This window comes from Bombina bombina, chromosome 8, assembly GCF_027579735.1.
Source record: "Bombina bombina isolate aBomBom1 chromosome 8, aBomBom1.pri, whole genome shotgun sequence".
Classification (NCBI taxonomy): domain Eukaryota; kingdom Metazoa; phylum Chordata; class Amphibia; order Anura; family Bombinatoridae; genus Bombina; species Bombina bombina.
This window is the reverse complement of record NC_069506.1, coordinates 153,870,117-154,139,694: the sequence shown is the minus strand read 5'-3', so window position 1 is coordinate 154,139,694 and position 269,578 is coordinate 153,870,117. Positions and strand designations below refer to the sequence as shown.

Genomic DNA, 269,578 nt, shown 5'->3' with positions numbered 1-269,578 from the left:
GGTTGTGATTTGGTTACCCATGAGTGTGATTTGGTTACCCATGGGTGTGATTTGTTTATCCATGGGTGTGAATTGTTTATCCATGGATGTGATTTGGTTATCCATGGGTGTGATTTGTTTATCCATGGGTGTGATTTGGTTATCCGTGGGTGTGATTTGGTTACCTATGGGTGTGATTTGGTTATCCATGGGTGTGATTTGGTTACCCATGGGTGTGATTTGGTTATCCGTGGGTGTGATTTGGTTATCCGTGGGTGTGATTTGGTTATCCATATGTGTGTTTTGGGGTATACATTGGTGTGGTTTGGAGACTCAAAAGTTATGGTTTGGTGCCTTTGGATTACGATTTACTCATTGGACAAAGCTTGATGGACCAGGGCTGATGGTACCTTGGGTTCTGAGGGTTGGGATTACTTGGAGCTTGAATATTGTTGTTGGGATCACTTGAAAACATATTTAAGTGAAATACTAAAGTGTTAAAAAAGCCATTTCATGAGCTTTTCTGTTGAAAGGGCATTCCCAGCTGTGGACACAAATCCATATTGCATTGTGATCAGTGACAAATCCCACAGTTAACTGTGATAAAAAGTAATGAGAAATCAATAAAATACTAAGGGGTCAATTATAATCTATCAGCAATTTGATCCAAAAATTTGATTTTTTTTTCTCATGGCTTTTTATCACAGTTAACTGTGAGAGATGTAAGCCAAGTAAACTCAAAGACCCTCACTGCATGTTATAATCAACTTGTTTAAATCACATATGTATACAGTAGTAGCTACAGAAATCACTGCATGCCCACAGAATAAACATACCTTTTAAATGTATACACAGGCCAGGAATGTTTTGTTTTGTTTTTTAATGGCAGCGGTCGAAAAAGAGATAGCTTATTGCCGCTAGTTATTTAGAGTGGGAGAGTTTGAAGGCAGGAAATACTTTTTTTCCCAGCACCTAAACTTTTGGAAAAGAAGTGAGATAGGTAAGACTTCCTTGTTGTGGGTGAAGTGTCACAGTTGCTAAGGGTAATTTAAACTATATAGGTCCCTTAAATCTGCAGTAAAAAAATGAAGTGTGTGAAGTAGTGTGTTCATTAGAGTTTGTGTTAGAGTGTATGAGAAAGTCTGTGGGGCCAATTTATCAAGCTCCATATAAAGAAACAGAAGTTATTAAGCAGCAGTCTAAAGACCGCTGCTCCATAACTTGTCCGCCTGCTCTGAGGCAGTGGAGAGAAATCAACCCGATCGAATTTGATCGGGTTGATTGACACCTCCTACTAGTGGCCCATTGGCCGCGAATCTGCAGGGGGCGGCATTGCACCAGCAGTTCACAAGAACTGCTGGTGCAATGATAAATGCAGACAGTGTATGCTATCGGCATTTATCGATGTGCAGCGGACATGATATGCTACATTGTATCATGTCCGCTTGCACTATAATAAATATACCCCTGTGTGTGAGAGATCATCTCCCTGTGTGTGTGAGAAAGAGAGAGTGTGTAACAGTGTGTGAGTGAGAGAGTATGTGTCTGTAAGAGAAAATGTGTGTGTGTGTGTGTGTGTGTGTGTGAGAGAAAGAAAAAGAAAGAGAGAGAGTGTGTGTGTGTGTGTGTGTGAGAGAAAGAAAGAGAGAGAGAGAGTGTGTGTGTGTGTGTGTGTGAGAAATATTGGTAATATTGGTATCCTACAGCGCTGCGTTTGGTGACCTCTTGCTCCTGTCTAATGTGAGTCCCCCAAATGCCCACTAGGTTAATAGAATGTGAAAGGATAAATAGATAGGAGCGCCAGAAAAAATATAGGCAAGGTCTTATATGATTGATAATTATAGTTCTGATGTTAGACCCTGAGTTAGGATAGCATATATTAGATGTTTAGAAAAAAAAATTCTATATGAAATCATGTGTTATAAGGATCGACTTGGAACTTGGGTATTATGTATTTAACAAAGAATATTTATTACAATTTGCACAAAATATCGTATAATTAAAAACAACTGGGTACAATTCACAGATTATTAGATAGTTAAAACCATTTAAGTACATGGATCCATGTTGATAAAATCCTATTACATATAAAGGTGTCTTAAAAGATGATCTAAAAACGAATATGGCTGTATGAATATAAAATACTGTGAGTCTCACATATACAGTATGGTGGTGAGGTCGTACTGAAGACAGACCTCCCTAGTGTAGTAAACACAACAATTGTATGGAAAAAGGCAATAATATCAATATACCAAGAAAATTGAGTAAAAAAAATTAAACGTTGTGATCAAAAAATATTTAAAACGTTGTGATCAAAAAATATATTTAAAACACTCTCAAGAAATGAGATCTACAAAAGCAGTTGTAATTAGCATGTGAATAAATTGGAATAGGGATGTGGTCTACAAAAAAACATATACGTGTATTTCAATACAAATATGTGTGTATCAAAACAAATCTCAAAAAACAAAAAATTTGAAAATACTGAAAAAATGATAAAAAACTTTGTGATAAAAAACAATGTGAACAACAGGTGTGTGCTCAAATTAGTTGGTGTAATTAGAAAGTCATTGTTGGAGGTGTGGAAGTTTCCTGGAATTCAGTCCGTTTAGTATAATGGTCCTTTGGGGATCCTTTGTATGTAATCTTAAAAATGCATTCGAAGTCCTAAAAAATGTTTGAAGATCCAAAGTGTAAAAATAAAAATAAAAATATACAAAATGTGTAAAAGTGTGATCGATGTATAGAAAAAATAATAATGGAAAAAATGGTGAAAAAAGATAAGGATACTCTGGAAATTCCTCAAAACCTATAAATAAAAAAATACTAACATAGTGTGATACTGTTTAGGTATTTCAGAATTAGTAGGAATAAAACTCACCATATATCTGTCAACGCGTTTCGGCCTGCCAAGGAGGCCTTTCTCAAGACTAGTAAATGGTGTTGGTGAGCTGGGACTTATATACCCTTACTTGACCAATCAACTCTGAATTGTGGCGCCAAAATTTTGCGCCAAAAAACGTCAAACCAGAAGTGGTGAACCGGAAGTGAATTACTCATCTCACCGATTGTTTATTTTGTTTTTAAGGATTTATTATGTCTTATTTAATGTCATTTATATTATTTAGAGGCAGTGCTTATTGATTGTTCCACAATATCTCCCATTAATTTTCTTTATCCCCTGTCTCTACTTCCACTGTATTACTCTTATGTCGCCATTTCTAAGGACCGGAAGTGTTCAGAACGATGTTACTTCCGGTGTGGTTCTCTATGGCCGGAAGTGTGAAAGGAGAGAGGTTCCGGTTTCTTCTGAATGTTTGTGTTATACTTGCATTGTGTTTACTTAGCAAATAAACGGATGTAATCCATTTTGCCCAATTGATTTTGTCAGTGTGTGTTTGTTGCCTATCTATAGTTATCAGAAGTGGCTATTTGAAAAAAACGGAAAAACGGAAGATTTATGGGCCAATTCACTTCCGGTACATTTTTCAAAGGCTGGAGATGGAGAGCCGTATTTCGGTTTTTCCTGGGTAACTATCCCATGTGAGTGTGGTAAGAGATAAATTGGTCAAGACTATAACACATGATTCCATAGTTCTTGTATGTGTCAGATACAAGACATACCACTTAATTGTGTTTGGTATACAATTTGTTGGTATGGATCGTTACAATATGTGCCTATTAATTTGGTGTGTCATAGATCGTTACAATCTTTGCCTATTAATTTTACATAGAAAATAGCACATAAATACATGTTCCTTCAATTTCAAACATTTAGGAAGTTAGATGTATTCTATTCACGATATCAAGGGCCGATATATCCCCCAAAAAACGGGTGAATTGTTTCTCTTGAGCTCCTCTATCTTACCTGCTCTATGTTGAAGGCAGAAGAAATTAGGTAAAATGGGAGTCTCACTGTCGGTGTGTGTTGCTTATTTTCTATAGATATTATATGATCTATTCTGTAAGCTATTTGGGCGAAGAGAGACTTATCCACCAATCCTGGGGATACAATAAAAAGTTGTGAAGAGCAATCAAACCACGCTTAATCAATTGATGAACGTGTGGTCGATTATTATATGCCTCTTATACTTTAGACAACCCAAAGGGATGATGGATTGTAGATAAATGAAAAAAGGTGAAAAACAATAATAAAAAAATAATAAAAATACTAATAATAAAGAATTCCCATCAATGGGATGTTATTGGTCGCTCATTGTTGGTGTCCTAATGGGTTCCGGGACATTTTGTGAAAGAGTGTGTTTTTATGACACAAAAGTAAGGGCATCGGAGCAATAATAAAAATACTAATAATGAAGAATAATAAAGAATTCCCATCAATGGGATGTTATTGGTCGCTCATTGTTGGTGTCCCAATGGGGTACGGGACATTTTGCGAAAGAGTGTGTTTTTGTGACACAAAGGTAAGGGCATCGGAGCAAGAGGAGACCTGCCAGCTAACGAGTATTCGGATGTAACATATGGGAAAAAATCCCTTTTTGGTGATGTAGTAGATGCGATCTGGGATATTACGAAAGGTGATCTATACTCAGAAGGGAGACGTGGTTAATTTGACAATACAACATGTAGATAGTGGGTATTGTCAAATGTGTGTGAAGTAGTGTGTTCATTAGAGTTTGTGTTAGAGTGTATGAGAAAGTCTGTGGGGCCGATTTATCAAGCTCCATATAAAGAAACAGAAGTTATTAAGCAGCAGTCTAAAGACCGCTGCTCCATAACTTGTCCGCCTGCTCTGAGGCAGTGGAGAGAAATCAACCCGATCCTATACGGTGGTGCTGATTGACACCCCCTACTAGTGGCCTATTGGCCGCGAATCTGCAGGGGCAGAATTGCACCAGCAGTTCACAAGAACTGCTGGTGCAATGATAAATGCAGACAGTGTATGCGGTCGGCATTTATCGATGTGCAGCGGACATGATATGCTACATTGTATCATGTCCGCTTGCACTATAATAAATATACCCCTGTGTGTGAGAGATCATCTCCCTGTGTGTGTGAGAAAGAGAGAGTGTGTAACAGTGTGTGAGTGAGAGAGTATGTGTCTGTAAGAGAAAATGTGTGTGTGTGTGTGTGTGTGTGTGTGTGTGTGTGTGTGTGTGTGTGTGTGTGTGTGAGAGAAAGAGAAAGAAAGAGAGAGAGTGTGTGTGTGTGTGAGAAAGAGATTGTGTGTAACAGTGTGTGAGTGAGAGAGTATGTGTCTGTAAGAGAAAATGTGTGTGTGTGTGTATGAGAGAAAGAAAAAGAAAGAAAGAGAGAGTGTGTGTGTGTGTGTGTGTGTGTGAGAAAGAGATTGTGTGTGTGAAAGTGTGTATGTGTGTGTGAGAGAGTTTGTATATGTTGGAGTGTGAATGTCTATGAGGGATATTTATCATGCCGTCAACCACTAATACGCTGGAATTCCTCAGCGTAATTGTGGCAAATTAGATTTGACCTAGTTATCAAAGCCTACAGACCGGCAAAAGTTGAAATCTGTGACGTAACATACGATCCACCGGTCTCAATCTGACACAGATCGATGCTTACGTCATTACAGATGTTCCGAATACACATTCAGCACTATTTGACACTTTTTAAAAGTTATCAAATAGTTAACAGGTATGCTCGTGGCTATTCCGGTCCAGCGAACCCGGTTTTCAATCCGCCACCCTGGAGGCCGCGGATGCCATAGGAATCAATAGGAGTCTGAAAGCAGCGAAAGCTCATGTTCGATGCTGCCAGATATCCCATTGATTTCTATGGTAGAAAACCAGTAACGTTTACACCTAACACCCTAACATAAGCCCCGAGTCTAAACACCCCTAATCTGCCGCCCCGACATCGACGCAACCTACATAATGTTATTAACCCCTAAACCGCCAGCCCCCCACATCGCCATAAACTAAATTAAGCTATTAACCCCTAAACCTAACAACCCACTAACTTTACATTAAATTACAACATCCCTATCTTATAATAAATTAAAACTTTCCTGTAGAATTAAAAGAAACTATATTAAACTATTATTAACTACATTACATTAAACTAGCAATCAAATTAACTATATTACATATTAGAAAACCCTAACCCTACTCAAATTATTTAAATCTACTATTAAAAATAACTAAATTACAAAACAAAATTAACACTGTTACAAAAAACAAAAAAACACTAAATTACGGAAAACAAACCACAGTATCAAAAATAAAAACAAATTACACCTAATCTAATAGCCCTATCAAAATAAAAAAGCCCCCTCAAAATAAAAAAACTTAGTCTACAATAAACTACCAATGGCCCTTAAAAAGGCCTTTTGTGGGGCATTGCCCCAAAGAAATCAGCTCTTTTACATGTAAAAAAAAAATATAAACACCCCCCAAATGTAGGGTTAGGGTTTTTTAATATGTAATATAGTTAATTTAATTGCTAGTTTAATGTAATTTTAGTATAATAGTTAGGGTAGGTTAATTAATAGTTTAATATAGTTTCTTTTAATTCTTCAGGTAAGTTTTAATTTATTATAAGATAGGGATGTTGTAATTTTAATGTAAAGTTAGCGGGTTGTTAGGTTTAGGGGTTAATAGCTTAATTTAGTTTATGGCGATGTGGGGGGCTGGCAGTTTAGTGGTTAATAGGTTTAGTTAATGGTAGTGATGTGGGAGGCCAGAGGTTTAGAGGTTAATAACTTTATTTAGTGGCGGCGGGGTCCAGGAGCGGCGGAATAGGGATTAATAGTTTTATTTAGTGTGCGGCGGGGTCCGGGAGCGGCGGGATAGGGGTTAAACATTTTAGTATTGTGGCGGCGTTTAGTGACAGGGTATAAATAAAGTTGGTAAAAAGCCAAATAGCAGCGAGATCGATGACTGCTAGTTAACAACAGTCCGATGCTCATCGCCCCAGCTTTTTGCCGGCTTTTTTTTATAAATATGGAGATCGTATTCAGGTCCGCAGCCGCGATGTTAGGCTAGCGTATTGGTGCCAGCAAATGCAGCATAGTTGAGGCTTTGATAAATATCCCCCTACGTGTAAGTTTGTGTATGTGTGTTATTGCTGTACCTTTAGAACATTTCCAAATTTAATTACACTCAAGAATAAAGCGCCTGCACATTTTAGTCACAGTGCTAAAAAAAAAAATAAAGCGCCTGCACATTTTAGTCACAGTGCTAAAAAAAAAATAAAGCGCCTGCACATTTTAGTCACAGTGCTAAAAAAATAAATAAAGCGCCTGCACATTTTAGTCACAGTGCTAAAAAAATAAATAAAGCGCATGCACATTTTAGTCACAGTGCTAAAAAAAAAAAAAAAGAAATAGAGGGAACATTGCGACTTTCACAGGAACCACCAGAGTCAGCAAAAAAAAAGTTATGTACTTTAATTGTAATGCTTTCACCTCTGATTACAGGTATATAAATTATTTTCATGATGAATAATCACACAGTACATAACTGTGCTGTAGCATTAACTCAAATGCAAAACATGCAAAAAGACAAAAGTTGCAGGTTATTTTTTTTTTGAAAATAATTTTTTTATTGAAGTTAAGCATAAATCATCACAAAAAGGACTCGCCCTAAGGCCAAAGTTACAACAAAGAGAATAATACATTGTCTATACTGAGATATTATTGCGAAAGTAGTATACACATACATTTCAAATCTGAATATGAAGATAGACAATATCTTAGGCGAGAGAAAATAGAACTTCATTTTATGTTATCAGCGTATGAACTCCACATTCTAATAATATTTTACCTAGGACCAAACCATCAACCTGTGGAGATTTAACATGAGTATCAGCCACTCTTGGGCTGAGATATATAGGGGGGAGGGGGATATTCAGCGGGTAAGCACCGCTATACGCATAGGGAACAAGGGTGGGGGGACGGAGCCATATATAGAAGTAAGTAACATAGGGTGCCTGATTTGGACATTGAAGTGCCCGATCGTATATTATTGAAGCTTATGGAACTAAGTGGGGGAATTAACGAAATCTTCTACAAATACATATAGGCTAAGGAATAGATGGGTTGCAGAAGGGTTGATTTAAGTTGCAAAATTTATGTGACTATATGAATTAGAGCAGATGTTTTATTGTTTAGACTAGTAGCTGTTGACTTGGGTATAATTATCTAGTTATTGGCATATGCCAAGATTTATGCGGTGTCGTGCAGCAAACAATCAATCTATCTTAGTACATATGAGAGATATTTTAAGCATATCTAAGACTTAGAATACATGAGGCAACCATGAGAAAACAGATAGTATATAACATAACATAAGAATTGTATAACAATTAGCCAACATAAACAGGTACCAGTAGGTCTAAGAATAAAATTGTGTCTATATATAATAGATGTAGTCAAGTTTTAGTTACTGTTCTGTTTATGTATGAAACCATTAGAACACATGAGAGTTTGCAAAGCGGCAAGCTTATCCTCAATTTTACTTCTTAACGTAGTGACAGTGTGTCATTGCAAATTATATCACGCCCTAAGGCGAGTTGATCACTTATTAGATTAATAGTTTAAAAAGGAGACCTTTAAGCAAGAAATGAAAGTTAGCCACTACTAAAATAAAACACATAGCAAATATAAAATATAAGGTATTAGCAACATTAGCATAATTACTAGCTTGTACAAGGAAAATAGGGAAGTATTCACATGTTTAAAGTAGTAACTTGGCAATAATAAAATCTCAGACATATCTTAGTGGACAAGAAGACATGTTGTACTTCTATATTAGGTGCCTCTGGATAGGCTAAGTGTGGTCATAGGTAAACTAAGGATGGCAGCCACACATATACTCTGGCAAATAACTATGAAGATGTACCTATATATCTCTGATCCTTAGGATTTTCTGATTATAACAGGTTTAGTAGGGTGTAGATAATCTAGTGCTATTTGATAGTTTTATGGGAAACCTAAAATAGGCTATTGTAAAGCGACTGATATTTCACTACTCTCAAACAGCGCCATTCTTCCCATAATGACAATTATACCCTGGAAGGTTAGGACAGTATAGCTAAGCAATGGCACCATCGCAATATTCATCACAAAATGCTTCATCTTTATAGTTAAACAGGATCTAGAGTAAATTGTAAACAAGTAAAGGGCAAATTTCACCCATAACAAAAACATATCAGAGCAGAGTGATATATGAACTAAAATAACTTTTTATATCCCAAAAATGACCTAGGGAAAACTAAGATAGCCATTTAGCAAATGTATCATTACACAGCACAGTAACTCCATTATCATACAGGAAGCAGAGTCACTAGGTTAGTCTACTCCAACTGTCGGTAAGTGGAACATGAAGGTAGTGAGGAGCAATCAATTAAATCATCTCTATATAATTAATAACTTTAACTGTTGCATGAAAATACATATAACCTCACTAAGGGAGGATAAAACCATAAAGCAATGGAGGTTGGCAAAAAAAAACTGCAACAGCCTCACATAATCATGCATCTGAGAGAACCAAAACAATTGTAGACTGGATCATGCTATTTGGAGTCATGTGCAGTATGATAAACAAATGATCTCGTAGCAAGAAAGTTTTCATAGAGAGTCAGAACATGAGCTATGTTAGGGTGATTAAAAATGGCTTGTAGAGTCTGGTCAGCATCACATTCTTTCACCCAAAATCAGCACTTATAATATAGTATGTGAGCAATACTAGACTGTTTGTTGAATACAGTCCAGTCTACACATGGTAAGTCAGAGGTTACTCCTTAATTGATCCTTTTCCAGAGGAGCTGCTGTCTGTAAGCAGAGAGAAACGAGCAGAACACATGTGAAAATGGTTGCTCATATCAGCATAGCGTACATCAGCAGAGTCTAAATCTACTTTACCCAACTCCTATTTTCACTGAGGCCGAGTTGCTGGCGAGATGGGGTCTACACTGTACATCTATGTGTATCTCAAATAAAGTTCCATCTGAACATGGGAGCACTGCAGTGTCCGCAAGGCTCCCCTTCGGGAAGGGCAGTGCTCTGGCACAGATGTCACACTGAGGGTAGTGCTCGCGGGACCGCTCACACAGAATCACAGGGCCTCCCGAAGGCAGCTCAGGGTAGGAGGTATGCATCTGGACATGGGGAACCTCATTACAAGGTAAGAACTTACGTAAGGGCTTCCATCTATCCATCGGGGCAGGAATATACAGTGACCGCATCTCTTCTCTGCTGCATGGTGATCTATCAACGATGGGTAGCGGGACCTCCCCGCCTGTCAGTTTAGTCGCAGCACGGATCTTCAGGGATCTGCTTGTCTCTATCTCCAGTATTGAAGGTAGTAGTGTGAGCGGTAGCTCCATATCCAGCTCAACAGACGTGGCGGCAAGTGAGGTGGATGGGCTGACATCGTCCCGTATGTCCACATGCTCTTCTAGGGGGTATAGGTCCCCATCTAGTGTCCGGGTCTCTGGCTTTCTCATAGCTGACCTTAGGCAGGCTGACAGGTTGTCATAGCTGGCAGTCAATTGCAGATTGAACTCCCATAGAGCCTCATATATATCTGCCGGAACCGTCTCCATGTTTGTCTCTGAATTTTTAGTAGGCCTCAGAGACCTGCGTGTAATATTAGAGGTAGTCTGATACGAATATTCAGGGAAGTAGCTTACAAGTATTTTAAGGCCAGTCCTGCTTGCTCAGAATTAGGTTTTTGGGGCAAATTGCATTAAAAATGCTGCAATTTGCCTTATTTTATAGAAGTTTCTGCAGGAGCTCTATAAAATGCTTCCTCTCTGCTTGGCTGTTGGCTCCGCCCCCCAAAAGTTGCAGGTTATTAAACAGAACAGGGTGATAGGGAAGAAGAGATCTCACACATTTTCAAAAAAAATCACTAGCTAGCAATAATCCTTCCATCAAGATCAGGTATGAAGTAACAATAGGTCAACAGACAGATTTTATTGTAAGAATTTCACAATAGAAAATATTCTAAGAGTTACCTATTAGGTTCCTGTCCTGATGAAAAAATGTGTAATATAAGGCAAAGGCGCCAGATATATGTCGCATTAACCAGCATAACTAAAGTGTTACAAAGTACACTAACACCCATAAACTACCTTTTAACCCCTAAACCGAGGCCCTCCTGCATCGCAAACACTAAAATAAAATTATTAACCCCTAATCTGCCTCTCCGGAGATCGCCGCCACTATAATAAACATATTAACCCCTAAATCGCCATACTCCCGCATCGCAAACACTAGTTAAATATTAACCCCTAATCTGCTGCCCCCAATGTCGTCGCCACCTACATACACTTATTAACCCCTAATCTGCTGTCCCTTACAGTGCCGCAACCTACATTACTGTTATTAACCCCTAATCTGCTGCCCCCAAAATAGCCGCCAGCTAAATACACTTATTAAACCCTAATCTGCTGCCTCCAATGTCGCCGCCACTATACTAAAGTTATTAACACCTAAACCTAACCCTAATGTAAACCTAACCATAACACCCACTAACTTTAACATAATTACATACATACATAATACAATTAATACCTAAATTATTCTTATTTAAAACTAAATACTTACCTGTTAAATAAACCCTAAGCTAGCTACAATATAACTAATAGTTACATTGTAGCTATCTTAGGTTTTATTTTTATTTCACAGCTAAGTTTGTATTTATTTTAAATAGGTAGACTAGTTAGTAAATAGTTATTAACTATTTAATAGCTACCTAGTTAAAATAAATACAACGGTTGTCACAATCCCTAAGGTAATATACGTGCTAAATTAATTTAGCTCTTTTGCAGGCTATAAAATTAATATGGAGAAGAGTGAACTTATGTGGCTTGGGAAACAAGACACAAAACAACCTAATATTATGTTTCGTATAGTCAACGCCATTAAATACCTCGGCCTAGAAATTCATAAAAACCCTATATTGGTATCAGGCGAACTTTGGATCTCTCTTTCAAAAGATCAAATAAGATCTCGAGCTATGGGCGGCTTTCCCTTTCTCTATTTCAGCTTCTATTAATTTAATTAAAACTATAATTTTTCCTCAAATCTTATACCCTCTGCAAAATCTGCCACTTATTATTTTAAATAAAGATTTGAGCAAGCTGGCCTCATGGTTTTCCAAATTTATTTGGAAATCTAAAAAATTGCGTATATCTATTAGTAGATTGTCGCAAAAATACTCTGACGCTGGTTTAGCTCTCCCTGATATTAGACTGTATAATTGGGCCACGCTGCTTAAACTAGCTTTTGATTGGATTGCCCAAACTAACATGGTCACTTCTTTCGAGATAGAGTCATGCCTGGTCACTCCTTGGTCTCTGAAGGCTCTTCTACATTGTCCTTTGCATTCTCTTCCCTTGAAAGTCTCTACTCTTCATACATTTAGAAATATAATTCAGGTGTGGCATAAGTTTTGCCATCTCCTTAGAATTTCTTTTTCCGAAATTTTGCCTATAAGGGGTAATCCTCCCTTCTTACCCAGAATAGACCAAAAAATATTCCTAAAGTGGCAGCATAAAGGTCTCAGAGATATTTATAAAATGTTGGACAGTGAACACCAGGTTCTTCCTTGGGAGACTATTCTTCAACAATTTGCTCTACCTAGGGCGAATCGGTTTGCGTATTTTCAAATACGCCACTTTATTTGTTCTCAAAAATGGTATTTGTTTTTTAGATATGAGTGGTCCGAGGTTAAGATCTGCATCCAAAAATATATAGCTGGGGATGCCTCGATTTCTTTAATCTATGACATCATGCTCACTAAATAAACAAGGTATACTAGTGGGTGATAAATTGGTTAACTTTTGGTTACCCTATATTCCTACAGTTGATCGAGAGAAGATATCTAATAGTCTCTCTACCGTGGCTAGTTATCCTATCTTAGTTGGAAAGAATCACATTTGAAATTATTAAATAACTACTATTTACCCCCATCTAAATTGTCCAAATTTTACCCGAATAAAGTGTTTGCATGTGCTCCTGCACATGCTATGGTTTTGTCCTAAAATATATCAATTATGGCAGAAAATCCAATACTGGTTTAATAGAGTTCATAAAGGGGCTTTCTCTCTCTCTCTCTCTCTGGAAGATATAGTTTTCATAATTCTTAACTCCAGGGCATGTTCAAAAATACGAATTTTAAACACTATTATATTGATAGTAAGATATAACATTTTTAAAAATTGGATCGCTAAGCGTCCACCTACTTTGGCCCAAATCTTTAAGGATTTTCAAGCCCATATTATATATGAATCTTTTCATCTCCATCAGATATCAGAGAAAAGAATCAAAAAATTCTTGACAGGATGGGTGCCTATTATTAAAACATATCCTATCCAACTACAAGGGCAGATTCTGTCTCCATTTGTGTCCTCTACTAGCTTTGCTGAAATGGTTTTGCTTAAGGTATTTCCACACACCTGGATCAGAAACTTCAGGGAAATTGATTGAATTTTAGATAAGATTTTTTTTTTTCTCTTTTTTTTTTGGCTAGATTACTGACTCTTGGAGATCCTGGGAGGACCCTCTTATTCTCCACCCCCCCCTCTCTTATCCCCTCCTTTTTCTCTTTTTTTCTTTTTTCTTCTTTTTTCTCTTGTGTCAATATTATTTTTAGGTCATAGGATTAAAAAAAAAAATAGCCAATAATTTTCAGTTGTCATAGGCATTTAAACCATCTATTTTTTAGGATGAAAATATATATCGTACTTCATGCATAAGCTATCTTCTAACCGATTTGTTATTCTTGTTATCCTTCTGTATTTTCTGCTACTGTAAAGGTTTAAATACATATCCGTCCTGCGTGACGTCAATGATGATTCTGATTTATGGATATTGTTCTTTTGTTGGCTATGTACAATAAATATATTTTAAAAAAATAAAAAAATAAAAAATATTTTTTTAAAGTGGCAGCGATATCGGGAGCGGCAGATTAGGGGTTAATAGGTTTAATATAGTGTTTGCGATGCGGGAGGGCCTCGGTTTAGGAGTTAATAGGTAGTTTATGGGTGTTAGTGTACTTTTTAACACTTTAATTATGAGTTTTATGTTACAGCTTTGTAGCTGACTTTAGATGGCGTTACAGATCCTTTAGTTTTAGGCTGTAACGCTCGCTTTTTAGCCAGAACGCAAAACTCGTAATACCGGCGCTATGGGAATCCCATTAAAAAACGAGTGAGGTACTGATGTTGTGTTACAGGCTAAATGGCTTGTGGTACACCTATACCGACAAGACTTGTAATGACTGCATTAGGAAAAATGATGCGTTATGGGCCACAACGCTGCTATTTGACTCATAACGCAAAACTCATAATCTAGGTGATTGCTAGGTACTAGGTTTTAACCCTTTCTCTTGATAGGTGTAGTCTCTTTTTTTATATATATTTAAATGCTGATCTTTTCGTTTAATGCCCTGAGTACCCTAAAAAAATAAGAGTATGTTGTATGTCACTTTCGAATTTGAATGTTTATAAATAATTATATCGAATATCCACATTTCGAATTTAACATTCTATTTAACAAATACTATTCATAAGTTCAATAGTTCATGTGGTAGGGAGGGAATCTAGTCAATTGATATATAATAGATACAAATAAATCATTTCGAATGTTTCTATATAGAATATTGCATAATTCGAATGTTACATTTAAAAAAAACATCAGAAATACTATTACAAACATATAAATAAAAAAAAATTGAATTTGAATATTGCATAATTCGAATATTTCTGTTAAAGAAAGCATTAGAAATACTATTACAAATATAAATTCAAATTTTTTAAATGAATATTTTAAAATGTAATCGTAAAATTCGAAACCGAACATTTGAAAATCGAATATTAGAATGTTATGTAAACATTCGAAATTCGATTTGAACGAACAAATGTGTTAAAATTAATTTCATTTTTCGAATATTGCGAAACATTCGCCCATCCCTAATATATATATATATATATATATATATATATATATATATATATATGACTATGATTAATGCAGTTTCCAGCCAAAATGTGTCTCCTACCCGTGTTGATTTTGCTTGCTGTTTCAGATGTCAATAAGAAAGAGTTCCTTTTACCTCCGTGCCGGCTCTCTCTGTATATACATATACACACACATTTTTATATATATATATATATATATATATATATATATATATATATATATATATACTGTAAATGTAGCCCTTTCCAGTCAAATACCTTACTATATATCCCTTAAAAGCCGTATAAAAAATGTATTAAAGGGACAGTCAACACCAGAATTTTTGTTGTTTAAAAAGATAGATAATCCCGGGGGGCGGAGCCGACTGAAGAGGGCATCAGACACGTTTTCTCTGAGCTCCTGGCTTCTAGATATAATTCTACGATTTAATCTAATTATAAAGGGCTTAAACTCCCGCTTGCTATATCAGAGATCATATATCGGGATGATCTGGTGGCTAAGTATATAGCCGAGACTTCTTCCGCAGCCGTGCCACGTGGGCTCCTAAGGAGCTATTCCCCTTCAAGGATACGACTACTATGGAGGCCCTAGAACTATGGGAACGAAACACCCAGCAATTACTAAAGAGGCACTTCCAGAGCTTGAAGGAGGATCTATTCCTTATACTCTCTGTTTATGGGATACTGCCAGATTCTCTACCTACAGACGCCGACCCTATACAACATGGCTACGCCTGCACTGCTCCTATACTCAAGCCCAAGGACACGGGAGACATAGCTCCTAGCGAATCTACTTCAACCTCCCAAAGATTGGGCCCGTGCTCTGAGGGGAATAAGCAGCTGGTAATAGGAACTCCAGCGCCGTCTAAATTTGACATAGTGTGTACGCCGGACGACACACTAACTAACATGCTACCGGCCCTCTATGACCTCTCAGTTCAGCCTCCAGCCAATGCTGCTCCACCCGAGACCAATCTCCTCACTGTCTCTTACTTGGCCGATACACAGAAAGAGGTGCCTGATATGCAGACATACCGCAATGCCATAGCTACTGCAAGGAAGGTGGCCGGATGGACCGTCACCACATACACAATGCGGGAGGGTCCTCAGCACCATTTCCAAGCCCTCAAAAGTCGAAAATTTCTTCAGCGGAGGAGAGCCTACAATCAAAGCCAGCGCTCTATCCTCAGCAGCTACTTGCACAGAAGTATATCTAGATCTCTGAGAGCTGGGATCGGGTAATGTAATATAATATCTATCTTGAGCGCCCTTGCACTCTTGGATACCAGGAAGATATATCCATGAGCAGACACGCACTGAATACTTAATCCCCTTATTACTATGTGAAGGACAGCTCCCTTCCCTCTGCCTAGCTTGATATTAGTAGGACATCGAGTCTTGGACAGCTACCCCACTTTAACGCTTACTGTTTATTGACACTTATCTATACATGGTTGATCTGGCTTACAGCTTATGTTATCTTACTGTAGGTGTACTCAGCCGCAGGTGGTCCCTCTATAGAACATACATGCAGCTCACAACTCCTGCTGTTCACTATTCCCTATTCATGATGCCTAATTGAGGGAGACTTTAAATATTACTAGATTATTGAGAATGCTAATAACTCTCCTGATAAGGTTTGGCACCGGATGAGGTTGATAAGTCTGATGTTTCTCTATTTGATTTTACATGTTCATTTTATAGTTAAAAAAAAATCTTATTACTGTTACAATTACTGATGTTTGTTCTCTCACCTACAATTGTTTGAAAGCTTCACGTGGCTTTTCAAGACATTTCGGTTATTTCTCAGCTCCACTGAGTTTTCCTAATAGTGATATGATTAACATGTCGGATGTGGTGATTTATTATGTGCATATGGTCTCAATTTCACTTTGCTCTCATGCTATCCTTTACTCACAGTGTTTGAAATACATATATTAATAACTAATCATTGCTAACTTATAAACTTAGCTTAAATGTCTTCATATATTGAGAATGAATATCATTGACCCTTACTATGAGGTATTATATTCGGTTAGATGCAGTTATTATTGTCCTCTATCAGCTATTTGATCGCAATAGGTACACCTAACAGCAAAGCTTAAAATGGCATTGTAACTACCTTATCTACTTGCAGCACTCTATAGTCAGCTGCCTCTGGTTCTAACTACTAGATTTTACTAATATTAACTTAGCTTACAGTCAGGTATGGCTGATGTTAGTTGAATAGTCTCTTAAAATAGAAGTTTCAGATATCAGGATATTCATGGGGTTGCTGTACATGCTTTATTGCCATGGGTGTATCATACTACTATAGAAAGATTCTTGCAACAGAGATTTTCACTTACACTGATATAGACCTTACTGAAATGCAGGATGCTGAGAGTTGATTAGATGTATGGAAACTATATTTTCTTGTACTGTCTTGCCCTCCCCATGCCATATTCATAGGTATTGTTACTTTCCTCTACAAGTGCTAGGATAATAGCGCGGGTAACATGTTAGCCCCAACACTTCTTTGACTTTTTTTATTTATTTATCTCCTTTTTCTCTACTTCAGCCTGTTTCATGTTCTTGCTCCTAGCCAGAGATTGAGCTCTGCAACCAACCATATAAGCTCATTTATTGTAAACATATTTAACCGCAGCAGCAAACTAACTTTCACTCTCATGCTAGTGGAGTATACCTCTCTGACTCAATTTAGCAGCCCTCACGTAAAACATAAATTACAACGGCCCTACAAGTTTACGTTTATAAATCCATAAGTATTCAACATATCTTATATTCTCTACTAGTGTACTGTGCTTTAGAAATCAAGTCATACTATCCCTCTGCGTAGCACAACACTATATAATCCTTATGTTCCTGTGCTTCATTACATTATGAGATATCATGGTTTCATTTTATATATATTCTATGATACAGTTATAGCCTTATGTAAACATTACTTTTGTGGAATATCTAATATTTTCTATAACTACTCTCTCTTTGTACATACTAGGAAGCTCCCTCACAGTGCGGCTACAGTATTTGCATTATTAGAACTCTTAAATGGAGAATATTAGTGATAACTTTGTATTTTGGTCTAGCTGCAGTGCATAAGATGTATGGACATGTACACAAAGATTACCGTGCCATCCCAAGTTTCTCATCACCTAACTCAACTGAGGGCTAACCCTGTTACGGGTAAAATTTTTCCTTTATACCTATAAGACTATACTCTATGTTTGATCTGCTCCATGTTGGTTTGTTATAATATACCATAATTAGAAGGTTTTCTCGATTGCATATACCAACACTAGCAAACTTAACATTTTTGGCAACTTTAACATACTTAATAGCCATCCCTAAAGGCTCCGCCCCCCCCCCTTATTATTATCCCCTTCCTTATACCGAGCGGCTCTTGCCCGCTGAATCTCCCCCATATACACACTGGCCCAAGAGAGGCCAGACAAAAGCTAACTCCCTACACCATATCATTATTAGTTTATTGAGTACTGTTTCCTCCAGGGTAGGGATCAGTAGATATACTATATAAAAAACTGAGGTTTTCTCGTTATGTGCTCCAGACACCCTTGTTTACCATAAACTATCTAGTAATTTTTTGATCTTGGTCTCAGGATTAATGTTCTAACTCATGTAAGTAGTTATAATATGTTTATTGAACCTGATGTATCATTTAATAACGGCTCTCATCTATATACATCTGACATTGCTCTTGTTTGAATATAGTGCCATTAATGAGTGTAATACCAGCACCTTAATGCCTTAGTTTCACTTTAACTCCTATATGTGAAATGTTTGACTACTATCCATGTTTATGATCCGTGCCTGGACACATTTTCTGTTTTCTGTTTTGTGATTACTTTCCATTACCTCAATAAAAAAAAAAAAGATAGATAATCCCTTTATTACCCATTTGTGCATAACCAACACAATTATAATACACTTTTTACCTCTGTAATGACCTTGTATCTATGCCTCTGCAAATTTATTTAAGTTATTTTGACAGACTTGCATTTTAGCCATTTAGTGCTCACTCCTAGGTAACTTAACGTGCATGAGCTCAATGTTATCTATATGAAACACATGAGCTAACGCCCTCTAGTGGTGAAAAACTGTCAAAATGCATTCAGATTAGAGGCGGCCTTCAAGGTCTAAGGAATTAGCAAATGAACCTCCTAGGTTTTGCTTTCAACTAAAATCCCAAGAGAACAAGGCACAATTGGTTATAAAAGTAAATTGGAAAGTTGTTTAAAATTGCATACCCTATTTGAATCATGAAATTTTACTTTGGACTTGACTGTCCCTTTAATATTTATATGAAACATTTTTTATCAGAACGTGTAAAAAAAAATTAATTATGTGTTTGATGAACATTTTTTTTAACCCTTAAACTTTACGCTGTCTTCAGTTGCGCTAATACTTTGAGCACAAATTTGGTTTGTGATTGACTGCAACCATTTTCTTTCACTTGTAATATGCGTATTAGTCAGCATGGTTGCAATATTGCTTATCATGTCCCGTGCTAACATTAGTGAGCCACTTGTAATCTAGCCCTTTCTTGGGAATTATGTTTGTTTTTTATAATGTATAGGCACCCTTGAGATACAGATTACTGAATTTTGTCAGTTATTTAATAGCATTAATTGCTGTGCTTCTGTGTACGTTGTGCTTGATAACAAGACACTAATAAAAAAAAATCTGATTAAGTATTTATTTACAATAGCTCTACAATTATAAACACAAAACTATTCAGTTTTACATTGGGAAATGTTTCTATTGTAACTGGAAAATACAATGGTCTCCCACCACAAATTTTACTCATCATAAACAAGCTGTAATCTTGTAGAAGGTGATATATTTTAGCGTCCATGTCAATGTGTCTTTAATAATACGTGTAGAAGAGTAAATTAAATCACCATTACAATGTAATCAGAGTATTAATACAATTCTACATTGTAATTGTATGGAATTCTTATTTTTAGCTAAACAATGAAAAAAAAAATACCTTTATGAAGTTTCTGACTAGTGTGAAAGTCTGAAATCTGACACAACCTCCGAGCTGGAACAGATTTTCTAAATGTTATTGTATAAACTTTGTGTTTGTAGTAATACTAGCAGCCAGTAAACAGCCATTGTCATAAAGCAATCCTCCCATTTAGCACCTCAATCCAAACAGGCAAAGTACAGTTAAAGGGACAGTCTACTTCATAATTATTATTGTTTAAAAAGAAAGGTAATCCCTTTGTTACCAATTTCCTAGTTCTGCACAGCCAACACTGTATATTAATGCACTTGTTACCTCTGTTATTACCTTGTATATAATTATCTGCAGACTGCCCCTTATCTCAGTGCTATTTACAAACTTGTATTTTAGCCAATCAGTACTGAGTCCTGCATAACTCCACGGGAGTTAGCACCATGTTATCTATGTGGCACACATAAACTAGCACAGTTTATGGAGCAGATTTAACATGCTCTGTATCAACCCCAATGTAACTGTTTCCGTGCGAGCCTTGAGGCTCACCGTAAACAGCAGTTAAGAAGCAGCAGTCTTAAGACCGCTGCTCATTAACTGGTCCGCCGCCTCTGAACGTTGGGCAGTAATCAACCTGATCAGATATGATCAGGTTGATTAACACCCCCTGCAAGCGACCGATTGGCCGTGAATCTGCAGGGGGAGGCATTGCACAAGCAGTTCACTAGAACTGCTTGTGCAATGCTAAATGCCAACAGCATACTGTATGCTGTCGGCATTCAGAGATGTCTGGTGGACATGATACGTTACAGCATATCATGTCCGGCAGACAATGATAATTCAGCCCCTAACTGTGAAAAACTATGAAACACTGTAAAATTTACTGAGCTAAAGGGGGCCTTCAAGGGTTTAGAAATTGGCCTTAGAGCCTACCTAGGTTTAGCTTTCAACAAAGAATATCAAGAGAACAAAGCAAATGATAATAGTAAATTAGAAAGTGTAAGAAGCAATGCATTCAGTGCATACTGTGTGCATTTTAGTATTTGTTAAAAAAAAGTGCAATATAAAAATGTGTGTGACACCTGAGAAAATGGTGTGGTTCTGAAACACATTGTGGTTACTGATTAGCCAGACAGACAACTGTTGGGAGACATCATTCCTTGTGTTGTAAGAAAATGTAAAATGTATAACTTTTTTATGTATTTTTTTTAATAATATATTATGTTTTCTTTAAGAAAATAACAATATAAAAGAGAATATGTCATCACAGGTGTTAATACAAACAGTAACAAAGTTAAATTACCGATAGAGCTACACGTTTGTATATAGAATCTGAAAGCAATAAATCTAAACAATATTACAAAATGTACTGAAAAGAATATATATATAACTTACACTTTACATACTTTCAATGGGGGAATATATATATATATATATATATATATATATACAGTATATATATATATATATATATATATATATATATATATGTATATATATATATATGTAATATATATATATATATATATATATATATATATTCCCCCATTGAAAGGATGTAAACTATAAGTTACTGACCATTGTGATCAATTATAACTATTCTATGCAGGTTGTAGTGAAGATTCACAATGACAGGATCCAGTCCAACAAGCAGGAAAACATCATACATTTTTCTTTGCTTCAATATATACAATTCATGGTTCCCAAATGTTGAGGGGCTGCTCTTTGGTGTCCAGAAACCCTGAAAAGAGGCTAGTCATAATATAAATATAGTCAATTTTTCTAAGTATACAAGATAAATTTGGTAGTTCCCTCTTCCAATCCTGGACTAAACACATTCTCACTGCCATGCAGATTGGGGCGATGATTTGTTATTTTTTGGTGTCATACCTTTAATGTGTTGGGGAGAATGGTTTGTTCAGAGGATAATTGTATAGTTCTTTGAAAGATAGAGCTCAATAATTTAGATGTTTGTTCCCAGATTAATTTGACATATACACACAAGTCCACCACATACTGTATGCATAAAAGTGCCTGATACCTCGCTTTCGCCTAGATTTAGAGTTTTGTCGGTGAAGACCCACGGTGCTAACAAGGCTTTTTTTTTCCAGCGCACCCTTAAGCCAACGCTGGTATTACGACTTGTATGAATGGCTGCGTTAGCCTCAGAAAAGTGAGCGTTGAGCATAATTTAGCTCCACTTCAACCCTCAATACTAGCGTTGCTTATGGTAGCGGTAAGCTGGAAAAACGTGCTCGTGCACGATATCCCCATAGGAAACAATGGGGCTGAGCTGGCTGGAAAAAAAACCTAACACCTGCAAAAAAGCAGCGTTCAGCTCCTAACGCAGCCCCATTGTTTCCTATGGGGAAACACTTTCTAAGTCTACACCTAACACCCTAAAATGAACCCCGAGTCTAAACACCCCTAATCTTACACTTATTAACCCCTAATCTTCCGCCCCTGCTATCGCTGACAACTGCATTTTATTATTAACCCCTAATCTGCCGCTCCGGACACCGCCGCAACCTACATTATAGCTATGAACCCCTAATCTGCTGCCCCTAACATCGCTGACACCTATATTATATGTATTACCCCCTAATCTGCCCCCCCAATGTCGCCGCCACCTACCTACACTTATTAACCCCTAATCTGCCGACCGGACATCGCCGCCACTATAATAAATGTATTTACCCCTAAACCGCTGCACTGCCGCCTCGCAAACACTATAATAAATTTTATTAACCCCTAATCTGCCCTCCCTAACATCGCCGCCACCTACCTACAATTATTAACCCCTAATCTGCCGCCCGCAACGTCGCCGCTACTATAATAAAGTTATTAACCCCTAAACCTAAGTCTAACCCTAACCATAACACCCCCCTAACTTAAATGTAATTTAAATTAAACGAACTAAATTTACTATCATTAAATAAATTAATCCTATTTAAAACTAAATACTTACCTATAAAATAAACCCTAATATAGCTACAATATAACTAATAGTTACATTGTAGCTATTTTAGGATTTATATTTATTTTACAGGCAACTTTGTATTTATTTTAACTAGGTACAATAGCTATTAAATAGTTAATAACTATTTAATAGCTACCTAGTTAAAATATTTACAAAATTACCTGTAAAATAAATCCTAACCTAAGTTACAAATACACCTAACACTACACTATCATTAAACTAATTAAATAAATTACCTACAATTATCTAAACTAAAATACAATTAAATAAACTAAACTATAGTACAAAAAAAAAAAACACTAAATTACAAAAAATAAAAAAATATTACAAGAAGTTTAAACTAATTACACCTTATCTAAGCCCCCTAATAAACTAAAAAAGCCCCCCAAAATAATAAAATTCCCTACCCTATCCTAAATTACAAAGCAATCAGCTCTTTTACCAGCCCTTAAAAGGGCTTTTTGTGGGGCATTGCCCCAAAGTAATCAGCTCTTTTAAATAAAGTAAATAAAAATACAACCCCCCCAACATTATAACCCACCACCCACATACCCCTACTCTAAAACCAACCCGATCCCCCCTTAACAAAAACTAACACTACCCCCCCTGAAGATCACCCTACCTGGAGCCGTGTTCACCCAGCCGGGCACTGATGGGCCAGAAGTGGACATCCGGAGCGGCATAAGTCTTCATCCGATCGGGGCAGAAGAGGTCCTCCAAGCGGCAGATGTCTTCATCCAACTTCAATCAACCGGAGCGGAGCCATCTTGAATCCATCCGACGTGGAGCCATCCTCTTCGTACGATGTCCTAAGGCCAAATAAAGGTTCCTTTAAATGACGTCATCCAAAATGGCGTCCCTCGAATTCCAATTGGCTGATAGGATTCTATCAGCCAATCGGGATTAAGGTAGGAAAAATCTGATTGGCTGATGCAATCAGCCAAATCAGATTGAAGTTCAATCCAATTGGCTGATCCAATCAGCCAATCGGATTGACCTCGCATTCTATTGGCTGATCGGAACAGGTAGGGTGATCTTCAGGTGGGGTAGTGTTAGGTTTTTTTAAGGGGGGATCGGGTGAGTTTTAGAGTAGGGGTGTGTGGGTGGTGGGTTGTAATGTTGGGGGGGGGATTGTATTTTATTTACAGGTAAAATAGCTGATTACTTTGGGGCAATGCCCCGCAAAAAGCCCTTTTAAGGGCTGGTAAAAGAGCTGATTACTTTGTAATTTAGGATAGGGTAGGGAATTTTATTATTTTGGGGGCTTTTTTATTTTATTAGGGGGCTTAGATTAGGTGTAATTAGTTTAAACTTCTTGTAATATTTTTTTTATTTTTTGTAATTTAGTGTTTTGTTTTTTTTGTACTATAGTTTAGTTTATTTAATTGTATTTTAGTTTAGATAATTGTAGGTAATTTATTTAATTAGGTGTATTTGTAACTTAGGTTAGGATTTATTTTACAGGTAATTTTGTAATTATTTTAACTAGGTAGCTATTAAATAGTTATTAACTATTTAATAGCTATTGCACCTAGTTAAAATAAATATAAAGTTGCCTGTAAAATAAATATAAATCCTAAAATAGCTACAATGTAACTATTAGTTAAATTGTAGCTATATTAGGGTTTATTTTATAGGTAAGTATTTAGTTTTAAATAGGATTAATTTATATAATGATAGTAAATTTAGTTCATTTAATTTAAATTATATTTAAGTTAGGGGGGTGTTAGGGTTAGGGTTAGACTTAGGTTTAGGGGTTAATAACTTTATTATAGTAGCTGCGACGTTGGGGGCGGCAGATTAGGGGTTAATAAGTGTAGGTAGGTGGCGGCGACGTTGGGGGGGCAGATTAGGGGGTAATAAATATAGTATAGGTGTCGGCGATGTTAGGGACAGCAGATTAGGGGTTCATAGCTATATAGTAGGTTGCGGCGGTGTCCGGAGCGGCAGATTAGGGGTTAAAAAAATGTATTATAGGGTTTGTGATGTGGGGGGCCTCGGTTTAGGGGTTCATAGGTAGTTTATGGGTGTTAGTGTACTTTATAGCACTGCAGTTAAGAGCTTTATATTCCCGCGTTAGCCCATAAAACTCTTAACTACAGACTTTTTTTTGCGGTTGGAGTCTTGTCGGTAGAGGCTCTACCGCTCACTTCTTCCAAGACTCGTAATACCAGCGTTAGGCAAATCCCATAGAAAAGATAGGATACGCAATTGACGTAAGGGGATCTGCGGTAGCCTCGAGTCGCGGAAAGAAAGTGAGCGGTAGACCCTTTCCTGCCTGACTCTAAATACCAGCGGCGTTAAAAAGCAGCGTTAGGACCCCTTAACGCTGCTTTTTAACCCTAACGCAGAACTCTAAATCTAGGCATAAGTCATAAACATATGTCCCCTTCAATTCCCCCACTGACACATAATTTAGTGGGATAAAGAAACCATCTTAAAGCGACTTTTAGATTTTTTATTTTGAATTTGCGCTAAGTGAAAATTAAATTCCTTTGCATAATGTTTCTGTACACTTATGCAAAGACCAATCAACAGAAATCTGTCTCCCACTTTTGCATAAATTTGGCTTTAATAGTTTTCTCTGGGATATTAAACAAGGGGTATAGGATAGATATTGTTCCTCTGGATCTATGTTTAAAGGGACATTCAACACTGCCCACAACATTAACCTATGTTTCAAAACTAAATAAAAGGATAAAGCTGAAAGGTGCCCCCTTTCTCTTACTTACCACCTTCACTGTTGAATCGTCTTTCGCATCTTCCAAATTGTTGTCCTAATATGTCTTCCTAACTCCCCCCACCGTGACGTCTTCACCTTCTTTCTCAAACTAGCAGCCAATGAGACCCCATTCCCTGGACTGAAATCCAAGCGCGTTCACGGCCGTTAGCGCATGCGCAATATACTAGGAACTCTAAAAGCGGAACCAAAATAATAGAAGTTGTTTCCGTTACGCTGATATTACTTACAGTACTCTATTACGTTATTGGGTTATTATGGTTCCGCTTTTAAGGTTCCTATTATATCGCGCATGCGCTAACGCCTGTGAACGCGCTGGGATTGAAGTAGGAGAAATGGGACAGAACTGCCGGCTAGTTTGAAGAAGACGAGCTGTACGTCACAGTGGGGGGAGTTAAGCAGCCATATTAGGAGACAAATTTTGACGATATCGATGAGGATTGAACAGTGAAGGCAGTAAGTAAGAGAAAGGGGGAACGTTGAAGCTTGCTCTTTAGACTTAGTTTAGAAACATAGATTAATGTTGTGGGCAGTGTTGAATGTCCCTTTAATTAAGCAGAGAGATTCAAACAGTGTGAGATAATTTTGAAGGTAGTGATATCAGCAAGAGTGGTCTAATGGGTTTAAATCTTTATACTGAGTAAGAAACATAGATTTTTTTATTTATTTTTTTAATTATGACCAGCAAAATAATCAAGATACAAGTTCCGCATCATGCAAGGCCGTATAAAGTTTGTACAGAGAAATCATATTTAAATTTACAAAGCCAGTTAAACCGAGAACCTATTACTGTAAAAGAAAAAAGTAAAATTCAACATAAATGAACTTTTAGGATTATGAATTGTTTGCAAATCAAAATATTCAAATATTATTGGTATAGATCCATCGTTTTTAACAGTTTGTGAGCCTGAGATTATTTATTTATATAGGTGAGAAGGGGGGGGAAGAGAAAGAGACAAAAGAAAAAAAAACGAAAATAAACAAACTTCTCTTTCTTTTTGTCTAAAGATAAGGTTACCAAGCTTGATAAACAGAGGCCAAAGTATTTTGGGGAGGAGAATCATCTTGTAAAGAGCAATACGACAAGAGATAGATAAAGGAAGATTTTTGCAATTTGCCAAATTATCTCTGACTTTATTTAATACTGAAAGAATATTCAGACTATACCATGTGTCAGGGTTGGAAGATATTGAGATACCTAAATATTTAAATGAATGAGATACTTCCCTGAAGGGTAAATTATTAAGTGATTCTTTAGTTTGCTTAAAGGGAAACTGAACCTAAATATTTTCTTTCATGATTCAGATAGAGCATGCAATTTTAAGCAACTTTCTAATTTACTCCCATTATCAATTTTTCTTCGTTCTCTTGCTATCTTTATTTGAAAAAGAAGGCATCTAAGCTTTTTTTATTGATTCAGGACTCTGGACAGCACTTTTTATTGGTGGATTAATTTATCCACCAATCAGCAAGAACAACCCAGGTTGTTCACCAAAAATGGGCCGGCATCTAAACTTACATTCTTGCATTTCAAATAAAGTTACCAAGAGAATAAAGAAAATTTGATAATAGGAGTAAATTAGAAAGTTGTTTAAAATGTCATGCTCTATCTGAATCACGAAAGAAAAAATTGGATTCAGTGTCCCTTTAATCCACATAAGCTCAGACTTTGAGGTGTTTACCTTATACTCCGAGAACGAACCAAACTGTTCAATAATTGAGAGAAGCTTGGGTACATTTATTCTAGTGTTCGTAATATAAATCAAATTATCGTCTGCAGAAAGAGCTATTTTAAGCTCTTTTTTACCAATCTTTATACCTTCCTGCTGCTGTCTTATTAGAATGGCTAAGGGTTCAATAGCTACATCAAACAGGAGGGGAGAGAGAGGGCACCCCTGTCTTGTTCCCCTCCTTAGCTCAATATCTTCAAAAGTCATACCATTTAATATTAGCTTTGTGGAGGCCTTACTGTATAGATTATCAATAAATTTGGGGAACTTATCTCTAAAGCCAAAGCGTTAGAGAGAAGATAACAAGTGATCATAATGAACTGAGTCAAATGCCTTTTCGGCATCTATCGCAATAATTGCTAAATCAGGGGTGCCCTCCTCCTCCATGCATCCAAGTTTCTCTAATGTTTAGTAATAATCTATAGTGACAAAGACTTCTCTTATTTTTGCTGAAGAATTCCGCTTAGACAGAAATCCTGCTTGCTCTTTATGAATAATACTAGGGAGAAGCAATTGTAATTTTTGCGCTAAAATAGAGGTATTTTGTAGTCTGTATTCAGTAAAGCTATCAGTCTATAAGACCCTTTTTGGTCAGGATCCTTCCCCTGCTTTAAAATAAGGGAAGTACAGTATAAGAGGCAGCGAAATTGGGAGAAATCCTGTTGCCCTGAATGTATATGTCATTGAAAGTCTAACTAAGTGTGGGAAGATCCGTGAGGATAGAATCTTGTAAAATTCATTAGGTAGGGCTTAGGGACCAGGGGCTTTATTTAGGGGAAGATCCTGAATAGCTCTGGTAACTTCCAATTCAGAGATAGGGGAATTTACCCCAGAAATCCTCATGCTCGCGACCGTTCGAGTTCTTAAAGGAATATAGCTCTTGATAGTATTCTGTAAAAACTTTTAAGACATCTTCCGCTGTTGACACCAATTTTTCTCCACTTTGGATAAAGTCAATCAGGCGTGAGCCTTGATCCCTTTTGACAAGGTTTGCAAGGAGTTTCCCTGTTTTGTTGCCATAGCTGTATAACTTGGCCTGAAATTTCAATTATTTCTGTGTGGCCCTATGAATAAGGAAGGTAACCCTTTCCTTCTTAGCTCATGTGTACCTTCCCCAGCTTTCTGGTGTTCTCTGTAATAGATAACAATTATATGAGTTGGATACTGACTTCCAAATTTTGTTTTCTCTCACCTTATATTTCTTAGTTCTATAAATAATAATAAAAAAGCTAGGATTTTCACCCTAAAGAACTGCTTTGACAGCTTCCCAGAAGACGGTCGGTTGATTCAAATAGGCAAAATTCCTGATATTACTCTCTGTTTACAGAGTATTTCATCTAAGAGAAATAAGGCATTCCTAGAAAGAGTCTTATGTGCCATGGAGAGACAAGTAAATTCACTGATATCAGGATTTTGTAATCTCCATATATCCCTAACCCTGAGGTTCAAAAAAATCCTATTAATCATTTTGGATTCTAAATTATCTCTTTTGGTCTTAGGAGAGGTGGAATTCTGTCTACCTCTATCTAATGGGTATTGCGGGGCCATGTTTAAATCCTCCCCTAATATCAGATAATCCTCAGCATATGAGGTTATCTTAGCTTGTAGCGCTTCCTAAAACACATAGTTGAATCTGTTCAGTGCATAGACGTTGCAGAGCGTGTAAAGAGTTTTGGCCAGATTCATTTTAATCATTAGGAATCTCCCCTCTGAGTCCACATTAATGTGTAAAACTTTGTAGTTTATCTCTTTCCCTAGCAGTATTGCAACTCCTCCTTTCCTTTCTACACTGGGGGAGGCAAAAACGTCCTTAATCCATGCACACTTAAGTTTTAGAACTTCCTCTGTTTTTAAATGTGTTTCTTGTAGAAAGGCAATGTTTGTGTTTAGTTTCCTCAATTGAGATATTATTAACATTCGCTTAATAGGAGATGTAATGCCTCCAATGTTCCACGAAATCAGCTTGAATCTGCCTACCGTATTAGTCATTTATATATAAAAAAAGAGGTAAAAAAAACCTTTCCCCTCTCGCCCGCATTGTAGACAATAAACAACCCTTCCCCCAAGTTGACCCACTTACCCTCAGGGCCCCTAAACCCAGCCTGATCAAGGACTATCTTAGTTAAATTAACAAGTAAGAGAAAAAAATAAGAGAAATACAAAAATAAAGAGAGGAGAAAAAGAAAATTATTGTTTGCCTAGCTATCTAAGAAGCTAAAAAGCCTGTCTCAGCCAAATAAAATTCTGCTTCCACCGCAGAATAATTTTTTTTTATTTTGTTATCAACCCAAATCTTCAGCCTAGCAGGATAGATAAGAGTGGCATGGAGGCCCTGATTGATGAGTTTCATACATAGTGGGGCTAAACTCCTCCTCTTTGCAGCTGTCTCAGCTGAAAAATCTTGGAACAACATAATTTTTGTGCTCCCAAGATAAATGGGTTGATGTTTTTTAAAAAATTGTATTAGCATAACTTTGTCTTGGAAGCTTAATACTTTGGCAATAATTGGCCTAGGTCTAGTGGTTTCTTTACCAGTTGAGGGTCACCCTAACCCTCTCCAACACAATTTGTGGCTGAGACTGCGGAATTTGTAAGAGTTGTGGTAAGGTAATGGTTAAAAATTGAGGTCCTCAAACTGCTTCTCCTCTGGTACTCCAATCACTCTGAAGTTATTCCTCCTGGGCCGATTTTCTAGGTCTTCTAATTTATCTTGAATTTTTGAAAGATTAGAGAGGGAGGCTTCCAACTTAATATTTTGACCTAGAGTAAGGTCCTTTAAGATCCGATATTCTTTGCTCTGCCTCCGATAATCTGCTTGAGAATTGTCTGAATTAATTCATTAGAAGTGATATATCTTGCTTAATTTCATTCCTGAGTGTGTCAAATTTAGGAGCCAGGACTTCCGAAATGCTTGTTACCAGTGATTATCAAGCGGCTCACTTAGGGGCACAGGATTAGTGGCAACTGAGTGAACCTCTGCAGAGGTCTCCAAGGTAGTCTTATTTTTTCTATCTCTTTGTCTGACCGCCATAACTGAAGGTGAGGTCTTGGATTGAGTATTGAGAAATTGATGTGCTAATGAAAAAAATTGGAAGTCCTGTGCACTAGTTAGTGACGTTAAAATGAGAAAGTGGTGCCAGTAAAGAAGACCCCATTGGGAAAAAAACCAGGATCCTTTAGAAGGAAGTGAGCCACCTACGTGTATAATTGTGATGAATTGTGCCTATAAGAAAAGAGTGAGAGAAAAAAGGAGAAAAAAAGAGGGGTAAGGGAGGAGTGGAGTGCATGCAGAATTGTTAAGTCAGTTATGGAGACTGACAAATTGATAAAATTGATACAACAAGATTATTAAGTACCGAAGGAAGACCCCACAGAGTGGGTGCAAAATTCGCCACAAGACAAGAGGCAGAGCCAAGCTTACCAGTTCCCCTGATGACCCTAAACTCAATTGATCAATTGATGCTCCAAGGGTCATGGGCAAAGAAATTCAGTGCTTGCTCTTTTTGAAAAAAATCATGGAAATGAAAAAATGCAAGTAACCAAGAGGAATTAGTAGTCGGAAGAACTGTGCTTATCACAACCTTCCAATAGGTAAACCTTATAGGCCACTCAGCTAGGAATCACTTCTCTTTTGTTTGTATATGGGGGAATAGGGAAAAACCTACTAATTAGGGGAATCTAGAGTCAGATCCTTGCTAGAATGCCTCCCTCCCTGAAAAAATCTTAGGGGGGCTAATATAGAGACCACTTTTAGGTCCACCACTTAGGGGCAGTTCTCCTTTATTAATTCTTGTAGGCTTACAAAGAATTTAACTTAATTCACATGGTCAGGAGTCTACAACCTCAAAAAGGTCCCCCCATGTAGGAAGGAAAAAGGACAAGCCTCAGGCCCCCCACGTATAGAAGAGTACAATTAGTTTTAGTTTAACCACTAGTAAATACACATTTTGTTTCTTAAAAGTAAAATGCAAAGTTAGATATAAATTTTGCATAAAGCATAACAGTTAAAACATTTAACTAAGGTAAACAGGATAAAACAAACAAAACAGCAGAAAGAAAAAAAAAAGTAAATTAAAAAAAAAGAAAACAAGAGAAAAAGCAAAAAAATTGCTTCCTGAATCAAATACAGAAAAAAAAAACCAAGACCAAAAAAAAAAAAAGTAAATGTTCCTGTTATTTTACTTGCTTGCTGCCTGCAATTAGATGTTACAGACCTAAGTCCCTGCAAACGAATTATACCAACTGTTATACTAGGATGATGCTGGATTCCAGGAGTCAATAAGGCAAAAGTGGCCTGGTGTGCAGGAATCTACAGGGCTAGGCCAAGTATATCAGCGCCAGCTTCCTTCAATAATTTTAGAAATGAAGCACAGCTCAAACTCGCTGGCCACAGCACGCCACAGAGCCCGATCCCAGCCGAGTTATACTTGAGGCTTGACCAAGGCAGCCCTGCCAGAGCCTCCACCTGAACAAAGCGAAACCCCCTCATGCAGCACCAGTGGGAGGGAGGAAACCTGAAGAGATCAGGAAAGGCCTGTGCCCCGATAGTACTTCTACTACTACTACTGATGATCAAATATTCAGCCGAAGTAGCTGATCCCTCCGGGATCCTTGTAGACACAGGGAGTGAGTGCAGTCCTCCCCACACGCAGCAACCATGGGAGGGGAGGAGCAGCAAACCGCACCAGCCACAAAGCGCAGCTGGATTTCCAGGGATACTTCGCCCGTACCCTGCCTTCAAAGCTGAGAAGACTCTGGGGGAAAATTAATTAAAACCAATAAAGGTTATATTTTAAATACATCACTTTGGTACACTTCCAGACACTGATGTTATATTTACTTATTTCTAGGGAGAGTTAAGTGTTATACAAATGTATTCTTTGTTCTTCAACCTCTGTGTTGAAAAAAAACAGAACTCCATCAAGCTCAACCTATGAGGCCTACTTATCAAGCCGTCAACCGCAAATAAACTGGAATTCCACAGCGTAATTGTGGAGAGCTTGATTCCCCTTAGTTATCAAAGCCTACAGACCGGCAAAAGTTGGTGACGTAACATACGATCCGCCGGTCTCAGTCCGACACAGATCGATGCTTACGTCATTTGCAGATGTTCTGAATGCAAATTTGGCACTATTTGACTACTTTTGCTAGTTAACAAATACCTACCAGATACACTTGCCACTATTCAGGCCCAGCTTACCTGCTTTTTAATCCGCCGCCCTGGAGGCGGCGGATGCCATAGGAATCAATGGGAGTCTGAAAGCAGCAAAAGCTCATGTTCGCTGCTGCCCGATATCCCATTGATTCCTATGGGAGAATAAAAGTTATGTTTACACCTAACACCAAAACATGTACCCCGAGTCTAAACCCCTATTCCGCCACCACCTACATTATACTTATTAACCCCTAATCTGCCACCCCAACACCGCCGTCACCTACATTATTCTTATTAACCACTAATCTACCGCCCGACACCGCCGAGACCTACATAAAGTTATTAACCCTTATCCCATCGCTCCCGGAGCCCACCGCCACCTACATAAAGTTATTAACCCCTATCCTGCCTCTCCCAGAGCCCACCACAACTAACTAAAGGTATTAACCCCTAAACCTCTGGCCTCCCACATCACTACCACTCACTAAACCTATTAACCCCTATTCCGCCAGCCACCCACATTGCCAAAAACTAAATTAAACTATTAACCCCTAAAATTCATCCCTATCTTATAATAAATTTAAACTTACCTTTAGATTTAAATTAAAATATATTAAACTAATATTTAACCTACCCTAACTATTATACTAAAATTACATTAAACTATATTAAACTATTAATTAACTTACCCTAACTATTATACTAAAATTACATTAAACTATATTAAACTATTAATTAACCTACCCTAACTATTATACTAAAATTACATTAAACTATATTAAACTATTAATTAACCTACCCTAACTATTATACTAAAATTACATTAAACTATATTAAGTGAAGGATAAATCCTATGGAGGTGCGCACAGCTGATAGCCGAGACCCGGCTCAAAAACAGTCTCAAGGAAGGCAGAGTTCCTGGATCAACCAGCAACCGATGTAAACGGCAGCACTCTTGGGCCTAGATTTGGAGTTTGGCGGTAGAAGGGCTGTTAACGCTCCGCGGGCTTTTTTCTGGCCGCACCATAAAATTAACTCTGGTATCGAGAGTTCAAACAAATGCTGCGTTAGGCTCCAAAAAAGGAGCGTAGAGCATTTTTACCGCAAATGCAACTCTCGATACCAGAGTTGCTTACGCAAGCGGCCAGCCTCAAAAACGTGCTCGTGCACGATTCCCCCATAGGAAACAATGGGGCAGTTTGAGCTGAAAAAAACCCTAACACCTGCAAAAAAGCAGCGTTCAGCTCCTAACGCAGCCCCATTGTTTCCTATGGGGAAACACTTCCTACGTCTGCACCTAACACCCTAACATGTACCCCGAGTCTAAACACCCCTACCCTTACACGTATTAACCCCTAATCTGCCGCCCCCGCTATCGCTGACCCCTGCATTATATTATTAACCCCTAATCTTCCGCTCCGTAAACCGCCGCAACTTACATTATACCTATGTACCCCTAATCTGCTGCCCCTAACACCGCCGACCCCTGTATTATATTTATTAACCCCTAATCTGCCCCCCTCAACGTCGCCGACACCTGCCTACACTTATTAACCCCTAATCTGCCGAGCGGACCTGAGCGCTACTATAATAAAGTAATTAACCCCTAATCCGCCTCACTAACCCTATCATAAATAGTATTAACCCCTAATCTGCCCTCCCTAACATCGCTGACACCTAACTTCAAACATTAACCCCTAATCTGCCGACCGGACCTCACCGCTATTCTAATAAATGTATTAAACCCTAAAGCTAAGTCTAACACTAACACTAACACCCCCCTAACTTAAATATAATTTACATCTAACGAAATAAATTAACTCGTATTAAATAACTTATTCCTATTTAAAGCTAAATACTTACCTGTAAAATAAATCCTAATATAGCTACAATATAAATTATAATTATATTATAGCTATTTTAGGATTAATATTTATTTTACAGGCAACTTTGTAATTATTTTAACCAGGTACAATAGCTATTAAATAGTTAAGAACTATTTAATAGTTACCTAGTTAAAATAATAACAAATTTACCTGTAAAATAAATCCTAACCTAAGTTATAATTAAACCTAACACTACCCTATCAATAAATTAATTAAATAAACTACCTACAATTACCTACAATTAACCTAACACTACACTATCAATAAATAAATAAAATACAATTGCTACAAATAACTACAATTACATAAACTAACTAAAGTACAAAAAATAAAAAAGAACAAAGTTACAAAAAATAAAAAAATATTTACAAACATAAGAAAAATATTACAACAATTTTAAACTAATTACACCTACTCTAAGCCCCCTAATAAAATAACAAAGACCCCCAAAATAACAAAATGCCCTACCCTATTCTAAATTAATAAATTTAAAAGCTCTTTTACCTTACCAGCCCTGAACAGGGCCCTTTGCGGGGCATGCCCCAAGAAAATCAGCTCTTTTGCCTGTAAAAAAAAACATACAATCCCCCCCGCACCAACATTACAACCCACCACCCACATACCCCTAATCTAACCCAAACCCCCCTTAAATAAACCTAACACTAAGCCCCTGAAGATCTTCCTACCTTGTCTTCACCATCCAGGTATCACCGATCCGTCCTGGCTCCAAAATCTTCATCCAACCCAAGCCGGGGTTGGCGATCCGTCATCCGGTGGCTGAAGAGGTCCAGAAGAGGCTCCAAAGTCTTCCTCCTATCCGGCAAGAAGAGGACATCCGGACCGGCAAACATCTTCTCCAAGCGGCATCTTCGATCTTCTTGCATCCGGTGCGGAGCGGGTCCATCTTGAAGCAGCCGACGCGGATCCATCCTCTTCTTCCGTTGTCTCCCGACGAATGACGGTTCCTTTAAGGGACGTCATCCAAGATGGCGTCCCTTGAATTCCGATTGGCTGATAGGATTCTATCAGCCAATCGGAATTAAGGTAGGAATATTCTGATTGGCTGATGGAATCAGCCAATCAGAATCAAGTTCAATCCGATTGGCTGATCCAATCAGCCAATCAGATTGAGCTCGCATTCTATTGGCTGTTCCGATCAGCCAATAGAATGCGAGCTCAATCTGATTGGCTGATTGGATCAGCCAATCGGATTGAACTTGATTCTGATTGGCTGATTCTATCAGCCAATCAGAATATTCCTACCTTAATTCCGATTGGCTGATAGAATCCTATCAGCCAATCGGAATTCAAGGGACGCCATCTTGGATGATGTCCCTTAAAGGAACCGTCATTCGTCGGGAGACAACGGAAGAAGAGGATGGATCCGCGTCGGCTGCTTCAAGATGGACCCGCTCCGCACCGGATGCAAGAAGATCGAAGATGCCGCTTGGATGAAGATGTTTGCCGGTCCGGATATCCTCTTCTTGCCGGATAGGAGGAAGACTTTGGAGCCTCTTCTGGACCTCTTCAGCACCGGATGCCAGGACAGATCGGTGATACCTGTTGAGGTGAAGACAAGGTAGGAAGATCTTCAGGGGCTTAGTGTTAGGTTTATTTAAGGGGGGTTTGGGTTAGATTAGGGGTATGTGGGTGGTGGGTTGTAATGTTGGGGGGGGTATTGTATGTTTTTTTTTACAGGCAAAAGAGCTGATTTTCTTGGGGCATGCCCCGCAAAGGGCCCTGTTCAGGGCTGGTAAGGTAAAAGAGCTTTTAAATTTATTAATTTAGAATAGGGTAGGGCATTTTGTTATTTTGGGGGTCTTTGTTATTTTATTAGGGGGCTTAGAGTAGGTGTAATTAGTTTAAAATTGTTGTAATATTTTTCTTATGTTTGTAAATATTTTTTTATTTTTTGTAACTTAGTTCTTTTTTATTTTTTGTACTTTAGTTAGTTTATGTTATTGTAGTTATTTGTAGCAATTGTATTTAATTTATTTATTGATAGTGTAGTGTTAGGTTAATTGTAGGTAATTGTAGGTAGTTTATTTAATTAATTTATTGATAGGGTAGTGTTAGGTTTAATTATAACTTAGGTTAGGATTTATTTTACAGGTAAATTTGTTATTATTTTAACTAGGTAACTATTAAATAGTTCTTAACTATTTAATAGCTATTGTACCTGGTTAAAATAATTACAAAGTTGCCTGTAAAATAAATATTAATCCTAAAATAGCTATAATATAATTATAATTTATATTGTAGCTATATTAGGATTTATTTTACAGGTAAGTATTTAGCTTTAATTAGGAATAAGTTATTTAATAAGAGTTAATTTATTTCGTTAGATGTAAATTATATTTAAGTTAGGGGGGTGTTAGTGTTAGTGTTAGACTTAGCTTTAGGGGTTAATACATTTATTAGAATAGCGGTGAGGTCCGGTCGGCAGATTAGGGGTTAATAATTGAAGTTAGGTGTCGGCGATGTTAGGGAGGGCAGATTAGGGGTTAATACTATTTATGATAGGGTTAGTGAGGCGGGTTAGGGGTTAATAACTTTATTATAGTAGCGGTGCGGTCCGCTCGGCAGATTAGGGGTTAATAAGTGTAGGTAGGTGTCGGCGACGTTGAGGGGGGCAGATTAGGGGTTAATAAATATAATATAGGGGTCGGCGGTGTTAGGGGCAGCAGATTAGGGGTACATAAGGATAACGTAGGTGGCGGCGCTTTGCGGTCGGCAGATTAGGGGTTAATTATTGTAAGTAGCTGGCGGCGACGTTGTTGGGGGCAGGTTAGGGGTTAATAAATATAATATAGGGGTCGGCGGGGTTAGGGGCAGCAGATTAGGGGTACAGAAGTATAACGTAGGTGGCGGGCGGCAGATTAGGGGTTAAAAAATTTTAATCGAGTGGCGGCGATGTGGGGGGACCTCGGTTTAGGGGTACATAGGTAGTTTATGGCTGTTAGTGTACTTTAGGGTACAGTAGTTAAGAGCTTTATGAGCGTTAGCCCAGAAAGCTCTTAACTCCTGCTTTTTTCAGGCGGCTGGAGTTTTGTCGTTAGAGCTCTAACGCTCACTTCAGAAACGACTCTAAATACCGGAGTTAGAAAGATCCCATTGAAAAGATAGGATACGCAATTGACGTAAGGGGATCTGCGGTATGGAAAAGTTGCGGCTGAAAAGTGAGCGTTAGACCCTTTAATCACTGACTCCAAATACCGGCGGTAGCCTAAAACCAGCGTTAGGAGCCTCTAACGCTGGTTTTCACGGCTACCGCCAAACTCTAAATCTAGCCGTTGGAGAGGAGTAGTAACATAAATCTGTAGGAGTAGAGAAAAGAGAGGCGCCTTATGGGACAGTATCGTTGTACAGCGACAAAGAGACAGGAGACAGCACACACTGAGAGTCAGGGTACTCACAAGGATTGTGGCATAAACGTATGCCTCACTGAGCAGGACGGAACCTTAGTCGCCCGCCAGACAGACCAATGGGGAAAAGTATCCGGAACTCCAGGGTCCAATCCGCAGCTACAGATGGTAGGAGCGTCAAGGGAACAAATTTACTTTTCCCCATTGGTCTGTCTGGCGGGCGACTAAGGTTCCGTCCTGCTCAGTGAGGCATACGTTTATGCCACAATCCTTGTGAGTACCCTGACTCTCAGTGTGTGCTGTCTCCTGTCTCTTTGTCGCTGTACAACGATACTGTCCCATAAGGCGCCTCTCTTTTCTCTGCTCCTACAGATTTATATTAAACTATATTAAACTATTAATTAACCTACCCTATCTATTATACTAAAATTACATTAAACTATATTAAACTATTAATTAACCTACCCTATCTATTATACTAAAATTACACTAAACTATATTAAACTAATAATTAATCTACCCTAACTGTTATACTAAAATTACATTCAACTACTAATTAAATTAACTATATTATATATTTAAACACTTAACCCTACTCAAATAATTTAAATCTACAATAAAAAATTACAAAGTTACAAAAAACTAACAACTAAGTTACAAAAAATAACAAACACTAAGTTACAAAAAAAATTAAACACTAAGTTACACAAAATAAAAAAGAAATTATCAAAGATTTAAACTAATTACAACTAATCTAATAGCCCTATGAAAATAAAAAAGCCCCCCAAAATAAAAAAACCCTAACCTACAATAAACTACAAATAGCCTTTAAAAGGGCCTTTTGCGGGGCATTGCCCCAAAGAAATCAGCTCTTTTACCTGTAAATAAAAAATACAAATACCCCCCAACAGTAAAACCCACCACCCACACAACCAAACCCCCCCAAATAAAATCCTAACTAAAAAAACCTAAGCTCCCCATTGCCCTGAAAAGGGCATTTGAAAGGGCATTGCCCTTAAAAGGGCATTTAGCTCTATTGCTGCCCAAACCCTAATCTAAAACTAAAACCCACCCAATAAACCCTAGGATTTTTTCAACCTTAATTTCGATTGGATGATAGAATTCTATCAGCCAATCGGAATCTAAGGGATGCCATCTTGGATAACGTAATTTAAAGGAACATTCATTGTTCAAGAAGACGTCGAACGAAGAGGATGCTCCGTGTCGGATGTCTTGAAGATGGAGCCGCTCCGCACCGGATAGATGAAGATAGAAGATGCCGTCTGGGTGAAGACTTCTGAGGGCTTGGATGAAGACTTCTACTGGCTTCGATGAGGACTTCTGCCGCTTCGTTGAGGATGGATGTCGGATCTTCAAAACTGTAAGTAGATCTTCAGGGGTTAGTGTTAGTTTTTTTTAAGGGTTTATTGGGTAGGTTTTAGTTTTAGATTAGGGTTTGGGCAGCAATAGAGCTAAATGCCCTTTTAAGGGCAATGCCCATCCAAATGCCCTTTTCAGGGCAATGGGGAGCTTAGGTTTTTTTAGTTAGGTTTTTATTTCGGGGGGTTGGTTGTGTGGGTGGTGGGTTTTACTGTTGGGGGGTATTTGTATTTTTTATTTACAGGTAAAAGAGCTGATTTCTTTGGGGCAATGCCCCGCAAAAGGCCATTTTAAGGGCTATTTGTAGTTTATTGTAGGTTAGGTTTTTTTCATTTTGGGGGGGGCTTTTTATTTTCATAGGGCTCTTAGATTAGGTGTAATTAGTTTAAATCTTTGATAATTTCTTTTTTATTTTGTGTAGCTTAGTGTTGTTGTTTTTTTGTAACTTAGTGTTTGTTATTTTTTGTAACTTAGTTGTTAGTTTTTTGTAACTTTGTAATTTTTTATTGTAGATTTAAATTATTTGAATAGGGTTAGGTGTTTAAATATATAATATAGTTAATTTAATTTGTAGTTTAATGAAATTTTAGTATAACAGTTAGGGTAGATTAATTATTAGTGTAATATAGTTTAATGTAATTTTAGTATAATAGTTAGGGTAGGTTAATTAATAGTTTAATATAGTTTGATGTAATTTTAGTATAATAGTTAGGGTAAGTTAATTATTAGTTTAATATAGTTTAATGTAGTTTTAGTATAATAGTTAGGGTAGATTAATTAGTAGTTTAATATAGTTTAATTTAAATCTAAAGGTAAGTTTAAATTTATTATAAGATAGGGATAAGTTAATATTTAATATAAAGTTAGCGGGTTGTTAGGTTTAGGGGTTAATAGTTTAATTTAGTTTATGGCAATGTGGGTGGCTGGCGGATTAGGGGTTAATAGGTTTAGTAAGTGGTAGTGATGTGGGAGGCCAGAGGTTTAGGGGTTAATACCTTTAGTTAGTTGCGTTGGGCTCTGGGAGAGGCGGGATAGGGGTTAATAACTTTATTAGAGTTGCGGTGGGCTCCTGGAGCAGTGGGATAGGGGTTAATAACTTTATTTAGTTGTGGCGGGGTCCGGGAGCGGTGGGATAGGGGTTAAACAGTTTAGTATAGTGGCGGTGCTTAGTGACAGTATACAAATAAAGTTGTGAAAAAGCCGAAGAGCAGCGAGATCGATGACTGTTTAGTTAACAACAGTCCGCTGCTCATCGCCCCGTACTTGGTGCACAGCTTTTTATATAAATATGGAGATCGTATTCAGGTCCGCGGCCGCGATGTTAGGCGATGTCAGGCGAGCGTATTGGTGCCGTCGAATGCAAGTAAGTTGACGGCTTGATAAGTAGGTCTCTATATATATCTTAGTATGCTTACCATAAAAGCTCCAGTTGTGCTTAAATTAATCCCATTTAATAAGGTGGCCCACTTAACACAAGTAATCATATCTCTAAATTCTGTTTCTAGCCAGAAATGTATTTAAATCATGTTTAAATGTATCTAAGATATTGGCATTTACTACCTCCTTTGGTAATGAGATGCACCATTTGATTACTCTTACAGTGAAAAAAACATTACATTGCAGGAGATTAAATCTTCTTTCCTTCAGTCTTAAATTGGGACCTCTTGTCACAAACAATTTTCTTGGAATAAACAGAGCTTCTGCCATCTCTGTATATGGGCCTTGGATATATTTATATAAAGTAATCATCTCACCTCTCAAGCACCTTTTTTCTTCAGAAAATAGACCCGGTTTGGCTAACTCAAGGTGAGGTTTTGCCAGGGATTTATATAGTGACAGAATTATGCTTTCCTCCCTTGCACCAATGCCTCTTTTAATACATGTTAGTATTATTAGCTTGTTATCTTTTACTACTCACAAATCCAGTATTAAAGGGAGACAAGACAAAATGAACTTTTATGATTCAGATAGAGCATGCAGTTTTAAGACATTTTCCAATTTATTTCCATTATCTGATATTGTACTGTCTTTTTTTAATACTAGTCTGAGATTGGCTGATGTCTGTCACATATTTCAGGGGGGCGGAAAATGGAGAAGAAAATAAATTTGACAGAAAAAAAATCCACTGCTTATTTTAAATTCAGAGTACATGCAATTGCTTTGTCTTTTTATTATTGTGAGAGTCTGCATAAAGTGTCAGCAATTGACACCGTTAAAGGAAATTATGGATCTCAACTGCAGATCTAATTATTCAAAAATGAGTGAATGTATCACTTTAGTCTCTGTGCTTATATAAGTAATGAGCTCAGAGTGACATAAGTGAATTTAATTAAATGAGAAGTCTGTAAATTATATGATGAAACAGTCCTTTAAAGAAAAGTTCTTAAGGTAAATTGAAAGTATCAGACTTTGCATAAGCAGGTTTCTATTATGTATGAGAACCTCTTATTTTTATTCCTAGTTGCTTTTATCCTAGCAACTGAATGTACAGAGAGAATTTGTTACTTTCCCTTTAAATATTGCTAGAGACAGAGCACATACAAGTAAGGAGATTTGTTCTAGCTTAAGCGCTACAGCGGAATGAAATCCGAGTGTCAGTTTTCATCTACTGAGGAGTGACGTCAGAGAAGCTGCATGGAATAGTTACCGGAACTATGCGGTCTGTGTATTAAGAGATAGCTTGCTACAGTTGCGATGAGCAAATGAGTTGTTAATTCAAAGACGGCTTGTGGCTCCGGTTGAAGCTCAGGAAGAGTCACGCTGATAGTTGGAGGGTGTGGCTAAGTTCCGTTACTTAACAGTGGGTTATCCGTTATATAAGGTAACGAGTAGATGTTTAGTATATCCCAAGTAAACCTCAATACCTGATACAGATTGAAACAGAGAAATGTCCCAGTTTGTAGCTTCTGAATTACAGTTGAGAGATTGCGCTAACGCTGGAAATCACATTCAGCTATAATGTAAAAGGAAATCCAAACAAGCGCTGCAGCACTTCAAACAAGCTGCAGTGAATAAAGAGAGGCTTTAAATTAAATCTCTAGTTCTTTGGTATAAATTGTAATCCTTTCTTAATCCTCAGTAAGGAGTCAGGTAGAATTTTGGCATAGCTTCTAGCTGCAAATCAACAATAACTAAGCACCTGTTCAAGGTGCTGTGATGCCTTAAATAGGGGAGTGGTAAAGCAAGGCAGGAAAGTTTAGGTGAAAAAGAAAAGCTGGAATGGAATCCTGACAGATCCCCCCTTCAAGCAAGCCGACCCTCGGCTTGGGGTTTAGGTCTTTGAGGGTATCGTCTATGGAAGCGAGCCACCAGCCTAGGAGCAGATACATTGGTTGAAGGTTCCCAGGTGTCATCATCAGGCGAAAAGCCCTTCCAACGGATGAGATATTGAACAACCCCATTGACAATCCTGGAATCCAAGATATCTTGTACTTCAAACGAATCCGCATCCAAGATGGCAGAATTTGGTGGGAGTATCTGATTAGTTGGATCTGAAGAAGTAAGAGGTTTCAGGAGAGAAACATGAAATGAAGGGTGTATCCTCAAGGAAGGTGGAAGGTCAAGAACTACAGCATTTTCATTTATGATCCTAGAAATAGTAAATGGACCGATAAAAAGAGAGGCAAGTTTTTTGCTAGGTACTTGAAGACGTAAATACTTAGTGGAAAGCCAAACTCGGTCGCCAACGGAGTAATGAGGTGAGGGTCTTCTTCTGAGGTCATAAAAGCGCTTTTGGGAAGCTTGAGCCTGTTGCAGGTTTTTCTTCAATGAAAGATAATTTTCCGTCAGTTTACGTATTAAGTCGTCAACAGAAGGTATGTCTTCAGTACCAGAATAATTGAATGACAGTCGTGGATGATATGCATAATTAGCATAGAAAGGTGTCATTTTAGAAGAATAATTTAAGGTGTTGTTATATGAAAACTCTGCCATACTCAAAAATTTTATCCAGTCTTGTTGGTGGTATGCACAATAACATCTTAAATATTGCTCCAACCAATGATTAATTCTCTCTGATTGCCCATTTGTTTGTGGGTGATAGGATGTAGATAGACGATGATCTATTTGTAAAGCTGTTGTGAGATGTTTCCAAAATCGGGAAGTGAACTGACTACCTCTGTCAGTAGTTAAAATGGAAGGAAGTCCATGAAGACGAACCACATTATCAAGGAAAAGATGAGCTGTCTCAAGAGAAGAGGGGATCTTATGAAAGGGAATGAAGTGTACCATCTTAGTCAAAAGATCTGTTATGACTAGGATGGTATTTTTCCCAGCACTGAGCGGTAAATCAACAATGAAGTCCATTCCTAAATGGTTCCATGGAGAGTCTGGAATGGGCATTGGCATTAGGTAACCATATGGTGGTTTCTTTTCTGCCTTTGAAATGGAACAGATATTGCATGACCTTACGTAATTCTGTACACTAATGAACATATTAGGCCACCAGTAATGTCTTTGTAGTAATTCCAGCGTTCTTCTGATACCTGGATGTCCTGATAATGGTGGTTCATGGAAATCTCTTATCAGTTGAGACCTTAGTGATTCAGGTATGTAGAGTCTGTTTCCGAGGAAGTACAAGTCATTATAGAAAGCAAGTTTGTCATAAGGTATCTGTTTGTCATTTTTCAATGCTACTTGGATATCATTTTCTAGAACCGACATAGCTCCGAGGAATCTTTCAGGTGGGATCATAGAAGTGGGAGAGGTGGATGAAGGTGGTTTGTCAACCATTCTTGAAAGGGCGTCAGCTTTTCCATTTCGTGATCCTGGTCTGTAAATTATCTGGTAATTGAAGCGACTGAAGTAGAGGTTCCACCTGACTTGTCTACTAGAAAGAGACTTATTCTTCTGTAGGTATTCGAGGTTGCGGTGATCCGTATATATGATAATCGGGTCTTTGGTGCCCTCTAAAAGATGCCTCCAATGTTCAAACGCCCTTTTGATGGCCAAGAGCTCCTTTTCCCCGATGGGATAATTCATCTCTGCTGGAGATAAGGTGCTTGAAAAGAAGGCAACTGGATGGAGGGGTGAATTCAAGGTTTTCCGTTGTGATAAAACTGCCCCTATAGCGTATTCTGAGGAATCCACTTCTAAAATGAACTGAAGTGTGGAATTCGGAAAACTTAGTATGGGTGCAGAAGTGAATGCATCTTTTAGGAAAATGAAGGCTTGGTTAGCTTGATCATTCCATCTGTAAGGTATGTTAGAACTAGTTAGTTTTGTGAGAGGTTTTACTATCTTGGAGTAATTCTTAATAAATTTTCTATAATAGTTGCTGAAGCCTAAGAAACGTTGCAGATGCTTCCTAGTTGTGGGTTGTGGCCACTGTTTGACTGCATCTACCTTATCTTGTTGCATCTGTATACCTTTAGGACTGATACGATATCCAAGGAACGTGATGTCTTGTGTATGGAATAGACACTTTTCAGCCTTTGCATAAAGACGATGTGCTTGTAAACGAGAAAGGACCCAACTAACATGCTTAACATGTTCCTCCAGGGAGGAAGAATATATCAAGATGTCGTCGAGGTAAACAACAACACAGATATCCAGTAGGTCTCTGAAGACATCATTAATAAAATATTGAAAGGTTGCTGGGGCATTTGTCAACCCGAAGGGCATAACTAAATATTCGTACAACCCATATCTTGTCCTAAAGGCCGTGAGCCACTCATCCCCCTCTCTAATGCGAATCAAGTTATATGCTCCTCGCAAGTCTAATTTCGTGTAGATCTTTGCATCCTGTAGTCTTTCGATCAATTCAGGGATGAGGGGAAGTGGGTATCTGTTCTTCACAGTGATGTTATTCAGATCTCTATAATCAATAATTGGACGTAGAGATTGGTCCTTATTCCGGACGAAGAACATGCCTGCTGCGGCTGGTGAAACTGAAGGACGTATGAACCCTTTACGCAGGTTTTCTTCTAAATACTCTTTAAGATGGTCCAATTCTGGTTTGTTAAGGGGGTAAAGACGTCCACAGGGTGGTGTGGTCCCAGGTTTTAGATCTATAGGACAATCGTATGGACGATGTGGAGGTAATGTCTCAGCCTCTTTCTTACTAAAAACTTCCGAGAACTTAGAGTATTCGACTGGGATTGAAGTTAAATCTGGTTCTGGTAATACTTCATTGAAGTGCAAAAGTGAAGTTAAGGAGTGTTGGTAGCAAGTCTGCTTGCAATAGGAGGAATCCAATCTCACTTGTAAGGTTTTCCAATCTATTGAGGGTTCATGTAATTGTAGCCAATGCAACCCCAATACTATTGGAAATAATGGGGAAAGAATCACATCAAATGTGATGTATTCTTGGTGAGAACATTGAGTTGTAACCAAAATAGGGATGGTGTGGTGTGTGATTGGACCTGAGGAGATTTCTGAACCATCTACAACACGGATAGAGACGGGGTTTATTTTTTTTATTAGTGGTATTTTATTTAAGGTTACAAGTGTGTGATCGATATAATTTCCTTGGGCTCCAGTATCAACGATTGCTTCTTTCTTCAGCAGCCTTTGCTCCCACTGTAAAGAGAGTAGAAGACTACAGTGAGAAGGTTTATTATGCATAATAAGAGAGGTTAAGAAAGGAGAGCACTTACGAGTTTTATTCCTTTCAAGGGTTGGACAGTCTCTAACAGTGTGGTTTGCCATACCACAGTACATGCATAAGCCTTTGTTCCTGCGTCTTGAACATTCTTCAGCTGTCAAGGGTCCCCGAATGAACCCTATGTCCATGGCTTCACTTTGATTAGGAGATATAACTGAGCTATGTGTAGATGGTATAGTGGGTTTTTTGTAGGGCATATCTTGATTGTGACGTTCGCTTTTCCTTTCCCGAAGTCTTCGGTCTATCTGCATGCTTAATTTCATAAGTGTCTCCAGTGTATCCGGTAGAACAACTCTGGCGAGTTCATCTTTAAGCGGCTCTGAAAGGCCTAATCTAAACTGGTTCCTCAAGGCAATCTCATTCCATTGCGAGTCGGTCGCAAATTGCTTAAAGTCAGTGATATATAATTCGACTGGTCTAGTTCCTTGCTTTAATTTTCTCATTTTCCCTTCAGCACTGAGTTGGAGATTGGTGTCTGCATAGTATTCATCCATAGCTGTGAGAAAAGTATTTAGAGTGGATAACACTGGGTTACGTGTTTCATATAGGGTGTCAGCCCAAACTCTAGGTTCAGCTCTGAGGTAAGATATTAGAGTAAGTACCTTGACCTCGTCATTGGGATAGGTCCTGGGTTTCAGGTGGAACATTAGGAGACAAGCATTCTTGAAATGTCGGTACTGACTTCTATCTCCATAGAATAGATCAGGTGGGGAAACAGAAGGTTCAGGAGAATGTTCAGAAGGTGGAGTCCTGGAGGTGGTTGTATCCTTGATTACTTTGCGCAGTGTTTCATTCTCCAACTGGAGTTCCCGCATCCCTTGGCTGAGTTGGTCGACTCTTTGAGAGAGATTGTAGACCACTTGTGGTAGATCTACTGGATCCATTTATTCTTTTGGGGCTTAGTTATTCTGTGAGAGTCTGCGTAAAGTGTCAGCAATTGACTCCGTTAAAGGAAATTATGGATCTCAACTGCAGATCTAATTATTCAAAAATGAGTGAATGTATCACTTTAGTCTCTGTGCTTATATAAGTAATGAGCTCAGAGTGACATAAGTGAATTTAATTAAATGAGAAGTCTGTAAATTATATGATGAAACAGTCCTTTAAAGAAAAGTTCTTAAGGTAAATTGAAAGTATCAGACTTTGCATAAGCAGGTTTCTATTATGTATGAGAACCTCTTATTTTTATTCCTAGTTGCTTTTATCCTAGCAACTGAATGTACAGAGAGAATTTGTTACTTTCCCTTTAAATATTGCTAGAGACAGAGCACATACAAGTAAGGAGATTTGTTCTAGCTTAAGCGCTACAGCGGAATGAAATCCGAGTGTCAGTTTTCATCTACTGAGGAGTGACGTCAGAGAAGCTGCATGGAATAGTTACCGGAACTATGCGGTCTGTGTATTAAGAGATAGCTTGCTACAGTTGCGATGAGCAAATGAATTGTTAATTCAAAGACGGCTTGTGGCTCCGGTTGAAGCTCAGGAAGAGTCACGCTGATAGTTGGAGGGTGTGGCTAAGTTCCGTTACTTAACAGTGGGTTATCCGTTATATAAGGTAACGAGTAGATGTTTAGTATATCCCAAGTAAACCTCAATACCTGATACAGATTGAAACAGAGAAATGTCCCAGTTTGTAGCTTCTGAATTACAGTTGAGAGATTGCGCTAACGCTGGAAATCACATTCAGCTATAATGTAAAAGGAAATCCAAACAAGCGCTGCAGCACTTCAAACAAGCTGCAGTGAATAAAGAGAGGCTTTAAATTAAATCTCTAGTTCTTTGGTATAAATTGTAATCCTTTCTTAATCCTCAGTAAGGAGTCAGGTAGAATTTTGGCATAGCTTCTAGCTGCAAATCAACAATAACTAAGCACCTGTTCAAGGTGCTGTGATGCCTTAAATAGGGGAGTGGTAAAGCAAGGCAGGAAAGTTTAGGTGAAAAAGAAAAGCTGGAATGGAATCCTGACAATTATCCACTGACTAATTATGCAGTTCTATTGTATTGAGTGGTCCTCCAAGTCATTAATAAAAATATTTTTTATTTTTTTAAACTACAGCTTTGAAAGAAGACCTAAGTAATTTTTCCTTTGCTTTGACATTAATTAATTAATTAATTAAGTTTTAAGAGAATTGTAAATAGATGTGATTAACATTGAAGCTGAAAGATAATGACAGTGGAGGGCCCTCTAGTGGGGCTGTAACAAAATTAAGGGTTAACTGAGTAGAAGTCTGGAGTTTGTCAGGGATATTGTTGTTACTTTGTTGCAATTTGAGGGGCAGAGAGTGTGCTTACCTTTATAGGTCCATGTTGCAGTGGTCTCGGCCTCTTTTTCCTGCTTCCAGACTTCGAGAGGATTTTCTGTTTGCTGAGCTATGGAACGCACGAGGAGAGCTTCGGTTCGGCCTAGAGGTTTCAGAGAGGATGGATCAGGATCAACTGGAGTCCGGGGACCTGCAGGAGAGAGCATGGAAAGTTCAGAGGAGGTTGTACCACCTACTCCCCAGGCCCGGTCCCCTGTGGCACATATAGTTACGGCTAGAGGTCATGGGGGAAAAGGAAAGGGCCCTGCAAGGCCAAGGAAAGTTATGGCTGTCCCCAGCTCTAGTGCAGGGATGGTTGGAAGGCCTAGTGGGGTGGGTCAGAGGGAGGATTCCCTTGGGGCTAGTACAGGCCTGACTCAAGTGACAGGGCGTATGGGGCTGCAGTCGCAGCAACATGGGGGCATCTCCCCCAGGCAAGAGCTGCCGGAGGCTTCCGGATTGGCTCAGTTGGCAGCGCTCCCCCGGCCACCATCTCGGCTCTCTTGGTGCTGGCTCAGTCCCTGACGGCCCCTGCTGCGGGGGCGGGGCTAGTCCAGGAGGGCCGAGGGCACGGGGGAGGTTTTGGGCCCACTCGTGGCTTTGGATGCCAGGGCGCTTAGGCCCAAAACAAGCCACCTCCCCTCCAATGACACGTCATGTACGTCGTCATTGTCGAACGTGGAGTCAGAGGTGGGGCGGGGCTGCGGCAGGAGGAGGCATCGTAGTAGCAGCGTCTTTACCCACGGATCTCCCAGTAAGTTGGGGAGGCTCTGGGGGGAGGGCGGTGCTCCAGGGGGGAGTCCAGGTGGGCTATAGGCCGTTAGGGTGCTGGAACTCAGTGCGGTGGTGGATGTACCTGGAGCTCTAGGGCGGTCACCGGAAGTGAGTTGTGTGGCTGAGATAGGGAACGCAACTCTGCAGCATCAGTCAGGTAGTGGCACAGGTGTTGGAAATGCTGAGGGCATGAGGATTCAGAGCACCTTAGGTTCTGTGAGTAGCTGGCAGAATACTGTGAGTCTGGGGAACGCTGGGGTGAGTGTTACAACTAGCCAGATGGGATTCATGACGGCTCCAATCATGTCCCTAGGGAGACAGGCAGTTTCCTCTTATGAAGGGCAGCAGGGGCAGCATGCCTTACTCGCTAGCCAGGGGAGATTAGCCGCAGGTGCTGGTCTAGGTGGCAGTGTGATTGCAGGTGTGCTTCAGGGGCACATTGACCCCACGATTGGTGGGGGTGCAGGTGTACAGGCAGGGAATGTGGATTGGCAGAGGGTGGTCTCTACAGCCCTTGGAATGAATTGGAGTGGGAATTGGGGCAAGAGTGATAGGGGGGCCTCGCTCTTCCCAGAGTACTCCCCATCTTTCTGCTCTTTCACAGGCAAATATGGCGAACATTTCTTCCAGCGGGACCTTTGGAGAAAGTTTATCTCAGCCTTGGTTGGAGACTCAGCCAGCACCAGGACCTGCAACAGCTTCAGGGGTGGAGCCCTCAACTTCCACCGCAGCAGAGCAGCAGTCAGTGACTGGTGAGCTTTTATTTCCTATACACACACACGCTGACTTGGGTACATCATCTAGTGGGTCTAACTCAGAGAGTGGTAAGGCACTAGGTCTAATGGGTAAAGGCCAGCAGCGTATGTTTAGGATGATTAAAAAGATGTTCTCAGTGCAAGGAAAAGGCGAAAGCAGGGGTTTCAGTGGCATCAGTGGTGTCAGCGGGCAATCAGCTAGTGACACTAAGCGGAGGTGTAAATTCCCTCCTGATGTCTAGGAAGGTAGCCATGCAGGAGGATACGTACCCCTGCTTGGTACACTCCCTCTATGGACACTTGAAAACAAAAATTATCAAGAAGATCCAGGAAGGGATGTATGTGAATATTTTCGAATTGTCCGCGGAAGGCGTATAGGGAGAAGGAGAGGGTGGTGGACAGTACTGGACCCAAGAGGGTTAAGCGTCCAGAGACTTATGAGGAATGGCAAAAGTGCTTCAGGGTCTTGGCTACCTGCTATGTAGACAAGTGGCCAGAACAAGGGCACAATTTGTTAAAATATGCAGATACGATTGATGGCATTCATAAACGCGTCAAGGAAGGCGCTTGGTGGGATTATGATATGGCTTTTCGGAGGAAAATGGTAGGAAACCCGTTACTGCACTTCGGTACTCAGGAATTGCACCTGTGGTCGAAATTGGGTTCTGAGCGATCCCCCTCTCCGCCAGGGAGTAATAGGACGGGCAGTTCTAGGTCAGCACAAAAAGGTGGGGAAGGAAGTGCTGGAAGTTTCAGGACAAACACATCTGTTTCAGTCCTTTCGTCACATCTGTAAGTTCTGTGGCGGCCCACATCCAGGAATTGAATGCGCAAAGCGAAAAGACACTGGGGTTGACAAGGGGGCGCCTAGAGGAGGAGTTGGAGGCAAGGAACCCAACGCCTCTTAAAGCATGGGCCATCATCCAGTGGCTGGCACGCTACTCTGACAGGGAAGCGGCGGGGGTGCTGCGGGAGGGGCTGACACTAGGTTTCAGGATCCCTGTCCAACATTTCGTGCAGGGGTCGACTGTGCATCGTAACCTTAAGTCGGCTTATGAATTCCCGGAGGTCGTGCGGGAAAAGATTTGAAAGGAGGTGGCGTTGGGTAGGGTGGTTGGCCCATTTTCTCGCCAACCATTCCCGGACATGGTGGTCTCCCCCCTGGGAGTAGTTCCCAAAAAAGGAGACTGGGAAGTTCAGGATTATTCACCACCTTTCGTACCCAAAAGGGGCTTCTGTACACAATGCAATAGATCCAGCAGTGAGTTTGGTACACTATCAATCGTTTGACAAAGCATTGGAGGTAGTTAAGGCCGCAGGAAAGGGGGCTATGCTGGCAAAGCTGGATATAGAATCCGCTTTCAGATTGCTCCCATTGCACCCGTCTGCTTTTAAGCTTATGGGCTTTAAATTTGATGGGGGATAATATGTGGACAGATGCCTGCCCATGGGCTGTTCCTTGTCCTGCGCTTTATTCGAGTGTTTTAGCTCCTTCCTGCACTGCGTGGTTCAGGAGTCATCAGGAGTGGGGCGGATAGCCCATTACTTGGATGACTTCTTGTTGATAGGCCGAGCTGGGTCGGGAGATTGCGATCAGTTAATGAGGGTCATGCGGTCGGTGACAGCGGACTTTGGGGTGCCGCTAGCGGAGGAAAAAACACAAGGCCCATGAACGTGCCTGACGTTTCTGGGGATAGAAATCAACACTGTAGCAGCGGAATGTCGGCTCCCTCAGGATAAAGTGGTCAAGCTACTGATTGTAGTCAGGACAGTGGCTGGATCTGTTAGCATTACCATTAAACAGTTGCAGTCCTTATTGGGCTTGCTGAACTTTGACGGTAGGATGATTGCAATAGGGTGCGTATTCAATAGGAAGTTGGAAGAGCAACTGAAAGGGCAGAGGTGAACTCTGGAGTATTCAGGGTTACTTCAGAGATGAGAGACGATCTCAAGGTCTGGGAGTCATTTTTGTCTCACTTTAATGGGATCTGCCTTTGGCAGCGTGATCCACTGTCAAACCTGTCGTTGCACCTGTTCACAGATGTGGCGGGCAGCTTTGGGTATGGGGCATACGTGGAGGGCAAATAGAGCATGGGTGCATGGCCCAAACTGTTGGTGACTAGTGGTCTAACAAAGAATTTGACACTACTGGAATTATTTCCAGTAGTGGTGGCAGTGGAATTGTGGGGGCAGAATCTAGAAAACAGGGAGGTGGTGTTTTGGTCTGACAACATGAGTGTGGTGTATGCCATTAACAGGTTGTCGGCATCATCTCCAGTGGTAGTCAGGTACTTTAGGCACCTGGTGCTGTGCTGTTTACGGCTTAATGTGGTGTTCACAGCACGCCATGTCCCAGGGGTGCACAATAGCTTGGCGGATGCTTTGTCTAGATTCAAGTGGGAGGAGTTTAGGAGGTTGGCTCCGAGGGCGGCTGCCCATGGTTTAACTTGCCCCTTGTTTCTCTGGCAGCTTGCGACATGTGGGCATCAATCATTCAGTTAGTGAAGGTGTCCCTGGCTCCTAAGACATGGAAGGCATATGAAGCTCATTGAAAGGCTTGGGTGTCATTCTGCTCGGGGAGGGCTATGGACTTCAACACACCTCTCAGGTACAAGTGTTGGAATGGCTGGGGTGCTTGAAAAAAAAGGGGGTTTCAAGACCGGCTGCGCAAAGTCGCATGGCAGCAGTGGCTTTCTTTAGCAAGACGTTGGGCGTCCCGGAATTCTCTAATTCCTTTTTGGGGAGGCAGGTGTTGAGAGGATGGGGTAGGTCGGAGTTCAAAGCTGCGGATAAAAGGGAACCCATCACGCTTCAGCGCCTGAAGCTCTTGGTGGGGGTGCTTGTAGGTGTTTGCACGGGTGCTTATGAGGTACTGCTGTTTAGGGCTGCTTTTGCGGTGGCATTCGCCGGAGCGCTGAGAGTAGGCAAGCTGGTATCCTCATCGAGGGTAGGTGGGAAAGGAGGTATCCTGCTGGAACATGTAAAGTATGCGGATGGAAGTTTGCTACTTTTCATTCCATGCTCCAAGACGGATCAGGCTGGGAAAGGGGCTTGGCTCCCTTTGCCCAGGCATGAAATATAGGAATGTTGTCCAGTGGGTAATATGGAAAGTCACATGCGGGTCAGTCCGGAGGGGCCGAGGGAGTTCTTTGTGCATGAGGACTCTTCGGCCTTGTCGGTATTTCAGTTTAAAAAGGTTCTCGCGGCGGCGACTTCTGCATGTGGGTTAGACCCAGCAAGGATTGCCTCCCACTCATTTAGGATTGGGGCAGCAACTAGCGCTGTGTCTCGGGGGGCACATGAGGGTGAAATTAAGCATTTGGGGTGCTGGAGATCAAATCGATACAAATTGTATGTCAGGCCTTTGAAGTCAGATAAGTGAGACCTTGGAGGGAGGGGCCTGAGGGGAGTGGCCTATACGGGGACAAGAATATTGTTTTGCTAATTGCGGCATAGTTTTTCTTGTGCTGAGTCTATCGAACTGCGGTTGTTTTAGGTAAGGGCCTGTCACCGGTGCGCATTTGGATTGTGGGGCACTCATTTGTGCACTGGGCAGCTATCAGGGCTCTACGCTCCCCAGATGGCCAGCAGTTGGGCTTTACGGCATCGAGGGCCAATGTTCGCTGGCTTGGCCACCAAGGTTTATCTTGGAACGATTTGCCCTCCCTCTTGCAGGAGGCCTACAGGAGGTGGGGTTTACCAGATATAGTGGTTCTTCACATAGGGGGGAACAATTTGGGTTCCATACCTGCCTTAGACCTTATCAGACGCATGGTCTCAGATGTGAAATGGATGTGTGCATGGCTGCATGGTGTCAAGGTGGGATGGTCCAATGTGGTCTCACGACTGCATTGGAGGTTCATGGTTTCTCAAAGAGTGGCTTACAATGTAAGGAAAAAAGTGAGCAGAGAGTTGGGAAGAGCGGTCACGGCATTGTCAGGTTTTATCGTGAGGCATGACAGCATTACGGCTGACAAGAAAGTGCATTTGGCAGATGAAGCGTTGGATATATTCATAGCAGACATAAGGAGAGCACTGTTGGCTCAAGTTTAAAAAAAAAAATGGTGGTCTCTGCAAAGTTGTTTAACAATTTTGAGGGTTCTGGTCTTGATATTGTCAATTGGGTTGGCGGCAAGAGTTGCACTCAGTTCCTCTTGTCGGTCATAGCCCTGGAGCGAGCAGTCTGAATGATGAGTGACAGCCTTGAGGAAATGGGGAGGGGTGACGCCCGCTAGGTGCCGGCCTAGGGGTTCCCTTCCTCAAAGTATGTCCGAAGAGCTCAACAAATTTACATCTATTCTATGCTAAGAAGCATCAGCCATCCATGCTATGCTGTAGGCACCATATGGGGCTTTGACCGGCTGTTGGTAGGGGATAGTTAGATAGGGATATGTGCCGCCATGGGTTATAGAACTTTTACAAAGTTCAAGTTAAAGAGTTGCCTAGGAAACTATCTAATAGTTTCGATATAGTTTACATTTTAATAAACGTGAACGTGACCGGTCTTTTCCCAATTCAGTTGTTGTGTCTTTATTTGGGGGTGTGGTAAGGTAAAACAGAAGGACGTAATTGGAGGTTTAACCCTTAAGGGTTTCCAGTCTCACACTATTAACTTTTCAAAAAAGACAGATGTGATAATTTATCAATAACAATGAAATATCATAATATTATAATATAATAATCATATGCGACTGGAACCAATAGAGGACTAGAAGGAGAGTATAACGCTTGACATTTAAAATTGTGTCTTCAAAAGTAATCTACTGATTTGTGCTGGCACATGGGAGTAGAGGGGTGGTGCAGGGATACAGTGACTAGGGAGAATTGTGAAGAGGTTGGATTTATAAGCAGGGTCCAAAAATAAAAAGTGGCATCACGAAGATGACCTAAAGGAATTCAGGGTGATATTGAGGCTGGGCAGATGAAAAGGAAAATGGGTCGGTTTGGCTTATGGCAAATGCAGAGCTATGGTAAGGGAGGGATTAGAAAGCAAGAAAAAGTCAAGCTTGTTAGAGGGGCTGTGCTGAATGGGAGAACTATGCTGAGGTAGATCCCAGAAAGGCATATGATGATAGGCCCTTAAAGGGACATTAAACATTTGAGATGGTAATATAAAATGATTAATATATATATATATATATATAAACTATGCAATATATTTTCATTATTTATTTTGTCCCCTTTTCCTGTAATTCCATTCTGAATTGTGATCTTTTCAGTTCCTTTTAGAAATGGAAGTTCAGAACACTTATATTCCACACAGCCATTAGCTGCACACTCTAGTGACCTATTAATAACTGTCCCTAATTGGCCACAGCAGAGAAGGTAACCTAAGTTACAACAAGGCAGCTCCCATTGTTTTATAGACACTAAAACTTTACACTTATTTTGTCAATAATTAAATAGCTAATTAAACTTTAAAAAAACACATCTACATGTTATACTTAGACTAATCTTTTCTATGAATGCATCATTCTGTCTAGCATTTGTTTAGTGTTTAATGGCCCAGAGAACACTGCATCAAAGGCTCATGCATCAGGGATTGAGGGATATGAAAATAATCAAAAGATATTCAGTGGTGACCCCATTTATAGCTGTAGCACCACCAAACCTGACATTAGATAGCTGCTATTAATTTCTGTGTTAGTTCCCTTTTTGCATGCCAAATATTATATACAGTGCAAGAAAAGGATGAATTTATAAAATGATCGTACGTGCTTGTGCACGATTTCCCTATAGGAATCAATGGGGAGAGCCGGCTGAGAAAAAGTCTAACACCTGCAAAAAGCAGCGTAAAACTCACTAACGCAGCCCCATTGATTCCTATGGGAAAAATTTTTTATGTCTACACCTAACACCCTAACATGAACCCCGAATCTAAACACCCCTAATCTTACACTTATTAACCCCTAATCTGCCGCCCCCGACATCGCCGACACATGCATTATACTTAGAAAAGACAAGAGGAGAGAAGCGCGGACTCAAGTGTAGTATAGGCAGTTTATTGTGACAAAAACGTATAGTTTAAAAACACTCACAAGATGCTCATAGGCAATAGTCACATCATAGCCGACTGCCAAATAACCCTTTCTATCAGCTCCGAAGACCTCAGGTTGTATGTGTTCGGATGTAGAAATTTCTAAAGTCCTCACGCTGTGCTGAAATCCTTCCGGAAAGGAATAGAACAGACCCGCTCTGCAGTCGCGAGGTTTTGACGTCTTTAGGGCGTTCGGCGCTGGACTCTCGGCAGTAGGTAGAGAAATACGGCTCCCTCTTAGGATCAAAAAAGTTGCAAACTTGTACACTTCAACGCGTTTCGTCCCGATCGACGGGACTTTGTCAAGAATACCCATACTGCTCCTCTGTGACCCTTATATACCGGGGAATGATACCCCATATGTGAAAAAGTGATTGAATAAAATTCCGTAGTGTTATATAACAGGCACAGAGAAGAGCAAAGTTCGCATGCTATATATAGACCTCTGTGTTAGAGAATGTTAATAAAATAAAAAATAGATATATAAGCCACTCGTAATATTGCACTAAAAAACAAAATACGATAAATACATAATATATACATTACATCAATTAAAAGATGGGGAATACTAGTATACAATGCAGCTGCATCACAAGTTATCCATATATAATCCTTGTGCCAATCTAAGCCCTCCATTTTATTTATAACATCAATAGTGTCTCTTAGATAGGCTCTAGTGGATACAACAATAGTATTCCCCATTCAAAAGGCTTAGCAGCTATTAGGGAATCGCTAAATAACAGTCATCTACCAGAAGCCCAGTGGAAATTTATTGAAGATGTACATTTTGTTCTTACACATAACTATTTTTTATTTGAGGTAATTTTTTATCATCAAACACAGGGAACGGCGATGGGGACTACTTTTGCCCCATCATATGCTAATATATATATATGTCCCTATTTGAAAATAGTTTTATTTGGACTAATAATCCATTTTTAAACAACATTTTAAAATATTTTAGATATATAGATGATATTTTAATAATTTGGCAGGGCCCCAAAGATCAAATAGAAGATTTTATTTCTCATACCAATTGTAACAATTTTAATCTAAAGTTTACATATGAAAGTTCCTCAGAATCTGTATCATTTATAGATTTTGTTTTATACTGTGATACTAACATTAACAAGGTATGTGTAAAAAATTACCATAAACCTACAGATAGAAACGGTTTGCTAAATGCTAAGAGTGGCCACTATAAACAGTGGAAAAATAATGTCCCATTAGGACAATACCAGAGAATCAGACGCAATTGCACACACACAGTAGATTTCAATAAAGAAGCAGATTATTTAACAAAGAAATTTAAATGAGAAAGGATATGACAGGGAATTATTGGATACTGCTAGAACAAAAGTCCTAAATATGGATAGAACACTACTTATTACTAATCAACATGGGAATAAAAATAGAAATACAACTAGGAAGACTCCCAATGAAGGGAATGTTACGTTTATATAACCAGGTATAATAATCAGCACCATCAGATCAAAAAAATTATCAATAAACATTGGAATGTATTAAAGCTTGATCCGGTGTTACAAGGTGTATTAAGAAAAATAAGGATCTCAAAAACTATATAGCACCCACTAAACTCAGACAAAAAACACAAAATGGAAGTTTGACTAGTTGGTGTGGGGGACATGTGGGTTTGTTTCCATGTAAGGTTCTAGAATGCATTATGTGTCCCTTAACCCCTTAATGACCACAGCACTTTTCCATTTTCTGTCCGTTTGGGACCAAGGCTATTTTTACATTTTTGCGGTGTTTGTGTTTAGCTGTAATTTTCCTCTTACTCATTTACTGTACCCACACATATTATATACCGTTTTTCTCGCCATTAAATGGACTTTCAAAATATACCATTATTTTCATCATATCTTATAATTTACTATAAAAAATATTATAAAATATGAGGAAAAAATGGAAAAAAACACACTTTTTCTAACTTTGACCCCCAAAATCTGTTACACATCTACAACCACCAAAAAACACCCATGCTAAATAGTTTCTAAATTTTGTCCTGAGTTTAGAAATACCCAATGTTTACATGTTCTTTGCTTTTTTTGCAAGTTATAGGGCCATAAATACAAATAGCACTTTGCCATTTCCAAACCACTTTTTTTCAAAATTAGCGCTAGTTACATTGGGACACTAATATCTTTCAGGAATCCCTGAATATCCATTGACATGTATATATTTTTTTTTAGAAGACATCCCAAAGTATTGATCTAGGCCCATTTTGGTATATTTCATGCCACCATTTCACCGCCGAATGCGATCAAATAAAAAATTTTTTTTACTTTTTCACAAATTTTTTCACAAACTTTAGGTTTCTCACTGAAATTATTTACAAACAACTCATGAAATTATGGAATAAATGGTTGTAAATGCTTCTCTGGGATCCCCTTTGTTCATAAATAGCAGACATATATGGCTTTGGCTTTGCTTTTTGGTAATTAGAAGGCTGCTAAATGCCACTGCGCACCACACGTGTATTATGCCCAGCAGTGAATGGGTTAATTAGGGAGCATGTAGGGAGCTTCTAGGGTTAATTTTAGCTCTAGTGTAGTGTAGTAGACAACCCCAAGTATTGATCTAGGCCCATTTTGGTATATTTCATGCCACCATTTCACCGCCAAAAGCAATCAAATAAAAAAAAATTGTTCACTTTTTCAAACTTTAGGTTTCTCACTAAAATTATTTACAAACAGCTTGTGCAATTATGGCACAAATGGTTTTAAATGCTTCTCTGGGATCCCCTTTGTTCAGAAATAGCAGACATATGTGGCTTTGGCGTTGCTTTTTGGTAATTATAAGGCCGCTAAATGTTGCTGCGCATCACATGTGTATTATGGCCAGCAGTGAAGGGGTTAATTAGGTAGTTTGTAGGGAGCTTGCAGGGTTAATTTTAGCTTTAGTGTAGAGATCAGACTCCCACCTGACACATCCCACCCCCTGATCCCTCCCAAACAGCTCTCTTCCCTCCCCCACCCCACAATTGTCCCCGCCATCTTAAGTACTGGCAGAAAGTCTGCCAGTACTAAAATAAAAGGTATTAAAAAAAATATATATATTTTTTTTTTAGCATATTTACATATGCTGCTATGTAGGGTCCCCCCTTAGCCCCCAACCTCCCTGATCCCCCCAAAATAGCTCCCTAACCCTCCCCCTCTGCCTTATTGGGGCCATCTTGGGTACTGGCAGCTGTCTGCCAGTACCCAGTTTGCAAATAAAAATGTTTTTTTTATTATTTTTTTTTATTTGTTTCTGTAGTGTAGCTTCCCCCCCACAGTCCAATATCCCCCCAGCCAAACCGATCAACAAACAAATACATAAACCCCTTTGATCCCCACTTATAAGATAAAACTTTCTGTAGCGTAGTGGTTCCCACCCGCTCCCTCCCCGTGCACGCGCCCGCCCGGCCTCCCCGTGCACGTGCGCGCGTCCGTGCGCGTCCCCCCGGTCGTCCCCGCCCCCGATCCCGCCCCCCTCCGCATCACAAAGGCCATCGATGGCCGCCACCCACCTCCCACACCGGCTCCCACCCACCAACGAACATAGCCGTTAATGTCCGGTGCAGAGAGGGCCACAGAGTGGCTCTCTCTGCACCGGATGGCTAAAAATGGTTATTGCAGGATGCCTCGATATCGAGGCATCACTGCAATAACCGGAAAGCAGCTGGAAGCGAGCAGGATCGCTTCCAGCTGCTTTCCACACCGAGGACGTGCAGGGTACGTCCTCAGGCGTTAACTGCCTTTTTTTTGAGGACGTACCCTGCACGTCCTCGGTCATTAAGGGGTTAATAGATAGTAATCACACTACATTTACTAATTATAATGGTAGTCGCGTATATAAATGTAAATTCAATGTACTTGTCATACTACCTATGTAGTATATCAATTAAGCTGCAAATGTGGCAAAATCTACATAGGAAGGACAAAAAGAAAAATCAAATATAGACTCAGAGAGCATGTAAAAAATATAGAATCAGGTTTTGACAATCACAGTGTCTCTTACCATTTTAAAGTCTGTCATAATCAAAACCCTAAGGACCTTAGTATTAAAATTATTGAATGGGTAGCACCAGACAAATGGGATACTAATAGGTTGCTGAAGTTGAGACAAAGGGAAACCTATTGGATAAAAACCCTAGATTGTCTAGAACCAAAAGAGTTAAACATAGAATTAGATATACAGGCATTTTTATAAATTGCTTTTTCTGCCATTTTTTATTAGTTTATCAATTGTTTACTATCAGATCTTTAAATGTTTTATATCCTCTTATCAAAATGTTTTTAATTATATATTTTTAAGGAATTATTATCTTAGGAATGGATAGCATATGAGTTTAGGTATGTATTATGTATGGCACAATTGTCACATATATTTTTTAAACAACAAGTATTTAAATGTATTTTGTATATTCTCATGTATTATCTTTTAATTGATGTGATGTATATATTATGTATTTATCGTATTTTGTTTTTTAGTGCAATATTACGAGTGGCTTATATATCTATTTTTTATTTTATTAACATTCTCTAACACAGAGGTCTATATATAGCATGCAAACTTTGCTCTTCTCTGTGCCTGTTATATAAAACTACGGAATTTTATCCAATCACTTTTTCACATATGGGGTATCATTGTTAATTCCCCGGTATATAAGGGTCACAGAGGAGCAGTATGGGTATTCTTGACAAAGTCCCGTCGATCGGGACAAAACGCGTTGAAGTGTACAAGTTTGCAACTTTTTTGATCCTAAGAGGGAGCCCTATTTCTCTACCTACTGCCGAGAGTCCAGCGCCGAATGCCCTAAAGACGTTACAACCCCGCGACTGCAGAGCGGGTCTGTTCTATTCCTTTCCGGAAGGATTTCAGCACAGTGTGAGGACTTTAGAAATTTCTACATCCGAACACATACAACCTGAGGTCTTCGGAGCTGATAGAAAGGGTTATTTGGCAGTCGGCTATGATGTGACTATTGCCTATGAGCATCTTGTGAGTGTTTTTAAACTATACGTTTTTGTCACAATAAACTGTCTATACTACACTTGAGTCCGCGCTTCTCTCCTCTTGTCTTTTCTAGTTGTTGTGGTTGGGAACCTTGGAGTTCACCTCAGAGGAGCAGCGTGACTTTTTAGGCATTGATCCGCCTGGTGTACATATACAATATTGAGTTTGATCTATGGACTGTATATTTGTAAGTACCGGCTGTTGATTGGACTTTACCATCATATATATATGGACATTTTTATTGCTGCTGATCACTATTGAATTTTTATTGTGATATAGTCCCACCTACTAGTGTGTTATATTAACTGTGCATACATATTTTTAGTATTTTCTGGTAAATTTATAGCGCTCTGCTGTGTATAATCATATACACCACTTTTTTTACATGCATTATACTTTTTAACCCCTAATCTGCCGCTCCGGACACCGCCGCCACCTACATTATATGTATTAACCCCTAATCTGCTGCCCCCAACATCGCCGACACCTACATACTATTTATTAACCCCTAATCTGCCGCCCCCAACGTCGCTGCCACTATATTAAAGTTATTAACCCCTAAACCCTATCTAACCCTAACCCAATCAGGCAATAGAATGCGAGCTCAATCCTATTGGCTGATTGGATCAGCCAAAAGGATTGAACTTCAATCCTATTGGCTGATTGCATCAGCCAATAGGATTTTTTCAACCTTAATTCTGATTGGCTGATAGAATTCTATCAGCCAATCGGAATCTAAGGGACGCCATCTTGGATGACGTCACTTAAAGGTACCTTCATTCAGCTTTAGTCGTTGAATGAAGAGGATGCTCCGAGTCGGATGTCTTGAAGATGGACCCGCTCTGCGCCGGATGGATGAAGATAGAAGATGCCGTCTGGATGAAGACTTATGCCCGTCTGGAGGACCACTTTGCCCGGCTTGGATGAAGACTTCTCCCGGCTTCGTTGAGGACTTCGGCCCGGCTTGGATGAAGACTTCTCCCAGTAAGTCGATCTTCAGGGGGTTAGTGTTAGGTTTTTTAAGAGTGTATTGGGTGGGTTTTATTTTTAGGTTAGGGACTTTGGGCTGCAATTGAGCTAACTGTCCTTTTAAGGGCAATGCCCATCCAAATGCCCTTTTCAGGGCAATGGGGAGCTTAGGTTTTTTAGATAGTATTTTATTTGGGGGGTTGGTTGTGTGGGTGGTGGGTTTTACTGTTGGGGGTTGTTTGTATTTTTTTTTACAGGTAAAAGTGCTGATTACTTTGGGGCAATGCCCCGCAAAGGCCCTTTTAAGGGCTTAAACACACAAGGATGAACAGTGGCACTACTTAGACTTTTCCTCTAATAATAAGTCAAATTCAGAGGTAAGAGTTAGATTAATTCTACTGTGTGTTAGAGGAAATGGTGCTTGTGCATAAATATAAATATGAACACCAAGGAAGAATGGTATGAAGGATACCAGACTACCCAAAGTATGCACTTACAGCACTCTAGGTCTGAACTAAAGGTTGGGATTCCTCAACAGGATATTAAAATATAACTTTTATTGGTATTAAAATTAAAAACCAAAATTGTTTGGTTAATACATACACGATTAAAATTTGCTCCAGTGCCCAAATCAGTATAATGAGTTTCACGTTAGATCACAATTTATGATAATTCGGCCTGAATGAATTCACTAGTAATAGTGATCTAAATAGTTCAATAAATCAACTCGGTAATGGTTACCATCATAGTATTAATCTGAATAATAGAGCTCATGTACAAATTCTGATCAAGGTTGTGTAATCTCGGCTTAATAGACTTATGCTATCATCATTCAGTATAATGGGTGATAGCAAAGTAATGAGTATTGTATATTAATAATGATTATCCACGAATAGGGGTAATGGTGAATTGAATATTCACAAAAACGAGGGTTTGATCAGTTATAACCTGGGCTATAGTTTTAGCCTATATACTTGTATAAATAGCAATGTGTGCGTGCTTGGTGCTACTGTAGTTTTCTATATTTCATTAGACATATATTCCTAGAAATTGGAATACGGTTATTGTCACAATAAGCCTAGTTCTGTGTCGCCCAGACCTCAGATCTGGCCACTTATGTTCACTTAAAGTTATTAGATAATTTGACCCTGATTAGTCCATACAGCAATTGCTGCAAAGTTACTATGGCTTATATTAATCCACCTTCATAAATTTTAGGCATATGCTTCATAGAGAACTTAATCTGCAACTATTCCGGCGCCTCCCAGATTTTATTGATTGACAAATGTCCCAGAGTTTATTCACAGTGCCAAAGGTTATTCTGGGCCAATGTACGGTAGAATTGCCAATGTGTGTTAATTCAAATTATGTGCCCTTTGGCACAGCCAATGTTATGATTCACAAGTATTACAATTATCAGTCATTAGATTGTAACATTATTCTAATACATATTCATTCATATACTGGGTTTTATAGCTCTAGTTAAATTTGGCACAACCCACTTTCAATAAATGCTTTCTATGATTATGTTTAAGTTCAATATCCGTGGTACAATATCTGTTAATTTCGAAAGCTCTGAAAGCTGTATTTGAAGTTGAAGCTAGGTCTGGCACAACCCAGATTATATGTATAGAGTTAATTGTCCATTAATTTATAATATGAATCTCCATTGAAACACACATTCATTCTCAAAATTCGATTTAACAATAAAAGTAAATCTAATCTGGCACAACCCAGGTTATATAAGTAATGAATATCTTGCAGTTTTTGTTTAATTCGCAACTATGTTGCAGGTTGATATATATGTTTCAGTTTAAGCGCCGTGTGGTATAGCAAATGCTGTGACTATCAGGCAGTATCAATCACACTCATACGTCTGTGAGGTCTTACAATACACGCTCATTCACACACCGGTTTGGTAGTTTAAGTTAAAACTGGCACAACCCAGTTACTATAACAATATCTACGGCGTAGCGTATAATTATTGAAAGACTTAGTTAGCAATTGATAAAATAAAGTCTGGCATAACCCTGGCTGAATGAGTATAACTTGTTATTGTGTATACGATAAGTTACTATAACAGTATCTGCGGCGTAGCGTATAATTATTGAAAGACTTAGTTAACAATTAATGAAATAAAGTCTGGCACAACCCAGGCTATATGGTTATAACTCGTTATTCCGTATATGGTAAGAAAGGTTTTTTGACTATAAGCACCATGTAAAGGTCCCTATTCGGTACCCTGACCCAGATAGGTCAAATATCTATGATTAGCTCTATGATTGCGGTAACCCTATGCTCCACATGATTTAGCGGTACTGGGCTAGTTTAAAATACATAGAAAATAGAGCGTGAACGAGTTCAACACTCTCCCCTGACGCGTTTCGCCCGATTGGGCTTTATCAAAGGCAGCGAGCCGCCGTGTTTGTGGGGATATATACCCTGTGGGACCGGAAGTCCCGCCCCCGCTCCACTCTGATAGGTACTTTGATTGGTTCTGAATAAATTGATAGACAGCTAGTTGCTCCAATAGCGAAGTCATGTTTACGAAACTACATGACCCGTACTCATGGGTACTGTGATTGGTTCAGAATAAATTGATAGACAGCTAGTTGCTCCAATAGCGAAGTCATGTTTACGAAACTACATGACCCGTATTGTCAAGAAGGATAGTTATATTGTATGTATTATAGTAAGATGATTTAATAACCGTAGACTGATCTCAAGTGTTTGTGTCAAACCATTACTGATAGAAATTAGATATTTGCTGTAGGATAGTGATCCTCGAAATTCCTAAGATTCAATGTGCTAAATATATCTATAGAGTGCCGTACTGTCTAAAATTCTGAAGATATCCTAAATCTATGAATATATTAACAAATTTTCCGCACATTAAACTGTATGTCATTATTATGACTCATATACCTAAATCTGCATTTACTTATAGACCCCAATAATTTTTGTATTCAGTTCTGTATTCTAACCTATTTACTATTCATTATTTGTACAACACAATTATGTTCAAAGGCTCGCTAGAGCGTTGCTTCAAGAGCATTGTAGATTAATATATCAGAATTAATTTCTGCAGCTATTATTTATAAGCAACTGCTTGTTCGAGTTTCAAAATTGATTTATTCCAAAGGGAAATAAATACAAGTGTTGTGTGTAAAACATCTATTGAGTTGTTATATGTGTACTGACTGTAATAAAGTGTTCCTTAAACCTAAATCAATGTGACATGTGAATTTCAGTTGTTGTATTTCTTATAATAAACTCATATGTGAATGGAATATGCTATGTTACTATGTGTTAGGACAAAAAGTGTGAATATTGAGGGACAGTGAGGAGATGGGAGAAGAAGGTTAAAAGGGAGTAAATGTGATGGGTGTGAAAGAAAGATACCTCTAAGAGTTAGGTTGTATTTCAAAGTGTGACTAAGGGTGCAAGAGAGAGAATATATAACTCAAAAAATTGTTTATTTTCAAAACCAGAATCACGTATATATGTGAATATGCAGTGGAGGTGAATGTCATTATTTCCCTTGTAAAGATTTAATAAATGTCGCCAGATGCTTGACTTGTGAGTCATATTGGTTGTAATATAGGTTATTGTTACAAACATATATCTCACTCTGCTTTGGGGGAAATGGCAATGTTAGCTATTGGATCATATACAATTATATGAATATACATAATAGAAGTTAGGTACTAGATCATAATTTTAGCAGATCTCCTAATATTGCCCTGTCTTATATTTTCTATATGGACTTATCTGATTTTCAATAGTTGATCGTTTGATTCTAGGTATATTCATATGATCCTCATAGAGAGATAATAACCTCTTATTAAAATGAAACATTTGTAGGATTGGATATCAATATATGGTTTTATCATGTTTTGCAATCATGAGTTTTTGTAAAGAAAAGAAATCTTGTCTCCATAGGTAAATTTGCACATTTGGCCTTATTCTTTCTCATCCTTTATTCGATGAATTTATTATTCTCTTAGTAATTATCCTTAGACATAAGAATTATTTTATCTTATTCCTTCTTTTGTCAAGTTAAATGGTTATTCTACTGATAATTACAAATAGACATACAGATTGTTTTGTTCGTTGAGATCCCAGGGTTGGACCGAATTTAATAAATAAATCCATCGGCTTTCAGATTTTAATAATGCCGTTTCAAGGTCCCCTCCTCTGAACCCTAGGCTCACTTTCTCAATACCCCCCCAGCATTGTAAATCTCTTTGGTTTGAGTTGTGATGTCTTAGGAAATGTGCAGCTACACTAGTTAAGGTCTTTAATTCTTCTTTATCTTTGGCTGCATTTTTGATGTTCCTTAAATGTTCCAGAAGTCTTACTCTTAGTTTCCTAGTTGTCATTCCGACATAATACAGGTTGCAAGTGCATTGGGGTACGTAAATTACACTTTCAGTATTGCAACTTATGTATCGTTTAATTTTATGATTTATTCCAAATCTGTCTTTAATCCCAGTGGTGTTTTTCATAAATTTGCACGTACTGCAATTCCCACATTTGTGGGCTCCTGGGTTAAATGCTGAGGTGGTCTTTTTCCTTTGGAAATGACTACTGGTCACAATATCTTTGATGTTCTTAGTCCTCCTAAATCCAAATGAGGGGCTTGGACCCAGCGTGGTTTTCAATAAAGGGTCAGTCATTAGAATATTCCAATGTTTCTTAATTATGTTAATGATTTGTGGAGTTTGTGTATTGTGAGTCAGAATTAATCTGGGGATTTGAGAGTTAGTTTTTTTCTGCCTTTTATGAAGTAAATTTTGTCGTGGTGTTAGACGGGCTCTCTGTTTGGCCTTTTTGATCGATCTTTTACTGTAGCCTCTTTTCAGTAATCTTTCCTCCAGATCTAATGCTCTCAATTCAAAAGTTTGAGCTTCTGAGCAATTTCTGCGAAGTCTCAGGAATTCCCCTGTTGGAAGGCTTCTCATTGTGCCTGGGGCATGTGCACTGGTACTGTGTAACAAGCTGTTGGTCGCAGTAGGTTTTCTAAACAGATCAGTGCTAATGACTCCATCTCTGTTCTTACAGATGGTAATATCCAGAAAGTTAATCTGTATCAGACTTTCCTCATGCGTTAATTTAATGTTCAGTCGATTGTTATTCAGATGACCAAGAGATTCCTTTAACTCCAAATGGGTACCTTCCCATATAAAGAAGATATCATCTATGAATCTAATTCATAAAGGTATTAGATCCGTGTATTTCTGATTCTCTTCCGTAAATACATATTCAGTTTCCCACCACCCGAGGAACAGGTTGGCATATGTAGGTGCACACGTAGTGCCTATAGCTGTTCCCCGGGTCTGTAGGTAGAATTGGCTGTCAAATGTAAAAAAGTTGTAACTCAATACCATCTTAAGTAGTTTAAGGACAAAGTCATCATGTTCCTTGCCTTCTTCCGAATTTTTGTCCAAGAAGTATTTTACAGCTTGTAAGCCTTGTTCATGGTTTATAGATGTGTAGAGGGATTCCACATCCGTCGTCACCAGCCAAGTTGTATCATTAAGTGTCAGATGTTCAAGTCTTTGTAAGACTTGCATTGTATCCTGTACATATGAAGGCAATTCCTCTACGTAATGTCGTAGTCTATGATCTATGTACTCACTCGCCTTTTCTGCTAGACATCCAATCCCAGAAACAATCGGGCGTCCTGGTGGTACTTCGGCATTTTTGTGGATTTTTGGTAACATATAAAAGGTGGCAATTTTAGGATTGTTGACCGTAAGGAACTTCTTTTCCTTGATAGTAATAATCCCTTCATTGTGGGCTCTATTTATCAGATTGGTATAGATTTTCATGTATCCATCCATTGGATTGAAGAGCAGTTTGGTATAACAGGATTTATCCTTTAGTTGCTTTGCAGCTTCTCTTAGATACATGTCTAATGGCCAAATTACTATATTGCCACCCTTATCAGATCCTCTTATCACAACTTGATCCCATTTCTTCATTTCTTGGATGGCCATATGTTCTTTGTAAGTTAGGTTATATTGTGAAGGTACTGTTTGTAGTGATGTTACATCTCGACACACTAAATCTCTGAATATTTCAATCTGTGGAGAGTTCACAAATTTTGGTACAAAAGTTGATTTATTATTAAGTTTATCCCTCCATTTTGCTTGAGTTTGTGGTTCTGATTCAGTTAATAAATTTTCCAGATCTCTGAGGCTGCTAAGCTTTTCTTCAGACCAACCATCTGGGTTAGAGTTATGAGAGAAATGTTTTTTCAGAAGTAGTTTCCTTATGTATAACTGAATATCTTTGACAGTCTCAAATTTATCAACATTGTTGGAGGGGCAGAATGACAGGCCTTTTGAGAGTACCGACATGTGTTCCGGTTCAAGTTGTATATTTGATAAGTTTATTACTCTCAATGATTCAGACAAATCTGGGAGAATGGGCTCTGTTCCCTTCTCTGTGATCTCCAGGGTCCCTGGTTGTCTTTGTATGGTCTCGTTCGTCCCCTCGATGGTTTTTTGTTTGCGCCCCCTGCCTCTGCGTGTCCTCCTCCCTGTTCTCCTACATCTAAAAAATCCTTTCTTTTATTCCTACTGGAGGATCTTGATGTAATCGTGGATGTAGGGTTAGGGGGTTCTTCATTATTAGATTGGTGGTTGGTCGAACTTCCTTCTTCACCATCAGTGTCAGAGATGTCACTTTCGATTATGTTCACTTTGGGGTTCCTGTTGTTAATATTACTTCTGTAGAAGCCATTCTTTCGCCATTTGTAGACTCTATTATTATTAAAGTCACTGATATCTCTGTTTAACTTTCCCTGTTTTGTAGTTTTAAGTTCGAGTTCATATTTATCAAGTTCCTGCTGATAGGATTTATAAAGTTGGTTGAAGTCTTTGAGGTGTTCAAATTTTTTTAAGACCTCATTTTGTTCTTTAATTTTTGTTTCTAGTAGGTCATACTCTGATTTATCATGTTTAACAAGTATACCCATTAGTTTCGCTGAACACTCAGATAAGGCTTCTTCCCATTCAGTAGTAAGAGCTGGATTTTTGAACTCAAAAGCCGGGAAGAGCTGAATTCTAAGCCCTCTAGGTATCAGTTTTCTTTCAATGTACTTTTCAAAAAAGTGGCGGTTCCACCATACTTTATCTTGGCGATACATAGTTCTATGAACATCTTTAAGCGCCCCATCTAGTGTAGTTGCTATAGTAGTACTTCCTGCGGTATTATCTCCTTCAAAAATCTCATTTAAGTCAGCCGTTCTTTTTAGTTGTCTAGCCTGTCTGTCTAAATCAAATGTAGAATCCATGTTGTAGTGGAGTAGTTTGTGTGCTCTACTGTTCTGAATTCTGGATAACCCAGATGTACTAACTTAAACACACAAGGATGAACAGTGGCACTACTTAGACTTTTCCTCTAATAATAAGTCAAATTCAGAGGTAAGAGTTAGATTAATTCTACTGTGTGTTAGAGGAAATGGTGCTTGTGCATAAATATAAATATGAACACCAAGGAAGAATGGTATGAAGGATACCAGACTACCCAAAGTATGCACTTACAGCACTCTAGGTCTGAACTAAAGGTTGGGATTCCTCAACAGGATATTAAAATATAACTTTTATTGGTATTAAAATTAAAAAACCAAAATTGTTTGGTTAATACATACACGATTAAAATTTGCTCCAGTGCCCAAATCAGTATAATGAGTTTCACGTTAGATCACAATTTATGATAATTCGGCCTGAATGAATTCACTAGTAATAGTGATCTAAATAGTTCAATAAATCAACTCGGTAATGGTTACCATCATAGTATTAATCTGAATAATAGAGCTCATGTACAAATTCTGATCAAGGTTGTGTAATCTCGGTTTAATAGACTTATGCTATCATCATTCAGTATAATGGGTGATAGCAAAGTAATGAGTATTGTATATTAATAATGATTATCCACGAATAGGGGTAATGGTGAATTGAATATTCACAAAAACGAGGGTTTCATCAGTTATAACCTGGGCTATAGTTTTAGCCTATATACTTGTATAAATAGCAATGTGTGCGTGCTTGGTGCTACTGTAGTTTTCTATATTTCATTAGACATATATTCCTAGAAATTGGAATACGGTTATTGTCACAATAAGCCTAGTTCTGTGTCGCCCAGACCTCAGATCTGGCCACTTATGTTCACTTAAAGTTATTAGATAATTTGACCCTGATTAGTCCATTAAGGGCTATTGGTAGTTTAGTTTAGGCTATGTTTTTTTTTATTTTGGGGGGGGGGGCTTTTTTATTTTAATAGGGCTATTAGATTAGGTGTAATTAGTTTAAATATCTGTAATTTGTTTATTATTTTCTCTAATTTAGTGTTTGTTTTTTTTGTACTTTATCTTATTTAATTTAGGTAATTGTATTTAATTTAGTTAATTTATTTAATTATAGTGTAGTGTTAGGTGTTCGTGTAACTTAGGTTAGGTTTTATTTTACAGGTACTTTTGTATTTATTTTAGATAGGTAGTTATTAAATAGTTAATAACTATTTAATAACTATTCTACCTAGTTAAAATAAATACAAACTTTCCTGTAAATTAAAAATAAAATCTAAGCTAGCTATAATGTAACTATTAGTTATATTGTAGCTATCTTAGGGTTTATTTTACAGGTAAGTATTTAGTTTTAAATAGAAATAATTTAGTTTATGATAGTAATATTTATTTAGATTTATTGTAATTATATTTAAGTTAGGGGGTGTTAGGGGTTAATAACTTTAATACAGTGGCGGCGACGTTGGGGCGGCAGATTAGGGGTTAATAAATAGTAGGTAGGTGTCGGCGATGTTGGGGGCAGCAGATTAGGGGTTAATACATATAATGTAGGTGGCGGCGGTATCCGGAGCGGCAGATTAGTGGGTTAATAAATAGTATGTAGGTGTCGGCGATGTTGGGGCAGCAGATTAGGGGTTAATACATATAATGTAGGTTGCGGCGGTGTTAGGTGTTATTCCCAAGGGGGGAGTGTCAGGTCAGGCCGAAGCCTCTGGGTCGCTGTACCACCTGAAGCAGATGTAGATTATCTGATAAGGATCCCTTAGAATGACTCAGACCACGCAGCAATATGATCTAAAGCCAATCATGTTTATTGAACAGTGCAAGCATATCTTATAGACTTCAGTAACAGCATAAAGGGTTAAGGGGATGACACGTTAGGACCGCGTCATTTTACACAGTTATACAGAGTGAAGCACAGTGTGATTCTGGAAAGTTACTAGCTCAATAACAATAATCTATAGTCATAATAAGCTAACATCTGCAGAGACACCAAGGCTGCTGGACCATCTTATTGACATTATATTCTTCTGGGCATAATGCCAGGGACATCTACAAGGTTAGCTAGCTTTGCAGAATAAGATGACAAGCATATATTTCTCACTACAGAATGAACCATTATAATAAAGTCTAATCATTACAAAATGGATGCTAATCATCACAAGATGGCTGCGAGGAACAAGATGGCGCCCAAAAACAAGATGCCGCTAGTCAGGTTCAAATTAACCCCTAACATACCATCCTTTTATTCTAACAGAATAACATAAAAATAGACAGGCATAGAAAATTAGTAAAGCCTTATATTATGGTAACAGAACTCTATGAGAGAATACTAAAGAGAAAAATATTCACATGTTGTGATATACTTTTATAGGCTAATAGGGCACAATTTGTCACTGCATATAGGTGCAGCCCCTCCAATACCTTCCATCTATCCTCCAGCCCCCCCAAAACTACCGGTCTACCTGCACAGAGACCCAACCAGCCCCCATCTACCCCCAAACAACACTACATCTTTTATTTCTCCACCTGCATTGCTAGCACCCCCAATATGTCCAACAGTTCCTTCTCCACAGTAAAGCATGACATAGCAACAGCACAACTGTCTCTAGGTGGCCTCTGATCACTTTAAGAACAGTCTTTGTCCATTTAGAGCGCTTCACCTTGACACTTTGCTATAATACAGTTCTCCAACAGTTCATTTGCAGTAGGGGTGCTTATCCAGTGTTCTTCCGCAGGGAGATGCTGGAAATTTGATGGTTTGTTCATGGGGTAGACAAGGCAACCAGTGGATCCCCATGGCAAGCAAACACTCGAGTCACAGGAAGTCTAGGAAGCAAACAGAAACAGTACAGGATGAGTACACACCGCAATACAATCACAATTATGTCCAAATAAAACGTCACTTTCATCCTATGTCATTTAAAACCAAACAAAACATTGTTGATATATAATACAAACTAAATACATTGATATTTCTCAGAGAATAATTTACAACTTCTCTATACACTTTTAAATGATACTTCATGAATACTAAGCAAGTGAAAACCTGCCAGACTTCATCAAGAGGCTGAATGGTTATGCTAAAACTTATGCTAAGGCCTGCCCTGTAGCAAAAATGAAAAAAAAGGAAAAGAGTCAATAAAAATAAAATGAATTTCTCCACACTGTCACCTCGAACCTCCAAAAACAAAATAACCTCGTGTTGCTTTATTCTGCATGGCTGCTATCTATAATGTTTATAATTCTCCAACCATGATCCTAATATTCAACAATCTCATCTGATATAAACACTACTAGTTTCCTAATTATTTTATGCAACCTAAATTCTCTCACACTCCTGTATGAGGAAAGCATACAAACAGAACATCATTTAAAACTACAAATTCTTTTAAAGGTAAACACATCTTTATGGTAAGATAATTCCTTTATTTGACAAACATCAGGAATGACCAAATTCACTTTGCAGATACCATACCAATTAATAAAAAGGGAAAAATAAATTTGCTTTCATAAACTATAATTATGCTATTCCCTAAACAAATATTTCTCTGTATATTTAAACTTCTAGCTGAGACATGTCCTCCTTATGTTCTAGATGGTGAAGGGTCTAAAATATTATGATATATTGCAGCATTTTCCTTAAACATATTTTTATACTCAGTGGGCCATTCAATAGGGTACAATACTGCGAAGTTCAAAGTTACATTTATCTAAAGGGTTACTTTGTTAAGCACCTAAAACACAATGTGCACTAATACCAATAAAGCATATGATCTCTTATCAACAATATGATCAATAAAAATAAAACAAATACAAGAAAATACAAAACAAGCAATATAAGGAATCAAGTTAACAATACTCCCCTAATTTAATTGGTTGACCCTGTAACAGCATAACAGGTCCTCCATATCGAGCGGCAAGGCACAGTCCAGAGAAGGATAGTCTTTATGTCCTGAAGACACACATCAGAGGAAACAGTCATGGATTACCCAGAGTCCAGTTCTGGGGCTGGTACCAGCATGCAACGCAAAGAATGGATCCAAAGATAGTTCAGCAACTTTTACTGCAGTATGATGGTTAAAACAAGCTTGACAAAAGGTCTTTCATCTTCATCTTTTCTTTCTTTAAAGGTGTACTTGCATTTAATCTTTAATCTTTTGAAGAGTGCACTTATGGAATTTTGTCTGTACAGATTTTACCTAAATATGGAAACTCAAAAATAATTGAGTTAGTGTCTTTTAATCTCTGGATACAGCTGCATACTCTCATCCTGCAAATACAAATATAGTGTTAAAAACCAAATAGAACAATAAAAACATTTTAGGCATCTGAAATATGAGAGCAAAATAAAACACAGAAAGACAATGAAGAGATAGAATCCACCAGGGAGGGAAAAAGGAGTGGGGTCTGGGTATACAGGCTACGACCGGGGTGGCCATCAAGGTAGATGATGTCCGTGGCCAGATTCCCAATAAAGGAAAGTTCTAGACAATCCTAGGGACATAGTGCATCCTGCATAGGGATAAGACATGGAAATTTAGGGCACAGCTGGTGGTTAGGCAATAACATTGCAGGAGGAGATTCAAAACGTTTTAGGTTCACCTCCTAAAAACAATCACCCCCATTACATAAAGATACTCATCAATACTCATCAATACTTCCCCCTTGTTTGCGTGAAACATCTCATGTGACACGCAAACACAACATAACAAGAAACTAAACGACAAATCATGCACTCCATGCATGCAGAGACAATTCTCAATAGTAAGCAAAATCAAATACACTTCACTATTCAATATGCTGTCCATACAGCATACTTCCACACGCAGCCACAAAAGAGAAAAACATAACAAACAAACATTGAAAACAAATTGTTCTTTTCTTTCACAAAACAAAACATTAGCTGCCGACACAAACTTCAAACAACCACAATTAACCTGAAATTCAACACATATTCTGAAACGCCAAAGCTCGCAAAACACCATGCAAATAATTAAAAACATCCCATAAGAACCATCTATACCCTAGCTCTGCAACGTCTACTATGTACAAAACTTTGATATCACACAAATAAAGCAATCACTGCAGATGCTCAAGAAACTTCAGTTGCATATTGTACAAATAAAATTTCGCTTATTTGGGAAAGATCAGATAGCCATGGTACAGCCACAGTTCTCCTGCCGCATGCACCATGCAAATCCACTGTTAAAGTGACATTCTAGTAGAAAGGAAACTTTCATTATTCAGATAGGACTTTTAATTTTAACCAACTTTCCAATGTACTTTGATCATCAAAATCGCTTTTTTCCTCTTGGTACTCTTAGATTAAACTAAACATAGGTAGGCTCATATGCCAATTTCTAAGCCATTGAGGGCTGCCTCTTATCACAGGCTGTTTAAATCTCTTTGCAACACCAAGAGACAAAATACACATAAGCCATATAAATAAAACTAAAACTGTGTGCTGGAAGAAGGCCCCTAGACACAAGGCATGTCAAAACTATAATCAGATAAATTAGCAAGTTATGTAAATGCAATAGAATCAGATAAATTGTGCATCATTTGTTTGCCGTCCCCTATTGCCTTAATATAGGGGTGTTTATCGTAGACACATTATGGATCACGGCTTAGCTGTTAAGCAGCAATCAAACTTATTGCAATTATAGTTGTAGACTAGTTAGTAACCAAATAACTATATATATTTTAAAGTGTCACTTAAATCACTTCATTAAATAATATCTCATTTATTTATTGAACGCAGTGGGGGTTATTTTAATAACAAACGGCTACATTTAGAGTTTGCCGGTAGCCGTCAAAACCAGCGTTAGGGGGTCCTAACGCTGGTTTTTACCGCCCGCTGGTATTTGGAGTCAGTCATTAAAGGGTCTAACGCTCACTTTGCAGCCGCGACTTTTCCATACCGCAGATCCCCCTACGCCAAATGCGTATCCTATCTTTTCAATGGGATCTTTCTATCGCCGGTATTTAGAGTCGTGGCTGAAGTGAGCGTTAGAAAGCTAATGACAAAACTCCAGCCGCAGAAAAAAAACATGAGTTAAGAGCTTTTTGGGCTAACACCGGTTCATAAAGCTCTTAACTACTGTGCTCTAAAGTACACTAACACCCATAAACTACCTATGTACCCCTAAATCGAGGTCCCCCCACATCGCCGCCACTATAATACATTTTTTAACCCCTAATCTGCCGACCGCACACCGCCGCCACCTACGTTATACTTATGTACCCCTAATCTGCTGCCCCTAACACCGCCGACCCCTATATTATATTTATTAACCCCTAATCTGCCCCATTCAACATCGCCGACACCTACCTACACTTATTAACCCCTAATCTGCCGACCGGACCTCACCGCTACTATAATAAATGTATTAACCCCTAAAGCTACGTCTAACCCTAACACCCCCCTAAATTAAATATAATTTAAATCTAACGAAATAAATTAACTCTAATATAGCTACAATATAAATTATAATTATATTGTAGCTATTTTAGGATTAATATTTATTTTACAGGCAACTTTGTAATTATTTTAACCAGGTACAATAGCTATTAAATAGTTAATAACTATTTAATAGCTACCTAGTTAAAATAATTACAAAACTACCTGGAAAATAAATCCTAACCTAAGTTACAATTAAACCTAACACTACACTATCAATAAATAAATTAAATAAAATACCTACAATTATCTACAATTAAACCTAACACTACACTATCAATAAATTAATTAAATACAATACCTACAAATAAATACAATTAAATAAACTAACTAAAGTACAAAAAATAAAAAAGAACTAAGTTACAAAAAATAAAAAAATATTTACAAACATTAGAAAAATATTACAACAATTTTAAACTAATTACACCTACTCTAAGCCCCCTAATAAAATAACAAAGCCCCCAAAATAAAAAAATGCCCTACCCTATTCTAAAATTAAAATAGAAAAGCTCTTTTACCTTACCAACCCTTAAAAGGGCCATTTGCGGGGCATGCCCCAAAGAATTCAGCTCTTTTGCCTGGAAAAAAAAACATACAATACCCCCCCCAACATTACAACCCACCACCCACATACCCCTAATCTAACCCAAACCCCCCTTAAATAAACCTAACACTAAGCCCCTGAAGATCTTCCTACCTTATCTTCACCACACCGGGTATCACACCGATCCGTCCTGGCTCCGATGTCTTGATCCAAGCCCAAGCGGGGGCTGAAGACATCCATCCTCCAGCTGAAGTCTTGATCCAAGCGGGCAGAAGAGGACATCCGGACCGGCAAACATCTTCATCCAGGTAGCATCCGATGACGAGCGGCTGATCTTCAAGACCTCCAGCGCGGATCCATCCTCTTCTTCCGACGACTAGATGACGAATGAAGGTTCCTTTAATAGCTATTGTACCTGGTTAAAATAAATACAAAGTTGCCTGTAAAATAAATATTAATCCTTTAATAGCTACAATTATAATTATTAGTTATATTGTAGCTATATTAGGGTTTATTTTACAGGTAAGTATTTAGCTTTAAATAGGAATAATTTATTTAATAAGAGTTAATTTATTTAGTTAGATTTAAATTATATTTAACTTAGGGGGGTGTTAGGGTTATGGTTAGACTTAGCTTTAGGGGTTAATACATGTATTAGAGTAGCGGCGAGTTCCGATCGCCAGATTAGGGGTTAATACTTGAAGTTATGTGTCGGCGATGTTAGGGAGGGCAGATTAGGGGTTAATACTATTTCTTATAGGGTTATTGAGGCGGGAGTGAGGCGGATTAGGGGTTAATAACTTTATTATAGTAGCGGTGAGGTCCGGTCGGCAGATTAGGGGTTAATAATTGTAAGTAGCTGGCGGCGACGTTGTGGGGGGCAGATTAGGGGTTAGTAAATATAGGGGTCGGCGGTGTTAGGGGCAGCAGATTAGGGGTACATAACTATAATGTAGGTTGCGGCGGTGTACGGAGCGGCAGATTAGGGGTTACAAATAATATGCAGGGGTCAGCGATAGCGGGGGCGGCAGATTAGGGGTTAATAAGTGTAAGGTTAGGGGTGTTTAGACTCGGGGTACATGTTAGGGTGTTAGGTGCAGACTTAGAAACTGTTTCCCCATAGGAAACAATGGGGCTGCGTTAAGAGCTGAACGCTGCTTTTTTGCAGGTGTTAGGTTTTTTTTCAGCTCAAACTGTTCCATTGTTTCCTATGGGGGAATCGTGCACGAGCACGTTTTTGAAGCTGGCCGCGTCCGTAAGCACCGCTGGTATCGAGAGTTGCAGTGGCGGTAAATTATGCTCTACGCTCCTTTTTTGGAGCCTAGCGCACTGAAAACGCAGCCATTCTGTGAACACTAAATACCAGCGGTATTTAAAAGGTGCGGGGGAAAAAAAGCATGCGTTAGCTACGCGGGCCGTTACCGACAAAACTCTAAATCTAGCCGAAAGAGTTCTGTAATATCTGTGAGATACAGTTTAACAGCAGACGGCCACAGAAATAAAATGATCAGTTTTAAGTTAGATTCTGTGACAGAATATAATATAAATACTTGTTTTTTGTAGTTAGCAATTTATAGCTATAATTTTTTATAACATAGAACACCAGTACTGGCGCTTTAAATGTTAAGTACAAATGTTTCTCTCTGTGACAACGCCAAACACAAGAGAGAACCTTTTTTTTTTTTTTTTTTTTTTTTTTAAAGAAAACCAAAACATGCACAGTGTTATCATTCTTCTCAAGGATAGTAAGGCAAGCTCAAAGTTTCCTTTTTACTTAAAGGAGAAACACTGTTTACTGCTTAAAAATATAAAATTTACACTAAAACTTGATAAATGCTAATTAGTTTAACAACAACAAAATAATAGGATCTAAGTCTGTGTATAATTTGATATTCACCATTCTGCAGCTCTCCAGCCAAATATAACAACCGCATATAACACAAAAATAAGCTTTCTACTCAAGAATAACAATACAATTTCCCCTTTAAATTATTCCCAATGATCCATTGGCCTTACTTATAATAAAAAATGTATACTGACGTTCATTAAATAGCCTAAGCAAGCATAAGCAGCATAAAACGCACTCACAGTGGGATGCAGGCTAGTTAAAGGGACATTTTACCCAAGCTAAAAAATAATCTTTAATTGAAGCTGTAACACAGTTAAATATACTAGTGTTAGGCTTACAGTAAACCTCATTGTCTTTTCTGTAAATATTCCCTTAAAATTCTCAGATGTTATATCAGTTTGCCTGTATCCCTTTAAATATTGTCACTCCTCTGTTTTTTTTTTGTTTTTTTTTCTAGTCTCACAGATCGCGACACTAAAATTATAGACAACTTATCACTTCAGTTTGCATTACAGAGAGAATTAAGTTATACTGCAAAAAGAAATATCTGCTATCTAAACGGCAGATTTAAAAAGAATAATACAAAGAAAGGTCTCTTAAAATATATTTTGCAAACTAGTAATACAGTGTTATTGCTGCTCCTTAACTCCTTTCACCAGAGTGAGCTGATCCTTTAAATAATAAAATGATAATTTTCTATTGCTCCGTCTACGCACTAAGCTCTGATTTTACAGACAAATATAAGATAAGGATTAATTGTACAGTGGACTGTCCCTTTAAGGACTAACCATTTATCACGTAAATTACATATGTATATCCCAACCATAAGTTAGGCTGCTTGTATGATTTACCACACAAATTCCACCTCTGTACTGTAGCATGACCTGCAGATTAATTTACTTGCAACAAAAACGGACGCGCTTTTAGATAAAATTTCAATTACAGCCTATAACTATATTTCATCTTTTGCACTACCTCCGTGCACAGACCTTACAAATACAACATACGTTAACTGATTAATCATACCAGAAGAACGCTCATATTTACCAGAGCGTGACAAAAAGCACACACACCATCGCACTTTCAAAGCCGTTACTTTACTTGCAAAAACAATATCATATATTCACATGCCGAAAAACAATTATCACTTAAAACTAAAACTGCTTATTAATACCACATACTTAAAACATGCTGTTGACTTTAAAATACAGGTATAAAAAAAATAACACTACAAAATACCTCCTGACAACGTCTGATTTCCCAGCAGAGAAACAGAAAGAAACATTTTTACAGCGATACAGACACACAAACCCATCTCATCTCGCATACCAGAGAATCACTCCCTTTTTTCCTTTCTCAGAAAAACATCTATTTCATAGCGTACCAAAGACATATAAAAATACCACAAGATCAACTTTCCACCAAATTTATAATGTATTTTAACCAGAATCCACGCAGAATGGCCATTTTCTGCATGGATTAGGACAACAATTTTCAAATAATACATTCTGTTTTTGGTTTAGAGTAAATCTGTTACACGCATACCACAGTGAGAACCGACAGACCATCACACAAAGACCATCACACATTATTCATCACAATATACAAAATTTCCTTTTCATTACTGCAAGCAAACAAAAAGTTTTACAAACGGAGCTGCTGTAACAGTTTTTTTTCTTTTTTTTTCTTCTGATCTGTGTGCGCGCTCAGTGGTGGCCCCCCTTCTTTGCCTGCTACATTTTTTAACACAGAGATTTCTCTATTTACCACACAGCAGTGCTCACTGACAGTGTTTTTAAATGTTTCTGTCTTTAGCAGAAACTATTAACCCTTTTGTCGACCTTATAGATGTAATTTTCTCTGTGCATTATTATCTATAAGTAGATCCCATTCCTCCACACAATAATAACATGCATAGTCAATGAATATTTTCTAAGCACAGCATCATTTTATAGCAGCAAAACACAAATAAACAAAGCAAAGCAAGCATCAGATATCAACATGAGCTTCAGGTGGGTAACAAAACTCTATTATGGGAATGAATATGGGAAACTTTAACACACGTGAGACTCACTCACTGCCAACTTACACGGGGGAGCTTAACTTAAAAATTCTCCATCAAATGGCATTTATTTCTTGCGCGCTTATCACAGACAGGACTACAATACCTGTCTTAAACCAGCCCAGGACTATCAACCTGGCTGGAGGGGTTATCACAACTGCCAGCAGGACTTTAACCTCAGTAAACCTGCACCTCAACCACAGGAACCCCTTAACCCTTTATCATATATTATCAACACCTATTACCAGACTAAATTTAGGTTAAGATTCACAGAAGGAAAGCATGGTAAAAGCACTCATACTCACCCACTGCGAATCACACATAACTGACACCAAAATTGTTAGGTGTTATTCCCAAGGGGGGAGTGTCAGGTCAGGCCGAAGCCTCTGGGCCGCTGTACCACCTGAAGCAGATGTAGATTATCTGATAAGGATCCCTTAGAATGACTCCGACCACGCAGCAATATGATCTAAATCCAATCATGTTTATTGAACAGTGCAAGCATATTTTATAGACTTCAGTAACAGCATATAGGGTTAAGGGGATGACACGTTAGGACCGCATCATTTTACACAGTTATACAGAGTGAAGCACAGTGTGATTCTGGAAAGTTACTAGCTGAATAACAATAATCTATAGTCATAATAAGCTAACATCTGCAGAGACACCAAGGCCGCTGGACCATCTTATTGACATTATATTCTTCTGGGCATAATGCCAGGGACATCTACAAGGTTAGCTAGCTTTGCAGAATAAGATGACAAGCATATATTTCTCACTACAGAATGAACCGTTATAATAAAGTCTAATCATTATAAAATGGATGCTAATCATCACAAGATGGCTGCGAGGAACAAGATGGTGCCCAAAAACAAGATGGCGCTAGTCAGGTTCACATTAACCCCTAACAGGCGGTGTCCGGAGCGGCAGATTATGGGTTAATAATTATAATGTAGGTGTCGGCGATGTCGGGGGTGGCAGATTAGGGGTTAATAATTTTATTTTAGTGTTTGCGATGCGGGAGGGCCTAGGTTTAGGGGTTAATAGGTAGTTTATGGGTGTTAGTGTACTTTTTAGCACTTTAGTTATGAGTTTTATGTTACAATGCTGTACCATAAAACTCATAATGACTGACTTTTAAATGCGTTAGGACTCTTGACAGGGTAGGGTGTACCGCTCACTTTTTGGCCTCCCAGGACAGACTCGTAATACCGGCGCTATGGAAGTCTCAAAAAAGACTTTACAAAGTTTACGTAAGTCATTTGCGGTAAGGTCAAAGAAGTATGCGGTCACCCTAAACCTCCAAGACTTGTAATACCAGCGGTAGGGAAAAAGCAGCGTTAGGGCCTCTTAATGCTGCTTTTTTACCCTAACGCACAACTCGTAATCTAGCCGTATGTATGTTGTGGCAAGAGAGAAATACCCTTGCAAGTTTAGACAGACATTTTAAAATATAATCTTCACTTGATTTAAACAATGAATTTTTGGACCTGTTGAAATGAAAATAATAAGAAATGAATAAGAATAAAATTAATTGAATTAAAACAAAAACTCACTGCAATCAACATTTGGAAAAAAAAAACATTTTTATTTAAGAGAATCCTATAAAATAGGGGGCGCCCTAAATGATAACAATATATCAGACCTAGTGTGGTATAAAATAAACAATAGATCAATTAAATTAATACTTTAGATCAGTTATTGTACTAAGTATCGCACATAAATAAAGACAATTTATAGTACTTCAATAATTCCAAATATACAAATAAAAAGTCTCTGAGGAGTAGAAATAGAGGGTAATCTTTAGGCAGCAATCTGTAGAGAACCCGGCCAGGATCCTATAGGGATGATCTACAAAACAGAAAGAGACAGATGCGCCACATGGCCCAATATTGTTTGTTCAACACAATAATTATGGTCTAGTCGTGCCAATATAAACTCACAATTTAGAAAGCACTTCAGTTAGTGCAATAGAAACAGTCTGGGATCAATCACAGTCACCCAGCAGACCGACCTCTAGGGTAGATAGGAGTAATCTGTAGTGGAAATATAAAGAGACACAGAGGTGCCTATATGGCCTAGTACAGTTTGGTCCCAAGATATATTACTATATTTAAGTAATATACTCACAATTGGTAAAGCATCTCCAGTGATGCTAATCAGGCAGGATGGGATCAATACAGTCACCCAACAGACTATGACAGGTTCCCACAGGAGGCAAACAGCAGAGGTCCCAAAAAAGGCCAACGTTTGGTCCAAATGATGCACAAGAGCAAGTGTTTTATAAAAAAGTAATATTTTTACTAAATAAAAACAAGTAAAAACAAGCGACGCGTTTCTCAGCACACAGGCTGTTTCATCAGGCTTACAACATATAACTAAAACACTTGCTATTTATAGCCAACATATGTATCAGCTTTAATTGGACACACCTGTTAGGGGGGTGGCATGAAGAAATTTCTTTTGAGAGTACCCTATCAGCATTTACTATAGTGGATGACATGTGTAAATCACATTACAGATCATAACATTGTAATAAATGATGTTTACCAGCAATAGTATTTGTTTATTTGTTTAATTCCCCATCTATGTATTCTCATATATATTTATCCATCCAAAGGATTAATAATCCTGTTAGGCACCACTGACAAGTAAAGTAATATGCGTGATACAATTGTACAAATTCCCTCTATTGATGGCTCTGCAGCATTAAAGATACATTGACTTACTTGAAGTTAATGTTATTGTATCCTTGACTTACTTGAAGTTAATATTATTGTATCGTGTGTCGATGTGTCGATGGAGAGTAAACTTTCATGTTCGCATTTCTTACGGCGTTCTCTACTTGTCACTGCGCATGCGTGTGATGTCATCTGTCAGTCTCTGTCTTACAGATGCGCATGCGTGTAACCCCTAAGTATCGTAGTGATATTCTAATACTAATCAGATTTATTTAAAGAGATTCAAATATATAAAATATATCATGCTGTACTGGGAAAATTCATAGGATGTACCACTATACTATTTAGATGGCAACTTTACTAAAAATAGAATTAGAGTACCATCCCAATACGGTTGTAGATTTTTTATCTCCCTCGTCATAATCGGACAAAATATATTCTTATTCTGGAGTTACATTTTCCTCAACATAAGTGTAATAGTGGTAACTATATACATTATATATAATCCCATATAGATAGACACGCGCAAATATAGAAGTTCTCATTGAGAGTTGTTATTATTATGACTGGGTTGATGGTAATATAATATTACATTTACTAATACATATGACACTTTGGATAGATATAATGTATACATTTATCCCAACTAATCTATACACATTAGACACATTACACTATTTTCACGGAAATAGGTCAGGAGACTACACTGACACATCATCTTATTCCTTATGACGATAGGGTTAAACAACCAGTATGTAATGGTTGTTAACCGAATTTAATCACATGAGAAACATTCCTATTGTAAATTATGAGATATCAATAGCCTCTGACGATAATTAGTTCTGATAAATTCTAACATAGAATAGTAGTTTACACAATTGTCATTATTTTATTATTACACAGTTACCACTATTACACTTATGTTGAGGAAAATGTAACTCCAGAATAAGAATATATTTTGTCCGATTATGACGAGGGAGATAAAAAATCTACAACCGTATTGGGATGGTACTCTAATTTCTATTTTTAGTAAAGTTGCCATCTAAATAGTATAGTGGTACATCCTATGAATTTTCCCAGTACAGCATGATATATTTTTTATATATTTTTTTATCTATTTTCTAATTTCTATTTTTAGTAAAGTTGCCATCTAAATAGTATAGTGGTACATCCTATGAATTTTCCCAGTACAGCATGATATATTTTTTATATTTGAATCTCTTTAAATAAATCTGATTAGTATTAGAATATCGCTACGATACTTAGGGGTTACACGCATGCGCATCTGTAAGACAGAGACTGACAGATGACATCACACGCATGCGCAGTGACAAGTAGAGAACGCCGTAAGAAATGCGAACATGAAAGTTTACTCTCCATCGACACATCGACACACGATACAATAATATTAACTTCAAGTAAGTCAAGGATACAATAACATTAACTTCAAGTAAGTCAATGTATCTTTAATGCTGCAGAGCCATCAATAGAGGGAATTTGTACAATTGTATCACGCATATTACTTTACTTGTCAGTGGTGCCTAACAGGATTATTAATCCTTTGGATGGATAAATATATATGAGAATACATAGATGGGGAATTAAACAAATAAACAAATACTATTGCTGGTAAACATCATTTATTACAATGTTATGATCTGTAATGTGATTTACACATGTCATCCACTATAGTAAATGCTGATAGGGTACTCTCAAAAGAAATTTCTTCATGCCACCCCCCTAACAGGTGTGTCCAATTAAAGCTGATACATATGTTGGCTATAAATAGCAAGTGTTTTAGTTATATGTTGTAAGCCTGATGAAACAGCCTGTGTGCTGAGAAACGCGTCGCTTGTTTTTACTTGTTTTTATTTAGTAAAAATATTACTTTTTTATAAAACACTTGCTCTTGTGCATCATTTGGACCAAACGTTGGCCTTTTTTGGGACCTCTGCTGTTTGCCTCCTGTGGGAACCCTGTCATAGTCTGTTGGGTGACTGTATTGATCCCATCCTGCCTGATTAGCATCACTGGAGATGCTTTACCAATTGTGAGTATATTACTTAAATATAGTAATATATCTTGGGACCAAACTGTACTAGGCCACATAGGCACCTCTGTGTCTCTTTATATTTCCACTACAGATTACTCCTATCTACCCTAGAGGTCGGTCTGCTGGGTGACTGTGATTGATCCCAGACTGTTTCTATTGCACTAACTGAAGTGCTTTCTAAATTGTGAGTTTATATTGGCACGACTAGACCATAATTATTGTGTTGAACAAACAATATTGGGCCATGTGGCGCATCTGTCTCTTTCTGTTTTATTTAAGAGAAGTTATAAATAGCAACAATCATAGATCCATTATCAACTTTCTTCCCAGAAAAATTTCATATTCAGATCCTTCATCTTCTCCTGATAAACACTATCAAAATATTCACTCTGGGCAACAGTAAAATGATTCTTCCAATCTCCGGAGATTCCTGAAAGAAATTGGGCAAATATATGAAAATGTGGAATCTATTTCCATTTACGTGTAATCAGATCTATTTCATTTTTCAGCCTAAAAATATTAACATATTTGTCTGTTGTTCCTTTGTATTTTGATTTCAATGTTCTGATAAAGGTTCAATTTCCAATATACTATCTAAGGTTTCTTTCACTACTTCAGTGCTATTATGTATACTTTGGCCTCCTGCCAGTTAACAGTAATATGAGATGAAGAAATGTATAACCAATAAGGAATCCCTTAAAGGGGCATTGCATTATATTTAATTTGTCACATTGTTAATAGGGACTTTTAAAATGTACTACAGGTTTTATTTATTTGTTTATTTATGGGGCTGGATTCTCTCTCCTGAAAAAAAAAATCTTTTCATTTCATGTTGTATAAGGCAGGACCTTGTTACCAGAGAAATATGTCCCTACAATAAGTTATGTACAAACTAGCATTTACTGTTAATTTCAGAGTCATTTTAAACAGTGGACACTTGCTTTGTAGCTTGTGGTATGCATCATTAAAGAGATTATTTCATGATTCAAATAGAGCATGCAATTTTGAGCAACTTTCTAATTTACCCCTATTATCATTTTTTCTTCTTTCTCTTGTTATCTTTATTTTAAAGAGCAGGAATGTAAGGTTAAGAGCCGTCCCATTTTTGGTTCAGCACCTGGGTAGAGCTTGCTGATAGGTTTGCTACATTTAGCCACCAATCAGAAAGCGCTACCCAGGGGCTGAACCAAAAATGGGCTGGCACTTAAAGGGACACTGAACCCAAAAAAATTTCTTTCGTGATTCAGATAGAGCATGCAATTTTAAACAACTTTCTAATTTACTCCTATTATAAAATTTTCTTCATTCTCTTGGTATGTTTATTTGAAAAGCAAGAATGTAAGTTTAGATGCCGGCCCATTTTTGGTGAACAAACTGGGTTGTCCTGTCTGATTGGACAGCACCAATATACAAGTGCTGTCCATGGTTCTGAATAAACAATTTGCTGGCTCCTTAGCTTAGATGCCTTCTTTTTCAAATAAAGATAGCATGAGAACAAAGAAAAATTGATAATAGGAGCAAATTAGAAATTGCATGCTCTATCTGAATCATGAAAGAAAAAATTTGGGTTCAGTGTCCCTTTAAGCTTAGATTCCTGCTTTTTCAAATAAAGATAGTATGAAAACGAAGAAAAAAATGATAATAGGAGTAAATTACAAAGTTGCTTAAAATTGCATGCTCTATCTGAATAATGAAAGAAAAAAAATGAGTTTTGTATCCCTTTAAGTGAAATACATACAATGAAATTGGTCAGTGCTTCATTTTTAGTGCTTTATATCACCCTACTTAGAATCCAATCTCTAAGATGGCAATATTCAGTCTGGATTAAACCCCAGTGTTACTTCTATGGCTGCTATTCTACTAGGGATGGCTTGCCTTGCATGCTTCTACACCTAAATTGTTTGGTGACTTTGGGCCCAGTGATCTAAAGTGATCTGCTCTGGTGAGATTATCTAACAAGTCTCATTGGTACTGTGAAGTTCCTCAAAGAATTTTAGAAACACAATTTTTAGCTTGTGAGATTTTTATCTCACTACGCAGGGTTCTGGTAGAGAAAAAGAGGCATGTGCATTGCAATGTAATGCTAAAAAAAAGCACCCAAAGAATTTGTAAGATTTCTTTCCATGCTAGCAATATTTGATAATTAAGCCCTAAATCACATTAGAGGGCAATATAATACCTCATTAGAGGGACTGCTTCACTGGAAAAAGGGTGAATGGTAAATAATATTTCTCATTGTTCTGTCTTACTACATATTATTATATTTTGTCTCTATCCCAACTTGTTTTATGTCCCTTTAATGATTAATTGTGACATTTAATATTATTAAAAAAGTCTAGGTTTTAACATTTCTAAAAGCTTTAATCTAATATGTATTAACCCCATTTAAAATACAAAATAATTACTCAATGTACCTTTTCTCATGAATAAACCTTTTGTTTGGTCCATATGCTCCTGTTCAAGGAGTGTGAAATTACACATCTTATTGTCCTTCATTTTTTTGAATGAAGATTGTTCAACCACTGAATCGATTACTTCATCATCCAACTCCTTTCCCAGGAACTTACTGATTTTTACTACACTGCCCCGCAGGTCCTGAAGAAGACAAAGCATATATAGCAACATGAGGTTATACACAATACAAGAGACTTTGGAGTACATTTATCAAATGCCGGGCAGACATGATTCGCTGCAGCGAAAAGTGTCCGCCTGGCAATGCTAAATGCCAACAGCATATGCTGTCTTGTGAAAGGCTTTTGCAATGCCGCCCCCTGCACATTCACAGCCAATCAACCGCTAGCAGAGGGTTTCAATCATCCCGATCGATCTAAAAGGTGGCAGATGAGTTAAGGAGCAGAGATCTTACGACCGCTGCTTCTTAACATAGGTTTCCGGCGAGCCGGAAACTTCAGGGGTAGATTGCAGCATCCGCTGCTTTGTAAATCTACCCCTTTATCTGCACTTTATAAAATGTAACAATTGACTACACCAACCTAAATAAAACATTTGGCAAAAAAAACCATCTCTATTATTGCAATGATGTTTTAGTCTACATTTATATGTCATGAATTTATTTCTTTTTATATTATATATTATTTTTAAGCTGCCATGGGGCATCTCATCAGTGTATCATTAAGGGTTTCATGGCATATGACATGGGGCATCTCATCAGTGTGACAGTAAGGGTTCCATGGCATAAAACATGGGACATCTCATCAGTGTGACATTAAGGGTTTCATGGCATATGACAAGGTTCATCTCATCAGTGTGACATTAAGGGTTTCATGGCATATGACAAGGTTCATCTCATCAGTGGGACAGTAAGGGTTTCATGGCATATGACATGGGACATCTCATCAGTGGGACATTAAGGGTTTCATGGCATATGACAAGGTTCATCTCATCAGTTGGACAGTAAGGGTTTCATGGCATATGACATGGGGCATCTCATCAGTGTGACAGTAAGGGTTCCATGGCATAAAACATGGGACATCTCATCAGTGTGACATTAAGGGTTTCATGGCATATGACAAGGTTTTTTTTTTTTTTTTTTATTGATTTTCAACAAGGTGTACATATATACAAGTCAGTTACCTTATGCGCCACGCAGGGCCCCCAGTAGTCCAATAAGCTCTAATATAGACAATTTAAACTTCATTATCCGTATAATTCCTTACTATTGTACGAACTGATATAGTAAAATAAAATTTTTATCTTTCATAAAACAAACTCAAAAAGAGAAAAAAGAAGAGAGAAAAAAAAAAAAAAAAAAAGAATGTTCTCTCTCCTCTCCTCTCCCCCCCCCCCCTCCCCTATCCGCCCTGTCATTCAGCCGGAACATAGATATACTGCCAATCCCACAGGCTCCTCTGGGTCGGTCTAATCTCTGTCCTCATTATCATTTATCCATATACCTGGAAGATGTCCCGCTAAAACTTGCAGTTGAACATAAGCCGAGTTTTTAAATGGCCTGATTAAGGCCTTCTGTGTTTCCTCTGGAAAGGAGATAATAAAATTGTTCCAGTATTTAAAAAAACTGGCTAACTGGGTATCTGTTGGATTCTGTAAACTATGCTGCTCAAATATATAGTGAGCGGTCAGTGCATTCTTCAGTTCTTTTAAATTTGGTGCTGATTTAGCCTTCCATGCTCTTAAAATTAAATTACGTCCAAGTAATATAATTATATTAATCATTTTATGATTCCTAACCGCGGTTTGTGGTTTCATTAGAAAAAATATTTCTATAGGTAGTATCACATGTTCTATTTTAAGGGTTATTTTCATCCAGTATATTACCTTGGCCCAAAATTGGGCTATTTTAGGGCATGCCCAGAAACAATGTAACATATCCGCTTCAGCTGAGCTGCATCTAGGACATCTAATCAATGTCTTATACCATTTGGTTAATTTTATCGGGGTTAAATATACCATTAAGGCCACTTTAATCTGTGATTCTTTCCATGTGGTTTGTACCCAACTTTTCTGTATCACCTTGAAGGCATTCTCTATCGCTTCCTTATCTATTTGTGGGAATACTTTTTCCCATATCGTCACAATATGTTCTATTTGAGCTACGTCTGATTCATAAGTAAGAAGGGCATAAAACGGGGCAATAGAATAGATCCCCCCTTGAAAGTTGTTAATTCTACTTTGAATCTCGGACAGTGACCATTCTATCCCGTAATTTTTTTTAAGTTCATATATAAGATGCCTTGTCTGTAAATAGGCATAAAACTCTTTGTTTGATAATCCAAATTGGTTGCTCATTTCCCCAAACGTTAAAGGTTCTAAATCTGTATTCATCATTTGCGCTACATAGACTAACCCTTTGCTGGACCAAGATCTGAAAACCTCATCTGTAATTCCTGGCATAAAAATAGGGTTCCCGGTGATGGATAAGTATTTAGACACATGAGGCGATATATCCAGACTCACACAAAACTTTTGCCAGGCTATAATGATATTTTTAAAAGTTTCTAACATAAAGATCTGTGTTGGTAAAGCTGTAATTGGGCAGTGTAGGATAGCGTCTAAACGATAAGGAGCTATTAATGCAGTTTCCCATTCTATTGGGGATACTTGATCTTGTCTTGTCAACCAGTCCACTGCCACTTTAACCCGTGCTGCAAGACTGTAAAGAGATATATTAGGTAGTGCCAACCCAGCAGCTTCTAGATTGTTCATCAATCGCACTACCGAAATTCGTGCTTTAGAGCCTTGCCATAAAAATCTAGAACATGCCTTATTAAATTTTACTATGTCTTTTTTGTGAATATGTAGTGGAATATTCTGAATGAGGTAAAATATTTTGGGGAACAAAATAGTTTTTATGAGCGTGACTCTAGCGGATAAAGAAATAGGGAGGTTTATCCAGTCTTCCATCTTTTTCTTGCATTCTGAAAAACATTTATTATAATTCAGATTGTACCATTCTTGTGGGTTCGGATTTAATATAATCCCTAAATAAGTTATCTGTGCGGTTTCTCTAAAGGGATGTTTTATCGTTCGAACTTTTTTATTTAACCAGAGTAGTTCAGACTTGGATACATTAATTTTAAACCCTGAAATCTTACCAAAGATATTAACTGTATCCAAAAATATCGGAAGATTCTTATTAATATTGCTTAAACAGAGCAGTATATCGTCTGCGTACATCAGCAGAACCAATTTCCGCGCCCCAATTCGAATCCCGTCTAGTTGTTGCCGCAGGAGAATTGCTAGTGGTTCCAATGAGATGTTAAATAATAACGGGGATAGGGGGCATCCCTGACGTGTGCCCCTGTGTAATTCCACTGGTTGTGATAGATCTCCGTTGATAAGCAATGAGGAGATTGGGGTAGAGTATATAATACGAATCACTTCCTGCACATGTCCCTTCAGTCCAAACTGCTCTAAGGAAAAAAATAAGTGCTTCCAGGAGACGCGATCAAACGCCTTCTCCGCGTCAATGGTTAAAAGTGCTAGATCTGTCATCGTGTTATGCCTAGTTGTGCTGAACTTATACCAGAAATAATCAATTAATGTCATAATCTTACGCGTGTTTCTGGAGGGGTTTCTCCCAGCCATGAACCCCGCTTGATTCTCATGAATTATTAAGCCGAGATGCGGTTTTAATCGTTTTGCGAGAATCGATGTTAACAATTTATAGTCGCCATTCAAAACTGATATAGGCCTGTATGAACCAGGCGACTCAAGATCTTTGGTTTTTTTTGGAATTAGAGAAATTACCGCTGCTGCAAAGTAGGGGGAGCACTTATTATGTTCGATAAAGTAATAGTTAAATAACTTAACTAAAGATGAAGCGATATGTAGTTGCAAAATTTTGTAAAATTCAGAGGGCAGACAGTCAGGACCTGCTGCCTTATTATTCTTAGCGGCTGCGATTGCTTCCAAAATATCCTCTATAGTAATTGGAGCATTAATTTCTGCTAAGCTCTCAGGGGGGATTTTAGGAACCTTAAATTTGCCCCAAAATGTCTCAGTTATTATATCTTGCTCTTCTGCCTCATATAGTTCCGAAAAAAAATCATAAAAAACTCTGGAAATATCTTTACTACAAGTGAATCTCTCGGTTCCCTTTCTGATGGCATTTATCTTGTTTCTGTTGTTAAATTTGGTCAATCTCGCCACAAATTTAGCGGATCTACCCGCATAACCACAATAGAGGGCCTTTTGCCTTAGTATTTCTGCTCTAGTTTTCTGTTTGATAAAAACATCTCGAGTGGATTTAGCGGAAATATATTTCCGCCAGTGAAGGGTCGAGCGATCCGCAAGATATGTACTATATGTATTCTTAACATGATGGGACAGTTGAATTTCTTGTTGCCTAGATTTCCTTTTCATTTTACATAGATACGCCTTTACTTTGCCTCTTAACACAGCTTTGGCTGCTTCCCAAAACACTTCAGGTTTGCTTTCATAGTCTCGATTATAACTCACATATTCTCGCCATTGCTCGATCAACCAATTATTAAATTTAAGGTTGTTCATTAGATATTTTGGAAAAAATATAGATTGATTCATTGCTCTATCTGGCCGTGGATTGTTACATGTTAATGAGATTATGGCGTGATCTGATATAACTATATCCCCTATCTCCGCTTCCCAATCTAGGCCAATCAGGGGTTCAGCGATCAGAAAAAAATCAATTCTAGAGAGTGCCTGCTGGCCTTTTGACATGCACGTATAGGATCTCAGATCCGGATTCTGTAACCGCCAGATATCTATCAGTCCCAATTGTGAACAAAATCTCTGCAAAATGCGGGTCTTTCTATCAGGGGTAGGACTACTTACTCTTTTAACCCTATCAAGAGAAGGATCTGCTATTAAATTAAAGTCCCCTGCTATAATAAGGTTCTGGCCTGTGAATTTGTGAAGGTGTATAACTAATTTATCCCAGAACACTTTATCAATGTTATTAGGTCCATATACGTTGCATAATACATATCGGGTCTTATTATGTGTTAGTTCTAAAATTACAAACCGCCCTTCTGAATCTATAATGGAAGATTCTATCTTATAGTCAAGTCTTTTGTTCAATAAAATTGCCACTCCCCTCTTGCGAGCATTAAAAGGGGCAGCAATCACTCCCCCTACCCAGTTGGTCTGAAGTTTCGGAATTTCAGTAGCCTTTAAGTGTAACTCCTGTAAGAAAGCGATATCCGTTCTGGTTTTAGCCATCTGTTTGATTATTGCTTTTCTTTTAATTGGGGAGGTTATACCTCCAACATTCCAGGAGGTTAACTTAAATGGTACTGCCATAGTATATAATATTAAAAATAAAATACATTATACTCCTGAAAATAACATAATAAACAAATTTGCAGCGGAGGTGGGTACAAGAGAGAGGGAGGCGGGAGAGAAGAGAGGACGAAGGGGAGGAAGAGAGAAAAAAAAAAAAAAAAAAAAAACACAAAAATTTGTAAATATAAATTTAAAACACACCAATTTAATAAAAAAAAACCAATATACTCCATTCTATACTCTGTTAATATTCATCTACGCAACCGTTCATCATCATTTCTGCTACCTTTTCAAGGGATACCCATTTTTTTGCATAAAGACATTGCTTCCACGCTATTATTCACTGCATAAGTCATTCCTGCCTTATTAACTATAAGTTTAGCTGGATATAACAGTCTAACACTGCATTCAGCTTTCAAAAATTTATCAAAAAAAGGGGTCATCTCTCTTCTTTTGGCCCTAGTTTCTGAAGAAAAATCTTGAAAGATCCAAACTCTATGAGAGTTAATATTAAGGGAATTAAGTTTCCTATAGTGGGTCAGAAATAATACCTTATCTTGATAATTAACAAACTTAAAGATAATGGGCCTTGGTTTAAGTGTAGTATTGTTTTCTCTAAGTGCCCCTACTCTGTGCGATCTCTCAATCAGAAATGGCGTAGGGGGAGGGGGAATCAGGAGCGCCTGAGGCAGAGTGACAGAAACAAAATGTAATAAGTCTTGGTATTCAACCGATTCAGGCAGGCCAATCACTCTCAAGTTGTTCCGCCTTGACCTGTCTTCGAGGTCCTCTACTCGAGCTTGTAATTGAGCAATGGCCTTGTCCTGAATGGTTGATACAGAACCAATAGAATTCACTCTGTCCTCTAAGTCAGACACTCTTGTCTCGACCTCCTCCATTCTGGCTGTAAATTGCCTAATCTCAGTCGAGAGATTAGAAATCTCTGATTTTATTTCTTGTTTAACTGCATCTAGATGTGGAGCCATCATTTTCGCCACTTCCGCGGCAAATTCTGAGATGTCATTAAAACAAAAATTCCCTGCTCCATGTTCTTGCGAGGTGTCTTGGGGCACCTCTATATTTTTCGGGTTACCTCTCTTGTCTTTTTGTTTAGGTGGCATTACAGGTGAAGAACCTTTCTGTTGGGAGATAAATCTCTCCATTCACCTCAGTGCAAATGTGATTTGTGTTATATATAAACAACAATATGTGAATATATATGTATATATATCAAACACTGTCAACCCTTAGGGTATATGACAGAGTGTGTGTAAGTGGGAGAGGAAACACAAAAAAAAAAAATTCAGCAAGTGAACAAGAGCTGAAAAAAGAAAGTGATAAAAACAGTGAGTCTCAGTGGGAAGAGAGAAAAAAAAAACACAATTAAACGAGGGCTGTATTGATCCCACTATCACATATATAGTGAAGTAAAAAAGTGACAAAAACAGTGAGTCTCAGTGAGCTCTGAAGCGAGAAAAAAAAAAAAAAAAAAAGGAATAAATTCAGTCTAGTATTGTGATATAACCTGAAAATGCGGTTCAGCAAAATTTTCCATATTTAAGACAAGAGACCAAAATAGCCCCTGATATTTTTTCAGTTTCCCTGACACCTATATATAGTTATGTTCAAGAACTTTATGACGTGTCTGACACACAGTATCTAAAGCTTGATATTTAGTAAACAACCTAGACACAGAAAACAGGGTTATATTAGGCCTTACACGCTGCACAGGTTAGATACATAGCTGAGCCTAAAGATATAAAAAAAATAGAACAGCTACTACTATTGTGCAGAAACAGTTATTGTTCTCCATCAAGTTACGTAACAAGAATTGCATCAATATCTCCCCACTCCCTACACTTTTTCTTTAAAGGTAATGGCCCAAACAATAATATCTAGACTTAAGGGCAATATCGTATAACATTTCATTTAGACTTATGGTAGAGCAGTCCACAATTGAAGTCCAAATTAGTGCAAACCTTGATACTGATAGTTATTTACATTTGCCTATATTCAATTAAGGTTTACCATACAGTGATACAGTGGTGCCCCTCTAAAACAGAGCAATATAATATATAAGGAACATCTTAACAAAATCCCTTAGGGGCCATTTATGATGCTGCCCAGATTATCTTAAGGGGAATGATAGGTGATATGCATATTACTGCAGTTTTATGTAGCAGCCGGATCATGTGTCTCAAAAACACCCAGTTAATGATCCAAAGATGTTTAGTGTCAAAGTTTTACAGGGCACCCATCAAGCGTGCTGCTGAGAAGAATGTAACTTGTAACCAATGTCAGAGTTTCTCTTTGAAATTGCTCTAATTGAGCTTACCGTCCCCTGGGCACAGGTGCACAAACGGCCAGGCAAAGTTATATGACCGTGACAGTTTTATAACTGATTAACTTCCATCTCACCTTCATGTGCCACTGAAACTGTGAACCTGTTCTGTCGGGTATTTTGCAGCGGGAGACAAAGGGAAAACAAACAAACGAGCAGACCAGTCTTCACGGCCCCCCTGGGCGCGCTTTTAGCAAAACGAGGGTGTGTCGACAATCCACCACCGGATTGGTTCAAGGCACAGACGCCGGTTTCACACCTTCTCCTCCGGCGAATCAGACTTCGTTTCTGGGATACGGCTTCTCCCGGCAGATGGGGAGCCTCTACGAAGCACTAGGAGTTCTGGCAGATATCACAGGTATGTGTTTCATCTGAGCACTTCGTCTCCCACCACCGCTCTCTTTATGCACTTTATCCGAGGCTTTTCAGACTGCGGTCATCCACAGCCGCGCTTATTACCGTACTGCCCAGTTTAGTGTGGCTCCTGGGGTTGCGGTATGCCTATGCGCTGCTCATATCTTCCTTGCTTTCCTCTGCGGCCCTAAACCATCTGTAGACAGCAACGGTATGCCAAATGATGTTACCGTTTAGACAGAGTGTCCAGGTGTGATGGTTAGAGCCAGGTGCAGCTGGTTATCCTGGCTTCCTTACACTTCAATATCTTCTCCCTCAAACGTGAGGGTTTGGAGGAGTGCTCTTAGCAAAAGAGCGATTTCAGCCTTCTGTGAATTTCTATTCCGAGATCATCAATATGATCGGATGCCAGACCAAGTGCTTTCTCAAAGGCCAAGGCACACTTCGGAGGCTGGAGATAACTCAAATCCTTTCGTCCGCGAGAAAGGACATAGGACCGACGAAGCAGACAGCAGCTACCTGCAAGCTACCTGGTCGCTCCGCCCCCAGCCGGAAATCCACCAAAATTATTTCGGCATATGACAAGGTTCATCTCATCAGTGGGAAAGTAAGGGTTTCATGGCATATGACATGGGACATCTCATCAGTGGGACATTAAGGGTTTCATGGCATATGACAAGGTTCATCTCATCAGTGGGACAGTAAGGGTTTCATGGCATATGACATGGGACATCTCATCAGTGGGACATTAAGGGTTTCATGGCATATGACAAGGTTCATCTCATCAGTGGGACATTAAGGGTTTCATGGCATATGACATGGTTCATCTCATCAGTGGGACATTAAGGGTTTCATGGCATATGACATGGGGCATCTCATCAGTGTGACATTAAGGGTTTCATGGCATATGACATGGGGCATCTCATCAGTGTGTCATTAAGGGTTTCATGGCATATGACATGGGGCATCTCATCAGTGTGTCATTAAGGGTTTCATGGCATATGACATGGGGCATCTCATCAGTGTGACATTAAGGGTTTCATGGCATATGACATGGGGCATCTCATCAGTGTGACATTAAGGGTTTCATGGCATATGACATGGGGCATCTCATCAGTGTGACATTAAGGGTTTCATGGCATATGACATGGGGCATCTCATCAGTGTGACATTAAGGGTTTCATGGCATATCACATGGGGCATCTCATCAGTGTGACATTAAGGGTTTCATGGCATATGACATGGGGCATCTCATCAGTGTGACATTAAGGGTTTCATGGCATATGACATGGAGCATCTCATCAGTGTGACATTAAGGGTTTCATGGCATATCACATGGGGCATCTCATCAGTGTGACATTAAGGGTTTCATGGCATATCACATGGGGCATCTCATCAGTGTGACATTAAGGGTTTCATGGCATATGGCAAGGTTCATCTCATCAGTGTGACATTAAGGGTTTCATGGCATATGACATGGGACATTCCATCAGTGTGACATTAAGGGTTTCATGGCATAAAACATGGGACATTCCATCAGTGTGACATTAAGGGTTTCATGGCATATGACATGGGGCATCTCATCAGTGTGTCATTAAGGGTTTCATGGCATATGACATGGGGCATCTCATCAGTGTGTCATTAAGGGTTTCATGGCATATGACATGGGGCATCTCATCAGTGTGACAATAAGGGTTTCATGGCATAAAACATGGGACATCTCATCAGTGTGACAATAAGGGTTTCATGGCATATGACATGGGGCGTCTCATCAGTGTGTCATTAAGGGTTTCATGGCATATACCATGGGGCATCTCATCAGTGGGACAGTAAGGGTTTCATGGCATATGACAAGGTTCATCTCATCAGTGTGACATTAAGGGTTTCATGGCATATGACATGGGACATCTCATCAGTGTGACATTAAGGGTTTCATGGCATATGACATGGGGCATCTCATCAGTGTGACATTAAGGGTTTCATGGCATATGACATGGGGCATCCCATCAGTGTGACATTAAGGGTTTCATGGCATATGACATGGGGCATCCCATCAGTGTGTCATTAAGGGTTTCATGGCATATGACATGGGAGATCCCATCAGTGTGTCATTAAGGATTTCATGGCATATGTCATGAGGCATCTCCTCAGTGTGACATTAAGGGTTTCATGGCATATGACATGGGACATCCCATCAGTGTGTCATTAAGGGTTTCATGGCATATGACATGGGTCATCTCATCAGTGTAACATTAAGGGTTTCATGGCATATGACATGGGGCATCTCATCAGTGTGACATTAAGGGTTTCATGGCATATGACATGGGGCGTCTCATCAGTGTGACATTAAGGGTTTCATGGCATATGACATGGGGCATCTCATCAGTGTGACATTAAGGGTTTCATGGCATATTACATGGGGCATCTCATCACTGTGACATTAAGGGTTTCATGGCATATGACATGGGGCATCTCATCAGTGTGACATTAAGGGTTTCATGGCATATGACATGGGGCATCTCATCAGTGTGACATTAAGGGTTTCATGGCATATGACATGGGGTGTCTCATCAGTGTGACATTAAGGGTTTCATGGCATATGACATGGGGCATCTCATCAGTGTGACATTAAGGGTTTTATGGCATATGACATGGGACATCTCATCAGTGTGACATTAAGGGTTTTATGGCATATCACATGGGACATCTCATCAGTGTGACATTAAGGGTTTTATGGCATATGACATGGGGCATCTCATCAGTGTGACATTAAGGGTTTTATGGCATATGACATGGGACATCTCATCAGTGTGACATTAAGGGTTTTATGGCATATGACATGGGACATCTCATCAGTGTGACATTAAGGGTTTTATGGCATATGACATGGGGCATCTCATCAGTGTGACATTAAGGGTTTTATGGCATATGACATGGGACATCTCATCAGTGTGACATTAAGGGTTTTATGGCATATGACATGGGGCATCTCATCAGTGTGACATTAAGGGTTTTATGGCATATGACATGGGACATCTCATCAGTGTGACATTAAGGGTTTTATGGCATATGACATGGTACATCTCATCAGTGTGACATTAAGGGTTTCATGGCATATGACATGGGGCATCTCATCAGTGTGACATTAAGGGTTTTATGGCATATGACATGGAACATCTCATCAGTGTGACATTAAGGGTTTTATGGCATATGACATGGGGCATCTCATCAGTGTGACATTAAGGGTTTTATGGCATATGACATGGGACATCTCATCAGTGTGACATTAAGGGTTTTATGGCATATGACATGGGGCATCTCATCAGTGTGACATTAAGGGTTTTATGGCATATGACATGGGACATCTCATCAGTGTGACATTAAGGGTTTTATGGCATATGACATGGTACATCTCATCAGTGTTACATTAAGGGTTTCATGGCATATGACATGGGACATCTCATCAGTATGTTATTAAGGTTTTCATGACATATGACATGGGGCATCTCATCACTGTGACATTAAGGGTTTCATGGCATATGACATGGGGCATCTCATCAGTGTGACATTAAGGGTTTCATGGCATATGACATGGGGCATCTCATCAGTGTGACAGTAAGGGTTTCATGACATATGACATGGGACATCTCATCAGTGTGACATTAAGGGTTTCATGGCATATGACATGGGGCATCTCATCAGTGTGACATTAAGGGTTTCATGGCATATGACATGGGGCATCTCATCAGTGTGTCATTAAGGGTTTCATGACATATGACATGGGGCATCTCATCACTGTGACATTAAGGGTTTCATGGCATATGACATGGGACATCTCATCAGTGTGACATTAAGGGTTTCATGGCATATGACATGGGGCATCTCATCAGTGTGACATTAAGGGTTTCATGGCATATGACATGGGGCATCTCATCAGTGTGTCATTAAGGGTTTCATGACATATGACATGGGGCATCTCATCACTGTGACATTAAGGGTTTCATGGCATATGACATGGGGCATCTCATCAGTGTGACATTAAGGGTTTCATGGCATATGACATGGGGCATCTCATCAGTGTGACATTAAGGGTTTCATGGCATATGACATGGGGCATCTCATCAGTGTGACAGTAAGGGTTTCATGGCATATGACATGGGGCATCTCATCAGTGTGACAGTAAGGGTTTCATGACATATGACATGGGGCATCTCATCAGTGTGACATAAAGGGTTTCATGGCATATGACATGGGACATCTCATCAGTGTGACATTAAGGGTTTCATGGCATATGACATGGGGCATCTCATCAGTGTTACAGTAAGGGTTTCATGGCATATGACATGGGGCATCTCATCAGTGTGACAGTAAGGGTTTCATGACATATGACATGGGGCATCTCATCAGTGTGCTATAAAGGGTTTCATGGCATATGACATGGGACATCTCATCAGTGTGACATTAAGGGTTTCATGGCATATGACATGGGGCATCTCATCAGTGTGACATTAAGGGTTTCATGGCATATGACATGGGGCATCTCATCAGTGTGACATTAAGGGTTTCATGGCATATGACATGGGGCATCTCATCAGTGTGACAGTAAGGGTTTCATGACATATGACATGGGGCATCTCATCAGTGTGACATAAAGGGTTTCATGGCATATGACATGGGACATCTCATCAGTGTGACATAAAGGGTTTCATGACATATGACATGGGGCATCTCATCAGTGTGACATTAAGGGTTTCATGGCATATGACATGGGGCATCTCATCAGTGTGACATTAAGGGTTTCATGGCATATGACATGGGGCATCTCATCAGTGTGACATTAAGGGTTTCATGGCATATGACATGGGGCATCTCATCAGTATGACATTAAGGGTTTCATGACATATGACATGGGGCATCTCATCAGTGTGACATTAAGGGTTTCATGGCATATGACATGGGGCATCTCATCACTGTGACATTAAGGGTTTCATGGCATATGACATGGGGCATCTCATCACTGTGACATTAAGGGTTTCATGGCATATGACATGGGGCATCTCATCAGTGTGACATTAAGGGTTTCATGACATATGACATGGGGCATCTCATCACTGTGACATTAAGGGTTTCATGGCATATGAAATGGGGCATCTCATCAGTGTGACAGTAAGGGTTTCATGGCATATGACATGGGGCATCTCATCAGTGTGACAGTAAGGGTTTCATGACTTCTATTCATATTTTAGTTTCCAGAGTCAACTTTGCATGTTTGTGAAATGTATTTACATTTCAATTAATAGTTTACAGCTTATGGTTAATATGATTTCATACCTCTGAACTGTCTCACATCCAGCAGGAATGTCACTGGTTGGAGGGTATGGCAGGTGTTCTGTAATATTCTCCTACTGCTTTATGTTTTCCTACCTACGGCCACGCCTACAAAAAACTTGCAAAGGCAGTTGTGCACACATGAGCTCACTGTCTATAATAGACTTGTAAATATACTACAGAGCACGCATGCGCTCATTGCCTCAGTCGACAAATATTACAGAACTGGTACGTCCATAATTTTGGCACTAGCTGGGGCAATTTAAATGGCAGTGGCAACAAAGGCTTCATATTAATGAAAAATGTTCAATCATTTAATCAAACAAATCTTTGCCAATGTTATTTAGATGTCACCAGCTAGTGCCAAAATTAATCAAACAAATCACCAGGACAGAGCTGTCAGTCGCGCAGTGGGCAGGAAATTATGTCCCGCAAACACTGATAGTTCATAGTATCACAGGGCAATTTTAAATAACAGTGGCAAAAAAAAGGCTTTATTTTTAAATTTATTGTACGCTTTTGTTTGATTAATTTTGGCACTAGGTGGTGACATCTAAATAACAGTGGCAAAATATGGATTAGTTTGATTAAATGATTGGACATTTTTCATTAATATGATTATGAAGCCTTTCTTTGCCACTGTTATTTAAATTGCCCCAGCTAGTGCCAAAATTAGGGACGTACCAGTTCTGTAATATTTGCCGACTGCAGCATTGCGCGCATGCGTGCTCTGTAGTATATTTACAAGTTTATTTTAGGCAGGTTCTGTAATATTTTCCTACTGCAGCAGTGAGCGCATGCGTGCACAACTGTGTTTGCAAGTTTTTTGTAGGCGTGGCCGTAAGTAGGGAAACGTAACAACGTAGAAGAATATTACAGAACACCGGCTTCCTGACTGCATGCCTTCTGTGTTCTGGTTTTAGGTCCCACCCACACTCTACTCGAATACACCCACAGCCCCTCGCAAGTGCTGCATCATCCACAAAATGCAGATAGAGCACTACACACCAACCCTTTAACTACTCACATCAAGTAAATCATCTGGCAAATGTGGGGAGGAATGTGGCTTATATCAGTGTATAATTTAATGTGTCTATGAGTCGACATAAAGTGGCAATTATTTTAGCTCATCAAAGGCTGCTATTCGAAAAGCTTCAGATTCAACATGGATATCTTTTTGCATGTTTAATCTATGGCCTAAATAACCAGCACAGCCTTAGTGGTATTTACTTGGTGCAAAACACGTGCATTAACTGAGTTTCTTAATTGACTTGAATTACCTTGTATTTTATAAACATGTGAAAACCTGTATAAAGCACGTTATACAGCTCTTTTTAAGGACTGGAATACACTTCAGTATGCATTTATTACAATTTTTTTTATATTATTTGGATATTATATAGTTATTATCACAGTTGCAATGTTGTTTATGAAGTTTAGTTTATGACATTTAGGTATATAGCACAAATATATGTTCCAATTTAATTTCAAGACAATTAAAGCCAAGTAATATGTATTACCAGCACACTGGGATATTTATTGTAGTTCCTTTTAAAAAGGGTAATAATGATTCATCTACAATAATTCCTGTAGACTTTGGACCAGATTTACGATTGGATCGCTATTGTTAGTGCATAGAGCGTAAATGGGTTCTTTATGCTCAAATCTACATTACAAGAGGAGTACTATTTAAATTACTGCAAATTAATTTGTAAAAACTCTGTAATTTATGCTCTCCATATTTTAAAATCCATTAACCCCTAAACTGCCACACCCCCATATCGTAAACTACCCCTCTACACTTTTAACCCCTCAACCCCCACACCCCCACATTGCAAATTACCCCACTACTCTATTAACCGCTAAACCACCATACCCCCACATTGCAAAATACCCCCCTTCTCTATTAACCCTTAGACCGCCACACCCACACATGACAAAATACCCCTCTATTAACCCCTAAACCACCACTCCCTCACATCGCAAAATACCCCTCAACTCTTTTAACCCTTAAACCACAACACCCAGAAATCATAAAAAACATTAAACTACAGCAATAGCCGTTAAAATGGTCTTTTGTAGGGCATTGCCCTAAAGTGCTCTTTTTCAATTACCCCCCCACCCCCCCCCCCCATAAAAAAAGCTACCAAAAAAACCAATCTCTAAAAATTGCCCTGATAAGGACATTTGGCTAGTATTGCCCTTAGAAGAGCATTTAGCTCTTTGCCGCCCAAAATAAAATACATTTTTTTTAAAAGAGCATGCAAGTGAAAAATATTTACTTTCAACTTGTAATACGCACAAAGCAGAAGTCAAGCGAAGTTAGCGTGCGAGCGGGAGCAGTAATTACAGCTCCATTCGTAATCTAGCCTTCTGATGGTGGATTTGTAGAAAAAAAGTTCTTGATATGCTTTTTAATGGTTTAGAATATACCCTTTTGTTTGTACAATGTATTAACATGCTTTTTATTTTGCAACACCATTAATAAATATACTATGAATTCTATATTTTAAAAGTAAAGAAATTGATTTTTTTGCCTAAAACTTTTACTTTACCTGCTGTAGCTCCTCATATGTAATATATAAAAATCTGCTGTCATCCTTCATTTGCATCCATCCTTTGACATGATCAAACCAAGAGCTGTACATAGCTTTAAAAAAAAGTGAGATACTGTTTAAATCTAAATATAATCAAGCGTGCCACAATTTACACAATTCACTAACTAGAACTCACCAACAATAAATATTATAATGAGTACATTTTTAGTATAAGGCTAGATTACAGTGGAGCGCAATTAAAGGGACATTAAACACTTTGAGATGGTAATATAAAATGATAAATTGTATATATAAAACAACTCTGCAATATTCTTTCATTATTTATTTTGTCCTCTTTGCTTGTAATTCCATTCTGAAATTGTGAGCTTTTCAGTTCCTGTTAGAAATGGAAGTGCAGAACACTGTTAAATCCAGCACAACCATTGGCTGCACACTCTAATGACCTATGTATAACTGTCCCTAATTGGCAGAGCAGAGAAGGTAACACAAGTTACAACATGGCAGCTCCCAGTGTTTTATAGACACTCTGGCCTAGATTTGGAGTTCGGCGGTAGCCGTCAAAACCAGCGTTAGAGGCTCCTAACGCTGGTTTTGGCCGCCCGCTGGTATTTGGAGTCAGTGATTAAAGGGTCTAACGCTCACTTTTCAGCCGCGACTTTTCCATACCGCAGATCCCCCTACGCCATTTGCGTAGCCTATATTTTCAATGGGATCTTTCTAACGCCGGTATTTAGAGTCGTTTCTGAAGTGAGCGTTAGAGCTCTAACGACAATATTCCAGCCGCCTGAAAATAGCAGGAGTTAAGAGCTTTCTGGCTAACGCCGGTTCATAAAGCTCTTAACTACTGTACCCTAAAGTACACTAACACCCATAAACTACCTATGTACCCCTAAACCGAGCTCCCCCCACATCGCCGCCACTCGATTAAAATTTTTAACCCCTAATCTGCCGACCGCCACCTACGTTATACTTATGTACCCCTAATCTGCTGCCCCTAACCCCGCCGACCCCTGTATTATATTTATTAACCCCTAACCTGCCCCCCACAACATCGCCGCCAGCTACTTAAAATAATTAACCCCTAATCTTCCGACCGCAAAGCGCCGCCACCTACGTTATCCCTATGTACCCCTAATCTGCTACCCCTAACACCGCCGACCCCTATATTATATTTATTAACCCCTAATCTGCCCCCCTCAACGTCGCCGACACCTGCCTACACTTATTAACCCCTAATCTGCCGAGCGGACCTGAGCGCTACTATAATAAAGTTATTAACCCCTAATCCGCCTCACTAACCCTATCATAAATAGTATTAACCCCCTAATCTGCCCTCCCTAACATCGCCGACACCTAACTTCAATTATTAACCCCTAATCTGACGACCGGAGCTCACCGCTATTCTAATAAATGTATTAACCCCTAAAGCTAAGTCTAACCCTAACACTAACACCCCCCTAACTTAAATATAATTTACATCTAACGAAATAAATTAACTCTTATTAAATAAATTATTCCTATTTAAAGCTAAATACTTACCTGTAAAATAAATCCTAATATAGCTACAATATAAATTATAATTATATTATAGCTATTTTAGGATTAATATTTATTTTACAGGCAACTTGGTATTTATTTTAACTAGGTACAATAGCTATTAAATAGTTAAGAACTATTTAATAGCTAAAATAGTTAAAATAATAACAAATTTACCTGTAAAATAAATCCTAACCTAAGATATAATTAAACCTAACACTACCCTATCAATAAAATAATTAAATAAACTACCTACAATTACCTACAATTAACCTAACACTACACTATCAATAAATTAATTAAATACAATTGCTACAAATAAATACAATTAAATAAACTAGCTAAAGTACAAAAAATAAAAAAGAACTAAGTTACAGAAAATAAAAAAATATTTACAAACATAAGAAAAATATTACAACAATTTTAAACTAATTACACCTACTCTAAGCCCCCTAATAAAATAACAAAGCCCCCCAAAATAAAAAATTCCCTACCCTATTCTAAATTAAAAAAGTTACAAGCTCTTTTACCTTACCAGCCCTGAACAGGGCCCTTTGCGGGGCATGCCCCAAGAATTTCAGCTCTTTTGCCTGTAAAAGAATAAATACAATACCCCCCCCCCAACATTACAACCCACCACCCACATACCCCTAATCTAACCCAAACCCCCCTTAAATAAACCTAACACTAAGCCCCTGAAGATCTTCCTACCTTGTCTTCACCATCCAGGTATCACCGATCCGTCCTGGCTCCAACATCTTCATCCAACCCAAGCGGGGGTTGGCGATCCATAATCCGGTGCTGAAGAGGTCCAGAAGAGGCTCCAAAGTCTTCCTCCTATCCGGCAAAAAGAGGACATCCGGACCGGCAAACATCTTCTCCAAGCGGCATCTTCGATCTTCTTCCATCCGGAGCGAAGCGGCAGGATCCTGAAGACCTCCAGCGCGGAACATCCATCCGGACCGACGACTGAACGACGAATGACTGTTCCTTTAAGGGACGTCATCCAAGATGGCGTCCCTCGAATTCCGATTGGCTGATAGGATTCTATCAGCCAATCGGAATTAAGGTAGGAATTTTCTGATTGGCTGATGGAATCAGCCAATCAGAATCTAGTTCAATCCGATTGGCCGATCCAATCAGCCAATCAGATTGAGCTCGCATTCTATTGGCTGATCGGAACAGCCAATAGAATGCGAGCTCAATCTGATTGGCTGATTGGATCGGCCAATCGGATTGAACTAGATTCTGATTGGCTGATTCCATCAGCCAATCAGAAAATTCCTACCTTAATTCCGATTGGCTGATAGAATCCTATCAGCCAATCGGAATTCGAGGGACGCCATCTTGGATGACGTCCCTTAAAGGAACAGTCATTCGTCGTTCAGTCGTCGGTCCGGATGGATGTTCCGCGCTGGAGGTCTTCAGGATCCTGCCGCTTCGCTCCGGATGGAAGAAGATCGAAGATGCCGCTTGGAGAAGATGTTTGCCGGTCCGGATGTCCTCTTCTTGCCGGATAGGAGGAAGACTTTGGAGCCTCTTCTGGACCTCTTCAGCACCGGATTATGGATCGCCAACCCCCGCTTGGGTTGGATGAAGATGTTGGAGCCAGGACGGATCGGTGATACCTGGATGGTGAAGACAAGGTAGGAAGATCTTCAGGGGCTTAGTGTTAGGTTTATTTAAGGGGGGTTTGGGTTAGATTAGGGGTATGTGGGTGGTGGGTTGTAATGTTGGGGGGGGGGGTATTGTATTTATTCTTTTACAGGCAAAAGAGCTGAAATTCTTGGGGCATGCCCCGCAAAGGGCCCTGTTCAGGGCTGGTAAGGTAAAAGAGCTTGTAACTTTTTTAATTTAGAATAGGGTAGGGAATTTTTTATTTTGGGGGGCTTTGTTATTTTATTAGGGGGCTTAGAGTAGGTGTAATTAGTTTAAAATTGTTGTAATATTTTTCTTATGTTTGTAAATATTTTTTTATTTTTTGTAACTTAGTTCTTTTTTATTTTTTGTACTTTAGATAGTTTATTTAATTGTATTTATTTGTAGCAATTGTGTTTAATTAATTTATTGATAGTGTAGTGTTAGGTTAATTGTAGGTAATTGTAGGTAGTTTATTTAATTATTTTATTGATAGGGTAGTGTTAGGTTTAATTATATCTTAGGTTAGGATTTATTTTACAGGTAAATTTGTTATTATTTTAACTATTTTAGCTATTAAATAGTTCTTAACTATTTAATAGCTATTGTACCTAGTTAAAATAAATACCAAGTTGCCTGTAAAATAAATATTAATCCTAAAATAGCTATAATATAATTATAATTTATATTGTAGCTATATTAGGATTTATTTTACAGGTAAGTATTTAGCTTTAAATAGGAATAATTTTTTTAATAAGAGTTAATTTATTTCGTTAGATGTAAATTATATTTAAGTTAGGGGGGTGTTAGTGTTAGGGTTAGACTTAGCTTTAGGGGTTAATACATTTATTAGAATAGCGGTGAGCTCCGGTCGTCAGATTAGGGGTTAATAATTGAAGTTAGGTGTCGGCGATGTTAGGGAGGGCAGATTAGGGGGTTAATACTATTTATGATAGGGTTAGTGAGGCGGATTAGGGGTTAATAACTTTATTATAGTAGCGCTCAGGTCCGCTCGGCAGATTAGGGGTTAATAAGTGTAGGCAGGTGTCGGCGACGTTGAGGGGGGCAGATTAGGGGTTAATAAATATAATATAGGGGTCGGCGATGTTAGGGCAGCAGATTAGGGGTACATAGGGATAACGTAGGTTGCGGCGGTTTACAGAGCGGCAGATTAGGGGTTAAAAAATATGCAGGGGTCAGCGATAGCGGGGGCGGCAGATTAGGGGTTAATAAGTGTAAGGTTAGGGGTGTTTAGACTCGGGGTTCATGTTAGGGTGTTAGGTGCAGACGTAGGAAGTGTTTCCCCATAGGAAACAATGGGGCTGCGTTAGGAGCTGAACGCTGCTTTTTTGCAGGTGTTAGGTTTTTTTTCAGCTCAAACAGCCCCATTGTTTCCTATGGGGGAATCGTGCACGAGCACGTTTTTGAGGCCGGCCGCGTCCGTAAGCAACTCTGGTATCGAGAGTTGCATTTGCGGTAAAAATGCTCTACGCTCCTTTTTTGGAGCATAACGCAGCATTTGTTTGAACTCTCGATACCAGAGTTAATTTTATGGTGCGGCCAGAAAAAAGCCCGCGGAGCGTTAACAGCCCTTTTACCGCCAAACTCCAAATCTAGGCCTCTGGGGGGTAGTTATCAACGTGTCAACTTTCCTGCCTTCGCCGGCCCAATACGCCCGCCTAAGCTCGCCTACCATCGCCGCCGCGGACCTGAAAAAATTCGCCTAAGTTATCAATAAATCTGTCAAAAAGCCGCGCACCAAGTACGGGGCGATGAGCAGCGGACTGTGAGAGTTATCACTCATCCGATCTCGCTGCTCTTCGGCTTTTTTACAGCTTTATTGCTAGCCTGTCACTAAGCACCCACACTAAACTACACTGTTCTACCCCCTATACCGGCGCCCCCGGAGTCCCCCGCAACTCAATAAAGTTACTAACCCCTAAACCGCCGCTCCTAGACCCCGCCGCAACTCTTATAAATGTATTAACCCCTAAACCGCCGCTCCTAGACCCCGCCGCAACTCTTATAAATGTATTAACCCCTAAACCGCCGCTCCTAGACCCCGCCGCAACCTATATTAAATTTATTAACCCCTAATCTGCCCCCCCTACACCGTCGCCACCTATAATACATTTATTAACCCCTATCCTGCCCCCCCTACACCGCCGCCACTTTAATAAATATATTAACACCTAAACCTAAGTCTAACACTAACCCTAACACCCCCCTAACTTAAATATTAATTAAATAAATCTAAATAATATTTATATTATTAACTAAATTAATCCTATTTAAAACTAAATACTTACCTTTAAAATAAACCCTAATATAGCTACAATATAAATAATAATTATTTTACAGGCAAATTTCAATTTATTTTAACTAGGTAAAATAGCTATTAAATAGTTATTAACTATTTAATAGCTACCTAGCTAAAATAAAGAGAAATTTACCTGTAAAATAAAAACTAACCTAAGTTACAATTACACCTAACACTACACTATCATTAAATAAATTATTCCTATTTAAAACTAAATATTTACCTGTAAAATAAACCCTAAGATAGCTACAATGTAATTAATAATTACATTGTAGCTATTTTAGGATTTATATTTATTTTACAGGTAATTTTGTATTTATTTTAGCTAGATCGGATCAGCCAATAGAATGCGAGCTCAATCTGATTGGCTGATTGGATCAGCCAATCGGATTGAACTTCAATCTGATTGGCTGATTCAATCAGCCAATCAGATTTTTCCTACCTTAATTCCGATTGGCTGATAGAATCCTATCAGCCAATCGGAATTGAATGGACGCCATCTTGGATGACGTCCCTTAAAGGAGCCTTCATTCGTCGGTAGTCCGTCGGGAAAGAAGGATGTTCCGCGTCGGTGGGATGAAAATGGATCCTGAAGAAAGAAGATTGAAGACCCTGCTTGGAAGATGACATCGCCCGGATAGAAGACTTCTTCAGCGCCGCTTGGAAGATGACATCGCCCGGATGGAAGACTTCTTCAGCGCCACCTGGAGGATCACTTCATCGGATGGAAGACTTCTTCAGCGCCCCTTGGAGGATCACTTCTGCCACTCCGGATCTCCTCTTCAGTTCCATCGGTGGCTCGGCTGAGTGAAGACGACTCAAGGTAGGATGATCTTCAGGGGATTAGTGTTAGGTTATTTTAAGGGGGGTTTGGGTTAGATTAGGGGTATGTGGGTGGTGGGTTTTAATGTTGGGGGGGTTGTATTTTTCTTTTACAGGCAAAAGAGCAGTTTTCTTTGGGGCATGCCCCACAAAAGGCCCTTTTAAGGGCTGGTAAGGTAAAAGAGCTTTGAACTTTTTTAATGTAGAATAGGGTAGGGAATTTTTTTATTTTGGGGGGCTTTGTTATTTTATTAGGGGGCTTAGATTAGGTGTAATTAGCTTAAAATTGTTGTAATATTTTTTAAATGTTTGTAACTTATTTTTTTTATTTTTTGTAACTTAGCTTTTTTTATTTTTTGTACTTTAGTTAGTTTATGTAATTGTATTTAATTGTAGTTATTTGTAGTTAATTTATTTAATTAATGTAATGATAGTGTAGTGTTAGGTTAAATTGTAACTTAGGTTAGGATTTATTTTACAGGTAATTTTGTATTTCTTTTAGCTAGGTAGTTATTAAATAGTTAATAACTATTTAATAACTATTCTAACTAGCTAAAATAAATACCAAGTTACCTGTAAAATAAATATAAATCCTAAAATAGCTACAATGTAATTATTAATTACATTGTAGCTATCTTAGGGTTTATTTTACAGGTAAGTATTTAGTTTTAAATAGGAATAATTTATTTAATGATATTGTAGTGTTAGGTGTAATTGTAACTTAGGTTAGTTTTTATTTTACAGCTAAATTTCTCTTTATTTTAGCTAGGTAGCTATTAAATAGTTAATAACTATTTAATAGCTATTGTACCTAGTTAAAATAAATTGAAAGTTACCTGTAAAATAAAAATAAATCCTAAAATAGCTACAATGTAAATATTATTTATATTGTAGCTATATTAGGGTTTTTTTTAAAGGTAAGTATTTAGTTTTAAATAGGATTAATTTAGTTAATAATAGAAATATTATTTAGATTTATTTAATTAATATTTAAGTTAGGGGGGTGTTAGGGTTAGTGTTAGACTTAGGTTTAGGGGTTAATAAATTTATTACAGTAGCGGCGGTGTAGGGGGGCAGGATAGGGGTTAATAAATGTATTATAGGTGGCGACGGTGTAGGGGGGCAGATTAGGGGTTAATAAGTTTAATATAGGTTGCGGCGGGGTCCGGGAGCGGCGGTTTAGGGGTTAAACTATTTATTTAGTTGCGGCGAGGTCCGGGATCGGCAGGATAGGGGTTAATAAGTTTATTATAGAGGGCGGCGGTGTAGGGGGGGCAGGATAGGGGTTAATAAGTTTAATATAGGTTGCGGCGGGGTCTGGGAGCGGCGGTTTAGGGGTTAATACATTTATTATAGTTGCGGCAGGGTCAGGGAGCGGCGGTTTAGGGGTTAATATGTTAGAGTAGCTTGTGGTGGGCTCCGGGAGCGGCGGTTTAGTGGGTAATAACTTTATTTAGTTGCGGCGGTGTAGGGGGGACAGATTAGGGGTGTTTAGACTCGGGGTACATGTTAGGGTGTTAGGTGTAGACAGCTCCCATAGGAATCAATGGGATGTCGGGCAGCAGCGAACATGAACTTTCGCTATGGTCAGACTCCCATTGATTCCTATGGGATCTGCCGCCTCCAGGGCGGCGGATTTAAAACCAGGTACGCTGGGCCGGAAAAGTGCCGAGCGTACCTGCTAGTTTTTTTATAACTAGCAAAAGTAGTCAGATTGTGCCGCACTTGTGTGCGGAACATCAGGAGTGACGTAAGAATCGATCTGTGTCGGACTGAGTCCGGCGGATCGAAGCTTACGTCACTAAATTCTACTTTTGCCGCTATCTAGCCTTTGATAACTAAGGCGAATCAGCCTCGCCACAAATACGCTGCGGAATTCCAGCGTATTTGAGGTTGACGGCTTGATAACTACCCCCCTAAAACTTTACACTTATTTTGTCACTTTTTAAACAACTAATGAAACTTTAAAAAATACATCTACATGTTAGTCATGGACTAACCTTTTCTTTGAATGCATCATTCTATCTAGCATGTATTTAGTGTTTAATGTCCCTTTAATAGCGTAGGGTGTATTATCTTTTGGGTGACTTTATTCAGGGAATAATTCACAATTTGGTATTTTCCAAAACAACACTGTAATATTTAGCACTTTTTAAGACCTGAAGAAACCCATTATTAATAGTTTAGCACATAACAGCATGACAAATCAGATCACCTCAGCTTAGCGCACCATCAATGGGATATAACTTTGGACTTGTAATATAAGCACAAAAATAGAAGCCCTCTTGATGAGCGATGTAAGTGCACAATAGCGCTAATATTCTTTAGCTCCTTTTTAGGCCATAATGGTTTATATCCTATATATTATACCGTTTATGTATCATTATAAAACAACACTACTTAAAGGGAAATGAAACACAATATTTTTCTTTCACAATTCTGATAGAGCACATACAATTAAAAAACATTTCAATTTACTTCTCCTATCAAATTGCTAGTTGAACATGTTAAGTGAGTCAATAACAAGAGGCAGTTCAAACAAGACACACAGGTGGCACTCAGAGTAAGTAACTGTACATTTTTATTAAGGTGAGCAACGTTTCCATGCTCCTGCCCTTTTTCTCAAGCTTGAGAAAGGGGCAGGAGCCTTGAAATGTTGCTCACCTTAATAAAAAGGTACAGTTACTTACTCTGAGTGCCACTATGGGGGTCGATTTATCACGGCCTGAATGGGTCTGTATACACCTGTTTCCGCGTGAGCCTTCAGGCTCGCTGGAAACAGGAGTTAAGAAGCAGCGGTCTTAAGACCACTGCTCCTTAACTCGTCCGCCTGCTCTGAGGTGGTGGACAGCAAGCCGCGGATCGCCTACGAATGTGCAGGGGGCAGCATTGCACAAGCATGTCTAGTAAAAAGCTTGTGCAATGATAAATGCCGACAGCATATGCTGTCGGCATTTATCAATGTGCGGGGGACATGATCGCTACAGCGGATCATGTACATTCACACTTTCATAAATCGGCCCCTTTGTGTCTTGTTTGAAGTACACGCTGGGACCCAGTGAAGGGGGGTCTATCAGGTGCTGCACCAGGACATTCTATGTTTGAAATAAGCAACTTTTGGAACTGTGCTGTGCTGATCCTTTGTGTTCACACAATAACAAGAGGCATGTATGTGCAGCCACCAATCAGCAGCTAGCACCCAGTAGTGTAGTGCTGCTCCTGGTATGCTTTTCAACAAAGGATACCACAAGAACAAAAAAAGATAATAGAAGTAAATTGCAAAGTTGTTTAAACTTAATTCACCAAAGTAAGTTTGCATAGTTTTAAAGTACTATTCCTTCACGACTTATTCCCCTTCTCTCTGCTTCACTAACCCCTACCCTAACTCATCTCTTTAACCAATCCCTCACTGCTGGCACATTTCCTGACACATTCAAGCATGCGTCAATCATACCAATCCTAAAAAAGCCCTCGCTTGACCCCTCCACGCCTTCTAACTATCGACCGGTCTCCTTACTTCCCTTTGCTTCAAAATTATTGGAACGACTAGTCTATAATCGGCTAACTCAATTTCTCACAACTAACTCCTTACTTGATCCACTACAATCTGGTTTCCGCCCTAAACACTCAACAGAAACCGCTCTTGCTAAAGTAACAAATGACCTGTTATCAGCCAAAGCAAAAGGCCATTACTCATTACTAATTCTTCTTGACCTGTCCGCAGCTTTTGACACAGTTGACCATCCTCTCCTCCTAAAAATACTACATTCATTTGGCATCCGAGACACAGCCCTCTCCTGGTTTGCATCATATCTTTCAAACAGCTCGTTTTCAGTTTCCTTTAACAACATATCTTGTGATCCTATGCCTCTCTCAGTTGGAGTACCGCAAGGCTCTGTCTTGGGTCCCTTGCTTTTCTCTCTTTATACATCCTGCCTTGGAAAACTTATAGCCTCCTTTGGATTCCAGTACCACCTATATGCTGATGATACCCAAATCTATCTTTCCTCTCCTGATATCTCTCCCTCTTTACTCAACCAGATTTCTGACTGCCTCTCTGCAATTTTCTCTTGGATGTCTTTACACTACCTCCAACTCAATCTGTCCAAAACTGAGCTGCTTCTTATTCACCCCTCTTCGAGACATCCGACACCTGACATTTCTCTGATGGTTGGAGACTCTATTCTCAACACCTCACCCCAGGTCCGCTGCCTTGGGGTCACACTAGACTCAGAACTCACATTCAACCCACATATACAAACGCTTACCAAATCCTGCCGGTCACACCTACGCAACATTTCCAGAATTCGTCCCTTCCTTACTCAAAATACTACAAAAATACTTATTCATTCCCTCATCCTGTCACGCATTGATTATTGCAATCTACTCTTAAATGGCCTTCCAAAACACCGCCTCTCCTCCCTCCAATCTATTATGAATGCTTCTGCTAGACTCATCCACCTAAGTCGACGATCTACATCAGCTGCTCCGCTCTGCCAGTCTCTACACTGGCTCCCCATACACTCCAGAATACAATTTAAAGTATTAGCCCTAACTTACAAAGCACTCAACAGTCTAACTCCCAACTATATCTCCTCTCTCATCGTGAAATACTCCCCATCCCGTCCTCTTCGTTCAAACTCTGACCTACGTCTCTACACTCCTGTTATCTCTACATCCCACTCCCGCCTCCAAGACTTCGCACGTGCTGCCCCTGTCCTCTGGAACTCTCTACCCCGCTCCATCAGACTGTCTCCAACCTTGTATAGCTTCAGAAGATCCTTGAAAACCCACCTATTCAGAGAGGCTTACCATCTCTCCTCCATCCCGCATCCGAACCAAGCTAATACATGTACATGAACTGCCTTACTCACTGCTGCAAATACAACCGATGTAACAAGCTACCCCAACCTTATGTCTCTGCACCCTAAACCTATAGACTGTGAGCTCTCCGGAGCAGGGCCCTCTTCCTCCTGTGCTAGATTTGTTTAGTCTTGTTATGTTTTGTATTGTATCACAGATCTTTGTCATTGTATACCCCCATCGTTGTACCCAGCGCTACGGAATTTGGCGGCGCTATACAAATAAATGATAATAATAATAATAATTTTGAACATATTGATGTGATTATTTATGTCAGAAACACAATATATCTTTTGAATGACCTCCTTTTTATGAGGCTCAGTTACCTGTTTCAATGCTGCCTCTGTCTCAGAATTTCTAATTCTTCCTTTTGACAGGCAGCTGTTGCAGCCAATAGGAGCTGCACCTTACGCCCTATGTAAGACACTGCCAGCATGCTCTGTGCTGGTAACTTGAAGCCGACTCAGCCTTGCTACTGTGAATCGCTATGGTAAAGCAAATTCACTGTTTAAGAAGCACAAATAGCGTAGCGAACTGCGCTTGTGCCGTTCTACTTCTGGCTGAGTCGGCTTCAAGTTACCAGCACAGAGCATGCTGGCAGTGTCTTACATAGGGCGTATGGTGCAACTCCTATTGACTGCAACAGCTGCCTGTCAAATGGAAGAATAAGAAATTCTGAGACAGAGGCAGCATTGAAACAGGTAACAAAGCCTCATAAAAAGGGGGTCATACACAAGATATATTGTGTTTCTGACATAAATAATCACATCAATATGCTCAAAATTAAAAGTACATTTAAACTATGCAAACTTACTTTGATGAATTTACCATCACTTTAAAGTTGTGTATTCTATCTGACTCCCCAAAGTTTAATTTTGAGTTTGCTGTGCTTTTAAGCAGCTATGTTTTATTGGTTAAGCCAGTAAATTAAGGAACAGATAATATTGCAGCAAAAAAAATAGTTCCTTTGTTCATGCTTGAAAATTGGTTACTCTAAAGGTGAGAAATGCTTTGCCACAGGCAGGAAAGCGTTCTAAAGTTCCGATTTATACTATACAAATGGGTAAGGTATCAGAAGTTAAAATTTACATAATTTAATAACTATATCTAGGTAACTTATGTTCATATTACAAGTTGAAAGTAAATCCAATCACATTTTACACGTAAAGGGTCTGCACTTGAAAAAATGTTGCACTACACACAAAAACCCCATTACTATTAAGTTTCACAACCTACACTATCCACCCCAGCACTATTAACCCCTAATCCACCACATCCCCCATCGCAAACTACTGTGCTACACTATTAACCCCAATCCACCATAGCCCCATCACTATAAACCCTTTACACCATTAAACCCTAAACCTCCATAACCCCCACCGCAATTACCCCTATGCTACTTAACCCCTAATCCACCACATCACCCATCGCAAACTACCCCACTACACTATTAACCCCTAAACCGCAATAACCCATACACTACTTAACACCTAAACCACCATTTCATGGTGCCAATAGAATGAAAGCTTTTTTATTTGCTGATTTGAATTATAATATATAAAGGGGGAACCTTACATTCAATCTTCAGTGTGCTGTGGTGACAGCATCAAGATGGAATAGGTGGAAGGTCAGAAGAGGATCGCTCAAGAAGGTCGAGGAGTGCCGCCAGGGGACTGAAGAGCAACGCCATGAACTCACCACCTCCGCCCCCCCCCCCCCTCCCGAATGGAGACATATTCAAGATGGTGAGTCTAAACTTTGCTACCCACATCTCTTATATATCTGGCTCCCACTTCTAGACAAGGTAACATTTGGTTAGCCTTATACAGAGATGCTTCTTATTAGGTTTGGCCATAGCAAAGTAAGACAAAACATAAATAAGTCACAACAAGAACAAGAATTAGAAATGTGCTCCGGTGGCTCAGCTATATTTCTGTCAATCTTTTCTGACAAACATTCTTTTAAGAACTAAAAACAAACTGTACAGAGATGAACTGAAACAGAGTAGCAGTGGAGTGATACTTGCTATGGTGCTTAACAGCTGTTTTTGATGTTCCCGTTAGGCAAAAAGAAATAAAATGGTCATGGCCCCTGCAGTACAGTTACCCAGGTATTTCTTATAACCATTTCTGAAGAAAAAGATAAATCTTTAGGTGATCTGTGGTGCCGAACAAAAATATGTGTTTATAAGGGACTGGGCCCCTTTGGGAGCAGAAACAGTTCTGTTTATTTTTGGTCAGACATGTGGATGTAAGCAAGGAAAAAAATCCATTTAGTCAGACTGATCATACATTTCACATTTCCTTTCACATCTGTAGGCTAGTTTGTATTCAAGATTCTCACCACCTAAAATTGTCCCATATATATATATATATATATACACACACACACGTCCAGAAGGGCCCACACTCTCACTACAAAAATGCCAATGACCAGGGTTCAGCCCAATGGTTGTAGATATTGCAAAAATCAGACAGCACTCACTGGATTTCAAAGACGTGAAACTCATTTATTTTGACAAAATAAATTAGTTTTTCACCTCTTTGAAATCCAGTGAGTGCTGTCCGTTTTTTTGCAATATATGTATATATATATATATATATATATTTTTTTTTTTTATTTTTTTTTTACTTTTTTGGCATATGATGGGGCCATGTTAGTACTAAATACACTAAATACGTCTCTTTTACTTACTATTTCCTTTCAGAAAGTCTTCTAAAACATCTTGGAAGTTTTCAGGGTCCTTAAACAAAGAAAGTATCTTGGAAAAATGGAAGAGTGATACAAGGACATCCCTTGGGTTCCTCATTGTGTAAATGATCTGTAATAGTATAAACATAGATTTCCAAAAGAACAGTGAGTTCCATGGTAACGTGGAAAGGTTAAATAATGTGCAATAGAATATTCGCATAATCACAGAAAGTTGATAGATGTTGCCCCTTCCCTCTTGTACTAGAAAGTGGATTTTACAAATGACTTATTGGAGACATTAATTTCAGCCTACCTTCTCTGCTGGTTGGTTAATGTCAATAATTATTTAGAGTGGAAAGGCTCCATCTTAACATCAAGCCCACTGCATCCCAGATCCTGATATTCTGTCCTGATCTGTCAGTAGGATCGCTATATTCTCTATACATAGTGTAGTAACTTAGATGATAAAAAGGGGAACTATTGCACATGGTCAAATTATTCTGTAGACTCTTAAGAGTAAGATTTATAGGATTATGGATTATTTTTGTGGGCTTGTGTAGGAGAATAGACTGTCATTGTGTGTTGTGTGGGGGTAGATTTACTGAAGGGGTCACCAAAGGTGGCTCAAGTAGGGAGAATATCTGTTGGGAAGGGGGGTTAAGAGGTTATGGCAATTTTGTGATGGAATGATCACATGATGATGGCAGTGAGGAATCAGCATGTAAAGTTATTTGGGGAGACGGAATGTTGCAGTTGAAGTTAATTGTGGCAAAAGCCATTTTTAACAGCTTGATTAAGTTAATTTATAGTAAGAAATTCTGTGGTTATGGTTAATTGCAGAATGGGTTGCTTTTAGGGTTAATAGGGGCTTGAGGGATTGGGAAAGCCATTAGAGAAAGTAAATGTTACTTGCAATAGGTGGGAATTGGGATATCCAATAAGAATTATATGTGATGGAGAGAGGTAGTGGTTAGTGTGTTTAGTAGAGGAATGAGGTAAGCTCTTAGGATTACTTGCAGTGGGAGAGTGAGGGTCATGTTTGGAGTTAATTGCGGTAGGGGTGCTCTGTGATGTAATAATTAGGGCTAATTGTACTTTATAATTGTATGTATGTATATATATATATATATATATATATATATATATATATATACTAAGTCCATAAGATAAGGCACTCTCACTTATTAAGTCAGCAACCAGGATGTCCAGCCTAGCAAGCATAAAGTGGGTAGCAGAACTCTCTGGATTTGTGTTCACAGCAATATTTATTAACATGATGTTTCAGGGTGATTAACCCTTTCCTCATCCTTGTTACTGAAACCTTAATACCTAGAAATGTATTGCCTTATTATAAATATAAATGTCTTATGTTTTTCAGTCAGATGTCACCCAGAAAAGTATAGGCTTTCAAAAAAGGATAAAGAGTTGAGCACCAATTAATGAGCAAATGAAGATGAAGAGCCTAATTGTTTTAAGGGAGGGGGGAGGAAAACATAAAGGGGTGGAGGAGTTTTGAAGGTTTTGGTGGAAATAGGATCCACATAAAGGACTGTGACAATTTTGTCAATTCAAACCAGGTGAAATGGAAGATATGAGCTGCAACAGTTTCTAAGATTTATGGGGGTAGTAATATTTTAGCTTTTGCAAAGATGGTAAACCTTACCTGAGCCGAAGTGTGTACAAAGTTATTGATTTATTCATTCTTTGGTTAATTTATTCATTTTGTTGTATGAATTGGCCATATATTTTAGTGTATTATCTTGATTTGATCCTTGGCATTGGATTTATTTTTAACACACAATAAACTATTATGACCTATACACAGTACACAATGTTTTCAAGTTGAAAAGGATCAAAGCTCACACTTTGTAGAGTGAATGATCTCACGGTCAGCCTACATGTTTCAGAGGCTATTTGTTTCTGGAATACCAGATGGGTCTTTTGGTATCTGACAACGTATAATAACATTCACGTAAACTACTAAGGCTCTTCAAAATCATTATACATATACAAGGATCTTCAAATTCCATAAAGGGGAAGGTCACAACTATGGATAAAAAAATCTGTAATTTTCTTGAAACATGATTAAAATACAGAATAGCCTTGAAATGAATACACCAAATAAGGGGAGCGGACAAAGGTTATTGAAGATACTTTTGAAATTACATTTTTCTCACCGCTCACTACCCCCTATGGTCTTACTTATTTTTTGCAAAGTCTATAAGATGATGGAGTGAAAAAGGTAATTTAAAAAATGAACAAAAATTGTAAAAGAAATTGTAGTTGTTACTTTTTATCATTGATATCATACAATACTTACCTTGGCTTTTGATGTGAAGAAAGACTTAGCAAAAATGTGGTATGGCAAGTGTGAAGAAATGACTCTTGGAGATTGAATATCTTTCATAAGAGATTGGCCAATTATAGTTTCATACCATGGTGATCTTTCATAATTTGGTATATTTTTGTTCCAATTAGGATCTCCATCATGTTTGATCAGATTCACAATCTGTATCATCCAGTTGGTACCTTTAACAAAAGGTAAAATATAGTAACTTGTTTACTATAGTTCAATTTGCATATTTGTGTTTTACTCTACTGGTTTGAGTTAAACAGTGTTATAAGAAAAAAAATGTGCATTAATTACCAGATTTGGGAAAAGTTACATTGTAAATATCATCATCAAACACTTGGAATTCGTTTTCAGCAAAGCTGATGCCCTCCTCTGAGTGGATGTCAGATGCAAATTTTACTCCTTTGTATGTGAAGTAATCAAATAACATTTTTGCCTATCAAGACATAAGCAGAATGGATAAGGTAAGAATCAGACAGATCAATGCATTTAAACACTTGTAAAACAAAATGAGTTTACAGTTAGTAATATATTGCTGTTATTGCTTTATTACCAGGGTTTTATTCTGATCTGTTACAAAATCCTTGCAAAAATTGTCATGCAAATTTAATTGGGATTTAATTTAAAGGGGCAGTGTAATGCAAAAATGACATGCTCAAATTTGTCAGAACATGTAATTATTGCATTTCTCATCCTGACTAACAATAGGCTAGTTTACAAGTGGAGCACACTCACTCAGTACGTTATCTTGCACTCAGCTGGTGCAAAAAATAAAGCACAATCTGGTGTTACAAGCAAATGGATAAACGTTTTTTAAACAATCTTAATGTTTGTGAGACATTTTTGACATATACTTTTAGTACAAAGCGCAGTATTAATGCACTCATATTACAAGTGGTCAGTTACGTGATGCGCTCATATGCAATCCAAAATACCACTTTCAAATTTAGCACTTTTTGGAACCTAAAGTAAGAAATTATTGCTTGCTAGTTTACATGACAAAACACATGAAAATCATATGCAAATAAAGGATTTAAGTTACATTTAGACTTAATACTAAGGAAATAAAGATTTAATAGATTTAAAAGATTTAAAAGAAGGTTTTGTGGCAGAATTAAAGGGATATGTGTGTGTGTTTGTGTAAGTGTTTGTATGTGTATGTGTGTGCATGTATGGGGGCATATTTATCAAAGCGTCAATCTCAGTGCATTCGCTGGTGTCAATACGCTCGCCAGACATCGCTGCCGCGGATCTGCATACAATACCCTTATTTATTAAAAAAAAGTCAAAAACATGCACGCCAAGTACGGTGCGATGAGCATCGGACTGTTGTTAACTAACTAACAATTATTCAAGTTTTTCCCAACTTTATTTATACCATTTTATTACTGTCCATGAACAAGCACATTTCTCTAAAGCTAATCTTTTATTTTTCATCTGTTAATGTCCAAGAAATAGCTACATTTATACCTCAACAAACAATATCTCATAGAAAGTTATTTTTATATTTATTTGTTATACAAAAAAAATCTGTTATATGATACTTTCACATAAATTAATGTGTATTTGTATTTCTAGAAGTCATGATATGCGTTTATCTCATGTGGGTTTTTTTTATAAATGATAATTAATTAAATATGTGTGTGTGTTATGTCAGAAATCTTTTGCAAACATATTTACATGTCCCTAAATTCCTTTCTTTGTTTGAAACAATGTTGTCTTTCATATCTGTGTTTATTTATACCACTATATGTATATAGTGTAAATGTATTATTATTCTGAGCAGGAATAATTGTGAATATAACATGTAATCACAGTATCATATGTATTTATGTGCAATCAATGGATATTTTAAGAGCTGGGCCATTTGATTCGTTAGTGATAGTTTAAAATGTATATTTGAATAAGATTGGCTGATGTCATAAATCATGTGATTATGCATATTCCAATCAAAAATTCACTAGTGTGTGGGTTGTTTTGGAGTTTGCATCATAATTGGTGTGAAAAATGTTGAGTCAAAATTGGTGCGAAGTGGAGAGTGTGACTTGTATTACATGGCTTAAACATGGTGCACATAGATTTTTCCCAAAAAATAAAAGGATTTAAGCTATATTATGTTGTGTTTTTATTTTATTTGTATCTCTATATATATTAGTGTGACAAGTTTGTGGTAAAACTTTTCAACAAATTTGTAGAAATAATATTGTCCCCTTGCTATGTAATGAGAGACAACTTTGTAGCATAATCCATAACTAGTAATGTATTTTTCTTTTTCTTTTTTTTTTTTTTCAAAAGAGCTTTATTGGTCAAAACAAGGTACAGGAGGAAAAATATGCAACAATTTACATACACATACAATGCAAATTACCAGGGCTGGTTTAAGAGCCAATGACTTGTCCATGTCCTGAAAACTGAACAAGTACATTTTGTATATTATAATTTTAGGCTGTTTAATAAACCAGTGGCAGCCCTTAGTTTTATAACTCTGGTACAAAGTTCTGTGAAGTTTGTCAAAGAGATAATGTTCCTTCTCCTGTTTTATCTACTACCTTGTATTAAAGGAATAGCTCTATTTTTCCACAAAATGTTCCATATTGTCTTGTTGTAGTCCATAAACATCTTGATGAAAGATAACATAAGAAAGAATAACAAGAACTTAAACATAATGTAAAACTTATCCAGTGTCCTCCACATTAGAGGACAAAGCTATTGCATAACACAACATTAGTATATATAATAATAATTATAATATAGCTTGGTTACAGCTTGCCATTTGTCAGTTAATCACTCACCAAAGGGTAGAAGGGAGGGGAAAGAAAAAAAAAAGTGGGGATGGGGATTAAAAGAAACAAGGGGAGAAATATATCAGAAGGAAGAAGAAAGAAAGAAGTAACCCATTTCTTTCATGTAATTAGCAAGAGTCCATGAGCTAGTGACGTATGGGATATACATTCCTACCAGGAGGGGCAAAGTTTCCCAAACCTCAAAATGCCTATAAGTACACCCCTCACCACACCCACAAATCAGTTTTACAAACTTTGCCTCCTATGGAGGTGGTGAAGTAAGTTTGTGCTAGATTCTACGTTGATATGCGCTCCGCAGCAGGTTGGAGCCCGGTTTTCCTCTCAGCGTGCAGTGAATGTCAGAGGGATGTGAGGAGAGTATTGCCTATTTGAATTCAATGATCTCCTTCTACGGGGTCTATTTCATAGGTTCTCTGTTATCGGTCGTAGAGATTCATCTCTTACCTCCCTTTTCAGATCGAGGATATACTCTTATATATACCATTACCTCTACTGATTCTCGTTTCAGTACTGGTTTGGCTTTCTACTACATGTAGATGAGTGTCCTGGGGTAAGTAAGTCTTATTTTCTGTGACACTCTAAGCTATGGTTGGGCACTTTTATATAAAGTTCTAAATATATGTATTCAAACATTTATTTGCCTTGACTCAGGATGTTCAACGTTCCTTATTTTCAGACAGTCAGTTTCATATTTGGGATAATGCATATGAATAAATCAATTTTTTTCTTACCTTAAAATTTGACTTTTTTCCCTGTAGGCTGTTAGGCTCGCGGGGGCTGAAAATGCTTCATTTTATTGCGTCATTCTTGGCGCAGACTTTTTTGGCGCAAAATTTTTTTTCTGTTTCATACGTGTCGCCGGAAGTTGCGTCATTTTTTACGTTTTTTTGCGACAAAAGTGTCGGCGTTCCGGATGCGGCGTCATTTTTGGCGCCAAAAGCATTTAGGCGCCAAATAATGTGGGCGTCTTTTTTGGCGCTAAAAAATATGCGCTTCACTATTGTCTCCACATTATTTAAGTCTCATTATTTATTGCTTCTGGTTGCTAGAAGCTTGTTCACTGGCATTTTTTCCCCATTCCTGAAACTGTCATTTAAGGAATTTGATCAATTTTGCTTTATATGTTGTTTTTTCTATTACATATTGCAAGATGTCCCAGATTGACACTGAGTCAGAAGATACTTCTGGAAAAACGCTGCCTAGTGCTGGATCTACCAAAGTTAAGTGTATCTGCTGTAAACTTGTGGTATCTATTCCTCCAGCTGTTGTTTGTAATGAATGTCATGACAAACTTGTTAATGCAGATAATATTTCCTTTAGTAATGTTACATTACCTGTTGCTGTTCCATCAACATCTAATACTCAGAGTGTTCCTGTTAACATAAGAGATTTTGTTTCTAAATCCATTAAGAAGGCTATGTCTGTTATTCCTCCTTCTAGTAAACGTAAAAAGTCTTTTAAAACTTCTCATTTTTCAGATGAATTTTTAAATGAACATCATCATTCTGATTCTGATAATGCTTCCTCTGGTTCAGAGGATTCTGTCTCAGAGGTTGATGCTGATAAATCTTCATATTTATTCAAAATGGAATTTATTCGTTCTTTACTAAAAGAAGTCTTAATTGCATTAGAAATAGAGGATTCTGGTCCTCTTGATACTAAATCTAAAAGTTTAAATAAGGTTTTTAAATCTCCTGTAGTTATTCCAGAAGTTTTTCCTGTCCCTGATGCTATTTCTGAAGTAATCTCCAGGAAATTGAATAATTTGGGTAATTCATTTACTCCTTCTAAACGTTTTAAGCAATTATATCCTGTGCCATCTGACAGATTAGAATTTTGGGACAAAATCCCTAAAGTTGATGGGGCTGTCTCTACTCTTGCTAAACGTACTACTACTATTCCTACGGCAGATAGTACTTCCTTTAAGGATCCTTTAGATAGGAAGATTGAATCCTTTCTAAGAAAAGCTTACTTATGTTCAGGTAATCTTCTTAGACCTGCTATATCTTTAGCGGATGTTGCTGCAGCTTCAACTTTTTGGTTAGAAGCTTTAGCGCAACAAGTAACAGATCATAATTCTCATAGCATTGTTAATCTTCTTCAACATGCTAATAACTTTATTTGTGATGCCATCTTTGATATCATTAGAGTTGATGTCAGGTATATGTCTCTAGCTATTTTAGCTAGAAGAGCTTTATGGCTTAAAACTTGGAATGCTGATATGTCTTCTAAGTTAACTTTGCTTTCCCTTTCTTTCCAGGGTAATAAATTATTTGGTTCTCAGTTGGATTCTATTATCTCAACTGTTACTGGAGGGAAAGGAACTTTTTTACCACAGGATAAAAAATCTAAAGGTAAATTTAGGTCTAATAATCGTTTTCGTTCCTTTCGTCACAATAAGGAACAAAAGCCTGATCCTTCACCCACAGGAGCGGTATCAGTTTGGAAACCATCTCCAGTCTGGAATAAATCCAAGCCTTTTAGAAAACCAAAGCCAGCTCCCAAGTCCACATGAAGGTGCGGCCCTCATTCCAGCCCAGCTGGTAGGGGGCAGATTACGATTTTTCAAAGAAATCTGGATCAATTCAATTCACAATCTTTGGATTCAAAACATTGTTTCAGAAGGGTACAGAATTGGCTTCAAGATAAGGCCTCCTGCAAAGAGATTTTTTCTTTCCCGTGTCCCAGTAAATCCAGCGAAGGCTCAAGCATTTCTGAAATGTGTTTCAGATCTAGAGTTGGCTGGAGTAATTATGCCAGTTCCAGTTCTGGAACAGGGGCTGGGGTTTTATTCAAATCTCTTCATTGTACCAAAGAAGGAGAATTCCTTCAGACCAGTTCTGGATCTAAAAATATTGAATCGTTATGTAAGGATACCAACATTCAAAATGGTAACTATAAGGACTATCCTGCCTTTTGTTCAGCAAGGGCATTATATGTCCACAATAGATTTACAGGATGCATATCTGCATATTCCGATTCATCCAGATCACTATCAGTTTCTGAGATTCTCTTTCCTAGACAAGCATTGCCAGTTTGTGGCTCTGCCGTTTGGCCTAGCAACAGCTCCAAGAATTTTTACAAAGGTTCTCGGTGCCCTTCTGTCTGTAATCAGAGAACAGGGTATTGTGGTATTTCCTTATTTGGACGATATCTTGGTACTTGCTCAGTCTTCACATTTAGCAGAATCTCATACGAATCGAATTGTGTTGTTTCTTCAAGATCATGGTTGGAGGATCAATTTACCGAAAAGTTCATTGATTCCTCAGACAAGGGTAACCTTTTTAGGTTTCCAGATAGATTCAGCGTCCATGACTCTGTCTCTGACAGACAAGAGACGTTTAAAATTGATCTCAGCTTGTCGAAACCTTCAATCACAATCATTCCCTTCGGTAGCCTTATGCATGGAAATTCTAGGTCTTATGACTGCTGCATCGGACGCGATCCCTTTTGCTCGTTTTCACATGCGACCTCTTCAGCTCTGTATGCTGAACCAGTGGTGCAGGGATTACACAAAGATATCTCAATTAATATCTTTAAAACCGATTGTACGACACTCTCTGACGTGGTGGACAGATCACCATCGTTTAGTTCAGGGGGCTTCTTTTGTTCTTCCGACCTGGACTGTAATTTCAACAGATGCAAGTCTGACAGGTTGGGGAGCTGTTTGGGGGTCTCTGACAGCACAAGGGGTTTGGGAATCTCAGGAGGTGAGATTACCAATCAATATTTTGGAACTCCGTGCAATTTTCAGAGCTCTTCAGTCATGGCCTCTTCTAAAGAGAGAATCGTTCATTTGTTTTCAGACAGACAATGTCACAACTGTGGCATACATCAATCATCAAGGAGGGACTCACAGTCCTCTGGCTATGAAAGAAGTATCTCGAATACTGGTATGGGCGGAATCCAGCTCCTGTCTAGTTTCTGCGGTTCATATCCCAGGTATAGAAAATTGGGAAGCGGATTATCTCAGTCGCCAAACTTTACATCCGGGCGAATGGTCTCTTCACCCAGAGGTATTTCTTCAGATTGTTCAAATGTGGGGACTTCCAGAAATAGATCTGATGGCTTCTCATCTAAACAAGAAACTTCCCAGGTATCTGTCCAGATCCAGGGATCCTCAAGCGGAAGCAGTGGATGCATTGTCACTTCCTTGGAAGTATCATCCTGCCTATATCGTTCCGCCTCTAGTTCTTCTTCCAAGAGTAATCTCCAAGATTCTGAAGGAATGCTTGTTTGTTCTGCTGGTGGCTCCAGCATGGCCTCACAGGTTTTGGTATGCGGATCTTGTCCGGATGGCCTCTTGCCAACCGTGGACTCTTCCGTTAAGACCAGACCTTCTGTCGCAAGGTCCTTTTTTCCATCAGGATCTCAAATCCTTAAATTTAAAGGTATGGAGATTGAACGCTTGATTCTTAGTCAAAGAGGTTTCTCTGACTCTGTGATTAATACTATGTTACAGGCTCGTAAATCTGTATCTAGGAAGATATATTATAGAGTCTGGAAGACTTACATTTCTTGGTGTCTTTCTCATCATTTTTCCTGGCATTCTTTTAGAATTCCGAGAATTTTACAGTTTCTTCAGGATGGTTTGGATAAAGGTTTGTCTGCAAGTTCCTTGAAAGGACAAATCTCTGCTCTTTCTGTTCTTTTTCACAGAAAGATTGCTAATCTTCCTGATATTCATTGTTTTGTACAAGCTTTGGTTCGTATAAAACCTGTCATTAAGTCAATTTCTCCTCCTTGGAGTTTGAATTTGGTTCTGGGGGCTCTTCAAGCTCCTCCGTTTGAACCTATGCATTCATTGGACATTAAATTACTTTCTTGGAAAGTTTTGTTTCTTTTGGCCATCTCTTCTGCTAGAAGAGTTTCTGAATTATCTGCTCTTTCTTGTGAGTCTCCTTTTCTGATTTTTCATCAGGATAAGGCGGTGTTGCGAACTTCTTTTAAATTTTTACCTAAGGTTGTGAATTCTAACAACATTAGTAGAGAAATTGTGGTTCCTTCATTATGTCCTAATCCTAAGAATTCTAAGGAGAGATCATTGCATTCTTTGGATGTAGTTAGAGCTTTGAAATATTATGTTGAAGCTACTAAGAATTTCTGGTTCTAGGAAAGGTCAGAAGGCCTCTGCCATTTCTTTGGCATCTTGGTTGAAATCTTTAATTCATCATGCTTATGTCGAGTCGGGTAAAACTCCGCCTCAAAGGATTACAGCTCATTCTACTAGGTCAGTTTCTACTTCCTGGGCGTTTAGGAATGAAGCTTCGGTTGATCAGATTTGCAAAGCAGCAACTTCGTCTTCTTTGCATACTTTTACTAAATTCTACCATTTTGATGTGTTTTCTTCTTCTGAAGCAGTTTTTGGTAGAAAAGTACTTCAGGCAGCTGTTTCAGTTTGATTCTTCTGCTTATAATTTCAGTTTTTTTCATTATAAGATTTAAACTTTATTTTGGGTGTGGATTATTTTCAGCGGAATTGGCTGTCTTTATTTTATCCCTCCCTCTCTAGTGACTCTTGCGTGGAAGATCCACATCTTGGGTAGTCATTATCCCATACGTCACTAGCTCATGGACTCTTGCTAATTACATGAAAGAAAACATAATTTATGTAAGAACTTACCTGATAAATTCATTTCTTTCATATTAGCAAGAGTCCATGAGGCCCACCCTTTTTTGTGGTGGTTATGATTTTTTTGTATAAAGCACAATTATTCCAATTCCTTATTTTTTATGCTTTCGCACTTTTTTTCTTATCACCCCACTTCTTGGCTATGCGTTAAACTGATTTGTGGGTGTGGTGAGGGGTGTATTTATAGGCATTTTGAGGTTTGGGAAACTTTGCCCCTCCTGGTAGGAATGTATATCCCATACGTCACTAGCTCATGGACTCTTGCTAATATGAAAGAAATGAATTTATCATGTAAGTTCTTACATAAATTATGTTTTTCCGTCAGCCCACACACATCGCTGTTTTCTGTAGCCAAATATCTCAATATCTCATGTATCACCCCCTCCCACATCTGAAACAAAAGGTCATGACTATCTAGTTTCAATATTTTAGCGTAATGGTATTTCTCAAGTATCAAGAGACTCTGCACTTTATGCTTCCATTCTGTTAGTGTTGGTGTCTGTGTAGATTTCCAATGTAGAGGTATCAAGTTTTTCGCACCCGCTAACATCAGGTACAAAAGGTATTTCTTGATTGGGACTCGTATTTTAAAGGGGATATGAAAAAGTAAAGTCTCCGGTGTCTTTGGAATATCTATCCCTAAGATCCTCTGCATCTCTTCCCACACTGCGGACCAGTAAGTGTCTAATAAGGGGCAATCCCACCAAGTGTTTGTATTGGGACTCCTGTGTGTGTGCTGAAACTGAAGTGGATTTAATAGCGCCATTCCAACGCCATTCCTCTTCTGTGAACTCTACTTCTAACTCTCTGTGCCACATTCTAGTATATGCCGGGAGTACACTCTCCTTATGGATAAGTAGATGTGTGTATAACAATGAAATCAAATGTCTGGAGGGAGTGCTCTTTGTACATAGCTGTTCAAATGGTGTTAGTTTTCTCATCAGTTGCTGTTTGTGTCTGTGGGTGGTAATGTAATGACATATTTGTAGGTAAACATACCAAGGTGTAGATAAGTCCGTCAGGTCTCTCTCAAGCTCCTCCCGTGTCTTCACCCTATTGTCTGTTATGTAAGTGCCCACATGGTTGCTGATCAAAGAGGTTTGCCGCGGTGTTGAAGTCTTATCCCATTCCGTGAACAGTACTTCTAATATCGGAAAATGGGTAGGGTCTGCCTGTCTGTGTCTCTTATGCATACAAAGAAGGGAGGCAAGATCCCCAGTCTGCAATGCATCTCTATCTAGTTGAATCCAAAATTTTTGGTCGCAGCCTTGACACCATTCTACCACTCTCTGGAGCAGGATGACTCTCCTATAAAGCAGAAGGTTTAGAAGACCCAATCCTCCCTCATCTCTGGGTAGATACATAGTCCTCTTATTTACTCTAGGTCTCAACCCCTGCCAGACATAATCCTCCATTATTTTTTGCAAGGATGGGAGATACCTCGCTGGGAGAGGTATCAGTAAAGTCTGGAGCACATATAATATCCTAGGAAGGACATTCATTTTAATGACATGAATTTTTCCCAGCCATGAGATTGATTTATGTCTCCATGTGGAAAGGTCTGCTGTAATCATTGTTTTGAAAGGTACATAGTTCATGGCATACATATCTGCCACATTAGCTGCCCGATGAATACCCAGATATTTTAAGTATTTGTTTGTAAGTACAAAGGGGCAATGCTGCCTGAGCCAAGTCAAAGAAACAGGTGTCAGAGAAACACTCAAAAGTTTTGACTTAGTGTCATTAAGATGAAAATAAGATACCTCACCATATCTTCTAAATTTCTCTAACAGAGCCGGTATAGTTGTCTCTACATCTGTGAGAGTGAGTAAGAGGTCGTCTGCATACATGGCCAATTTATTTTCCCTACCCCCATCTCTATCCCTTTAATAAGGTGGTTGGCTCTGATGTTACTCGCTAACGCCTCAATGGAGATGGCGAACAGCAGGGGTGAAAGCGGACACCCCTGTCTAGTCCCATTAGAAATAACAAAGGAATCTGAAAGAACGCCATTTTTAATCTGTGCATTTGGATTGGAATATAATGAAAAAACTACCCTAAGGAATTTGTCCCCAAAGCCCATCTTTTCCAGAACAGTCCTTAGAAAGTGCCAACTCACCCTGTCAAATGCTTTTTCAGCATCTGTGGACAACAGGGCGAGCGGCGTTCCTCTCTTTTTGGAGTGGGCAATCAATTGCGTCACTTTAAGGGTATTATCCCTCGCCTCCCGTCCAGGCATAAACCCAACTTGATCTGCCACTATTAGATCAGGAAGATACTTATTTACTCTATGTGCCAAGGCCTTGGCCAAAATCTTGACATCGGTATTTAGCAACGAAATTGGTCTGTAACTTTGCGGTACATCTGCTGGTTTCCCCAGTTTAGGGATAACTGTTATGTACGCCGTCAACATAGTCGACGGTAATTGCTCCAGATCAGGCAGTCTGTTAAATAGGTCCTGTAAATGCGGAAGCAGGTCTGTCAGAAACATCTTATAATATCTGGCCCCTAGTCCATCTGGACCCAGGCTTTTCCCGTTTGGAAGGTCTTTTATTGCTGCTTGCAGTTCTTCCTGGGTAAGGGGAGATTCAAGGAAGTCAATGGAGTCTTGATTCAGTGTTTGTAATTTAGTGTTAAGTATGTATTCTTGTGTCTTATGTCTGTTTGTAGCTCTCTCAGGGGTCTCTACAGGTGTTAGTGCACCTAAATTGTACAGTCTGCTATAGTAAGTACAAAATATGCCCGCTATGGCGGAACTGTCTTTATGAGATTTCCCTGCATCATCTCTAAGGGTATGAACATAGGATTTCAGCTGTGTCCGGCGCAAAGCCCTGGCCAATAGCCTTCCTGATTTATTCCCTCCTTCATAATATTTTTGTCGTAATAGGAGAGCCTTACGTTGAGTTTCCTCTTGCAGGTATTGTTTAAATTCTATTCTAGCTTGGCAAAGTGCAGTTTCCGCTTCCGAGTCAAGTGTTTTTTTTTTATGTTGTTCCTCTAATGTCATTATGTTGTGAAGAATTGAGTCATATCTAACTCTTAGTTGTTTTAGCAGCTTTTCTTTGTGTTTGATTAAATGTCCTCTAATAACGCTTTTGTGTGCCTCCCAAATAGTTGGGAAGGGCAGGTCCTCTGTCATATTTATGTCAAAGTATTCTGTTATCATAGAGGTTATGTCCTCTTGTACTATTGGATTGTCTAAAAGAGAGTCTTTGAGTCGCCATATATATGGAGTGTCTGGTTTGTCTGGCCAAATCATTTCAAAGGAAACCGGTGCATGGTCGGACCAAGTAATAGAGGAGATATCACTGCGTGTAATGTATGCTATACCCTGTGAGTCGGAAAATAGAAAGTATATGCAGGAGTATTTCCTATGTGGACTGGAATAGTAGGTATAGTCTGTTTCTGTCGGATGTATTGTTCGCCAGATATCATGTAACATATGGTCTTTGAGCACTGTGTTAATTTGTTTAAGGACATGATGTGGTACACTTTAAACCCCGTTGGATGTGTCCAGTTTTGGGTTAAGTGGAGCATTAAAATCCCCACCCACAAACAGAACCCCCTTGGTCACTTCAAGTAATTTACTCGATAGGTTTCTAAAAAAAAATGTGCTGAGCTGTGTTGGGAGCATATATATTTGCTAGTGCAACCTGTCTACCATACAATAGGCCCACCAATATTACATATCTACCCTCTCTGTCTCTTTCCACTTTCTGTAGTTGAAAAGGTGTTCTACTGTGTATCAGAATGCCCACTCCGTTCGTATTTTTCATTTTTACCCCTATATCTACTACTGCACCAAATGTGGAGCAATAATATTGTTTGATTTAGAAAGGGTATACAATTTTAATAGAGTTTCTAATTTATTTTTATTATGTATTATACTTCATTCTCTTGCAGCATCAAACATAAGCTTTCTGTGTTTTCAGCCTCCCATTGAGTTCTATGGCATGCGCGACCTCAAGGGTGGCAGATTGAAAACTAGGTAAAATGCGTTGGAATACACGCGAACGTACCTGTTAAATGTTTGATAAATTTGGAAAAGGATCAAATAGCATCGATCTGCTTTGGATTGAGATCGCGGGATCGTATATTACGTCACAAATTTCAACATTTGCCGATCTTGAACTTTGATAACTACAGCGGATCAATCTCGCGACAAATACAACGCAGGATTCAAGTGTATTTCAAGTTGACGCTTTGATAAATATACCCCATGGTGTTTATGTGTGTGTACGTGTGTGTTTTTCTATGGGTGTGTGTGTGTATGTGTATGTGTTTGCGTATATGTATATGTGTGTATATAAATATATATAAATGTATGTGTGTGTATATGTATGTGTGTGTATATATACAGTATATTTGCGTATGTGTGTATGCATGTGTATGTGTGTGTATGTATGTGTGTAAGTGTGTGTGTATGTGAGCGTGTGTGTGTATCTGTGTGTGTTTGTATATGTGCATGTGTTTCTGTATGTGTGTTTGTATGAGTGCGCGTGTGTGTAAGCATGTGTTTGTGTATGTGTTTGTGTGTGTGTATATGTGTATGTTTATGTGTGTCTGTATGTGTGTCTGTATGTGTGTTTGTATGTGTGCGTGTGCGCGTGCGTGTGTCTGTATGTGTTTGTGTGTGTCTGTATGTGTGTCTGTATGTGTGTATGTGTGTCTGTATGTGTGTGTGCATGTGTGTGTGTGTGCGCGAGTGTGTGTCTGTATGTGTTTGTGTGTGTATGTATTTGTGTCTGTATGTGTGCATGTGCGTCTGTATGTGTGTGTATGTGTTTGTGTGTGTATGTATTTGTGTCTGTATTTGTGTCTGTATGTGTGCATGTGCGTCTGTATGTGTGTGTATGTGTTTGTGTGCGCGAGTGTGTGTCTGTATGTGTTTGTGTGTGTATGTATTTGTGTCTGTATGTGTGCATGTGCGTCTGTATGTGTGTGTATGTGTTTGTGTGTGTATGTATTTGTGTCTGTATTTGTGTCTGTATGTGTGCATGTGCGTCTGTATGTGTGTGTATGTGTTTGTGTATGTATATGTGAAATATTTTATGCTTAAGTTTCAGTTAAATAGTATAGCACAGAGCTAAATAAAAAAACTGTGACCCATGCTATTTGACATGTAGATGTTAGTGTTATGTTAGTCACTAGACTAGATTATGTTAATCACACTAGTAACTATGGACTTGTAATAGGAGCTCAAAAATTGAAGCATTAAAGATAGGCTGACCATATTTCCTTGAGACAAAAACGGGACATTGAGTGGTCAAAAACGGGACAGGGTTATACAGGGAGTGCAGAATTATTAGGCAAATGAGTATTTTGACCACATCATCCTCTTTATGCATGTTGTCTTACTCCAAGCTGTATAGGCTCGAAAGCCTACTACCAATTAAGCATATTAGGTGATGTGCATTTCTGTAATGAGAAGGGGTGTGGTCTAATGACATCAACACCCTATATCAGGTGTGCATAATTATTAGGCAACTTCCTTTCCTTTGGCAAAATGGGTCAAAAGAAGGACTTGACAGGCTCAGAAAAGTCAAAAATAGTGAGATATCTTGAAGAGGGATGCAGCACTCTTAAAATTGCAAAGCTTCTGAAGCGTGATCATCGAACAATCAAGCGTTTCATTCAAAATAGTCAACAGGGTCGCAAGAAGCGTGTGGAAAAACCAAGGCGCAAAATAACTGCCCATGAACTGAGAAAAGTCAAGCGTGCAGCTGCCAAGATGCCACTTGCCACCAGTTTTGCCATATTTCAGTGCTGCAACATCACAGGAGTGCCCAAAAGCACAAGGTGTGCAATACTCAGAGACATGGCCAAGGTAAGAAAGGCTGAAAGACGACCACCACTGAACAAGACACACAAGCTGAAACGTCAAGACTGGGCCAAGAAATATCTCAAGACTGATTTTTCTAAGGTTTTATGGACTGATGAAATGAGAGTGAGTCTTGATGGGCCAGATGGATGGGCCTGTGGCTGGATTGGTAAAGGGCAGAGAGCTCCAGTCCGACTCAGACGCCAGCAAGGTGGAGGTGGAGTACTGGTTTGGGCTGGTATCATCAAAGATGAGCTTGTGGGGCCTTTTCGGGTTGAGGATGGAGTCAAGCTCAACTCCCAGTCCTACTGCCAGTTTCTGGAAGACACCTTCTTCAAGCAGTGGTACAGGAAGAAGTCTGCATCCTTCAAGAAAAACATGATTTTCATGCAGGACAATGCTCCATCACACGCGTCCAAGTACTCCACAGCGTGGCTGGCAAGAAAGGGTATAAAAGAAGAAAATCTAATGACATGGCCTCCTTGTTCACCTGATCTGAACCCCATTGAGAACCTGTGGTCCATCATCAAATGTGAGATTTACAAGGAGGGAAAACAGTACACCTCTCTGAACAGTGTCTGGGAGGCTGTGGTTGCTGCTGCACGCAATGTTGATGGTGAACAGATCAAAACACTGACAGAATCCATGGATGGCAGGCTTTTGAGTGTCCTTGCAAAGAAAGGTGGCTGTATTGGTCACTGATTTGTTTTTGTTTTGTTTTTGAATGTCAGAAATGTATATTTGTGAATGTTGAGATGTTATATTGGTTTCACTGGTAAAAATAAATAATTGAAATGGGTATATATTTGTTTTTTGTTAAGTTGCCTAATAATTATGCACAGTAATAGTCACCTGCACACACAGATATCCCCCTAAAATAGCTATAACTAAAAACAAACTAAAAACTACTTTAAAAAACTATTCAGCTTTGATATTAATGAGTTTTTTGGGTTCATTGAGAACATGGTTGTTGTTCAATAATAAAATTAATCCTCAAAAATACAACTTGCCTAATAATTCTGCACTCCCTGTATTCTTTATTTATATGAAAAAAGTAAGATTTTAACAAAAGTTAACTTTTATGACGAATTTAAACTATTGAGCCAACAATTATGCTTCAGTGACAAAATAACTCATACAAAAATTTTTAGGTAGACGTAGAGCTAGAGGGGGACTGTATTTCATCATGATTGTACCATGAATATTTGTCTGATGAAACAAATTTACACAGCAAATTTCGGTCTTTCAACACCATATAATAAAACTTCTCACACTCCATGGGCTGATGTATCATGTATATGAAATTATTTTTACTTTAAATTTAATGCACACAGAAAATTGGCAAATCTATATAAAAATAAAGAACAAATGTTCTGACTTATAAAGAGACCCTATCATTTTTTTTTTATTATAACTGTTGTTAAGGGAAATAAAATTACTTATCCAATAACTATTCTAAAGACGAAGGTTCCCTCCATTAGATCACATCCATCATGCCCCCCCCCCCCCCCCACACACAATATTCATCAATATTAATATATATTATGGAACTTGTCTCAGACTCATTGTCACTTTTAAACAGATGAATAGCCAAGCCAAATTTTTTGTTTAAGCAAAGAAAATCAAATAGAACATGCCTATATAATAAGAAGAGCTGATTCTGAAGCTTGTGATCAAAAGTATTACAATTTAATTTATCATACAAACAACAAACATGCTTTAAAAAAAAGTGAGATTATCCTATGTTGTCAAGGCAAATTCCCCCATATTAACTGATTTTAAAGGGTAAAAGCCTCTGAACTTGCGTTTGGTTTGAATATCTGGATAGTAGTTGTAGATTTGTTTTAGCTGAGTTGCCCAAAATCATTGTTACACATGTAAATGGTGAAAGAACTGATAAACATGTGGAACTACATAGTTACTTGATAATAACCGTTATTTTATAACGTCTGTACTACAACCAGCACTGCAGCAGCATAATAATAATAAGCATATGATATAATAAATGACAACTAATTTAATTTAATTGATTGCCAGGCACAGACACTGGTCAATTCTTGAAGACACCTATCAATGACACGCCCCTAATTTTGAAGAGCGATGGCGGCATAGACTGCTAAGACTGCATGCTGTGGAACATGTGGGCACGGCCACCCAACCCCAACCCGGCTGCAGTTAAAAAAAGAAATAGTTTTTTAAAAAACTGCCCTCCCCGCCGACAGGGAGTTTAAAAAAAATTAAGTGGTGTGTGTGCAATAAAAAATTACACTTGCGCTGCCCACACGGTCTAATAACCCTCAAAACGGGACAAAATGACTATTAATAAAGAAACGACGGGACAGGGGAAAAAACATAAAATAACGGTACTGTCCCTTTCAAAACGGGACGTATGGTCAGCCTAATTAAAGATTGAGCTCTAGAGATGTTACCGTACCTTACAGCTTGCGTTTTTGTGCTCCACTTGTAATCAAGCCTTATGTGTTTAATTTCTACATAGGGGTAAAACATAGAGATAATTACTGTTATATTAAAATAGGGAATTTATAAGGCTAAGAAATAGCACATATTTATTTTCATTATTTTAATAGCCTTGTAACAGAGCCTAAATTGAAATGTGAAAATAGAATCGCTTGCAGTTTATTTGTCTACATTGAAACACAAACGCAGTTAACTCAAATTGTTTTTACGCACAAGTGTGTGCATTTTAGCTTTAACTAAAAACAAATGCATTAAATATCATCTTTCTATATTTCCTCTGTGAGGTCTAATAGTCCTGTGTATAGAGGCCCTACCACAGAGTTATACAAAGTCATAAAAAAGAAGCAGCACCAGCCAGGTAGTTTCCAACAGATTTATTCGTGCAGTATGCACAGTGAACAGCCAGACCAACAAACAGCAACGTTTCGGACTTAGTCCTTAATCATGCATAGTTACACCTGGAGATAATGCAGCTTAAATACACCTGTAAACCACACCCATACCTAAAAACACCTTTGACATACTGAATGTTAGCACCATCTAGTGGTCATATATAAAACTTTTTTAACAGAATATGAAAAGTCAGGTTAAACACATATTGCTCCTAACAAATCTAAGAACCATTTAAAACATATTGACATTTCAAACAACTTTTTAAGATAATCAATAGATCATACACTCTATAGACATAGAGACCAATCCATTTCTCTATTCATACCTTTTGGATACATGGTATCCAATCTATTGATCCAATAGGCCTCCCTAATTTTTAGTCTCTTTGCTCTATTGCCACCCCGCCTAAGGTGTCCCACTTGTTCTAATATCTGGAACCTCAATTGAGTCAAGCTGTGACCAACTGACAAGAAATGGTTGGCCACAGGGGCATCTAACTTTTCTGTTCTGATGCTGCTCTTGTGTTGGGTCATTCTTTCACGTACTGTACGGGTGGTCTCACCCACATACCCCAAACCACACGGGCATTTAATATAGTATATAGCAAAATCTGTGTTACATGTAAAATGCCCCCTAATCTCAAATCTTTTCCCTGTTCCAGAATGGCTAAAAAAAGGCCCCTTAATCATGTTATTGCAGTGTGAACAACCAAGGCAAGGAAAGCAGCCCAGATTTTTACCTCCAATGTACTTCTGAACCATTGTCCTAGATGGACCAATGTCAGCATGAACTAACAAGTCTTTCAAATTTCTACCCCTCTTGAATGCAGGCATAGGTGGCTCTTTAAATTCAGGTACATTAGGATTGTATGTTTTCAAAATGTGCCAATGTTTAGAGATGATCCTATTTATCTTATTACTCAACTTAGAATACTGACTTACAAAGATTAACCTGTTAGGCCTTTCCTTCTTTTTGGCCTCCTCCTGTGGCAATAAATCTTGTCTTGGGATTGCCTCTACATTTTCAATCTCCTTTTGAATAAGGGCTGATGGATAACCCATAGCCTTAAACCGGTCACCCATCTCTTCCAATCTCTGCTTTACAGGACCTGTTTCAGAGACAATCCTTTTCACCCTAAGGAGTTGACTTCTTGGAAGTGACCTAATCAAGGACGGGGGATGCATACTATTGTAGTGAAGAAGAGTGTTGCAGTCTGTTGCTTTCTTGTGTAGATCAACTACAAGTCCCTGGTTACTTTTAAGTACCCTGGTATCAAGGAACACAACACTCTCCTCACTGCAAACCAGCTTAAATTTAATGTGACAAGTGGCAGAGTTAAGTTCATTCACAAATTCTTCAAGGGTTCCAATGTCGCCCAACCATACGCCAAAGATGTCGTCTATATAGCGCCACCAAGTGGCAGCATATTTTAGAAATAGTGGATTATTATAGACAAAATACTCCTCATACATATTCATGTATATATTGGCGTATGTAGGGGCGACATTGGAACCCATGGCTGTGCCTTGGAGCTGCAAATAATAATGATCCTCAAAAAGAAAATAATTGCACCTCAGGATGATATTCAATAGTTGCAAGATAAATTCCCTATGTTGGGTATTATATCTCTCATCCTGACACATGATCTTATTTACAGCGCCAATACCAGCCTCATGTGTAATGGATGTATATAATGAAGTAACATCCAAACTAAAGAGGATTCCTTTAGTATTCTCAATTGGTATACTCTGTAGTTTTTTTAGAAAGTCCCCTGTATCCTTAATAAAGGAACTAGAGTTAACATATGGTCTTAAAGATTTATCTAAAAAAATAGATGCATTAGCTAGTAACGAACCCATACCTGCCACTATAGGGCGGCCCGGAGGGGCCCTGGCATTCTTATGTACTTTGGGGAGAGTATAAAGGACAGGGGTAATGTCCTCAGTATTTAAAAGGAACTGCTCAGTATCTTTGTCAATAATGCCTAATTTAACTGCTCTCTGCACACAGAATGTAATTTCCTTTTTGATTTTAAAAAAGGGGTTATAGTCCAACCTTTGGTATACATCCGTATCAGACAATTGAGAATGAATTTCATTCACATAGTACTGTTTATCAAGGAGCACTGTGGCCCCGCCCTTATCGGCCCCTTTAATGACCAATGATTTATTGTTCCTAAGTTTATCTAATGCTTGTTTCTCATTTACAGATGCCCACACGGTCTAATAACCCTCAAAACGGGACAAAATGACTATTAATAAAGAAACGACGGGACAGGGGAAAAAACATAAAATAACGGTACTGTCCCTTTCAAAACGGGACGTATGGTCAGCCTAATTAAAGATTGAGCTCTAGAGATGTTACCGTACCTTACAGCTTGCGTTTTTGTGCTCCACTTGTAATCAAGCCTTATGTGTTTAATTTCTACATAGGGGTAAAACATAGAGATAATTACTGTTATATTAAAATAGGGAATTTATAAGGCTAAGAAATAGCACATATTTATTTTCATTATTTTAATAGCCTTGTAACAGAGCCTAAATTGAAATGTGAAAATAGAATCGCTTGCAGTTTATTTGTCTACATTGAAACACAAACGCAGTTAACTCAAATTGTTTTTACGCACAAGTGTGTGCATTTTAGCTTTAACTAAAAACAAATGCATTAAATATCATCTTTCTATATTTCCTCTGTGAGGTCTAATAGTCCTGTGTATAGAGGCCCTACCACAGAGTTATACTGAAGCATACTGGTTTGCATTCTCATGGAATCTTTCATAGGAATCTTTCTTACAGCTCTCTTATAGTTTCTTGCTTTCATCTGCCGCATTAGTACACCCAATATGTTGCAGTCCAGGTAGTTAACAATATTTTTGATTTATTTTATATGTAAAAACATGCACAGCAGCCAGATGCTTAGGGTTCTTGGAACTTAGGGGTAGATTTAGCAAATGTCAGGTGAATCATGTCCGCCCGACATCGATAAATGCAGACAGCATACGCTGTCGGCATTTATCATTGCACAAGCATTTCTAGTGAAATGCTTGTGCAATGCAGCATCCTGCACATTTGCAGCCAATCGGCTGCTAGCAGTGGGTGTCAATCATCCAGATCTTATCTGATCGGTTTGATTGCTGTCCGCGACCTCAGAGGTAGCGGATGAGATAAGTAGCGGCGGTCTTATGACCGGTGCTTCTTAACTTAAGTTTCAGACGGACCTGAAACTTCGTGGGGTAGATTGCAGCATCGGCTGCTTGATCAATCTACCCCCAAGAATCTTCTTTATACAAACCACACATGCTAACACTTACTCTAAATTAGATGAAAGTCTCATGCTAAATTTTAGTCATTTTCATACAAGCATTATGTCTCACCATTAAAATACTTATTAAAGGGACAGTATACACTCATTTTCATATAACTGCATGTAATAGACACTACTATAAAGAATAAGATGCACAGATACTGATATAAAAATTCAGTATAAAACTGTTTAAAAACTTACTTAGAAGCTCTCAGTTTTGCTTTGTTGAAAATGTAGCTGTAAAGCCCACTGCAAGTGGGAAATAAGACACTCCCCCCTCCCCCTTCTTTTGCATATGAAAAGACCCTTTACACAAACAGGAGCAAGCTGGAGAAGGTAGCTGACGGTATTCACATAAAACTTTGGGGCTTGGTTAGGAGTCTGAAAATCAGAGCAATGTTATTCAAAAATAAGCAAAACTATACATTTAAAAAAAAAAAAAAAAACTTTATGGGCTATATAAATAGATCATCTACAAAACATTTATGCAAAGAAAAAATGAGTGTATAATGTCCCTTTAATAGCCCTGAGCAAGGTTTTGTCAAGGCAATCTGTATATTCTCATTAAAGGGAAATTAAACAAATGTTAGATAGAATGATTCATTTAAAAAAAAAAAAAAGATTAGTCTGAGAATAACATGAAGATGTATGTTTTAATGTTTTATTAGCTGTTTAAATATTGACATTATAAGTATAAAGTTTTAGTGTCTATAAAACAATGGAAGCTGCCAGGTTGTAACTTAGGTTACCTTCTCTGAGGCCAACTAGGGACAACTATAAATAGGTCATTAGAGTGTGTAGCCAATGGCTGTGTTCTGCACTTCCATTTCTAACAGCAACTGAAAAGCTCACAATTTCAGAATGGAATTACAGGAAAAGGGGACAAAATAAGTAATGAAAGTATATTGCAGGCTATATATATATATATATATATATATATATATATATATATATATATATATATATATAACAACAATTAAAATTATGGGGAGGCGAAAAGTGAGTTTAAAATCCTCCACTAAATACAAAATATAGAGAAAATAACTCATTGTGTAAACCATTTACAAACCTAAACAAGTCAGAAGACTTGCTTTAAACCCAGAAACTCTCTGACTACACTGTTTCCAATGCAGCAAAGGAATCTGGGTAAGATATGCAAATGAGGTTCACAATGACTCACTTTTTTACTTTTAGCCTGCTTTTTAAAGACAGACTTCCCTTTATGCCATAGCACTGCTGCATTACACAGCTTTGATGCTTAGCTTGAGTTAGTACAGTGATTTAGACCAATCCCAGGACAGCTGTTTCGTGGTTTTGCCTCTCATCAGCTGGGAGTAGGTTAAATCACTGCTTGGTAAAGTTCATTTCTGGGGGAAATTCAACAACAATTAAAATTATGGGGAGGCGAAAAGTGAGTTTAAAATCCTCCACTAAATACAAAATATAGAGAAAATAACTCATTGTGTAAACCATTTACAAACCTAAACAAGTCAGAAGGTTTGTAAATGGTTTACACAATGAGTTATTTTCTCTATATTTTGTATTTAGTGGAGGATTTTAAACTCACTTTTCGCCTCCCCATAATTTTAATTGTTGTTGAATTTCCCTCAGAAATTAACTTTACCAAGCAGTGATTTAACCTACTCCCAGCTGATGAGTGACAAAACCACGAAACAGCTGTCCTGGGATTGGTCTAAATCACTGTACTAACCTTAGCTAAGCATCAAAGCTGTGTAATGCAGCAGTGCTATGGCATAAAGGGAAGTCTGTCTTTAAAAAGCAGGCTAAAAGTAAAAAAGTGAGTCATTGTGAACCTCATTTGCATATCTTACCCAGATTCCTTTGCTGCATTGGAAACAGTGTAGTCAGAGAGTTTCTGGTTTTAAAGCAAGTCTTCTGACTTGTTTAGGTTTGTAAATGGTTTACACAATGAGTTATTTTCTCTATATTTTATATACAGTATATATATATATATATATATATATATATATATATATATATATATATATATATATAATTTATCATTTTATATTATCATCTTTATGTGTTTAATGTTCATTTAAATAACTGATTTAGAAATGTATTTCAAAGCAGACCACCCATCATAAACAATCTTGCTAACCAGCTCCTAAGCTTTACATTCCTGCTTTTTAAATAAAGATAGCAAGAAAATGAAGAAAAATTGATAATAGGAGGAAATTAGAAAGTTGCTTACAATTGCATGCTCTATCTGAATCATGAAAGAAAAAATTTGAATTTAGTATCCCTTTAAGATAAAACTAATACATAAATACATACTAACTGCCTTGTTTGGGTTTAACCCTTTCACTGAAGAAGACGTATATATACTTTGCCTATCGTACTGCAAGAAGTATATATACAATGTTAGCTTCAGGAAGCTCCAGCACTCTTGGCTGTTAAGTTACAGCCGAGAGCTGGAGTTCCTGAAGCTCCAGGCATCTGCCACATATGGAGTCGGAGCACGATCGGTGCTTCGCCTCCATATGAGGGCAGATGCTGATAGTTAAAAACGGTGACACTGTGTGTGTCACCGTCTGTAACAAACTTCTGCTGGTGCCGGCGGGATGTGTGGGCTGGAGGTGGAAGGCGGGTGGCGGGTGGGTGGCTCAGCAGCGGAGGGGGGAGGGAAGGGGAGGGAGTGGGACAGCTACACTACAGAAAAGGGGTTTGGGGGTGCAAGGGAGTACTAAATGGCCATCGCAGGAAGGAGGAGGTGGTGGGACCACTACACTACAAAGAAAATTAAAAAGAAAAAAAATATATATATATATAATAAAAGGGGTTTATAGGTACTGGCAGAAGGCTGCCAGTACCTAAGATGGCGGCAATAGATAGAGGGGGAGGGTTAGAGAGCTGTTTGAGGGGGGATCAGGGAGGTTGGAGGGTTAGAGGGATCCTACACTGCAGAAAAATTAATTAAAAATTATTAAATTTTAAAAAAAAAAGTAGTTTTTTTTTTTGCAGACTGTCTACCAGCAATTAAGATGGAGGGGGACCAGTGGAGGGTGGGAAAGGGAAGAAAGCTGTTTGGGAGGGATCACGGGGTGGAAAGTGTCAGGTGGGAGGGAAATATCTACTTTTAAGCTAAAATTAACCTTACAAGTTTCCTAATTAACCCATTCACTGCTGGGAATAATAGAAGTGTACTGCGCAGCTGCAATTAGTGGCCTTCTAATTACCGAAAAGCAAGGGCAAAGCCATATATGTCTGATATTTCTTAACAAAAGAGATCCCAGAGATACTTCTACAACCATTTGTGCCATGATTGCACAAGCAGTATGTAAATAATTTCAGTGAGAAACCCAAAGTTTGTGAAAAAAAATTAATTAAAATTTTGTTCGCATTTGGCGGGGAAATGGTGGCATGAAATATACCAAAATGGGCCTAGATTAATACCTTGGGTTGTCTAATATATATATATATATATATATATATATATATATATATATATATATAGTTTTGACAGGTAAATAAAAAAAGCAAGGCTCTCTTTCTGTTTAAATTGAGTGATAGCAAAAATGCTGAAAATTCTCCGGTACTTTTAGCGAGTTTTTGTCGAAAAGTCCCGGTAGTGAAGGACTTAAAAACTTGTGGTACTTAGTTAAGTTGCCAGGTGTTCTATGTCTTGTACTATGTCTTATGCTATTGAGCTAGTTGGGTGCATTTCCACTTTCCATTGTATAATGACATCAGCTAACAACTGAGATCATCTACCCAATAAGATTTACCTATACACAAAATGTAATGGATTAGTACAAATACAAAACCCTTTATCCAAACTGCTTGGGATTAGATTATGATTTTAGGATAGTTTTAATTTCTTAATATTTGTATATTTGTATCGGTAGAATGAGGCAGCTTGGAGAGGGGATCGGATTAAGTATAAAGAACAATTTCTTATGACATTCAGGCAATGTTTAAATAAACAACCTAAAGATAGTTTTATATTATTTTTAATACATTGTATACATAGTACCATAAGAAAGATAGTACAGTACCACAAAAAAAGGCAAAGGAAGAGAAGATTTTGATTTCTTGGAAGGGAAAATGTTAATTTCTAAAAATGTTATTCTTAATGAATATTAATGAAAAAGTCTGTGTTTCCAAATAATCCTGGATTTTGGAATGCCGGATTTTGGCATTTGTATCTGTATAGAAGTTTTTTGCTGTAGCTTTATTAAAAAAAAAATCATATAAATGTGCTAAAAAGAATATGATTTTGACATTCAAATCTCAAAATGTATTGAAAGAAATTTACATTAAATGCCAATTTTAAACCAAAAATGTTTTTTGAGACATTTCAAACATAATAAATCGAACTTGTGTACTACTAGTAATATATGTATACAATTATTGAGAAAGTCATTTCTTCACTTGTGTTCTATTTTACACTGGAAACTGTTAACCATGTAATGTGAAATATACTTACTTAACCCCTTAAGGACCAGGCATTTCAGACTAAAACTAACCCAAAAGACCAGAGCATTTTTGGCATCACTACATTTAAACAGAAATAGAGCCTTTTCTTTCATGTAATTGACAAGAGACCATGAGCTAGGGATGTATAGGATATACAATCTTACCAGGAGGGGCAAATTTTCCCAAACCTCAAAATGCCTATAAATACACCCCTCACCACCACACCCACAATTCAGTTTTTACAAACTTTGCTTCCTATGGAGGTGGTGAAGTAAGTTTGTGCTTAGATTCTAGGTTAATATGTGCTTCTCAGCATTTTAAAGCCTGATTCCTCTCAGAGTACTGCAAATGTCAGAGGGTTGTGAAGGGAGTATCACCTATTGAATGCAATGGTTTTCCTCACGGGAGATCTATTTCATAGGTTCTCTGTTATCTGTCGTAGAGATTCATCTCCTACCTCCCTTATTCAGATCGATGATATACTCTCATATTCCATTACCTCTACTGATAACTGTTTCAGTACTAGTTTGGCTATCTGCTATATGTGGATGGGTGTCTTTCAGTAAGTATGTTTTCATTACTTAAGACACTCTCAGCTATGGTTTGGCACTTTATGTTTTAATATAAAGTTCTAAATATATGTATTGTACTTATATTTGCCATGAGTCAGGTTTATGTATATTTCCTTTTGCAGACTATCAGTTTCATATTTGGGAAAATATTTTTCTCACCTGGGGTATAGTCTTTTTTCAATTGACTGTTTTTTCATTAAATTCGCTGGCAAAATTAGGCTTGCGAGGGTGCAAAATGCCAAAGTTTATTGCGTCATTCTTGGTGCGAGAATTTTTTTGGCGCGAAGGTATGTCCGATGATGCAAATTCATAATTTCCAGTGTCTTAGTTGATGCCAAGTTTCTTGCACAGGTTGCATCTTCTATGACACGAGTGTGTCATTTCCGTATGTTGTTAGCGCCAACAAAATTTCAGTTTACGCTGTGCGTCATACTTGGCGCCAAATAATTTCATTATTTAAAACCCCATTCCTATGTGCCTCTTGCCTTTTTCTATGTCAGAGGGCTATGCTGTTTGCATTTTTTTCCCATTCCTGAAACTGCCATATGAGGAAATTGATAATTTTGCTTTATATGTTGTTTTTTCTCTTACATTGGCAAGATGTCTCAATCTAATCCTGCTGCCTGATAACAGTTCTACCAAAGCTAAGTGCATTTGTTGTAAATTTGTGGAGATTATGGCCCATATTTATCAAGCTCCGTACGGAGCTTGAAGGGCCGTGTTTCTGGGGAGTCTTCAGACTCGCCAGAAACACAAGTTATGAAGCAGCGGTCTAAAGACCGCTGCTCCATAACCCTGTCCGCCTGCTCTGAGTAGGCGGACAGGAATCGCCGGAAATCAACCCAATCAAGTACGATCGGGTTGATTGACACCTCCCTGCTGGCGGCCGATTGGCCGCGAGTCAGCAGGGAGCGGCGTTGCACCAGCAGCTCTTGTGAGCTGCTGGTGCAATGTTAAATGCGAAGAGCGTATTGCTCTCTGCATTTAGCGAGGTCTTGTGGACCTGATCCGCACTGTTGGATCAGGTCCGCAAGACCTTTGATAAATAGAGGCCTATATCTCCAGCTGTGGTATGTAATAGTTGTCATGATAAGCTTTTACATGCAGAGAATGTGTCCATCAGTAATAGTACAATGCCTGTTTTTCCTTCAACATCTAATGTACATGATATACCTGTGAATATAAAAGATTTTGTTGCTGATGCAATTCAGAAGGCTTTGTCTGCCATCCCGCCTTCTAACAAACGTAAAAGGTCTTTTAAAACTTCTCATAAAGTTGATGAAATTTCAAATGACCGACAACATACTGAATTATCCTCCTCTGATGAGGATCTATCTGATTCAGAAGATCCTTCCTCAGATATTGACACTGACAAATCTACTTATTTATTTAAAATGGAGTATATTCGTTACTTGTTAAAAGAGGTGTTGATTACATTGGATATTGAGGAAAATAGTCCTCTTGATATTAAAACTAGTAAACGTTTAAATTCTGTAAATAAACCTCCTGTGGTTACTCCAGAGGTTTTTCCAGCTCCTAAAAAAGCTTAAGGTATCAGAAAAAGTGTGATGAATTGTATGAACTCAGAGGTGGAAAAGAATTATATCAGATATATAATGTGTTACTAAAAAATCAAACAAGTGATAACTAAAAAATAGAATGTTATAATTCTATCAAACATCGAAAAGAGTGATAAACATCAGAAAACATGTAGTTAAAAACCAAAGAGAAATAAATAGGGACGTCTCCCTAATCAATGCGCACAATTTAAAATATAACTATAATAGTCTAAAAAGACAATTTAAAATGACATTATAAAATACCATGAGCCTATAGATGATAATTAACATGTGGTCTGAGTGTCAGAAGAAAATCAGACTAAAACAAGTTGCTGTATATTAAACACGATAAGGTTACACTAGTAGGCAAATATTTTGCAACATAAAATCTTCACAAATGTATCTTATGCAGATATAAAATCTCCACAAATGTATCTCCACAAATGTATCTTATGCAGATAAAAGTTTGTGGTGAGTGGCAGGATAATATTAGTACCACAATGACCAAAATTTCACTCTTAAGTCATTCTGGTACTAAATTTTCAAGATCATCATGGAACAATCGTTTGTGTTGCTGGTAGCTCCAGCATGGTCTCACAGGTTCTGGTATGCGGATCTTGTCCGAATGTGCAGTTGCCAACCTTGGCCACTTCCATTAAGGCCAGACCTTTTGTCTCAAGGTCCATTTTTCCATCAGGATCTTAAATCATTAAATTTGAAGGTATGGAAATTGAACGCCTAGTGCTTAGTCGTAGAGGTTTCTCTGACTCAGTAATTAATACTATGTTACAGGCTCGTAAATCTGTTTCTAGGAAGATTTATTATCGAGTTTGGAAGACTTATATTTCATGGTGTTCTTCTCATAAATTCTCCTGGAATTCTTTTAGAATTCCTAGAATTTTACAGTTTCTTCAGGATGGTTTGGATAAAGGTTTGTCTGCAAGTTCCTTGAAGGGACAAATCTCTGCTCTTTCTGTTTTATTTCACAGAAAGATTGCTAAGCTTCTTGATATTCACTGTTTTGTACAGGTTTTGGTCCTTATTAAGCCTGTCATTAAATCAATCTCTCCTCCTTGGAGTCTTAATTTGGTTTTGAAGGCTTTGTAGGCTCCTTCATTTCAGCCTATGCATTATTTGGACATTAAACTACTTTCTTGGAAAGTATTGTTCCTTTTGGCCATCTCTTCTGCTAGAAGAGTTTCCAAATTATCCGCTCTTTCTTGTGAATCTCCTTTTCTGATTTTCCATCAGGATAAGGCAGTTTTGCGGACTTCATTTAAATTTCTACCTAAGGTTGTGAATTCTAACAACATTAATAGAGAAATTGTGTCCTAATCCGAAGAATTCTTTGGAGAGATCCTTGCATTCTTTGGATGTGGTAAGAGCTTTGAAATATTATGTTGTTTCTGGTTCTAGGAAAGGTCAGAAGGCTTCTGCCATTTCCTTGGCATCGTGGTTAAAGCTTTTGATTCATCAGGCTTATTTGGAGTCGGGTCAGGTCCCGGCTCAAAGAATTACAGCTCATTCTACTAGATCAGTCTCCACTTTGTGGGCTTTTAAGAATGAAGCTTCAGTTGATCAGATTTGCAAAGCAGCAACTTGGTCTTCTTTGCATACATTTACTAAATTCTACTGCTTTGATGTATTTGCTTCCTCTGAAGCAGTTTTTGGTAGAAAAAATTCTTCAGCCAGCCGTTTCAGTTTGATTCCTCTGCTTATGTTTGAGTTTTTTCTTTTCATTATGAGAATAAAAACTTATATTTTGGGTTGTAGATTTATTTTTTTCAGTGAAAAATGGCTGTTATTATTTTATCCCTCCCTCTCTAGTGACTCTTCTGTGGAGTTCCACATCTTGGGTATTACTATCCCATACGTCACTAGCTCATGGACTCTTGCCAATTACATGAAAGAAAACATAATTTATGTAAGAACTTACCTGATAAATTCATTTCTTTCATATTGGCAAGAGTCCATGATACCCACCCTTTTTTATGGTGGTTATGATTTTTTGTATAAAGCACAATTAATTCCAAATTCCTTTGTTGATGCTTTTTACTCCTTTCTTTATCACCCCACTATTTGGCTATTCATTAAACTGAATTGTGGGTGTGGTGAGGGGTGTATTTATAGGCATTTTGAGGTTTGGGAAACTTTGCCCCTCCTAGTAGGATTGTATATCCCATATGTCACTAGCTCATGGACTCTTGCCAATATGAAAGAAATTAATTTATCAGGTAAGTTCTTACATAAATTATGTTTTTTATATTTACCTATCAAGACTATATATATTTTTTTTAGTAGATAACCCAAAGTATTGATCTAGGCCCATTTTGGGGTATATTTCATGCCACCATTTCACCGCCAAATGTGATCAAATAAAAAAATCGTTAACTTTAGGTTTCTCACAATTATTTTCAAACAGCTTGTGCAATCATGGCACAAATGGTTGTAAAAACTTCTCTGGGATCCCCTTTGTTCGGAAATAGCAGACATATATGGCTTTGCCTTTGCTTTTTTGGTAATTAGAAGGCCGCTTATTGCAGCTGCGCACCACACTTTTATTATTCCAAGCAGTCAAGAGGTTAATCAGGTAGTTTGTAAGGTTAATTCTACCTTTAGTGTAGAGATTACCCTCCCACCTGATACTTTCCACCCCTGATCCCTAATTTATCCCTCTCAAACAGCTCTCTTCCCTCCCCCCACCCACCAAAGGTCACTCCCATCTTAAGTACTGGCAGAAAGTCTGCCTGTATGAAAATATAAGGCTTTTTTTTTTTTTTTTAAATATTTTTTAAAAATATATATTCTACAGCGTAGGATCCTGACTTAACCCCCAACCTCCCTGATCCCCCAAAACAGCTCTCTAAACCTCCCCCGTCTACCTATTAGCCTCCATCTTAGGTACTGGCAGCTGTCTGTCAGTACCCAATTTGCTATTATTTTTATTAATTTTACAAAAAAAAATATTTTTCTGTAGTGTAGCCAACCCCCCTCATTACCATATCCCCCCTCCCAGATTGCTTTCCCACCCTCTACCTCACTTTCCACTATAGAAACCCCCTCTCCCTGCTTCCCCCTCCTCCCCCTCCCTCCTTTCCACTCACACCTTTCTTTTTCTGTAGCGTAGCAATCCCGCCTCTCCCACCCACCTCCCGCCCCCCTCCAGTGATGGGCCACCCAGCCGCCTCCCTCCTTACCCTCCCACCCACCAACGATCAGCACCACCTCTCTGCATCGGTAACTCTGCAACTCTATTTCTTCAGTGCCCCACTCGTGGGACATACAGAAATAGCTACTTTTAACAAGATGGCAGCAGAGAGTACGACGCTGGTCCTTAAGGTACAGAGCTGGTTGTTAAGGGGTTAAAGGGATACTAAACCCAAATTTTTTTTTCTTTCATGATCCAGATAGAGCATGCAGTTTTAAGCAACTTTCTAATTTAATACTATTATTCATTTTTCTTTGTTCTTTTGGTATCTTTGTTTGAAAAAGCAGGAATGTAAGCATAGAAGCAGGGCCATTTTTTGTTCAGCACCCTGGATAGCACTTGCTGATTGGTGCCTACATTTAGCCATCAATCAGCAAAGGCTACACAGGTTCTGAACCAAAAATGGGCCGACTTCCAGCTTACATTTCTGCATTTTCAAATAAAGATATGAACAAAGAAAAATTGATAAAAGGAGTAAATTAGAAAGTTGATTAACCCTTTCAGTGCTAACGATGGCTCTGAGCCATCGCAGAGTTTCCCACTCAGGTGCTAACGTCGGCTCAGAGCCAACTTGAGGGAGATCTGGGGGCTTCCACCCGCTCCTACCCCGGCGATCCGGCATGTATAGTGACAGGCATCACCGGGGCTTCACATTATGGGCAGTGACGTCATGCGCAATGATGTGATGACGTCACTGCGCAACTTTATTTAAAAATAGCAATGTTAAGTATAGGAAAATGGGGCATGCTGCTTAGAAGCCTGTATCTTAGGCATCTAAGCAGCTACAGACCCCCAAGACCCACCGTTTTAAAGATAATCGCCTACAATAGTGTAAGTCTTGAGGATCAGGGGGAAAAAAAAGTAAAAAAAAAATAAATTCAAAAAATACAAAATAAAAAACCCCTAAAAAGAACAGCTTAGCACCCAGGTGGGAAACTGTTTAGCACTCAAAGGGTTAAAGTTGCACGCTCCATCTGAATCATGAAACAAAAAAATTTGGGTTCAGTATCCATTTAAAATTACAATCTGTCTGATTTGGTAATTAGTATAAATATTGTAAAAGCATATCTCAAAAACTAAAAGTGCTGATTTTATTAAATAATGTTTTTCAAATTATACTCCAACATAGTTATATGTTTCACCATGACAGACATTTAATTCTATACTAATTGTTTATTGTCTGCATTGAGTTGAACTTTAGAAATACTGCCCAACTTTAGAGTGAGTTGTCTACATTGTTCTCCATTCCCTTAATATCCGGAGGCTTTATCTTGTGTAATGCAGCATGTTTGCATACTATCGGCTAGATTTGGAGTTCGGCGGTAGATGGGTTGCTAACGCCACGCGTGTTTTATGTCTAACGCACGGCATTGTTTGACTCCGGTATTTAGAGTTCAAATAAGACCACCTAACGATGCTCCTAACGCGTGTATGTCACACGCGTAATCCTGGCCGCGTTAGACAGTCTCCCATAGAGATCAATGGGAAAGCAAAAAAATAGCTTTTTTCACCTAACACTCGATCTCGCAAGAATACGCACAGCTCGGTCATATGACGCATACCACATCATGCACAACAATAACACGCCGCAAATGTCACAACAACAATCAATCAACAAAGCACACAAGCATTACACATTCACAAGCGGGGGGATTTTTAATAAAATTTAATACGGGGAATACGCATATACTTTAAGATGCGGAAATTCGCAAAATAACAACAAGGAATAAAAAATATATACATACACTAGAAAAATAATCGCATTCAATATCACTATATATTAGGACAAACATACATATACAACACTTCAATAATACCACACCATCGCAAATTCACATTTAAAAAGAATACTATTGGACAATGTTAGAGAAAACGACCACTATGACATCATCGCATTCTACACATTCCACAAATAATAAATCAAAATGAGCATGCGTAAATTCACACACCTAATACACATTGCACTAATACTACAGGGAGTGCAGAATTATTAGGCAAATGAGTATTTTGACCACATCATCCTCCTTATGCATGTTGTCTTACTCCAAGCTGTATAGGCTCGAAAGCCTACTACCAATTAAGCATATTAGGTGATGTGCATCTCTGTAATGAGAAGGGGTGTGGTCTAATGACATCAACACCCTATATCAGGTGTGCATAATTATTAGGCAACTTCCTTTCCTTTGGCAAAATGGGTCAAAAGAAGGACTTGACAGGCTCAGAAAAGTCAAAAATAGTGAGATATCTTGCAGAGGGATGCAGCACTCTTAAAATTGCAAAGCTTCTGAAGCATGATCATCGAACAATCAAGCGTTTCATTCAAAATAGTCAACAGGGTCGCAAGAAGCGTGTGGAAAAACCAAGGCGCAAAATAACTGCCCATGAACTGAGAAAGTCAAGCGTGCAGCTGCCAAGATGCCACTTGCCACCAGTTTGGCCATATTTCAGAGCTGCAACATCACTGGAGTGCCCAAAAGCACAAGGTGTGCAATACTCAGAGACATGGCCAAGGTAAGAAAGGCTGAAAGACGACCACCACTGAACAAGACACACAAGCTGAAACGTCAAGACTGGGCCAAGAAATATCTCAAGACTGATTTTTCTAAGGTTTTATGGATTGATGAAATGAGAGTGAGTCTTGATGGGCCAGATGGATGGGCCCGTGGCTGGATTGGTAAAGGGCAGAGAGCTCCAGTCCGACTCAGACACCAGCAAGGTGGAGGTGGAGTACTGGTTTGTGCTGGTATCATCAAAGATGAGCTTGTGGGGCCTTTTCGGGTTGAGGATGGAGTCAAGCTCAACTCCAAGTCCTACTGCCAGTTTCTGGAAGACACCTTCTTCAAGCAGTGGTACAGGAAGAAGTCTGCATCCTTCAAGAAAAACATGATTTTCATGCAGGACAATGCTCCATCACACGTGTCCAAGTACTCCACAGCGAGGCTGGCAAGAAAGGGTATAAAAGAAGAAAATCTAATGACATGGCCTCCTTGTTCACCTGATCTGAACCCCATTGAGAACCTGTGGTCCATCATCAAATGTGAGATTTACAAGGAGGGAAAACAGTACACCTCTCTGAACAGTGTCTGGGAGGCTGTGGTTGCTGCTGCACGCAATGTTGATGGTGAACAGATCAAAACACTGACAGAATCCATGGATGGCAGGCTTTTGAGTGTCCTTGCAAAGAAAGGTGGCTATATTGGTCACTGATTTGTTTTTGAATGTCAGAAATGTATATTTGTGAATGTTGAGATGTTATATTGGTTTCACTGGTAAAAATAAATAATTGAAATGGGTATATATTTGTTTTTTGTTAAGTTGCCTAATAATTATGCACAGTAATAGTCACCTGCACACACAGATATCCCCCTAAAATAGCTAAAACTAAAAACAAACTAAAAACTACTTCCAAAAATATTCAGCTTTGATATTAATGAGTTTTTTGGGTTCATTGAGAACATGGTTGTGGTTCAATAATAAAATTAATCCTCAAAAATACAACGTGCATTATTGTGAGTGAGTGAGTGAGTTAGTGTTAGCGTGAGAGAGTCAGTTGTTAGTGTTATCGTGAGTTAGTGGGAGTGGGAGAGAGTCTGTTAGTGGGAGCGTGAGTGAGTTAGTGGGAGTGGGAGTTGTTAGTGAGAGTTGTTAGTGGGAGCGTGAGTAAGTGGTAGTTAGTGAGAGTTAGTGGGAGTGTTTGTTAGTGAGAATTAGTAGTAGTGTGAGTTAGCGAGCGAGTGATTTTTCTGTACACTTAACACATTTACACGCAAACACATTCAATACATACATACACTTATCAATAACACTACATACACTCCATACCCCCTACCCCCTCATACTACACTCCATACCCCATTCCCTGTAGTCCCATTCCCTTTCATCCCATTTACTCCTATCCCATACCCCATACCCATCCCATACCCATCCCCTAGTTACATTTAGTTTACATATCCTCCTTTTAGTCTTCTTCTTCTTTTGGTTTATTTAAATACCCCTTACCCTCTTTGTTTTTTTACATCCCTCTCACACTTTCAGCACTTTTTTTGTCTTTTTAGTTCTTTATTTTGACCCCCTTTCATTTCATCACACTCACTTTTTGTTTGATTATTTGGGGTTTAGTTTAGGGAACAGATGGAGGCCAGGCAGGGGACAGGTAGAGGGGGGAGGAGAGGGAGGGGGAGAGGAACAGGGCAGGAAGGGGAGCAGGAAGGGGGGCAGGAAGTGGGGGTGGAAGCGGTGGGTGGACCCAGCCACTTGGTTCAAGATGAACAAGTGGCTGGGCCCAGTGGCGGTCAGAGTAGGGCTTCACAGTCCGGGAAACAGAGGGCATCGTCACAGGGGAAGGCCAAGGCGACTAGGGAGGCGAGGTTTTCGATGGAGGAGAAGGAGGCCCTCGTAGAGGCCTATATGGCCAGGCATAGGAGGCTGCAGCACCAGAAGACAACCCCGACTGACAAGAGGAGGCTCTGGAATGAGATAAGAAATGCAGTCAATGCAGTGGGTGGCCGGAACAGAAATCTGGATTCGATAAAACATCGCTACCGGGACTGTAAGATGGATCTCAAGAAAAAGTTAAGCCTGGAGGCTCGACATGCCGCAGGAACCGGTGGCGGACCTGCCCTGGAAATAGAGTACTGCCGATGGGAGGAAATGTTGCGGCCCAGCATCTCCGAGGTGGAAATAGTTGGTATCGGCGGAATTGATACCGGGAACCTGCCACTCTCATCTGACGGTAAGCTCATTGAACAATAAATTCACATATGAATGTATTTCAAGGGACACTATACGCAAACCTTTACTTTCATGATTGAGGTAGCGAATACAATTTGACAAAACATTCAAATGTACTTATATTACCTAATTTGAATCCTTCTTGAGATATATTTTAATGAAGAAATAGCCATGCACACGGTGAAACAATCACAGGAGGCAGCTATATTCAGCTAACAATCAGCATCTTATAAGCATATTTAGATATGCTTTTCAGCAAAGAATATCCAGAGAATGAAGCTAATTAGATAAGAAAAGTACATTAGAAAGTTGATTATAAATGTATGCTTCTAAATCATGAAAGATAAAACATTGGGTTTCATGTCCCTTTAAGGATCAGATTAATGCTATAACGTTGTTTACACGCATTCAATTACTTTGCGGTTACATCAGTATCTAGGCTATAGGTTAGGTGTGCATTTAAACAGACTGAAAACAAACGCAAAAACATTCAGATTGACCACAGATATCACAAACACGGTTTTGAAAATGCGGAAATCGTATTGATTGTTTGTTAGATTTCAAAGTGGATTAATGATTCTGCATTTGTAATTGTATCGTAAGCTAAGTCATTTAAAGCTTGATTTGCAAATATGCTAATATATAAAAAAAATTATTTTTTTTAAATATACAGAGTCTGGGGAGGAGGCAGCACAAGAAACACAGCCTCATCCATCTCCCCGGGATGAGAGTGGTGGGGAGGAATTTCCACTTCGGAGGGAAGAGGCCCCCCGTGACGAAGAGCGCATGGAAGCTGATGAAGAGGCCCCGGAAGCAGAGGAGGAGCCCGTGGAACCAGAGGACCCTCAAGGACCCGCACCCCGCCGTGCATGGGCACCCCGCCGTGCACGGGTACCCCGCCAAGCACAACAAGAGGAAATAGCGGAGGTGCGGGTTCTACTGGACTACATAGACCAGATGCGTAACTCCCGGATACAAAATATCGAAGGCCGAACTCGAATTCTTGATGGACAAAATCAAATAATTGAAGGACAAAACCAAATAATAAACATACTGAATAGAATCGAACAAGGCCAAAACCGAATCATTAATCTGCACCAAGAGCTGTTCAATTTTTTCCGGGAGGCGCATGCTGGTCTACCTCCTGGTCCGCCTCCTGCTGCTGGGCCTCTTGCTGCTGGGCCTCCTCCTGCCGGCCCATCTCCTCCTGCCGGCCCATCTCCTCCTGCCGGCCCATCTACTCCTGCCGGCCCATCTCCTCCTCTTCAGCCATCTCCTCCTCTTCAGCCATCTCCTCCTTTTCAGCCATCTTCTCCTCCTCAGCCATCTTCTCCTCCTCACCTTGGTCGTCCCAGTACTCTTCCTTCCACTCTTCCCACAACATCTCCAAGGAGAACTCTTCGGAGTCGGCAGTTGCCCCTCCCAGAGCCTCAGCCCCGTGGGAAGAGGGGAAGGAAGAGGAAGTAAGTATTTATTTTCATCTTTAATTTTTTTTTATTTAATGTGTAATGGATAGGTATGTGATGATGTGGTTTTCATACACTTGTGGACCACACTCTGTATATAATCTACTTCTATGGGACCGGGTCCATGGAGGCAGATTGTTTGCAGAGTGTGGGTTATAAGTGTGTGAAAACCACATCATCACATACCTATCCTTGTTCATGATATTGATTGGTTTCTGTGATGTCCAAACTGTTTCCCGAATCGCAAACAAAATTACCATTACAATTATCCATGATGGCATATTACTGTTTGAATGCCAATAACACAGCTTAAAGGGACAGTCAGAAAATTATTGATTACAAAGAAAACACTGTATTACGCATTATCAAGTTGGAAACAACAAAACATGGAGAAATACGTGTGACTTATGTGCTTAACCTTGTATCTATGACTCGGAAAAATGACCACTTATTTGTTGTTCTGACATAACAACATTTTAGATATCAATGATCAATACATGGTAAATAATATGCTGTATGAGCACAAGGTTTTACATATACAAATGCTATCCAAATGCCCTCTAGTGGTCAAATTGTATAATGATTACATGCACTCTTCAAGCTCGAAGAAATGAGCACACGAACCTCATAGATTTAGCTAGCAAATTTAAATAAACACAGACAAATGATTAATTGGTGAGAAACATTTGATATCATTGATATTACATAATTGACTTTTAGAATAATGAAAAACATTATTTGTTTTCTAAACTGTCCCTTTAACAAAATTACATATGCTAACACATATTTGAAGCTTGTTGGTATATCTACATGTACTTGTTCAAAAAATAAATATTGAAATCAGATTTATATTGACGTGTTAAATAAAGTATATTTTCTTAAAGAGACATTATTGTGTTAATTTTTTATTGGAAAGACATTTGTTTGAACAATGAATATGGTTTAAAGTCCTTTTAGGAGTGGGGGGTGAAAATATGCTAACAATAATATATTTGAAGATTAAACAATGTGGAACTCATACATGATACAAAAATCAACATTTGCATTAAAGGGACAGTATACTATATTTTTAACAGAACTGTATGTAATAGACACTACTACAAACAACAAGATTAACATATACTGATATCAATATTACAAAGCTTCAAACACTTTCAAAGAAAATAGGGTTAGCTCTATTGAAAATATAGATGAACCCCCATTACAACCGTAAAACAAGACAATACCCCATCATTAACATATGAAAAGACCCTTTACACAAACAGGAGAAAGCTGGAGATGGTACTCACATGAAACTCAGAGGCTTGGCGAGGAGTCTGAAAATTACTTACATTTTCTTAGAACAGAAGCAAAATGAAATGTGTATTTGTTAAACAATGGACTATCTAACTAGAGACAAAATAAAAGGTTTTGATTTATAATGTGAGTGTCTAATGAACCTTTAATAAAATATACAACGAAATTACATTTAGAAGAAGTCGGCATCATATATTTAGCATATGATAAAGATAAATGCATATTGATTACTTTATTCTAACACAATAGCGCATATTTATTAATTAGATATCTTTAACATTAAACACAACAGTCATTTTTCTGAAAAAGGAACATTGTTGACAAACATATTAAACAACATGGACTATAGAGATTTGCACTTGCCTCGAAATATCATATGCATGAAAACATTTTGCTTTCATTCGTTTATTCAACCAGACATCCAGCAAAAGAGAATGTGGTGGTCTTTATCAGCTACGGGTCAACAATGTAACATGATGCAAATAATACATATTCGCAAGGTTTTTAAAATTGGCTGCAGTCACAAACGTTTTTAACGTGCACAAACAAATATTGCGGGACTACGTAATCCAATCAGACGTTTTTTTACCTTTGCATGTGACGTCTTAACATGGCGCTTCCTTGATCACATAAGAACGCCATCCAATAAAAGGCACATTCTTGATCACGTAAGAACGCCCAAAAAAAAGGCGCATCCTTGATCGCGTCAAAACGCCATCCAATAAAAGGCACATTCTTGATCACGTAAGAACGTCAGTCAATACAAGGAATCATTGGACAGCCTGGCAGGTGACGTCTTAAGCAACATGGCGCATCCGAGATCGCTGAAAAACCGCAGACAATACAAGGGCTCAGTTGACAGCTTGGCATATCACTAAGAAACTTATTTATATTTTAGGAACTAGTATGTGTCTAGATTGCTATCTAGGAATGTCACCAAATCATGAATCATCTTTTTGGACTTGACTGTCCCTTGAACTATAGCTATGGTGTATATCTTTAACATTTAAAAGATACACATGAGAAATACATTTGCCATTGATGTTTTAAGATATGTTTTGATTGTTTTGGAATAACAATAGTTATACATGGATTGATTAAACGTGTCATTTATTCAAGTTTAAATATGGTCAGCCTACCTATAGCCATATATGGGAGGAGAAGTATTTTGTTAACATATTTGTTAAAAAATATTCATCATCTAAAATATTTGCATTACACACAGAGATTTATTTGGTTACACTTTTACAATAAGATAGAATTGAAAATGAAATACATGTGCTGTCAACATTACAATAAGATTGTTTATTAATAAGATTATATGTCCTTGTTCATGTAAAAAGGACAAAAACGCTTTAGAAATGGAAATACATTCATTAACAATTGTGCTCACCATCACTTAAAGGGACATGATTTTTTTTATAAAAAGAGGATACACATAGACAATACTATTTCAATAAAATGAACACTTTACAGGGATTATATCATTGTATCAATACTCAGATCATTTGTTAAAGGTGCATCAATTCATGCAGAGTTTCTAAATACACACATGGATCTGAAAATTGAAATATACATATATACACAAATAACAATCTATATATACATATATAAAACAATTACTATGCTAATCATAATCATGCAATGATAAAGCTAAGAGAAAAATATATAAAGACAAATAATAAGATTACATTGGAGATGTTAATCTTAAAGTCATTTACAATTGTCTTACATATATGATTTTTTATAAAAAATTATTTTTGGTAGGTCCCTTTAAGGATCAACAAGATAAACTAGAGCTTTCAAAAAATAACATGAAGAATGAGGACAAAGATTGGTGCAATGACATGTCTTTTATTAGTATGTAAGAAAACATCAACAACGTTTAGAAATAATCTTGTAAAAATAAGGAATATTTGAGCCATATGACAAGGTAACACAGTGCATCACAGTCCATGAAGAGAGTTGCCAAGGGCCACCATAGCCCCATTGGAGACATATGACAAGGTAACACAGTGCATCACAGTCCATGAAGAGAGTTGCCAAGGGCCACCATAGCCCCATTGGAGACATATGACAAGGTAACACAGTGCATCACAGTCCATGAAGAGAGTTGCCAAGGGCCACCATAGCCCCATTGGAGACATATGACAAGGTAAAAGAGTGCATCACAGTCCATGAATAGAGTTGCCAAGGGCCACCATAGCCCCATTGGAGACATATGACAAGGTAAAAGAGTGCATCACAGTCCATGAATAGAGTTGCCAAGGGCCACCATAGCCCCATTGGAGACATATGACAAGGTAACACAGTGCATCACAGTCCATGAAGAGAGTTGCCAAGGGCCACCATAGCCCCATTGGAGACATATGACAAGGTAACACAGTGCATCACAGTCCATGAAGAGAGTTGCCAAGGGCCAGCATAGCCCCATTGGAGACATATGACAAGGTAACACAGTGCATCACAGTCCATGAAGAGAGTTGTCAAGGGCCACCATAGCCCCATTGGAGACATATGACAAGGTAACAGAGTGCATCACAGTCCATGAAGAGAGTTGCCAAGGGCCACCATAGCCCCATTGGAGACATATGACAAGGTAACACAGTGCATCACAGTCCATGAAGAGAGTTGCCAAGGGCCACCATAGCCCCATTGGAGACATATGACAAGGTAACAGAGTGCATCACAGTCCATGAAGAGAGTTGCCAAGGGCCACCATAGCCCCATTGGAGACATATGACAAGGTAACACAGTGCATCACAGTCCATGAAGAGAGTTGCCAAGGGCCACCATAGCCCCATTGGAGACATATGACAAGGTAAAAGAGTGCATCACAGTCCATGAAGAGAGTTGCCAAGGGCCACCATAGCCCCATTGGAGACATATGACAAGGTAAAAGAGTGCATCACAGTCCATGAATAGAGTTGCCAAGGGCCACCATAGCCCCATTGGAGACATATGACAAGGTAACACAGTGCATCACAGTCCATGAAGAGAGTTGCCAAGGGCCACCATAGCCCCATTGGAGACATATGACAAGGTAAAAGAGTGCAACAGGCACAACAATAAACTTTGAAAAAGGCCAAATGGCAACAATAAAACAAAACATCAACATGTGGACAGAGGATTCTTATCTGCGACCTTGGAGCATCTCCAGATCCTCCACTTACTGGTCATCCTCTTCATTGTCCTGTGCATGTCCAGCTCCAGATTCAGGCCTTGAACTTAATCGCATTATTTCACGCAGAGTCAATTCCTGAATCCGGAGCAGGGCCTGCATGGTGTCGTTCATCCCTCTCTGGCCAGCTGCGTTCCTCAGCACGGCCTGCTCTACTCGTGCTAGACCTTCTAGCATGAGCCATGCTGAGCCACAGCCTAAAATAAAGAATAAATTAAATATTAAGGATAATTACACAACAGACGAAAAAATAAGCAAAGATACATTGTCATCATAAAGACAAATCATTCTTTACATCAATTAGTTTTAATTGATTCTTTACACATGAAATATGTTATTCAGACAGACCGAAATCATTAAAGGGACAGTTTACTCAAACATGTTGTCCCCTTTAATTGGTTTTCGATGATCCACTTATACAGCTTGAGTGTATAAAATCTTGTTAAAGGATTTACATTGTACTTACATTAGCAATTTAAATATTTTAATTATACTGTGGTAGGCACACCTATCCTTAAACATTTTGGCGTTGAGGACAAGCTGTGTAAACATAGCAACCTGAAGAAATTACATTCCCACTGGGTTAGACAAGAGATAATGTATCAACATTTGTACATAAATTGTTGGATCCAAGTAGTGGTGATTGGTATATGTAGTGATATCAAATTAAAGGGACACTGAACCTAAATATTTAATTGACTGATTCAGATAGAGCATGACATTACAAATATGAAAAAATTACACATATTCTTTAAATGTTAGAATTCTCTAGCTAGATTTTGAATGCAAGAATGTCGGTTTTTAGGGCAGGCCATATTTGTTTATCAACTTTGTTTGTCCCTGCTGGTTGATGGATACATTCATCCAACAATAAAGAAATGATGTCCACAATTATTTTCTATTTCTAGGCATTTCTTTGTTTCAATAAAGATAGCAAGAGAATGAAGAATAATTCATAAGAGTAGTAAATTATAAATTTGATTAACATTGCATGCTCTATTTGAATCACAATATAAAATATTTACCTTCAGTGTACCTTTAAGTATCTTATAATGTTGATTTTGAATGATACTTACAGCTGTGCCTGGGAAGGACAATCCGACACCCAGGACAATGAAGGTTGAGACAGGGGGGAGGGATGGGATTGGGTTGGGGAGGGATGGTATTGGCTTGGGGAGGGATGGGATTGGCTTGGGGAGGGATGAGCTGCTGCTCTGGGGTAGGCCGTACAGCTGGGGAGTGGTGAGTTTGGGTCTGGGCAGCTGTACGGCCCATAATACGGGGAGAGCGGCGGAGGGGGGTGTAGGGGCGTGTTTTGGGAGGGACAGGAAATGACGAATGGGAAGGGCCGGCAGGGGTCTGGGCATGGTCAGGAGTCTGGGCAGGGGTCTGGGCATGGTCAGGAGTCTGGGCCTGGGCAGGGGTCTGGGCATGGTCAGGGGACTGGGCAGGGGCGGAAACCAGATGACCAGAAGTGGCGGATCCATCTGAAAAAAATATATATATATTAACATCTCATACATCATGAAATCAAATCAACGCATTTCAAATTGATTATGTTTTCAATATACTTCGAAGTGTGTTTGAATTTGTAAACAATTATGAAATGAGGATATGGTATGCATATAGGCACTCAGATGAATATCAATTACTGTCTGTACAATTATAACATTATTATTGTGTTTTGGCCTGGAATATGCATGTGACATAATGATGGCATGAATTATACATTTTTAAAAAAAAAAAAATTTCATGCTGCCTGATATAGAAAGGGGGCAGTAGTGTATTTGAACAGACAAATAATATTCCTTTTTAAAGTGCAAAAGCTGTAGACTTTGAATGTCTTCAATAAAATGATTTCAAATAAAGCAACATGTTGGAAACATGATAGATATATTTCACATACCATCAGACTCCAAGGCAGCCTCTTCCTCCTCCGTCACACATGTTACATCAAGCTCTGTAAAACATAACATGTTGTGTACACGTTAAGATCAGATATTATAACATATGTTACTGTTGTTCAAAGACACACATCAATGTTGCATTAAAGATATACACACCCAAAGTTATGATTTACATCATTTTGATGGAGCATACAAATTACATTAGATTTGTTATTCTCAATGATTCAGATTTTCAATGTATTGTTTGTATTAATTTCTAAATCAGAAAAGCATAGTACATAGAACATTTAAGATTTCTCATGTGTGTATCACTTGATGACTGTTGTCAAAAATGAACATGGAAACAAACATATGCTATACATCTTCTGAATAACAAAGGTGTAGACTAATAAAGTTGTAATTATTAATCTTTCAATATTCAAAGAAAATTAATATATAATCAGAAGAGAAAATTATATGTTTGTTTCAAATGTTATGCTTCATCAGAATCATGCTCATAATATTGATTACCAATACACCTTCAATGACATATAAATGAGTCAATGGACTTACCAGGGGACCGCAAAGGCGGCTCTGTGTCACTGCTGGATTCCTGTGGGCTCCCCACACCAACTCTCTCTATGAATGATATAGATATATATTAGTAAACACATTTGGGATATGACTAAATCACATCTGTATCGAATTTTATGATTAATCAACTTTAAAATGTGAAGAATAGAGCAGTCATTAAACAAAAAAATGCTTGATTGAATCAAGGGGATTCTGTTAAAAATGATGTATTGAACATATGTTTAATTTCTGACTATATTAGACATCAAAGTCATCTCATACGATGCTATTGCATATCTAAATATACCCATTGATCAATGTTCTTCAAAGAATACACACAAACCACATTTTGAAGAACAGCTGTTGACAAATATAAACAAAGACATGTGGCACATCGAGGCATTTGTGCAATGTACAGTAATCTTGTTTAGGACACAACACATATTGATCACAATACAAAACAAAATTGATTAGTACAAATATGTAATCATGGTGCTGTTAGAGTATGCTGATATCTATAAAGTAACTCCAACAGTGAATATGTGAATTATATATCAATATTGTTTAATCCAAAGAATGTAAAGATGAATGAATCTATTGTTTATTAAAGGGACACTGACATGATTTATTTCAATCATTGATTTCACTGTTCAAACTGTTCAAAATGATTTAACATTGACTCCTATTATAATTTTAATGTTGCTACATTTTAATATTAAAGGCAGATAAGCAATATTGGATTCCATAAATATTGTTTGTTGAAGGTATCCACCAATCATCAATAAAAACCAAGGTTGGTCAACCAAAATTGAGCTGCAGATAAACGTACATTCTTGATTTTAAAATACATTTAGCAATAGAATATTTCACATATGATTATAGTATTATATTTAAATGTTTATTAATATTGCATACTCTATCTGAATGACAACATTAATAATTTTAGCTCAGTATCCCTTTAATATAAAATTTTATTGATTTGACAATGTTGGTGTTAATGAATTCTCTACTCCATATGTTGATGTAATGAATGGGATTGAGCATGCAATTCAAATCTAATATGATATTTAAGGATATCCGAAGAATTATTTAATTTTCATCTATTAAAGGGACATTACATATAAATATTGAACAATGTGGATTTAGTATGTAATGTTCTGTCCATGTTTCTAAGACAAATGTCAATTAAAATGAGACATACCATACTGTGACAAGCCCTGCCTTAAGGATCCAGCAGCAACATCCATATCTGTAATATATTAAATGAGGATTGCATATCATTAATACAAATCATGCCATGTTTAAAATCTTTACATTATTAGCAAATCAATTTAAAACTATTAATCCTTTGGTAGTCCCATGAGTTAATTGTTTCCTCAATTAAATTCATGATAAATATATCCTGTACTCTTATTTTCAATCAGTTGTGTTGTTTACTGTAGCTTTAATTATTTTTTGTTGTTATTTCATTCTCATCAATTGATGGGCATATGTTATAATTTATTTGTATTCTTCTTTTTTTATTATGTATAATATTGAAAATAAGAATACTGTATTCTTCACATATATAATAATTCACATTTCATTTTGACCAACATGTGTAAAGCAATGCCACTTACAGCAAAGCCATGTTAACGTGTATGCGCAATTCCATTTTCGCAATCATTGCGCAATGATTCCAAGCGGAATAACGCATCCGTCATTTGACCAACATGTAGAAAGCAATGCCACTTACAGCAAAGCCATGTTAACGTGGATGCGCAATTCCATTTTCGCGATCATTGCGCAATGATTCCAAGCGGAATTACGCATCCGTCATTTGACCAACATGTGTAAAGCAATGCCACTTACAGCAAACCCATGTTAACGTGTATGCGCAATTCCATTTTCGCGATCATTGCGCAATGATTCCAAGCGGAATTACGCATCCGTCATTTGACCAACATGTAGAAAGCAATGCCACTTACAGCAAAGCCATGTTAACGTGGATGCGAAATTCAATTTTCGCTCTGTGACGCATATTCTGTAGAGCGCAAGACACATCATTCCTATTTCATGTATCACTAATCTAAAATCAGATATCTAAACATCATATGTAGTGTATGTTGTGAGATCTGTATAGGTTTAGTATCTGACTATATACACATTTTTTGATAAAAATAACAAATATTAAGTTTTTATATGAAGTTGGATAATTACCTGGTTCAGATTCTCCATCTCCTCCCAGGCCACCGGACAGAGAAGCAGCTGCCCTGGCCCCCACGTCAGGACTTTCAGATCCCGCAGCTGGGAGGGAAGAAGAGGAGGCCGAGGATGGCGAGGATCGAAATCTTTTGGGGACCCGGAGATTGAGGAGCTCGCATAAAGTCACCTCATAAGGGAGTAGGTACAGTTTCCGCGGGGACTCTCTTTTGCCACCTCTTTTACGGGCTTGTACCCAGTCCCTTATGAGATTGACTTTTTTTGTTAACCGCAACCTCATATCTCCGAATCTCCTCATGATCTGATCCTGGGTCCTCTGGACGTCACACACCAATCTAACCGCATTGGTGATAGACTCCCAGAGGGCCTTCTTAACGTGCGCATCTGTCAACCTCCTCTTGTTCCCAAAAAGCTGGGAATAAAAGTCCTTGACGGCGTGGACCAGTGCAGCGCTCTCCTCCTTGGTGAACCTGGGAGCTGACATGCCTGCTGGGTTGTCTTCTAAAATATATATATAAAAAATATATCGAGTACGCCTGCAGGCATTAGAGAACTGACAAAGATGGCAACGTGTAATGGACTTTTATATGGTGAAGTAAACATGAGATGCACCATGGGACAAGTTATCTGTACATCTGATTGGATAAAAGTTTGAAATATTGTTAGAATGTCTGTGAGACCATCCTGACTCAAGTTGTGTTTGTGTGATGAACTCGGATTGGCCGTTCATTAATGTTTCATATCTTATTAACTTCCTTACACATACCTCATGGTGGTGCTGTTACTTCATTTTTCATGTAGAATTATTAGTAACTCATGGGCCTGTCATGCGGATATGTGTGACGCAGATTTAATATCCGTGATCCGTTAAATATTAATGATTAAATTCTCTTTAAAATCTAATACTGTCACATTATTAAATGTTGTAGACATTTCTCGGTTTAATAACGGTCTTTTTCTTTAATACAAATACACATTTAATATTGTATGTCTTTATTGTTCATAAAATAAATTTGTTGACTTATTGTGAAGTATTGACATTGCTCTATTAAATGTATTTCATAATGCACATTGATTGTGTGCTATTGTGTGACATTAGACTAATGTTTAAAGATGCTAATCTGGTGTTTCAAGATGCGTTTCCCACGCAATATTTCTTAATGATCAAATTCAGGTTATAAGGTCAGTAACTTGGATAATCTGTTTATAAATGTTAAACTACAGGTTTGTTTGTTATTAGCAAATAAACCTCGAGCTTGTATTTGTCGGAAGTGCTCATATATGTTATTTTTCAATGGCGTCTTTATTTTTAAATAGACATTACAAACAAACAATTGTATCAAATGATCTGTAGAGATAGAAGATTGTTTAGACTTTAAAATGTAAATCAATTTATCTTAGTATTTATATATCCTCAACAGAAGAAATTTAAATGCACATGGTTGAGCCAATCACATAAGGCAGCTCTGTGCATCCACCAATCTTCATCTACTGAGCCTATCTCGATATGCTTTTCAAGCAAAGTATGTCAAGATAGGAAGAGAAGTAAATACACTATTTAAATTTCTTAAAGGGACACTGTCCAAACAAATTTAGCGTTGGTGATTCAGATTGAGCAGGAAATGTTAATCAACTTTATAATTTAATCCGATTCGCAAATGTTAACAGTTATCTTGTTATCTTTCTTTGCAAATCAATAATGATATTTTAGATTACGGACAATTGTTTCCAAAAAACCGGGGTTGTCCTTGATGATTGTTGGATAAATTAATCCAACCAAAAAAACCAAGTTCTGTCCAGAGTACTGAAGAAAATAAATTATCTATTTAATGCCTTTTTTTAAAGTAATGATAGCAACATCACAAGGAGCATTCATAATACGAGACAATTTTTAAAGTTGCTTAAAATAGAATACTCATTCATAATGTATAAATCATTAATTTTTTAACTGTCTCCCTTTAAGTATATTTTGATTTCATGTCCCTTTAAAGAAACATTTCACAATAATGCTTAAAATATCAGAAACCTAGGCACCTTCCTTTTGCTAAATTAGTATAACATATGAGTAAAGCAAATTTAGATTAACTTCTGGATTGTTTTACACACTGACTGAAATATATTTTGTAAAGGAGGTATTTTGGAGCCTTCAGCTTAGAGGGACATTAAGCTATATGTTATGTATGCATTTTGTATAAGATTCTAATATTTGAACAACTTAATATGTTTTGTTATTCAATCATTAGATTGTAATTATATATATTCTTGGATTAAATACATATCTACACAGGCTATTTTGATGCTGATTGTTGGTTGCACATAGATGCCTTATGTAATTGACTAAGATATGTGCATTGATGTTTTTTTTTCAAAGTATATTTAAAGACTGAATGTAATTCTATATTACTTTCTAAATATGTTTAAATTATTTTATGATTTTTTTAAAAATCTATACACAATATACTTTGTGAATGTCCCTTTAAGGACCAAAACATTTGGAATGTTGATTTAACATTGACAAAATAAACTAAAGGGGAATTCAAATTATATATAGATATTTGATGTCTAACCCAAGAGGTAAGATTTTAAAAACTACATAATATTAATAACTATAGTTAAATGACTCCACTAGAAAATTACATCGATTAACCTGGCATCCAATAACTAGCTTGTGAAAAATATCAAGTTAAATGACCTACCATTTATAAAAGTAAAAATTTAAATAATTTCGAAAATAATGTTTTGAGATACCTAAGGAAGATACAAGATCTTATAAAATTAATTTTACATTCAACAACACTGTCACTTTAATGTAATTGAACCACTTCCCCTTCTTAAAAGTGAAAATAAATAATTTATGAGAAATTTTGACTACATATCCGAAATTAATTTAACATCTAAGAATTTCAAAAGAAAAGCATCGATGGATCTCACTCCCCAATTAATGTTAAAAAAACATAATTTATGTAAGAACTTACCTGATAAATTCATTTCTTTCATATTAGCAAGAGTCCATGAGCTAGTGACGTATGGGATATACATTCCTACCAGGAGGGGCAAAGTTTCCCAAACCTTAAAATGCCTATAAATACACCCCTCACCACACCCACAATTCAGTTTAACGAATAGCCAAGAAGTGGGGTGATAAAAAAGTGCGAAAGCATATAAAATAAGGAATTGGAATAATTGTGCTTTATACAAAAAAATCATAACCACCACAAAAAGGGTGGGCCTCATGGACTCTTGCTAATATGAAAGAAATGAATTTATCATTTAAGTTCTTACATAAATTATGTTTTCTTTCATGTAATTAGCAAGAGTCCATGAGCTAGTGACGTATGGGATAATGATTACCCAAGATGTGGATCTTTCCACACAAGAGTCACTAGAGAGGGAGGGATAAAATAAAGACAGCCAATTCCTGCTGAAAATAATCCACAGCCAAAATAAAGTTTAACAAAAAAAATAAGCAGAAGATTCAGACTGAAACCGCTGCCTGAAGTACGTTTCTACCAAAAACTGCTTCAGAAGAAGAAAATACATCAAAATGGTAGAATTTAGTAAAAATATGCAAAGAGGACCAAGTTGCAGCTTTGCAAATCTGATCAACCAAAGCTTCATTCCTAAACGCCCAGGAAGTAGAAACTGACCTGGTAGAATGAGCTGTAATCCTCTGAGGCGGAGTTTTACCCGACTCAACATAGGCAAGATGAATTAAAGATTTCAACCAAGATGCCAAAGAAATGGCAGAAGCTTTCTGGCCTTTTCTAGAACCGGAAAAGATAACAAATAGACTAGAAGTCTTTCGGAAAGACTTAGTAGCTTCAACATAATATTTCAAAGCTCTAACAACATCCAAAGAATGCAATGCTTTCTCCTTAGAATTCTTAGGATTAAGACATAATGAAGGAACCACAATTTCTCTACTAATGTTGTTGGAATTCACAACTTTAGGTAAAAAATTCAAAAGAAGTTCGCAACACCGCCTTATCCTGATGAAAAATCAGAAAAGGAGACTCACAAGAAAGAGCAGATAATTCAGAAAACTCTTCTGGCAGAAGAGATGGCCAAAAGGAACAAAACTTTCCAAGAAAGTAATTTAATGACCAATGCATAGGTTCAAAGGGAGGAGCTTGAAGAGCTCCCAGAACCAAATTCAAACTCCAAGGAGGAGAAATTGACTTAATGACAGGTTTTATACGAACCAAAGCTCGTACAAAACAATGAATATCAGGAAGAATAGCAATCTTTCTGTGAAAAAGAACAGAAAGAACAGAGATTTGTCCTTACAAGGAACTTGCAGACAAAACCCTTATCTAAACCATCCTGAAGAAACTGTAAAATTCTCGGTACTCTAAAAGAATGCCAAGAAAAAAGATGAGAAAGACACCAAAAAATATAAGTCTTCCAGACTCTATAATATATCTCTCTAGATACAGATTTACGAGCCTGTAACATAGTATTAAACACAGAGTCAGAGAAACCTCTTTGACCAAGAATCAAGCGTTCAATCTCCATACCTTTAAATTTAAGGATTTCAGATCCTGATGGAAAAAAGGACCTTGTGACAGAAGGTCTGGTCTAACGGAAGAGTCCACGGTTGGCAAGAGGCCATCCGGACAAGAACCACATACCAAACCTGTGAGGCCATGCCGGAGCTACCAGCAGAACAAACGAGCATTCCTTCAGAATCTTGGAGATTACTCTTGGAAGAAGAACTAGAGGCGGAAAGATATAGGCAGGATGATACTTTCAAGGAAGTGATAATGCATCCACTGCCTCTGCCTAAGGATCCCGGGATCTGGACAGATATCTGGGAAGTTTCTTGTTTACATGAGACGCCATCAGAACTATTTCTGGAAGTTCCCACATTTGAACAACCTGAAGAAATACCTCTGGGTGAAAACCATTCGCCCGGATGCAACGTTTGGCGACTGAGATAATCCGCTTCCCAATTGTCTACACCTGGGATATGAACCGCAGAGATTAGACAGAAGCTGGATTCCGCCCAAACCAAAAAATTTGAGATACTTCTTTCATAGCCAGAGGACTGTGAGTCCCTCCTTGATGATAGATGTATGCCACAGTTGTGACATTGTCTGTCTGAAAACAAATGAACGATTCTCTCTACAGAAGAGGCCAAAACTGAAGAGCTCTGAAAATTGCACGGAGTTCCAAAATATTGATCGGTAATCTCACCTCCTGAGATTCCCAAACTCCTTGTGCCGACAGAGATCCCCACACAGCTCCCCAACCTGTGAGACTTGTATCTGTTGAAATTACAGTCCAGGTCGGAAGCACAAAAGAAGCCCCCTGAATTAAACGATGGTGATCTCCCACCACGTTAGAGAGTGTTGAACAATCGGTTTTAAAGATATAAATTGAGATATCTTTGTGTAATCCTTGCACCATTGATTCAGCATACAGAGCTGAAGAGGTCGCATGTGAAAACGAGCAAAGGGGATTGCGTCCAATGCAGCAGACATAAGACCTAGAATTTCCATGCATAAGGTTACCGAAGGGAATGATTGTGACTGAAGGTTTCGACAAGCTAAAAACAATTTTAGACGTCTCTTGTCTGTTAAAAACAGAGTCATGGACACTGAATCTATCTGGAAACCCAGAAAGGTTACCCTTGACTGAGGAATCAATGAACTTTTTGGTAAATTGATCCTCCAATCATGATCTTGAAGAAACAACACAAGTCGAATCGCATGAGATTCTTCGAAAGAGAAGACTGAGCAAATACCAAGATAATCGTCCAAATAAGGAAATACCAAAACCCTGTTCTCTGAATACAGAAAGAAGGGCACCGAGAATCTTTGAAAAAATTCTTGGAACTGAGGCTAGGCCACAAAACTGGTAATGCTTGTCTAAAAAAAGAATCTCAGACACTAAAAGTGATCTGAATGAATCGGAATATGCAGATACACATCCTGTAAATCTATTGTAGACATAAAATGCCCTTGCTAAACAAAAGGCAGAATAGTCCAACAGTAACCATCTTGAATGTTGGTATCCTTACATAACGATTCAATATTGATAGATCCGGAACTGGTCTGAAGGAATTGACCTTCTTTGGTACAATGAAGAGATAAAATAAAACCCTAGCCCCTGTTCCAGAACTGGAACTGGCATAATTACTCCAGCCAACTCTAGATCTGAAACACATTTCAGAAATGCTGAGCCTTGCTGTGTAAACTGGGACACGGGAAAGAAAAAAGTCTCTTAGCAGGAGGCCTTAACTGAAGCCAATTCTGTACCTTTCTGAAACAATGTTCTGAAACAAGAGATTGAGAACGGAATTGATCCAAATTCCTTGAAGAAAACGTAATCTGCCCCATACCAGCTGAACTGGAAAAAAGGGCCGCACCTTCATGGGTACTTAGGAGCTGACTATAGGTTTCTATAAGGCTTGGATATATTCCAAACTGGAAATAGTTTCCAAACTGATACCGCTCCTGAGGATGAAGGATCAGGCTTTTGTTCCTTATTATGAGAAAAAGAACGAAAAAATGATTATTACCCTGGAAAGAAAGGGAAAAACAAAGTTAACTTAGAAGACATATCAGCATTCCAAGTTAAATCCATAAAGCTTTTCTAGCTAAAATAGCTAGAGACATATACCTGACATCAACTCTAATGATATCAAAAGATGGTATCACCAAAAAATGTATTAGCATGTTATAGAATAATAATAATGCTATAAAATTATGATCTGTTACTTGTTGCGCTAAAACTTCTAACCAAAAAGATGAAGCTGCAGCAACATCCGGTAAAAATATAGCAGGTCTAAGAAGATTACCTAAACATAAGTAAACTTTTCTTAGAAAGGATTCAATTTTGTTATCTAAAGGATCCTTAAATTTAGTACTATCTGCCGTAGGAATAGTAGTACATTTAAGCAGGAATAGAGACAGCCCCAAACCTTAGGGATTTTGTCCCAAAAAACTCTAATCTGTCAGATGGCACAGTATATAATTGCTTAAACGTTTAGAAGGAGTAAAAGAATTACCCAAATTATTCCATTCCCTGGAAATTACTTCAGAAAAAGCATCAGGGAGATTAAACACTTCTGGAATAACTACAGGAGATTTTAAAAACCCTATTTAAACGTTTAGATTTAGTATCAAGAGGACCAGAATCCTCTATATCTAAAGCAATTAATACTTCTTTAAAATAAAGAACAAATAAATTCCATCTTGAACAAATACAAAGATTTATCAGCATCAACCTCTGAGACAGAAACCTCTGAACCAGAAGAACCATTATCAGTATCAGAATGATGATGTTCATTTAAAAATTCATCTGAAAAAAAGAGAAGTTTTAAAAGACTTTATGTAAACTAGAAGGAGAAATAACAGACATAGCCTTCTAAATGGATTTAAAAAATAAAATCTCTTATGTTTTGTCATGAACACTCTGAAAATTAGATGTTGACGGAACAGCAACAGGTAATATAACAGTACTAAAGGAAATTTTATCTGCATTAATAAGTTTGTCATGACATGCAATACAAACAATAGCTGGAGAAACAGATACCAAAAATTTATAGCAGATACACTTAGCTTGGTAGCTCCAGCCCCGGGCAGAAATTTTCCTGAATTATCTTCTGACTCAGTTGCAACGTAGAACATCTTGCAATATGTAATAGAAAAAACAACATATAAAGCAAATTGAACAAAATCCTTAAATGACAGTTTCAGGAATGGGAAAAAAATGCCAGTGAACAAGCTTCTAGCAACCAGAAGCAATAAAAAATGAGACTTAAATAATGTGGAGACAAAAGCGACGCCCATATTTTTTTAGCGCCAAACAAGACGCCCACATTATTTGGCGCCTAAATGCTTTTGGCGCCAAAAATGACGCCACATCCGGAACGCCGACATTTTTGGCGCAAAATAACGTCAAAAAATGACGCAACTTCCGGCGACACGTATGACGCCGGAAACGGAAAAGAATTTTTGCGCCAAAAAAGTCCGCGCCAAGAATGACGCAATAAAATGAAGCATTTTCAGCCCCCACGAGCCTAACAGCCCACAGGGAAAAAAGAGTCAAATTTTTGAAGGTAAGAAAAAATGAATAATTCAAATGCATTATCCCAAATATGAAACTGACTGTCTGAAAAATAAGGAAAGTTGAACATTCTGAGTCAAGGCAAATAAATGTTTGAATACATATATTTAGAACTTTATAAACAAAGTGCCCAACCATAGCTTAGAGTGTCACAGAAAATAAGATTTACTTACCCCAGGACACTCATCTACATGTTTGTAGAAAGCCAAACCAGTACTGAAACGAGAATCAGCAGAGGTAATGGTATATATAAGAGTATATCGTCGATCTGAAAAGGGAGGTAAGAGATGAATCTCTACGACCGATAACAGAGAACCTATGAAATAGACCCTGTAGAAGGAGATCACTGTATTCAAATAGGCAATACTCTCCTCACATCCCTCTGACATTCACTGCACGCTGAGAGGAAAACCGGGCTCCAACTTGCTGCGGAGCGCATATCAACGTAGAATCTAGCACAAACTTACTTCACCACCTCCATCGGAGGCAAAGTTTGTAAAACTGAATTGTGGGTGTGGTGAGGGGTGTATTTATAGGCATTTTAAGGTTTGGGAAACTTTGCCCCTCCTGGTAGGAATGTATATCCCATACGTCACTAGCTCATGGACTCTTGCTAATTACATGAAAGAAAGATAGTTTTATGTAATATTCTCGGAATCAGTAGATTTTCTAAAATTAATGCATTATTTGATATTATGCATGTGCTTGTCAAATAGCCAACTACCAGTCATGGGAGTCAAACTTTTTTTTATTGACAGATTATATGGATATTTATTATAATCTGTTCAAAAGAATGTATTTAATAATAAAATGTTTATTATTAACATTTAAAAAAAAAAAAAGTTTATGAAAAAAAAAAAATTCCTTGAAGTCATCAGATGCCAATCTGAAATAAAAAAAAAACAAATTGAACAAAGTTAATACACACGTTGTCAAATATTCATAAAATACATTTACAATCATCTTGTGTCTATGCTCTAACTTTGTTCAACATTTTGTAAAGATATTTATTAAATTGATTTAAAAAAAAAATTAAAACATACACCATTATATTGTGGAATAAAAATTAAATTTAAATATCCAAATTTCTAATTATACATAATAATGTATATCACATTTCAACAATATATGTATGCTGAACATAAATGTAATATTTCATGTCCATTCAAATACCTCTATATCAACTATAATATGTATTCCTTTTTCTGATTGTGATCCCTAAATATCTAATGATGAAATAAGTATGACTAATGTATGTAAGCTAACAATAATCAACATTCTTCCTGTGATTCTTAACTAGCATGCACCAACCTGGATAATGCATGGTCTTTGAAAGTCAATTCAGGGGTAAACAGTTGATCTTCAATAGGTGTCTTATTCATCAGTTCATTAAATAGAGGACTGGGAAATACCATCTAAAAAAGTAAAATCATCTAAGTGTCTGATTGTGATCCCTAAATATCTAATTAAGAACTAAATATGACTAATGTATGTAAGCTACTAATATTCAACAGTCTTCACTAGCATGCATTGGTACACCAACCTGGATAATGCATGGTCTTTAAAAGTCAATTCAGGGGTAAACAGTTGATCTTCAATAGGTGTCTTATTCATCAGTTCATTAAATAGAGGACTGGGAAATACCATCTAAAAAAGTAAAACCATCTAAGTGTCTGATTGTGATCCCTAAATATCTAATTAAGAACTAAATATGACTAATGTATGTAAGCTACTAATATTCAACAGTCTTCACTAGCATGCATTGGTACACCAACCTGGATAATGCATGGTCTTTAAAAGTCAATTCAGGGGTAAACAGTTGATCTTCAATAGGTGTCTTATTCATCAGTTCATTAAATAGAGGACTGGGAAATACCATCTAAAAAAGTAAAACCATCTAAGTGTCTGATTGTGATCCCTAAATGTCTAATTAAGAACTAAATATGACTAATGTATGTAAGCTACTAATATTCAACAGTCTTCACTAGCATGCATTGGTACACCAACCTGGATAATGCATGGTCTTTAAAAGTCAATTCAGGGGTAAACAGTTGATCTTCAATAGGTGTCTTATTCATCAGTTCATTAAAGAGAGGACTGGGAAATACCATCTAAAAATTAGAAAATCATCTAAGTGTCTCCAATAGGATGCCTCCACAGCCTTATTCTATCAAATAGTTGGCACTTACCATGTGAACATGTCTTTGTATGGTTTTCAAGGTCAGCAGATTTGAAAGATAATGCCAGACATGATCCCATTGGTATACTTCAATTTCAATCTTGGCTTTTTCCACTGTCAGTCTGGGCAATCTTCACTGTCAGGCTTCTAATTCTTCCCTTTCAGTCTTTAGATTAAGTCAGCTCCCTAATGGCATAAAGAGTTTATTCAAAATTAATACAAGTGTGTGAATCATTTCTGTAGCCCTCTCCCACCCCCCATTTCATAAGAAATTTCTGTCACTAGCTTACTAAGCGTGTGTAGCATCTTGTGTTATGTTCTATCAAGTGTGAAGATGAGTCATATTGAGCAATAACAAACCTCTAATGTGTGACATTGAACCATAGTCATGCTAGAGGATCCCTTTCTGAATATTTACATTTTAAGTAATGTGTAAACTAAATACTAGTTTATAAAATGTATGCCATATGATGTATTTGTGTACAATTCATGCCAGCAACAGTCAAGACATTTATACTTACCAGCTGATGTCCTCTTTAAAAACCAGGTGGCAAAGACTCGCTACAGGACCCAATGCCCAGAGCATCACCTATATTAATAAATGAAACACATTTTTAGCATTGGATGAACAATCCTAACATGTTTGCACAATTCTCTACTTGTCATTTCCCTAGAGTTCACATCTATTGATAATACTCCAGTCTAACTTCTATTCTTTACCGTCTAAAGTTGCGGTTGATGATGTCTGCTCTGACATTGAGCCCCTCGTCCCGGAAAGGCCCCTCTAGAACAGGATCATCCTCCTCATCTCTGAGGAGGTTTCTGTCCGGCCGGACGGCCTGCAGCATCCCAGCCCGCTGTGCAATATTATGCAGGACGCTACAGGCTACAACGATCTTAGCCACCTTCTTTGGGTTGTACTGGAGGGCTCCTCCCGACCTGTCCAGGCACCTGAACCTCATCTTCAGGAGCCCGAACATCCGTTCAACCACCGCCCTGGTTCTCTTATGAGCCCTATTGTAGCGCTCCTCAGACACATCAGTCGGGCTACGCAAGGGGGTAATGAGCCAAGTCCGGCTCATGTACCCAGAATCACCTATAAATTATGAACAGAACATAATTCTAACAGAATCCTCAAAATAGTATTTGTAGTACAATAAAAAGTTTTTTACACGATAATCCATTAACAAATGTTTATTTTAACTTTAAAATATCTAGTTCAATATAATTCTCTATCTTCCCATTTCAGCTAAGACATGCTACATATGCGTATTTCTCCTAAATCAAGCCTTGTGTAAAATGCTAACTACATGGTTACATTACATTCTCTATATGAGCATTTAAGGTAAGACATTCTACATATCTGCATTGAACTAAAAGACATTTGCGGAAAGAGACAATGACATGGTTAAATTGCATTAGCTAATATGTTCCCATTTCAGCTAAGACATGCTACATATGCGTATTTCTCCTAAATCAAGGCTTGTGTAAAATGCTAACTACATGGTTACATTACATTCTCTATCTGAGCATTTAAGGTAAGACATGCTACATATCTGCATTGAACTAAAAGACATTTGCGGAAATAGACAATGACATGGTTATATTGCATTAGCTAATATGTTCCCATTTCAGCTAAGACATGCTACATATGCGTATTTCTCCTAAATCAAGGCTTGTGTAAAATGCTAACTACATGGTTACATTACATTCTCTATCTGAGCATTTAAGGTAAGACATGCTACATATCTGCATTGAACTAAAAGACATTTGCGGAAAGAGACAATGACATGGTTAAATTGCATTAGCTAATATGTTCCCATTTCAGCTAAGACATGCTACATATGCGTATTTCTCCTAAATCAAGGCTTGTGTAAAATGCTAACTACATGGTTACATTACATTCTCTATCTGAGCATTTAAGGTAAGACATGCTACATATCTGCATTGAACTAAAAGACATTTGCGGAAAGAGACAATGACATGGTTAAATTGCATTAGCTAATATGTTCCCATTTCAGCTAAGACATGCTACATATGCGTATTTCTCCTAAATCAAGGCTTGTGTAAAATGCTAACTACATGGTTACATTACATTCTCTATCTGAGCATTTAAGGTAAGACATGCTACATATCTGCATTGAACTAAAAGACATTTGCGGAAAGAGACAATGACATGGTTAAATTGCATTAGCTAATATGTTCCCATTTCAGCTAAGACATGCTACATATGCGTATTTCTCCTAAATCAAGCCTTGTGTAAAATGCTAACTACATGGTTACATTACATTCTCTATCTGAGCATTTAAGGTAAGACATGCTACATATCTGCATTGAACTAAAAGTAGACATTAGCGGGGGGGAAATATATGGTTAAATTGCATCCTATAGCTGAACATTACGCTAACATTTTAAAACTACAGTGGCAATTGTCAAACTAATTAACCATGTTGTGCACAAATACTCACCAATGATATAACCAGGGGGCATTTGTCTTTCCTCAAACTGTCTCCACAGGGACGACAGAGAGAGGATGCGGGCATCATGACTAGCCCCTCCAAAATTCGCACACACATGCATAATCCTCATCCGTGCGTCACAAACATACTGCACGTTGAGGCTATGAAAATGTTTGCGATTTCTGAAGGGCAAGTCATCAACTGGAGCACGCAGCGCAATGTGGGTACAATCTATGGCTCCCAAGACATTGGGTATTTGAGCAATATCAAAGAATTCCCGCTTCAGGCGCCTCCAATCACCATCATTCTGTGGGAATCCTATGTATTGCTTACTGATACATACCATGGCATCCAGAAAGTTATCAAACACCACAGAGAATGTACCTTGAGCCAGGCCATGCATGTACAGTTCTCCGGATTGAAAACTCCCGGAGGCCAGGACGTATAGACAGCTTAGCATCTTACTCATGGCGGGAACAGCAGTCCTTATTCTTATACGTGGCTCCAAATGAGGTTTAAGAAGATCGTAAAGGCCAATGAGCTGTTCGCGATCGAGCCGATACTTATCATAAACCTCAAAGTCACTCATGTTTTCCAAGGTGGGTCTCACCCTGTAGACACGAGGACCTCGAACCAGACGACCCCTTCGTCTCGGTCTGAGCCGCCGAGGCTGCCTGATTCGACCAACAGCTAGTTCGCCAATAGCAGCACCAGCAGCGTCTACCATGTCATCGTCATCCATCTTTCAAAACAGCGTAACAAGGTAAGCACTTGATCTGATGTGGATCACAAGTGATGCATTGGCCATGTTGTTTGGGGGATTTATAGTACAATTAGTCCAATGGTAGTGAGTTTGTAATGATTGCTGATTGTATTCACCTGTTTGTATGTGAGCGGCGCGAATGCTTTCACAGTGGGCGTTTATTTGTTGTTTGCTGAAATGTTATTTTCAAACAATGAATCTCAATGTGAAAGTGTAAAATATCACACATACAGTGCATGTTTGTAATGTTTGATCACATGCGTAATCAATATTTCTTAAACGCGATGTTATAGTAACAAGCACACGTCCAGGCTAACATGAATGAAAGTGCATAGTTGTGTATAATGTGCATCGAATGTGATCGATCAATGTTGCTGCAATATTGTTTGTAAACGATAAAGTAACATCTGCCATCTGTAGTATTGTATATATAAGTGATTTCCGAGCTGTCAATATTGTATGCGTCCCTTTAAAATCGCAATAATAATTCCGAACTTCCCGTCTGCCATCTGTAGTATTGTATATATAAGTGATTGCCGAGATGTCAATATTGTATGCGTCCCTTTCAAATCGCAATAATAATTCCGAACTTCCCGTCTGCCATCTGTAGTATTGTATATATAAGTGATTGCCGAGATGTCAATATTGTATGCGTCCCTTTAAAATCGCAATAATAATTCCGAACTTCCCGTCTGCCATCTGTAGTATTGTATATATAAGTGATTGCCGAGATGTCAATATTGTATGCGTCCCTTTCAAATCGCAATAATAATTCCGAACTTCCCGTCTGCCATCTGTAGTATTGTATATATAAGTGATTGCCGAGCTGTCAATATTGTATGCGTCCCTTTAAAATCGCACTAATGCTGAATAACTTCCGGCTGTCATCTGTAGTATTGTGTATATAAGTGATTGCCGAGCTGTCAATATTGTAGGCGTCCCATTAAAATCGCACTAATGCTGAATAACTTCCGGCGGTCATCTGTAGTATTGTGTATATAAGTGATTGCCGAGCTGTCAATATTGTATGCGTCCCATTAAAATCGCAGTAATGCTGAATAACTTCCGGCTGTCATCTGTAGTATTGTATATATAAGTGATTGCCGAGCTGTCAATATTGTATGCGTCCCATTCAAATGGCACTAATACTGAATAACTTCCGGCTGTCATCTGTAGTATTGTATATATAAGTGATTGCCGAACTATCAATATTGTATGCGTCCCATTCAAATGGCACTAATACTGAATAACTTCCGGCTGTCATCTGTAGTATTGTATATATAAGTGATTTGCGATCTGACAATATTTATTAATTGTCCCATTGAAATCTCCCTAATAATGCTGTTCCAAACTGTTGTTTACGTATATGTTGTATTGTAGTATTGAGTGTTAAAGTTCCGAAAGGGGCGGTACAGTCGTGAATCTGTGATGTGTATGGTTGAATCTTCTAATGACGTCATGATATTATTAACCTGCCTATGTAGTTCTGAAATCCTCATTGTGTTGTTGTATTGTGCTACATTGTTATTGTGTGCTGAATAAAATCTAAATGTGTGCTTTGTGGTTGCGTGATGGGTGATGCGTGTTATGTACATGTACGTATATATTGTGATTGTGTCCCACATATGCTGACTTCTATATAGCGGTGTGGCATTGTTGTTCCTTCCCATAAAGTGACATCTGTAATCTGGTGTAATGATGTTCTTGTTGTACGTAATTCCTAATGGTTTCTGGTGATGGAATCATGATGTTAAAAGTACAGTAAAATCCATATGTTCTGTTTTGTGATTCCTATAGAGAATGTAATGTGTTTTTCCCCCATCATTTGAATGCACATGTATGAGTGAATGTTAAAAGTAATGTATGTGCATCCATGAGTGATCATGTGTTAAGCCTATGTAGATATGCTGTTGCTGCAAGCATATGAGTTGAATAAATGAAATGCAATAATAAAGGTAAATGAGAGGTGTTTCCCATTGTGTAGTGTTTGTGAATCCTGAAAAGTTTAAATTATTTTTGTGTCCGTTTAAATGTAATATTTTTTTAAAAAAGTTTGTTACTAGTGATGTTGATTTGTAGTTGATGTAATATAAAAGTATGAAACAATTTCATGGTGTTGTGAATATTCAAACAGTAAAATCCATAAATCCACCATAGGGAAATAGTCATTTCTTAATCTATTTATCATAGCTGGGTCTAACGCATGAAATCATGTCTTTTCTAGCGCTGGTATTTGGAGTTTTTCGGTCTACGCTATTTGCGTGCGTTAGGGAAATGAGGGTTTCGCGTGCACGAGCACGTCTTCCCAATAGAAGTCAATGGAGGCTCTAAAATTTGTGCTTGTTTTTTTTCTAAGACTGGTTTTCCTCGTAAAGTGAATGACGTCATGAGCTTGTGTGAAAAAGTAACTAAATCGTGTTCTTTTTGTAATAAATAAATATTTTTTGTATGTCATGTGGTGTATATTGTTTGTATGCATCGATGAGTGTATGTTTGTGATAATGTTATTAGTTAGATGTAGGTATATGAGGGTCTTTTCCCGTGTGTCAATGTAAGTCAATGGGAAAATGGATTTGTGTTGTTTTTTTTCTAACACCCGAGATCTCGCAACTTTAATCCTTTGTATTTTGATGAAAAATTATAAAATCTTAAAAATAAATATAGTGTAGTGTTTGTATGAGTGTAAGTGTACTTTGTGTAATATTTGTTTTGTGATTCGTGGATGGTTTTTTTGTCGGTATATGTTTACTACTGGGTCTGAGGTGGCGGTAGAAATTTGTGCGTTAGGTGTTTTTTGAGTGTCGGTAACTGAACTCTAAATACCGGAGTCCGTAAGAAACCCGCGTTAGGAGCCTCTAATGCTGGTTTTCACGGCTAACGCCGAACTCTAAATCTAGGCCTATTTTACCAAAATTCATTAAAATTATGTGGGGAGATATTTACCTATCATAGGGCTCCCTTCCATTGAGCAGTAATTAGGTTTGCATGAGCTTGCAAACCAATAAATATGCTGTTGGAAGCAATTTTGTTTATCGACTGCTTCCAATGGCGCATTATACCTCAATTTTGGCAGCCGGACTCCAGCTGCCAAAAATATTTTCAAGTCCCATAGAAAGTATTAGAAGCCGTTAAAGGGCCATAATACCCAAATGTTTAAACACTTGAAAGTGATGCAGCATAGCTGTAAAAAGCTGACTAGAAAATATCACCTGAACATCTCTATGTAAAAAAGAAAGATATTTTACCTCAAAAGTTCATCAGTAGCCACATCCCATTGTAAAGGGCTTCTAAGCAACAAATCAGTATGTCTGTCCCGGGACAGCCGGAGGATTGAGCCTTGTGCACTCTCATGTTATTTCCCTATTCAGTGTAAGGAAGTTTACAATGAAATCTCATGAGAGTTAAGTCAAATCTCATGAGATCACAGTAAAAGAGTTCATGACCTCAGCACTGTTGATGCTGATTGGCTGCTGTTCATTTCTTCATTTATTTATTTTTACCTGCAGCTGGGCAGCAGCTGAGTATAACTTTTTACACAGAACTTACTCTGCTGAGCTGAGGAGATTGTGAGGTAAAATATCTTCCTTTTTTACATAGAGATGCTCAGGTGATATTTTCTTGTTAGCTTTTTACAGTTATACTGCATCAGTTTCAAGTGATTTAGCATATGAGTATTATGTCCCTTTAAGTGAAAACTTATACCAGGTTTCAAATGAAAGCACAAACCGTTAATACACTGTCGGAGGCTGTCGAAACATTGAGAAAAATTACCTCCAGCTCAACTAGGTGTAAAAGAGAAAAAAAGGAGCTTTTTGAGACCTATTTCCCATTGAAATGCTAAAACTTACAAATAATGCAAGTGTTTCATGTAGAAATAGATTGTAATATGTCATATTTATTGCTGTCCCATGTATAGGAATAGTTGCACTTATGTTCTTATGGAAATATCAGTACTGTATGTATTTACATATAAAAATATATGCAAGCACATATCTAAAGAATTCAAACTAGACCTATGCCTAGTGCAGCAATATATATTACATATCTTAATAAAGGGGAAGCTATAATTATAATAAAAAATAGTATTTGCTTATAGTTAAAAAAAATATGTATTATAAATAAGTGTATCTTTGTTTTAGCTTCTCTTTAGAGGTGATCATAGGTGAGGAGCACAGATGTTAAACGTAAATTCTATAAAGTAAGGTCGGGTTACCATAGCAACTAATTGATTTAAAAGAAATCCAACATCGGATGGAAGCGTTAACTCAACTTAACTCAACATTAACTTACACCTACACGAAAAGAGCGACTGCACGCAATGCGCAACATATTTCAATGAAAACCAGGTACTAAAATGGAGCCGTAAACTACCAAAGTTGCGGACAGTTAAAAGTAATTTACGGCTTCATTTTAGTACCAGGATTTCATTGAAATATGTTGCGCATTGCGTGCAGTCGCTCCATTTTTAACAACTCAATGGAAGCAAGCCCATAGTGTGCAATAACATTCAACACAATACTTTACACAGTGTATTAGCTGTAATGATTGTACATTTTTATGTAACAAAGGATTGGAAAGGCATCTAATTTCAAATATGTTATTAGAAAACGTAAGTAAAATAAATATTATTTTTGTAAAGCTGATTACCTTAATATGAAAAACAGAATGCTGAAGCAACTTTCCACCTGGTCAAGTTTTTTCTGAGAGTTTCTGTGTAAGCTGGGTGTCTTCAGAGCACTTAATATCTTCTTAACTGTGCCAATAATCCTCCCACTTTCTACCTCAGTGCAAAAGGACAAAGAACATACATTTAAATTAAAGCAAAAGTTCAAAGTAGAGGGTGTAACCATACAATACATATATGCCAGATATTGGTATTAGGTCAGCTGAAGTTGAGTCTAAGCTTGTTGTTGAATTTGCAGACTAACACACACAAGCAATTCTCTAAAGAGATTAGCTCATAAAAAATGTAAGGGTAGAATTACAAGTAACTGAAATAAAATCAATACAAACTGCACGGACAATGTGAACATTGAACACATATCAAAACTGCAGCTTTTAGGTAGTAGATGGTTACATTTATTTGAGCATACTTTTCTGTGTTGCTATAATTAGATTCGATTGGCAACCCCATGCTGCCTAGCTTTAGTACATTATTAAAGGGACACTGAACCCAAATTGTATCTTTCGTGATTCAGATAGAGCATGCCATTTTAAGCAACTTTCTAATTTACTCCTATTATCATTTTTTTTCTCTCACTATCTTTATTTGAAAAGCAAGAATGTAAGTTTAGAAGCCGGCCCATTTTTTGTTCACAACCTGGGTTGTCCTTGCTGATTGGAGGATAAATGCTGCCAGAGTTATGAACCAAAAATTGACTGGCTCCTTAGCTTAGATGCCTTCTTTTTCAAATAAAGATAGCAAGAGAACAAAGAAAAATTTACAATAGGAGTAAATTAGAAAGTTGCTTAAAATTGCATGCTCTATCTGAATCATGAAAGAAAAATGTTAGGTTTAGTGTCCCTTTAAAGTGATGGTAAACTTTCCCCTTTGTAAAATCCACTGGTTTTTAAACCTGTCCGCAGGCCTCCCTAACAGGCCAGATTTTAAGGATATCTGAACAGGAGCACAGGTGAAATAATTAGCTTATTAGTAAACGTGGTTATTTACCTGCTCTAACCACGGTAATCCTCAAAATTTGGCCTGTTAGGGAGGCATGAGGAAAGGTTTGAAAACAAATCCGAAATGTTAGCAATATTTTAGGAGTATAATACATCAATTGTGATGAAGATGTGCGTTAACTTCAAATACCCCATGCTTCAGCACACCACTTCAAAAGTAATTTTTTTAGTGAGCTAATGGTTTGAACTGTAGTAAATTAGATTCACGAGAAGGGCAAATGTTGGATGTAACAGATATGATTTAATCGAATAATAAATGGAAAAAAAAAGTTTATAAAAATATTTTTTATTACTACTGAATATGGTGACAGCTATTTGCCTTGTGATTAAAATGTTAAAGTCCAAACCAAGTGAGACTGTTCCATATGTACTTTACACTATCTAGTATTTGTTGTTCTAACCTAAAATGACCTCCAAACTGCCATGAACTCGGTAAATGTTACTAGACTTTTGATGAACAAAACAGTCCTAAATGAAAATAAGAAAATAAATTTAAAAAAAAACTGTTCATTTAAATGGACATTGTAGTAGTTTTTTTTTTTTAACACTAAATTTGCGCTTGTTGAGTTAGTGCACCTGAAGACCTTGTGTAAAGGATTAGGGCAAAATGTTGTACTAAATACTACATAAACACATTAAAAAAATACATGTACACTCACCTTTACACTATCTAATAACATTATACATATAAATTTTAATACAAAAGTTATTAGGGTTCACAGGTATATGTCAAGGTGTTTGACTGCAATGGGCTATAGTATATATATATATATATATACACAACCGAAGTGATGAATCCAACGGACGGTATCCGTACTCCCCAGAAACTTCACACAGCAGGCACAACAGGATTTTCAATCCGTTTAATATTATAAGGTAAACCAAACGTTTCGGCTCTCACAGGAGCCTTTGTCAATGGTAGCCAAAGCCAAAATGGACATAACACACAGAACCGGAACTCACACTTAAATACCCACCTCCCCAGTGTAACAGCCAATCAGCCAGCCCAAGCAGCACACACCCACACACACCGCAAGGCTCCCCATCAGCCGCAATAAGAGCTTAATCGGACGTCAGTGACGTGATCACGCCAACTCCGCCCCCAATGACATCAGCAATGCCGGTTGTCAAGGGGATCAGAACACCAGGCCATGTGTAAACAAACCAGGCGAGGGATGTGGGCGGGGCCACCCGCGGCAGGCTGACAGAACAAAACCAAAAATGTGTGTCAAACATGACATTGTGAATACAAAAATGTAGAATACAAAAACAAAAAATGGGAACATAATTACTAGGGCACATCTTCAATCCTATCTCTCATAATGATACACATAGGCTAATAACAAAGGCCGACATTCAAAACTCTCTATACCGATCGGTATCAAGGAGAGGAGAGTCAGGCAACCAGGGGAAACAACCCCCTAGGTGAATACATTGTATGTAACCCCAGCAGAGGGGTATGTAGACACATCATGCCTACAAGGAGTAGGAAGAAACTTTATAAGGACGACTCCCCATATGCCTAGAGTTATCTGGCCTTATAACAACATCCATAGTCAATGTTAGAGTTCAAACCTCGAGGGGTAACCGTGTTAAGATTAAATATCCATCCGCAGAAGTGCCAAGCCTCTGTCACCACCTTGTGTAGGACGTGGTACACGGTCAATCAGTACTGTGCGCAGGGAAGAGATAGAATGTCCAGCAGTCAAAAAATGCGGTGCCACAGGCTGGTCAGAACGTCCTTTATCAAGTGCCTGGCGAATTGCTGACTTATGGTTGGCAAATCGTTCCCTGAAGGATGTCACCGTTTTACCGATATAGTACATGGAGCATGGACAGATGATGGCATATATGACGAATTCAGAAGTGCACGTCAACCTGTGCCTAATCTTGAACCGTTTGTTGGTATGTGGGTGTTGAAATTAGTTACCTGTTATTAGACTGTTGCACGTCACACAATTGCCACATTTGTAACATCCAGGTTTGCCCTTAGGCAACCACCCCTGTTTCTCATAACAGTGTACTGGATCATTTATTATGTCAGACGATCTGTGAATATTATTAAATAATATATATATATACATATTATTATTTTCACAAAGACCGCTGCTCCATAAATAATTGTAAATAATTCATTTTATTTGTAAAACTCCAAATGTCACTGTGTGTAATTTAGCACCCACTTCTTTTGAGTACACAAGATACAGCATAAGCCTGTGTCCCAATCATCAAAAGAAATTGTTTTCAAAGTAATCTTAGAAAAAAACATTTGGCCATCAGTCATTTCAAAGAAAGACAAATTAGTTTAAAAACAGATATCAGACATAAGATACGCTTCTCCTAATTAAGATAACATTTAAGTTATTTCAAAGAGAAAGCATTTGTTTCATTACCTAAGTTACAGGATCCCCTGAGCTAATATAGACGCAGTGAGGCCTATCTATCAAGCTCCGAATGGAGCTTGATGCCCCGTGTTTCTGGCGAGCATGTAGGCATCGCTGGAAATCAACCCGATCGAGTACGATCAGGTTGATTGACACCCCCCTGCTGGCGGCCCATTGGCCGCGAGTCTGCACGGGGCGGCGTTGCACCAGCAGCTCTTGTGAACTGCTGGTGCAATGCTGAATACAGCGAGCGTATTGCTCGCCATATTCAGCGAGGTCTGGAGGACCTGATCCGCACTGTCGGAACAGGTCCGCCAGACTTTGATAAATTGGGGCCAATGTCTGGGATCTTTCTTTTATGCTTAATGAGATTCGTAGGGAAAACCAGTTTTAGCTGAAGAAATTATTTATGTCACATAAGTGTGAATTGTCCCTGCGGAGTTTACCATGTGCAGATTCCAGACAATTGGCATTTGAAGTCTCTGTGTAACATAAGGAGAATTTTAAAAAAAATCTTGCAAAAGAAATTATCTATATAATCTTCATAAGGGAAAACTCAAATAAATATTCAGACAAAAATTTCAAAATGTCTTAACCTCTGTATTTTTTTTTTTTAAAAACACATGAATATGGGAGATTGTGGACCTAAGAAGCAGAGACAAATATCATTCATATTAGATAAATATTTGCTGAGATTGATAAATATTGCAAATAGGTATATGAATGTTTAACATTTCTAGCAATTATTTCTTTCATTTCAGGCATCTAGTAAGTGCACAGATAATTGGTATTTCAAATAATATCCTATGTGTTTTATACACTTAAAAAGAAACATACAGATATGAAATATTAATCTGTATGGGATAATAAATAATCCAATGTAGATATAATTGTGTGAAAACCACATATATTTGCTGATCTCAAAGCATGTATGTGATGTTAAGCGGATGGCTGAAGAAGGAAATTGAATCCAGGATGAAGATATTATAATCCTTAAATTGTTTCATAGAAAATATGGTTTAAATGCATTTTATACATTTTAAGTGAAATACATTCACATGTGGTTTTAAAATGATCAGGAAAAATGATACTGTGTGACCCATGTGTATTTGAACATGTAACTTATTTATATAAAGAAATTATGGCATTTTAAATTAACATTTTTAAAGAAATGTTATTACTGTATAGAAACAATTAAAATGAACTGTTTGTCTGTCTGCTGCCCCCGGTGTTGCGATGCGAGAATTACAGCCAAAAGATTTGACTGTTAAAGATGCGTTTCCCTAAGCAACCATGCATTTCTATGGGTCCCATGAGATGTTCATCTTCAAAGGGCCTCCCAAATCAATTCACCAATGATGGTACATAACAAAAAGGGGTGGGGTTATATCACATGATTTAACCCCAAGCATAGAGAGAGAAGGAGGCTAACTTGGGCTAACTTTGGTTAACTTTGGCTGGAAAACTTTTTGCTGAATCCCTGGATGGATAACTGCTGCAGTTATTATAAGCAAGATAGCTACCCTTTCTTTTCCACATGCAAAATACTCCTGTTGTATTCTGAGGTGAATTGAATATACAGTGAAAATTCTGGAAATTGATTTGGTCATTTGGGTAAAGTATAAAAGGTTGCTAAATATAGGTAATATTTAAAATAAAATATATGCATAGTCGCTGCAGTTAAATTACAACTGATAGATTTAAAGAGCATATTAATATTTTAGATTAATATTCATAGTCCTGGATAGTTTTAAGCTTGCCTTTTGTATGCTAAATATTTAAACAAACATCCATTGTTGCTGTAGGTAGCAGACTTAAAGGAATACATTGTATTTTAACCTTGTATTTCATAGCCTGTGTATTTTAAAACAAATCCTTACTGCTAAGTAATTTATTGTTCCAAATATAGATATATATCTTAGAATTGGTCTTAATTGTAAGTAACTAACGGCTAGATTTAGAGTTTTGCGGCCAAAAGGGTGAGTTAGCTACGCGTATTTTGAGAGTTCTCTGAAGGGCTGCGTTAGGCTCCAAAAAGGGAGCGTACAGGCATATTTACCGCCACTTCAACTCTCAATACCAGCGTTGCTTACGGTAGCGGCTAGCTTGATTAGGGGTATGTGGGTGGTGGGTTGTAATGTTGGGGGGGTATTGTATGTTTTTTTACAGGCAAAAAAGCTGATTTCTTTGGGGCATGCCCCGCAAAAAGCCCTTTTAAGGGCTGGTAAGGTAATAGAGCTGTTAACTTTTTATTTTAGATTAGGGTAGGGCATTTTTTTAATTTGGGGGGCTTTGTTATTTTTTTTAGGGGGCTTAGAGTAGGTGTAATTAGTTTAAAATTCTTGTAATCTTTTTTTATTTTCTGTAATTTAGTGGGGGTTTTTTTGTAATTTAGTTTAGTTGATTTAATTGTAGGTAATTGTAGGTAGTTTAGTTAATTAATTTGTTGAAAGTGTAGGGTTAGGATTTATTTTACAGGTAATTTTGTAATTATTTTAACTAGGTAGCTATTAAATAGTAAATAACTATTTAATAGCTATTGTACCTGGTTAAAATAAATACAAAGTTGCCTGTAAAATAAATATAAATCCTAAAATAGCTACAATGTAATTATTAGTTATATTGTAGCTATATTAGGGTTTATTTTACAGGTAAGTATTTAGCTTTAAATAGGATTAATTTTTTTAATAAGATTTAATTTATTTCGTTAGAATAAAATTATATTTAACTTAGGGGGGTGTTAGGGTTAGGGTTAGACTTAGCTTTAGGGGTTCATACATTTATTAGAGTAGCGGCGAGGTCCGGTCGGCAGATTAGGGGTTAATACTTGAAGTTAGGTGTTGCAGATGTTAGGGAGGGCAGATTAGGGGTTAATAAAATTTATTATAGGGTTTGCGAGGCGGGAGTGAGGCGGTTTAGGAGTTAATACATTTATTATAGTGACGGCGAGGCCCGGTTGGCAGATTAAGGGTTAATAAGTGTAGGTAAGGTAGCAGCGACGTTGGGGGGGACAGATTAGGGGTTAATAAATATTATGTAGGTGTCGGCGATGTTAGGGGCAGCAGATTAGGGGTACATAGGGATAATGTAGGTGGCGGCGGTGTCCGGTCGGCAGATTAGGGGTTAAACAAATTTATTATAGTGGCGGCGATGTGGGGGGGCCTCGGTTTAGGGGTACATAGGTAGTTTATGGGTGTTAGTGTACTTTAGAGCACAGTAGTTAAGAGCTTTATAAACCGGCGTTAGCCCATAAAGCTCTTAACTCCTGACTTTTTTTGGCATTAGGAGTCTTGTCGGTAGAGGGTCTACCGCTCACTTCAGCCAAGACTCTAAATACCGGCGTTAGGAAGATCCCATTGAAAAGATAGGATACGCAATTGGCGTAAGGGGATCTGCGGTATGGAAAAGTCGCGGCTGGAAAGTGAGCGTTAGACCCTTTCCTGGCTGACTCTAAATACCAGCGGGCGGTAAAAAGCAGCGTTAGGACCCCTTAACGCTGGTTTTTGACGGCTAATGCAGAACTCTAAATCTAGGCGTAATAATTTATTTAAGCTTAGATAAATTGGCATAGGAGTTTGGTTGTTGGCACAAATAATATATACAATTTCTGATGTTTTAAATTGGAATTATATAAAATAAATTGTGGCTATATAGCTGATTGTACTGCTTGAATGTTAGTGGCTCAGATTCTTGTATATCTTATTGTGGTATTGTAAATGCAACTCTGATTTGAGAGACTATTGTGAATAAGGCAACTTTTATGATCTTTGCATAGCATATTATAATAGTTCAAATGTGTATAGTATTGTTTCATATCTGGCTTTCTACAAATATATTTCAATGTGTCTATAAATATTAACTTATAAAAAAAGAACTTAGGAATTTACATTAATTTTATTGTTTCGTATATGCATTTTATTGGGGTTTTATTTTAAAGAATAATTATTAAATATATTGTGTTATAACACGGCCATATACTGACAAGTACTAATAGATTCCTCAAGTTATTAGCTCTCCTGTACACCATTCGCGGTATAGGGGAGTCCACAAATTGAAGACTGGTGTCTTTAGACAGCATCAACCAATTCCTTTTAATGGTGGTGCTCAGTATCTTGAAACCTGGAGTGGTAAGGAAGTTCAAACAATTAGACGTATCATCAGCAGCTTTCCTAGTGTCCGTTGTTGTTCAATTAGAGACAACGGGTAACCCCTCTCGAGGAATCTTTGAGACATCTCTTCTAATTGTATTTCTTTGCGGGAGTCGTCCGTATTGTTGAGGACGACCCGCAGGAGTTGAGAGGAACTGACCTCATCTTTCTGGAATTTAGGGTGAAAGCTGCTATAATGTAGAATAGAATTCCTATCAGTATCTTTCTTAAATAAGGTTGTCTGAAGTTTACAACTACCTAATGACTACACTCAGTATTCTGTTCCATTTTAAACCGAATGGTAGAAACAAGCATGTTGAGGCCATTAACCCAATCCAAAAGAGTTTCAGGGGTACCGCCCCAAATTAAAAGACGTTGTCTATGTAGCGACGGTAAAATTTCAGAGGGTTTTGTCTGGAGAAAATATTATGATGTTCGTACATCGACATGTAGATGTTAGCATAAGATGGGGCCATATTCGACCCTATCGCGTTACCCATAATCTGTAAAAAATATTTATCTTCAAAATGGAAAAAAGAGTTCTCCAGGCAGAACTCCACCAGATGTAATAGAAACTCAACAGGAGGGCCAGTGTAGTGAACATTATCAATAAGTAATTGTCGGACCATTTCTAACCCATGTGCGTGGGGAATAACAGTGTATAAACTCACCCCGTCCATGGTCACCAAATGTCAGTAGGGTTAATGTCCTCAATATTTTTTAGCAAGTTGATCAATTCAAATGAATCTTTCAGGTGTGCTTGTATATTCTGTACCACTGGTTGCAAATAGAAGTCAATTAATTCAGCTAAGGGCTGTAGGAGTGACCCCCTGGCAGACACAATAGGTCTGCCCGGTGGGTTCTCCAAAGATTTATGGATTTTTGGAAGCAAATATAAAATAGGGCACACAGGAAAGTCAGCAGTCAGATAGCCAAATCCATTATCATCAATAACACCAGCCTGGTGAGCCAGACTTAAGAAATCGCCAATCTGTTTCTTAAACATCCTAGTTGGATTAGTCTGTAATAGTTGTTATGTAGTTTTATCCTGTAATTGTCTCAGTGCCTCACTTTTATATTGGGTATAGTCCCATACAAACGTTGCACCTCCCTTGTCTGCCGGCCTAATAACTATATCCCTATCAGTAGAGAGGGTTTTAATAGCTTGTCTCTCAGCCTTACTCAAATTATCTCTGTAAAGGGGAATAGTTTTATACAGTTCAGAGATAGAGGAGGTACAAATCTGATGGAATGTTTTAATAGAAGGATGCGTATTAGGGGGTTCAAAGGAGCTTACTGCCTTAAAGGGTTTGTGCATATGATCCCCTTTATCCTTGAAAAAATCCTTCAATTTAAGCTGTCTTTGAAACCTACCCATATCAACAAAAAGATCAAATAGGTCACACTTGGGGGTGGGCACAAAAGATAAGCCTCTATTGAGCACCTTAAGTTCGTCAGTAGTTAAGGGACGTGAACTTAAATTATATACTACTGTATTGTTTTATCTTTTTCTGTTGATTCTTTCTTTTTGTGGCCCCTCCCCCTCCTGAGGCATCTGCCTCTGGACCTTGGGATAAAGGGGGCTTCTATGAAGATCGAGTAGTTACGCCACTCAGTGCGGGGTTTTGTATAATCTGATTGTCACCATCAGAGGAATCCCCTCCACTACTGTCAACAGTTGAAAAGTTAACCCTTCTAGTTTTATTAAAGGGTTGTTTTCTATGACCTACCCAAGGGTTGTTGTCTCTACCAAAAAGCCAACTATATACCTTCTTGTCCCTATAGTCATTCTCTACAGTTGTAAATTTCTTATTTTTGAAAGCCATTAAAATCTTGCTTATATTTGTCAACCTGGGTCTTGAGTTTAGTAATCCGATCAGTAGATGTATCAGAGGTAAGAATAGCCAGAAGTGAGTCTTTGACAGATTCAATTTCTTCCTTAACAGTAAGCTTAAGTCTAGAAACCTCCTCTATTACTAAGAGCATCAAGTCGTGTGAACATTTACTTAGTATGCCACACGATCTCCTGCAAAATTCAATGTTATTACGACCTAGTGTAGGTATGTTTCTTACCCTAAAACCTCTAGGGATGAATCTTAGTTTATAATATTCAGATAGGAAAACTGCGTGTAGATGGAAATCTACCTCCTTTTTTTCTAAATGTAATAATTTATGATAAATATTAGTGGGGGTCTCACCTTTCGTTTCCTGCAGCTCCTGCAGGTCAGCCTTGCAACAAATACGTGCTGCATATGCTTCAGTGAACGCAAAGTCCTCTATATTCCCATAGGGGTCTTCAGTTAAAGTGACATCCTGTGTGGAACATGACGGTTCCATACCCCTCAGGGTAATATCCACAACACAAAAAAGTAGGTAAAGAAAGATGCTCACACTAGTAAGTGAGAGAGTCCTGAATTGATATTCCACTGGCCAATGAAACTCAAATTTTAAGGAAAATAGTGTTAATTGTAAAAACACTAGGTGCACTTTTCAATAATGTAATAGACAAAGTTCAGTGTGGAAATGGCACACTCCAGTCAAGCAATCACCTGGTGCACTTGCCAAACAAATATGCATCCAACCGAAGTGATGAATCCAACGGACGGTATGGTGTACAGGAGAGCTAATAACTTGAGGGATCTATTAGTACTAAATGATCCAGTACACTGTTGTAAAAAACAGGGGTGGTTGCCTAAGGGCAAACCTTGATGTTACAAATGTGGCAATTGTGTGACGTGCAACAGTCTAATAACGGGTAACTCATTTCAACACCCACATACCAACAAACGGTTCAAGATTAGGCACAGGTTGACGTGCACTTCTGAATTCATCATATATGCCATCATCTGTCCATGCTCCATGTATTATATCGGTAAAATGGTTACATCCTTCAGGGAACGATTTGCCAACCATAAGTCAGCAATTCACCAGGCACTTGATAAAGGGCATTCTGACCAGCCTGTGGCATGGCATTTTTTGACTGCTGTACATTCTATCTCTTCCCTGCACACAGTACTGGTTGACCATGTACCACGTCCTACACAAGGTGGTGACAGAGGCTTGGCACTTCTGCGGATGGAGGCCCGCTGGATATTTAATCTTGACATGGTTACCCCTCGAGGTTTGAACTCTAACATTGACTATGGATGTTGTTATAAGGCCAGAAAACTCTAGGCATATGGGGAGTCGTCCTTATAAAGTTTCTTCCTACTCCTTGTAGGCATGATGTGTCTTCATACCCCTCTGCTGGGGTTACATACAATGTATTCACCTAGGGGGTTGTTTCCCCTGGTTGCCTGACTCTCATCTCCTTGATGCCGATCGGTATAGAGGGTTTTGAATGTCGGCCTATGTTATTAGCCTATGTGTATCATTATGAGAGATAGGATTGAAGATGTGACCTAGTAATTTTGTTCCCATTTTTTGTTTTTGTATTCTACACTTTGATATTCACAATGTCACGTTTGACACACATTTTTGCTTTTGTTTTGTCAGCCTTCCGTGGGTGGCCCCGCCCACATCCCTCACCTGGTTTGTTTACACATGGCCTGGTGTTCTGATCCCCTTGACAATCGGCATTGCTGATGTCATTGGGGGCGGAGTTGGCATGATAACGTCACTGATGTCCGGTTAAGCTCTTATTACGGCTGATGGGGAGCCTTGCAGTGTTTGTGGGTGTATGCCGCTTGGGCTGGCTGATTGGTTGTTACACTGGGGAAGGTGGGTATTTAAGTGTGAGTTCCGGTTCTGTGTGTTATGTCCGTTTTATCTTTGGCTACCATTGACAAAGGCTCCTGTGAGAGCCGAAACGTTTGGTTTACCTTATAATATTAAACGGATTGAAAATCCTGTTGTGCCTGCTGTGTGAAGTTTCTGGGGAGTACGGATACCGTCCGTTGGATTCATCACTTCGGTTGTATATATATATAAATAAATATATACTGTATATATATATATACTATATATAGCCCATTGCAGTTAAACACCTTGACATATACCTGTGAACCCTAATAACTTTTTTATTAATATTTATATGTATAATGTTATTAGATAGTGTAAAGGTGAGTGTACATGTATTTTTTAATGTATTTATGTTGTAGTATTTAGTGCAACATTTTGCGCTAATCCTTTACATTTATGCATATATATATTATGTATTTATATATATATATATATATATATATATATAGAAAAATAATCTTTTGTTCTGCGCCAAATCTCTGTGGACATATAATAGTTACTGGGAAAGGAGCTCCCCTATATCTAAACACTTACTTAGAAAACCTCAATCGATATGAGGTAAGTAATCACCCTTGAAAAGATCATCCATGTAGATCTCTGCAGCTCCTGTTATTTGGATCCGTTCCAATAGGGCCCTGAAGCTGTATTCGCCTATTGCTGTATTCTGAGGCAGTAATTACGATCCCCTTCACATACAGGAATCTGCAAACACTGAAACATAAAATGAAGGCTCAGTACAGTATATTTTTTTTTATATATATATATATATATATATATATATATATATATACATATATATATATATATATAATGTATTTATATATATATATATATATATATATATACACACACATTGGAGCACTTCCACTCAAATACCTGAAGACAATCAATATTAAAAAATGTATTTTAGTATATATTTAATGTAAATATTTTACATTCCAATGTTCTTCACATCGGGGAAAATCTTCTATGTATTTTTAAATATAAAAGTTCTATATATATATATATATGTATATACCTTTATATATTCATATAAGTACATAGATATAGATTTTACATAAAAATAATCATGTGCATATTACACTCGTTTGATTAGGCAACTGAAACCCTCGCTTAAAGGGTAGTGCGTATATAGGGGCATATTTATAAAGCTCCATATGGAGCGTGAGGCCCCTTGTTTCTAAAGACCGCTGCTTCATAACTTGTCCGCCTGCTCTGAGGTGGCAGATAGAAATCAACCTGATTGAATACGATCGGGTTTATTGACACCCCCTGCTAGCGCCCGCAAATCTGCTGGGGGTGGCATTGCACCAGCAGTTCACAAGAACTGCTGGTGCAATGATAAATGCCGATATTGGATCATGTCCGCTCGCACCATAGTAAATAGGCCCCATAGTATAAGGTGTTTGACAAAAAAAAGAGCTGCAAAGTGCTTTGACATATATATGCATACATAGACATGTCTAAACATGTGAATGTATGTATTATATATATATATATATATATATATATATGTTTATAATGCTTCCCTGCGGGCCTGTCACCCAGGCTGTTCAGGGGTTAACTGCCTGGGTTGCTGGGAACTGTGCATCTGTCTGTCAGTGTTCAGGGCTGTGGAGTTAACAGTGGCTTAGGATGTGTACCCAGTCCAGTCTGTGAGAGCGGTCCTTAGCTGTGTATATATATATATATATATACACGTGCGTGTGTACAGATGTATTTACATACACATATACACATATTAACACATAAATACATAAGTTTACATAGGTGTTTTTTAGTTTGCATGCTCCATTGAAGTCTTTTGGGGAATACATTAATGTGATAGCGACTTTGCAAAGTCTATCTTTTGGTGCACTTTTGCTTTCACAAGAGCACTAACTTTTTACTTTGAATACCTGCACAAGCCGATACATGCAAAAAGTCGCTGTCTTGTAAAGTTTACATTTCAGTAATAATAATTGATTTGGCGTCCATTGTTCTGGCAGTTAGAGACTAGGTAGATATACCTGTTGGACACTGTACAACTAAAGGGTCTCAATACTTTATTAGACATTGGTCCCTTTGTGGGATAAATTACATATGTAATGTGATATGTTATGGAATGATCTAATACATAGGGGCCGATTTATGAACGGCCGTATTGCCCCTATTCCCCCTGTTTCCGTGCAAGCCTTCAGGCTCCCTGGAAACAGCAGTTAAGAAGCAGTGGTTTTAAGACCCCTGCTCTTTAACTGGTCTGCCGCCTCTGAGCGGCGTACAGCAATCAATCCGATCAGATACGATCATGTTGACTGACACCTCCTGCTAGTGAATCTGCAGGGGGCGGCATTGCACAAGCAGTTCACCAGAACTGCTTGTGCAATGCTAAATGCTGACAGAGTTGGCATTCAGCAATATCTGTCAGACTTGATCCACTGAGTGGATCATGCTGGACAGACAATTCATAGTTCGGCCCCACTGTTCAGTGTTCCTCACTGTTTTTTCTAAGGGAGACACACTGGCAAGAGACAATCAACAGGACAGCCACATCTACCACAAATCCCTGTGACCTACCTGTTTAGCTAATTTCTTGATAGAGAATACATACAATGTAAACATATAAAGCAGACAACATGGGAAAGGTTGACTTAAAATTGTTTATTTTGATTTTGAAAAAATGCACAGCCGGTCCGTGGGAAAGGGGCATATTGGCGGATAAGGAACACACCCTTTGCTCATTAGACAGTAACACACCCCACAACCACAAGAACAAAACAATACATAGAACAAAGTACACAAATACATTTTCAGAAAAAAAAAACTAATACAAATTAAAACAAATTTTTTTTAAATGAAAAGTAAAAAACATATCTTTAATGTTCCTTTCATACTGAGATGAGTGGAAAATGCATTAATCTCTTTAACCGTCTTTATGTTGTATTTTTGGTTTGCAATCCTTGTAAGTCAATCAAGATGCGAACTGGTCAGTCTGTTATTCTGTTTCCTTTTTATAATGTTCATGGTAGAGAAAATTGATTCACAAGTATACGTGGTCAGAAAAAAATGTTTTTTTACAAATGGCTTCAAAGTGGGAAAGAACAATTCAGAAACTGCATTCCAGAAGTGGCCCACTCCTGCTCCAAGTTCTGCTTTGAGTATGTCCTTTGCCTGCAACTGAACAATATCACTTTCGAGAGCAGCACAATTAGAAAGTCAGAGTTGTATTAAAACTGGAGTCAGTGAGGACACAGGCACATGAAAAGGGTTGTCAATAAGGCTGACTATCTCAGCTTTCTCCATGACATCTCTGAACCTGGATTTAAATTCTCCCCTCAGCTCTTCCAACACTTTGATAAATTCAGAGGCTAAAGTGTTGCTGTAGTGATTGGTCAATTGTTGTAACAGCTTGTAATATTGGGAAGTAAACAAAATCTTTGTCAGATATATATAGTGTAGTTATTATGTTCTTGAATGCTTTTTTGCTTGTAATATGTTACCTGGGAGCTTATCTCTTCCTTGGAGCACCAACTATATAATCCATTCTGGGTCTTTTAATTTTGGCTCAATTTACCTTTTCTATCAAGGAATTTGCGTATTTTGGGAAGAAAACTCCAAAAGTGTTCAAGAACTGCCGAAAGATAACCATCTTACCTCATTATGCATCACCAAATCACCATACTCTTTCTCATAGTCCTCAAGCAACTGTGGAACTGTTGATGGTTCAGTGATTTTCAGACAATAAAATTGACTACGCGAACAACCAGCTGCATATCATTTTGCAATGAGTTGTTTTTGAGTTTTTTAGTGAGTGCCTCTGTGTATGATGCAATGAAAAGTTGCAAAGTTTGGTATCTCTTCTCTATTCCTCATTAAACCAATAAGTCCCGTCTCTTTTCCTTTACATTCTGGGAGCTTCGTCAGTACATACACTTACAAGACCTGACCAACTAAGTTTTTTTTCTCCAACAAATATAAGCAGTGCGTTCAGAATGTCCTCTCCTCAAGTTTTAACAAGGAGTGGCACTAAACACAGCATTTCTTCTCTAAATGAATCTTCCTTTGGGAACCTAACCCAAATAAACAGTTAAGCAACATCACTCATATCCGCGCTTTCATCCACTGCAAGCTGAAACACAACACTAAAGACAAAACTGCTATTAACTTGTCCGCCTGCTCTAAGGCGGTGGACAGAAATCAACCCAATCGAATACGATTGGTTGATTGACACCCCCTTCTAGCGGCCAATGGTGCAATGCCACCCCTGCAGATTTGCGGCCAAACAGTTCACAAGGACTGCTGGTGCAATAATAATACGCTGTCGGCATTTATCGATGTGCGGCGGACATGATACGCTACTTCGTATCATGTCCACTCACACATTGTTAAATATGCCCCATTGTGTCTGGATATAAGTCTGCTGTGTGAGGAATGCCCCTGTGTCTGGATGTAAGTCTGCTGTGTGAGGAATGCCCCTGTGTCTGGTTGTAAGTCTGCTGTGTGAGGAATGCCCCTGTGTCTGGATGTAAGTCTGCTGTGTGAGGAATGCCCCTGTGTCTGGATGTAAGTCTGCTGTGTGAGGAATGCCTCATTGTGTCTGGATGTAAGTCTGCTGAGTGAAGAATGCCCCTGTGTCCGGATGTATGTCTGCTGTTTGAGGAATGCCCCTGTGTCTGGACGTAAGTCTGGTGTGAGGAATGCCCCATTGTGTCTGGATGTAAGTCTGCTGTGTGAGGAATGCCCCTGTGTCTGGATGTAAGTCTGCTGTGTGAGGAATGCCCCTGTGTCTGGATGTAAGTCTGCTGTGTGAGGAATGTCCCTGTGTCTGGATGTAAGTCTGCTGTGTGAGGAATGCCCCTGTGTCTGGATGTAAGTCTACTGTGTGAGGAATGTCCCTGTGTCTGGATGTAAGTCTGCTGTGTGAGGAATGCCCCTGTGTCTGGATGTAAGTCTGCTGTGTGAGGAATGCCCCTGTGTCTGGATGTAAGTCTGCTGTGTGAGGAATGCCCCTGTGTCTGGATGTAAGTCTGCTGTGTGAGGAATGCCCCTGTGTCTGGATGTAAGTCTGCTGTGTGAGGAATGCCCCTGTGTCTGGATGTAAGTCTGCTGTGTGAGGAATGCCCCATTGTGTCTGGATGTAAGTCTGCTGTGTGAGGAATGCCCCTGTGTCTGGATGTAAGTCTGCTGTGTGAGGAATGCCACTGTGTCTGGATATAAGTCTGCTGTGTGAGGAATGCCCCTGTGTCTGGATGTAAGTCTGCTATGTGAGGAATGTACCTGTGTCTGGATGTAAGTCTGCTGTGTGAGGAATGCCACTGTGTCTGGATGTAAGTCTGCTGTGTGAGGAATGCCCCATTGTGTCTGGATGTAAGTCTGCTGTGTGAAGAATACCCCTGTGTCTGGATGTAAGTCTGCTGTGTGAGGAATGCCCCATTGTTTATGGATGTAAGTCTGCTGTGTGAGGAATGCACCTGTGTCTGGATGTAAGTCTGCTGTGTGAGGAATGCCCCTGTGTCTGGATGTAAGTCTGCTGTGTGAGGAATGCCCCTGTGTCTGGATATAAGTCTGCTGTGTTAGGAATGCCCCATTGTGTCTGGATGTAAGTCTGCTGTGTGAGGAATGCCCCTGTGTCTGTATGTAAGTCTGCTGTGTGAGGAATGCCCCTGTGTCTAGATGTAAGTCTGCTGTGTGAGGAATGCCCCTGTGTCTGGATGTAAGTCTGCTGTGTGAAGAATGCCCCATAGTGTCTGGATGTAAGTCTGCTGTGTGAGGAATGCCCCATTGTGTCTGGATGTAAGTCTGCTGTGTGAGGAATGACCCATTGTGTCTGGTTGTAAGTCTGCTGTGTGAGGAATGCCCCTGTGTCTGGGTGTAAGTCTGCTGTGTGAGGAATGCCCTTGTATCTGGATGTAAGTCTGCTGTGTGAGGAATGCCCCATTGTGTCTGGATGTAAGTCTGCTGTGTGAGGAATGCCCCATTGTGTCTGGATGTAAGTCTGATGTGTGAGGAATGCCCCATTGTGCCTGGATGTAAGTCTGCTGTGTGAGAAATGCCCCATTGTGTCTGGATGTAAGACTGCTGTGTGACGAATGCCCCTGCGTCTGGATGTAAGTCTGCTGTGTGAGGAATGCCCCTGTGTCTGGATGTAAGTCTGCTGTGTGAGGAATGCCCCTGTGTCTGGATGTAAGTCTGCTGTGTAAGGAATGCCCCTGTGTCTGGATGTAAGTCTACTGTGTGAGGAATGCCCCTGTGTCTGGATGTAAGTCTGATGTGTGAAGAATGCCCCATTGTGTCTGGATGTAAGTCTGCTGTGTAAAGAATGCCCCATTGTGTCTGGATGTAAATCTGCTGTGTGAGGAATGCCCATTGTGTCTGGATGTAAGTCTCCTGTGTAAGGAATGCCCCTGTGTCTGGATGTAAGTCTGCTGTGTGAGGAATGCCCCTGTGTCTGGTTGTAAGTCTGCTGTGTGAGGAATGCCCCTGTGTCTGGATGTAAGTCTGCTGTGTGAGGAATGCCCCATTGTGTCTGGATGTAAGTCTGCTGTGTGAGGAATGTCCCTATGTCTGGATGTAAGTCTTCTGTGTGAGGAATGCCCCTATGTCTGGATGTAAGTCTGCTGTGTGAGGAATGCCCCTGTGTCTGGATGTAAGTCTGCTGTGTGAGGAATGCCCCTGTGTCTGGATGCAAGTCTGCTGTGTGAGGAATGCCACTGTGTCTGGATGTATGTCTGCTGTGTGAGGAATGCCCCTGTGTCTGGATGTAAGTCTGCTGTGTGAGGAATGCCCCTGTGTCTGGATGTAAGTCTGCTGTGTGAGGAATGCCCCATTGTGTCTGGATGTAAGTCTGCTGTGTGAGGAATGCCCCTGTGTCTGGATGTAAGTCTGCTGTGTGAGGAATGCCCCTGTGTCTGGATGTAAGTCTGCTGTGTGAGGAATGTCCCTGTGTCTGGATGTAAGTCTGCTGTGTGAGGAATGCCCCATTGTGTCTGGATGTAAGTCTGCTGTGTGAGGAATGCCCCTGTGTCTGGATGTAAGTCTGCTGTGTGAGGAATGCCCCATTGTGTCTGGATGTAAGTCTGCTGTGTGAGGAATGCCCCTGTGTTTGGATGTAAGTCTGCTGTGTGAGGAATGCCCCTGTGTCTGGATGTACGTCTGCTGTGTGAGGAATGCCCCTGTGTCTGGATGTAAGTCTGCTGTGTGAGGAATGCCCCTGTGTCTGGATGTAAGTCTGCTGTGTGAGGAATGCCCCTTTGTGTCTGGATGTAAGTCTGCTGTGTGAGGAATGCCCCTGTGTCTGGATGTAAGTCTGCTGTGTGAGGAATGTCCCTGTGTCTGGATGTAAGTCTGCTGTGTTAGGAATGCACCTGTGTCTGGATGTAAGTCTGCTGTGTGAGGAATGCCCCATTGTGTCTGGATGTAAGTCTGCTGTGTTAGGAATGCACCTGTGTCTGGATGTAAGTCTGCTGTGTGAGGAATGCCCCTGTGTCTGGATGTAAGTCTGCTGTGTGAGGAATGCCCCTGTGTCTGGATGTACATCTGCTGTGTGAGGAATGCCCCTGTGTCTGCATGTAAGTCTGCTGTGTGAAGAATGCACCTGTGTCTGGATGTAAGTCTGCTGTGTGAGGAATGCCCCTGTGTCTGGATGTAAGTCTGCTGTGTGAGGAAAGCCCCATTGTGTCTGGATGTAAGTCTGCTGTGTGAGGAATGCCCCTGTGTCTGGATGTAAGTCTGCTGTGTGAGGAATGCCCCTGTGTCTGGATGTAAGTCTGCTGTGTGAGGAATGCCCCTGTGTCTGGATGTAAGTCTGCTGTGTGAGGAATGCCCCTATGTCTGGATGTAAGTCTGCTGTGTGAGGAATGTCCCTGTGTCTGGATGTAAGTCTGCTGTGTGAGGAATGCCCCTGTGTCTGGATGTAAGTCTGCTGTGTGAGGAATGTCCCTGTGTCTGGATGTAAGTCTGCTGTGTGAGGAATGCCCCTGTGTCTGGATGTAAGTCTGCTGTGTGAGGAATGCCCCTATGTCTGGATGTAAGTCTGCTGTGTGAGGAATGTCCCTGTGTCTGGATGTAAGTCTGCTGTGTGAGGAATGCCCCATTGTGTCTGGATGTAAGTCTGCTGTGTGAGGAATGCCCCTGTGTCTGGATGTAAGTCTGCTGTGTGAGGAATGCCCCTGTGTCTGGATGTAAGTCTGCTGTGTGAGGAATGCCCCTGTGTCTGGATGTAAGTCTGCTGTGTGAGGAATGTCCCTGTGTCTGGATGTAAGTCTGCTGTATGAGGAATGCCACTGTGTCTGGATGTAATGAACGGGAGTCACCGTGATAATACTATCACTGGGCTCCTATAGGAGGCGCTAGGATCTGGTAAAATATTGGTGAATTAAAATATAGGAAACGGCTGGCAATGATACAAATGACAATGTTTTACACTAGTATGCCAACATAAATAATAAATAGTGAGAAATGAACAATTAGTAAGAAATGAACAATATAAAATAAAAATATAAAATGTATACGAATCAGATGGTATATGCAACCCAATCTGGAAAGTCCAGCGAGTCTCTTCAAATGTCCATCAGTACTTGAACAGGCTGCTCTCTGTCTTCACCCAACTGGATGATGTATTCTATGATGCAAAACAAAAAACAGAAACAGAGGCGCCACATGTGTGGATCAATATAACCAGAAATCCAGTAAAGGAGTAGAATAAGGGTACTCACAAACGAGGCGGCACTCTCTTGTGCCAGTAGAGGCAGGCTGGTTTTCAACAGCAAACCAGCTGGCTGTGTGTCTCCCAAATCGATAACGAATGCTTGTCTCCTGGGTATCAAACACCGGCCAAAATACTGCAGTGGAAGGAGGAGGGAGGGCTATGGTGCCCTTAGGTTACTGTTATGGGGATAGTCACACCAACACCAGACTTATGTAAAAGTATAAAATCAGTCTTTTTATTATACACAATAAAAATACCAAATGGTATAACAGATTACAGCTGGGTGATGACAAACTATCTCCCCATGGACCATACAAAATAGCGACGTGTTTCTCGGGGAACACCCCGTTTCCTCAGGCTTGTATGTATGTTGTATGCATAAATGCCCTTTATATAGGGCTTAGTAACCTAATGTTCAGATGAATCCTCCCCTTCCTTTATCCAAATTGACCTATCATGTCCTTCCTTTCCAAACACTCCCCATTGTTGTGAAGTTGTAACAATAATTAGTTCTAATCATATATCGTGATTAGATTTGAAATCGTACAAATTCATATGCCTATGTGTCCCTGATAGTAATATTTAAAATAGCAATTGGATCGTTAGTTAACGATCTCGATCATCCGCTATGTGTAATATAATTGTAGTGAGAAGACTGACATAAGTTCCACTACCTAACCAATAGGGTTACGGCTATATCGGGGGCCTGTTCCAACATTGCGATCCCATTGGTTACACTCTCGGCTGTATGGCATGGCAATCCCATTGGTTACGCTCTGGACTGTGTATTGTGTTGTCATGACAAAATGTCATGTGATCGGTAGTGTGGCTGGTAGCTGTAACATATGATGTTGTTATGACGTAATGTCATGTGATCAGGGGTGTGCCCAATTGCTGTTGCCGTGATTCCGACTTCCATACGGAATGACGCATGATCACCTGATCACTATGGCCCAAATCTGTGTAGCTTTATAGTATTGTGGTTGCTAAGGGCGATATAATTACGCCCATATCTAAATAACGAGCCAGTGACCAAGCGCCACCGTAACCCATATCCTGCTATTGGCCAAAAGTATATCGCTGGTGTCTAACCCATAGTAATATATAAATACTATAAATTAGTGAGTGTATTACACTAGTAATACGACTGACAATTATGAATCTGAGACAATCCAACATAATTATGGAAAACAGATTAGGAGTGTAGTAATAAAATTAATTTTTCTTATCAATTAGTGGGATTATAAAACTAGACTCCGGAACTACAGGATACACTATAAATAAGTGGTTAGTATTCCGAGGTCAATGTGTTGCCCTAATGAATAGTATTGTGTATAATGTAAAATTAATAACCATCTCATAAATATTAATGTGATAAAAAGAGAATAATAGTGTAGGTAATCACTGACTAGTAAACGGTACTCCAAATATAAAAAATAATGATGAGTGTGATATGAAATTATCTATACTAGGTGACATGAGTACCCATTGAAATGATGTGACATGACAGTGTACTGGGGATATTAGTGTAAATCAAGTTATAAAGCTATATCCAAAAGTGAATTATATTTAAATAATTATCAATAGTGTTACCCCCCTATGATCCCTGGGGGTATGTAAATATGCTGTAATAGATAAAATATATATGTGAAGAGGTGATATAAAAGAGTCAAAGTGTTAAGATTAGAATACATTGTGTAGAATATGCTTAGTCTAAAGTAATAACTATAATTAGAATTTCCCTATAGGTAACAATTTACTATGGTGTAGGTTATAATGCTTATAAATGTGAACCAACAACAATGGGGTGTCGAAAAGTCCAGCTCACAAACTGCTCATCTAGTCATACATTTGTTCATACCTCTAACCAGACATGTATTAAATATAACCAAGTCTCACATAAAAATGAATAAAAATAAGAAAAAATATTTACACAAATGCTGCAGAGTCTATAACCTCGTTCAGACCAATGGGAAATAAACTATTGAATTTATAAATCCAATAGGTTTCCCTTTGTCTCAATTTGGAAAACCTATTGTACGAATTGCTAGGGGGGATTTTTTCCAATGGAGTTATTTTGAATGAACATTTACCAGGAATATAACTATTGCAGATATGCCTAGAGACACTATGTTTCAGCGATCTAGATTCAATGTTCCTCAGATGTTCACTCCATCTGGTCCTGACCTTTCTACAGGTCCTACCTATATACTGGATCCCACATTGGCAGGACAATGCATATATTACATAGTTGGAATCACAGGACAGTCGGTTTTTAATAGGTATCAACTCTTTTGTATGGTTAACTAATATGTCACTGTGACCATGTGTTATATATTTACACATGTGGCATCGTTTCTTCCCACATCTAAAAGTCCCTATTTTGCTAAAAGTGTGATTATTATGAGTCTGATCTCTCGGTCCTATGATATCAGTAACTTTCCTTTTTGACATCACCACCTTACTAGGGGCTAGTTTTTGTTTGTAAGTAGGGGCTCTCTTAAACACTAATTTAGGTTGTGGTGGAAGTGTTTTCTTCAGTACAGGGTCTTTGAGAAGGATCGGCCAGTGTTTCTTAAGGACTTTATTAATGATTTTATGGTTAGAGTTGTATTGTGTAATAAACAAAGGTTGTTTATTGGCAAAGGTTTCCTTGTCTCTGTCTATTGATGTGACAGAGGATAATAATTGTTCCCTATGTAGATTCTTGGCTTTCTCATAGCCTTTTGTGACTAATTCCGCCGGGTATCCTTTTTCAATGAATCTACATTTCAGGATCTGCGATTGCTGTTTATATTGGTCAATGGTGCTGCAGTTTCTTCGCAGTCTGCAAAACTGACTAAAAGGAATATTAGTTTTCCATTTTGTTAAATGGTTGCTTGAGAAATGTAGGAAATTATTACAATCCACCTTTTTAAAAAAAGTGGACGTGGATATATTCTCTTCTAGGTCCCAGGATAGAATGACATCCAGAAATTCTATGTTTTCTTTTTGTAGATTGTGGGTAAAACTAATACCCATATTGTTATCATTTAGATGGGATACAAAATCTAAGGCTTCTGACTCTAAGCCATCGAAAATAAATATCAGGTCATCTATGTAACGGCCATAGAACACCAGATTGCCCCTCCATTGCGAATTATATATGTAGTGATCTTCATAACAACCCATAAATAGGTTGGCAAAGCTAGGGGCAAATCTGGTGCCCATGGCCGTTCCCCTGATCTGTAAATAAAAGGAATCAAGAAACTGAAAATAATTGTGTTTTAGAATAAAATTGATAAGTGAAATCAGATATTCTTTTTGGTTTAGAGGCATGTATAAATCTCTATTCAAATAGTGCAAGGTTGTATTAATCCCCAGATCATGGGATATGTTCGAATAAAGTGATCCAACATCACATGTGAGCCAAAGGTACTTCTTATTTTTATCTAATTGCACAAGCGAAAGTTTATTGAGCAGGTCTTTAGTGTCCTTAATATAGGATGGTAAGGTAATGACATACCTCTGTAGGTAGATGTCAATATATTCTGACAATCTGTCGGTGATACTGTTCATGCCAGCTATAATGGGCCTGCCAGGAGGCTCTATTTCATTCTTGTGCAATTTGGGTAGATGGTAATAAAAAGGTATACTCGGATGGTCAGGAGTTAGGTATCTTTTCTCTTTTTTATTTAGGATCTGTGAGTTAAGGCCTTTTTCCAATAAGGTATTGAGAATTTTTATATACTCTGTAGTTGGATCATACTTTAGTTTAGTGTAATAATTGGTATCCTCTAGAATTCTACAGGCTTCTTTTACATAGTCAGAATAATTCTGCAGCACTATGCCACCGCCCTTGTCAGCCTGGCGGATGACCAGGTTTCGGTCATCCCTCAGACTTTTAAGGGCTCTGGCTTCGTTGGGCCAAGTTCTCTTTTTGCCCATAATCCTTTTTGGCATAGATTCAAAATCTTCTAAGACTAGTTGCTGATATAAGTCTATATAAGACACTTCTTCCTTAGGTGGATAAAAGGATGAGGGGGGAGCCAGTGAAGTGTGTATTACTCCTTCAAAGAGTTCCTCCATTAGTGAGCTAGGATCATATGATATAACCATAGAGGGATTTCTTGTTTGACCTGAATTTAATAGGATAGGTAGGCCCTCTATGTTTTGTGTTCTCAAAGCCTTTATTGCAAAATATCTCTGAATTGATAATTTGCGTGTGTATTTATTTAAATCCACAAAAAGTTCAAAAATATTATGCGAGTTAGGGGGACAGTACGAAAGGCCTCTATTGGTTAGGTAGTGGAACTTATGTCAGTCTTCTCACTACAATTATATTACACATAGCGGATGATCGAGATCGTTAACTAACGATCCAATTGCTATTTTAAATATTACTATCAGGGACACATAGGCATATGAATTTGTACGATTTCAAATCTAATCACGATATATGATTAGAACTAATTATTGTTACAACTTCACAACAATGGGGAGTGTTTGGAAAGGAAGGACATGATAGGTCAATTTGGATAAAGGAAGGGGAGGATTCATCTGAACATTAGGTTACTAAGCCCTATATAAAGGGCATTTATGCATACAACATACATACAAGCCTGAGGAAACGGGGTGTTCCCCGAGAAACGCGTCGCTATTTTGTATGGTCCATGGGGAGATAGTTTGTCATCACCCAGCTGTAATCTGTTATACCATTTGGTATTTTTATTGTGTATAATAAAAAGACTGATTTTATACTTTTACATAAGTCTGGTGTTGGTGTGACTATCCCCATAACAGTAACCTAAGGGCACCATAGCCCTCCCTCCTCCTTCCACTGCAGTATTTTGGCCGGTGTTTGATACCCAGGAGACAAGCATTCGTTATCGATTTGGGAGATACACAGCCAGCTGGTTTGCTGTTGAAAACCAGCCTGCCTCTACTGGCACAAGAGAGTGCCGCCTCGTTTGTGAGTACCCTTATTCTACTCCTTTACTGGATTTCTGGTTATATTGATCCACACATGTGGCGCCTCTGTTTCTGTTTTTTGTTTTGCATCATAGAATACATCATCCAGTTGGGTGAAGACAGAGAGCAGCCTGTTCAAGTACTGATGGACATTTGAAGAGACTCGCTGGACTTTCCAGATTGGGTTGCATATACCATCTGATTCGTATACATTTTATATTTTTATTTTATATTGTTCATTTCTTACTAATTGTTCATTTCTCACTATTTATTATTTATGTTGGCATACTAGTGTAAAACATTGTCATTTGTATCATTGCCAGCCGTTTCCTATATTTTAATTCACCAATATTTTACCAGATCCTAGCGCCTCCTATAGGAGCCCAGTGATAGTATTATCACGGTGACTCCCGTTCAGTATATCTTTACCTGGTTTAGGTTTGATAGGAGAGCTGCTCCTTCTTATTATTTATATATTTTATATTATTTTTATTTTTTATTACCTGTCAATTATTGAATACATTCTTATAATTGTTGGTTTTATATTTATTTTTATTTTTATTTTCCTTCATTTCTATCATCTTGTATCAACATGTTGTCTTCCTCAGAGAGAGCTTTAAGGAGACAAAGCACCGCACATGATGATAGCAATACAGGAATCATTGTTGACCCTGCCACCAATGCCAGTATAGAGAGTCTGTTTACTAAGTTGGAAGACCTACTCAAAAATGAGAATAGGCATTGGTGGGACCTAGACTGTTTAAAGAAATATAAAGAAAAGAAACAGATCCCTAGGGGTTTGCGAGTTTTTAAGAATTGCTCTTTTAAGAACAACCCAGATTTGCTTACTAAGTGGTATGGTATTTTGGATGAGTGTTCTTTTAAACTCATTGACCTACTCATCTCCCATAGACAGTCATTGGTAGATGAGGTAGGGTTAGAAATAGACAACATCCAGAAAGAACTAGAAGGGTTCAAGGAGCATCCTGAATACCACAAACTTAACACTCAAACGATCAAATCAGTAGATGAATATCAGACAGAAATCATAACTAATAAGAACAATAAAATTAAAAGAGATGAAGAAGACTATAGTAAAGGGGAAGTTTATACTTACAATAGAAATAAACCCAGTAAAGTGAATGATTGGACCGTGGTTCAACGTCAAAAAAACAAGAACAATCATAACCATCAGTCCCACTATAACTCCCATCGGAATAATAAACACAATCAAAAGAACCCTTTCAGTCACCCACGTGAGAACTATCATGGGGATCACAATGGTAACCGTAACACTGATTCCCAGCAATACCATGAGGGTCAGGGAGTCAATCGGAATATAGAACCTCACTATACTAGATTAACCTATGCAGATAGGGACTATAGAGGCACACCACAATATCAGGAATATCACAACCCCAACTATATTCCCATCAATAATAGATTCCAAGCCCTCAGTTCCGTGCAGGAAGAGGTATTTGACCATTCGAGAGAAGTTAGACCCTCCACATCAAAGGCCTCCACCATTCCCTCCACTCCATCGGGGCCTTTTTTAGAGAATTCGAACCTCGCACCTCTATGGAGGCGACCGAATCCTACCACAAACCAAAAGAAAAGACCTTTCCCAAACGGGGAAGGCGAGGGAGAGGGAAAACCAACAAAAAAGAAAAACTCTCAAAACTAAGAAAGGGTATATTTAATCTCTCTTCCCATATACTCTCAGATGATGAGGTGAGAGTTTTGGGAAGAGGCCTTTCGTACTGTCCCCCTAACTCGCATAATATTTTTGAACTTTTTGTGGATTTAAATAAATACACACGCAAATTATCAATTCAGAGATATTTTGCAATAAAGGCTTTGAGAACACAAAACATAGAGGGCCTACCTATCCTATTAAATTCAGGTCAAACAAGAAATCCCTCTATGGTTATATCATATGATCCTAGCTCACTAATGGAGGAACTCTTTGAAGGAGTAATACACACTTCACTGGCTCCCCCCTCATCCTTTTATCCACCTAAGGAAGAAGTGTCTTATATAGACTTATATCAGCAACTAGTCTTAGAAGATTTTGAATCTATGCCAAAAAGGATTATGGGCAAAAAGAGAACTTGGCCCAACGAAGCCAGAGCCCTTAAAAGTCTGATGGATGACCGAAACCTGGTCATCCGCCAGGCTGACAAGGGCGGTGGCATAGTGCTGCAGAATTATTCTGACTATGTAAAAGAAGCCTGTAGAATTCTAGAGGATACCAATTATTACACTAAACTAAAGTATGATCCAACTACAGAGTATATAAAAATTCTCAATACCTTATTGGAAAAAGGCCTTAACTCACAGATCCTAAATAAAAAAGAGAAAAGATACCTAACTCCTGACCATCCGAGTATACCTTTTTATTACCATCTACCCAAATTGCACAAGAATGAAATAGAGCCTCCTGGCAGGCCCATTATAGCTGGCATGAACAGTATCACCGACAGATTGTCAGAATATATTGACATCTACCTACAGAGGTATGTCATTACCTTACCATCCTATATTAAGGACACTAAAGACCTGCTCAATAAACTTTCGCTTGTGCAATTAGATAAAAATAAGAAGTACCTTTGGCTCACATGTGATGTTGGATCACTTTATTCGAACATATCCCATGATCTGGGGATTAATACAACCTTGCACTATTTGAATAGAGATTTATACATGCCTCTAAACCAAAAAGAATATCTGATTTCACTTATCAATTTTATTCTAAAACACAATTATTTTCAGTTTCTTGATTCCTTTTATTTACAGATCAGGGGAACGGCCATGGGCACCAGATTTGCCCCTAGCTTTGCCAACCTATTTATGGGTTGTTATGAAGATCACTACATATATAATTCGCAATGGAGGGGCAATCTGGTGTTCTATGGCCGTTACATAGATGACCTGATATTTATTTTCGATGGCTTAGAGTCAGAAGCCTTAGATTTTGTATCCCATCTAAATGATAACAATATGGGTATTAGTTTTACCCACAATCTACAAAAAGAAAACATAGAATTTCTGGATGTCATTCTATCCTGGGACCTAGAAGAGAATATATCCACGTCCACTTTTTTTAAAAAGGTGGATTGTAATAATTTCCTACATTTCTCAAGCAACCATTTAACAAAATGGAAAACTAATATTCCTTTTAGTCAGTTTTGCAGACTGCGAAGAAACTGCAGCACCATTGACCAATATAAACAGCAATCGCAGATCCTGAAATGTAGATTCATTGAAAAAGGATACCCGGCGGAATTAGTCACAAAAGGCTATGAGAAAGCCAAGAATCTACATAGGGAACAATTATTATCCTCTGTCACATCAATAGACAGAGACAAGGAAACCTTTGCCAATAAACAACCTTTGTTTATTACACAATACAACTCTAACCATAAAATCATTAATAAAGTCCTTAAGAAACACTGGCCGATCCTTCTCAAAGACCCTGTACTGAAGAAAACACTTCCACCACAACCTAAATTAGTGTTTAAGAGAGCCCCTACTTACAAACAAAAACTAGCCCCTAGTAAGGTGGTGATGTCAAAAAGGAAAGTTACTGATATCATAGGACCGAGAGATCAGACTCATAATAATCACACTTTTAGCAAAATAGGGACTTTTAGATGTGGGAAGAAACGATGCCACATGTGTAAATATATAACACATGGTCACAGTGACATATTAGTTAACCATACAAAAGAGTTGATACCTATTAAAAACCGACTGTCCTGTGATTCCAACTATGTAATATATGCATTGTCCTGCCAATGTGGGATCCAGTATATAGGTAGGACCTGTAGAAAGGTCAGGACCAGATGGAGTGAACATCTGAGGAACATTGAATCTAGATCGCTGAAACATAGTGTCTCTAGGCATATCTGCAATAGTTATATTCCTGGTAAATGTTCATTCAAAATAACTCCATTGGAAAAAATCCCCCCTAGCAATTCGTACAATAGGTTTTCCAAATTGAGACAAAGGGAAACCTATTGGATTTATAAATTCAATAGTTTATTTCCCATTGGTCTGAACGAGGTTATAGACTCTGCAGCATTTGTGTAAATATTTTTTCTTATTTTTATTCATTTTTATGTGAGACTTGGTTATATTTAATACATGTCTGGTTAGAGGTATGAACAAATGTATGACTAGATGAGCAGTTTGTGAGCTGGACTTTTCGACACCCCATTGTTGTTGGTTCACATTTATAAGCATTATAACCTACACCATAGTAAATTGTTACCTATAGGGAAATTCTAATTATAGTTATTACTTTAGACTAAGCATATTCTACACAATGTATTCTAATCTTAACACTTTGACTCTTTTATATCACCTCTTCACATATATATTTTATCTATTACAGCATATTTACATACCCCCAGGGATCATAGGGGGGTAACACTATTGATAATTATTTAAATATAATTCACTTTTGGATATAGCTTTATAACTTGATTTACACTAATATCCCCAGTACACTGTCATGTCACATCATTTCAATGGGTACTCATGTCACCTAGTATAGATAATTTCATATCACACTCATCATTATTTTTTATATTTGGAGTACCGTTTACTAGTCAGTGATTACCTACACTATTATTCTCTTTTTATCACATTAATATTTATGAGATGGTTATTAATTTTACATTATACACAATACTATTCATTAGGGCAACACATTGACCTCGGAATACTAACCACTTATTTATAGTGTATCCTGTAGTTCCGGAGTCTAGTTTTATAATCCCACTAATTGATAAGAAAAATTAATTTTATTACTACACTCCTAATCTGTTTTCCATAATTATGTTGGATTGTCTCAGATTCATAATTGTCAGTCGTATTACTAGTGTAATACACTCACTAATTTATAGTATTTATATATTACTATGGGTTAGACACCAGCGATATACTTTTGGCCAATAGCAGGATATGGGTTACGGTGGCGCTTGGTCACTGGCTCGTTATTTAGATATGGGCGTAATTATATCGCCCTTAGCAACCACAATACTATAAAGCTACACAGATTTGGGCCATAGTGATCAGGTGATCATGCGTCATTCCGTATGGAAGTCGGAATCACGGCAACAGCAATTGGGCACACCCCTGATCACATGACATTACGTCATAACAACATCATATGTTACAGCTACCAGCCACACTACCGATCACATGACATTTTGTCATGACAACACAATACACAGTCCAGAGCGTAACCAATGGGATTGCCATGCCATACAGCCGAGAGTGTAACCAATGGGATCGCAATGTTGGAACAGGCCCCCGATATAGCCGTAACCCTATTGGTTAGGTAGTGGAACTTATGTCAGTCTTCTCACTACAATTATATTACACATAGCGGATGATCGAGATCGTTAACTAACGATCCAATTGCTATTTTAAATATTACTATCAGGGACACATAGGCATATGAATTTGTACGATTTCAAATCTAATCACGATATATGATTAGAACTAATTATTGTTACAACTTCACAACAATGGGGAGTGTTTGGAAAGGAAGGACATGATAGGTCAATTTGGATAAAGGAAGGGGAGGATTCATCTGAACATTAGGTTACTAAGCCCTATATAAAGGGCATTTATGCATACAACATACATACAAGCCTGAGGAAACGGGGTGTTCCCCGAGAAACGCGTCGCTATTTTGTATGGTCCATGGGGAGATAGTTTGTCATCACCCAGCTGTAATCTGTTATACCATTTGGTATTTTTATTGTGTATAATAAAAAGACTGATTTTATACTTTTACATAAGTCTGGTGTTGGTGTGACTATCCCCATAACAGTAACCTAAGGGCACCATAGCCCTCCCTCCTCCTTCCACTGCAGTATTTTGGCCGGTGTTTGATACCCAGGAGACAAGCATTCGTTATCGATTTGGGAGACACACAGCCAGCTGGTTTGCTGTTGAAAACCAGCCTGCCTCTACTGGCACAAGAGAGTGCCGCCTCGTTTGTGAGTACCCTTATTCTACTCCTTTACTGGATTTCTGGTTATATTGATCCACACATGTGGCGCCTCTGTTTCTGTTTTTTGTTTTTGTTTTGTGTCTGGATGTAAGTCTGCTGTGTGAGGAATGCCCCTGTGTCTGGATGTAAGTCTGCTGTGTGAGGAATGCCCCTGTGTCTGGATGTAAGTTTGCTGTGTGAGGAATGTCCCTGTGTCTGGATGTAAGTCTGCTGTGTGAGGAATGTCCCTGTTTCTGGATGTAAGTCTGCTGTGTGAGGAATGCCCCTGTGTCTGGATGTAAGTCTGCTGTGTGAGGAATGCCCCATTGTGTCTGGATGTAAGTCTGCTGTGTGAGGAATGCCCCTGTGTCTGGATGTAAGTCTGCTGTGTGAGGAATGTCCCTGTGTCTGGATGTAAGTCTGCTGTGTTAGGAATGCACCTGTGTCTGGATGTAAGTCTGCTGTGTGAGGAATGCCCCATTGTGTCTGGATGTAAGTCTGCTGTGTTAGGAATGCACCTGTGTCTGGATGTAAGTCTGCTGTGTGAGGAATGCCCCTGTGTCTGGATGTAAGTCTGCTGTGTGAGGAATGCCCCTGTGTCTGGATGTACGTCTGCTGTGTGAGGAATGCCCCTGTGTCTGGATGTAAGTCTGCTGTGTGAGGAATGTCCCTGTGTCTGGATGTAAGTCTGCTGTGTGAGGAATGCCCCTGTGTCTGGATGTAAGTCTGCTGTGTGAGGAATGCCCCTGTGTCTGGATGTAAGTCTGCTGTGTGAGGAAAGCCCCATTGTGTCTGGATGTAAGTCTGCTGTGTGAGGAATGCCCCTGTGTCTGGATGTAAGTCTGCTGTGTGAGGAATGTCCCTGTGTCTGGATGTAAGTCTGCTGTGTGAGGAATGCCCCTGTGTCTGGATGTAAGTCTGCTGTGTGAGGAATGCCCCTATGTCTGGATGTAAGTCTGCTGTGTGAGGAATGTCCCTGTGTCTGGATGTAAGTCTGCTGTGTGAGGAATGCCCCTGTGTCTGGATGTATGTCTGCTGTATGAGGAATGTCCCTGTGTCTGGATGTAAGTCTGCTGTGTGAGGAATGCCCCTGTGTCTGGATGTAAGTCTGCTGTGTGAGGAATGCCCCTATGTCTGGATGTAAGTCTGCTGTGTGAGGAATGTCCCTGTGTCTGGATGTAAGTCTGCTGTGTGAGGAATGCCCCATTGTGTCTGGATGTAAGTCTGCTGTGTGAGGAATGCCCCTGTGTCTGGATGTAAGTCTGCTGTGTGAGGAATGCCCCTGTGTCTGGATGTAAGTCTGCTGTGTGAGGAATGCCCCTGTGTCTGGATGTAAGTCTGCTGTGTGAGGAATGTCCCTGTGTCTGGATGTAAGTCTGCTGTGTGAGGAATGCCACTGTGTCTGGATGTAAGTCTGCTGTGTGAGGAATGCCCCTGTGTCTGGATGTAAGTCTGCTGTGTGAGGAATGCCCCTGTGTCTGGATGTAAGTCTGCTGTGTGAGGAATGTCCCTGTGTCTGGATGTAAGTCTGCTGTGTGAGGAATGTCCCTGTGTCTGGATGTAAGTCTGCTGTGTGAGGAATGCCCCTGTGTCTGGATGTAAGTCTGCTGTGTGAGGAATGCCCCTGTGTCTGGATGTAAGTCTGCTGTGTGAGGAATGTCCCTGTGTCTGGATGTAAGTCTGCTGTGTGAGGAATGCCCCATTGTGTCTGGATGTAAGTCTGCTGTGTGAGGAATGCCCCTGTGTCTGGATGTAAGTCTGCTGTGTGAGGAATGTCCCTGTGTCTGGATGTAAGTCTGCTGTGTGAGCAATGCCCCTATGTATGGATGTAAGTCTGCTGTGTGAGGAATGCCCCTATGTATGGATGTAAGTCTGCTGTGTGAGGAATGCCCCTGTGTCTGGATGTAAGTCTGCTGTGTGAGGAATGTCCCTGTGTCTGGATGTAAGTCTGCTGTGTTAGGAATGCACCTGTGTCTGGATGTAAGTCTGCTGTGTGAGGAATGCCCCATTGTGTCTGGATGTAAGTCTGCTGTGTTAGGAATGCACCTGTGTCTGGATGTAAGTCTGCTGTGTGAGGAATGCCCCTGTGTCTGGATGTAAGTCTGCTGTGTGAGGAATGCCCCTGTGTCTGGATGTACGTCTGCTGTGTGAGGAATGCCCCTGTGTCTGGATGTAAGTCTGCTGTGTGAGGAATGTCCCTGTGTCTGGATGTAAGTCTGCTGTGTGAGGAATGCCCCTGTGTCTGGATGTAAGTCTGCTGTGTGAGGAATGCCCCTGTGTCTGGATGTAAGTCTGCTGTGTGAGGAAAGCCCCATTGTGTCTGGATGTAAGTCTGCTGTGTGAGGAATGCCCCTGTGTCTGGATGTAAGTCTGCTGTGTGAGGAATGTCCCTGTGTCTGGATGTAAGTCTGCTGTGTGAGGAATGCCCCTGTGTCTGGATGTAAGTCTGCTGTGTGAGGAATGCCCCTATGTCTGGATGTAAGTCTGCTGTGTGAGGAATGTCCCTGTGTCTGGATGTAAGTCTGCTGTGTGAGGAATGCCCCATTGTGTCTGGATGTAAGTCTGCTGTGTGAGGAATGCCCCTGTGTCTGGATGTAAGTCTGCTGTGTGAGGAATGCCCCTGTGTCTGGATGTAAGTCTGCTGTGTGAGGAATGCCCCTGTGTCTGGATGTAAGTCTGCTGTGTGAGGAATGTCCCTGTGTCTGGATGTAAGTCTGCTGTGTGAGGAATGCCACTGTGTCTGGATGTAAGTCTGCTGTGTGAGGAATGCCCCTGTGTCTGGATGTAAGTCTGCTGTGTGAGGAATGCCCCTGTGTCTGGATGTAAGTCTGCTGTGTGAGGAATGTCCCTGTGTCTGGATGTAAGTCTGCTGTGTGAGGAATGTCCCTGTGTCTGGATGTAAGTCTGCTGTGTGAGGAATGCCCCTGTGTCTGGATGTAAGTCTGCTGTGTGAGGAATGCCCCTGTGTCTGGATGTAAGTCTGCTGTGTGAGGAATGTCCCTGTGTCTGGATGTAAGTCTGCTGTGTGAGGAATGCCCCATTGTGTCTGGATGTAAGTCTGCTGTGTGAGGAATGCCCCTGTGTCTGGATGTAAGTCTGCTGTGTGAGGAATGTCCCTGTGTCTGGATGTAAGTCTGCTGTGTGAGCAATGCCCCTATGTATGGATGTAAGTCTGCTGTGTGAGGAATGCCCCTATGTATGGATGTAAGTCTGCTGTGTGAGGAATGCCCCTGTGTCTGGATGTAAGTCTGCTGTGTGAGGAATGCCCCTATGTCTGGATGTAAGTCTGCTGTGTGAGGAATGCCACTGTGTCTGGATGTAAGTCTGCTGTGTGAGGAATGCCCCTGTGTCTGGATGTAAGTCTGCTGTGTGAGGAATGCCACTGTGTCTGGATGTAAGTCTGCTGTGTGAGGAATGCCCCTGTGTCTGGATGTAAGTCTGCTGTGTGACGAATGCCCCATTGTGTCTGGATGTAAGTCTGCTGTGTGAGGAATGTCCCTGTGTCTGGATGTAAGTCTGCTGTGTGAGGAATGCCCCTGTGTCTGGATGTAAGTCTGCTGTGTGAGGAATGCCCCTGTGTCTGGATGTAAGTCTGCTGTGTGAGGAATGCCCCTGTGTCTGGATGTAAGTCTGCTGTGTGAGGAATGCCCCATTGTGTCTGGATGTAAGTCTGCTGTGTGAGGAATGTCCCTGTGTCTGGATGTAAGTCTGTTGTGTGAGGAATGCCCCTGTGTCTGGATGTAAGTCTGCTGTGTGAGGAATGTCCCTGTGTCTGGATGTAAGTCTGCTGTGTGAGGAATGCCCCTGTCTCTGGATGTAAGTCTGCTGTGTGAGGAATGTCCCTGTGTCTGGATGTAAGTCTGCTGTGTGAGGAATGCCCCTGTGTCTGGATGTAAGTCTGCTGTGTGAGGAATGCCCCATTGTGCCTGGATGTAAGTCTGCTGTGTGAGGAATGCCCCATTGTGCCTGGATGTAAGTCTGATGTGTGAGGAATGCTACATTGTGTCTGGATGTAAGTCTGCTGTGTGATGAATGACCCTGTGTCTGGATGTAAGTCTGCTGTGTGAGGAATGCCCCTGTGTCTGGATGTAAGTCTGCTGTGTGAGGAATGCCCCATTGTGCCTGGATGTAAGTCTGCTGTGTGAGGAATGCCCCTGTGTCTGGATGTAAGTCTGCTGTGTGAGGAATGACCCTGTGTCTGGATGTAAGTCTGCTGTGTGAGGAATGACCCTGTGTCTGGATGTAAGTCTGCTGTGTGAGGAATGTCCCTGTGTCTGGATGTAAGTCTGCTGTGTGAGGAATGTCCCTGTGTCTGGATGTAAGTCTGCTGTGTGAGGAATGCCCCATTGTGCCTGGATGTAAGTCTGCTGTGTGAGGAATGCCCCATTGTGTCTGGATGTAAGTCTGTTGTGTGAGGAATGAGGAAGATAAGTTTCACTGTTAACTTTGTATCTTTTTACGCTCCCCCGTTCAATCTCTTCCGGGCGGGCATATATTTTGAGCCCTGTTTATATATGTATAAGCAAAGCATGTTTTATTTACCTACCTGTTTACTTTCCTGAGTGTCTGGACTCTATACTACTATCTGCTTCTTTGCCTGCTGCCCGTCCTGTGATAAACTCTGTTTAAAAAAAAGTAGTGATAGTAGCGCTCAAGGCCGGATTGAGGTAGCTGTGGATGCTGGGAGAATTCTGTATTGGGGGCGTGTCATCCAATTTCCCTGCAGAGCAGAGAGATTTGCAAGCACATTCGGTGCTGCACAGATGCCTCCCCCGTGAGGGTGAGACAAATAGTCTGAAGCTGAGCTGATCAAGTGTCAGACTTGCTACAGGAGAGGTGGAATATGGCTATTTGTCACAAATAGTCATAGGCCACCACTCCTATTACAAGTCTGACACTTGATCAGCTCAGATTCAGACTATTTGTCTTGCTGACTAATTGCTGCACAGTGTTCAGAGGTCACATTTGCTACCTGCAGTTGAATAGAGTCCTGTTAGCCTGCTGCCTGTGGTTATAGACCCAGCCCTGGGGGAGGCCAGTGAGAGCCCTCATTATGTGCGCATAGCTGCTTAGTGGTGCCAAAACCAAAAGCACTTTTGCGCATTATCAGATCAGGCCAATTTCAGTCAAAATTGGAATCCACATGCATGCATTTCAGTTTAGTATAGAAGCATTTTTGTAATATAGATATGTATAAGCAAAAATGTCCCTAATAAAAGCTATAACTTTTTTTAAAAGTGTATTTAAATATGCTATGTGCACCTGCATTTTAAACTCAGAACTTGCTTAAAGAGCCTAAGGTGCTTGTACCATCTGGTAATAACTCAATTTGTTAATTGCTGAAAAGATATAATCCCCACTCTGAGCAGCTGCAATATTTAAAATGCTGGTACACTGAGAATATCTAGCTATGCTTCACATGCACATGCAGAGAACAATGTTAACAGTTAAACAGTGATAACTTTTATTAGAAGCATTTTTGACAATACTTGTATATTGCAAATATGTTTCTATTCAAAGATTTAAGTTATCTATGTCCATTCATATTTTTACCAGAATGTGTTAGAATGTAAATAATTTATATAAGATCAGTTTGTATTATGTGATCTTAACTCGAAATATGTTGTTATAACTTATCCTATATTGTATCCATTTAATAAATGTTATGGGATTCTATTTTTAAATATTTTTTTATAAATGCTACATTTTATGAAATCTAGCGAGTGCAGTCTTCCTGGGAATTATACATACAATATATATACACACATACTGTATATATATATATATATATATATATATATATATACATACACACACATATATACATACACACACATATATATATATACTCCTCCATGATGAATCACAGAGCTGGTGTATGTTAGAGACCTTGCGCTCCCCCACCTTCCATTTCAGGATGCCCCACAGAGGCTCAATAGGGTTTAGGTCTGGAGACATGCTTGGCCAGTCCATCACCTTTACCCTCAGCTTCTTTAGCAAGGCAGTGGTCGTCTTGGAGGTGTGTTTAGGGTCGTTATCATGTTGGAATACTGCCCTGCGGCCCATTCTCCGAAGGGAGGGGATCATGCTCTGCTTCAGTATGTCACAGTATATGTTGGCATTCATGGTTCCCTCAATGAACTGTAGCTCCCCAGTGCCGGGAGCACTCATGCAGGCCCAGACTTTGGGGGATATTTATCAAGCCGTCAACCGCAAATATGCTGGAATTCCACAGCGTAATTGTTGCAAGCTTGATCCGACCTAGTTATCAAAGCCTACAGACCGGCAAAAGTTGACATTTGTGACGTAACATACGACCTGCCGGTCTCAATCTGATGCAGATCGATGCTTTCATCATTACAGATTTTTCAAAGTTATCAAATAGTTAACAGGTACGTTCGCGGCTATTCCGACATATCGTACCTGGTTTACAATCCACTACGCTGGAGGCTACGGATACCATAGGAATCAATGGGAGTCTGAAAGCAGCGAAAGCTTATGTTCGATGCTGCCCGATATCCCACTGATTTCTATGGTAGAAAACAAGTAACATTTACACCTAACACCCTAACATAAACCCTGAGTCTAAACACCCCTAATCTGCCGCCCAACATCGCCACAACCTAAATAAAATGTATTAACCCTTATTCTGCCGCTCCTGGACCTCGCCGCCACTAAAAAAAGTTATTAACCCCTATCCCGCCGCACCCGGACCCCTCCACCACTAAATAAACGTATTAACCCCTAAACCTCTGGCCTCCCACATCACTACCACTAACTAAACCTATTAACCCCTAAACCGCCAGCCCCCCACATCGCCATAAACTAAATTAAGCTATTAACCACCAAACCTAACAACCCGCTAACTTTAAACTAAAATGACGACATCCCTATCTTAAAATAAATGTAAACTTACCTGTAGAATTAAAATAAACTAATTTTAAACTATTAATTAACCTACCCTAACTATTATACTACACTTAAATTAAACTACCAATTAAATTAACTAAATTACATATTAAAAAAACCTAACCCTACTCAAATTATTTAAATTTACAATTTAACCCTTATTAAAAATGACTAAGTTATCAAAATATAAAAAGCCCCAAAAAAATCTAAATAAAAAAGCCTAAAAGAAATCAGCTCTTTTACCTGTAAAAAAAATATAAACACCCCCAACAGTAAAACCCACCACCCAACCAACCAACCAACCCCCCAAATAAAAACACTATCTAAAATAACCTAAGCTCCCCATTGCCCTGAAAAGGGCATTTGTATGGGCATTGCCCTTAAAAGGGCATTTAGCTCTTTTACCTGCCCAGACCCTACTCTAAAAATAAAACCCACCCAAAAAACCCTTAAATAAACCTAACACTAACCGCCAACGATCCACTTACAGTTATTAAAGCCCCGCTTGAAGGATCCATCCAGTCGGCAAGAAGTCTTCATCCAGACGGCATCTTCTATCTTCATCCATCTGGAGCGGGTCCATCCTGAAGAAATCCGTCGCGGAGCTCCTCTTCAATAGGGTCGCCGCCCTAAACTGGAACTTGAATGCAAGTGACATCATCCAAGATGGCGTCCCTTGCATTCCTATTGGCTGAAAGGTTCCAATCAGCCAATAGGATTTGAGCTCTCATCCTCATCTCATCGCATACAGTTTTAAGACACTTTCCAATTTACTTCCATTACCAAATTTTTATATTCACAATTTCTGGGGAACAAGATCCTAGTGAGCATGTGCACAAGCTCACAGGGTATACGTATACTAGTCTCTGATTGGCTGATACCTGTTACATGATACAGGGGGTCGTAAAATGGGAGAAAAAATAAATTTGTCAGAAAAAAATCTACTGCTTATTTGATAATCAGAGTAAGTACTATTGCTTTGTCTTTGTATTATGTACTTGTCAATTATGTAATTGTACTGCATTGAGTGGTTCTTTAAATCAAAGTAAACATAAAACTAAACAGATTGTGTAAAAAGAAACAGCAAACAACTTACTTGTTTTCTTGCAAAAAGAGTTTTTAGAATTTCTCAGTGTAGCCAGTGCATGCAGCTAGATAAAGGATATTATATGTGGGCCACTTAGGTTGCATTCTGCCTATTCTGAGCATGGGCAAATCTGACTCCCTCTTGTTACTCTAGAAGTGTTATGACATCAAGCTATAAATGCCTTCCTGTAGAGACCCCAGTCTACTTATAGGGCAGTGACAGAAAGTAATGGACACTGAACAAATTAAGTTTAAATAAAAGTTAAACTTTTTTAAATGATGAATAATACATATTACAGTGATTTCTATTTAGTATAAGCCTCTGCTTAGTGCTTTTTTTAACAACAATGAAACAGATAACCCTTTAAGTAAATTTAATAATTTATTTGGAAATACTATATTCTATTATAGACAATAATATGATGCTGCATTTATTGTACATGTTGCGGAAAACATTAGTATTTTGGCCAATAAATTGGGGGGGGGGGGTTGAGAGTCAAAACTGATAACAACTGTTGGAACAAAATCAAGAATAGATTAGTTTGCTGCACATTACTGTAAACTGCACTGAACTATAAACTGCCACCAACTCATAAAGTTAATTAAACCAAGGGGGAAAAAAATGCAACTGTATATTGTATAACTTATCTGCACATTATCATAAACTGCAGTGAACTATAAACTGCCTCCAACTCATAAAGTTAATTAAACCAAAAAAATGCAACTGTGAATTGTGTTATCTGCACAATATCATAAACTGCAGTGAACTGTAAACTGATATCTACTCACAAAATTAATTCAACTTGGAGTATCTGCACATTATCATAAACTTCATTAAACTCTCCTTATCAACTCACAAACACCTAGATTATGAGTTTTGCTTTGCAGCTTTTAACGCTGAAAAATTGGCAATTTCAGCTTAATAGCCAGGAACGCATATTACGAGTCATGTCGGTATAGCTATACCGCAAGCATTTTAGCCTGTAACGCAACGTCCATCCCACACTCAAAAAAATAACGTTTTTGCATGGGATTTCCATAGCTCCAGTATTACAGGTTGTGCAGTGAGGCTAAAATGCTTGCGTTACAGCCTATACCGACACGATCCATGCTGCCATCTGAGAACAGTAGTTATGGATTTTGTGCAACAAAAATGTTTCACAAAACTTATAACTAAAATGTTACAAAGTACACTAACACCCAAAAAACTACTTATTAAACCCTAAACCGTCACCCTCCCTCATCGCAAACACTATATTAAACCTAATAACCCCTAATCTGCCACCCACCCACATGGCAACTATTAAATAAAGTTATTAACCCCTATCCCGCCGCACCCGGACCCCTCCACCACTAAATAAACGTATTAACCCCTAAACCTCTGGCCTCCCACATCACTACCACTAACTAAACCTATTAACCCCTAAACCGCCAGCCCCCCACATCGCCATAAACTAAATTAAGCTATTAACCACCAAACCTAACAACCCGCTAACTTTAAACTAAAATGACGACATCCCTATCTTAAAATAAATGTAAACTTACCTGTAGAATTAAAATAAACTAATTTTAAACTATTAATTAACCTACCCTAACTATTATACTACACTTAAATTAAACTACCAATTAAATTAACTAAATTACATATTAAAAAAACCTAACCCTACTCAAATTATTTAAATTTACAATTTAACCCTTATTAAAAATGACTAAGTTATCAAAATATAAAAAGCCCCAAAAAAAATTCTAAATAAAAAAGCCTAAAAGAAATCAGCTCTTTTACCTGTAAAAAAAATATAAACACCCCCAACAGTAAAACCCACCACCCAACCAACCAACCCCCCAAATAAAAACACTATCTAAAATAACCTAAGCTCCCCATTGCCCTGAAAAGGGCATTTGTATGGGCATTGCCCTTAAAAGGGCATTTAGCTCTTTTACCTGCCCAGACCCTACTCTAAAAATAAAACCCACCCAAAAAACCCTTAAATAAACCTAACACTAACCGCCAACGATCCACTTACAGTTATTAAAGCCCCGCTTGAAGGATCCATCCAGTCGGCAAGAAGTCTTCATCCAGACGGCATCTTCTATCTTCATCCATCTGGAGCGGGTCCATCCTGAAGAAATCCGTCGCGGAGCTCCTCTTCAATAGGGTCGCCGCCCTAAACTGGAACTTGAATGCAAGTGACATCATCCAAGATGGCGTCCCTTGCATTCCTATTGGCTGAAAGGTTCCAATCAGCCAATAGGATTTGAGCTCTCATCCTCATCTCATCGCATACAGTTTTAAGACACTTTCCAATTTACTTCCATTACCAAATTTTTATATTCACAATTTCTGGGGAACAAGATCCTAGTGAGCATGTGCACAAGCTCACAGGGTATACGTATACTAGTCTCTGATTGGCTGATACCTGTTACATGATACAGGGGGTCGTAAAATGGGAGAAAAAATAAATTTGTCAAAAAAAAATCTACTGCTTATTTGATAATCAGAGTAAGTACTATTGCTTTGTCTTTGTATTATGTACTTGTCAATTATGTAATTGTACTGCATTGAGTGGTTCTTTAAATCAAAGTAAACATAAAACTAAACAGATTGTGTAAAAAGAAACAGCAAACAACTTACTTGTTTTCTTGCAAAAAGAGTTTTTAGAATTTCTCAGTGTAGCCAGTGCATGCAGCTAGATAAAGGATATTATATGTGGGCCACTTAGGTTGCATTCTGCCTATTCTGAGCATGGGCAAATCTGACTCCCTCTTGTTACTCTAGAAGTGTTATGACATCAAGCTATAAATGCCTTCCTGTAGAGACCCCAGTCTACTTATAGGGCAGTGACAGAAAGTAATGGACACTGAACAAATTAAGTTTAAATAAAAGTTAAACTTTTTTAAATGATGAATAATACATATTACAGTGATTTCTATTTAGTATAAGCCTCTGCTTAGTGCTTTTTTTTTAACAACAATGAAACAGATAACCCTTTAAGTAAATTTAATAATTTATTTGGAAATACTATATTCTATTATAGACAATAATATGATGCTGCATTTATTGTACATGTTGCGGAAAACATTAGTATTTTGGCCAATAAATTGGGGGGGGGGGTTGAGAGTCAAAACTGATAACAACTGTTGGAACAAAATCAAGAAAAGATTAGTTTGCTGCACATTACTGTAAACTGCACTGAACTATAAACTGCCACCAACTCATAAAGTTAATTAAACCAAGGGGGAAAAAAATGCAACTGTATATTGTATAACTTATCTGCACATTATCATAAACTGCAGTGAACTATAAACTGCCTCCAACTCATAAAGTTAATTAAACCAAAAAAATGCAACTGTGAATTGTGTTATCTGCACAATATCATAAACTGCAGTGAACTGTAAACTGATATCTACTCACAAAATTAATTCAACTTGGAGTATCTGCACATTATCATAAACTTCATTAACCTCTTAAGGACATATGACGGAATTTTTCCGTCATAAAACAATTGAGCAAACTGAAAGCTGTGTCCTTAAAGGGTTAAACTCTCCTTATCAACTCACAAACACCTAGATTATGAGTTTTGCTTTGCAGCTTTTAACGCTGAAAAATTGGCAATTTCAGCTTAATAGCCAGGAACGCATATTACGAGTCATGTCGGTATAGCTATACCGCAAGCATTTTAGCCTGTAACGCAACGTCCATCCCACACTCAAAAAAATAACGTTTTTGCATGGGATTTCCATAGCGCCAGTATTACAGGTTGTGCAGTGAGGCTAAAATGCTTGCGTTACAGCCTATACCGACACGATCCATGCTGCCATCTGAGAGCAGTAGTTATGGATTTTGTGTAACAAAAATGTTTCACAAAACTTATAACTAAAATGTTACAAAGTACACTAACACCCAAAAAACTACTTATTAAACCCTAAACCGTCACCCTCCCTCATCGCAAACACTATATTAAACCTAATAACCCCTAATCTGCCACCCACCCACATCGCAACTATTAAATAAAGTTATTAACCCCTAATCTGCCACCCACCAACATCACCAACACTATTTAAGTACAGTATATTAACCCCTATTCCCCTGCACCCCGACATCGCCGCCACTATAAAAAAATGATTAACCCCTATTCTGCCACTCCCCGACATCGCCGCCACTAAATAAAGTTCTTAACCCCTAAACCTCCGGCCTCCCACATCACCACCACTAAATAAACCTATTAACCCCTAAACCGCCGGCCCCCACATTGCAAAACACTAAATTAAACTATTAACCCCTAAACCTAACACCCCCCTAACTTTAAATTAAAATAACAATATAACTATCTTAAAATAAATAAAAACTTACTTGTGAAATAAAAATAACCTACAATAAACTACCAATAGTCCTTAAAAGGGCCTTTTGTAGGGCATTGCCCTAAAGAATTCAGCTCTTTTACCTGTAAAAATATACAAAGTCCCCCCAACAGTAAAACCCAACACCCAACTAACCTCCCAAAATAAAAAAAACCTAATTCTAAAAAAAAACCTAAGCTACCAATTGCCCGTAAGGGGCATTTGTATGGGCATTGCCCTTAAAAGGGCATTCAACTCTTTTGCATTGCCCTTTAAAAAACACTAACCCCAGAAGATCTACTCACGGTTTCTGAAGTCCGGACATCCATCTCCATCCAGAAGGCGAGGTCTTCATCCAGGCGGCAATGTCTTCATCCATCCCAGGGGAGTCTTCTACCTTCATCCCGGCAGTGCAGAGCAGAGCTATCCTGGAAGCTGATCCCATCCTGTGCAGAGCGTCCTCTTCATATGGTCTCCGTCGTACACTGAAATGTAATGCAAGGTAGCTGTTTCAAAATGGTGTACCTTGCATTCCTATTGTCTGATTTGATTCTTCAATTCAAATCAGCCAATAGAATGAGAGCTACTGAAATCCTATTGACTGTTCAAAACAGCCAATAGGATGAGAGCTACTGAAATCCTATTGGCTGATTTGAACAGCCAATATGATTTCAGTAGCTCTCATCCTATTGGCTGATTTAAATTTGAAGAATCAAATCAGCCAATAGTAATGCAAGGGACGCCATTTTAAAACAGCTACCTTGCATTTAACTTCAGTATACGGTGGCAACCGTATGAAAAGGATGATCCACGCAGGATAGGATCAGCTTACAGGATGACTCCACTCCGCGCTGCCGGAATGAAGATAGAAGATGCCCCCGGGATGGATGAAGACCTCAACACCAGGATGGAGATTGATGTCTGGACTTCAGAAACCGTGAGTAGATATTCTGGGTTTAGTGATAGTTTCTTTTTTAATTTTTTGGGGTGTTTTTTTTTAGATTAGGGATGTGCACTTGGAAAAGAGTTGAATGCCCTTTTAAGGGCAATGCCCATACAAATGCACCTTTAGTGGCAATGGGTATCTTAGTTTTATTTAGAGTTAGGATTTTTATTTTGGGGGGTTGGTTAGGTGGTGGGTTTAATTGCTGGGGGGACTTTGCATTTTTTTTACAGGTAAAAGAGCTAATTTCTTTAGGGCAATGCCCTACAAAAGACCCTTTTAAGGGCTATTGGTAGTTTATTGTAGGCTAGGGGGTGTTTTTATTTTGGGGGGATTTTTTATTTTTATAGGGCTATTAGATTAGGTGTAATTGTTTTAAATTTTCATACGCCTAGATTTAGAGTTCTGCGTTAGCCGTCAAAAGCAGCGTTAAGGGGTCCTAACGCTGCTTTTGGCCGCCCGCTGGTATTTAGAGTCAGCCATGAAAGGGTCTAACGCTCACTTTCAAGCCGCAACTTTTCCATACCGCAGATCCCCTTACGCCAATTGCGTATCCTATCTTTTCAATGGGATCTTCCTAACGCCAGTATTTAGAGTCTTGGCTGAAGTGAGCGGTACACCCTCTACCGACAAGACTCCAGCCGCAGAAAAAAATCAAGAAAAGATTAGCTTGCTGCACATTACTGTAAACTGCACTGAACTATAAACTGCCACCAACTCATAAAGTTAATTAAACCAAGGTTTATAAAGCCGGTTTATAAAGCTCTTAACTACTGTGCTCTAAAGTACACTAACACCCATAAACTACCTATGTACCCCTAAACCGAGGTCCCCCCACATCGCCGCCACTATAATACATTTTTTTAACCCCTAATCTGCCGACCGCACACAGCCGCCACCTACTTTATCCCTATAAACCCCTAATCTGCTGCCCCTAACATCGCCGACACCAACATTATATTTATTAACTCCTAATCTGCCCCCCCCAACGTCACGGCTACCTACCTACACTTATTAACCCCTAATCTGCCGACCGGACCTCGCCGCTACTCTAATAAAGTTATTAACCCCTAAACCGCCGCACTCCCGCCTCGCAAACACTATAATAAATAGTATTAACCCCTAATCTGCCCTCCCTAACATCGCCGACACCTAACTTCAAGTATTAACCCCTAATCTGCCGACCAGACCTCCCCGCTACTCTAATAAATGTATTAACCCCTAAAGCTAAGTCTAACCCTAACCCTAACACCCCCCTAAATTAAATATAATTTTAATCTAACTAAATAAATTAACTCTTATTAACTAAAGTATTCCTATTTAAAACTAAATACTTACCTGTAAAATAAACCCTAATATAGCTACAATATAACGAATAATTATATTGTAGCTATTTTAGGATTTATATTTATTTTACAGGCAACTTTGTATTTATTTTAACTAGGTACAATAGCTATTAAATAGTTATTTACTATTTAATAGCTACCTAGTTAAAATAATTACAAAATTACCTGTAAAATAAATCTTAACCTAAGTTACAATTAAACCTAACACTACACTATCAATAAATTAATTAAATAAATTAGCTACAATTAAATACAATTAAATACACTAAACTAAATTACAAAAAAAAACTAAATTACAAAAATTAAAAAAACATTACAAGAATTTTAAACTAATTACACCTACTCTAAGCCCCCTAATAAAATAAAAAAGCCCCCCAAAATAAAAAAGGTCCCTACCCTATTCTAAATTAAAAAGTAACCAGCTCTTTTACCAGCCCTTAAAAGGGCTTTTTGCGGGGCATGCCCGAAAGTCAACAGCTCTTTTGCCTGTAAAAAAAAATACAACCCCCCCAACATTAAAACCCACCACCCACATACCCCTACTCTAACCCAAACCCCCTTAAATAAACCTAACACTACCCCCTGAAGATCTCCCTACCTGGAGCCGTGTTCACCCAGCCGGGCACCGATGGACCAAAAGAGGACATCCGGAGCAGCAGAAGTCTTCATCCTATCCGGGCAGAAGAGGACATCCGGACCGGCAGACATCTTCATCCAAGAGGCATCTTCTATCTTCATCCATCCGACGAGGAGCGGCTCCATCTTCAAGACCTCCGGGGCGCGGAACATCCTCCTTCCCCCGGAGGACTAGATGACGAATGACGGTTCCTTTAAGTGACGTCATCCAAGATGGTGTCCCTCGAATTCCGATTGGCTGATAGGATTCTATCAGCCAATCGGAATTAAGGTAGGAAAAATCTGATTGGCTGATTGAATCAGCCAATCAGATTCAAGTTAAATCCGATTCCCGTCAGATTGAGCTTGCATTCTATTGGCTGATCCGAACAATTAGATTACACAGGAAAAAAAAAAAAAAAGCAGAATGATGTTCTAGCCCTAAAAAGGGCTTTTTGGGGTGCTGTCCTTACAGCAGAGATCAGATGAGTCCTTCAGGACTGTAGTGGACACTGAATACACTAGCCTAGCTATCGATTTCCCTATTAACTCAGCAGCAGCTACACTGTCCCTCCTCTCACTAACAATGCAGCTTCCGAATGAATCTAAAATGGATGCTGTCCAGGAGGTAGGAGGGTCTGGGAGGGAGGGTCTGCTTCTGATTGGCTGGAATGTGTCTGCTGACTGTGAGGTACAGGGTCAAAGTATTACTCCATGATGACGAATAGGGGGCGGATCGAACATCGCATATGTTCGCCCGCCGCGGTGAACGCGAACATGCTATGTTCGCCGGCGAACTATTTGCGACATCACTACTCACTACACAACTGAACCAGCAGAGGTAGGGTGAGGGGGCAATATGGCACTTTATCTCTATGTCATTCAGGCCTTGGACACTTTCTATTTCTAACCCAGAGGGTTTGCTTTACATATATATGACTTTGTACATTTATATACACTGAAATAATGGCACTTTAGTTTGCACTGTTGCATATGATAGGTAATCTAATAAATTTTTTGACTGTGTTAAATAATAGCAGTCAGTTTCCTTCACACGTGTGCGTTTCAGGGCCTGCCTGCCAGGGCACAGTGTCACCCCAGTGCAACTCATATCTGGTGTAAGAGTAGTGTAGATTTAAAAAAAACAACACTTTTTTGACTGTGTTAAATAATAGCAGTCAGTTTCCTTCACACGTGTGCGTTTCAGGGCCTGCCTGCCAGGGCACAGTGTCACCCCAGTGCAACTCATATCTGGTGTAACAGTAGTGTAGATTTAAAAAAAACAACACTTTTTTGACTGTGTTAAATAATAGCAGTCAGTTTCCTTCACACGTGTGCGTTTCAGGGCCTGCCTGCCAGGGCACAGTGTCACACCAGTGCAACTCATATCTGGTGTAACAGTAGTGTAGATTTAAAAAAAACAGCACTTTTTTGACTGTGATAAATAATAGCAGTCAGTTTCCTTCACACGTGTGCGTTTCAGTGCCTGCCTGCCAGGGCACAGTGTCACCCCAGAGCAACTCATATCTGTTGTAACAGTAGTGTACATTTAAAAAGAAAAACACTTTTTTGACTGTGAAATAATAGCAGTCAGTTTCCTTCACACGTGTGCGTTTCAGTGCCTGCCTGCCAGGGCACAGTGTCACACCAGTGCAACTCATATCTGGTGTAACAGTAGAGTACATTTAAAAAAAACAACACTGATAGGGGACGTAACAGGGATTAAACTGATAAGAATAGTACTACTTAACACACCAATCCTATCTGGTGGCACATTAGATTGCACGCGCAGTGCCCCAAATTTGAAGTAGGAGGACCGACCAAGCATCTTTTTCCATCTCCCGGTTCCTAAAATCGATGCCATATACACGTCCCCTGATAGGGGACGTAACAGGGATTAAACTGATAAGAATAGAACTACTTAACACACCACTCCTATCTGGTGGAACATTAGATTTCACACGCAGTGCCCCAAATTTGAAGTAGGAGGACCGACCAAGCATCTTTTTCCATCTCCCGGTTCCTAAAATCGATGCCATATACACGTCCCCTGATAGGGGACGTAACAGGGATTAAACTGATAAGAATAGTACTACTTAACACACCACTCCTATCTGGTGGCACATTAGATTGCACGCGCAGTGCCCCAAATTTGAAGTAGGAGGACAGACCAAGCATCTTTTTCCATCTCCCGGTTCCTAAAATTGATGCCATATACACGTCCCCTGATAGGGGACGTAACAGGGATTAAACTGATAAGAATAGAACTACTTAACACACCACTCCTATCTGGTGGCACATTAGATTGCACGCGCAGTGCCCCAAATTTGAAGTAGGAGGACCAACAAAGCATCTTTTTCCATCTCCCGGTTCCTAAAATAGATGCCATATACATGTCCCCTGATAGGGGACGTAACAGGGATTAAACTGATAGGAATAGTGCTACTTAACACACCTTATAATAACGCAGAGAGAGGCAACGCAGAGAGAGGAGTCTGAAGAAGAGTCAGAGGAGGAAGGTGGAGGAAGACCAAACACAGCAGGCGTCCCAGGGGGCTTGTTGTCACCTTTTGGGGACCCTTGGTGTTGTACTTGGCTGGGTGGAGGAAGAGACCTTCAATGACATCAGTGAGGACAAGGAACGGGACATGGTTAGCTTGGTATCCAACCTTGTGCAAATGGGGAGTTTGCGGTTGTGCAAATGGACTGTTTGCGGTTGTTTGCGGTGCGTTAAAGGGACAGTCTAGGCCAAAATAAACTTTCATGATTCAGATAGAGCATGTAATTTTAAACAATTTTCCAATTTACTTTTATCACCAAATTTGCTTTGTTCTCTTGGTATTCTTAGTTGAAAGCTTTACCTAGGAGGTTCATATGCTAATTTCTTAGACCTTGAAGCCCACCTCTTTCAGATAGCATTTTAACAGTTTTTCACCACTAGAGGGTGTTAGTTCACGTATTTCATATAGATAACACTGTGCTCGTGCACGAGAAGTTATCTGGGAGCAGGCACTGATTGGCTAGACTGCAAGTCTGTCAAAAGAACTGAAAAAAGGGGTAGTTTGCAGAGGCTTAGATACAAGATAATCACAGAGTTTTAAAGTATATTATTATAAATGTGTTAGTTATGCAAAACTGGGAAATGGGTAATAAAGGGATTATCTATCTTTTAAAACAATAAAAATTCTGGTGTAGTCTGTCCCTTTAAACAGGGAGTTTGGTCGGTCACTGTGAAGCGGGCGTAACCCTTACACTACCTGATCGATACAACATCATACCTGATGTTTTAAAGCACGTTATTCCAAACAATTTAGGAATGTTAGGTGATTTATGCCCTTTATGGATTAAAACCAGACTCTGCATCAACTATGTCATTTTCCATGGGAGTTTTGCCATGGATCCCCCTCCGGCATGCCACAGTCCAGGTGTTAGTCCCCTTGAAACAACTTTTCCATCACTATTGTGGCCAGAAAGAGTCCCTGTGGGTTTTAAAGTTCGCCTGCCTATTGAAGTCTATGGCGGTTCGCCCCGGTTCGCCCGTTCGCAAACAGTTCTGGAAGTTCGCGTTCACCGTTTGCGAACCCAAAATTTTAGGTTTGTGACATCACTAGTAGTGAGTAATGGCTAAAACTTTTATAGACTACCAACCAGATATCTTCGAGGAGGGAGCATCAAACAGCAAACTTTTTAAGCCCGGTGCAATACTCAGGTAAAATATCCCTCCACTCAGTCATCCATAAACTTCTACAACCACAGATCACCGATGATAGTAGTGAACTAGATGTGAGTATAGAGTAATGCTGGCTCCGGACCTCATCACTTAAAGGGACATAATACTCATATGCTAAATCCCTTGAAACTGATGCAGTATAACTGTAAAAAGCTGACAGAAAAATATCACCTGAGCATCTCTATGTAAAAAAGGAAGATATTTTACCTCAGAATCTCCTCAGCTCAGCAGAGTAAGTTCTGTGAAAAAAGTTATACTTCACCTGCTCAAAGCTGCAGGTAAAAATAAAAAAAAATGAAGAAATGAACAGCAGCCAATCAGCAGTGCTGAGGTCATGAACTCTTACTGTGATCTCATGAGATTTGACTTAACTCTCATGAGATTTCATAGTAAGCTTCCTTTACCTGATTGGTGAAATAATATGAGAGTTCACGAGGCTCATCCTTTCAGCTGTCCCAGGACAGACACACTAAAATGCTGCTTAGAAATCCTTTTACAATGGGAGGTGGCTACTGAGGAACTTTTGAGGTAAAATATCTTTCTTTTTTACATAGAGATGTTCAGGAGATATTTTCTAGTCAGCTTTTTACAGCTATGCTGCATCACTTTGAAGTGTTTAAACATTTGGGTATTATGGCCCTTTAAGTTAAGTAACAAGAGGATAACCTCATGGTTAAGTTAAGTAACAAGAGGATAAATTGTATGTAGTAATAAAACATAACATTTATTCAGAGGAAGTTAAAAATGACAATCCATCACAAAAACATCCTTGCCAGCAAGACAGGTTGCAAACAGCTTACGCGTTTCAGCATTCAAGCCGTAATCATAGCTAATTACATGCACATGTCTTTCTCTTAATATAGCAGCATATATTCTGCCATTGGTTAAAAATATAAACCTGTTTGTTCAAGGGATCATAACATAAAATATATAGGGGGGAATTATTTACTTCATTACTACAGATCATCATGTTAAATATTGAGGAGATATATATTGAGAGCACCTACAAAAACAGTGTTACACATGTATATGTTACACATTGTAAACAAAGTATCAACTCGAGCACAACAGTAAGTGGATGCATATCACAATCAGATAGTGAATTACAATATGTGCATATTGTCTGTGATAAACAGATAAAGATGTGCTAATAAGGGCAATCCTACAATGAAATGAAAGCATAATATGTATTTTATAAGAATACAGATAGTAGGCAAAAAATGAAAAATGAAGTATATTAGGCATAAAACATAACAGTGAAAATACATAATGCAATATAATACACAGAGGATCCTTCCATGGGATCAAATTAAGGACTCCATATCTTAAGGTTCTCAACAATTTTGCTTAGCCATGGATGTGACGGAAGAGTGGGTGCCCAGGCTCACTGATGGGGGGTTGGGCCCACATGGTTTCCCTTATTCTGAGCTTTGGGGCTTGCCTCTCATTCATGTAATAACAGTGGTGTATTGCTATTTGTACAAATTATGTCACAAGTCAGTGCATTAAGAAAGATTTTCACAGTCTCTGCTTAAAAGACTGATTTACATATCTGAGCAGGCTGCTTCAAAGCAGAGAATTAATTATTCATGTCAGTAAGTCTTCTAGGGACAAAACTGGTATCTGGTCCATCTATTACCCTCAGATCTGGCACTTCAAAAGTCTGCATTTGTACATCCTCAGCCAGACTGACTACAATCTCAGCAGGTTATCAGGGGGTGGGACTGACAGCTGTTAACCGTGATGCCCCCCTGTGTTCTGGTTTACGATTGGTTGCTAAGATCATCGCTAGGGGGCGTGTTGTGAGCTGACAAGAGAGATCGGTAGTTTTCAAAACCACTTGGCATGGGAAAAAAGGGAGAATTATTCCAAATTGCCTGAACTATACAGGGGTCGATGACCCAAGAGCTTTCTAAGGGACTATAACAAGACTGTGCAAGAGGACTATTTGTATCTACCTGGATTCTACTGACTGTGGCTGATAGAACAGGGTAGTTTTTCTTCTAGCCCCAAAGTAAGTGTGTTCTTTCTGTATTTTGTGTACTTCTGTGTGTTTGCCTATTTGTAGTGAATAAAGTACAATTTATTTCACCATTCGTTTTTGCTGATTGAAATGATCCCAGTTAAACAACAGTATAGAGTGCTGGTCTCCCATGACAATGGAGACTATGCAGTGTTTTTTGCTACAATAGGAGAGAGTTGAAAAGGGAAGGAAAATAATTGAAAGAGTTGAATAAGGGAGATATAGGCAAGGGCAAAATTGAAAGTTACAGATTCTAACGGAACTAATTTAGTGCACAGACCTTTTTTCCAGTTTCCACCTATAGAGTCAAACATTTGAGGCATTGAGTTAATAGGGCCACAAGAAATATGGCTGAGTGTATGTAATATCAAGTAGTCCACTAGGGATCACTACTGCCAGTAGTTAATAAGGTCATACTCCAAATTTATGCCGTTTGGTACTCTAGTTTTTAGTTTAAAGATCCAAAACATTTCCTTTTTGCCCAGGATTTTTTCTATATTGCCGCCACATTTGGGAATGATGACTTGATCAATTGCTTTCCAGCTAAAGCAATCAGGGTTACCGTTGTGTTCTTTTGCAAAATGTTGCACAATGGGTGTTGTAGCTTTTCCAATACTAGTTTAGTACACACGGTACATGTTATTAGGTATATCACATACCAAGATGTACAGTTAAGGCAGCAGTCCATTTTGTATGATTCTTGTGTTACAGATGATCTAAGATTTTTGAAACTGTCAAGTGGTCACAAGGTTTACTCTCAAGCGACCACATTTAAACATTCCCTTTTGTGTCAATCATGAATTTTGTTTTTTGTTAGAGCTTGGTAAAACAGAAGGTGACAATAGATTACCTACTGTGATACATTTTCTGTAAAAGCACCGTAAACCTGATGCTACACATGGCACTAATCTGTCATCGGATGCTAGAAGATTAAAGTGTTTCTTAACAATACGACAAACTTGATTGTATTGTGTGCTATAGTTTGTAAAAAATGTGACCCCTTGATTGTGTCTTATACATCTTGAATTAGATGACATCTTTCAACAAATCATTTCTATCTATAGTGTGTACTTCTGATTTTCTCTATTTATAGTCCTATGTGAATAGCCTCCTCTAATTATTTTTCTCTCTGTGAGTATATCGCTTGTGTTGAACAATTTCTTTTAAATATGATCAAATGACCTTTAGCTTTAGCATAAGGGACACATATTGGATGGCAACTTTTTGCATGTAAAACAGTATTCCCAGCTATTGGCTTTCTATATACAGTATGTCTGTTGTAAGAGAGCCATTAGCATTGCCTATCAATGTAACATCCAAATAGTGTATTTGTCTGTTATTCAATTCAAAAGTGAATTTTAGCCCAAGATCATTAGTATTAATCCAGTCAATTAATTCTTTGACTTTTTGATCACTTCCTTTCCATACCAAAATCAAATCGTCAATAAAGCGCCTATAAAACTTAATGTGTTCTTTGAAGGGGTTCTCATCTACAAAGATGTGGATCAGCTCCCACCAACCCATAAATAGGTTGGCATAGGATGGTGCAAACTTTGCCCCCATAGCTGTTTCACACCTCCGGAGATAAAAAACAAAACTCAAATTCAAAGTAATTATGTGTGAGAAGGAATTTACACACGCGCAATACGTAGGTCTGAAAGGATACAGAGAACTCAGAGTAATACAATAAAAATAATTTTATAGCTTGAAGACCTTTGTCATATAGAATATATGGGATAGAAGAGTATAGGGTGGTAACATCTACTGTGAGCCATTGGCTTTTATTAACCCAGAATATATTCTGTGCTAGATTCAAAACATGTTTTGTGTCCCTGATGTAGCTAGGGAGAGTAGTAACAAGTGGATTTAAAATGGCATCAAGCCATTAGGAAAGAGTTTCAAATAGAGATCCTATCCCTAATACTATGGGACAGCCTTTAACATTTTCATCAGATTTGTGAACATTTGGCAAGTGATGGAAAATAGGTACTACTGTTTTTTTAACGCAAATTCCCAAATTGCAAGCCCTCTTTAACCCCCCCAAACATAAGCATCTCCTACACCCCCCCCCCCCCCACTGAATAAAATCCAACCAGCAGAACCCTCCCATCAGTAACACTTCTCCTATTACATCTTCTCCCCCGTTGCAAACACCCCCAATACCTAACCCCATAAATTAAAAGAAAAGAATATATACACATAATTATAGATTCCACTTCGATTCTTAAAAACATATTGTAGAGTACACAGATTTCTAGACTTTACTTAAGTTAATTAAGAGAAGAAAAAGTTCCAAACTCCACATGTATTGTATTGTTTTTTCAATTATATGAATCACATTAGCATTCATTGATCTTACTCAAATTCATATATGTATGATACACATATATGTCACTATTACTTATAATCCATTTATTCAATATATTCACAATTTTAGAGCGAACATAGTTTTCTTATCAATATATGACCGTGAAACTGGGACATGATGTTCTTAAAATGTAAGTTAAAGGGTGTAATGCTAGTGGGATATTCCTCTATCAAACCAAACTTGGCCAGTAGTCTTCTTATCCCGGCGTCAAGTGGAGTGATAGGAAATATCCCAGAGCAGAGAGAGTTTGTAAAATGAGGTAAGCACGGCTCACAGTAGGCAGGGCTGTCCTTAGAGACAATAGGAAGGAAATCTGGCAGTATAGCAGTACATGGTAAAGTAATAGAAGGACCAGGAACAGACTTGAGTCAGCAACAAAGGGAAATCCAACAGTTTAACAGTTCAAGGGTAAACTAATAGAATGGTCAGACAAGAAGAGTTCAGCAACAGTATATAAATCCAGCCGTTTAGGGGTTAACAGGCAGAGTGGTCAGACAAGCAAAGTTCAGCAGCAGTATATCAATACAAAAGTTAAGGGGTTAACAGGCAGAGTGGTCAGACAAGCAGAATTCAGCAGCAATATATCAATCCAGCAGTTTAGGGGTTAACAGGCAGAGTAGTCAGTCAAGCAGAGTTCAGCAGCAGTATATCAATCCAGCAGTTTAGGGGTTAACAGGCAGAGTGGTCAGTCAAGCAGCGTTCAGCAGCAGTATATCAATCCAGCAGTTTAGGGGTTAACAGGCAGAGTGGTCAGACAAGCAGAGTTCAGCAGCAGTATATCAATCCAGCAGTTTAGGGGTTAACAGACAGAGTGGTCAGACAAGCAGAGGTCAGTAACAATATAACAGTCCAGCATACAGTAGCAATAACACCCAGGAGCACACTAAGTAATTCCTATACTTGGGCAGTGCATGTAAGCACTGCAGGTACTAACATAGGAGACAATTTGCGCCTAGGAGGACTCACAGTGGAACAGAGGAGCGGCATTCAGGATAGAGAGGCATGCTCTGATGCACTGCCTGCGTCTATGGCGACGGCCATAGCAACGAGTCACCACCGTGACGGCGGCATGACAAAGGGACAGTAAAGTCTACATTAAACTTTAATGATTCATACTGAGCAGGTAATTTTAACAAGTTTAAAATTTATTTCTATTATCAAATTTGCTTTGTTCACTTGGTATCATTTTTTGAAGAATTGGCTCAGGAGCAGTTATGCACTACTAGGACCAAGTAAGCCATTGACAAGAGGCATATATTTGCAACCACCAATCACCAGCTATCTTTCAGCAGTCAGTGTATTTTAGCTCCTGGGCCTACCTAGGTATACTTTTCAACAAGGGATACCAAAAGATCAAAGCAAATTTGATAATAGATGTTAGTTGTAAATTTTCAATTACATGTTCTGAGGCGGCCATCTTAGAGGACACATTTTCTCTATCTCTGTGAGAGGACATAAAAATCTGCAGATTATCCATGATATAAACCAATCAGCTCTCTATTTTATTTTTTATTTATAATGTTAGATACTCTGAAGAATTGGAATTCATAAATTTATTGACAATAGTCCCTCTCTGGAGAATGGTCTAAGGCATCAAGCAAGGGTGTCCAGATCTCAATGGTGTGGCTACGCTGAGTTAACCCTGAGCCTGAAACCACCCTCTCCTAGAGATAGGTTTATATGCATCTCTACTATTAAAGGGACAGTAAAGTCCAAAAAAACTTTCATGATTTAAATAGGGAATGTAATTTTAAACAACTTTCCAATTTACTTTTATCACCAATTTTGCTTTGTACTCTTGGTATTCTTAGTTGAAAGCTAAACCTAGGAGGTTCATATGCTAATTTCTTAGACCTTGAAGACTGCCTCTAATCTGAATGCATTTTGACCACTAGAGGACATTAGTTCATGTGTTGCATATAGATAACATTGAGCTAATGCACGTCAAGTTACCCTAGAGTGAGCACTGATTGGCTAAAATGCAAGTCTGTCAAAAGAACTGAAATAAGGGGGCAGTTTGCAGAAACATAGATACAAGGTAATGATACCTCCCAACATTTCAAAATTCAAAAGAGGGACACACCCCCCCTCGCAGGAAAAAAATTGAAATGTGGTGGCCGGGGCTTAAAAAATCATAAGACCAAAGTAATATAAATAAAATTCTAAATAAAGTCATAGATTTTAATACACTTAGGCAGCAAATCAAACTCAAGTTCAAACCACTGGTATGGCTATGTGAGCTATGTATTTAATTATCCTTTGCAAAGACATTAAAAAAAAAATATTTTTATCTTAATTGGACATTTAATAATAAATTCTTTAAAACTGCTCTCTGCATTCCCCATTAATATTCTAAATTCTGGCCTTTAAAGTCAGCAAAAATGCACAGTAGCACTCTACATAGCATACACTTACACATGCAGATGCACACACACTACATAGCATACACTTATACATGCAGATACACACACACTACATAGCATACACTTACACATGAAGATACACACACTACATAGCATACACTTACACATGAAGATACACACACACTACATAGTATACACTTATACATGCAGATACACACACACATACTACATAGCAAACACACATGCAGATACACACACACTACATAGCATACACGTATACATGCAGATACACACACACTACATAGCATACACGTATACATGCAGATACACACACACTACATAGCATACACTTACACATGCAGATACACACACACTACATAGCATACACTTACACATGAAGATACACACACACTACATAGCACACTACACTACTTATACAGGCAGATACACACACACACACATTACATAGCATACACTTATACATGCAGCATACACTTATATATGCAGATACACAGACACTACATAGTATACACTTATACATGCAGACACACACACATTACATAGCATACAGTTATACATGCAGATACACACTTATACATGCAGATACACATACACACACTACATAGCTTACATTTATACATGCAGACACACACACTACATAGCATAAACTTAAACATACAGATACACACACACAGTTATGGATACAGACAGACACACACACACTACATCATATATGGGTATCTGTAATTCATTGTATGGGGTCCTGGGGTTGGCAAGCACATTAGCTGGCAGTCTGCGGCTGCCACTGTTCGTTAGATTTTCTCTTTCACAAATTGGATTATTATAGGACTCTGAGGACCTTCTGTGGTCATTTGGAGTATAGCTTCTCTGTCTGTAAAACATTGATTACCTTAGCAATACTAATTAATAACGGTTTGCTTTTAACACTTGCTACTAGGATGCAACTCACATCTTTTTTTTTCCATGAGGTAATCTCTTTATTTTGCTTTAAAGTCTGTGGCTTCTCAACAAAAAGTTTTATAATTGTTTAGCAACTTAAAGTGATGGTAAATCCTAGCATTTGTGAAACGCTAGGATTTACCATTGGACCAAATAAAGAGGAATTTCAGTCATGAAGTATAAAATACTTCATGCAGAAAATCCAATTATTTGTTTGAAGCTAGCAAATATCCAGTGCAAGAAATAGACCAGCACTATACAAGGATAGTTAGGAACAGCCGTGAGCCACTGCCAAGCCCACAAATAGCATAGCAGACAACAGAGAGGCTGTATCCATTACCTTAACTAAAATCCCTTTATTATTGGAGCATGAAGTTGAAGTTGAATATAATAATAAAAACAATCAATTAAAACAATGTTGCCAAACATCATAGATAATGTAATACAACCCAGTGAGTATATCTAATTTCAATTTCAAGCAGCCAAAGGGTCATGTTAATTTATTCAATTCCCCAATATGTGAGTTAGAATGGATCTATCAGCCTTAGGCTCCATGGTATCAAGTCTGAATATCCAATAAACCTCACGTTGCTTTAACAATAAATCTCTATTACCCCCTCGTCTAGGGGTGTCAACCATTTCTATAACCTGGAAATGTATTTGATTAATTTGGTGACCAGCTTCTAAAAAGTGGGCAGCTACAGGGGCTGTAATAACATTATACCTTATATTACCCTAATGTTCACTTATGCAGTCTTTAATACGTTTAGTGGTCTCTCCAAAGTAACCCCACCCACATGGGCATTTAATTAAATTGAAATTAGATATACTCACTGGGTTGTATTACATTAGCTATGATGTTTGGCAACATTGTTTTTAATTGATTGTTTTTATTATTATATTCAACTTCTGTGTTTGGTAATTATATTCTATATCCCATTTGCCCTATATTGAAATCAATCCAAAAAAAAAATGTAATTAAGTAATGATGTTAATTGAGTAATTGAGAGTGTTATAAATTAGGGCATTGTGTTACATTTTAGCATCACATGATTAAGGGGAACGCCCCGAAACGTTGTGTTTATTGTTGATCCCTATGCTCCAATAATAAAGGGATTTTAGTTAAGGTAATGGATACAGCCTCTCTGTTGTTTGAAGCTAGCAAATAGCCATGTGGCCCAGCTGGCGCCATGTCGGATAGCCCGCACGGCTATTGGCTAAAAGGTGGAAATGTCACCTCTCAGCAAAATAGCGTTCTGCCGCGGGCTGCCTGAGTAGCTCAGTGCAACGAACGCTTTAAACAAATAAAGAAACGTTATTTGTTCCAATGGTAAATCCTAGCGTTTCACAAATGCTAGGATTTACCATCACTTTAAGGAACCTTTTTATATGTGCCTAATAGGGCTGAGACAAGTCATTTTTTATTTACCAATTTATTTTATAACTGTACTGTACTTCTTCTAATAGTACCTATTTGTACTTTACATATCTCTATAATGCCTCTATGTCCTACAAAGGCTATTTTGCCCACAAAGAGATGGTCTGCCAGATTTGCTGGCAACAATATCTGTAAACTAGATGCCCAAAAGGATTGCTTTTACAAACCCTGACTTTAATCATTATTGTTTACTAGGCGATAAGCCTACCCGGAGGGCAGTCTATTGTTGTAGTGTGAGTAGATTTCTTTGCACAACACCCCCTTCGTTGAATATTTATATTAATATTTAATTACTATTATAATATATAGATAGCCCACATAAAGCACATAACTAATAATAAATTTGATTCTTTTTTAACAGTCTCAGGATAATGGGCAAAAGCAATGCTGGAAAAAAAAATGTTGCCAGCAACAGTGAGCTCCTTCTTACAGAGCAGCTCCGCAGAAAATGGGGCTCAAATTTTGGCCAATCACGCAGCGCGATGTTGCAGGGTGCGGCTATTTATGCAAATTAGAAGCCCCACTGCCATCTTGTGGGCTTCTCCAATAGTGGCAGCTAATTGGAGCGGGGCGTGTCTAAGGTGGCCGCCCACCGCAGCCAGCTCCATTCACGCTCGGCGGTGACTGATCTGATGGGACTGTGGTGGGTGATGGAACGGGGAGTGATTGAACTGATGGGACGGAGGTGAGTGATAGGACAGGGAGTGACTGGTCTGATGGGACGGAGGTGGGTGATGGGATGGGGAGTGACTGGTCTGGTGGGATGGAGGTGGGTGATGGAATGGGGAGTGACTGATCTGATGGGATGGAGGTGGGTGATGAGACAGGGAGTGACTGGTCTGATGGGACGGAGGTGGGTGATGGGACGGGGAGTGACTTATTTTGATGTGATGGAGGTAGGTGATGAGATGGGGAATGACTGACCTGATGGAGAGCAGGTGGATGATGGGATGGGGAATGACTGACCTGACAGAGAGGAGGCAGGTGACGGAACCGAGAGGAGGTGGGTGACGGAACAGAGAGGATGTGGGTGATGGAACAGAGAGAAGGTGGGTCCCCTCTTGGGGGGGTGAGGGATCTCAACACCCTGCCATTTTCGGGATACACCTTGTGGGCTTATTCAATAGTGGCAGCTATTTGGAGCAGGGCGAGTCTAAGGTGACCGCCCACCGCAGCCTGCTCCAATCACGCTCGGCAGTGAATGACCTGATGGGACGGTAGTGGGTGATGGAACAGAGAGTGACTGATCTGATTGGATGGAGGTGAGTAATGGACAGGGAGTGACTGGTCTGATGGGACGGAGGTGGGTAATGAGATGGGAAGTGACTGATCTGATGGGGAACAGGTGGGTGATGGGATGGGGAATGACTGACCTGACAGAGAAACAAAAGAAAGGGATTGGGGGTAGCGGAGTTATGTAATGGCAGGTAATTTCTTAGTATAACTGTGCTTGTATAATAAATTTGTAACTTTAGAGTACCACTAGAATTATTACCTGTCGTGGAGACTAAACAAACAGAACATAACAACTAGCTAAACTAATTGTTAAAAAGTATACAATTGAATATAGAAGGATTAGCTCCACTATATGATATATCTTTTAACTCAGCGAAAACTGATTGGAATTATTAGAAAAATATTATTCCATTTGGGTTCTACTTCATTCATACATAGTTATCTTTATCAGAAAAATATCAGTCACAACCAGGAATAATCAATCATACAATAGCTTAAGCTAAATTTTAAAAACACTTGAACCAGGTTAGTCTTGAATATAAATTTACCGCAAAGATACTCATAAATAATGACTATCAGCCACTAGTTAAAAATGAAGTTAAATAAACTAAGCCCTTACAATCCGAGGCCTAGATTAAGCTTATAATTATACTGTAAGGCAGAGGTAAATAGTACTAGTATATCGGTTAGCTAATATTTAACCATGGTAAGCAGTTAAAACAAACAACAAGGAGAGACAAAGCTACTCCTGTCGGACCCCTGACGTGCGTTTCACAAAGAACACTTCCTCAGAGGGGGTGCGGGTCGCTGCTATTGGATGCTCTTTATTATATGTAATAACCCACCTCACAGCGTCATTGGTTTCTATTGATGGGATGGTGAAGCTGGATAGGCTACTTAAAATGTCAATCAAATGATGTAACCTAAAGTGTCATAAGGTTCATGACAAAAAAGAAGGCGTGCTGGGAGGGGTAGAGTCTGTCAAATGAAAACCCCAATCGGCAAACTGACATACCTAACATCAGAGGGGTAAGTGTCTATGGACAAAGCTGATTGGAGGATCGTGTTTACAAATGAACAGTGCCAATACAGCTGTAATCATCCCTAAAATAGCTTCCGATCCCTAATGAACTTATAATAGGTGAATCGCTTATAATTGCCCTCATTAGTCCTTACCTCTGCATCAAGGAACTGGATGTATGCATGTATGATAATATGAGATCGTGTGTATGAGATCATGAGTATAGAAGTCTCAATATATAGGTTGACTTCAATATCCAGCATCCTTACTCTAATGCTTATGATGTTATAATGATTTACATTTAACACAATACTCCTTGGCAGTACCACTGGATGTATGCATGTACTGGATGTATGCATGTATGATAATATGAGATTGTGTATATGAGATCAATATCCAGCATCCTTACTCTAAAGCTTATGATGTTATAATGATTCAATCAGCCAATCAGATTGAGCTCGCATTCTATTGGCTGTTCCATCAGCCAATCAGAATTTTCCTACCTTAATTCCGATTGGCTGATAGAATCCTATCAGCCAATCGGAATTTGAGGGACGCCATCTTGGATGACGTCCCTTAAAGGAACCGTCATTCGTCGGGAAGTCGTCGGAAGAAGAAGATGGGTCCGCGGTGGAGGTCTTCAAGATGGAGCCGGTCGTCATCGGATGAAGATAGAAGATGCCGCTTGGATCAAGATGGTTGCCGGTCCGGATCGCCTCTTCTTCCCGGATAGGATGAAGACTTTGGAGCCTCTTCTGGACCTCTTCAGCCACCGGATTATGGATCGCCAGCCCCCGCTTGGGCTTGGATGAAGATTTTGGAGCCTGGAACGAGCGGTGATACCTGGCATGGTGAAGACAAGGTAGGAAGATCTTCAGGGGCTTAGTGTTAGGTTTATTTAAGGGGGTTTGGGTTAGATTAGGGGTATGTGGGTGGTGGGTTGTAATGTTGGGGGGGGGGGGTATTGTATGTTTTTTTTTACAGACAAAAGAGCTGAATTCTTTGGGGCATGCCCCGCAAAGGGCCCTTTTAAGGGCTGGTAAGGTAAAAGAGCTTTGAACTTTTGTAATTTAGAATACGGTAGGGCATTTTTTTATTTTGGAGGTCTTTGTTATTTTATTAGGGGGCTTAGAGTATGTGTAATTAGTTTAAAATTGTTGTAATTTTTTTCTAATGTTTGTAAATATTTTTTTATTTTTTGTAACTTAGTTCTTTTTTATTTTTTGTACTTTAGTTAGTTTATTTAATTGTATTTATTTGTAGGAATTTTATTTAATTTATTTATTGATAGTGTAGTGTTAGGTTTAATTGTAACTTAGGTTAGGATTTATTTTACAGGTAATTTTGTAATTATTTTAACTATTTTAGCTATTAAATAGTTCTTAACTATTTAATAGCTATTGTACCTGGTTAAAATAATTACAAAGTTGCCTGTAAAATAAATATAAATCCTAAAATAGCTATAATATAATTATAATTTATATTGTAGCTATATTAGGGTTTATTTTACAGGTAAGTATTTAGCTTTAAATAGGAATAATTTATTTAATAAGAGTTAATTTATTTTGTTAGATTTAAATTATATTTAACTTAGGGGGGTGTTAGGGTTAGGGTTAGACTTAGCTTTAGGGGTTAATCCATTTATTACAGTAGCGGCGAGATTTGGTCGGCAGATTAGGGGTTAATAATTGAAGTTAGGTGTCGGCGATGTTAGGGAGGGCAGATTAGGGGTTAATACTATTTATTATAGGGTTATTGAGGCGGGAGTGAGGCGGATTAGGGGTTAATAACTTTATTATAGTAGCGGTGCGGTCCGCTCGGAGGATTAGGTGAACTGTTGGAGAACTGTATTATAGCAAAGTGTCAAGGTGCAGCGCTCTCAAATGGACAAAGACTGTTCTTAAAGTGATCAGAGGCCACCTAGAGACAGTTGTGCTGTTGCTATGTCATGCTTTACTGTGGAAAAGGAACTGTTGGACATATTGGGGGGTGCTAGCAATGCAGGTGGAGAGATAGACGATGCAGCGTTGTTTGGGGGTAGATGGGGGGCTGGTTGGGTCTCTGTGCCGGTAGACCCGTAGTTCTGGGAAGGCTGGAGGATAGATGGAAGGTATTGGAGGGACCCCACCTATATGCAGTGACAATTATCCTATAAAAGTATATCACGACAGAGGAATATTTTTCTCTTTAGTATTCTCACAGAGTTCTGTTACCATAATATAAGGCTTTACTAATTTTCTATGCCTGTCTATTTTTATGTTATTCTGTTAGAATAAAAGGATGGTATGTTAGGGGTAATATGAACCTGATGGCAGCCATCTTGTTCTTCGCAGCCATCTTGTTCCTCGCAGCCATTTTGTAATGAATAGACTTTATTATACTGGGTTATGATAGTTTCCTTAGCTGTTCGGCCTTGCCAATGTACCCTGGCCCGACGCCCAGAAGAAGATAGAATAAGATAATGTAAACAAGAGGGTTCAAAAACCTTGTTGTCTCCGCAGATGGTAGTTTGTTATGACTCTGTAAGTATTGTTATGAGAAACTCATGTTCCAGTTTTTCCTTGTACTTTGCTCTGTATAACTGTGTAAGATGACGCGGTCCTAACGTGTCATCCCCTTAACCCTGTATGTCACTATAAGAAAGGCTTGCACTGTGCAATAAACAGAATTGGCTTTCGATCATAATGCTGCGTGGTCTGAGTCATTCTAAGGGGCCCTTATCAGGTAATCTACATATGCTTCAGGTGGTACACTAGGCCCCAGGCTTTGGCCTGCACTGACACTTAACCCCTGAAGGGGACACCTAACAGACACTAAACCCCAAAAAATTCTTTCATGATTCCGAAAGAGAATACAAATTTAAACAACAATTCAATTTACTTCTATTATTTATTTTGCTTCATTTTTTAGATATTCTTAGTTGAAGAAAAAGCAATGCACATGGGTGAGCCAATCACACGAGGCTTCTAAGTGCAGCAACCAATCAGCAGCTTCTAAGCTATATCTAGATATGCTTTTCAGCAAAGAATATCAAGAGAATAAAACAAATTAGATAATAGAAGTAAATTAGAAAGTTGTTTAAAATTACATGCTCTTTCTATATCATGACAGAAAAAGTGTTGCAGTTGTGCACAATCTAAAATACTGCTTTAAAATGTAGAGCTTTTAGAGATCTGAAGTAAACGTTACATACTTGCTAGTTTACATAACAAAACATGGAAATGCTATGAATAGAAAGTATTGAATTTATATTTAGACTAAATACTTAGGAAACAAAGGTTTAATAATGAAAAGAAGATTTTATGGTAGAATTAAAGGGATATGGTATATGTGAAGCGCAGGACTGGGAAGTGCTCAAAGGTTTATGTGTATGTGTGTGTATTTTTAGAAAGATAGACAGACAGATAGATAGAATAGATAGAAATAAATATATGTGTGTGTATGTTTGTGCATAGATAGATATAAATAAACTCTGCAATATACAATCATTATTTATTTTGTCCCCTTTTCCTGCAATACCATTCTGAAATTGTAAACGTTTCAGTTCTTGTTAGAAATGAAAGTGTAGAACACTATTATTCCACAGAGCCATTGGCTGCACACTTTAGTGACCTATTTATAACTGTCCTTAATTGGCCACGGCAGAGAAGGTAACCTAAGTTACAACATGGCAGCTACCATTGTTTTATAGACACTAAGAGGCCAATTTATCAAGCTCCGTATGGAGCTTGAGTGCCCGTGTTTCTGGAGAGTCTTCAGACTCGCCAGAAACACAAGTTATGGAGCAGCTGTCTAAAGACCGCTGCTCCATAACCCTGTCCGCCTGCTCTGATGAGGCGGACAGGAATCGCCACAATACAACCCGATTGAGTACGATCTGGTTGATTGACACCTCCCTGCTGGCAGCCCATTGGCCGCGAGTCTGCAGGGGGCGGCGTTGCACCAGCAGCTTTTGTGAGCTGCTGGTGCAATGCTGAATACAGAGAGCGTATTGCTCTCCGCATTCAGCGATGTCTGTCGGACCTGATCCGCACTGTCGGATCAGGTCCGACAGACATATGATAATTCGGCCTATATAACTATACACTTATTTTTTTTTTATCTAGCATTTATTTAGTGTTTAATGTGCCTTTAAGTTTCACTGAAATAGTATAGCACAGACTAAATAAACAGCTCCACTGCTTAAGAGGATTTTTTTACATTCCATTGGTTTAGCGCTTGAATGTTATCTGACTTGAATTGTGCTAGAAGTCTGTTAGGTGAGGGAATTAACACTCCTGTACTATCTTACATGGATATGTTTTACTAGACTATTGCTCAACTACACAAATTACCATCTGATCCTTTTCCTTCTGTTGAGGTTTTTATATCTTAGGGCTTGAAGAGAGATGGATGGTTCATTTTTATAGACAATTCAATCTCTCTGTAAAAGTAATGAAGATAAAACAACAATGCAATATACGTTAAATATTTATTTTGCCTGCTTCTGCTGTAAAATACATCTGAAAATTGTACTTCTTCCATTACCTCTATGTGAACTGCCAACATTCTACACAGTGATAGCTCAAAGCTAGGGATGGGCGAATGTGTAAATTTCCGAATTCGAATGTTAGAAAGAATGTTATTACCGAAATTTAAATTATAAATCCGAATGTTGATAAGAACGAATATTCTTAAAAATTCTATAATCGAATGCTATTTACAGTTTTTGAATGTCACTTTCGAATTTGAATGTTTAAAATTATATTGAATGTCCACATTCGAAATTTCAAATTTAACATTCTATTTAACAAATACTATTCAGAAGTTCAATAGTTCATGTGGTTGGGAGGGAATCTAGTAAATTGATACATAATAGATACAAATATATCATTTTGAATGTTTCTATATAGAATATTGCATAATTTGAATATTACATTTAAAGAAAGCATTAGAAATACTATTACAAATATAAATTTTTATTTTTCGAAACAAATATTTTTTAATGTAATCGTAAAATTTGAAACCGAACATTCAAAAATCAAATGTTAGAATGTAATGTAAACATTCAAAATTTGATTCGAACGAATGTGTTAAAATTCGTTTAATTTTTCGAATGTTGCGAAACATTCGCCCATCCCTACTCAAAGCCCAATCTTTTTTATATATATATATATATCCCTAATTGGCTACAGCAATGGAGAACAATAAAATTCCACTAGGCTTTCAATAGGTGTATCCCAAAAACACTCCCGATTAACAAACGTTTGTACACTCTACTAACAAAATAAAAATATTACATTATTTTTTTTTTTTAATTGTATGATCTGTCTGAATCACAAAAACATTTTTTGGGGTGTTATATCCTTTTAAACAATGTTCTAATTTGCTTATATTCTCTAATTTCCTTCATTCTCTTGGTATCCTTTGTGGTGACATAGCTCACAGATTTTATCCCTGGCATATTCACATAGCTGGTTTTAAAATCCTCCCCCCCATACACTTTTTATCTTTCTGAGCTAGGTGTTTAATTAAAGACACTCCCATAAGCCTTAAAGGGATACAGAACCCAATGTTTTTCTTTCATGATTCAGATAGAGCATGCAATTTTAAGCAACTTTCTAATTTACTCCTATTAACAATCTTTCTTTGTTCTCTTGGAAAGCTTTGTTGAATGAGCAGCAATGCACTACTGGTTGCTGACTGAACACATGGGTGAGCCAATGACAATCAGTATATATGTATACAGCCACCAATCAGTACCTAGAACCTAGGTTCTTTGCTGCTCCTGAGCTTTCCTAGATAAACCTTTCAGCAAAGGATAACAAGAGAAGGAAGCAAAATAAATAGAAGTAAATTGGAAAGTTGTTTTAAAATGTATGCTCTGTCTAAATCACAAAATAAAATGTTTGGGTTTCATTTCCCTTTAACACTATTGTCTGTATTTAAAGGGACAATAAAGTAAAAATTAAACTTTATTTATTAAGATAGAACATGTAATTGTTTTGATTATTTTTATTGAGGTAAACAGAAAAATAATCACAGGCGCATTTGCCATTGGATGTTTACAATCATGCATAACCAAATCACTGAGATAAATGAACAGTCATAGCATATCTGTCAATCATATAAGTACACATTGCCAAAATTCAATGATATACCTGACATATAACTAACAGAGAGATACTTGTAATTGTCTTATAGTAAAAGAGAAGTAACATTACCTCATATTTTCTTTATAACGGTATCCTGCACAATATCGTATATTAATATGTAAGATTCCCTTAAATAAATGAATAATGGCCACTCTTGGACCAACTCATATAAAAATAAAATACATAAGGGGTACTGCAGGGTAAATAGTATTTAAGTATCCCCTAGGAATAATGAAATATTTATAAAAATGGATAGTTTCCCCAAAAATTAAATAGTGACCATTCTTGGATCACCTACTAAGATATTAGAAAACAAAAGGGGGAATAGGAGGGGGAAAGAAAAGGTCCTCTTATGGACCCACAGCTTAAATATAATATCTACACTTTTTGTTACCATTTGAAATATACAATATTGTGGTGAAGGCTTTTAGCTGAGTCTTAATAAACACTGAGATTTTGAGAGTTATAAAATCTTTAATCAGTTGTTAAATCATACACTAGCCTATGGACAAAGTAAAATGTAAAAGGCTACCTCCCTCAATACTTTCTCAGGACAAAACAACAATGTTCACTAAATGGAATAAATTGGGCAATATCACATTTATTCCCATTACCAGACACCTCTCGTTTAAATGAAATGCATAATATCTAAAAATAGCATCTCAGGTTGTTTAGAGTGAAAAGTTTTATAGCTACTGAGTTTATAATAGTGAGTGTGTCCCATAGTAGTCATAATAAGGCATATGAATAACAATTACTTATCTGGGGGGAGGAAAAACATAATCTAATAACAATATAATACTATCTTATACTATAATTGCGTTGGTAATGCGTCCATCGCCGCCTGTTGCATGCACAGCCAAAAGAATGTTGGCTGCACGCGAAGCCGAATGAATCCATCTAAGCTGCATCCAGGTGGATTCTGAAAATGGCAGGGTGGTGAGATCCCTTGTCCCCTCCAAGAGGGGACCCACCTCCTCTCTGTTCTTTCACCCACCTCCTCTCTGTTCCGTCACCTGCCTTCTCTCTGTCAGGTTTTCTGTAAGATGGTCTGTAAGATGGTCTGTCAAAAAATTGATCAATTACCGATCTATAATGCCCAACAAAATCTAACTACGATTGAATTTCATGCATTGAAAGACATTGAATCCTGGCATGACATTATAATTAAACCATCTGATAAGGGCGACAATGTGGTTATATAGCCACGACAAATGTATATGGATGAAGCTACCAAACAATTATCCAACACTTTGTGCTATAAACAGTTGATATTTAATCCTCAGGGCTCGTATCTAACACAATACAACAAACTGATCAAGGATGCCTGGGAAGGCAGTATAATGTCCAACTCAGAAAAAGTGCCTAATTAGGGAAAATCCTAAAATTGCTAAGTTGTATTTTTTACCAAAAGTACACAAAGACCCTATAACACCTCCAGGAAGACCTATTGTGTTGGGAAATGAAAATCTAACAGAAAATGCCAATAAGTTTGTATATTTGAGATTGAGAGAATATCTGACCACCTTACCATCCTATGTAAGTGACACCATGAAGGTACTTTAAATTTTACAAAATATAAAATTGACAGATGAAATGTGGTTAGTTACAGCTGACTTAGAATCTCTGTACACCAACATTAGACACAGTGATGGAATTGAAGCCATCAAATATTTTCTATCCACTAACAACTGTGACAACAGAGCTCATAATGAGTTTATAATTAAACTATTACACTTCAGTCTGACACATAATTTCTTTACATTTAATGACAGATATTTTTTTACAAACACAGGGTACCGCAATGGGCACTGCCTGTGTGCCGACCTACACAAATTTATTCCTTGGATACTGGAAACTTTTTTACGTATTCTCCAATCAATTGAAACTATATACTGACCATATACCCTTGTGGCTAAGATACTGTATATAGACAATGTTTTATTCATCTGGGAAGGAACATCTGATGAATTAGAGAAATTCATGCACAGACTAAATAAGAATAAAATGAATATAAAATTAACTCATTTAGCAAGTCAACAGAAACTCTGTTTCTTGGATTTGACAATATTTAAGAATGATGATGGATTCATCAACACCACCATTTATAGAAAAGAAACAGCTACTAATACCCTCCTACACAACTCTAGTGCCCATCCACCCAGCACCCTAAAGGCTATACCTTATAGTGAATATTTACACCTTCACCACAATTGCTCAAACACTGAAATATATATGACAGAAAGTATTGCTTTAATGCAGAGATTAATCACACAAGGATATAGCAAAAAATCAGTGAAGAGGGCTAAGTACAAGGCACTAAGAATCCAAAGAGAGGAATTATTGGTCCCTAAAGACAAAGTCCTGATTGAGTCTTATCCAAGATTGATAACTATGTACAACCCCCAGATGACACAAGTAGTCAAAATTATAAATGATCATTGGAAAATATTGCTGAATGACGCAACTCTGAAGTCTGCAATTGGAGAGAAACTATCAGTAGGGTACAAAAGACCCAATAATTTAAGAGATAAGCTGGTATCCAGTCATTTTGTCATATCTGTAAAGAAAAAAGACAGTGATCCAGGAATGTATCCCTGTAGTACATGTTCTGCGTGCAAATATGTATGGAAAACCAAAACCATAACAGAGAAAACTGGCAAAGTATACAAACTATCTTCCCATTTCCTAAGGCTTTCTATTGTGGCGCCTTCTTCTTTTCTTTCCACATATCTTCCCATTACTCCTGTAGAACGATAGGTGTTATATATGTACTTTTTTGTTCATGCAAAACGGCCTACGTTGGGATGACCACAAGAGAAGTAAGAACAGGTATCATTGAACATGCCAATAACATCAAGAATGCCAATAGAGACGAAAACAGAGGCAAGAAAATTACATCAGTTGCCAAACACTTCTTATTATACCATAACAGTGCAACCACATGATTACAATATACAGTAATTCAAAATGCATCCTTAGGTATTAGGGGTGGAAATATTGAAAAAGTATTGCTAAAGATGGAGTGTAAGTGGATTTACTTACTAGATTCTGTCAAACCTAATGGCATGAACAATTTCAATAATTATTATGTATACCTATAAGCCTCACAATTATTACTCTCCTTGCACATTTATCCACTTTTAGGTTTCATTAGAAATTCTTTTTAGTTGCACCTATTTCTTTCACCTTTTTTCTTCTGTTTCACATTTCCAACAATTATGTTTATGACACCACCAATATTTCACACATTACGAATATTATTCCAAGATAATTTTATTATATACATTTTATTTGAGATCTCTTATTGAGATCCATTTTTTCTTTTAAGTGTTGATTGCAGACGATAACCACACACAATTACGCTGCTTACTAGCACCTTATTCTTTGGAGTAAATTTAGGAATCATTCAGTAATCCACTGTTTGACATAAATGATTTTTTTAACCCACTCACTATTTTGCTTTACGTATAAAATTCAGAATAATTATACCAGGTCATACATCTTTGCGTACTGACTCCACCTACAATGCATGCAGCGTAATGAAAATTCCAGTTTAAAATTTAAAACCTTCGTTTCAGTAACCCTGTGGCATATTAACCTGTAATTTGAGTGTATATTCGAGACCCTCATGCATATGAATTTTTCCTTACCTTAAAATTGGGATTTGGATCTAATATGACAGCATACCTTTATTATAGACAATGGAACAATGTGAGCTGCTTCAACCTTAAGAGGGTAATTTTATTTTCTAGAAGAAACTTACTCCTAGATTTAGAGTTTTGCGGCCAAAGGGGTGCGTTAGCTACGCATGCTTTTTTCTGGCCGCACCTTTTAAATACCGCTGGTATTTAGAGTTCACAGAATGGCTGCGTTAGGCTCCAAAAAAGGAGCGTATAGCATATTTACCGCAACTTCAACTCTCGATATCAGTGGTGCTTACGGACGCGGCCAGCTTCAAAAACGTGCTTGTGCACGATTCCCCCATAGAAAACAATGGGGCTGTTTGAGCTGAAAAAAAAACTAACACCTGCAAAAAAGCAGCGTTAAGCTCCTAACGCATCCCCATTGTTTCCTATGGGGAAACACCTCCTAAGTCTGCACCTAACACCCTAACATGAACCCTGAGTCTAAACACCCCTAACTTTACACTTATTAACCCCTAATCTGCCGCCCCCGCTATCGCTGACCCCTGCATATTATTATTAACCCCTAATCTGCCGCTCCGTACACCGCTGCCACCTACTACACCTGCCGACCCCTATATTATATTTATTAACCCCTAATCTGCCCCCCTCAACGTCGCCTCTACCTGCCTACACTTATTAACACCTAATCCTCCGAGCGGACCGCACCGCTACTATAATAAAGTTATTAACCCCTAATCCGCCTCACTCCCGCCTCAATAACCCTATAATAAATAGTATTAACCCCTAATCTGCCCTCCCTAACATCGCCGACACCTAACTTCAATTATTAACCCCTAATCTGCCGACCAAATCTCGCCGCTACTGTAATAAATGGATTAACCCCTAAAGCTAAGTCTAACCCTAACCCTAACACCCCCCTAAGTTAAATATAATTTAAATCTAACAAAATAAATTAACTCTTATTAAATAAATTATTCCTATTTAAAGCTAAATACTTACCTGTAAAATAAACCCTAATATAGCTACAATATAAATTATAATTATATTATAGCTATTTTAGGATTTATATTTATTTTACAGGCAACTTTGTAATTATTTTAACCAGGTACAATAGCTATTAAATAGTAATTGTGTGTGGTTATCGTCTGCAATCAACACTTAAAAGAAAAAATGGATCTCAATAAGAGATCTCAAATAAAATGTATATAATAAAATTATCTTGGAATAATATTCGTAATGTGTGAAATATTGGTGGTGTCATAAACATAATTGTTGGAAATGTGAAACAGAAGAAAAAAGGTGAAAGAAATAGGTGCAACTAAAAAGAATTTCTAATGAAACCTAAAAGTGGATAAATGTGCAAGGAGAGTAATAATTGTGAGGCTTATAGGTATACATAATAATTATTGAAATTGTTCATGCCATTAGGTTTGACAGAATCTAGTAAGTAAATCCACTTACACTCCATCTTTAGCAATACTTTTTCAATATTTCCACCCCTAATACCTAAGGATGCATTTTGAATTACTGTATATTGTAATCATGTGGTTGCACTGTTATGGTATAATAAGAAGTGTTTGGCAACTGATGTAATTTTCTTGCCTCTGTTTTCGTCTCTATTGGCATTCTTGATGTTATTGGCATGTTCAATGATACCTGTTCTTACTTCTCTTGTGGTCATCCCAACGTAGGCCGTTTTGCATGAACAAAAAAGTACATATATAACACCTATCGTTCTACAGGAGTAATGGGAAGATATGTGGAAAGAAAAGAAGAAGGCGCCACAATAGAAAGCCTTAGGAAATGGGAAGATAGTTTGTATACTTTGCCAGTTTTCTCTGTTATGGTTTTGGTTTTCCATACATATTTGCACGCAGAACATGTACTACAGGGATACATTCCTGGATCACTGTCTTTTTTCTTTACAGATATGACAAAATGACTGGATACCAGCTTATCTCTTAAATTATTGGGTCTTTTGTACCCTACTGATAGTTTCTCTCCAATTGCAGACTTCAGAGTTGCGTCATTCAGCAATATTTTCCAATGATCATTTATAATTTTGACTACTTGTGTCATCTGGGGGTTGTACATAGTTATCAATCTTGGATAAGACTCAATCAGGACTTTGTCTTTAGGGACCAATAATTCCTCTCTTTGGATTCTTAGTGCCTTGTACTTAGCCCTCTTCACTGATTTTTTGCTATATCCTTGTGTGATTAATCTCTGCATTAAAGCAATACTTTCTGTCATATATATTTCAGTGTTTGAGCAATTGTGGTGAAGGTGTAAATATTCACTATAAGGTATAGCCTTTAGGGTGCTGGGTGGATGGGCACTAGAGTTGTGTAGGAGGGTATTAGTAGCTGTTTCTTTTCTATAAATGGTGGTGTTGATGAATCCATCATCATTCTTAAATATTGTCAAATCCAAGAAACAGAGTTTCTGTTGACTTGCTAAATGAGTTAATTTTATATTCATTTTATTCTTATTTAGTCTGTGCATGAATTTCTCTAATTCATCAGATGTTCCTTCCCAGATGAATAAAACATTGTCTATATACAGTATCTTAGCCACAAGGGTATATGGTCAGTATATAGTTTCAATTGATTGGAGAATACGTAAAAAAGTTTCCAGTATCCAAGGAATAAATTTGTGTAGGTCGGCACACAGGCAGTGCCCATTGCGGTACCCTGTGTTTGTAAAAAAATATCTGTCATTAAATGTAAAGAAATTATGTGTCAGACTGAAGTGTAATAGTTTAATTATAAACTCATTATGAGCTCTGTTGTCACAGTTGTTAGTGGATAGAAAATATTTGATGGCTTCAATTCCATCACTGTGTCTAATGTTGGTGTACAGAGATTCTAAGTCAGCTGTAACTAACCACATTTCATCTGTCAATTTTATATTTTGTAAAATTTAAAGTACCTTCATGGTGTCACTTACATAGGATGGTAAGGTGGTCAGATATTCTCTCAATCTCAAATATACAAACTTATTGGCATTTTCTGTTAGATTTTCATTTCCCAACACAATAGGTCTTCCTGGAGGTGTTATAGGGTCTTTGTGTACTTTTGGTAAAAAATACAACTTAGCAATTTTAGGATTTTCCCTAATTAGGCACTTTTTCTGAGTTGGACATTATACTGCCTTCCCAGGCATCCTTGATCAGTTTGTTGTATTGTGTTAGATACGAGCCCTGAGGATTAAATATCAACTGTTTATAGCACAAAGTGTTGGATAATTGTTTGGTAGCTTCATCCATATACATTTGTCGTGGCTATATAACCACATTGTCGCCCTTATCAGATGGTTTAATTATAATGTCATGCCAGGATTCAATGTCTTTCAATGCATGAAATTCAATCGTAGTTAGATTTTGTTGGGCATTATAGATCGGTAATTGATCAATTTTTTGACAGACCATCTTACAGACCATCTTACAGAAAACCTGACAGAGAGAAGGCAGGTGACGGAACAGAGAGGAGGTGGGTGAAAGAACAGAGAGGAGGTGGGTCCCCTCTTGGAGGGGACAAGGGATCTCACCACCCTGCCATTTTCAGAATCCACCTGGATGCAGCTTAGATGGATTCATTCGGCTTCGCGTGCAGCCAACATTCTTTTGGCTGTGCATGCAACAGGCGGCGATGGACGCATTACCAACGCAATTATAGTATAAGATAGTATTATATTGTTATTAGATTATGTTTTTCCTCCCCCCAGATAAGTAATTGTTATTCATATGCCTTATTATGACTACTATGGGACACACTCACTATTATAAACTCAGTAGCTATAAAACTTTTCACTCTAAACAACCTGAGATGCTATTTTTAGATATTATGCATTTCATTTAAACGAGAGGTGTCTGGTAATGGGAATAAATGTGATATTGCCCAATTTATTCCATTTAGTGAACATTGTTGTTTTGTCCTGAGAAAGTATTGAGGGAGGTAGCCTTTTACATTTTACTTTGTCCATAGGCTAGTGTATGATTTAACAACTGATTAAAGATTTTATAACTCTCAAAATCTCAGTGTTTATTAAGACTCAGCTAAAAGCCTTCACCACAATATTGTATATTTCAAATGGTAACAAAAAGTGTAGATATTATATTTAAGCTGTGGGTCCATAAGAGGACCTTTTCTTTCCCCCTCCTATTCCCCCTTTTGTTTTCTAATATCTTAGTAGGTGATCCAAGAATGGTCACTATTTAATTTTTGGGGAAACTATCCATTTTTATAAATATTTCATTATTCCTAGGGGATACTTAAATACTATTTACCCTGCAGTACCCCTTATGTATTTTATTTTTATATGAGTTGGTCCAAGAGTGGCCATTATTCATTTATTTAAGGGAATCTTACATATTAATATACGATATTGTGCAGGATACCGTTATAAAGAAAATATGAGGTAATGTTACTTCTCTTTTACTATAAGACAATTACAAGTATCTCTCTGTTAGTTATATGTCAGGTATATCATTGAATTTTGGCAATGTGTACTTATATGATTGACAGATATGCTATGACTGTTCATTTATCTCAGTGATTTGGTTATGCATGATTGTAAACATCCAATGGCAAATGCGCCTGTGATTATTTTTCTGTTTACCTCAATAAAAATAATCAAAACAATTACATGTTCTATCTTAATAAATAAAGTTTAATTTTTACTTTATTGTCCCTTTAAATACAGACAATAGTGTTAAAGGGAAATGAAACCCAAACATTTTATTTTGTGATTTAGACAGAGCATACATTTTAAAACAACTTTCCAATTTACTTCTATTTATTTTGCTTCCTTCTCTTGTTATCCTTTGCTGAAAGGTTTATCTAGGAAAGCTCAGGAGCAGCAAAGAACCTAGGTTCTAGGTACTGATTGGTGGCTGTATACATATATACTGATTGTCATTGGCTCACCCATGTGTTCAGTCAGCAACCAGTAGTGCATTGCTGCTCATTCAACAAAGCTTTCCAAGAGAACAAAGAAAGATTGTTAATAGGAGTAAATTAGAAAGTTGCTTAAAATTGCATGCTCTATCTGAATCATGAAAGAAAAACATTGGGTTCTGTATCCCTTTAAGGCTTATGGGAGTGTCTTTAATTAAACACCTAGCTCAGAAAGATAAAAAGTGTATGGGGGGGAGGATTTTAAAACCAGCTATGTGAATATGCCAGGGATAAAATCTGTGAGCTATGTCACCACAAAGGATACCAAGAGAATGAAGGAAATTAGAGAATATAAGCAAATTAGAACATTGTTTAAAAGGATATAACACCCCAAAAAATGTTTTTGTGATTCAGACAGATCATACAATTAAAAAAAAAAAATAATGTAATATTTTTATTTTGTTAGTAGAGTGTACAAACGTTTGTTAATCGGGAGTGTTTTTGCGATACACCTATTGAAAGCCTAGTGGAATTTTATTGTTCTCCATTGCTGTAGCCAATTAGGGATATATATATATATATAAAAAAGATTGGGCTTTGAGTAGGGATGGGCGAATGTTTCGCAACATTCGAAAAATTAAACGAATTTTAACACATTCGTTCGAATCAAATTTTGAATGTTTACATTACATTCTAACATTTGATTTTTGAATGTTCGGTTTCAAATTTTACGATTACATTAAAAAATATTCGTTTCGAAAAATAAAAATTTATATTTGTAATAGTATTTCTAATGCTTTCTTTAAATGTAATATTCAAATTATGCAATATTCTATATAGAAACATTCAAAATGATATATTTGTATCTATTATGTATCAATTTACTAGATTCCCTCCCAACCACATGAACTATTGAACTTCTGAATAGTATTTGTTAAATAGAATGTTAAATTTGAAATTTCGAATGTGGACATTCAATATAATTTTAAACATTCAAATTCGAAAGTGACATTCAAAAACTGTAAATAGCATTCGATTATAGAATTTTTAAGAATATTCGTTCTTATCAACATTCGGATTTATAATTTAAATTTCGGTAATAACATTCTTTCTAACATTCGAATTCGGAAATTTACACATTCGCCCATCCCTAGCTTTGAGCTATCACTGTGTAGAATGTTGGCAGTTCACATAGAGGTAATGGAAGAAGTACAATTTTCAGATGTATTTTACAGCAGAAGCAGGCAAAATAAATATTTAACGTATATTGCATTGTTGTTTTATCTTCATTACTTTTACAGAGAGATTGAATTGTCTATAAAAATGAACCATCCATCTCTCTTCAAGCCCTAAGATATAAAAACCTCAACAGAAGGAAAAGGATCAGATGGTAATTTGTGTAGTTGAGCAATAGTCTAGTAAAACATATCCATGTAAGATAGTACAGGAGTGTTAATTCCCTCACCTAACAGACTTCTAGCACAATTCAAGTCAGATAACATTCAAGCGCTAAACCAATGGAATGTAAAAAAATCCTCTTAAGCAGTGGAGCTGTTTATTTAGTCTGTGCTATACTATTTCAGTGAAACTTAAAGGCACATTAAACACTAAATAAATGCTAGATAAAAAAAAAATAAGTGTATAGTTATATAGGCCGAATTATCATATGTCTGTCGGACCTGATCCGACAGTGCGGATCAGGTCCGACAGACATCGCTGAATGCGGAGAGCAATACGCTCTCTGTATTCAGCATTGCACCAGCAGCTCACAAAAGCTGCTGGTGCAACGCCGCCCCCTGCAGACTCGCGGCCAATGGGCTGCCAGCAGGGAGGTGTCAATCAACCAGATCGTACTCAATCGGGTTGTATTGTGGCGATTCCTGTCCGCCTCATCAGAGCAGGCGGACAGGGTTATGGAGCAGCGGTCTTTAGACAGCTGCTCCATAACTTGTGTTTCTGGCGAGTCTGAAGACTCTCCAGAAACACGGGCACTCAAGCTCCATACGGAGCTTGATAAATTGGCCTCTTAGTGTCTATAAAACAATGGTAGCTGCCATGTTGTAACTTAGGTTACCTTCTCTGCCGTGGCCAATTAAGGACAGTTATAAATAGGTCACTAAAGTGTGCAGCCAATGGCTCTGTGGAATAATAGTGTTCTACACTTTCATTTCTAACAAGAACTGAAACGTTTACAATTTCAGAATGGTATTGCAGGAAAAGGGGACAAAATAAATAATGATTGTATATTGCAGAGTTTATTTATATCTATCTATGCACAAACATACACACACATATATTTATTTCTATCTATTCTATCTATCTGTCTGTCTATCTTTCTAAAAATACACACACATACACATAAACCTTTGAGCACTTCCCAGTCCTGCGCTTCACATATACCATATCCCTTTAATTCTACCATAAAATCTTCTTTTCATTATTAAACCTTTGTTTCCTAAGTATTTAGTCTAAATATAAATTCAATACTTTCTATTCATAGCATTTCCATGTTTTGTTATGTAAACTAGCAAGTATGTAACGTTTACTTCAGATCTCTAAAAGCTCTACATTTTAAAGCAGTATTTTAGATTGTGCACAACTGCAACACTTTTTCTGTCATGATATAGAAAGAGCATGTAATTTTAAACAACTTTCTAATTTACTTCTATTATCTAATTTGTTTTATTCTCTTGATATTCTTTGCTGAAAAGCATATCTAGATATAGCTTAGAAGCTGCTGATTGGTTGCTGCACTTAGAAGCCTCGTGTGATTGGCTCACCCATGTGCATTGCTTTTTCTTCAACTAAGAATATCTAAAAAATGAAGCAAAATAAATAATAGAAGTAAATTGAATTGTTGTTTAAATTTGTATTCTCTTTCGGAATCATGAAAGAATTTTTTGGGGTTTAGTGTCTGTTAGGTGTCCCCTTCAGGGGTTAAGTGTCAGTGCAGGCCAAAGCCTGGGGCCTAGTGTACCACCTGAAGCATATGTAGATTACCTGATAAGGGCCCCTTAGAATGACTCAGACCACGCAGCATTATGATCGAAAGCCAATTCTGTTTATTGCACAGTGCAAGCCTTTCTTATAGTGACATACAGGGTTAAGGGGATGACACGTTAGGACCGCGTCATCTTACACAGTTATACAGAGCAAAGTACAAGGAAAAACTGGAACATGAGTTTCTCATAACAATACTTACAGAGTCATAACAAACTACCATCTGCGGAGACAACAAGGTTTTTGAACCCTCTTGTTTACATTATCTTATTCTATCTTCTTCTGGGCGTCGGGCCAGGGTACATTGGCAAGGCCGAACAGCTAAGGAAACTATCATAACCCAGTATAATAAAGTCTATTCATTACAAAATGGCTGCGAGGAACAAGATGGCTGCGAAGAACAAGATGGCTGCCATCAGGTTCATATTACCCCTAACATACCATCCTTTTATTCTAACAGAATAACATAAAAATAGACAGGCATAGAAAATTAGTAAAGCCTTATATTATGGTAACAGAACTCTGTGAGAATACTAAAGAGAAAAATATTCCTCTGTCGTGATATACTTTTATAGGATAATTGTCACTGCATATAGGTGGGGTCCCTCCAATACCTTCCATCTATCCTCCAGCCTTCCCAGAACTACGGGTCTACCGGCACAGAGACCCAACCAGCCCCCCATCTACCCCCAAACAACGCTGCATCGTCTATCTCTCCACCTGCATTGCTAGCACCCCCCAATATGTCCAACAGTTCCTTTTCCACAGTAAAGCATGACATAGCAACAGCACAACTGTCTCTAGGTGGCCTCTGATCACTTTAAGAACAGTCTTTGTCCATTTGAGAGCGCTGCACCTTGACACTTTGCTATAATACAGTTCTCCAACAGTTCATTTGCAGTAGGGGTGCTTATCCACGGTTCTTCCGCAGGGAGATACTGGAAATCTGATGGTTTGTTCATGGGGTAGACAAGGCAACCAGTGGATACCCATGGCAAGCAGACACTCGAGTCACAGGTAGTCTAGGAAGCAAACAGAAACAGTACAGGATGAGTACACACCAGAATACAATCACAATTATGTCCAAATAAAATGTCACTTTCATCCTATGTCATTAAAATCAAACAAAACATTGTTGATATATAATACAAACTAAATACATTGATATTTCTCAGAGAATAATTTACAACTTCTCTATACACTTTTAAATGGTACTTCATGAATACTAAGCAAGTGAAAACCTGTCAGACTTCATCAAGGGCCTGACTGGTTATGCTAAAACTTATGCTAAGGCCTGCCCTGTAGTAAGAATGGAAAAAAAACAGTCAATAAAAATAAATGAATTTCTTTACACTGTCACTTTGAACTTCTAAAAATAAAAGAACCTCATGTTGCTTTATTCTGGATGGCTGCTATCTATAATGTTTATAATTCTCCAACCATGATCCTAATATTCAACAATCTCATCTGATATAAGCACTACTAGTTTACTAATTATTTTATGCAACCTAAATTCTCTCACACTCCTGTATGAGGAAAGCATACAAACAGAACATCATTTAAAACTGCAAGCTCTTTTAAAGGTAAACACATCTTTATGGTAAGAATTACTCTCTTTGACAAACATCAGGAATGACCAAATTCACTTTGCAGATACCATACTAATTAATAAAAGGGAAAAATACATTTGCTTTCATAAACTATAATTATGCTATTCCCTGAACAAACATTTCTCTGTATATTTACTATAAACTTCTAGCTTAGACGTGTCCTCCTTATGTTCTAAAGGGTGAAGGGTCTAAAATATTATGCTATGTTGCAGCATTTTCCTTAAACATATTTTCTTATACTCAGTGGGCCATTCAATAGGGTACAATACTGCAAAGTTCACAGTTACATTTATCTAAAGGGTTACTTTGTTAAGCACATAAACTACAATGTGCACTAATACCAATGAAGCATATGATGTCTTATACCCAATATGATCAATAAAAATAAAACAAATACAAGAGAATACAAAACAAGCAATATAAGGAATTGAGTTAAAACAATACTCCCTTAATTTAATTGGTTGACCCTGTAACAGCATAACAGGACCTCCATATCGAGCGGTAAGGCACAGTCCAGAGAAGGATAGTCTTTATGTCCTGAAGACACACATCAGAGGAAACAGTCATGGATTACCCAGAGTCCAGTTCTGGGGCTGGTACCAGCATGCAAAGCAAAGAATAGATCCAAAGATAGTTCAGCAACTTTTACTGCAGTATGGTGGTTAAAACAAGCTTGACAAAAGGTCTTTCATCTTTATCTTTTCTTTCTTTAAAGGTTTACTTGCTTTCAATCTTTAATCTTTTGAAGAGTGCACTTATGGAATTTTGCCTGTACAGATTTTACCTAAATATGGAAACTCAAAAATAATTCAGTTAGTGTGTTTCAATCTCTGAAGACAGCATACTCTCATCCTGCAAATACAAATATAGTGTTAAGAACCACATAGAAAAATAAAACATTTTAGGCATCTGAAATTAACACAATAACATTGTACGAGGAGATTCAAAACGTTTTAGGTTCACCTCCTAAAAACAATCACCCCCATTACATAACGATATTCATCAATACTCATCAATACTTCCCCCATGTTTGCGTGAAACATCTCATGTGACACGCAAACACAAGATAACAAGAAACTAAACGCAAATCATGCACTCCACTCATGCAGAGACACTGCTCAATAGCAAGCAAAATGACATACACTTCACACTTCAATATGCTGTCCATACAGCACGCTTCCACACGTAGTCACAAAAGAGAAAAACATAACAAACAAACAGTGAAAACCAATAGTTCTTGTCTTTCACAAAACAAAACATTAGCTGCTGACACAAATTTCAAACAACCACAATTAACTTAGAATGCAACACATATTCTGACATTCACTGGAATGCAACACTCTCAGAACACTACAAACAATTAAAAACATCCACTATGTACAATCACAGCAGATGCCAAAAAAACTTAAGCTGCAGATTGCACAAATAAAATTGCGCTTATTTGGGAAAGATCAGATAACCACAGTAGCCACTGTTAAAGGGACATTCTAGGATAAATGAAAATTCATTATTCAGATAGGACTTTTAATTTTCACCAACCTTCCTAGATTAAACCAAACATAGGTAGGCTCATATGCTAATTTTTTAAACCTTTGAGGACTGCCTCTTATCACAGGCTGTATAAATCTCATTACAACCCCAAGAGACAAAATACACGTAAGCCATATAAATAAAACTAAAACTGTGATCAGATAAATTAGCAAGTTATATAAATGCAGTAGAATCAGATAAAATGTGCATCATTTGTTTGCTGACCCCTATTGCCTTAATTAGGGGTGTTTATTTGTAGACACCTTATAGACCACGGCTTAGCTGTTAAGCAGCAATCAAAGTCATTGCAATAATAGTGGTAGACTAGTTAATAACCAAATAACTATATATATTTTAAAGTGTCACTGAAATCACTTCATTAAATAATATTTCATTTATTCATTGAACGCAGTGGGGGTTATTTTAGATAACAAAGAGTTATATCTGTGATATACAGTTTGACAGCCACAGAAATAAAATTATAATTTTTAAGCTATATTCTGTGACAGACTATAATATAAATACTTGTTTCTTTGTAGTGAGCAATTTATAGTTATCATTTTTTATAACATATAACACCAATACTGCCGCTTTAAATGTAAAGGACAAATCTTTCTCAACAAAGCCAAACAGAGAAACTTTTTTTTAAAGAAAAGCAAAACATGCACAGTGTTATCATTCCTCTCAAAGATAGTAAGGCAAGCTCAAAGTTTCATTTTTACTTAAAGGAGAAACACTGTTTACTGCTTAAAAATATAAAATTCACACTAAAACTTGATAAATGCTAATTAGTTTAACCGCAACAAAATTATTGGATTTAGTATTGTGTATAAATTGATATTCACCATTCTGCAGTTGTCCAGCCAAATATTACAACCGTATATAACACAAAAATAAGCTTTCTACAAAAGAATACTAATCCAATTTCCCCTTAAAATTATTCCCAATGATCCTTATAATAAAAAATGCATACTGACGTTCATGAAATAGCCTAAACAAGCATAAGCAGCATAAGAACGCACTCACAGCGGGATGCAGGCTAATTAAAGGGACATTTTACCCAAACGCAAAAATAATCTTTAATTGAAACTGCTAACACAGTGAAATATACTAGTGTTAGGCTTACAGTAAACCTCATTGTCTTTTATGTAAATATTCCCTTAAATTCTCAGATGTTATATCAGTTTGACTGTATCCCTTTAAATATTTTCTCTCCTGTTTTTCCTCGTTTTTTTTTTTCTGTCCGCTAGTCTCACGGATCCCTACACTAAAATTGTAGACAACTTATCACTTCAGTTTGCATTACAGAGAGAATTAAGTTATGCTGCAAAAAGAAATATCTTCTATCTGAACAGCAGATTTAAAATAAATATATACAAAGAAAGGTCTCTTAAAATATATTTAGCAAACTACTAATACAGTGTTATTGCACTGGTCCTTTAAATAAGAAAATGACAATTTTCTATTGCTCCGTCTACGCACTGAGCTCTGATTTTACAGACAAACATAAGATAATGAGATATTCTTATTATCTAAAATTCAACCCATTGCAATCAACTGTGTTTTGAAAGCATAAAATTGACAATACATTAATAGCAACACCTTGTCACAGTGGACTGTCCCTTTAAGGACTAACCATTCATCACGTAAATTACATATGTATATCCTAACCATAATTTAGGCTGCTTGTATGATTTACCACACAAATTTCACCTCTGTACTGTAGCATGCCCTGCAGATTAATTAACTTGCAACAAAAACGGACGCACTTTTAAATAAACTTTCAATTACAGCTTATAACTTTATGTCATTGGGTGCACCAACTCTGTGCACAGACCTTACAAATACAACATACGTTAACCCATTAATCATACCAGAAACAGTTTCATATTTACCAGAGCGTGACAAAAAATCACACACACCATCGCACTTTCAAAGCCACTTTCAAAGCCGTTACTTCACTTACAAAAACAATATCATATCTTTACATGCCGCCACACAATTATCACTTAAAACGACAACTGCATATGAATACCCCATACTAAAAACATGCTGGTGACTTTGAAATACAGTTACATAAAATAACATTACCAAATATCTTCTAAAAACGTCTGATTTCCCAGCAGAGAAACAGAAGGAAACATTATTACGATACAGACACACAAGTTCATTTCATCTCGCATACCAAAGATTCACTCCCTTTTTTCCTTTCTCAGAAAAGCATCTATTTCATAGCGTACGACATACATATATATATATATATATATATATATAAAAACACTAGATTAACTTTTCACCACGTCCAAAATGTATTTTTTTCCGAAACCCCGCAAAATGGCCATTTTTTGCACGGCTTGAGACAATCATTTTCAAATAATACATTCTGTTTTTGGTTTAAAGTAAATCTGTTACACTCATACCACAGTGAGAACCTACAGACCATCACACATTATGCATCTCAATATACACAATTTCATTTTTGTTACTGCAAGCAAACAAAAAAAATCTTACAAACGAAGCTGCTGTAACAGGTTTCTTTTTTTTTTTTTTTTTTCTTTTGATCTATGTGCGCGCTCAGTGGTGGCCCCCCTTCTTTGCCTGCTACATTCTTTTAACACAGAGATTTTTCTATCACACAGCAGTACTCACTGACAGTGTTTTAAAAATATTTCTGTCTTTTGCAGAAACTATTAACTCTCTTTTTCTTTTACCTTATACATGTAATTTTCTCTGTGCATTCTTATCAATAAGCAGTTCCCATTTCTCAATACAATAATAGCCACAATAATAACATGCACAGCCACTTAATATTTTCTACGCACAGCATCATTTTATATAGCAGCAAAAGCAAGCATCAGATATCAACATGAGCTTCAGGTGGGTAACAAAACTCTATTATGGGAATGAATATGGGAAACTTCAACACACGTGAGACTCACTCACTGCCAAGTTGCCCGGGGGACCTTATCTTAAAAAATCCTCCCGTCGACTGGCATACATATATTACTTGCGCGCTTATCACAGACAGGACTCACAATACCTGTCGTGTCCCAGCACAGGACTGATTACCTGTCTGGAGGGGTATCACAACTGCCGGCAGGACTATAACCTCCGAAAACCTGTGCTTCAACCACAGGAACCCCTTTAACCCTTTATCATATATTATCAACACCTATTAGCAGACTAAATTTAGGTTCAAATTCACAGAAAGAAAGCATGGTAGAAGCACTCATAGTTACTCCCTGCGAATCCCACTGTCCTGACGCCAAAACTGTTAGTTGTCCCCTTCAGGGGGTAAGTGTCAGTGCAGGCCAAAGCCTGGGGCCTAGTGTACCACCTGAGGCATATGTAGATTACCTGATAAGGGCCCCTTAGAATGACTCAGACCACGCAGCATTATGATCGAAAGCCAATTCTGTTTATTGCACAGTGCAAGCCTTTCTTATAGTGACATACAGGGTTAAGGGGATGACACGTTAGGACCGCGTCATCTTACACAGTTATACAGAGCAAAGTACAAGGAAAAACTTGAACATGAGTTTCTCATAACAATACTTACAGAGTCATAACAAACTACCATCTGCGGAGACAACAAGGTTTTTGAACCCTCTTGTTTACATTATCTTATTCTATCTTCTTCTGGGCGTCGGGCCAGGGTACATTGGCAAGGCCGAACAGCTAAGGAAACTATCATAACCCAGTATAATAAAGTCTATTCATTACAAAATGGCTGCGAGGAACAAGATGGCTGCGAAGAACAAGATGGCTGCCATCAGGTTCATATTACCCCTAACAGTGTCCCTTTAAGTCACCAATTGTAATACAAGTGCAACAAGTACACTAATAGCACTCCCAGAGTCATCCTTTAAAGGAATAGGGCACATACAAAATTGTGTTATTTGCTTGTGGCAAAGCACAAAATAAAGGAACCTGCAATACTGATAGTGATTCATTTGTCATCTCAGCCATAGTAAAGTCTATGGGAACAAATGAGAAGGAAAAATTGTTAAAAACTGTTCTATCTTCTCTTTAAATTGTTCTCATAAGAACACCCCTGCTAGACAAATGTTATTTTTGTACTTATTTTTTTGTTTATTTCTATATTACGATTCAGTGAAATAAATATTTTGACTAGGGGTTTGCATTTAGATGCTTCAATAGCATCCAAATAAGGAATAAATCTTCTGTGTGACACATTCAGTTCTTTTCAGAGCCATATTTACTCTTGTGAACATGCAACACACTAAGATCTGTTAAAATCCAGATCTTAGTTATACCAACTAGCGTGCGCTCACCAAAAAAATAAGAAAAGCAGTCTCAATATGAGATAAATATATTTGTATTAAAGGCCCTTTAATATATAGTCATGCAAAAGTCCCCTTGCATGTATTGGTCATACATTAACCCCTTAAGGACCAGCAACGTCCTTTTTATAGGGATTGAGTTGTTCATAGCGCGGTCTCACCTCCATTGTCGATACTGCGCTATTTCCGGTGGCCAGCAGGATGGAGGGAGGGTATAATAGCGGGGTTACACCCCTTGCAGTGGGACCCACGCTATTATACCCTGCAACATACAGGTTACATAGTGGTCATTAAAGGAATAGTCTAGTCAAAATTAAACTTTCATGATTCAGATAGAGCATACAATTTTTAGCAACTTTCTAATGTACTCCTATGATC

At 38.4% G+C, this 269,578-nt stretch overlaps 1 protein-coding gene across 1 annotated transcript; it reads right to left on the bottom strand.

The window, feature by feature from the left end:
* Nucleotides 1-84,804: 84,804 nt before the first annotated feature.
* On the bottom strand, nucleotides 84,805-218,333 carry LOC128638054 (sulfotransferase 2B1). The gene is made up of 9 exons (XM_053689924.1): nucleotides 218,245-218,333; nucleotides 194,590-194,766; nucleotides 182,748-182,877; nucleotides 119,376-119,517; nucleotides 119,049-119,257; nucleotides 116,732-116,858; nucleotides 102,856-102,950; nucleotides 86,949-87,129; nucleotides 84,805-84,964 (listed from the first exon to the last, which is right to left on the bottom strand). The coding sequence occupies exons 4-9, from the start codon at nucleotides 119,509-119,511 to the stop codon at nucleotides 84,849-84,851; spliced, it is 864 nt and encodes a 287-aa protein (XP_053545899.1). The 5' UTR covers nucleotides 119,512-119,517; nucleotides 182,748-182,877; nucleotides 194,590-194,766; nucleotides 218,245-218,333; the 3' UTR covers nucleotides 84,805-84,848.
* Nucleotides 218,334-269,578: the final 51,245 nt, after the last annotated feature.

What these genes read in the sequence shown, in the direction of transcription:
- LOC128638054 (XM_053689924.1), bottom strand. Translation starts at nt 119,511, where the DNA reads ATGTTATTTGATTACTTCACATACAAAGGAGTAAAATTTGCATCTGAC. An exon ending in TCTTCACATCAAAAGCCAAG is followed by an intron (nt 116,859 to 119,048) that starts GTAAGTATTGTA and finishes ATACTATTACAG; the next exon opens with ATCATTTACACAATGAGGAA. An exon ending in AGACTTTCTGAAAGGAAATA is followed by an intron (nt 102,951 to 116,731) that starts GTAAGTAAAAGA and finishes TTTTTTTTAAAG; the next exon opens with CTATGTACAGCTCTTGGTTT.